This window comes from Pristis pectinata, chromosome 8 (assembly GCF_009764475.1).
Source record: "Pristis pectinata isolate sPriPec2 chromosome 8, sPriPec2.1.pri, whole genome shotgun sequence".
Classification (NCBI taxonomy): domain Eukaryota; kingdom Metazoa; phylum Chordata; class Chondrichthyes; order Rhinopristiformes; family Pristidae; genus Pristis; species Pristis pectinata.
In genome coordinates this window covers 90,602,897-90,867,828 of record NC_067412.1, presented here as the reverse complement: position 1 = coordinate 90,867,828, position 264,932 = coordinate 90,602,897, and the positions used below count along the sequence as shown (strand labels likewise).

At 40.6% G+C, this 264,932-nt stretch overlaps 4 protein-coding genes across 8 annotated transcripts; 1 reads left to right on the top strand and 3 right to left on the bottom strand.

Annotated features, from left to right (window-relative positions):
• Window positions 1-14,517: 14,517 nt before the first annotated feature.
• Window positions 14,518-63,329, bottom strand: LOC127573569 (transcription factor Dp-1-like). The gene is given in 14 exon segments (XM_052021922.1): window positions 14,518-15,016; window positions 15,483-15,568; window positions 26,253-26,419; window positions 29,095-29,246; window positions 29,551-29,619; window positions 30,747-30,766; window positions 30,769-30,892; window positions 35,686-35,767; window positions 35,769-35,849; window positions 42,234-42,355; window positions 44,609-44,709; window positions 47,271-47,337; window positions 61,341-61,432; window positions 62,851-63,329. Coding segments are annotated over 12 exon segments (1,080 nt in total). The 5' UTR covers window positions 61,353-61,432; window positions 62,851-63,329; the 3' UTR covers window positions 14,518-15,016; window positions 15,483-15,485.
• Window positions 63,330-116,534: 53,205 nt separating this feature from the next.
• Window positions 116,535-185,547, bottom strand: rxfp2l (relaxin family peptide receptor 2, like). Its single transcript, XM_052021623.1, has 18 exons — window positions 185,480-185,547; window positions 154,504-154,650; window positions 150,905-150,985; window positions 150,543-150,648; window positions 147,036-147,107; window positions 145,633-145,704; window positions 144,897-144,968; window positions 142,594-142,665; window positions 141,084-141,152; window positions 139,633-139,704; window positions 137,597-137,668; window positions 136,240-136,311; window positions 135,503-135,574; window positions 131,003-131,074; window positions 126,701-126,930; window positions 121,376-121,786; window positions 119,365-119,580; window positions 116,535-117,983 (listed from the first exon to the last, which is right to left on the bottom strand). The coding sequence occupies exons 1-18, from the start codon at window positions 185,523-185,525 to the stop codon at window positions 117,805-117,807; spliced, it is 2,133 nt and encodes a 710-aa protein (XP_051877583.1). The 5' UTR covers window positions 185,526-185,547; the 3' UTR covers window positions 116,535-117,804.
• A 13,425-nt stretch (window positions 185,548-198,972) lies between these two features.
• On the top strand, window positions 198,973-220,556 carry steep1 (STING1 ER exit protein 1). The gene is made up of 7 exons (XM_052021520.1): window positions 198,973-199,180; window positions 202,778-202,895; window positions 203,293-203,334; window positions 204,875-205,013; window positions 214,647-214,736; window positions 217,038-217,130; window positions 218,422-220,556. The coding sequence occupies exons 1-7, from the start codon at window positions 199,057-199,059 to the stop codon at window positions 218,482-218,484; spliced, it is 669 nt and encodes a 222-aa protein (XP_051877480.1). The 5' UTR covers window positions 198,973-199,056; the 3' UTR covers window positions 218,485-220,556.
• Window positions 220,557-237,939: 17,383 nt separating this feature from the next.
• LOC127573446 (uncharacterized) lies at window positions 237,940-258,996 on the bottom strand. 5 transcript variants are annotated; one of them, XM_052021677.1, is made up of 8 exons: window positions 258,909-258,940; window positions 258,181-258,256; window positions 250,719-253,500; window positions 247,996-248,119; window positions 241,801-241,938; window positions 240,444-240,565; window positions 239,017-239,065; window positions 237,953-238,687 (listed from the first exon to the last, which is right to left on the bottom strand). In XM_052021677.1, the coding sequence occupies exons 3-8, from the start codon at window positions 253,488-253,490 to the stop codon at window positions 238,584-238,586; spliced, it is 3,309 nt and encodes a 1,102-aa protein (XP_051877637.1). In that variant the 5' UTR covers window positions 253,491-253,500; window positions 258,181-258,256; window positions 258,909-258,940; the 3' UTR covers window positions 237,953-238,583. The 5 variants fall into 5 exon arrangements, with proteins under 5 accessions (XP_051877635.1, XP_051877637.1, XP_051877636.1 ...); XM_052021676.1 differs by having other exon boundaries at window positions 258,181-258,392; window positions 258,909-258,921; XM_052021679.1 differs by having other exon boundaries at window positions 240,444-240,562; window positions 258,181-258,392; window positions 258,909-258,921.
• Between the last annotated feature and the right edge of the window lie 5,936 nt (window positions 258,997-264,932).

Sequence of the window (264,932 nt, the reverse complement as noted above, 5' to 3'; positions counted from 1 at the left end):
TCACGGTTTTCCGACAGAAATAAATGTTTTATATTGAAATTAGTTATTTCACAAGCATTTGTGTAATGCACCAAGCACAGGGAACGGCAAAAGATTTTAGTCTCTCATTAGACCCAATATTCCAAGTACAATGTGCAAAATATCAGGTTAAATTCCTCTTGTGTTCCAAGACAGGCTTATGTAGTACTACACTGTCAATAATGTTAAATCATTCAGGGGGTGCCTCTTTTTAAAAGGTGGTTGAATTTTCCGTGACACACAAGTGGAATCCTGTTAGAGTCATACAGCACAGAAACAGGTCCTTCAACCCACCGTGTTCATGCTGCCCATCAAGTACACATCTCTACTAACCCCATTTTTACCAGCACTTGACCTGTTGCCTTTCACACCTTGGCAATTCTAGTGCTCATCTAGATACAATGTTGAGGGAGTCTCTGCTTCCATCACCCATGTTTCAGATTCCAACCACACTCTGGGTGGGAAAAGTTCTTCCTCACATCCCCTTTAACATTTTTACCTTTAACCTCAATCAAACACCCTCTAGTGTTTGACACCTCTGCCATGGTGGGGGTGGAGGGGGGAGGGAAGTTTCCGACTATTTATGCACCTCATAATTGTGTACACCTTTATCAGGTCCCCCCTCAGCGTCCTCTAAGGAGAGCACAAAACCAGCCCATCAGATCTCTCCCATTAACTGAAACTCTCCATCCCATGCAACATGCTAGTGAATTGCCTTTCCACCCTCTCCAGTGCAATCATGTCCTTCCACTAGTGTGGCAACCAGAACTGCACAGTGCTCCAGCTGTGGAGTAACCAGTATTTTATAAAGTTGTACTGTAGTCACCCTTGCTCTTGTATGTTATGCCTCCCACCTTATTTAGTTGTGCTGCCATCTTCAGGGATCATTGGACTTGTACATTGAGTTCCCTCTTCTTCAGTACTCTCTAATGGCTGTACTATTCACTGTATGTCTATTCTTGTTCGTGCTCCCAAAGTGCATCACCTCACATTTATCTAGATTAAATTTCATTTGTTATTGTTCTGTCTATTTTACCAATATCATGGGTTAGCCCAAGACTATTCTCACCACTAACACCAGCAATTGCAAACTTACTAATCATAGCTCCCATAGTCATATTCGAATCATTAATGTATACAACAAATGCTAAGGGTCCCAGCACCAACCCTTGTGGTACACCTCTGGTCACAGGCTTCCAATCACAAAAACAACCCTTTATTACTCTCCACCTGCTATTACCAAGGTTGCCTTGGATCCTATGGGCTCTCTTATTTTGTACAGGTTTCCCACATGGGACCTTGTCAAAGGCCTTACTGAAGTCAATGTGGACTTCAACTGCACTGCCCTCACAAATCTATTTTGCAACATCTTTTTTAAAAGAAGAAATTGGTCAAATATAGGCCTAACAAAGCCACGTTGACTATCTTTGATCAATCTCTACCCTTCCAAGTGTAGATTCATTCTGTCCCTTAAATCTTTTCTAATACATGCTGATGTCAGACTCAGAGGTCTGTAATCACCTGGCTTATTCCTTTTGTCCTTCTTGAAGGAAGTTATCATATTTGTTGTCCTCCAGTAATCTGGCACATCACACGACTATAGAAGATATTAAAAATCTGTTGGGGCCCCAGCAAGCACCCCTTTCCTCCTAATTCAGCCTGGGATACATCTTGTTGGGCTGTGGGGTTTTAGTCACTTTTAAGCCCACTGAAACACCCAGTACCACCTTTTTAACAGCAAGGTGTTCTAGAATTTTGCTGTTGACTTTCCCAAATTCAACAATTACAATGCCTTCTCTTCAGTGAATACAGACAAGTATTAAAATAAGAGCTTACCTGGGTCCTCTGGCTCCATGCACAGATTGCTGCTTTGCCCCTAATGGGCCCCACTCTTTCCCTGGTTGCCCGCTTGCCCTTAATACTTATAAAATGCTTGAGATTTTCCTTAAGCTTGATCGGTGATATTTTGCACCCCCTTTTTGCCCTTCTAAATTTCTTTGAAAGTAGGGCCCTGCATTTTCTATGCTCCCAAAGGGACTCCCCCGTTTTCACTTCTCTATGCCTGTCATATGCTTCGTTTCTTTGCCCAATTCTCGAATTCCCTTGATGATTGCTATCCTCACCTTTCACCCCAATGGAACACATTGGCCTTGAACTCTCATTGCTTCACTTTTGAATGATTCTATTGGTAAGTAGATGTAGACCCACTGGCAAGTAGCTGACCCCAGTCTAATTTTGCCAAGTTCTGCCTTATGACACTGAAATTGGTCTCTCCCCTTGCTCCCCCCCCCCCCCCCCCAAGCTCAGGACTTCAATTTCCACACCATCCTTATCCCCTTAAGTACGTTGAATCTTTTAGGATTATGGTTACTGTCACAAGATGACATCCCACCAACACTTCCACCACTTGCCCACTACGATTTGATGCAGTAGTGCCCTTTCTCCAGCAGAGATATTTACCTACTGGCTCTAAAAGCTCTCCTGACATTTTTTAAAAATTCCATCTCCTCTAAGTCTTTCATTCCAAAGACAATCCCAGTTGGGGAAGTTGAAATTCCCAACTACTAAACTATTACTTCTACATTTCTCTGTGACTTATTTATATATTTGCTCCTCTCTTTCTGACTATAGTGTACCCCAAGCAAATTGATTGCCCCCTTTTTGTTCCTATACTCTACCCATATGTCCTCATTTGAAGAGCCTTTTGCTTCTTTTACATCCTCACCCACCATGTCTGAAGATTACCCATTCCCAATCAAAAGGATGCATATTTTGAAGAAAGCAAAATTGAAGATTGAACTAAAATGTTAAGTACTGTAAGGCACCGTACAAATGCAAGTCTCATCATTTTACTCTCAAAAATATTCCAAGTGTCAGGACAGAGGAAGGACATGAATAAACTTCAGCCTGCCCTCTTGTGGCCTTTTGCAGTATTTCAACTCTTGATGTCCAATTGACTTTAAAACAGTCACACTATCAAATAAAGATATTAACTGTACAATAAGAAAAATGTAAATTACCAGTCATTTATTGCAAACATCTCATGATATTAAGAATAGAAAGACTGCCTTTAAAAAAGGGCTCCAAAAGCAAGCATCCTCTCAGTGTATCTTCTGAAGTATGGTCCATATTCTTGATTACCCACAAGTTTACACAATAATTGATCAGTTGCATGTACTGTACTCTGTCATAGATTTTCCTCATAACCATTCAACCTTAGATTCTGATTCAGTGGCAGTGCCGTCATTAGTTGCATCATATAGATAATGGCTCATGATGTGATGAGAATACAAGTGAATAAACTGCACTCAGTGTTACTAATGGAGTAAATCTGACAGTTCCTCTGGAGGAATGCACAAGTTCTATTAAATGTAAAAGTCCAGAACTCACCATTAGTGATACCCTATTCTGCCACAGGCTAGCTGTTGCAGTCTTCTTTGGTTTAATCAGCATAGAAATCAATATTCTAATGATATATTTAACTTTTTCCATGTTTAACATTGTAAAAGCCAATTAAAATATGAATTGTTGAATGAGGTGTAAGATTTTTAATTATAACATATTTAATTCTAACAGATTCTAAGTTATGATTACTGCTGAGCATTTACTGAGATTGTGCGGATGGAGTTTAATTCTCCCAATTATTTCAAAATGCTATTGTTTTAAAAACACATTTCCTAAAGTTTATGATATTTCATAGAATATAGAACATTACAGCACAGTACAAGCCCTTGAGCCCATGATGTGTCAATCTTTTAACCTGTGTCTCTTAATCTTTAAGTTATAAAAATATAACTTTTTTTATTGATGGTTTGGAGCTCAATATTTTATTCTGTCACTATGGCAGGATGCTACAGTCCTCTACAGAAAGCACGAGCTGTTGGGAGAGCAGAAATGCATCATTCTTAATCCACCCATGCAGCAGTTTTTTGTTTAAAAGACTTGCAGGACCAATTGGCCCTTTGCGCATTAAGATGAGAAAGTGTATGGAGACTGGAGAGAGACAGCCTAAAATAACACAAAGCAGCAGTACAATCTAGATTTTCCAATCTCTGGTGGCAGCAATTAACACCAATTATCTCTGGTGACAGAACAAGACAAAAGTAGATCAGAACTCCTGTGCAAAGTATGATCAACATATTAAATCAGTTAAACCTATACACATCACGGGTAAGATGAACATTGTAGACCAACTTTCCCAGTTGTGGTAATTATAAACTTATGTTCCACAAACCAATATTCACTACAAACTCTATCCCTCATTCCTACCTCCACCCAAACTCTGCACCCTCATTCTCACTTGACTCCATCATTGCCCCTACACCAAAAGCCCTAGAATTTTATCCACAAATCTATTGCTTCACTTCACTAACTTTTAAACCTTCCTCAAAACCCAGTTGGTTGGAGATGATAGAAAATCAAATATGCTGCAGAAATTGGAAGTCTGAAATTGAAGCAGAAACTGCAAGAACTCAGATCAGACAGCAATGTTGGAAAGATAAACAATTCACATTTCAGATCCAGGACCCTTAGCCAGAACTCATTGCTGGTGGGTCGTCTCCCCTACAAAATTTCCCAATGGCTCAGTCTTCTTTCCTGTTAACTCATCTGTGCAGCAGCACGAGTTTCATTCAATTAACACTCCTATTTAAGAGCCTTGGAGCATTTTACACAGTGCTATATAAATGAAATCTATGCTGGTATCACCTTCCAATGCTTTATAAGCTGTATGTTGTTTGATGATAATCAGATATCAGTATACAATTTTGTGGGGATTTAATCATATACTCATTTAATAATATATACTACAAAGCCAATATATACACTTGCAAGGCCAATACATCTTTAAAATGTCTGAAATTTACACCATATTACATACATGTAGAAAAACTCATTTATACACAAGGATAGAATCTGTGCTTGCTTTGCTTGCACTGGGATTTTTATGCAATTAGCTTTAAGCTGGCATAGACACGCAAAAATTCATAGCATTTTGAAGGCAAATTACATCCGGTGTTGATTGCGTTTACTCAATCTTGCATACTTAAAAACAAATGCTACACAGTGGCCCTGCCCCCAAATTGGCTATATCCCAAGTAACCATAAATTACAGACCAGAGGCTTCATTTCTTGCACTCATTTCTAAGCCTTCCATGCTCTAAAAATTAGATTGGCTCTCAAGTCCAAGGACACTGACAAACATTTGAAGGCTTTTAAATTTGCTGAGAAACTGAGCCCAATATAACTAGAAATGGCGTTGCAAAATTTTAAGCACTATTTTATTAACTTAAAAATCAGATCAATCATTCATAAGGGATAGGCCAATACAGTACTGTGATTAAAGATCTTTATTCTTGTTATTGATTTAAAATGCACTATTTAAACAAAGTTTTAAAACTTTTAATAAAATTGTAAATTGCCTGGTTCATCGCAGACTTTGGTTTTGCTGACAGGCAAATAAGTTAAAGTGGCAATTTATGAACAATGTTTTCTCAAAACAGATGCAAATTGGACTGAAATTGCCGACTGTGGCCAAAACAGAAGCTTTTACCCTACCACCAGTGCTTTCCTACACCAACTTAAAATCTTCCTACAATGTTCATATTTATGTAGATTAAAATTTAACTGATCTCTCTTAACTTTTTAAACTCCAATCTTTATAGTGATTGAACTCCAGTGTAGGACTGAGGGCAGTGTAGGCAGGCACAGTAGTGTAGCGGCTAGTGTAACGCTATTACAGCGCCAGTGACTGGGGTTTAATTCCGGCCACTGTCTGTAAGGAGTTTGTACATTCTCCCCGTGTCTGCATGGGTTTCCTCCGGGTGCTCCGGTTTCCTCCCACATTCCAAAGACGTACGGGTTAGGAAGTTGTGGGCATGCTATGTTGGTGCCAGAAGCGTGGCCGCACTTGCGGGCTGCCCCCAGAACACTCTACGCAAAAGATGCATTTCACTGTGTTTCGATGTACATGTGACTAAGATATCTTATCTTGTTACACTGTCAGAGATATTCGGCTAAAAAGGCAACTGAATTCACGACATCACAATGTCAGGTGGAATGTGGAAAGAATATTACCATAACTTTGAGGTAGATGTTAACATTGGTCAGCAAGTACAAGACCAGGAGCATGGTGAAATCAAAGAATGCTGATCTTGTTGCAGCAACAATGTGTACCACAAAGAATGGAATAATTAGTCAATTTGTCACAGGAGGCTAATGACAGAGTCAGATGTTGCATTCTTTCATGGGGTGGAGCACACAACAAGCAATGATTTCAGTCCAGGAATTCAATAAGTCTCCTTGTAGCTACTTGTGGTGACCACTGTTGATCAACAAAATTGCCGTCTTGTTTGGGTTTTTTTTAAAACCTGGTTGACCCAAAGATTCACACAGACAAATTATGCTGTTAAATACAGTTTAAGGAACATTAGTTTAGAACACATCACTGACAGGATGATTTGACTCTTGGTAGTAGCATGTTATGTGACTGGAAGCATCAGAGTTGAAGGATTTTTCCTCCTCAAGGCAGGACTCACTTGTATATGTTGAAAACCAATGTCACAATAACAGTTAGGTGTAGTAATTTGAATATTAAGATTAAAACTACATATCTTTTTTAAAAGTAAATCAGCATGACTGGAATAACCTTGAAAGGTAACTGAATGTTGCTTCTTTACATTTTGGACAAATCATTCATGATTAAGAGATCGGAAAAACTTGCATTTATTTAGCCACATCTTCTGGTTAATTACCGTAGCAAATGGAATTTGAACATAAATACATACAAGAGTAGACCACTCAGCTCATCAATCCATTCAATAAGACCACAGCTGGTTGTAAGGCAGAGGTAGATAGATTCTTGATAGGATGATGAAAGACTACTGGGAGTATCCACTTTCCTGCATACTCCCAGAAGCCTTTCATCATCCTAATCAAGAATCTACAGTATCTACCTCTGCCTTAAATACATTCAATGACACTGCTTCCACCACACATCGAGGAAGTGCTCCAAAGACTCGTATACCTCAGGAAAAAGGAACTTAATTCATCTCTGTATTAAATGAGTGTCTCCTTATTTTTTTTAGTGATCCTTCGATTTAGATTGTCCCACATTAGGAAACATCCTCTCCGTATCCATCTTGTCACTCTTCAGAATCTTGTATATTTCAATAGAGTCCAGCAGATCCAAACCTACACTTCCCTCATAATGCAACCTTGCCCATTTCAGGCAACAATCCAGCAACTTTCTCCAGAGGAGTTGGTGTTCTTATGTAGGGAACTGCACATCCTATTTGTATGTAAAGTTCTGCAACTTAAGGAGCAAGGATGACTTGCTTTAACTTTGGTTCTCTGGATTCCGAGGTGACTGATGAGGCCACATATGGGACTGGACAGGTAGTTTCTGAGGCAGTATCCACTATTTATGCTGTTTTCTACGTGTGGCAGATACATGGCCTCAATTTTCTCAGTGCCATAAGAATGTAAGAGAAAGGAACAGGAACAAACAATTTGCTCCTTGAAACCTGCTCCATACATCAAGATCATGGCTGATCTAATGCCAACTTCCAGCTGTACCTCAATTTTGTTTTATTCCCTTAATATCCAGATATTTATTGATTGCCGTTTTGAATGAACAGAATGACCGAGTATCTGCAGCTCTCCGGGGTGGAGAATTCCAATACCACCGGTTGCAAGAAGAAATTTTTCCTCACCTCAGCCCTCCATGGCTCCATCAGTTTCTATTCAAGCCTTTCTTAAAGAAATTTGAATGATCTCATACTTTGTGAACTCCATTTGTACCTTAGTTTCTCTTAACACTGCTTTTGATTCAGTTGATCACCCAATCAGACCCACTAGCCAACCCAATTCAAGGCTGAAAGTTTCTTTCAAAAATAATACACAATCAGCAACTCATTTTCCATTTATTGTACATTCCCTTGCCTTTTGCAACTGGTAAATGCATAATCCTCACATTTTGCTGCATTAAATTTCATTTGTGACTTTTTTTGCCCAACTTGCCGGTTTATATCCTCCTGAAATTAGAAGCTTTTCTCCTCACTATCAAACACAAATATTCCTACTTGATAAACTAAATGGTCAAAAATAGACTTAATTCAAAATATGGATCAAATTCTGTCCCTAAATTTGTGGAATGGAATCACCTCAATTTGATCTTGTATGACTTGTGCCATTGGCTCATCATCATTTTGATTTGCAAAACCTGAAAAACGCATTGCACTTTCATGCAGAGAACGGACATGGTTCAACATGAAAGAATATTGTTCATCTTGGTAGTCACTTTGTCTTATGAACCAGGAGAGCAAAAGGACAAAGGAAATCCACCAACCTTACCTAATCTTGGCTCTGTGCAATTCCAGACCCACAGTAATGTGGATGACACTTAACTGCCTGCTGAAATGTGCCAGTACGCCATGAGTACATCAAAAACAAAGAAATTACACAACATTGAAATCTTCACACGGTCTGTAGCATCTTAAAAGCAGTATCACTTTCCTTTTAAGGATGGGCAAAAAACTGCTATTCATTACCTACCTCCAAAGAATGAGAGTTTAAAAAAAGCTACTCACATGTATTGGGCTAACTTTTTTGGTAAACATCTACTTTTCATAGTCTGTTAATGTAATTAGCTAAAAATACCAGTAAATCTGAGTGAATAGAGATGGAGTACAGAGTGGTTAAGTAATAGCAGTATATTGCATTTTCCTGCATAGGTCAGATTCCTTTGGTTATTACAATAGCTTCTTCAGGAGGTTTTGCTTCCTGTGATTCACCTATATATAGCAAGTGTGTCTCACTACACAAAAAAAGACAAAAGGGCATGTTTAAAACAAAGCTATTAAATAAAAAGAGGCTTTTGCTTACACAATTCACTCCCATATACAATTCACATAGAGGAATTTTAAAGCAGATTGGAAAATGTATTTTTCTTATACAAGTTCCAAACTAGAGTATTTTGTCTCATAGCTGAAAATAATCCATTTGATAGATAATCACTTTTTTGCTCACCTTTGTATAATAAACAAGCATATATTGATATTTGTAACTTACTTTAATAGTTCTAAATAGGAATTGTTAATAGTTTCCTGAAAACCAACACACAAAAATACTCAAGACTTGCCTGAAATGTGACGAGTATTTTCATGATATTGCTGCTCAAATATTTGTGAGCATTTCTCCAAGGATTGCAGGAAAGGAATCATCAGCACAAACTGCAGCCTCATTGTGAGGTCTTTGCCTATTTGGTTGCATGAAATAAGTTTCAAAATATTAATAGTGGATGTGTATTTTCCCTTCTGAATAAACTTGAGTGAGGGACTGCCTCACTGCATGTTAAAAGACTTAAATTTGTTCCCAGGATATGAACATCATTGGCAAGAGTGGCATTTATTGCCCATTCATTATTGCTCTAAACTGAAGGGTCTGTTAGGAGTTAACCACATTGGTGGGTTCAGGGGTAAACGCAACTTAAACTTCATACCGCTATGGTGTACTGGCCTACATTCACTTCTCCAAAGGACACCAGATTTCTTTCCACTAACCAAGTCAATGAGGTATTTAATCCATAAATACAAAAATCAAGTTAGGAAACTCAATATTAATGAATTGCAGTAAAATATTTTAAAATTTATAAAGGCATTAACTTCACAATGTATCTGACAAAATTATTCTTGCTCTAAAAGAAACTGACCACTCAGATGGAGACCAATATCTGAAGGAAATGTACAACCACTCTGCTTCTGCTGCAACTAAGATAAAAACATGATAATTTGCTTGTTTAGAAACATATGCAACAAGATAGCTGTTCATATGGATCAGCAGTGGCTTAGTGAGTATAATTTTTGCCTCAGAGTAGGAAGTTTGGTTAGTTCCAGAGTCTCAAGCAGAAAAGCTAGGCTAATGCTCTTACTTGGCACTCAGAGAATGCTGTAGTATCAGAGGCATAATTTTTCTGAAACACAAAATTGATGTCTCATCTGCTGGTTTGGATGAATGTAAAGTTTCCACTGCAGTATTTCAATGAACAGCAAATTTTCACAGTGACCTGGCAAAAAATATAAGTAACCACCAAAACAAAAACTGGTCATTATCATTTTGATGTATGTACAATCTTTCTACGTGGTTGTAGTATACCAATGGCTACACTTCAAAAGCACTTTGGGATTACAAAAGTGCAAGTCTATCTTTACATTGACATTAGGAGATAGAATACTCAATCACAATAGTTAGATTGAAACTGAAGTTAATTTGTAACTCAGTGAGAAGTTAAACAGATTGTTTTACATCACATGACCTTGAGTACATTCAAGACTTGGCTGAAAGGAGTAACTTTCTCTGGGGCCCTACTCTACAACCACTAAAACCAGAGAACTTCAGTAGCGATCTGGGATACTCTGAAATCTTTGTAGATAACTGCACTTGTACCAATATGTGACAATGGGCTGTGTGTAGTGTTGTCTCAAACTCAAAGTTTCAATAAGTGAACTTTAAAAAAAAATGCCGTTATTTGGTTGATACCATATTTAAAAAACACTACAGTTCGTAATTATCAAATTATCAGTTGATGCCTGCTCCCAAGATGGTAGCCAGCTACTACCACACGCAAGCACCATTGCATCGGGACTAATGCTGGAGTCTCTAGTTTTCACGCTCGCTTCCAATTAATAGCACAAAGTGATAATGAGGATTTATGAACTCAACCAACAAAAATTCCTTTACACACCAACCCTGTACATTAGAAAACAAGCAAGCTCCCATTAACATTCTTGTACATTTGATAGGTTGTTCCATGTTCATTTGATATATTCCGTGTGGGGAAACTACAGCATTGTTATGGAACTTCAACATTTTAAACATCTTTATTAGTACCTACATAACATTGATGAAAAGAGATGGCAAGTTATTTTCCACCTATAGCATCATGTAGCATTAAAACAAGATTGTATGCCTATAAAACATTACACATGACCAGTTATCTGGGAAATAATACTAGTAACCCAGTGAAGCTTGCTTTGCTCCTATTTTTTAATGTACAGATTGCAACAAAAAATGACTAGTTTCAGTCAAAGTATTCCACATTACTGTTGCTGTATTCATGAGTCTGAAGAGTGAAAATAGCAGTTGTTATCTGTGTACAATAATGCAAATTAATTCAGCCCCTAAACAAAAACAATTTCATTTGCTACTGTATGACAAAATTTCCTCAATTAGCTTTTAAGACATTTCTCTTCAGTCCAGTCTATAAAAAGGTATGGAAGATGTTCATCAACAACCTGAATTCATTCTGGAGCCAACAAAGCAGTATTTTTGTAGAGAAAGACTGGGTCAGATCTAATGTTTTTGACACTATTACCAGTGCTTTGGAATTGAGTTGGGTCTGAACAGTCATGCAAGGCAAAGTCATTAGAAACCATATCAATAAAATGACTTCTTTATTGCAGATACAAACACCTGGACTCACCCACCTAATCAATGGTGTGTTCACATGGCAACCAAAAGTGATGTAAAGGATAAAAGGTACCGTAAGAAAACTCTTCGGGTATAATGTAATAAATGTAGAAGTTCAAACTGAAATGAAAAGCAATTACATATAGCTTTCAAAGGTTAAAACCATGCTTATGAGATCATAAAAACAGGGAAGTTAATCACTGTCATTGGGAGACTAGAAGTAAAACAAAGAGCAAGAAAGTTGCACTGGAGAAGGGATGATCACAAAGATAGCACAAGAAAGCATGACACTACTTTGTAATGTCCCCAATTTCTATTAGAATTATTTATGTAGATCAAGGAATAATGAAGAATCCCAAAACAAAGTATTCAAAACAATTAATGGGTCTGTAATTTAACTGAACTTATTTCTTCTTTCTTCCACCAGACCATAAAACTTAAAATAAAAAAAATTAGAAGGCAAAAAGCATAGATGACAAACACAATGATAGCCATTACACTCAAGACAACATTTGCATTCTTTCAGAAGATTACCAGTTACTATTTAAAATTAGTTTGGAAATGTACAGAATTCATGATAAATAAAACCAGAGTAGATAGCAATTTAAGCACATGTTAAAATCTTTCTTTTAAAAAAATTTCATTTCTCAACCAAAGTCAAATATAAGATTGTGTTTTTATTTCAAGCTTATAAATTTTAATGAGTCATGAAACTAAAAACAACATCCTCATATGTAACAATGCAGACAGACTTATATGTTTTAATTACAGATTATACTGCAGCATTGAGAGATTAGGTTTTGTCTCAACATTTACAATCTCTTCCCCCAACCCTCATTTTGCAACCATAAACAAAAGTCTTTAGGACAGGGAAAGATTACTTGTAACTACATTGTTTGTAATGTGGGAAAAAAGATGCATCACTGAAGCACATTATTTCAACAAAATATACACCTTCGGGATTTCATAAATTTGTTTTTTTTTAAATACTGTATTTTTTTTTTATATTGTAGATTGCTTTGCTCTAGGTGTGTTTTTAGAGACTTGTCAGTCTTAAATAATTCCTATTCCAGTTATTGCCTTCTCGATATACTCAAGGTGGTCTAGAAATAGACCTAGTGTTTATAGAAAATTCTGTGACCAAGTTTCTGTAAACGTACAAAAGTCCACAAAAAGCTGCTTCAAGAAATTCCTTTAAAATCATTTTAAGAATCACAATAAAGACTCAGTTTATTAGATCTCTATTGGGCCACAGTTCCTATGTTTTATTCGATCCAAATGCTCAATCAAATCTTGGAGGCGCACACATGGGTTCACACACACACACACACACACACACACACACACTTAAGTTTCACTTAGACCTTGAAATGTCAGCTATCTGATTTTAATGCGCTGCTTAGAGGATGAGGAGGTTCATCTTTCATGTACAGTTAAGATAATGAGTGAAGTGTGAAGTGCATTTTGTATTGCTCCTAGTAGTAACAAAACAAACATCAGGAAAAATACGTCAACTGAAGATTATGAAACAAACCTCAATGAATATAGAAATATTATACTCATAGTTTCAAGAGACCAAAACTTGACAGGTAAAACAAGTTTTGATAAAAAATAAATGTGAATATGCTTTTGCTCAAAGCAAGTAGGGCAAAACCAACACCTCTGAGGGATTCTTCAAGACTTGATTCTATTTTCTTTGTTTTTTTAAAAAAATATATCCAAAATTCAAGCCCAATGCCAGACTTGAATGTCCCCATTTTCTTTCTCCAAACAGGCTTCTTAAAACCACTAACTCGGAAATGGAACTGTTCCAAGTTCTCTCCTTCTCAGACTTCTCATTAGCCAACATTCAACAGGAAGTATGTTTCCATCAGGGAGAGGAAATGCCAGCTTTCCACAATGGAAATCTTCAGTATTAGGAAGCAATTCAGCAAACCATTAACTATAAAAACAGCTCAACTCAGTAGCACAGATCAGGTCATTGACTTTACATAGCCAAAATCAATTTAGGAAGTCAGCCTTTATCTTTAGCCAACCTAAACCAGATCTGCACCCGACTTTTATCCCTTATTGGCCATGTTCCACCAGAAAGGAGTTGATCAGAACAAAAAATATTCCAATTCAGCTTATATTAATAGGAAATAGACTTGAAAAGCACTTCATGTTTTCTCCTTTCCCCCATAGCAACATGCACCACTGAAAATTGGAGAATTGCTTGCATTGGTACTATAACTTCAGCTGTGCTAGCAGTTTGCACTGTCAAACAAATTTTACAGGCAGCAAACGCAGAAATAACACAAAGTAAAACAAACTTTTACGTTTGCTGATAGAAAACACATTTGTATAGCCACTGCACAAAAAGTTTTAAAATCTCACAGGCCATCAGGGAAGCTCTTTCAATTAAGAATGCATTTAATAAAAAACTGTTGATTCCACAACAGGCTTTGTTCAGCATTTATTTGTAGGTGGTTACAAAGATAAGATGGGTAAAAAGATCTGCATCTGTTCAGTGAATACACCACTATACTTATGTTTGAAAGGTGAAGTCAAGCTTTAAAAGTACTTCATACATTACTGCTGCTCCAGGAATATACTAATTAGAACTATATAGTGCACTATTTATTTGACCTAGTACCAGAAATTCTAAAACCAATCACAGGATTGCTTTTTTTTTTTTACAAACTTTTCTGGCAGCAGCAAAAAGCCTTTAAAGTACAAGTAACACTTCAATTTCTTTTCTGTACTAACATTTTATATTAAACCCTCTCTCCTCTACTCCGAATTTCATTCAAAACATCAAGCTGAAAAGATGGAACATATCAATGACCCCATCCACAACCACTTTCAATGCCATCTAGCGATCTAACAGGAGGCAAACTTGTAGGAGGGGAGATAACCATCTCCATTTCTTCCCCCCTGTAATGGGACATAGTTGCTGTAAGGTGCTAAACCAGCAGCTCAGCTGAGAAAAAAAAACATGTAAACATCAGTACTAGGTAGCACTTTTGAAGCCAGAGATTGTTACTGGCAATATTGCTCCAAATGTGACTGAACGACTAGTAGCTTTTATAGCTGCACTTGGTGCAGTAACAAGTCACTTCGTAGATCAGAGAAGCAAAAACTTCCTTTTAAAATTTTCAACTGTTGTTCTCATGTTCAGAAAAGTATCTCTACAATTCTGTTTTCAATGTTTCTTATGCTTAAATTAGAAGAGAATAGAATTAAGTTAAAACCCCTCACAAGTCAAAATAACAATTCCTAAAGTCTCTGCCTCAGAGACAGTTCTTTCCAGAGATGCCATTTTAAGCAACAGAAAGTAGGAATAAATGTAGAATGATCACTAGTTCATTCATACTCCTCCTCATCATCATCATCATCTTCATCATCATCTTCACCAATATAGGACATAGGAGTCTCCATTCTGGGATCAGAACAGTGTGTACCATTGAAACTTCCTTGTGCTTGACTAGTCACTAAGGCCACTTCGGTATCAGTTGGTAAGGCTACTATTGCATCACTGGCACCAAATGCTCTGAAAGTGAAATAGTTAATGTAAAAGAAAATCCAATGCCTTTCAATGGTACAAGATCATTTTGCACACAAGAAACAAATTTTAAAATAAGATCAACTTAAAATAAGCAAAATTTTGATAGCCCATGTGGGCAAGTGCTTGAATGTCTATACAAGTGAACCTGGAAACTGAAGATAACAGGAAAGAACAGATGAAAGGCAAGAGGAAAAGATAAGGTTGTGCATGAGGGAAGAGAGAATGAAAGGAAAGAGACATCAGGTTAGAAGCATGGAAAGTGAGGACTAAACCGTTAAAGGAAAATGATAAAACAAAAGGATTAAAAAGAAAACAAGGGAAGAGTCCACTGGATGACCAGAAGAATCAGGGACACAAGGACAAAATAGCAATGCTATTTCAAAGCAACACATTTCTGAGTCTGCTGCAACCATTTTTGAGTCAAATCACTCGGGTGAGAGCAAAGACTTACCTGCTAGACTGGAAGGTTGACGAAGACGCAGATGCTGCCTACTAAACTTGGGCCTGAGTTAACATTTTGCACTCCTTTAGCCATTTCTGTCAATGAAAATCAGGATGGTTAAACTTTTTTTAAATTGTAAGGCTTTGTTAGGGCACTAACTAGAAATGGCAGCACAATGTTTTAAAGTTTTATGGGGAAATAAGGACATATTCAAATTAAATATGTTATTGTAAAATAAAATGTCTAAAGCTCTCACTAAGAACACATTAATCTTCTCAAACTGGAATAGCAGAGATTTTTCAAGTAGCAACAAGTTATGAATTGTTTGGAAGTCTTGTTCCAAAGTGATTAATATCAATTTGAAGTTGTTTTACAGTCACAGTACTACACAACACAGGAACAGGCCCTTTGGCCCATCTAGTCCATGCCGACCTGATTTTCTGCCTAGTCCCATCTACCTGCACCATATCCCTCCAAACCCCTCCTATCCACGTACCTATCCAAACCTCTTAAATGTTACAATTGAACCCGCATCTACCACTTCTGCTGGCCACTCATGCCATACTCACACCACCCTCTGAGTGAAGAAGTTTCCCCTCAGATTCTCCTTATATATTTCACCTTCCACCCTAAACCTATGTCCTCTTGTTCTATGTCCTCCCCTCACCCAACCTGAGGGGGAAAGCCTGCATGCATTCACCCTATTTATACCCCTCACAATTCTGTATAACTCTAAGAGCTCCCCTCATTCTCCTGTGCTCCAGGGAATGAAGTCCTAACCCATTCAACCTTTCCTTATAACTCAGGTCCTCAAGTCCTGGCAACATCCTTGTAACTTTTCTCTGCACTCTTTCAAGCTTATTGATATTTTTCCTGTAGGTAGGTGACCAGAACTGCACCCAATACTCTGAATTCAGCCTCACCAACATCTTGTACAACTTCAACATAACATCCCAACTGCTGTACTCAATTTATGAAGGTCAAAGTGCCAGAAGCTCTCTTTACGACCCTATCTACCTGTGACCCCACTTTCAAGGAACTACGTATCTGTATTTCCAGGTCCCTTTGTTCTACTGCACACCTCAGAGCCCTACCATTCACTGTGCAAGTCTTACCCTGGTTTGTCCTCCCAAAGTGCAACACCTCACACTTGTCTGCATTAAATTCCATCTATCATTTTTCAGCCCATTTTCCTAGCTGGTCAAGATCACACTGCAAGCTTTGTCGGCCTTCCTCACTGTCCATTACACCCCCAATCTTGGTATCATCTGCAAATTTGCTGATCCAGTTTACCATGTTATCATCTAAATCATTAATATAGATGATAAACAACAACAATTTTCTAAACAAGGAGTGAATTCAGAAATCGGAGGTGCAAAGGGACTTGGGAGCCCTACTGCAGGATTTCCTAAAGGTTAACTTGCAGGTTGAGTCGGTAGTAAGGAAGGCAAATGCAATGTTAGCATTCATTTCAAGAGGACTAGAATATAAAAGGCTGTAATGCTGAGGCTTTATATGGCGTTGGTCAGACCACACTTGGGAGTATTTTGAGCAGTTTTGGGCCCCGTATCCAAGGAAGGATGTGATGGCTTTGGAGAGGTTCCAGAGGTTTACAAGAATGATGCCAGGAATGAAAGGGTTAATGTGCAAGGAGTATTTCATGGTTCTGGGCCTGTATTTGCTGGAGTTTAGAAGGATGTGGGGGGGGGGGGGAGAACTCATTGAAACCTGCCGAATATTGAAAGGCCTGGATAGACTGGACGTGGAGAGGATGGTTTCCAGTAGTGGGAGAGTCCAGGACCAGAAGGCACACCCTCAGAATAGAGGGACGTCCCATTAGAACAGAGATGAGGAGGGTGGTGAGTCTGTGGAATTCATTGCCACAGAGATCTGTGGAGGTAGTCATTGGGTATATTTAAAGTGGAGGTTGATAGGTTCTTGATTAGAAAGGGTGTCAAAGGTTATGGGGAGAAGGCAGGAGAATGGGGTTGAGGGGAAAAATAAATCAGCCATGATTGAATGGTGGAGCAGACTCAAAGGGTTGAATGGCCTAACAGACCCAGCACCGATCCCTGCGGCACACCACTAGACAGAGGCCTCCAGTGAGAGAGACAACCATCTACAACCACTCTCTGGCTTCTCCCGCTAAACCAATGTTGAATCCAATTGACTACTTCATCCTGAATGCCAAGCAACTAAACCTTCTGGACCAGCCTCCCATGCGGGACTGTCAAAGGCCTGCTAAAGTCCATGTAGACAACATCCACTGCCTTTCCCTCATTGACCTCCTTGGTTACCTCCTTGAAGGACTCTAAGATTGGTTAGACATGACCTACTATGCAGAAAGACATATTGACTATCCCTAATCAGGCCCTTGTTTTTTCAAAATATTTACATATCCTGTCCCTTAGAAAACCTTCCAATGGTTTCCCCAAGATTGATGTCAGGCTCACCAGCCTATAATTTCCTGGCTTATTCTTAAGAGCCTTTCTTGAACAATGGAACAACATTAGCTATCCTCCAGTCCTCTGGCACCTCACCCGTGGCTAAGGATGTTTAAATACCTCTACCAGGGCCCTTGCAATTTTTGCACAAGCCTCCCACGAAATCCAAGGGGACACCTTATCAGGCCTTGGGGATTTATCCATCTTCATTCACCTCAAGACAGCTAGCAACTTCCCTTCCATAATCTGGATCTGGTCCATGACCTCACTACTCTTTTGCCTCAGTTTTATAGTGTTTCCAGAGTAAATATGGATGCAAAAAATTCATTTAAGACCTCCCCCAACTCTTTTGGCTTCATGCATAGATGACCATGCTGATCTTCAAGGGGAGTAATTTTGTCCCTTGCTATCCTTTTGCTCCTAATATAGCTATAGAAATCCTTGGGATTCTCTTTCACCCTGTCTGCAACCTCGTGTCCTCTTTTTGCCCTCCTGATTTCTCTCTTAAGTGTTTTCTTGTATTTGCTATACACCTCAAGCACCTCATTTGATCCTAACTGCCTATATCTGATATGTGCCACCTTTTGCTTTACCAGGGCCTCAATATCTCTCAATAACCAAGGTTCCTTAAACCTGTTAGCCTTGCCTTTCATTCTAACAGGAACATACAGATTCTGTATCTCAATATTTCACTTTTGAAAGCCTTGCCAAGCATCTCTTAAATAGCCTATCCCAATTCACGCCTGCCAGATCCCTTCTGATGCCATCAAAATTGGCCTTGCTCCAATTTAGAATCTCAACCTGAGGACCAGTCCTATCCTTCTCCATAATTATCTTGAAACTGATGGAATTATGATCACTAGATCCAGTGTTCCCCTACACACACTTCTGTCACCTGCTGTCTTGTTCCCTAAGAGGAGATCCAGTATTGCACTCTCTCTAGTTGGAACCTCTACATATTGATTGAGGAAGCTTTCATGAACACATTTTACAAGCTCTATCCCATCCAATCCCTTTACAGTATGGGAGTCCAAGTCAATATGTGGAAAGTTAAAATGACCTACAGTCATAACCTTATTTTTCTTGCAACTGTCTGCTTTTTCTCTACAAATGCAAATCCCACTGACTATTGGAAGGTCTATAATATAGTCCCACTAATGTGGTCACCCCTTTCTTATTCCTCAGTAGATGAGCTTTCCAGTACGTCTTCTCTGAGCACTGCCGTGACACTTTCCCTGATGAGTAATGCCACCACTCCCCCTTTAGTACCTCTCTCTATTATGTCTAAAACATTGGAACCCTGGAACATTGAGCTGCCAGTCCTGACCCTCCTGCAACCAAGTCTCACTAATGGCTACAACATCATAATTCCACGTGCTGATCCATGCTCCAAGTTCATCTGCCTTGCCTACGATTTTCATTCTACACTCAACTAGCCAAAATTTAAATAAAATCAAATATTTAAATGTGAAAGATATTCAAAGCAAAGCGATTTCCAGCAAAAAATAAATTTGAATTCAAGCTGGATTAGTACACAGGAGGGAAAGGAATAGGTGGTTTAAGAGCCTTGTGTGGAGTATAAATAAACAGAGTAAAGTGTCCCATTTTGCACTTTAGATTCTATACATATTTAAATAATTTAAGTTTGTTGCAATGATTTATGTAGCTTCTATTTAAATAGAAAACAACTCCAATTCTGAGCATGGTAATCCATCTTCCGACAACGTCTTGTAAAAATTCTCTCAGTGGAGCTGCCTATTGGCGTTCCAAACTTGATTCCAGGCCCTAGCCTCAGTGGTGACCCTTCTTGCTACGTCTATAATTAATCCTTTTCACAGCCACCTCACATGGGTATACCTGTTTACATAAGCAACAGAAAATTTGGCCCAATGTCCAAATTCAGCATGCTACCATTGCTGGATCCCTTAACTAGCATTCAACTCCAATCACTCATCAACAAAAATTTCCCAAAGGGGATAGGTAAGAGTACACTATTAAATGAGAGAATCAATATGCATACAAAATAAAATTCAAAGTGCATCCATATAATTATGTTGAACACAGCATTTAATAGGGGGACTATGATCTTTAGTCTGTTATGTGTACTCATACCTGAAGGTTTTTCTAATTGTAAGGTTACACATGCTGCACTATAAAGTGACTATTCTTCCTGTGTTGGGATTACTTAGGGCTAGAAGGCAGATTCCTAGTGAGAAAATGGGATAGGACTGCAGTACAGGCAGATCTCAACTTCAATACTTAAAAGGGGATGCAAGTGCTTTAAAAGTGAACATGCTGGTGCTTGTAATCCTTGAACAGTAGTTTTTAAAACTGTAAGGAACTGAACTGGAGAGAAGAGCCCACTAGAAATTACATCCTTCCATCTCTGCAGTTTGGCACCTTACTGCTGCTTCCCAATAGGCTACAACTAGCTACTCCTAGCACTTCCAGGTGTGGCACAATCACACAGTGCAGACATTTGTACTCCGCAAGCACATATGGGATGGCAGTATCGGGAGAAGAAAATTGAATGGGGGTGGTGGCAGGGTGGGGGGGGGGGGGGTTGGCAATAGAAGGCATGACACATTTTACTAATGTTATTCACTTCTATCCTACCAGATGGAGGAAAATTCAGATCATATTTATTTTCCTTTAAGTTAAAAATTGTTTGCAAGGAATGCATTATTAGTGTTGGTATACCGTGCTTTTGGCACGTTAACTAAACTTGATGCACACAAAATGACAGGCATTCTTTTCCCATTATTGTCATTTTACATATTACCTGGTATGCTGGAACTCAATTTATTCCCAAGATACTTTGGCGCTTTGAAATGTAGTCACCACTGTTTGTAGGTGGATAATGAAAGCCATTTGTTCACAGCAAGACTTCAGTAACAACGATGAGGTAAATGTTTGTGATTTTGGAGGAGGAATGTTGACTAGGACAACAGAACAACTGTTGCTCATTCTTCATGAAGTACCAAAGAATCTTATTTTCACATTCACAGTTGACCTGATCTGCATCTTACTTGAAAGATATCACGTAGTGGAATACACACCTCCTTCCATCCTTCAGCTATCTGTACTCATGATCATCTATAAAGCTATTTCCCACTCCAGCTCTGTGTCCAACCATTATGGACATTTGCTTCAGCCATGTGTCATGCCTCAGAAATATCATTCCTTACAGCACAGCTAGTGGAGCTACTGCTTCACAACTCCGGCAACCCATGCTCAATCCTGACCTCCAGTGCTGTCTGTGAGGAGTTTGCACATTCACCCCATGGTGACATGGGGTTCCTCCTGGTGGTTAGGTTGCCTTCCACATCCTAAAGAGGCATGGGTTGGGAGGTTAACTGGCTACAAGAAATTAACCCTAGTATATAGGCGAGTGGTGAAATCTGGGGAGAGTTGATAGGAATGTGGGGAGAATAAAATGGAATTAGGGCTAGGTTAGCACAGACTCGTTAGGCTGAAGAACTGTTTCATGCTTTATGACTGTGACAGTGTTGTATGAAGTGTTGGATTATGTATTATAAATATTGGAGTGGAACTGGAACTCACAGCTTTTGGTCTGAAAGAAAGGGGACCACCGAATCAAGTTTAAATAGTTTGGAGAGTGGAGATCAGGTACTTTATGACGATAGCAGATTTTTATTAACTCACAGGATTATGTACAAGAGTCCAACGTGATTAGCTGACTTTATTAAAATCAATCCTAAAACCTTGCTCAAATATTTGAAAAAGTTAAGTGTGCCCATGAGCTTGTTAGTTGACCTAGATAACATTAAACTGATTTTATCCTGAATCTCACCAACCATTTTGCTGACTACTACTCCTGTATATTGATTATGAAGTGCAACTGTCACACTAAAGTAGGAAAGCCTGGTTGCTCAAGTTGTGAATGGTAAATCAATGATGACCAGCTTTAAAATTAACTCCATTATGGCCCATAATTACAGAGAATTAAAACACTACTAGACAGGAAATATAAACTCAATGAATATCAAGTTCTTTTCCAGATTCAAATAATAAAAATAGAACTGCACATTTCTGTTTATCGTTCTACACTTCCCAATTTCTTCCAAGCACCATGTTCCAACTAGTAATTGTGCATGTATGTTCTGAAGACTAAACACTTACACCCTACTTCAATGTTCTTCAGCAAATAGCATACTGATTCAATTTATGCTCTCACAATTACAGGATAGATTAAGGAGTGGTTCATAGTCTCAACAAGGTGTTAGCTTATGATTTCTAGCTCTACATTGCAATGGCAAAATGCAGCAAAAAAACTGCTGTGCAGTGCTATAGTTGTTGCAGGTCAATTTGCACACAGAGTTTCTGATTTTAGTTACTTGCCACAGGATACTTCTCTTATTCTGTACCTTTCTCTGGTGAATCTCAAGTTCTATTCACAATTTCTCTGCAAGTAACACATTCCTGTGTGCAGTAAGTCCTAGACAACATGGGCTGATAAGTGGAAAATAACATCTTATGCTTGACATTCAATTGTACTATGATCACCGAGACTTCACAGTCAATACCCCAGAGGTCACCAAAATGATCAGAAATGGACCAGCCACATAAATACCATAGCTACAAGAGTGGGTCAGAGGCTGGGTATCCTTCAGCAAGCAACTTCTCCTGACATTTCCCACCCTCTCCACCTCCCTCCCCCATCACCAAGGATTTTCCACAATCTCTCCATTTGCCTAGATAAGTGCAGCTTCAATAACTATTAAGCTCAACATTATTCAGAGTAAAGCAGTCAGCTTGATTGACACCCCATCACGTTCATTTTCATCACCACCAGCACAAAGAGGCTGCAGTGTGTACCATCTACCTAGACTCCTCCTACAGCACCTCCAAAACCTACGATCTTTACCTCCTAGAAGGAGGAGGGCAATAGGTGCATGGGAACACCACCTGCAGATGGTGGAAATATTTTGCATAGCCTCTGTCACTGGATCAAAATCCTGGAAATCCCTAACCAACAGCACTGATATTCAACAGGACTGCAGCAATTCAAGAAGGTGGATCACAACCAGATTCTCAAAGGCAATGAAGGATGGCCAATAATTGCTGGCCTGGCCGGCAATTTTCAGATCCCCAAAACAAGTAAATTTAAAAAAAATCTTGGTTTCTTCCATCTATCATTTAATTGCCATCCTTCTAAGACATTTTTCAAAATCTGCAATCAGATTTGGGCATGACATTTGCCTCTATTCCTGATTCCCACACATATTCAAGAAGTTGCTAACCCTTCCTCCAAATTGTCACCCAGCAGTCAATTGGGATATGATAATATTTTCTTCAGCTAAATGTCAGCAAAGAGACGCTATCTTAAGCTCTCATTAAACATCATTTAGTACAGATAGTAATTTTCCTGATTGACTCAAGCTATACCTACAAGTCATCTGCAGAAAAGATTCACGGGAACCTGGATTGGAGGACTTGAGTTATAAGAGATAGACACAGTCTTTTTCCCCAGGGTGGAGAAGTCTAAAACTAGAGGGCATAGGTTTGAGGTGAGAGGGGAAAGATCTAAAAGGGATCTGAGGGGCAAGATTTTCATATAGAGGGTGATGGGTATATGGAATGAGCTGCCGGAGAAGGTGATAGAGATAGGTACAGTTACAATGTTTCAAAGACATTTGAACAGGTAAATGGATAGGAAAGGTTTAGGGGGATATGGGCTAATTGCAGGCAAATGGGATTAGCGTATATAGGCATCTTGACAAGATGGGCCAAAGTGCCCATTTTTGTGCTGTATAGCTCTATGAATCTCAAGTGCTTTATAACTACATCCAATTTCATAAAAAAAAACTTTCCCATCTTAATCAACTACCTACAGTCCAGATGAAGGGCCTCAACTCAGAATGTCAACTGTCCATTTCCTTCCACAGATGCTGCCTGTCCTGCTGAATTCCTCCAGCATCTTGTGTTTTTAAACTCCAGATTCCAGCATCTGCAGTCTCTTTGGTCTCCCTACACTCCATCACATTTCACGCTTTCATTGATTCAAAATTCTCCTGATTGGTCAGCAGTTTTCCACCCTCCACCAATCATGGAAAATATCTGCAGTGGATTACCCCAATAATTCTTCTCAAGGTCTACTGACTTTTCCTACATGCAGAATTGACCAAGATTTCTGTTATCATCTTCAAATCCTCCCTATTGTCAATCTCCCTTCAGCCACTTATGTGCAGAGACTATTACAAAAACAAACATTTCTTGCTCCTGTCTTTGGCCAACCATTAATAACCACTGCTTCAGCTTCATGATCACCACTCCAAAATATTCTCCCTCAGCTTAACCTCAACTCTTTGCTACTGCTCACTAATCTCTTCCATTTGTCCTCTCAGTTCACTTAGGTAATCAGATGAGTTTGGTAGAGAGGAGTTGTTCAGTACAATATCTAAATCAATAAAAACTATAATTGTCTCTACATTTTCCACTTTCGTCCAAATGGCACCCCATACCAGGCCTCACAGCTTGGCATGGCAACTGCTCTGCCGAAGACTGCAAGAAATTGCAGGGAGTTGCGGACACAGCTTAGTCCATCATGAAAACCAGCCTCGCTCTATACTTCCCACTGCCTCGGGAAAGCTGCCAACATAATCAAGAACCCCTCCCACCCCAGACATTCTCTTTTCTCCTCCCCTCCGATTGGGCAGAAGATATAAAAGCTTGAAAGCACGTACCACCACGCTCAAGGACAGCTTCTATCCCACTGTTATGAGACTATTGAGCAGTTCCCTAGTATGATAAGATGGACTTTTGACCTCATGATCTACCTCATTATGGCTTTGCACCTTGTCTACCTGCACTGCACTCTGTAACTGTAACACTATATTCGGCATTCTGTTATTGCTTTTCCCTTTGTACTACCTCAATGTACTCGTTTTGAAATGATCTGTATGGATGACATGAAAAACAAAATTTTTCCACTGTATCCCAGTACATGTGACAATAATAACCCAATTACCAATTGTGCAACTCTAATACAGATACCAGGAAGGAGGCCATTTGGCCTATTATTTCCATGCTGTCTCCCAGCAGAGCAATCCCATCAGTCCCTCAGTCCCAATCCCCCTCTTTCTCTTAAACTTATTCCCTCTCACATACCCATCAACTCTCCTTTGATTCTTTGTCACTTACCTACACTAATTGGTAACTTATAGTAGTCAATTAACTTAAAGACACCTTAGGAATATGGGAGAATATCAGAACACCTAAAAGAATCCCATCTGGTTACAGGGAGAACATGCAAACTCCACAGAGACAGTAGCCAAGACCAAGATTGAACCTGAGCTCATTGAGCTGCAAGGAAGTAGCACTACCCACTGCACCATCCATTCTGCCCAAAAGAGTTCTAAATAAAAGGAAGCATACTTCCCTTTTAAACTAAAAATAAAATGAAGTGTATTCCCTTCCAACGTGGAAGGATCTGATGTGTTAAATATTCCTTATTGCCTTTTCTTACAGTGCAACTTTGGGGGCTGTCACTATGAGCTGCAGACCTTTAACTTCCCTTCATTATACATAATAAGTGCGGGATACTAACCTGTAACAAGATGTAACGATCTTACACACCCAACATGAGTTCTGTCGAGCAATGAAACCTCTAAACCACTGAAAGAACAACCTTAGTACCTTTGAAATCCAAATTAAAGGTTCCAGTGCTTGATAGATTCACAATCACTGAGTATTAACGTTTTAATGTCATCCTTTCCTCTATGTAATTTGGCTGAGTGTTTGCTGGCACTGGCTATTGGGAGTCAGCAATAAGTTTCCCTTCCCAAATATTGCCTACAAGTCAGTACCAGGAATCAGAAATGAGAAATACAAGTGCAAAATCATTTGCCTTCTGAAGTTGGAGCAGTGGCACCTTCTTGCACACATTGTATGATAGCAGAGCAATATATCAAAAATCCTCTACTGAGGTATACACTGTTTCTATATGTACAAATCTCCACACCTCACAATACTACCCACATCTATTACCTATTACATATGGTTCCAGACCTTGGGATACAAGGCTCTTAGCTGTCATTATTAAAGTTTTAACCCCTTCAATACCATGTTCTGGAGAAAGGGCTTGAATGTTTACCCACAGAAGTCACCATACTTCAAAGCAATTTATAGTAAATATCCTGATTAAAAGGCATTTTTACAGATACTAATTTAAACACACTAAAAATATCTAATACACTGCTGCAATTGGATAAAATATATTCCTGTACTTTATTTTTAAGAAAAGAGCTCAGTACTCAATCAATATATGATGGACATGTGTAAATCTCCATACTTCCCCCTCACTATATTTTACCTATTACATATGGTTCCAGGACTTGGGGTACTAGGCTCTTAGCCATCTTCAGTTCATCAACAGAACAGCCACCAGACTCCAATCCAAAAGCCATTCGCATTCTCTTAAGAATTTCAATGTCGTCATGGATTTCAAATGTATTATCAAAGTTAAAAAAATATTCAAACCTGTGAAACAAAGATAGACATTCTAAATTCATTATTTTTTTTTAGAAATTATTATTTTAAGACAGGATACATCCAGATCAGTTTTCCAAATATTCCTAGGAAAATACCCACTCCCAAAATTCTCTGAAACTTGATAAAGTAGTACCTGGTCTCCAATCAAGAGAATGAAGTTGAAATTCTTAGGCCAGTGTTAAAAGAACACCCCTCACCCCACTTACCACTACTACATTGTAGAACACAATGTCAAGCAGTCTTGATAAAACAAACACCTATTTCAATGCCGAGCAACAAATCTATTAATACTATTTTAAGTTTCCATCAATTTTAGTTTTATAAAGTTCTAGGTGCTCCTCATGACTAGCAATAAGTGGATTTATGAAGACAAGAACTAAGTTCCCAATCAACAGTGTTACTCAAACTCAGCTTAGAAAAAGGGCCTGGGTTACCTCTCCTGATCTCTATTCTCCAATAAATACAGTGAATGCATGGTCAGAATCCAAGTAGGTTGTGTGCCCTCACTAGCAACATTCTAGACAGCTAACAGTTACTTGGCAAAATTCTACAGAACTGTTCCCAATGCGATTCTCCAGCAAAGAGTTAACATCTTCAGGAAACCAATACAAGGAGGAACGAAAAATATTCTGAAAGTTAGATACTAAAGTTCTTCCTTTCTCCACATATAGACTCAGGGAAGCAACTAGATTGGATAATTTTATCATTCTACTTAATATTTAAATGACATTTTTTAAAACATTTGAAAAAATGCATCATAATGAAATAAAGCTGTGAAGTTATTAAAGTTGTGATAATATTAGTGTAACACCAACTTAAAATATGATTCAATTCTCAGTTGAAGTTAATTTGTTGCACGCTCCCACCATATGAAGGTTTGGAAATTTCTACTCAACACTGAAGGAGCATTACTACCATAATCCAATAAAAACATTACTGCATCTCTTTTGCTGGACAATTCAGGGTAATCAATAATGACACCACTTATTTACACTACCCATAACCTAAAAATAAAACATCTTATTTGAACAATTACTGGAATACAAATATCTTATCTATAGAACCCTTGCCCATATTATCTAGGCAAGAAAATATTATGGTTTATGACATTAAGAAGGCTTGTAATAACATTTATGCTAAATATCTTAATCTTGGAGCACTACAACTGAAGTGCTGATAGAATACCTTCTATTTAGCCTTTAGTGGGATGTAGATGTTACTGCCTTTACGATAGTGGAATATTACCATTTGGTAAAGGTATACCCATGGTGCTGACAAATAAGGAATTTCCAAAATAATGACCCAGTGTAATCATGGATTGTTAATACATTTCCAAACTTGGGAGTAAGCTTGCAGTCAGTGCTCTTTTAAAAAAAAATTAATTTAGTAGATGTGGGTGGCACCAACAAGACCAGCATTTATCTCCCCATCTCTAAATGCCCCGAAGAGAATAATGGTTAGCCATCTTCTGAATCACTGCAGATTTACTGATGAAGGTACTTACTGTGCCATTCATAAAATTATAAAATTTAGGAGGGAGTTCCAGGGCTTAAGGCTAGGAATTTGAATAAATAGAAGTTCATTGGGATGTGCTATTCAAGTAGTCTTGGTGAATTGTTCCTGTTCATTTTGCAGATCTTGCATGTTGTAGCCATAATGTCGTAGATGTGGGAGAAGTAAGTGGTCAAGATTGTGGGTACATTGATTTGTCCTAGAAGACATCAAGCTTCGAGTGACACTGAAGCTGTAATCAAGTGAACAGTATAGCATCAAACAACTGATGTGCTTCCTTGAAGATGATGGAAAGGTTTTGTGGGAAATAAGGAGAAAAGTCTTCAAGCAGAATCCCAACCTCTGATTTGCTCTTGAAGAGACTGTATGTGCATGGATGCCACCCTTCCATCCCATCAAGCCTCAGAATATTAACCATGGGGGATCCTGCCAGAATGACTGAACGTTAAGAAGTTCTTATTACCTCCCTTGTTGATGATCGTTCCCTAGTGCTTAACTACCACAAATGCTACTTGCCGCATACCAGCCCAGACCTGAATCCCATCTAGGATTTGCCAAAGTCACAGAGTGCTTTACTACCTGACGATTTATGAACTCAGTAGCTAGCATCCCCACCTTTAACCATAAAGAAGTGAAAGTCAGAAATGGAACAACTGATGAAGCACATTGTTCTGAGAAGCTCCTATAGCAATGTCATGGGCCTGAGGTGATGAACCTCCCAACAATGAACCTTCCTTCATACAAGGTATAATTTCAACCAGTACATTTTTTCAAGAAAAAGTGATTCCAACCAATTTCGATTTTGCTGGACCCCCTTGAAGCTAAACAATGAAGCACTTCTTTGATTTTTAAAAGAATTCACTCATCTCCAAGATTAATTAATTGGTTTAGAGATAAATGAAGCATCTTGAATTGTAAAATGGAAGCTTCAGAGTTAGAAAACCAGTAAAATACTAATTTATAAAAAATTTACAAAGAATATAGGTTGATGTCTTTTTAAAAATCTATACCAGATTTAACAATTTACACAACTAATCTCAAACATAATCACAATAAACAATATATTTACATTAGAGGAATTTACATTTCTGAAAGGGAATACATCTGCATGCTACTTTATTGTTAAGTCACACAGATTTTACTATACTTACTTATCAGGAGAGATACTGCAGTCTATGATTGTTTTTTTGCTGGTGTTGACTAAAATGAAGGGCAGTTGAATGGCAGTATTAGGAGGAGGAACCCTGCCAGACTGTTGTTCTACAAGGCGATTTCGTTGAACCAGATTCTTAAAGGCAATTTGCTGCAAAATAAAAGTTGTTGCAATGTACATTCAAATTATTGCACCCATTAATTGTAGACAGAGTCACAGTTTTGATTTATCTCTTCTCAGATTGTTCCTTTTTATTCTCACAAAAGTATCCCACTACACAACCTTACAACCAAGGATAAATACCAGCTAGTTTACATCTCTTCAAACAGTGCCTCATACCTTTACGTAACTATGATTTTGTTCAGCTGACACTTGTAAACTACTGCTAATAAATTTAAACATTAACATGCTACTAAACAAATCTGCATGATGTTGAAAATCTTTGAAACGTTACCTGCAGAAGCAACTCCTTAAGTTGTAACTGCTTCTGTTTAATCATCTCCATTTTCCTCCGCTTCTCCATCTATTCACATAAAAACAAAAGTCCCCATCACTTGCTGAAAGCTGTAAACTAACCTGCTACAATAGTATAATTATTGTACAATGCTCGGAGCTTTACTGACCATTATCAAGCAAAATTTAAAGAATGCCACATAAGGAGAAATTAGGATAGGTGATTGTAAACTTGTTCATAGATATTTCAAGAACCATTTTAAAAAAGGTTTATGGAGGAAATTCAAGAAACCAAAACCTAGAGAGATGAAAACAAGATTACCAATTATGCAGCAATTAGAATCAGATGTGCAAAGGGCCACAATTGAAAGTTTGAAGAGATCTCAAAGAACTGAAGACAATTCAAAGCTACATTTAACCCTTCTACATAGAAGTTAAAAACAAAAGGGATATTATTAAATGGATGAACCTAACTGCAAGAATATGTGCAGAGGAAATACAAATTGAAGGACTTCCCTTTATTAACAAGTAGCATATTCTGCACAATGAAGACCAAAACATGGTTACGAAAAACAAACAGTAAAAAACAGTACAAGGTTGAGGAACACTGACAAGAAAAAATTGAATTGATAATTTTTCACTCATGCTAAATGGAGCGCTAACTGGGTGCCAATATCCAAAACTAAAATTTAACAGCTTAAACCTTAGTCAGTCAAAATGTACACAACACCGGTGGGTGTAATCAAATAGAGTAAAACAAAAAAAAAGAAATTTGTAAGTACAGTGTCAACAACAGAAAAGCAAAAGTCTAAACAAATGTAACTGAGCTTTGCAAAACAAAACTATTGATGCCAAAAAGAAAATGCTGGAAACACTCAGCAGGTCAGGCAGCATCTGTGGAAAGAAAAACAGAGTTAACATGAAGTTCTGATGAAGACCCTTTATCAAACAAAACTTGTTTTCTCACTTTTCCAGCTCATGGAATGAACATGCTGCTTGGGCTGCTGAGTGTTTCCAGCATTTTTTTTTATTTCTGATTTTTGCAGTCTTTTGCTTTTCAAACTACTGAAGTGACTGCATACCAAACCAGAATTACAGAAATTTTCTAACTGTCAGAATGTGTTGAAACATCTTAGTATGCAGATTGTAGATGTATAATGTGTTCCAAGGAGTCACACACTGGCATTCCATTCTTACCTCAAGATTCTGACACTCTGAGCTGAGTTTGTGGGAAGTCCTATCCACTTGATTTCTTTCTTCTCTTTGGAGATGATGTTCATTGCCATGAGCACATTCAATGCATCATATACACGACGTCTTATATTTTTTTGATCATACCCCTGCTGTGGATTAGAGTACATGAAGTATTTTCTCATTAATAAAAATATGGAATTCTGTTTTAGTTAAAAAAAAAAATCACATTGTAGATGCAATTGTGCCAGTCTACTATGGATCCATATGTTCTTTTTGGCAATAAGGTTGGACTGGAGGTGCAATTATTCTCCTTCGCGGAAGGGTTGAAAGGATACTTGAGGTGACCATGAGATCATGATTGGCTTAGGCAGGGTAAAGGGAGGAAGATGTTTCCATTAGCAGACTGTGCAAGGACTACAAGAAATAGATTTAAAATCTTGGGCAAGAGAAAACTTTTGTATACTTATTACCTACAAAGGTGGTCAAAACAAACATCACTTTCAAGACAATTAGATAGGCACTCGAAAGAAAATAATTTACTAGGTAATGGGGAACAGGACTGATCAGATTGTTATACCAGGTATACTAGGAGCCAGCATAGACTCAACAGACCAAGTGCCTTCTGTGCCATATAAATTATACGATTCTATCCTTTGAGGAGTCAAGCAAGACTTCCACAAATGGGAGAGGAACAATTAAGTCACAGTTGAACGACTTACTTACATACAAGGTTATCTTCCAACTCTTACCTGCAAACAGGGAATAACAAGCAAAGACTGCAAAAGGGTAGGGGAAATAAAGAAAAAGTGCTGTTTTAAGCTGTACAAAATACAGCTGTTTTAAGACACCCATCTTTTTCTAAGTAATTCACTGTTTTAGTGTAACAAAACCTCTTGCCAAAAACTATTTAAAGCATTTAAGAACATTCAATTTTTCTCCAAGGCCCAGAAGTTTGAAATTCTTGGTAACCATTTTGTTACAGCATGTCACTTTTCTCCAAAAGCAGGCTAAGAACAGCTTAGGAAAAGCAGACAAAACAAGTAAATGGTAATCATAAACTGCTAATGAGTAAAATTGGACTTCAAGATACCTCTTCAGAACAAAATCACTTCATGAAAAACAGCAATTCAGACTGCAATACAACCCTCTATTACTCTGATCAGTGGCCATAACTGAACATGTATGGCTGGCATTAACAGACCACTTAACTAAAACTTCACAACCACTAAACACCACACAACTTGGCTGAAATTTTAGCCTCGCCTGTCTAGAAACATTGAAGCAAATCGTGATAGTAATATCACAAATGCTAGATTCAAGTGTAGTAATATGCTGGCTTATGTATTAATATAAAGTGTCATACTAAGCATACAGTTATTTTGCTACCAGCCCCCAATGCCATCATTCGCAACGTCCAATAGAGAGATGCTCTAAAACATTTTCCTTACACAGGGCAGTGAAAAATCACATCCAAAAAAATACAGGAACATACAAGAACCAGTGCATCATTCAAGATGACTGCAGACATTCACACTTTGTGTTAATGATGAACATACACATTGACGTAATATTATTAATGCTGTTACTCATTGATAAGTGTAAAGTTATAAATCAGTCTTTTAAAATTCAGACAAATTTTTCATTATACAAGTTTAAATTAATTAAATAAAATAGAAGTATCAAGAATTTTTATTCTTGACCCAAGGAAATATTTGCTTCATGTCCTGGTTGGTTAAGCAGTAGACAACAAGTTAGATGGTGGTACACACTCAAAGTGTTCTATAAGGATCTGCTTCAACTATTAATGAATCAAATAACAGAATGATGAACTATATTTCCAATGTTTGCCAGTAAAACCGATTGATGGCACAGCAAGTTATGAAAATGGTTGGCAACATAAATTACAAAAAACTGATAGTTAACTGAATGGTCAAAACTATAATGTATGGATTTTCAACACAGGCATGTGTGGGATCATTTGATTTGGACAGAAAAGGGTTGATCCAATTGATAGGTTTTTTCAATAATGAAAATCAAGAACAATGAAGGTCCAGAGAGATTAAGAGAACCATGTATGCCGGTTACCACAATGTACTGGTCTGGGTAGAAAATATGATTAAAAGGGTAACAGAATGCTATTCTCTATATTGAGAGAGCTGGAAGATAAGAGGAGAACATTTTGCTGCTACTATACAAAGACCTGGTTCAACAGTATCTAGAATACAGCAGATAGCTCTAACCATTACAAAGATAGTTGTAATAGTTTTAGATGGCGTGCAGCATAGATTCAAATGGTACCCAGGATTCTAAGAGTTAAACAATAAATTCTTTGTTTTTTTCAGGATCTGGGCATCACTAACTAAGGCCAGCATTTATTGCCTCAAGAGGAATTCCTCCCACCCCCCCACCGTAAATTTTATCAAACATATGTAAAAAAATACATTAAGGTGCAATTTGAGCATCTTGATTTTTAGGACTTGAATAGATGAGACTGTCTATAACAAAGACAACATTAAAACATTACTTTGTCAAGGTCATTAAGGCAGGTGGCCACAATCTTGCTGAATAAGGAGATGAATAACTTATTCCTCTTCCTATACTATGCAACTTGATTAACGTTATTACTCAAAATTAATTCTATTTCATTGGTTAACAAACAACTCTCCTCTCCAGCACCCCCCCCCCCCCCCCCCCCCCCCCCCCCCGAAATAAACTGGGAATTTATACATAATTCAGACATCTTTTTTCCAGTAGAAGTAAATGCAGCAAAAGTAAACTAAATTAAAAACTGTAAAACACCCAAACACAAATGTCTGGGCCAGTGTGACCACCAAGAAGAGGAGAAAGATTCCACCATGCAATATACCTTTGTAATTCATTTCTCAATTGCACACACTTAATTTGTGTTCCCTTGCAGAGGGCTCTCTTCCAGCCACGACATTGTGGACTGCATATTGTTGCCAACAATCTCACCCTGTTCAGTAGGAAGAAAAATTAAGAGTGGGTTGAGAAGGAACAAGACAGTTCGCTCATTTTCTTCCCATTCCCAACCCACAGGAGAAGCACCTTGCTTCCCAGTTATTTAACAATCAGCACAAACTGATAAAACACATCCGGCTGAGAGAATTCAAGATAGAAAGGTTTTAATTTAAAGCTGTCATCTATTGGGTTGGGATTTGCTTGCCTCTTGAAAGACACTGCCAGGAGTTTCACAAGCAGACATAAAATTGCTGTAACTGATGGAATGTTCTAGTAAAAAGGTAAACTGCACACAAAGTGAATGCTCAGTTACTAAAAAGATTGATTCAGAGTCCAGGAAATGTCAGTACCATCCACCTCCCACTTATTCATTTCTATTGTCATTGTGCCTTTACCACCATTACAGCTGAAACCACAGTCCAAACTTGCCAATGCCACCAATCGAAAGATAGAATGTCCTGGTTATTGCACTCTCCACAATCATCCTTCACCATTTCAGTGTACAGTATTCACAATGTTGCCAATTTCCCTCACCCATCCCCAGTGTATTCACAAATGTCCAGTCCGTGCTTTGAACATGGCAGCATACTGCTCACTATCCTAGGTTTGTATGTCGATGATGGACACCAATGTCATACACCCTTTTAAACTAGCTATGTAAATAGTTTTGATGGAATGGACTTCATGCAGCAATGCAGCTTTTTCCAATTTGTACATAATTCCTCAAACAGACATCTGTTGATATACAGACCATTCCTACTTTGTTTATAAATATTCCTTCATTTTGCAGAAGCGCCTTGTGTAATCTGAGTCCAGTAAGAAGTTCATATAATTGTAGAAAATTTGTAACAGAGACAGCCATTCTGCCAATCTTGTCTGTGCTGATTGATAAAAGCCATCAATCTTATCTCACCTTCCAGCATTTCATCCCTGGCCCTTTAAATCTTTAAATGCACATCCAGGCACTACTTCTTAAAAAAGTGAGCGTTTCTCCTCTACCACACTTTCAAGTAACGATTTTCAGATTCTTATTACATTCTGGGTGGAAAAAAATTTGTCACCTCAACTTTTACATCCACACTATCTGATTTTTGGCCCTTCAGCTAAGGGAAGAGGTCATTTCCATTTAGTTTAAGCCCCTAATAATTTTATGCACCTCCCCTCAGCCTCAGATGAAAATCTCCCCTCAGCCTCCTCTATTCCAAAGAAAACCACCCCAATTTCAGGCTACTCAATCTTTCCACTTAGCTAAACAGTTCCTGCCCTGATAACATCCTCAAATCTCCTCAGTACCCTCTCTGTGACAGTCATAACTTTCCTGTAATGTAGTGACTAGAGAGACAATACTCAAGTTACAGCTTGACAAATGTTATATACAATTATAGCATAAACTCTCTGCTCTTGTTGAGTACCTATTATTCCCACCTCTCCAGGAGATTGTTACAACAAAAGCAGTGAACCTAAACTCAAACATTTATGAATTGTCACTTCTGTGTTCCATTTCACATTTGTACTCACAACTTGATATCAAAAAGTGACCAAATTTAGTTTAATGCACACCTTTACAGATGCAATGTACTCTCGACTCGTCCAGAGAATGTACTCCCACTCTTCAGTACAAAGGCAACCACGCTTATGATGTACTAGCTAGTTGACTCAAGTCAGGTGTCAGAAGTAAAAATAAAATCCTTCTATCTCTCGTTACCTTTCCCTCTCAGATTAACAAAATACATGTTTAAGCAGAACATTCAGATATTCTTCATGTTGCAGTTACAGAAGGTTTTTATTGGGTATAAACATTTTTATTAACTCTCCTGGTCATTGTAGGACTATCAGTGGCATACAAATATAAACTTGATTAAAACCAATTTCCTCCATCTAGATATGTGAAAAGTTATTTTGCATGATTTATGTTAACAAATGCAAGCAAATTTTAATCTGCTAAACTTCAGTTATGCCTTACTTCATCAGAGCCCGATTCCTGGTTGTTGGTATTACTGAATTCTGCCACCAGCTCATCTGCTACTTCATTGTAGGTAGTTGTCCTTTCTGCTGCACTTTTCGCAAACCTTCATTGAGAAATGCCGTAATCCTTTGCCATTCTTTTCACCCTTTTTGTTCCTTTTACTGAAAAGTAAACAAAATTTCAAAAGGTTTCCTCCTTTAATCGTGCAACAGGTCTGCTAAATTTCTTCTAAGTTACAAAATATATTGATGATAACTTGCATTATTTAACATTGTAATAGAGTTTGCAAAAGGGACCAAAGAAGTTGGTCATCCCAATATTTAGTTTCTGCTGAGCCAGGATATTGAACCAACAAGTGCAACAAATCAGATTACAGCTGGATCAAGATGTTTTCAATATTTCTCAAACCTGATAGAAAATACAAACAGAAAATCCTGGAAATACTCCGGTCAGGCCACATTAAGTCTTCAACCTGATGCACCCTGACCTGAGCATTTCCAGCATTTTGTTTGTATATTAGATTTCCAGCATTTGCCTTTTTTTTGATTTTCATCTCAAACCTGATGTTTTTCTGACGATGCTGCTGGGGCATAGCATGTAGATGAGAAAGAGAAAGCAACAGAGGCTAGATATTGAGACAACAGATAATTCTACAGGAACAGAAAGAAAATCACTGGTAGACAATACTCAGGCTATGAATGGTTAGTCAGGAGCAGAACCTGGCTAGGCCTGTTCACCCAGTTGCCAATGGTTGAAGTGCCGTGGAAAAGGACGAGGATGGTATTATCACAACCTGTTAACAGGTTGAAAGGCCGAACTGGTCTATATCCTGGTGGTGGCACAGGGCTACAATATGTAAAAAAAATTCTCTAGCTTGAAAGAATGCGCTATTTAAAAATAAACCCCATTATCATCAATAACATGTATTTGAAAGTTAGCTAAAGAATATCAATAAAATATCTAATCTTTTCTGCAAATTCCAGTTTCTAAAATACATTGACCTTCAGTGAAATTGATTGAAAATTGCTAGAACTTTACTCCAAAATTTTTATTTAGTTGCTCAAATATTCATAACAATTCTTAGAAATGGGAGAAAAAGACAGTTATCAGGAGTGACTAAAGATTCCTCCATTATTTCATGGGTCTTGCTAGACTTCTGGAAGAACATCTAATTTCTAGATCTAACCAAAGGAAGACCACATTTTGTAATGTGCTGATGAGCTAGCAGATGGCCAAAGCAGAATTAAATTAACAAAGCCAACCAAGAAATCTTTTCATTCACTCTTCTAAAAAGGGTACCACAGACTATTTTTTAATTACATTCAGTTAGCTCACTAAGGCTTCCTCAACAATACCTCTCAAACCTACAAAATTTAACTACCCTGTAGGATGAGGGCAGTAGACATGGGATTGCTTCCTAAACAACTGAAGTCTTGTGGTAAAGATACAATCACTACTGTGTTGAAATTTCTAGGAATCTGCCATTGTGACGATGAAGGATGACATGCATTTCCAAGTCAGAATCCTGTGCTATTTGCAGGTAATGTCAATCATTTACGTAGTAGTAATAACTGCAGGTTTAGTAGGTGTTGTTGAATAAGCTTCAGTGAACAGTTGCAGTGCATTATCTAGGTGGTACACAGCCATACTGCAGGAGGGAATGAATACATGAGGGTGGACAGAATGACAATGGCATCCACCATTAAGGACCTTCACCACCTAGGACATGTCCTCTACACGTTACTGCCAGAGGGGTGCTACAGGAGCCTGAAGACCCACAGTCAACATTTCAGAAACAGCTTCTTCCCCTCCGCCATCAGATTTCTGAACGGTCCATAAACGCTACCTCGTTATTCCTCTCTGGCATTATTTATTTTTGTAACTTATAGAACACTTTACATCTTGGACTGTACTGCTGCCACAAAACAACAAACTTCACAACATACGTCAGCGATAATAAACCTGATTCTGAAATGTTCTGTTTTGCAATAGATAGCACAGAACTTCCTGCGTGTTGCTGGAGCTGCACTGATGCAGACAGGTGGAAAGAAGACCACACTATCCTGGAGAAGGTCTTGGGGGAGTCAGGAAGGTCACTTAAAGCTGGATGACCTGATCCCATGGCAGTAATTAAAGAGAGTGTCTGAGCGAGTGAGTGTCTGAACGAGTGAGTGTGGGAGAGAAGGGTGCTTAAATTCTCTTGAAGATGATCGCTGCCTAATAGAGTTAGTTGCTGCTTATTAGCACAAACCAAATTGCTGCCCAAATCTTGGTGCACGCAGGACAAACTGCTTCAACAACCGAGAAGTTCTGATTTGTACAATGAATATTGTGGAATCATCAGCAAACATTTAACTTTCAGTCTAATATCAAAGGGCAGATCGTCAACTATTTCCAACAGGAGGTTAACCATGCAACCCCTAATATTCAGAGATCATCATCAACAAGCTCCCGTCAACATCCTAGTGTCACCACTGACCAGAAACTCAGCTAGACCAACCACATAAATACTGTGATTACGAGAGCAAATCACAGACCAAATTTTGCGTTATAATTGACTTGCCTGCCGACTTCCCTTCATTCACAAGGCACAAAGCAGATTTTGAAGAAATATTCTGCACTTGGCTAGATGTGTGCAGCAGCAACATTGAAAGCTTGACATCGTCCTGGAGAGCATCCTGGCTGCTTGTCACCCCAACTACTACCTTAAACATTAATTTCCTTCACCATGGGTGGATTGTAGTGCATAGCAGCCATCTGCAAGATACACCCAATTCACTACGGCTATTTCTGAAACCTCTGGCATGTAGGGACATAGGTGGCAGGCACTGGGAACACCACTATGACACAATCCTGACTCAGAAACATCTTCAAGTCACACAGTATGGGAACTGGTCCATTGGCCCAACTCACCAATGCCAATTAAGTTAACTTCCTGAGCTGGTCCCATTTACCGGCATTTGGCCCATATCCCTCTAAACTTTTCCTATCCATGAACCTGTCTAAATGACTTTTAAATCTTGTAATTGTACTCACTTTTACTACTTCCTCTGGAAGCTCATTCCATATACCCACCACATCCTGTGTGGAAAAACTTGCCCCTTATGTACCCTTTAAATCTTTCCTCACCTTAAAATGATGCCATCTAATTTTCGACTCCCCTGCCCTGGGGAGAAAACTGACCGTTCACCTTATCTGTGCCCCTCAATTTTCTAAACCTCTAAGAATCATCCCTTGGCCACTTTTACTCCAGAGAAAACAGTCCCAGCCTATCCAGTCTTTCCTTGTAACTCAAGACCTCCACTCCTGGCAACATTTTTGTGAAAATGAACACAATATTCCAGGTGTGGTCTCACCATCGTTTTACACAGTTGTAACATGAAATCCCAACTCTTGTACTCACTGCACTGTCCAAATGAAGGCAAACATGCCATACACCTTCACTACTTCATCTAGCTGTGTTGCACTTTCCGGGAACGATGTACTCATACCCCTAGGATTCTTTGTTCTTCAACACGTTCTAGGATCTTGCCAGTCATTGTGCATGTTCTGCCCTGGTTTAACTTCCCAAAATGCATCACTTCATACTTGGAGTTAAATTCCACCTGCCATTCTTTTGCCTAATTTCCCCAGTTGATCTACATCCTGTTGTAACCTTAGACAACCTTCTTCACTGTCTACCACAGCACCAACTTTGGTATCATCAGCAAACTCACTAGACATGTCACCTACATTCTCATGCAGATTGTTAATATACATGACAAACAACTGGGGGCCCAGCACCAATCCCTGCGACAGACACAGAAATCCAGTGAAAAACAACCCTTCATTACCTTACCACCAAGCCAATTTTGTATTCAATTAGCTAGCTCACTCTGGATCCCATCTTCTGGACCAGCCTACCATGCAGGAACTTGTCAAAAGTCCTATAATAGTCCACGTAGACACCATCTACCACTCTGCCCTCATCAATCCGCATGGGCACCTCTTCAAATAAAAACTTACATTTCTGAGACACAAATTCCCACGCACAAAGCCACGTTGACTATTGCTAATTAGTCCTTGCCTTTCCAATCCGATTGTCTCTCAGAATCTCTTCCAGTAACTTTCCCACCACTGACATGAGGCTTACTGACCTGTAATTTCCTGGCTTTCCGTGCAGCCCTTCTTAAATAAAGGCAAAACATTAGCCACCTTCTAGTCTTCCAGTACCTCACCTAAGGAAGATACAAAAATTTCTGCCAGGGCCACTGCAATTTCTTCCCTTGCTTCCCACAACATCCTACAATACACTTGGTCAGGCCCCAGAGACTTATCTACCTTTATGCACCTCAAGACCACCAACACCACCTCTTTTGAAATATCGATGTTTCAGGACATTACTGTCCTCTTCCCTGAATTCCCTAGCTTCCATGACTTTCTCTACAGGAAACAGACAAGAAGCATTGATTTAAGATCTCACCCATCTCCCGTGGCTCCACACGTAATGACCACACTGATCCTAAAGGGGACCTATTCTCTCCCTGGTTACCCCTTTGCTCTTAATATACTTATAGGATCTCTTAGGATTCTCCTTTACCTTATTTGCCAAGGATATCTCATTCCCTTTTTGCTCTCCTGATTTCCTTCTCAAGTGTACTCCCTTATACTCAAGAGATTCGGTTGATCCAATATGCAACCTTCTTTTTCCTGACCAGAACTTTGATATCCCTCATCAGCTAAAGTTCCCCAATCCTGCCAGTCTTGCCCTTCACTAACAAACAGTTGGCCCCAAATCCCCCCATCTCACTTTTAAAAGCCTCACAATTTTGCCTGATGTCCCTTTACCTGATAACAGCCTCTCCTAATCAATCTTTGCAAATTCCTGTCTAATTCTATCAAAAGTAGCCTCACCCTAGTTTAGGACTTCAACTTATGGACTTATTTTAAAACTAATAGAATAATGGTCACTGGTCCCAAAGTGCTCCGCCACCAACACTTCAGTCATTTGTCCTGCCTTATTTCTCGAGGAGGTTGAGGGTTGTCGCCTCTCTAAAAGGGCCATCTACATATTGCTTAAGAAAACTTGCCTGGACATACTTAAATTTTGCCCCATCCAATAATCCCTTAGCACTATGGCAGTTAGTTACTTCAAGAATCATCAAACCTGCAGCTATGAGCAATGTGGGATTACCTTCACTGCAGTGACTATACTGTAAGGACTGCAGTGATCAAAGGTGGCATCTCACCACCATCCTGAAGGGAAAATTAGGGACGCTCAATAAATGCTTGCCTTTCCACATCTTATTAAACAAAAAAAATTGAATAGAACTAAAGATACTGATAAAATCTGCATTGATTTTAAGAGCAACATTTAAAGTCAATAATTTCAGGGCACTATCAATGGTGCAGTTTTTTGAAGCAAAGATCACCACAGATTCAGTACCTGCATGAATGAATACCAAGAACAAATCACAAACCAGAGGGAGAAAAGACTACTGCACATCCACAACCTAATGTTTTAAATTTAGGAGAACTACAATCTGCATATGTGTTGGTCAAGGAAACAAAAGTTGTGCATTTGTATAGCAGGTTTCATGACCTCAGAATTTCACAAAGCATTCAAAGGCATGTGTGAGCTCTATTAAATGCTACACAATCCTGCAAAGAGAAATTAAACCATCTTAACAATGTACCACTCCACACAAAAAAAATCATGATTTTTTTCCCTTTCAACATCAAACACCCACCCCCTCCAAAATCAGCTCCAGTTTACCTGTTATATCATTCTCCCAACAGCTGTGTGAGCTTACATGTTTCTAAATCACTGAATATTGTGCTGTAACCATCTGCAGTGCACAGTGCAAATGCTTCCTGACAATGCTTTCTCCAGGTTTTGGTTTCTGTGGGACAGATGACCCTTCAGTGGGTGCAGTCTAGGATCTGGAACTCACTTTGAAAGGCTCATTTTGTCAATCATAGTCATGCTACACTCTGATGTGATTGAATAAGGATTATGGTTATACACAGACAGAACGTCGAAAAATATTGTGCACTTTGAAAGATAATTATGATATAAAGATAATTAAGATGCTGGAAGGAATGACACTGTTTGGTCCACCTTCACGAAAGTGCACAACTTGTTTGAACACTGCATTTTGGCTCCAAGTTGCTCACCATAAAGTCTGATTATTTGCCTCAATCAAAAATTAGGATATGTAACATGAACCAAGGAATAAGTTGGTTAAGTACTCTTCCTATGACACTTAATGCACCCGAGTGCTGGTACTTAATTAGGCAAAATGTGCATAAGCAAATTTGATACAAGAATAACTACTTTAAAAGTCTTTAAACAACTTGCTTCTTAACAAACAAAATCTTGATGTATTTAAAAAAAATGGCATTTTGACCCGCACAAAATTTCACAAACTATATTTCAATGCAGAAGTGAACTTCAAACTCATGCAAAAGACATCAATTTTTATATAGTTCAATTTACATTATGGTACAAAATATACTTAAATTCCCTCCTTGAAATAAAAACTGAAGAATTTTATTTTCATTACCCTGTACTCCACGGAGAAGAGTCCGATGTCTCACCCTGAGTTAACATGTGTACATTAGGACCATGGGGGCTTCCCACTAAGAGAGTAGGTGTTGTTGGTGTCCGTTGAGGTGTACTAATTATCTAAATAGGAAGTGGAAAAAAACCACAGTAAATTGTTGAAATGCACTGGACAAATTGTATAGCTATAACCTGGACTTTTCAAACAGAATTCTGGCAACTGCACCTCAAAGTACAAGTCAATCAATCTGTTATATTAAAGTTAAAGTTGTAGTAAATTGTATTTTCACCATAGAATTAAACATAATGTACTTCAATTATTCTCTAAGAACCATGTGTTAGCTAGGATTCCCCATTAGCAAGTTAAGTACAGTGTTAAGGTGCATGCCATAGCTTTACATCATTGTTTAAGTATTGCATTATAGTCTTCTGGCTGGTTATCATTATTCAAGTATTCAGATATACAATTGCACAGCACATTATAAATGAAACATGCTGTGTCACAGTGCCAAGTTTAGGTTTATGCCCAATTTTCTCATGTGTCAGAAGGCAGAGAAGAGAGCATTTGAGGCATAGAGCATTACAAACTCAAGTTGGATAAATATTTGATACGGGGAAGATAAATGGTCATGGAAAGAAACAGGGCAGGACAATTGATTTTTATTGCTCTAAAAGTAGCTGGAAAAGGCAAAACCAAACAGTCCCCTTTAATGCAAAATTCTGTACTGTTAAAGGATGCAAATTCCCTTTACACTCATCCCATAATAGGGTACTGTATATACTATTCTTCCTTCCAAGGTTCTACCTACATGCACCTACTTGTGGTGATCTTTTTTCTTTCATTCTTAATTTAGTTTACTTGCATTATCTCAATTTCCTCCAAGGTCCTTGCCAATGCTGATCCAAAGCTAGACACCAGGAGCCACATGACTGCAATATATGTAACTCTCAAGAAGGAACCAGCTGGTCAATATTTCTTTAGAATTAAATAAATGCTACTGCTTTGTTTTGGATGGAATTAAAGCATTAAACAAATCAATACCGCACCCAAATACACACCATCCCACCCCTGCCTAACCTAACACCGCAGCTTCATCTCCCGGCCTAAAACCTGCACATCTTCTGCAAATGCTAATTCTCAGCTGGAATACAGTTTAATTATAAAAATCAGTAGATGTAAGTGAAGACATTGAATGCTGATAGCTCGCATGGAGCAGTGTGGAAGTGAAGGGTGAGAATAGTACATTCAAAGAGCAGAGAAGCTGATACCTAAGCTTAATGGACATATACAACAAAATTATGGAACAAGCCAAAAGGTGAACAAGTAAAAACATGGGGAATTGAGTCTGAATGTCAACAAAGTCAAGTGGGCGCGCATGGTAGCGTAGCGGTTAGCGCTACACTATTACAGTGCCAGTGATCAGGGTTCGATTCCTGTCGCTGTCTGTAAGGAGTTTGTACATTCTCCTGTGTCTGCGTGGGTTTCCTCCGGTTTCCTCCCACATTCTAAAAGGCGTACGGGTAGGTCAATTTGGGTTTAAAATGGGCGGCGCGGACTCGTTGGGCTGGAAGGGCCTGTTACCACGCTGTAAATAAAATTAAAAAAATAGAACTATGATCCATATCACCTCATACTCCCCTGACTCAATAATACAAAGTAAACCAAAGAATGCTCAGCTGAAAACAAAACATTAGAGATCTGATTAGGCCACTAGTTTTTGGTTGATAAAATCCTAGAATACTCCAGACTTATGCCTTGTACCCAACTAAATCCTGGTATTGACAATGGAGAACCTGGGGTCTTCATGAAAAGGATAACGAGGAAAGACAAAATCATAAGATATATAGGAATAAACTCAATGTCCTACTTTATGGAGCTCTTCAACAATGGTACAATGGGAATGTTCAGACTGACAAAAAGCAAACTTAAGGCATGTTATCAGAAGTGTATGAAACATCAATAATTGTAAAAGATTTCCGAAAACAGAAGGGCAAAAACGTGCAACCATTTAGAAGTCAGTTAGATGCAGTTAGGGCCACACAAGGCAGTTGTCAAAATGGTCTGAATGTTCTCTCCCCCCCAATTCCTATTAATTATGCAAGATTGTCCTCATTAACAACAGGATTCACTGAACAACAAATCAGCTACTTACCCTCTCATGCATTTATGCCTATCAAAATAAGGAATCAGGCTCAGCTATAAGATCAGTCTTATCACGGCTAATCACTGACCTAACCCAATATCAAATTGGCCTTCTTGGGGAGGGTATCAGAGAGCAACCAACACTCACACAACCTTCAAAAGTGTGGAAAATGGGAAAGAAATATTATCAGCCTGCAACAATCAACATTGGTGTCCAAAAGCAGCATCCTTACCATGTGAGGAGCGTTACTAACATTTGATAGCCCCAATGTTTTTGGCAAAATTTGTTTCCCTGGGGTGGTGAGATGCGAAGATGCTACTGTCACTAATGCAACTGTAAAGAGAAAAAGAGAGGTTGCAAGCACCAGTACCATCTTCTGTTATTCATATTATCAGTTAAAACATTTGATAGTTCAAGTTCCAGCATCTGTACACTTGGCAATTACACTAAAAGGAATCTAGTTAGCCCCACAAGATGCAAACAATTTTACCAGTCAGTTACAACCAAAATGCACTATTTAAACTTGTTTGTGCAGCAGTTTCAAGACTTTCTTGAAAGTGGATATCAAGATTTTCCAAAACTATTCTAATAAAAATAATATGAAAATTTAATGAGTCTATCTTTTTTGTTTAAAATGATGAAAGCCAATAGCCTTAACACCCTTAACATGATACTTGTTAAAAACAGGATGACCTTGATTTTGATCTAAATGGTCATTCCTGGGCTCCTGTCAAAAAAAACCTGTTTTACTTGCTGAGCAATTTCTATTTTCCAACAGCATTAGGCACTTAGAACCAACTTCAGTAAACTTTTCATATAATCTATGAACAAATGGACAAATCTCTGTGTACAGCCATAAAGACTTGAGGATGAAACACTGGTTCCTTTTATGTTGAACTGGAGAATTTAATCAAGGGCATTTCATCTCACACTTATAAAGAAGGCGGGTAAAAATGTTAGCAAAAGTTCTTGTGCAATAGCTAATAAATCCTTTTGGAAAGCAGAAAATTTACATCTCAAGGGAGAACATAATAGGGCTCACTAGTAATATCCTTCTGAGCCAACTAGTATGCCAAAATTGGTTGTGTAGGACCACTTCAAAACTTGTCATATTTGCACATTATTTATAGGCCTTCCGGTATCTATGAAATCTATTGTGGATTGGAATAAAAACGTAAGTCAAACAAGATTCTTTTGTAAGGAAGAGAATGTTGCTTAATGGAACTTGATTTATAAATACTGCTAACATGCACATAAAAAATATAGTTTCACAAAAGGAATGGTTACTCATTTATTGTTTTGTTTGTGCTTATTTATACAATTGAAAATTCTAAACATGGTTGAATTTTTTGTTTTGATATAGTTAAGAAACTAACAGTCCCTTCAATGAACAAATACACTATCACATCATCCACTAAAGCCCAACTGACATTAATTTTCAACTTGGGATACTGTTACGGACTCAGTGAAAGTCCCTTTAAGATAGAGAGTGTGTGTATGTGTGTGTGGGGCGTGCTTACGTCAATAGAAGATAAAGGACGTAATGACGTTGTTGAAGAAGTCAGAAGAAGAAGAGAGAGAGAGAAGGGAGAGAGACACCAGCCTGCTTGTTTTCTCTATCGATGGATGAGAAACAATAACTGTGTTTGCCACTGAAACCCATGTATGGAAGTTGGAAGTAATCCGGTGGAGTTCACTTTGTTGCTGACCTGTAGAAGGAAACAGGTATTTGTGTGTGGACGACCACGGTTCGGATGCTTTTCGGGGTGAGGAAGTCACTACCGAGTAAACACTGAAGTGTCGTTTGGGTTCCATCATGGAACATTTGGATTTCGTATGTACTCTCTCTATGTTTTTCTACATCTACATCTTATCTTCAGACAACGGTGGTTGTTGAAGAAGCCCTTGCTCATGTTTCACCTTATGGCTTGCGGAACTGAACTTTAAGAACCATTCCGGAACTGGGAGTTTTGGACTTTGTCACACACACACACGAAGAGTTTAGTTTTGGGGTTAACGTTCAAGGTTTAACATTTTTGAATTCTAACATACTAACATTTTTACTTTTATTTTACGTATTATCATAAGTAGTGATTAATAAAATAGTTTTTAACACTAAATCATGCTCAGTGTGTTTCTTTTGTTGCTGGTTCGTGACAATACATTTGGAGACAGCTGAACTGTTCATGTAGATTGCTTATATTCACATAAACAAGGGACATTACCTTCCTGATATAGCAAACATCAGGAACAAGCATATATATGCAAGAGAAATTTCACATCCAGCCACATATGTTATAGCCATCAACATATCAGTCTGCCAAGTCAGAGCTAGGAACTTTTACACTAAATAATTTGTACAATATGGTACATTATTATACCAATAAACTGCATCACAAATTGATTGGGCATGGTTTAGACAAAAGAGAGCTCCAATTCTCAGTCATGTTACTGTATAAATACCAAGCAGCAGACAAGAATGGAAGAGAATATCATGCCAGGCCATACTTGCACATTTCGCAATGATTGGTTTCAGAGTACAATTGGCAGTCTGACACAGGGTTATCTGCTTACTGAAGGGAAAATGAGAAAATGCCAACTTGACATTAAAAATTTTAATTTATGCTCTAACACCCCAGCCTAACCAGTCATTATTCAAGTAACTTACTCTGAAAGTCCTCAATATGTTTATCCTACTTTCACGCCACCATTTAAGTTCAAAATTGAGTAAATTTTTCAGAACAATTGCAAACAGAAACTCATACAATCCTACCATCCCATCATGAGGGAATTGAGTGACCACTCTCCTAGCCACATCCCTGGTATTAAAAAGAGAAACAGATCGGGTATTAAAGTATGGAAAACTAAAAATAAATATAATGAATGATACTTACTTTTTGCTGGGCTAACATTCTGATCTGTAAAAACTTTGATCTCGCCATTAGTTTCTATTACCCCAATCTATGAAAAAGAACACACAGGTACTATAAATACCAATTTAACTTGAGTCTGCTTTAACGCGCAGATAAATGCACTTGAGCAATTAATTTTGGCACAATTTATTTTTCTATCCTTCCACAAATCTTAATTTCCAAAGAAACAGAACAAGCAATTTCTAGATTTCTACAAAATCAGCTTCATAAATAGCCAACAGCAATCAAAATTATACTCCAATTCATTCCTTCAACCCTGAATTGAGAAATGTAGCCAGTTTTCCTAGCAACATTGCCATAATCAGAAACTTAGAAACAACCAGTATTAACCCAGGTAATACCACAAAATTGAACCAACACCATTGCACTCTGGAAGTGTGTGTCCATATATATTGCTCAGTGTGACAAGATGCAAACATTTTTACAGCAATATGTCCCTGAAAAGTAGAGTTCAGCAAAAACCAAGATATCAGTTAGCTATAGATGGGACAGCTTTGCAATACTTATGTGGCAATTCAGATAAGAAGTGCACTTCCTCATAAATACTGCAACTCAACAGAAATTCTCCCTAGTTAATTTAATCTTCAAAGCAAAGATTTTGGACCAATAACTTTCATTTATTTAGTATCCTTAAAAAGTCCCAAGGTACTTCACAGAAGCTATGTACCAGATAAACAAAAGCTTGGTCAAAGAAATGGTAATAAGTGAACTGCTTAAAAGAAGAAGTAATGGTTCAGGAAGGGAAGTTCAGAGCTTAAGCAGCTAAAAGCACAGTCACTAATGGTGTAGGCAATGCCAGACCTAGAGTCAAATGTTGGTCAGAAAACACAGGGATGAATTGGACAGTGCACCTTAGGACATGGATAGCAGAGTTTTGGTGATCTCAAATTTAAGAGTAGAATAATAGATGCTGGTCAGAAAGTATTAGAACAGTTAATCAAGAACTAATAAATGCACGGATAATTGTTTCAGGAACAGATGACCTGAGGTAGGCTTGTAATTGGGTGATGTCACAGATGGAAATAAGCAGCATTACTGAAGGTGGAGATGTGGCAGGAAGCTTATCTTGGGGGTCAAATATGTCATCAGACTGTAAGCTGTTTCATTCAAACTTAGATGATTGCCAGGGTCAGAGAAAGAATGAATGTACAGGAAACTGTGGCTGGGTTTGAAGATAAGGTGTGGTGTTTGATATAAAGATGGAGAAAATATCTGATCATCTGTTATGGATGCTGGACAAGCAATCCGACAAGTTAGTGACAGAGGTGGGAGTGGGAGAAGCAGTTGCAAGGTAAAATTGAGTTATAAACATGTGAAGCTGATTGCTCTGCAGTTGTTCAGTAACCTTCCTTATCCTGATTATATAAAATTTAACACAAGAATATTAAAAAAAATAGGAGTAGGAGTAAACTAACTGGCCCATCAAGACCACTCCACCATTCAATAAGATCATGGCTCAACTGGCTGTGGACTCAGCTCCACCTACCCGCCTGTTCCCCATAACCCTCAATTCCCCTACTATGCAAAAATCTAACTGTGTCTTAAATATATTTAATGAGGTAGCATCTACTGCTTCCTTGGGCAGAGAATTCCACAGATTACTCTGAGAAAAGCAGTTCCTCATCTCCATCCTAAATCTACTCCCCCGAATCTTGAGGCTATGTCCCCTAGTTCTAGTCTCACCTACCCATGGAAACAACTTTCCTGCCTCTAACTTATCTATCCCTTTCATAATTTTATGCACTTCTATAAAATCCCTTCTCATTCTTCTGAATTACAGCAAGTATAGTCCCAGGCAACTCAATCTCTCCTCAAAGGCTAACCCCCTCATCTCTGGAATCAACCTGGTGAACCTCTGCACTGCCTCCAAAGCCAGTATATCTTTTCTCATGTAAGGAGACCAGAACTGCACACAGTACTCCAGGTGCAACTTCACCAGTACCCTGTCCAGTTGCAGCATAACCTCCCTGCTCCCTGGAGGTTAACTAATCCTCTATCCATGCTAATAGATTACCCCAAATCCATACATCCTTATCTTATTGATCAGTCTTTTAGGCTGCCCTTATTGAATGCCTTTTGGAAATCTAAGTATACAACATCCACCTGTTCCCCTCTATTCACTGCGCTCATTATATCCTCAAACAACTCCAGTAAGTTTGTCAAACAGGACTTGCCCTTCCTGAATCCATGCCATGTCTTCCTAATGGAACCACTTCTATCCAGATGTCTCACTATTTCTTCCTTAATGATAGCTTTAAGCATTTTCCCGACTACAGATATCAAGTTAACTCTCCTATAGTTACCTGCCTTTTGCCTACATCCTTCAGTGGCGTGATATTCATTGCCTTCCAATCTGCCGGGACCTGCCCAGAGGCCAGAGAACTTTAGTAAATTATGACTTTACTAACATGCCTCTATAATAGCTTCCACCATTTCTTTCAGTACCCTGGAATGCATTCCATCAGGACCAGGGGACTTGCCTACCTTTAGGTCCACCAGTTTACTCAACACTATCTCTTTAGTGACAGCAATTGTATATAGGTCCTAACCTCCATAACATCTCTTTGGCATGTTAGACGTGTCCTCCACCATGAAGACAGACACAAAATAGTTGTTCAAAGCCACTGCCATTTCTGCAGTACCCAATATCAATTCCCCCTTCTTGTCTTCCAAGGGGCCAACATTCACTTTTTGCTTTATACAATTATAAAAGCTTTTACCATCTGTTTCTAGATTATGAAAGAATACATCTTCTAGCACAAAATACATCATCCCTTTCCTTATTGCTTGCTTAGTGGTTTTGTTGCTTTTTAAAGTTTTCCCAACCTTCCAGTTTCCCCACTACTCTTGGCAACTTTGTATGCATGAGCTTTTAGTTTTGATGCCTTTCTTAGTTATCCAAGGCTGACTCTCCCCACCCTTACCGTCCTTGCTTTTAACTGGAATATACTTTTGTTGAGCATTATGAAAAATCTCTTTGAAAGTCTTCCACTGTTCCTCAACTGTCCCACCATATAGCCTTGGTTCCCAGTCTACACTAGCTAACTCCTCCCTCATCCCATTGTAGTCTCTCTTGTTTAGGCAGAAAACACTGGTTTTAGATCAAACTATTGCACCCATTTGTATGAGAAATACAATCAGATGCTCCCTGGCCTACTGAGCATTTCCAACAGTTTCTGTTTTTGTTTCAGATTTCCAGCATCTGCAGGTTTATTTTTTATATTTTGATCATGTATAGCTAACTTGACTGAGATCTCTGATGAAGTAATAAAGAGATGAGGGTTGTATGGTTGACACAGACTTTCAAGAGGCTCTATGTCAACAGTGCTATAAAAGATAAGCACCGCATAATAGAAATGATACAGAGCTAAATAGAGCAGGAAAAAAAGCTTACGACTGATGCCATTTTGTTAACACACGAGAACTAAGCTGATTACAGAAAGGTCAAAGGAAAAATAAAAAAAGGAAGCAGCCAAAAGAGGACATGAGAAGAGACTAGTAACAAACATACAAAAGGAATCCAAAAATAATCTGCAGAGTTGTGAGCAGGTAAAGAATTGCAAGAGGTGGGGCCAATCAGGAACCAAAAAAGTTTACTTATGGAGGCAGAGAGCATAACTGAGGTACGAAATGGGTACCTTACATCAGTCTTCACCAAGGAAGATGGTGCTGGAATCTCAGCAAAGGCTGACATAGTTGGGATTCTGGATAGGCAAAAAATTTATAGAAGTACTAGAAAGCCAAGCTACACTTACAATAAATGACTTCGTCCAAACTGGGATGCATTCTACTGAAATCAGTATGGGGTACACCAATATAGTGAGATCAGTGTGGGGTATACCAATATGCTTGGGCATCTTGAGATCAAGATGGAGGTGGTATTGGGTTCTCTTGAAGAGCATTAAGGGGGTAGGTCCCTGGGGCCTGATGGGATTTGTCCCAGGTTATTGACAGAGGCAGGACAGGAGATTGCTGGGGCCCTGATGAAGATCTTTGTATCCTCTCTACCCACAGGCGAGGTCCTGGAGGACTGGAGAGTAGCCAATGTTGTTCCTTTAAGAGAAATTGAGATAATCTGGGGAATTATAGGCTGGTGAGCCTCACGTCAGTGGTAGGGAAGATATTGGAGAAGATTCTTAGGGATAGGATTTACATATATTTTGAAAACCATGGGTTAATTAGGGACAGTCAGCATGGCTTTTTGAGAGGCAGGTAATGTCTTACAAACTTGATTGAATGTTGAGGATGTGACAAAGGTGATTGATGAGGGTAGGGCAGTAGATGTAGTCTACATGGACTTTAGTAAGGCATTTGACAAGGTCCCTCATGGTAAACTGATCCAGATTAAGATGCACGATCCACAGTGATGTGGTAGTTTTGATTCAGAATTGGTTTGCCCATAGAATACAGAGGGTAGTGGTGGAATGGTGTTATTATGGCTGGAGGTCTGTGACCAGTGCTGTTTTGCAGGGATCAGTTCTGGGACCTCTTGTTTGTGAAATATAAAAAAATGACTTGGATGAAAGTGTAGATGGGTAGATTAGTACATTTGCAGACAACAAAAATCGGTTGAGTTGTGGACAGTGAAGGTTGTCAAAGGATACACCAGGATATAGACCAGTAACAGATATGGGTGCAGAATGGCAGATGAAGCTTAATCCGGGTAAATGTGAGGTGCTGCACTTTGGAAAGTCAAATGTAAGAGGAAAGGATTAGCAGGACCCTTAACAGCATTGATTTACAGAGGGATCTTTGGATCCAAGTCCAGTTCTCTGAAAGTGGCAACACAAGTAGAGTGGTAAAAAAGGCATATGGCATGCTTGCCTTCACCAGTCAGGGCATGAGTATAAGAATCAAGATGTTATGTTGCAACTCTCTAAAACTTTGGTTAGGCCACACTTGGAGTACTGTCTGCAGTTCTGGTCGCCCCATTACGAAAAGGATGTGGAAGCTTTGGAGAGGGTACATAAGAGGTTTACCAGGATGTTGCCCGAATTAGAGGGTATTAGCTATAAAGGAGAGGTTGGACAGACTTGGGATTGTTTTCTCTCCAGTATTGGAGGCTGAAGGGAGACCTGATAGAAGGTTATAAAATGATGAGAGGTATAGATAGGGTAGACAGTCAGAGTCTTCTTCCCAGGGTACGAATGTCAAATAATAGAAGGCACAGCTTTAAGGTGAGAGGGGCAAAGTTAAAGGAAATGTGTAGAGCAAATTTTTTCTTTATATACACAGAGCAGTAGGTGTTGGGAATACGCTAACAGGGGCGGTAGTGGAAGCAGATAGGATAGTGCTGTTTAAGAGGCTTTTAGGTAGGCAAGTGAAGATGCAGAGCATGGAGGGATATGGATCATGCGCAGGCAGAAGGGATTAGATTAATTTGGTATTATGTTTGGCACAGACATCATGGGCCAAAGGACCTGTTCCTGTGCTGTATTGTTCAATGTTATTGATGGAAGGGAGCAAACTGAAAGAGCTACTTTCCTATGTTCAGAAGTTGTGGTGAGGCAATCCCTGGAATTCTCTACTCTAGAGTTGTGAAGGCCAACTTATTAGAAATACATGAAGTGTGGGTAGACACATTTTTAAAAGATCAGAGGGTTGAGGGCCATGGAGGTTTGGCACAGAGGAGGAGTTGAAGTCAGAGTACATATTACAATACAGCACAGGAACAGGCCCTGTGGCCTACCATGTCTGTGCCAACCATGATGACAATTTAAACTAATCCCACTTGCCTGGTCTCCATCCCTTCATCCCCTGCCTGTTCATGTGCCTATCTAAATGCCTCTTAAATGTTGCCATCATATCTGTTACCACCACCTCCCCTGGAAGTGCATTCCAGGCATCTACCACTCTGTGTAAACAACTTGGTTCACAAATCTCTTAAACTTTCCCCCTCCTACCTTAAATCCATGTCCTCTAGTATTTGACATTTCCACCATGGGAAGATCAGCAATGACCATATTGAATGGCGGGCAGATTTGAGGGGCAGGTGGCCTACTCCTGCAGCAACTTTCTTGTATTAGAACCAGAGTAAAACAGTACTAAAACAGGTCCTTCAGCCCAACTGATCCATGCCAACCAAGATTACATCTAAGCTCGTCCCATTTGGTTGCGTTTGGCCCAAGTCCCTCTAACATTTCCTATCTACGTACCTATACAAGTACCTTTTAAATGTTGTTAATGTACCTGCCTCAACCACATCCTCAAGCAGCTCATTCCATGGACTGACCAGCCTCTGGGTGAAATAGTTGCTTCTCACGTTTCTAGTAAATGTCTCCCTTCTCACCTTAAACCTATGCCCTCTAGTTCTTTCATTCCCCAACCCTGCTCAACCTTTCTCCATAACTCAGTCCCTCGAGTCCCAGCAACATTCTTGTAAATCTCCTCTGCACTCTTTCCAGCTTAATGGCATCTTTCCTATAGCAGGGTGACCAAAACTGAACACAATATTCCAAAAGCAGCTTCACCAACATCTTGTACAACTGCAACATAACATACTAACTTCTATAGTCAATGCCCTGACTGATGAAGGCCAGTGTGGTAACTTTCCATAGCAGCCTACCACACAATCTTAAAGGCCTTTACCGAAGTCCATATAGACCAAGTCTACTGTCCTACCCTCAACGACCTTCTTGGTTACTTCTTCAAAAATCTCAATCAAATTCACGAGACATGATCTCCCACAAAGCTGTGCTATCTATCCCTAATCAACCCATCTTCCCAAATGCTTGTACATCTTATTTCTCCAAATCCCCTCTAGGTAAGTTACCTACTACAGATGTTAGGCTTACTGGTTAATAGTTTTTCTTTGCAGCCCTTCTTAAATAAAGGCACAACATTAGCCACCCTCCAGTCTTCCAGCACTTCACTCATCACTAATGATGATGCATACATCTCTGCTGTAATTTCTTCTCTAGCTTCCCAGAGTCAGCTTGAATATACCTGATCAGGCCCTAGAGATTTATATTTCATACACTTTTAAGACATCCAGTACCTCCTCTGCTCTAATGTGGACTATCCCCAAGACATCCCCATTAACTATCTCAAGGTCTGAAGTCTTCATGTCCTTATCCATGGTAAAAACAGAGGAGAAATACTCATCGAGGACCTCGCCCATCTCTTGTGGGTCCACACAAAGATGTTAACTTTGCCCTCTTCTCTCTCTAGTTATCCTCTTCCCTTAATCTCTGCCAAAGCTACCTCATGCGTCCTTTTTGCCCTTCTGATTTCCTTGAGCATACTCCTGCAGCCCCTATACACCCCTTGGGATTAGCTTTGCACTTCACTCTAACAGGAACATGCAGATCTTGCTCTCAATATCTCACTTGCCAGACATCCCTTTGCCTACAAACAACTACTCCAATCAACTTTTACAAGTTCCTGTCTAATACCATCAAAATTTGCCTTGCCCCAATTTAGAACTTTAACTTGTGGACCAGATCTGTTCCCTTTCATAATTAATTTAAAACTAATAGAACTATGGTCACTGGTCCCAAATTGCTCCCCCCACTGACACCTCAGCCACTTGTTCTGCCCTATTACCCAAGAGTAGGTTGAGCTTTGCCCTCTCCCTAATAGGGCCTTCTATATATTGCTTGAGGGAACTTTCCTGAAATCACTTTAAGCTCCACCTCATCTAACCCCTTAGCACTATGGCAGTCCCAGTCTATATTGGGGAAGTTAAACATCACCTACAATGACAACTCTATTATTCTTGCAATTTTCTTCAATCACCCTGCATTTGTTTCTCTAATTCCCATTGACTATTAGGGGGCCTATAGCACAATCCCAACAAGGTGACTGCCCTCTCCATCCATAAAGTCTTATTGGACGATCCCTCAGTAACTTCATCATGGACTACTGCCGTGACATTCTCCTTAATCAGAAATGCAAATCCCCCTCTTCTCTTTCCTCCACCTCCATCCCACCTATAGCACCTGTACCTTGGAACATTTAGCTGCCAGTCCTATCCTCTTATCCATGTTTCTGTAATGGCTATAATATCCCAGTCCAACATAGCTACCCTATTCTTGTGTCAAGGGCAATTAAAAACAGTTCTCTAGTGCAGAGGAATCTGGGTGACCTGGTGCACGATGCAAAAAAAGGCTGGCATGCAAGTGATTAGAAAAACTAACAGTGTTATCATTTATTGCCAGGGGAATTGAAAACAAAAGTATGGAGGTTATGCTTATATAGGGTACTGGTGTTTCCACATCTAGAACATCTTGTACAGTACTGGTCACCTTATTAAAGAGGTAAATGCAAGGCATGTAGTTCAGAGATGTTTTAGGTAGGCTGTCTAATGAGCCAAATTTTCTCAGAGTTGCTTGCAAGCCTTTGAACTCTTCTTCAAAGAGCAAAGGAAACAGTTTTAAAATTCTTTTTTTTAAGGCAATGCACTGCCAAGAATTAGGCAGAGGGAGGTTTAATTGCACTGTTTAAAAGGGAAATGGAGAAGTTTTTAAAAAGGAAAGAACATGCAGGCCTAAGTGAGAGGGCAGAAAGTGGGACCAGTTAGATGGCCCTAGTTTAATGCTAGTATGGCTGAAATCTCTTCTGTGTTGTAACAATTACTTGACTTGAAAATATATTGCCATCCCTTCATCATCACTGGATATAAATCCTGGAACTCCCTACCCAATAGTGTTATGGGTGTACTTATCCAGAAGGACTGCAGTGGTTCAAGGATATGGTGATTAACCTTCAATGGCAATTAGGGAGAGGCAATAAAAGGTGGACTTGTCTGCAACACTTACATCAGTAAGAGAATAAAAAGTCCTCAGTCAAAATAGTTATCTATCATTTCAGTTCTTAATAGTTTGAAAACTGATGACCCCATAACTTTCTCAGTCCAAGAGAATGCAATCCTGATTTGTGTAATCCATGTAGAAAAACCCCCAAGATCTTTCTACTGTTTATAAATCCAAAGTGGATGACTTTACTTTTGCCTTCGAGGTTCAAATGCCAGAATTTTGCCCATTTGATGATTAATAAACACCTTTGTAATTTAGTATTTTCATCCACACTGTTTACAAAGTTGTTTGTGTGCTTTTTGTATCTATTTTCTTTTATTTTAAACTTTCCATTTTCTTTTTAATTAGCTATAGTTTTTTTTGTGGCATGTAGAAACTCTTAGGATTATAGACTGGTTCGACACTGATCTACCACTGAAAATAAGAGCATAAGACTTGGGCCCTGAAGGCTGCCCCACCATTCAATATGATCACAACTGATCTGCCTCAGGCCTCAGTTCCCCATGGCTTTCATTTCAACCTTTCAAAAGTGTATCTACTTTAAATATCTCCAATGATCTAGCCTCTGTAACCCTCCAGGATAGAGAATTCCAGAGATTAATTGGCAGAAGAAATTCTGATACATCTGTTTTATCTTCTATGTCCCCTCATTCAAGACTTTCCCACTAGTGCAAACATCTCAACAACTACCCCGTCATGCCACCTGAGGATCTTGTTTCAATACGATCACCCCTCATTCTTCTAAACTCCAAAGAACACAGTTGCGATTTCTTTAGTTGTTCGAGGCTGAATAACCCTCATATCCCAGGAATTGGTAGAGTGAACTTCTTCTGAACTGTCTCCAATGCTGGTCTATCTTTTCTTAAATAAGGGGACCAAAGTTGTACACAGTACTCCAGGTGCAGCCTCACCAACACCCTGTACAATTGTAACAATACTTCTGCTGTTTCCAAACTCCAACACCTTTGACACATTGTACCACTGTTTTACTAGAATAAATGATCATTGCTTTACAAGTGTAAATGATCAATTTTATCACATGAAAGTTAGCCTAATTCAAATTTATAATCACAATTTCACCTTAAGACTACTAAACTAAATTAATCAATGATGCTATAAAACATTTTTCTTATTAAAAAAATGCACTTTTAGGCTGTTACCCAAGTCTGAGTCTTTACTAGATCTAGGACATATAGTTGCATAAAACCATCTTTGTATACACAGCAAAAATTCAATATATTTCAAGCAGGTGCTGGTGTGCTTATCCCAATCTATAGAAAGATTAAAGACAGCCATTACAGCCATCTAATTTCTGCATGTATCCATTCTGCCACTTTACAGCCACTACCAGTGAGCACAAGCAAATCCCCCCACTAAAGTCTTAAATCTTCTGCATTACTTGCTCATGTTTTGTTGCATCACTAAAGTGATATTATCCTTAATATCTGATAATTACAATGGCTATTCCCTTCCCCTTTACCAGGTCCATCTTTCCTATAGACCTCATAACCAGAAATATGGATAATCTTGCAGACACCTCAGTAATGGCTAGGGTCACACTTTATATTTATATAGGTAACTAATTTTATTTAGTATACACCATACATTTATGTGATGAGCAATTATCTCCACACTCTAATCTGTCCTTCTGTGCTGGTAAATATATTCTTGGTTTTATTACCATATGTCCTTTACTTGTGGTATCTAAAGCATTTATCCTTGATCTATTCTCATTTTATTTATTTTATAATTATTAATACTATGTTTTACTCTCCATGTCCTCCTAGAATTTACTATTTTTAAAGACTTGGTGACCATCTGATTTTACCTTTCCATCAAGATCTTGGTTCTATCCCAACTGAAACCAAAGGCTGATGAATTCCCTGGACTGCCCAGCCCCCTTCTTTAAAAATGGCTAGGGTTGATGGTGAAGAGATAGCAGATGCTTTGGTTATGGTATTTCAAAGTTCCCTAGACTTGAGGAAAGTCTCAGCAGAAGACCACAAATATAGCATTTTTATTCAAAAGAGGGAGAAAGTATGGAACTTGTATACTTGGATTTTTAAAAAGCTTCTTATAAGATAACACATTAAAGGTTGCCGTGTAAGATAGGAGTTCATGCCACTTGGGGGGTGGGGGGAGGGGTCATATACAGCTGAATTGAGGATTAATTAATTGACAAAAAGTTGGGTTAAGTGAATAATTTTCAGGTTGACAAGCAGTAAATTGAGAGATCAGAGCTGGGTCTCAAAGGAACCAAATGTATTACATCCAAGCTTGCACATGGAACACAGGTAGACAGCAAGTTGTGAGAAGGACAGAGTCCATTAAAGGGCAGAGACTGCTTCAGTGTATGGGTGAAAAGATAGCAGTGGAGTTACAGCAAGGAAGCACGAGAAAACATACAGTTATCTATTATGGTAGAAAGAACAGAACAGTAGACATGAATGGCCTTGTACAAGAAACACCAAGCCAGCATGCTGGAGTGCAATTACAGTAAGTAATTAGAAAAGCAAATTATTTGTGGACTTTTGCTACAAGAAGATGGGTTGCAAAAACAGGTACGTCACCAAAGACCCTTGCAAATTTTTTTTAAACAGATGTACGGTGGAGAGCATTCTAACTAGTTGCATCACCACCTGGTATGGAGGCTTCAGTGTGCAGGATCAAAAGAGGCTGCAGAGGGTTGTAGATTCAGCCAGCTTCATCATGAGCACAACCCCCCCCTGCCATCGAGGATGTCTTCAAGAGGCAGCGCCTCAAGAAGGCAGCATCCATCATTAAGGACCCTCACCATCCAGGTTATTGCCATCAGGGTGGAGGTACAGGAGCCCGAAGACCCACACTCAATGTCTGAGGAACAGTTTCTTCCCTTCCACCATCAGATTTCTAAACAGTCCATGAACACTACCTCATTGTTCCTCTTTTGCACTATTCATTTTGTAACTTATAGTAATATTTATGTCTTGCACTGTACTGCTGCTACAAAACAACAAATTTCATGATATATGTCAGTGATAATAAACCCGATTCTGAAGTCCTGTCAAGGCTCCACAGGGCTCTGGTAAGGTCACACATGGAATATGGCATAAACTTTTGGTTTTCCATTTTAGGATGTGTACACTTCCTTAAAAGTCTTGACACTACTACAGATATGCTTCACGAGTTTGATTCCTTGGAATGGAGGGCTTGTCATGAGAAAAGGTTGAGAAGATCAAGCTGATGCTTCCTGGAGTTTAGATAGATGATGGCATTGAAACATAAGATTCCAAAGCAGTTTAACAGGGTAGATGCTGTGAGGATTTCATTTCCAGCTGGAGGTACGTGGAAATAAAGTGCATAGTTTCGGCTAAGTGCTCACCTAGTTAAGACCAAAATGAAAAAAGGTTCGTGAATCTTCAGAAATCTCCAGTCCCAGAGACCAGTGGATATTGAGTCACAGGATATATTCAAGACTGAGATATATTGCTTCTTAGACTATGAGAGAAATCAAATCTTATGGGAACAGACAGGAAAGAGGAGTTGAGGCCAACTTTCAGATCAGCCATCATCTTATTGAACAGCAGAGGGGTTATCAGGCTATTCCTGCTCCATTTACTGCCTGTCTAAATGGTACAGCTATCCTCTGATCCAGTGATGATGACAATGCCTTCTTCTGAAACCACTCCTTCAGCTACATGTTTACCTCCTTAATTTGTTACCTCCATACCATTTTGCTTGTGGTTCAAGTAATAATCCAAGGAGGATTTCTTGCCTTTTCTTCCTATGTTGTGGACCACACTGAATGGATGCTTTCCAGTGTGCATTATCCTTGAGCCATTTGAACATTTCCCTCACTTTTGCACCAGGTAGAGAACTGACCACAGATCCCTCAATCCTGTTTACAATGGATGCTGTCTGACCCCTAGTATCAGAGTATCACACAAGACAAATTATGATTTCCTTCTTCTTAACCCTCTGGACTCTTGCAGTCTGGCTGTTCATTTGTCAGTTTTATCCACATCAACTCAGTTCTGAAGCTGCACTGCCCTGAGGTATGAACCAAAACTTCCAGGTACTCATCTCTCTCACTTGTGTGTGGCAGTATATCCAACTCAGATTCCAATTCATTGGTCAAGAACTGGGTATTCAAGATGGAGGGGGTCAGAAATTTACTTACTTAATTTGTCCACAAACAGCTACTGGATAATAAAATGGCAGGTATTTCCTTCTTTGAAGAATATCACACAGCTTCTCTACATAGAATGGTAATAAATTAAACTATTTCCCATTGAAATTTAGTACACTAAACCACTGAAGTATTGAGATTTATAACAATAATGAAGGAAATAGTTTACTGTGCAACAACATGGAACTCAGTCCCCACTATGTTTTCTTAAAGGGTGGCGCAGTGGTTAGATTACTGGGCTGGTAATCCAGAGGCCCGAGTTCAAATCCCAACATGGGAGCTTGTGGAATTATAAATTCAGTTAATAATTAGTACTGATAACCACAAAAATAACTGGATTGTCTAAAACCCATCTGGTTCACTTCTATCTTTTGGGGATGAATTCTGCTGTCCTTACCCAATTTGGCTTGTACATAATGCCAGATCTACCAATGCAGCAGACTCTTAAATGTTCTCAAATGGCCTAGTAAGATACTCAGTTCAGGGGCAACTATGAACAGGTAATAAAATGCTGGCCTGTCCATGATGCCCAAATCACAAAAGAATAAGCAAAAAGAAAAGATGAAAAATCATGAAGCACACAATACAGCTACAATGTTTGTAAGAGAGCAGGAAGTACTGATTGGGCCACATCAAACTAGAATTTTTAAAAAGCTGGGAATACAGAAGGAAAGAATAAAGAGAAATAAAAGTTGCAACATATTTTAATAGAACAGTACAAAAACCCAAGTCAGATGCCAAGGATGCAAATGTGGGAACATCATCCTGACAAAACATTGATATTCAAGTATCCTCAGTATTTTTGGTTTTAATTTCAAAATTCTAGCATCTGCAGTTTACTTTATTTTTCAAACATTAACTGGTAATTCATTTAATCAACTATTTATACACCTTGGCCATCATATTTGCCCATAAACGTCACGTCACTTCAAAAGTACTTGGACACAAAGTTGTGGGGACTTGCACCAGAGGCTCTACAAAAAATGCAGTTAAGACTTCTACTCCATGAGTAAATGTCAAAGATATCTTCAGACCAAAATCAAAGTATCTGCTGATTTTAAAGAAGTCTACAAATCAAGCTACATATGCAGCAGAAATAATACTTACATCTTTGGCCATACTGATGATTCTTTTATTGCTGAATTTTGGATACTTCTGTTGCCAAAGCTATAACAAGCACGATTCCACCTAAACAGCACCTAAATATATTGATAGAATTAACTACATTTTGAAGTGAAGTTCTTGTACATACAGGTTCTATAATGGATCAGAAAGGCAGTTATTATGTTCTCATTCATCTCAACATTTCAAAGATTAAACTTGCTTATTTGGTTTATCATGCATAAAGTGCACCCCAAAAAACTGTAATTTTCCTCACCTATAGATTGCTAGCGTTTAGTTAATATTATAAGCACTAACACCAGTCACTGGGAAACTTAAACTTGACACATTGTACTAAGAAAAACTTATTTTGGAATTTAATGCAAAAGATTACTGGGGCCTAGTACTCCAGAAGCAATTGGGTAAACTGCAAAACGTAACCAACCGATCTGAAGTTCCCATTAGTCTATATCCTGTACTTAAATCTTCCGGTTGTGAAAGAAATAACATTGATCAAAATAAAATTAATAAAAAGACTCGGGAATACATTAAGACAAAATACTAAAAACTGGCTTCCAGCAGACCACTCAGCAATAAGGCCTGCCAGGCCTCATGGCCTACCCACCAATTACATGAATATGAAATGCAAATACTGTCACATTTAATAAACGCACGGTTCTTTCCTGCTAAAGGTGAGGGGATTTCCACACATTACATCCATCGCGTTCTAATCGAGTAAAGAATAAAAAGCTTTAAATATTACACTTTTTACTTTGCAGGCATGCTCGAGGTAAACCTCAACCTCTTTTGAGAGCTTCTATCTTCAATATATTCATTGCAATAGAAGTTATTTAATTTTTTTAAAAAGCTGCATGTTTCCAATAAAGTTCGAACGATTTTTGAAAAGTTTTAGAAAAAATAACCTGCAATTGTTTTTTTCCCTTCTTTTCCTTCACTAGTACCCCCCTTCCCACCTCAGTCCCCGCCCGCAGATGCCGTTCATACCTACTGTAGCATTGCACTTGGAGGCATTTCAAAGTTAAAAAGCAGATCTAAATTCAAGCATTCAAATAATTGTTTGCAACAGCAAGCACCCCCCCCCCCACCCCCTCCCCCAGTCACCGGGGGATCCCTCCGGCCAAGCAATGGATCTCCCAACCAAGTCTCAAATCTGCAGCCTAGGCCTGAAGCCAGGGGCTCTCCTACTGTAAACAACCCAGTCCAACTGTACAGATCAGCAGATGGGATCCAACACCGACACTGAACAATTGGAGACTGCAAAAGGCCAGGGAGCTTCTTGAAATAAGACACAATTCTGGACCCAGAACACCCCCCTCCCCACACCATAATTCATGACTGAAAGGAAATACAACAGACAAAAAAGACTCCAGTCATTGTCACTCCTCTTTTCCACGGATCCTGAAGGTAAAACTAGATCGGAAACTTAGAAATGGTTAGTCCAAGCCTAGATTAAGCCGATCACAATTGCTTTAACAGCGAGGTAAAGCGATGATACCTTCTCATACATAAATCTGTCGGCTCCACGGGCGGCGTATGTTCAATGTTTTTTTTCCGGGGGGGAACGATGGGTGGGAATTAAAAAAAAAGAAATAAATTAAAAAAATAAATAGAAGAGCAATTAACAAGTAGAGTAAGACGGCGGGGAAGGGGGTGAGGGGAATGAAGTTAACCGCCGCGGCTCCACACACACATCAGGGGAGTGAATTTAAAAACAACTCGGCCCAATTACACTGTCATTATGGTGGGGCGGGGGCAGCCTGTTTGTCAGTTCTCGGTGGTGCTGGTACAGAGAAGGGAGCTGGGGGTGTCCGGATCTCCGTGTGTTTGTATTGCTGGCGGCTGGCATGAAGTGGCCGGCCGGCCTTCCTCTTCCCCCCCCACCCCACCTCCCGTTCCCGCTCGGCTCCCAGCCGCAGCGGCGCACCAGTCAAAATGAAGCCGCTCACGACCGCCCGCGACTGTTTTCATCCTCAACCGATCTTGGCGGTGTCCGACTCCCGCCTCTCTCCCATTGGCTCCCCGCTTGGCGCCGCCCAGGAAGCCTCCCCATTGGCTCCCCGCGGACGGCTGCTTTCTCTCCATTCGCCTTCGTCAAATTCTCGCAATCCCAACTGTGCCAATCCGAATCAAGATTATAAAACCCGTCGGCTGTGGACTGGGATGGATGCATCCATTGGCTAATTTATGCAGAACACGCGGTTTCCATTGGCCGTCAAGGTGGCGAAAGGGGAAGATGGTTGGACATTTCTCATTGGCGGACAGCGGATCAACCGCCTCCTATTTGAATGTAGTAGGGACGTCACCAGTGTGCGCTGGTCAGCGTCCCCTGTGTGAAAGCCGGAATTCGGCATAAAGTTAACATAAAGTGATAAAGAAGCAATCAAAGTTCAATACTTACTTTTTTCAGGTACATTCATGTGGTACAATTAGTTTATGTGAAACAGGCAAGCTGTTCCCAGCAGTCGGCATGCGGAGGTTCTGTATTGAAGCTGTGCTGGAAGTGGTCAAGGCCTGCACCCTTGCATCGTAAACACTGAGGGGTTGAAACAACACTTGCATTTATATACCGTCCTTAGGATACCTTAGGACGCCTTCTAGTGTTGTAGCAGCCAGACAAGCTTCCCCAAGCAAAAGTGACAATGGCTTGATTATCTCTCTGAATGGTTTTGTTTTGAAGACAAGTTATAGCTAGGGCACCATGATCACCATGATTTGCACAACCTTGAGAGGAGTGATTAGTGTAATATCTTATCCTAAATATGTTATTTAGAACAAGGCATTTGCTAAGAATGTGAAGGGGGATTTCCAAGTGATAAATGAGGTTGGGGGAAATTGTTACAGGGAACAGGGAAATGACAGAGGAGTCACAGGTATTTAACATCATTTTATATGATAACGGATACAACACTCATCCCATTAATGCTCCATGGGCTACATAACACTCTAAGTCAATTTGCCTTTATGTTAAAGAAAAAAAATGTTTTTTTTGCAAACTTTGATAGATTCGTTTATGTAAGTGGGAACTACTTGGGTCATTGTGGGTGGATCCTGTGGCTTTTTTGTGTATTGCAGTCTTGCAGTTGCCATCTATGCAGCTATTGGGCAATTTGAAGCAATTTCAACTTTTGATATTGCAACCATGGCCAAATATGACAGGAAGTGTTGTGTGAACATGCTTGATTAATGTATATGAGGTCAATGTAACTTCCTAATTGAAGATTTTGCTACTTGAATGTTTAAATTTTATTTCTGCAGAGTCTATTTAATATATGATTTTGTTTTCATTTAATTGCAGACTATAGTGTATTCATGGAGTGCATAAAAATAAGATAGGAGAGGAACCTACTGCCATTAAAATATAGAACAAAATAGTACATTTTCATATAGTTCCAGTAAATCTGATTAGCATAAAATTCATGTTATGGAATGGCTTCCAGAACCAAACTATTAAACAAGTCAGGGACTCTTTGAACTGAATAATGCCAGTGAGAAGTTAAGTAATTAGTGTTAGGTAAACGAATGAGGTTAAAGGCTGATATGTGACCTGACCAGATGGCCTGGACCTTAGAATCGCAAGGTGGTTACTGAGATGGTGAATGCATTTATTGTAATTTTCCAAAAATCCTTGTATTTCTAGAAATTGTACCGTAGGATAGGAATACTGCCAATGTGGTATTCCTAATTTAAAAAAAGAGGAAGGAAAAATATGAGTAACTGGAGGTTAATATGCCCAAAATCTATTACTGGAAAAATATTAGGATCAATTATTAAGAAAGTAATGGCAGCATATTTGGAAAAGTCACAATCTAATTAAGCAGAATCAGCATAGCTTTGTACAGGAGTAATTGTATCTGGCAAATGTTTGAGAGTTATTTGAGGAAACCTTGTTGAAGGGATAAACCATAAGATATTAGGAGCAGATTTAGGCCGATCAGTCTGTTCCTCCATTCAATCATGGCTGATTTTTTTTTCTCAAACCCCTTTCTCCTGCCTGCTCCCTGTAACCCTTAGCTCCCTTAACAATCAAGAACCTGTCAATCTCTGCCTTAAATATACCCAGTGACTTGGCCTCCACAGCCCTCTGTGGCAATGAATTTCACAGATTAAGAATTTCTTCCTCATAATTTTAAAGGGGTGTCCCTTTATTCTGCGGCTGTGCCCTCGGATCCTAGACTCTCCTACTAATAGAAACATCCCCTCCATATCCACTCTATCCAGGTCTTTCATTATCCAGTAGGTTTCAATGAGATCCCACCTCCCCCCCGTCATCCTTCTGAACTCCATCAAGTACAGGCTCAGAGCCATCAAACACTCTTTGTGCATTAACCCTTTGCAACTCTGATTTCTGAATTCTCTCCTCATTTAGAAAATAGTCTACACCTTTATTCTTCCTACTAAAGTGCATAACCCCACACTTCCCTACGCTGTATTCCATCTGCCACTTCTTTGCCCACTCTCCACGGAAACTAGTATTTGCATTTTCAGAAGGCATTTGACAAGGTGCCTCACAAAAGATTAAGTCACAAGATAAGAACCCATGGTATTGGAGGTAACATATGGGCATGGATTGGTTAATAAGCAGGAAACAGTGAGTAAAGGGGGTTATTTTCATATTGGTATCTTGTGACCATTGGGGTTCCACAGTGTTCAGTGCTGAGACCTCAACTGTTTATAATGCATATTAACTTGGAGAAATCAAGCATTCAATAAAAGTACTGAAGTCTTCCTGCAATTGAGGCTGCATTTAGGGGACTCTGAACAGTTTTGGCCCCCCTATTTAAGAGAGAATATTATTTCATAAGAGGCAGTTCACAGAAGGTTCACTGGGATGATCCCCTGCAGGGAGGGAGTCTCCTGGGAGGAAAGATTAAACAGGTTAGAACTCTACTAATTGGAGTTTAAAAGAATGAGAGATGATCTTATTGAAAACATCTAGGATTCTGAGGGATAGACAGTGTAACTACCGAGAGGATATTTTCTCCCACAGAAGATTCCGGGACCAGAGGGCCTAGTCTCAGAGTAAGTTTATGGGGAGGGGAGGGGGGTTGCCATTTAAGACAGATGAAAAAGAATTTATTCTCTGAGGGTTATGAGGCTTTGTAACTACTTGCCACAGAGAGCTGTGGGGCGGAGTTCTTGTGTATATTGCAAGACTGAGATAAAGATATTTCAGATCTGTAAGGGAATGAAGGATAATGGGGATAGGGCAGGAGAATGAATTTGAGGAATGTTGGATCAGGCAGGCTCAAGAGGCTGAGTGGCTTAATCCTGTTCCTGCTTATGTTTCATATGGTTGAATAGCTCTTTGGGTTTGTTGCATAAGTGCAACACTAAGTATCTTTCTGAGCCATACCAGTTAGGGAGGGTTCTGGTTCATTGGCTGGTTTAACTTATGCTATCCTATCAGGGCCCAAGGAGGGAGTCTTTATAGTTGGCCTTTACCTCAACCAAAAAAAAATTATGTCACTCAGAGGATTGATAAGATGTGTTGCTGCCAAGACCAACAAAAAAGGCCAACTCAATAATGACCAAAGAGATGTACCAGATCCATTACATTTTTGAGTTTTAGTCTGGCCATGATACATCTGCTGCTTTTCATTCTAATTTCTGCATCTTCAAACTGATCAAAAATTCCAAGTCTGAAGTACAGGCAAAATTTATCACTGAAATGGTTGATTTTTGACCTGCCACACCCAGCAGCTTTATATTACAGAAGCCTTCTGTCCAGCTTTTCTAGCCGTACCAATATTTCTCCACCTGCTATTCATCATAAGAAAAAACTTTTCATGAATATATTATGCAATGAAGTAATAATTTTTCCAAAAAAATGATTGCAACCCAAAATGGCAGGAAGGAGAAGATGGAGACATAGAAGAAAGAAATAGAAAAGATGACAGGAATATAAAGAGAGTGGAATAGACTTCAAGAAGAGATAAGGCGATGGCAAAAAAAAGACAGATGTTGGGTAAAAAAGGAAAGGGAATAGGAAAATGGGATGAGAAACAGAGGACTGCAGATGCTGGAATCTAGATGAAAAACACTATGATGCTGGAGGAAAGCAGGACAGGCAGCATCCGTGGAGAAAAGCAGGCATTCATTGTTTCGGGTCAGGACCCTTCTTCAGGACTGAAGATAGGAAAAGGGGAAGCCCAATATATGGGAGGGAAAAGCAGAGCAATGATAGGTGGACAAAAGAGGGGAGGTGGTGTGGGCACAAGGTTGTGATAGGTAGATGCAGGTAAGAGATAGTGATAGGCAGGAGGAGGGGAGAGCAGATCCACTGGGAGATGGGTCAAAGTAGAGGAAAAAAGGGAGTAGAAAAATGAGAGAGAGGCTAGGAAAGGAAAGAAAAGAAGAGGCATAGTTGGGCGGTGGTGGGGGTGGGGGTGGTTTGAGGGGATTACTTAAAGTGGGAGAATTCAATATTCATGCTGTTAGGCTGCAAGGTTCCAAGATGGAAAATGAGGTGCTGTTTCTCCAGTTTGTGCTTGGAATTCTCCTGGCAGTGGAGGAGGCCAAGGACTGACATGTCTGTGATAGTGTAGGAGGGGTAGCTGAAGTGAGTGGGAATGGGGAGATGCAGTTCACGGTTATGGACAGAGCGCAGATGTTCTGCGAAACGGTCACCTAGTCTGTGTTTGGCCTCGACAATGTAGAGCAGACCACACCAGGAGCACCGAATGTAGTCGATGAAAATGGATATTTGATTTTGGCTATTGAGGAAGTTTTATTGTTTTGTATGTGACCCATTTTTTGATTTTAATATGCAAATATGAAACCTTGGTTAATGTTTTTCCAACACGTTGATTGAATTTCCATCAACCTTGTAAACTCAAGGGAATACAAACAAATGAAAATAAGAAAAAACTGCAGTTTCTGGAAATCTAAAACAAAAACAGAAAATGCTGGAAATACTCAGCAGGTCAGGCCACATCTGTGAGATGAGTAACAGAGTCAATGAAGGGTCTCTGACCTGCTGAGTATTTCCAGCATTTTCTATTTTTATTTTAGGAATACAAAGTTTATGTAAGTGGTCCTTAATAGTTTAACCCTTTGATCCCTGATACTTTTTCCAGTGAATCTGCAGTGTGCTTACTCCAAGTATAAACTATCTAATCCGAGGATTGGTATCCTATACTGAAAAAAAAGCAATCTTCAGCTGCGGCTAGCCTCAATAGATAATAGCCTAGCTCCACTTGAAGATCTTAAATGAATCAATCAGGTTTATTATCACTGACATATGTTGTGAAATTTGTGGTTTTGTGGCAGCAGTACAGTGCAAGACATAAAAATTACCATGTTACAAAAATAAAGAAATAGTGCAAAAGAGGAATAATAAGGTAGTGCTCATGGCTTCATGAACTGTTCATAAATCTGATGGCAAAGGGGAAGAAGCTGTTCCTGAAATGTTAAGTGTGGGTCTTCAGGCTCCTGTACCTCCTCCCCAATGGTAGTAACATGAAGAGGGCATGTCCCAGATGGTGAGGGTCCTTAATGATGGATGCTGTCTCCTTGAGGCACTGCCTCTTGAAGATGTCCTCAATGGCGGGATGGGTTGTGCCCGTGATGGAGCTGGCTGAGTCTACAACCCTCTGCAGTCTCTTGCGATCCTGCACATTGGAGCCTCCATACCAGGTGGTGATGCAACCAGTTGAATGCTCTCCACTGTACCTCTGTAGAAATTTGCAAGAGTCTTTGGTGACATACCAAATCTCCTCAAACTCCTAAAGAAGTAGCGCCACTGGTATGCCTTCTTCATGATTGCATCAATGTGTGGGGCCCAGGACAGATCCTCTGAGATGTTGACGCCCAGGAACTTGAAGCTGCTCACCCTTTCCACTGCTGACCCCTCAATGAATACTGATGTGTGTTCTCCCGACCTCCCCTTCCTGAAGTCCACAATCAATTCCTTGGTCTTGTTGATGTTGAGTGTGAGGTTGTTGTTGCCACACAAGCTGATCTATCTCACTCCTGTACACCTCCACATCGCCATCTGAGATTCTGCCAACAACAATGGTGTCATTGCCGAATTTATAGATGGCATTTGAGCTGTGCCTAGCCACACAGTCATGAGTGTAGAGAGAGTAGAGCAGTGGGCTAAGCACGCATCTTTGAGGTGCGCCTGTGTTGATTGTCAGTGAGGAGGAGATGTTACTGCCGATCCGCACTGACTGTGGTCTCTCAAAAAGAAAATCGAGGATCCAGTTGCAGAGGGAGGTACAGAGGTCCAGATTTTGAAGCTTGTTGATTAGTATTGAGGGGATGATGGTGTTGAATGCTGAGCTGTAATCGATAAACAGTAGTCTAACATATGTTTTGCTGTTGTCTAGGTGCTCCAAAGCAGAGTGGAAAGTCTGTGAGATTGTGTCCGCTGTAGACCTGTTGTGATGGTAGGCACGTTGCAGTGGGTGCAGGTCCTTGCTCATGCAGGAGTTAATTCTAACCATGACCAACCTCTCAAAGCACTTCATCACAGTAGTTGTGAGTGATGCCAGGCGATAGTCATTGAGGCAGCTCACCCTGCTCTTCTTGGGCACTGCTATGATTGATCCCAAATTTTCTTTGGAACTGTTTCATGCCCACTATCCTGAGGTTACTTATGTGTTACATAAAATGAAATGTATTAAAGGCTTTTGAATTTCACACTATTATGTCTACTGCTCTTTATTCAAATTGGGAAAACTTGCTCTAAGATTATTGATGTTTCATTAAAACCTCCATCGTAACTCTCCTTAGTCTTATCTCTGGAATACAAGTTTAGGACATTCAAATCCTTCAACCAATAATCCTTCTAATGACGATCTCCAACTCCATTCAATTGTATCTTTTTATCCTTTAAGACAAAGGAAGGGAAAAGACCTTTTAGTGTTGCCCTGTTAAGAGAAAACATTCTTAAGAAAAGCTCCTCCACAGTCATTCAGCTTAATTTAGATGCTCCATTTCTACTCTTTAGGTGCTAAATGCTTCATCAATAGTGTTTTTACTTCTAGATCTGATTGCTGTCTCCTAGCTGGCTTACTTTTTAAAAAAAAATCAAAAATTCTTGTGGTGTCCTATCTCACACAAAGCTCTGTTTGGCTGTCACCCTGTGTTTGCAAATCTACATTGGATCCCAGTAAAGCATCATCTCAAAGTTCTCTGGCATTTTTTCAAGTCCTCTCTGGCCTTGCCACTCCCTATTTATAGATTTGCCTCCACAAAATAGCAGAGCAAACAAAACCCAGCCCAACAAAACTGGCACATCAGCTAACTATCTATCATCGGTAAGTGAAGGATGATCTCATTGGAGCTGTAATCAAGTGGGTCTCTTCAATAAACTGCTCACTAATACTCAGTTTGGTTTCTGTTGGACCACTTGGTTTTGACGTCATGGGAACAAACAGAGACAAATGAGGAAAATTCCAGAGGTGATATAACAGCATTTGATATGAAAGCTGCATTAGGCCAAGTGTGGTATCCAGAAGCCTTGGTAAAATGAAAGTCAGTGGAAATCAAATAGAGAAATTTCCACTTGCTAGAATCAAACCTAGCACAAAAGATGATTATATTTACTGGAAATCCATCAACACATCCCATGCAGCAATTCCTTGGAACAGTGTCTTACAACCCTATTTGGTTGAAAAACATGATGCTGGAGGAACTCAGCAGGCCAGGCAGGAGCCATGGAGATAAGCAGGCAGTCAACATTTCAGGTCAGGACCCTTCTTCAGGACTGAAGATAGGAAAAGGGGAAGCCTGGTATATAGGAGGGAAAAGCGGAGCGGTGATAGGTGAACAAAAGAGGGGAGGTGGGGTGGGCACAAGGTGGTGACAGGTAGATGCAGGTAAGATGTCCAACTTCTTTTCTATCTCTTACCTGCATCCACCTATCACCACCTTGTGCCCACCCCACCTCCCCTCTTTTGTCCACCTATCACTGCTCTGCTTTTCCCTCCTATATATTGGGCTTCCCATTTTCCTATCTTCAGTCCTGAAGAAGGGTCCTGACCCAAAACATTGACCATCTGCTTTTCTCCATAGATGCTGCCTGTCCTGCTGAGTTCCTCCAGCATCATAAGTGTTTTTCATCTAGATTCCAACATCTGCAGTCCTTTGTTTCTCAAACCTTATTTGGTTGTTTCATCAACAAGCTTTGCTCTATCTTATGGACGAAGGGGGAATGTTCACATGATACTTTGCACAATGTTCCAATTCATTTTGCAGATATTCAGATAAGGAAGCAGTCGGTGCTTGTGTGCAGCAAGATCTGGATGACATTTAAGGCATGGGCTAGTAAGTGGCAAAAACATCCGTGTCACATATCGAGCAATGATAATCCCCGACAGGAGAGTTTAACTACATCCATTTATCATTCAACACTACTACTTCCAATTTTTTCAGACAATCAACATCTTGAGTGTTCACCATTGTCTAGAAACTTAACTAGATTAGCCATACAAATTCCCCCACCCCACAATAATGCTGCTCAACCCACTGAGTTCCTCCAGCAGTTTATTTTTAGCTATATAAACTAGCTTCATGAGCTGGTTAGAAACTGGATATGCTTTGATGAATTACTCTTGTTCCTGACTTCCCAAAACATTTCCTCTCTCTACATGGCGTAGTCCAAAAGGTTGAAGGAATATTCTTCACTTGCCTGAGTGAGTTCAGCTCCAACAATTCTCAAGAGGCCTCTCCAAGCCAAACAAGCACACTTGATTGACATTCAATCCACCACCTTCTCCCTCTACCAACAGGGCACTGTTGCTGTAGTGCACAAAAAAACACGGTATCAAATTGGTCAGGCTTCTTTGAAAGTATGTCCTAAGCCCATTATTATCCCAAAAGGACAAGAACGTAGAAACATCATTTCCAAATCACACATCGCTGTGATTTGGAAATACATGAACAGGTCAGGCAGTCTCAGTGGAGAGAGAAGAGTTAACACTTAAGATTGATGACCTTTCTTGAAAACCAGGAAAAGTTAAAAATAAAGCAGGTTTTATACTGGAGAAGAAGAGGGGATGGAAGAAAATGTGGTTGAGACGGAGAGATTAAGTGGTACTTGGTGGTGGTGCCAGCTGATTGAAGATGATAAAGACTACTGAATAACAAAAAGGTATGTCTGAGGAAGATGTGCACAGGAAGTGATGAATTATATCTGATATTACCAGAAGGGAGGAAAAAACTGATGGTTAGAATTGCTGATTACCAGAAATAGAAAAATTAATTGAATCTGGAAGGTTGTATAATGTGCCTGATCAGAAGGTTAGATGCTTTTCCTAGAATGAGCTTTATTCACACATCACTTGTGTTATCCCATTCCTCCTGGACTCCATCCTATCACAGGCCCTGCTTTTTGTTCTTTCTGCTGCTCACCTTCATGCTTTGCAATTCAAAACCTAATTTTGTTTCTAACCTTTACCAGTTCTGATGAATGGTCATTGGTCGGTAGTATAGCGGTTAGCGTAACATTTTACAGTGCCAGCGACCCGGGTTCAATTCTGGCCACTGCCTGTAAGGAGTTTGTACGTTCTCCCCATGTCTGCGTGGGTTTCCTCCAGGTGCTCCGGTTTCCTCCCACATTCCAAAGATGTACAGGTTAGGAAGTTGTGGGCATGCTATGTTGGTGCCGGAAGCGTGGTGACACTTGTGGGCTGCCCCCAGAACACTCTACGCAAAAGATGCATTTCACTGTGTGTTTCGATGTACATGTGACTAATAAAGAAATCTTATCTTAATCTTAACTGTCTTCCTATCTCCTCAGATGCTGCCTGACCTGCTTGGTGTTTCCTCTTTTTCCTGTTTCTGTTTCAGATTTCTAGGATCTGCAGCATTTGGAAATACAACATTTTTTTATCACCACTGGGTTTAAATACTCAAAGCTATTTGGCAATGTGGACTTCACCAGATTGACTGCTGCAATTCAAGAAGATGGTTCACCACAACCTTCTCAAAGGCAATTTGCAATATTCTCTCTTTTCATTTTCTCTTTAGAATCCATAATTTTAATTGCTTCATCATTGGCAGCTGTATATTTAGCCACCCAGGCCCTAAACTCTGGAACCCTCACTAAATCTATCCATCTGTTCTTTCTGTCTGTCAATCTCCTTTACCTCCCCCAAGACTTGTATCTCACAGAACAAGCTTTTGGCCATCTGTCCTTGTATCATTGTAATGAAACACCACTGATTACCCCCTTTTGAATAGTTCTTTTTATAAACTATTAATAATTAATTTTACAAATCTCAGTCTCACATTTTACTAATAATACTCCTGTGAGACACCTTTGGAATATTTAATTACATGAAAGCAGATGTAACTCCGCAGTTTGGATTATCAAATGTTACAATTTTGCATCACTGTCTCCCCTTATCTAGTGATCATCTCTTTAATGGCAGCAATTCAAAGTGTCTGTTTAGTTGTGACACAGCTTTATCATTTTGGGGCAATACAAACTAATACTTCTTCATTATGGATTTGTTTCCTTCAATACATTAGCAAAGAGTGGAGGAATATGTCCAATCTTACAATTCACCACTATTTTGCAAAATAGGGTCTTGATTAAAATGCATTTATTATTGCTTCTTCCATATCTACATCAATAATTAGAATTCATATATCTAAGCCTTTCTGAACTACCAGTCCAAAAATCATAAATATAGTAATAAATCTTTCTATTCACTACCTGCACAAACAACTTTTTTTCCCTGTTGATTTAATGCTGGAGAACCTGTTCTGTATTGATTGCAAATAATTGTGAACAGAAAATATCACCGTGGAACATCACTCATTGCATTCTGCTGCCATCTTCCTATCCTAGACATAACATTTCCCATTTATTATCAGTCTCCTGCTTTAGTTGTTGAATTGATTCTTTATTCAGTCACATAATTCTTTGACTTTCTGACAGTGTATAATCTTCTCTCTAAGTCTCACTGGATGAATTTGGTGTATTCTCTTTTAAAAAGCTACGGGCTAAGAAATTCTTTAGTATCATAAAATGTGTGTTAAACTGCTGTATGGGGAGAACCTGCACCAAGTTTTGTGTGTAGGCTCCCTTGTAGCAACTGTTATCATGCACATGACTCAGGAGTAACGCATGATAGACAGGTCTTTCACAGTTTAACATTCACAACAGTTTTCCTCAGCTACCTGCACCATTGCAAGTGTTGAAAGAATGGTAGTGTGGGGGAGGTGACTAAGAGAAAAGTTTGGGGGTATAAAAATTGAAGGATGGTGTGGACCTGCAGTCGGGGTGGTGGAAATAATTGGGGCAGGTCAGGGACATGATCTGATATCTGATGTTGGGATGGTGTTTTTTTTAAATTATATGGGGGTGCAAGATAGGCCTGAGTGACAGTGGGATAGCAGTGGATGTCGAACAGTAAAACAATTTCTTAAAGCAGTATTTATCTGAGAGAAGATTGGTGTCTGGAATTCAATAGCAAGACTTGCCCCTTTAAGTGATGCCGCGCAGTCCTCAGTTGTATTGTTAAGACCTGATTCAATGTGAGTAGCCTGTGTCTTTCACAGCCCTCAAATGCATAAGCAACTTCTGTGAATGGGACTTCAAACTATGCATTGCATATTATTTGCATATAACTGTTGGCTCTCATGAATGTGTGCTGGTATGCACAGAGGACCAGAACAAATTTTGCAACCTTCTTGACCTGTACACAAAGGAGCTGATTGTATTTAACAAATGAGTTTTAGATTAAATTCCTTTGCATCATGCACAAAAATATCATGACACATGTAAATACTTCTAACCATTATATATTAATATACAATCTCAACTAGAAATTTGCCTGCAGTATGTTGAAACTCTGAATTGGCACAAATTCAGAAGGATAGTGCCACCTATAAAAACCAATACGAAAAATTAAGTCCTCTTTCATTAGAACTCCACAGCTAATGGAACAATAAGGTAGTTACACAAGAATGTTACAGGATGGGTAAATGTGAATGGTGGCAATTAATGATTATTATGTATTATCCAAATAAGATTGAAACTCAGCAATAGCAGGAAATGTAGCCGAAAATTTAATATTGTAAGATTTGATAGAGGAAATAGTACTAGGTATTTTGTGCAACTGCAATAAAATGGTATTGGGATTTTTGGACTAATAGGTTGGTAATACTCTTGATGCAATGTTTCCAAGCAGTGAAGAAAACAAGTAACAAAAGGATGTCAAACTTGTTTTGTAACAACAAATTGAGTTATTTTGCTCACCGCATGAGCAGAGTACTGATTTTGTTTCACATTCCCAGAAGAAAACAGCATTGCAGATGTACAGCATTTAAGCTTCTGCCCTTGTACATTAATGGAAGGAGAATCATGTGACTGTACACTTCTGTTGAGCTCTGTGGTGGCTGCCTGTTGGACAGAATTAACTCATTTCTGTAAAACTATACTGTTTATCTCCCTATTTTTGAAAAGAATATTAATGTTAGAAAAACTGAATTGACTTTGGGAACAGAGGAACAAAAGTTAAGGCTGTATTCAAAACTCCAATAGCTTCCTGTTCATCAACAGAACATAAAGTTAGAAATTGACATTAAGTGGACTGGTGCTCTCCTGCTGCTCAGAAACATTGATAACAATGTTACCAATAGCAAACTCTAACTCTGCATGGAGAGAAAGGAGCAATGTAATGTAAAGTCTTGGAAATATTCAGTTTGCTCTCAATACAGAATGCACTGGTCTGTTCTTCCTGCAGCAGTGGAAGTTAAGAGAGGACATGATTGAGGCTGATAAGATTATGAGGGATATAGATAAGGTAGACTGCAGGAAACATTTCACCATAATCAGAGGTAGACAAAAGAAGATAACATAGATTAAGGATAAGAGGGAAGAGATTCGGAGGGGATATAAGGGGGACCTTTTTCTCCAAGAGTGTGGCGAGTACCTGGAATGCACTGTCTGAGAGAGAGATTGAAGCAGGGCTGCAGACAGTATTTAAGAAGTCTCTAGTTGAGCACCTGAATCGTTCAGGTGTAGAGGGTATGGGCCAAGAGCTGGGAGATGGGATTAGTGAGGATGGGTACCCACTGGTCAGTATGGATGTGGTGGGCCAAATGGCCTGTTTCCATGCTGTACATCTCTATGACTATGAATTAACATGACCCAAGTCATAAAATTATTCCTACCTTAGCTACTTAGTGGCTCTGCTTATTAAGCTGATTGTGGTTATCAATGAAGACCAATACAGGTAGAGGAAAGAGATTGAAGGTTACAAGATCTGAAGTTGTTACAGGGATGAAAAATGTTCTCATCTCCCTTTACCCTCGTGCTTTACTTTCTTATGAACGTAAAATCCCTTCATTTTTTAATTATGTTTGAAATTTGGGTTAAGTAAATGCACTTTAAAAATGTTTACCCCTTATTCTGTATCATAAACAGAAAAGTTAATGGTCTTGATTTTGTGATTGGTGCTAAATGAAAGCTAGCTGTTCATGATGCCTACACTTACAGACCTTTAATGGACATTTGTTCTGAAACACGTGACTAGAAACCTGCTGCAACATTAGTGGGGGGGGGGGGGGTCTTCTCTGCAGTGGAACTGAGTGAACAGTGCAAGTAACGGTGTGCCTCTTAAGATGAGAAAATTATTTTTGAGATATGCAATCTGAACCAGGAAGTGCAAATTAAATATTTAATCATGTACAGAAAGTGAAACAAAGAAGGAAAGTGGCAGTAAAGACTTTTAAAAATCATTGTTAATCCTGGCCTACATATTTCCTATTTTTAATACCCTAATTCCTTTTAAATGATCTTTATCTTCCAGACTTCACAAAGCATTGAATTCCAATAACTCTACCTATTCTGCCATTCAATTTCTGAAGAAAACTGGTACCTATTGATGAGAGGTATTTAAATCACTTAAAGCTCTTTCACTTTATCAGTATATCCTTCTATTGCTTTCCTCCTTATTGGCAATGGTTTAGCACATACTTAGCTGAACTCCTTCTTCCCTCCCAACCTGTCCCCTGCCAGCAGTTTTACCTGATTTCTCAGTTGTCTACCTCCATTTTATTCTGACAGATTAAAAAGTACCATAAAACATGATAAGAATTGAAATAAATAATTCTTCACTAGCCTCATTTATATTTAAATATCTAAATACCATTGTTATATCTTCCTTACATTTGTACATTTTTCTCCTGTTCACTTTACAGGATTGATGTTGGAATTATAAATTGCACAAAAGGAAAAGCATTAAGTGAAAATGCACAAATGGAACATGATCATATTTAGATTTTTCACTCCCAAAAGCCACTAAAGTTTTTAATTTGTTCAGAATAGATGAGGATTAGCGAGTTATGTTATCACAAAGATATTTACAGCGATGCACATTATGGCATTGATGAAGTGAAAGCATTTCTGTTACAGTGGACATTTCTTCTGAGCAGATGCGTAGATGATCAAATAGGCACAATTAATTGCATCTAAGACAACAGTCGTGAAGAGTAATTTGTTCTATATCTTCTGAACTTCACAAAAACTAACTTCACATGTTAGTTTGGACATTGAGTGGTGATGTGCTGTTTTACAATGGGGAAAACAGAAAGTCAGACATTAGACATTGAGAAATATGCAAGCAGTGGTCATTTCATGAAAAATGACATTACTTTCTTTAAATCTATTCAAGCATAATATATCTTTTCCTTAAAGTACACACCTAGAATAAAATAATGCAAGTGACTAAAAGAGGTTAGGATTGTAGAAGTTGCATAATTTATTGGCCAAGGACTTTTATCTACTGCTTGGAAAACAAAAGCGTGATCTTGGAATGTTTATATTTGGCCCAATTCATTCTACTTTTAAGATAAAAAATGAAATATATTATGAAACTTGATTATAGGTATACATTAGCATAACCCATGTTTATAAAAATATTGCCTATAAAATATTGCCAAAAACGTAGAACTCAAACTGCTCTGTACATCTATACTTGTGAAAGTGTACCAATCAGTTCAAACTATACACGTGAAAATCTGTCTTTGTTGCACTGGACATCTGCGCTTGATCCATACTTAGGCTATTAGTTCACAAGGGAGCTTCTATAAAACAATCTGTTCTGTAAATTGAGCTGAAACATGGTCCTGTTGACTCATAGGGAAAGGTTATATTACAATTTGGATGATTTCCCAACCCCTCTCTTTGTGCTCACCACAAAACAGTTTTCATAGGCAGACCCGCATCACTCATGATCCAAATCTTACAATTTTAAGATGCAGTGAAAGGTGTTGGTGTGCCACTGGACTAACAATTACCCAGTCCTTACAATAATTTTGCTCTAAAGGTTGGAAATCTAGATATTACTGCTTATTCTGAAAAATTAAAAGAAACGCCGCTCTGCTGGAATTGCATGATACACATCAAAGAAAATACATTCATTTACAAAATCCCAGAAACAAAAAAAAAGCAAAATGCTGCATACTATCTAGTGGTAAAATGTAATGAAGTCTTAATCATTCAGATTATTTTGTTTCCATCAACATGAGGGATATTAATGCTTTAGAATAGAACTTAGCACTTTCCAGCCACTCATTGTCAACAACAAGAATTTATAGATCATGGTTGGATGCAGAATAAATCTGTCACAATTGTAAGTTAAGAAAATGCTTCATTCCCAACCTGAAGAGCCTTTGCATTGCATCATTTAGAACATCTTTGACAAATGTTTTCCTTTAACTTCTAACCTAAATTGCCAACTAATGCTAATTTAGGAATTGAATTGCAATTGTCCAAATTCATTTCATGCTGAACCACTTAGTCTGAATTGGATTTCGATTCATTCTGGTAACTATCAAGCTTCATTTTTCTAATCATGGAGCGTTTGGACTATACAATTTTTCTCAAGTAGATATACAATATATCTCACCAGTGCTTTTACCTTGATATTAAGACAGATTTAGTCAAATGTGTTTCCAGAGATATAATGCATAAAAAGGGATAAAGTTAAATGATTCTCCCAAAGCAACAGGTATAGCAGCATCAGTGGAGACAAAGGGATGGTCAACATTTCAAGTCAAGAGTCTGCATCAGGACTGGTGCAGGGTCTCGACCTGAAATGTCATCCATAAGATAAGGTATCTTTATTAGTCACATGTACATCAAAACACACAGTGAAATGCAATTTTTGTGTAGAGTGTTCTGGGGGGCAGCCCGCAAGTGTCGCCACACTTCCGGCGCCAATGTAGCATGCCAATAACTTCCTAACCCATACGTCTTTGGAATGTGGGAGGAAACCGGAGCACCAGGAAGAAACCCACACAGACACGGGGAGAATGTACAAACTCCTTACAGACAGTGGCTGGAATTGAACCCAGGTCACTAGTGCTGTAATAGCATTACGCTAACCGCTACACTACCGTGCCTGCCCATCTCTTTGCCTCCACAGATACTGCTTTACCCAATGAGTTCTTCCAGCAGTTTGTTTCTTGCTTCACATTCCAGCATCTGCAGTCTCTTATATCTCCATGATCCTCCCAATTTTGTATTGGCTAACAGCCAATATAACACAATTCTAACTGATGTTATATATCTCTAGCAGGTGCAAACTACCTGGATTGGTTTTTATTTTGGTTATCTGCTCCGCTTTGTAATTAAGTTTGGTTTAAAAATAAGCTGATATTGATTAACTCCATTTAAATTATTATATTGATCGTCTTGTGACAGGCAACAGTTTGTTAGAACTGTAAAGAAGGAAGAGATATATATGTGAAAAAAAGCCTGTCTAAGCTGTGCACTGACTAATCTATTTTCTCATTCTTAGCAATGAGAGTCTCATGGTACCTGCCTTATGAGTTAATTAACTACTGAATTAACATTTTCAAGGTCAATAGGTCACTGAGATTATCCAGGATCTCTGTGCCATTGGTTACTTTGACAAAAGGACTGCATAAATTTGTTGTAATGAAGACAATGTCTTTCTAAATTAAATCCGCAAAGATCTTCAAACTGGCACGATGAATATTAATTTGGTGGCTTGTCAATTCTAAATGTAGTCTTTATACTTCATGGCTACATTAAATAAAGTTTTAATATTAAAATATAACTAGATTATTTTAGGTCATTTATAATGGTATTGTAGCCTGATGGTTCTGATACTGAACAAATGATTCAAAGATTGAATTTGAATCCCATTTTACAAGTAAAACTGGTAGTTTGTATACTGGTACCAGGAATCTTCTAGATTGCTATAACCTTCTCTGGTCCCATAATACCAACTCAGTGATGATAGGCAGCATAAGAAAAAAGAGGGGAGGGAATAGGCCATATAGCCCCTTGAGCCATATCCACCATTCAATAAGATCATACCCGATCCTGGCCTCAGTTCTGCTTTCCTGCCTGATCCTCATAAACCAGGTAACATTATGATCTAGAAATCCATCTGTCTCTGACGAATACTTAATGGCTCAGCATTCACCGCTCACAGGAGTAGATAATTTCGAATATTTACAACCCTTGGAGAGAAGAAATACATTCTCAATTTTAAATGTATGATTCTTCCCCTTCCTGCCCACCCCCCCATTCTAGATCTAGATTTCCTCCACCAGGGGAAACATCCTCACTGCATCTGCCATAAAAACCTTCACTATCTTGTAATTCAATAAGATCATTCTAGTTCTTCTAACTCCTGAAAGCATAGGTGCAATCGTTACTCACTATTCTTTGATCCGTGATTTGATCTACTGAACCTTCTTTGCACTACCTGGAAGACAAATAAGGAGATAAAACAGTAGAGCAGCACTCCACCAAAACTCTACATATTGTAGTAAGACTTCCCTATGTTTATACTCCTTCCATGTTGTAATAAAGGTCAACATTCCATTTGCCTGCCAAAAAACTGCTGTACCTGCATGCTAACTTTCTGTGTTTCACAATTTAGTATATTTTTTGAACTAGCAGCCAGCATAATGAAAGACCCCACCCACCCTGGACAATCTCTCTTCTCCCCTCTCCCACCAGGCAGAAGATCGGCCTGAAAGCACGTACCACCAGGCTCAAGGACAGCTTCTATCCCGCTGTTATAAGACTATTGAATGGTTCCCTATTATGATAAGATGGACTCTTGACCTCATGGTTGACCTCATAATAACATTGCATCTTATTGTCTACCTGCACTGCACTTTCTAAAATTTTAAAACTTTATTTACAGCATGGTGACAGGCCCTTCCGGCCCAGCGAGTCCGCGCCGCCCATTTAACCCCACGTTAACCTACCCATACGTCTTTGGAACGTGGGAGGAAACTGGAGCATCCCACATAAAACCCACTCAGATACAGGGAGAACATGCAAATTCCTTGCAGACAGCGACGGGAATTGACTCCGATTATTGACGCTGTAATAGCGTCACACTAACTTCTACACTATCATGCCACTCTATAGCTGTTGCACTTTATTCTGCACTCTGTTATAGCTTTACCTTGTACCACCTCAATGCATTGTGTAATGAATTGATCTGTATGAACGGTATGCAAGCCAAGTATTTCACTGTACCTTGGTACATGTGACAATAATATTCCAATTAAGGCCATTCAAATAATATTTTGCTTTTCTGTTGTCCTTACTCTTGGCTAACCTCACATTTCTCCATATTTTACTCCATCTGCCATATTTTTGCTCTGTTCATACACCTGTTGCAGACTTTCTGTCCCCCACACCTTGCCTTTTACATCTGTTTTTTATTGTCAACAAACATTACTCATGATCAGAATCAGATTTATTATCACTGACTTATATGACATGAAATTTGTTGGTTTGTGGCAGCAGTACAAAGACATAAAATTACTATAAATTACAAAAATAAGTAATTGCAAAAAAAAGGAATAACGAGATAGTGCTCATGGGTTCATGGGCTGTTCAGAAATCTGATGGCAGAGGGGAAGAAGCTGTTCCTGAATCATTGAATGTGGGTCCAGGCTCCTGTACCTCCTCCCTGATGGTAGTAACGACAAAAGGGCATATCCTAGATGGTGAGTGTCCTTAGTGATGGATGCCGCCGCCTTGAGGCATCTGATTTCTATGTTGTCATTAATTGTAAATAGTTGAGGCACCAGCACAGATCCCTGTTGCATCCCTCTAGCTACAACTTGTATCCCGAAAAATGACCTTTTTATTCCTACTATCTGTTTTTGATCAGGTAATCAATCTTTACCGATGCTATCATTTGACCTTCAGTGCCTTGCCCACGACTCTTGCCTTGCCCACGAACATTTATGCGGTGCATTAATGAATACCTTGTGGAAATACATTGCATGCATTTGTTCTCCATGTGGTCCAGTCTGCATGTTACATAGTCAAAAGAACTCTATTAAATTTTGCCAAACTATTTCCCTTCAATAAAACCATATTGACAGACTAATCATACTATGTTTTCTTAGTCTGTTGTTACCTCTTTCTTAATAATGAACTCCAGCATTATCCCATAAGTAAAGGTTAACTTGCTCTGAAGCCTTGAGGCTCCTTAAGGTTTGGAACCAATAGAGATGTAGAGCAATACGGCATGGATACAGGCCCTTCGGCCCAACCAGTCGATGCCGACCATAATGCCCACCCAGCTAGTCCCAATTTCCTGCATTCAGCCCATATCCCTCTAAGCACTGTCCCTCCATGTACCTATCCAAGTGCTTCTTAAATGATGCTATTGCACCTGTTAGATTTTTGTGTCTGTAACTAGCAAAATAAAATAGGAGATGCCAGAGGATATGGGGTATTTGGACTTTCAGAAGACCTTGGATAACATGCCACACAAGAGGTTATGAAATGTTATAGAGCTCAAGGGATGGGGTGGAAAGCAGATGAGGGGTGTAGGGGGGCTAACCTACTGGTGTGGCTTGAATATTAGTTAATGGACAGAAAACAGAGATTGCTATAAAAGGGTCAATTTCCAGTTGGGAGACTGTGACTAGTGTGATTCTGCAGTGATTGATGCTAGGACCCTCACTGTTCACAATCTAAGTCAATGAGTTGGATGATGGGCCTGGTGTAATAAGTTTGCTGATGATGCAAGGTTAGGTGGCAGTGTGGGTTGTAAGGACAATGCATAGAGGATAAAAGGGGGATAGAGACAGGCCAAGTGAGAAGGCAAGACTGTGGCAGCTGGAATATAATATGGAAACTTGTCATCTACTTTGGTAGAAAAATTGGAAAATCTATTGGAGTATCTATTAAATGGTGAAAGACTGAAAGGTACTGGAGTTCAGAGAGTGTCCTTGCGCACATATCACTGAAAGTTGACATGGGATAGCAAGCAATTAGGAAAGCAGATAATATGTTGGCCTTGACCATGAGTGGATTTGAGTACAAGAATAAAGAAGTCTTACTGTGATAAGGCACTGCTGAGACCACATCTGGAATATTGTGTTCATCATTCAGAATGTGGTAAATCTTTGGAAAGCTTTACCCAAACTGGAGAGACTCAGTCTGTTCTGAGGCTCAGTATATTCAAGAAAGAAATTGATATGTTTTTGGATATTAAGATATGGAGTTAGTGCAGGTATGTTGTGCCAAAGTAAAAGGTCAGCCATGATCTTATTGAATGACAGATCAGACATAAGGGGCTGAATCACCTTGGAAGTTGGTAATAAGCAATTCAAGAGTAAGATATTCAATCTATTCTTACAAGAACAAGAGTGAGATATTCAAGGTATTCTGTTAAATAGTTTGTGAAGGGGCTTTGGGCAAATCCAAGAGACATGAGCCTAAAAATGCACAGCAGTTGATGCACGTTTTGTGTTTGGGCTCACTTTTGCAATAATCTATTGCATACAAGGCTCAAGATGTAGTGCACTCACATGCCTTCACCCACGTTCTGCCACTGTGGAAGAAAATAGATAAGTTCTGAGGGAGGGATGGGGTAAGAAAACATCAAATATGCGTTGAATAATGAAGGCAGGAGCATTTCTCTGACTGTTCCTCCCTACTTGCTGCTGAAGTCATTGAGTTAGCAGATGAAAGGGCTCAAATCTCTATTGAATGGCTTGCAGCCACAAGTTAATTGTGTGTTAAGATATTTCATAACAATAAAATGTGTAAAATATAAATAGCTTTTTACGTAGAGGGTAAAATCAAGCAGCCTCATTTCATGCAACTTCCTGGAATGTTTTGCCATCTTTGTAGTGTTCATTTACTTAGTTATTCATTTCATATAATAAGCAGTGCAACAGAAAGTATTAACAATACATTCACAGAACCAAATTACACCACCACCTACATATCAGTATAATTCCTTCAGAGAGAGCTTGGGCCAGGCAGGCTTTCTGAGATATCAGGAGATTTTCCATTGGTTTTGGCAAATGGTTCCATATTATTTCTGTGAGAACCTCACAGAACTCCCGAGCAATGAGTTTGTTCTTCGAGGTACTCAAGTTTTAAGTCATGTCCTTATTCTAGACCAGTCCATCCAAGAATAATGGTATAAAACAAGAATTTATAAAAAAACAGTAAATGCTTTTGGAAGTGACAGTAGACACTGCCAGTCACAGGAAGGATGTGACTTCATGCTGATAGTTTCATCATGCAGAAACTTCTCCTTTTCAGCTACACTAAGAGGAGAAGAAACTAAGCATTATTCTTTCTCTTAATGTTATTTGATGTAAAGATATTCCATATAGTGCGAGAAAGGTGTCGGTTGACATTTCCTAATAGGCTATTTTGCTAAGTGAACAAGTTGCTGCTATGCAGCAAGGTTGGAAGGAAACTGAAGGAGGGCAGGTTGCCTGCTCATTTCCTTACCATAGTCCTTGTTGGGTATCCAAACAAATAGAATAGAGGAATAAAAATAAAAGCATAAAGAATAAAAAAATAGCAAATAACACTTCTGTAAGCACCTTGCCACTTTCAATATCTGGCTGCTGCCAAACCTATGTTGGTTTTTCACCACCATTTTAACTGTAATGAGTGAATACAACAATAATATAATCTCTGGGACATTAATATAATTGATGTCATTGGATCATATTCATTGTGCCATTTCCAGTTTAAGGATACAGTTGAATAGTGGTTAAGTTACTGGTTTAGTATCCAGGAGGCATTATTATTGATGTCGAGACAGGTGTTCAAATCCCCCAAAGCAGCTGGAGAATTTAAAATTGAGTAATTTAATGAGTTGAGATTTAAGATGATTATTATTAGGCTGCCAGATCTTTGTAGAAAAACATTCGTTTCATTAATGGAAGAAATCTGTGCACATACCTAGTCTGGCATATGTAACTTCAGACTCTCAGCAATGTGGTTAACTCAACAGCCCCTGGGGGGAGGGGAGGGGAGGTGGCATTGTAGCATAATGGTTAAGTGCCTGTTATTGCAAAGGCTAAGGCTATTGGTTTGTTAACGTAAGCTCAAATCCTCTTGGCAGCTGCAGAATTTAAATTTAAGCAACTAAATAAATCTTGTATCAGCAGCGATAACCATGAAACAACCAGACTGTCATTAAAAAATCCAGCTGGTTCACTATTGTAGAATTTGTTATCCCTAATTTTGGGCATTTGGAGAAGCATGGGCTGATTAGGGACAGTCAGCATGGCTTTGAGGGTCAGGTCATGCCTCATGAGCCTAATTGAATTCTTTGAGGATATGACAAAGCATATCGATGAAGGTAGAGCAGTGGATGTGGTGTACGTGGATTTTAGTAAGGCGTTTGATAAGGTTCCTCTTGGAAGGCTCATTCAGAAAGTCAGGAGGCATGGGATCCAGAAAAACTTGGCTATCAGGATTCAGAATTGGCTCGCCCATAGAAGACAAAGGGTGGTGGTAGATGGAGCATATTCTGCCTGGAGGTCTGTGACTAGTGGTGTTCTGCAGGGATCTGTTCTGGGATCCCTGCTCTTTGTGTCTTGGATGAGGATGTGGAAGGGTGTGTTAGTAAGTTTGCAGATGACACAAAGGTTGGTGGTGTTGTGGATAGTGTAGAAGGTTGCTGTAGATTACAGCAGGACATTGATAGGATGCAGAGCTAGACTGAGAAGTGGCAGATGGAGTTCAACTCAGAAAAGTGTGAAGTGATACACTTTGGACGATTGAATTTGAAGACAGAATACAAGGTTAATGGCAGGACTCTTAGCAGTGTGGATGAACAGAGGGATCTTGGTGTCCGTGTCCATAGATCCCTCAAGGTTGCTGCGCAGGTCGATAGGGTTGTTAAGAAGGTGTATGGTGTGTTGGCCTTCATTAGTCAGGCTATTGAGTTCAAGAGCCACGAGGTAATGTTGCAGCTCTATAAAACTCTGGTTAGACCACTCTTGGAGTATTGTGTTCAGTTCTGATCACCTCATTGTAGGAAGGATATGGAAGCTGTAGAGAGGGTGCAGAGGAGATTTACCAGAATGCTGCCTGGGTTGGAGAGCATGTCTTAGGAGGATAGATTGAGCGAGCTTGGGCTTTTCTCTTTGGAGAGAAGGAGAATGAGAGAGGACTTGATAGAGGTGTACAAGATGATAAGAGGCATAGATCGAGTGGACAGTCAGAGACTTTTTCCCAGGGCGACAATGGCTAACACAAGGGGACATAATTTCAAGGTGATTGGAGGAAGGTATAAGGAGGATGTCAGAGGTAAGTTTTTTTTTTACACAGAGAGTGGTGGATGCATGGAACACACCGTCGGCAGAGGTGTTGGAGGCAGATACATTATGACATTTAAGAGACTCTTAGGTAGACACATGAATGATAGAGAAATGGGGGGGGCTATGTGGGAGGGAAGTTTTAGATAGATATTAGAGCAGGATAAAATGTCGGCACAACATCATGGGCTGAAGAGCCTGTACTGTGCTGTAATATTCTATGTTCTATGTACGTGGTCTGACTTGTATGTGAATCCTGATTGACCTAAGTGGTTGATTCATAATTACTTCCTCAGTCAGGGAAAATTAATGATGTACAATTAAGAGCAGCACTAGCAGCAATGTCTAGGTGCTGCAAATGTATAATTAAAAATAGGCCCAGATTGCTACTCAGTTTAAGGCAATTATAGATGGGCATTAAATACTGGGCTAGCCAGTGATGCCCACATCCCATGAAAAAATACTACAGGACGAGTTACAAATCTGAGGATCATCAAATTCAATTTTGCTTTTCTTTATAAATTTAATGATACCAGTTTTGAAAATGGGATAGTAATTATAGAAAAGTTTATAAATTAAACAATCCAGAACAGCATATTTCTTTAACTAATTAAAACAATTCTATTAATCATTCAGGAGAAACAAAGGACTGCAGATGCTGGAATCTAGATGAAAAACACGATGATGCTGGAGGAACTCAGCAGGCCAGGCAGCATCCGTGAAGAAAAGCAGGCGGTCAACGTTTCAGGTCAGGACCCTTCTTCAGGACTGAAGATAGGAAAAGGGGAAGCCCAATATATAGGAGGGAAAAGCAGAGCAGTGATACATGGACAAAAGAGGGGGAGGTGGGGTGGGAACATGGTGGCGATAGGTAGATGCAGGTAAGAGATAGTGGTAAACAGGTGCGGGGGAGGAGGGGAGAGCAGATCCATCAGGGGATGGGTCAAAGGTAAGGAGGAGAAAAGGGTAGAAAAAAAGAGAGATAGGCTAGGAAAGGGAAGAAAAGAAGAGGCATGGTTGCTGGGCTATGGGGGGAGGGGTTTTGGGGGGGGGTGGTTTGAGGGGATTACCTAAAGTGGGAGAATTCAATATTCATGCCATTAGGCTGCAAAGTTCCAAGATGGAAAGTGAGGTGCTGTTCCTCCAGTTTGTGCTTGGACTTCTCCTAGCACTACCCCCCCCCCCCCCCACTCCATCACAGATATGTTAGTCTGCGGCCTCCTCCACTGCCAAGAGAATTCCAAGCCCAAGCTGGAGGAACAGCACCTCATTTTCCACCTTGGAACCTTGCAGCCCAATGGCATGAACATTGAATTCTCCCACTTTAAGTAATCCCCTCAAACTCCCCCCCCCCCACCCAACCATGTATCTTCTTTTCTTCCCTTTCCTAGCCTCTCTCTTTTTTCTACTCCCTTTTTTTCTTCGAACCGTAGAACACTACAGCACAGAAAAACAGGCCATTCGGCCCTTCTAGTCTGTGCCAAAACGTTATTCCACTAGTCCCATTTACCTGCACCCAGTCCATAACCCTCCAGACCTCCCCCATCCATGTATCTGTCCAATTTATTCTTAAAACTCAAGAGTGAGCCCGCATTTACTACATCAGATGGCAGCCCGTTCCATACTCGCACAACTCTTTGAGTGAAGAAGTTCCCCCTAAACCTTTCCCCTTTCACCCTAAAGCCATGTTGTCTTGTACTTATCTCTCCTAATCTAGGTGGAAAAAGCCTATTCGCATTAACTCTGTCTATACCCCTCATAATTTTGTAAACCTCTATCAAATCTCCCCTCATTCTTCTGTGCTCCAAAGAATAAAGTCCTAACCTGTTCAATCTTTCCCTGTAACTCAACTCCTGAAGACCTGGCAACATTCTAGTAAATCTCCTCTGCACTCTTTCAATCTTACTGATATCCTTCCTATAGTTAGGTGACCAGAACTGCACGCAATACTCCAAATTTGGCCTCACCAATGTCTTATACAACCTCACCATAACATCCCAACTCCTATACTCAATACTTTGATTTATGAATGCCAGGATGCCAAAAGCCTTTTTTACAACCCTGTCTACCTGCGACGCCACTTTCAGGGAATTATGTATCTGAACTCCCAGATCCCTTTGTTCCTCTGCACTCCTCAGTGCCCTACCATTTACTGTGTATGTCCTACCTTGATTTGTCCTTCCAACACCTCACACTTGTCTGCATTAAGTTCCATCTGCCATTTTCTGGCCCATTCTTCCATTTGGTTCAGATCCCTCTGCAAGCTTTGAAAGCCTTCCTCGCTGTCCACAACGCCTCCAATCTTAGTGTCATCAGCAAACTTGCTGATCCAATTTACTACATTATCATCTAGATCATTGATATAGACAACAAACAACAATGGCCCCAGCACAGATCCCTGAGGCACACCACTAGTCACAGGCCTCCAGTCTGAGAAACAATCATCCAATACCACTCTCTGTCTTCTCCCACACAGCCAATTTCGAATCCAGTTTACAACCTCTCCATGGATACCTAGTGTTTGAACCTTATGAACTAATCTCCCATGTGGGACCTTGTCAAAGACCTTACTAAAGTCCATGTAGACAACATCCACAGCGTTTCCTTCATCTACTTTCTTGGTAACCTCCTCGAAAAACTCTACAAGATTCGTTAAACACGATCTACCACACACAAAGCCATGCTGACTATCCTTAATCAGCCCTTGGCTGTCCTAATACTTGTATATCTGATCTCTAAGAACACCTTCCAATAATTTACCCACTACTGATGTCAGGCTCACCGGCCTGTAATTACCTGGCTACTTTTAGATCCTTTTTTAAACAACGAATAACACATGAGCTACCCTCCAGTCCTCCGGCACCCACACCTGTGGCTAAGGGACATTTTAAATATATCTGCTAGGGCCCCTGCTAATTTCTACACTAAGCTCCCTCAATGTCTGAGGAATATTATCTGGCTAGGGATTTATCTACCTTTATTCGCTGTAAGGCAGCAAGCAACCTCCTCCTCTTTAATCTCTAGTATGTTTCCATGATTCTGTTGCTTGTTTCCCTTCCTTCCATATCCACTATGCCCAGTTCCTGCATAAATACTGATGCAAAAAAAATTGTTTAAGATCTCCCCCATCTCCTGAGGCTCCACACGTAGACGACCACTCTGATCTTCTAGGGGACCAATTTTGTCCCTTACTATCCATTTATTCTTCATTACTTGTAGAAACCCTTCGGATTTACCTTCACGTTATCTGCCAAAGCAACCTCATGTCTTCTTTTTGCCTTCCTGATTTCCTTTTTTAGTATTTTCTTACTTTTTCTATACTCTTCAAGTACCTCATTTGTTCCTAGTTGCCTATACCTGCTATACACCTCTCTTTTTCTTAAGCAGATTGCCAATATCCCTTGAAAACTAAGGTTCCCTATGCTTTTTAACTTTGCCTTTAATCCTGGCAGGAACATGCAAACTCTGTACTCTCAAAATTTCGCCTTTGAAGGCCTTCCACTTACTGAGCACATCCTTGCCAGAAAACAACTCATCCCAATCCACTCTTCCTAGATCCTTTCTCATTTCCACAAAATTGGCCTTTCTCCAATTTAGAACCTCAACTCGAGGACCAGACCTGTCCTTATCCATAAGTAACTTGAAACTAATGACATTATGGTCACTGGACCCAAAATGCTCCCCTACACATACTTCTGTCACCTGACCTGTCTGGTTCCCTAATAGGAGATCAAGTATTGCATTCTCTTTCGTTGGTACCTCTATATTATTGATTTAGAAAACTTTCCTGAACACATTTGACAAATTCCAAGCCATCCAGCCCTTTCACAGTGTGGGAGTCCCAGTCAATATGTGGAAAGTTAAAATCCCCTACTATCACAACTTTATGTTTCTTACATCTGTCTGCTATCTCACTACAGATTTGTTCCTCCAATTCTCTCTGACTATTGGGTGGTCTATAATACAACCCTATTAGTGTGGCCACACCTTTCCTGTTCCTCAGCTCCACCCATATGGCCTCTGTAGACGAGCCCTCTGGGCTGTCCTGTCTCCGCACAGCTGTGATACTTTCCCTGACTAGTAATGCCACTCCTCCCCCTTTCATCCCTCCCCCTCTATCACGTCTGAAACAACGGAACCCCGGGACATTAAGCTACCAGTCCTGCCCCTCCTGCATCCAAGTCTCACTAATAGCAATAATGTCATAATCCCACATGTCAATCCACGCCCTAAGCTCATCTACCTTACCTACCATACTTCTTGCATTGAAATAGATGCACCTGAGAACATTTCTATCACGTACAAACCTTTGATTTCTGTTTATACTTGCAGTCCTCATATGACCTTTTTCCTCCTCCGCCTCACTATCTGTTCTAACAGTCTGGTTCCCCTCCCCCTGAAAATCTAGTTTAAACCCCCCGGGGCAGCACTAGCAAACCTATGCACAAGAATGTTTGTCCCCCTCCAGTTCAGGTGCAAACCGTTCCATCGGAACAGGTCCCACCTTCCCTGGAACAAAGCCCAATTGTCTAGAAACATGAAGCCCTCCCTCCTGCACCATTTCCTTAGCCATGTGTTTAGCTGCATAATCCTCCTATTTCTAGCCTCACTAGCTCGTGGCATGGGTAGCAATCCTGAGATTGCAACCTTGGAGGTCCTGTCCTTCAACTTTGCACCTAATTCTCTAAACTCTCTTTGCAGGACCTCCTCCCTTTTCCTATCCACGTCATTGGTCCCTACGTGGACCACGACATGTGGCTGCTCACCCTCCCTCCTGAGAATATCGAGAACTTGATCCGAGATATCGTGGACCCTGGCACCAGGGAGGCAACAGACCATCCGGGATCCTCAATCTCTCCCATAGAACCTCCTATCTGTCCCCCTAACTACTGAATCCCCTATCACTACTGCTCTCTTCTTTTGCCTCCTTCCTTTCTGAGCTGAGGGTCCTGTCTCAGTGCCAGAGATGGGACCACTGCCACTCATCCCTGGTAGGTCGTCCCCACCAGCAGTATCCAAAACAGTATACTTATTGTTGATGGGAACGGCCACAGGGATGCCCTGACCTGTCTGTCTATACCCCTTCCCTTACCTGACAGTCACCCAGTTACTTGTTTCCTGACTTTTAGGGGTGACTATCTCCCTGAAACTCCTGTCTATTTCTCCCTCTGCCTCATGAATGATCCAGAGTTCATCCAGCTCCAGCTCCAGTTCCCTAACTCAGTTAGTCAGGAGCTGCAGCTGGATGCACCTTTTACAGGTGTAGTCATCAGGGACAAGTGTACTGTCCCTGACTTCCCACATACTGCATACAGAGCACACGACTGCCCTAACTGCTACCATCACTACCTATTCCTAAGTGATTTAAATTAAAGGAACTTACCGGCCTTACCTCTCTGGGGGCAAGCTTGTCCTCACCGTCTGCTCGCCGAAGCCTCTTGAGCCAAAGCCTCAGAGCTCTACTCCTAACCCTGAGCCACTGACACACTGGCCGCTCCTCTTCAGATACCCCTCCTTATATTTGTCCCTGCCAATTACCTCAAGTACCGCTCTCTCTAATCAACCACTCAACGCTCTGCTTAACCCTTCAGTTGACCTCCACTTATTAAGCTTTTAAAAGACACTCACCGTACCTGAAGGGGACATGCTGCTCCAACAGCTCCCGGACTCCTTCTGTAAAAGAAAAGCCCGCGAAACACACAAGCTTTTAAAAGACACTCACCGTACCTGAAGGGGACCCGCTGCTCCAACGGCTCCCAGGCTCCTTCCTTACCTTTGACCCATCCCCCAGTGGATCTGCTCTCCCCTCCTCCCCTGCACCTGCCTATCACTATCTCTTACCTGCATCTACCTATCACCACCCTGTGCCCATCCCACCTCCCCTCTTTTGTCCACCTATCACTGCTCTGCTTTTTCCTCCTATATATTGAGCTTCCCCTTTTCCTATCTTCAGTCCTGAAGAAGGGACCTGATCCGAAACGTTGACCTCCTGCTTTTCTCCACGGATGCTGCCTGGCCTGCTGATTTCCTCCAGCATCATGATGTTTTTCATCTATTATTTATTCTCTTTACAACAAATGTGTAAAAATGTTTAAAAGTGTATGGAAACCATTCCAAAAATCAAATCCAAATTAACACATTTACAAGATGTTGGACTGTTAAATGAAAACTAAAATGCAATCACGATCCACCTGAGGTGGAAAATCAAGAAACTGTGGCGACTCACCGTCTAGTCGGCCGAACCGGCTCGGCAGTCGGGTCGCGCAGCGTCGGAGCGACGAGGCCCAAGATGGCGGCGGGCCTCATCTTTCCGAGCGACGGGGAGAACCCGCGCGCGGGAAAGTCCTGATGACGTAGGACTTACGTCATTGCCGGTTGTTTTGGGCGGGAACATTCTCCCTTAAAGGGCCCGCGCAAGGCGGGAAAATAAACCAGTTCTGTTTGGCAATCCTCCGAGTAGAGTCTTGTTTTATTCCGCGGTAGCAACCGCTACATTGGTGACCCCGATGGTCCAAATGGCTTTTGGACCCGCGAAATGAACGACAGCGCAGCAGCCAACGCAGTGGCCCTCAAGCTGCCCACCTTTTGGACACTTCGGCCCAGCATCTGGTTTACACAGGCCGAAGCGCAATTCCACCTTCGGCAGATCACCTCCGACTCCACGAAGTACTACCATGTGGTTAGCTCTCTGGACCAGGAGACAGCCGCCCAGGTTGGAGACTTCATCCAGTCGCCTCCGGAGGAAGATAAGTACCCGGCTTTCAAAGACCTTTTGATTCGGACCTTCGGCCTCTCCCGTCGTGAGCGCGCCACCCGCCTGCTTCATCTGGATGGCCTGGGGGACAGATCCCCATCCGCCCTAATGAATGAGATGCTGGCATTGGCCGAGGGACACAAGCCATGCCTGATGTTCGAACAGGCCTTCCTCGAACAGCTCCCCGATGACATCCACTTGTTGTTAGCTGACGCCGACTTCAGCAACCCCCGTGAGGTGGCCGCCCGGGCAGATGTTCTGTGGAGGGCCAAGCGCAAGAGCGGTTTGTCCGTCAGTCAAATCACCAGGCCGTGAGCCCAACGCCCGCCTCGCCCGGCCCCAGCAACTGAGCAACCACGCTCCAGGAACGCAGACGATGACACGGGTGACCAGCTGTGCTTCTACCATCAGAGGTGGGGTGCGGAGGCCCGTCGATGCCGCCCACCCTGCAAGTTTCAGGGAAACGCCAGGGCCAGCCGCCGCTGATGGCTACGGCGGCTGGCCGCCGACAGAGCCTCCTCTTCGTTCAGGACAAGAAATCTGGACGGCATTTCCTCGTTGATACTGGAGCGGAGGTCAGTATTTTGCCCCTGACAGGCCGCGACACTCGTGACAGGCCACCAGGTCCTCAACTCAATGCCGCCAATGGTACAACGATACGGTCTTTCGGCACCCGTACGCTTCAATTACACTTTGGCGGCAGCCGTTTTACCTGGACCTTTACCCTTGCCACCGTCACCCGACCACTCCTAGGAGCTGATTTCCTTCGGGCCCACAACCTGTTAGTCGACCTGCGAAGGAAGCGGTTAGTCCACTCTAGCACTCTCTGGACCTATCCCCTGGGAGAAATCAGCCCACCAGCCCCGCGCCTGGACTCCATTTCCCTTTCTGGCGACGATTTCGCCAAGCTCCTAGCCAAATTCCCATCGATTTTGGCACCTTCGTTTACAAATTCTAGGCCCACACACGGGGTACGACACTACATCATTACCACAGGGCCACTCCTTCATGCCCGAGCACGACGATTACCTCCAGACAAGCTCCGCCTGGCAAAGGAAGAGTTCCATCACATGGAGGAGCTGGGGATTGTTCGCAGGTCAGACAGCCCCTGGGCCTCCCCCCTGCACGTGGTCCCCAAAGCCACCGGAGGGTGGAGGCCCTGCGGCGACTACCGCAGGCTGAATGACGCCACCACCCCGGATCGCTATCCCATCCCTCACATCCAGGACTTCGCAGCGAACTTACACGGGGCCCGCATCTTTTCCAAAGTGGACCTCGTTAGGGGATACCACCAAATCCCGGTCCATCCGGATGACGTCCCCAAAACTGCGATTATCACCCCATTCGGCCTGTTCGAATTCCTTCGGATGCCGTTCGGCCTTAAGAACGCCGCGCAGACCTTCCAGCGGCTGATGGACGCGGTAGGCCGAGACCTGGACTTCGTGTTCATTTACTTGGACGACATACTGATCGCCAGCCGTAACCGCCAGGAACACCTTTCCCACCTCCGCCAGCTGTTTTCCCGCCTCCGCGATTTCGGCCTCACGATCAACCCGTCCAAGTGCCAATTCGGACTTGACTCTATCGATTTCCTCGGCCACAAAATCACCAGCGACGGGGCAACACCCCTACCCGCCAAGGTGGACGCTATCCGCCATTTTGCCCGCCCCGACACAGTCAAAGGCCTACAGGAATTCCTTGGGATGGTCAACTTTTACCATCGTTTCATCCCTGCAGCAGCCCGTATCATGCGCCCTCTGTTCTCACTGCTGGCTGGTAAGGGCAAGGACATCACCTGGACTGACGAGGCTGCGGCTGCTTTCGTTAAGGCCAAAGACGCCCTGGCAGACGCCACGATGCTGGTACACCCCAGGACTGACGTCCCGACTGCCCTCACGGTAGACGCGTCCAACACCGCGGTGGGTGGGGTACTGGAACAGCTACTCGAAGGCCGCTGGCAACCCTTGGCATTTTTCAGCAAGCACCTTAGACCGCCCGAACTGAAGTACAGCGCTTTTGATCGGGAACTTCTAGCGCTGTATCTGGCGGTCCGGCATTCCCAATACTTTCTAGAAGGCAGGCCTTTCACTGCTTTCACCGATCATAAGCCTCTGTCCTTTGCCTTCTCCAAAGTCTCCGATCCCTGGTCAGCTCGTCAGCAGAGACATTTATCCTACATTTCCGAGTTCACAACTGACATCCAACATGTCTCCGGAAAGGATAATGTCGTTGCTGATGCACTTTCCAGACCAACCATCCACAACCTATCCTTGGGTGTCGACTACACGGCCCTAGCTGACGCACAGCAAGCCGACGACGAACTGCCCAGCTACAGAACTGCAGTCTCGGGTCTGCAGCTCCGAGGTTTCTTGGTTGGTCCAGGTCAGCGGACCCTACTTTGCGACGTTGCGACTGGTCAGCCCCGCCCTATAGTCCCTGCAGCCTGGCGGAGACGCGTTTTTGACTTGGTACATGGGTTGGCGCACCCGTCCATCAGATCTACTGTCCGACTGGTTGCCAGCAAGTTTGTCTGGCATGGCCTGCGCAAACAGGTCAGTGAGTGGGCCAGGACTTGTCCGCACTGCCAGACGTCAAAAATCCAGTGACACACCAAGGTCCCACCACAGCAGTTCGAGCCTACCTGTAGGAGGTTCAACCACATACACGTCGACCTCGTGGGACCTCTGCCGGTTTCAAGAGGAGCCCGGTACCTCCTTACCATCGTGGACCGGTTCATGAGGTGGCCTGAGGCAACCCCCCTGACTGACATCACCACTGATTCCTGCGCCCGGGCGCTGCTCACAACTTGTGTCTCACGTTTTGGTGTTCCGGCCCACATCACTTCAGACAGAGGCACCCAATTCACTTCCAGTCTCTGGGCTGCATTAGCGAACCTGCTAGGGACGCAGCTGCACACCACCACGGCCTACCATCCTCAATCAAATGGGTTGGTGGAACGTTTTCACCGCCATCTGAAATCGGCCTTGATGGCCCGCCTGAAGGGTCCTAACTGGGTTGACGAGCTGCCTTGGGTCCTGCTCGGCATACGCACTGCCCCCAAAGAAGACCTCCGCACTTCGTCAGCTGAGCTTGTATACGGGGCGCCACTAGTTGTCCCCGGGGATTTCATACCTGCCCTTCGGGACCAAGGGGAACAACCCCCAGCAGTCCTACAAAGACTGCGCGAGAAGCTTGGTGACTTGGCCCCGATTCCCACCTCACGGCACGGTCAAGCCCCATCCTGCCAGCCCAAGGAACTACGGGACTGTAAGTTTGTTTTCGTTTGCAGGGGCACACCTCGGGCGCCATTGCAACGACCACATGAGGGACCGTTCCGAGTCATACGGAATAACGGATCCACTTTTATTTTGGACATTGGAGGCAGGGAACAGGTTTTCACGGCGGACTGCCTCAAACCGGCCCATTTGGATCTGCAACAGCCTGTCGAGGTTGCCACGCTGCGACGCAGAGGCCGGCCCCCTAAGTGGCAGCTGGCACAGCCCACGGACCTTGGGGACTGTATCGCCGGTTCTGGGGGGGGGTTGTGTGGCGACTCACTGTCTAGTCGGGCGAACCGGCTCGGCAGTCGGGTCGCGCAGCGTCGGAGCGACGAGGCCCAAGATGGCGGCGGGCCTTGTCTTTCTGAGCGACGGGGAGAACCCGCGCACGGGAAAGTCCTGATGACGTAGGACTTACGTCATTGCCGGTTGTTTTGGGCGGGAACATTCTCCCTTAAAGGGCCCGTGCAAGGCGGGAAAATAAACCAGTTCTGTTTGGCAATCCTCCGAGTAGAGTCTTGTTTTATTCCGCGGTAGCAACCGCTACAAAACTAAATTATTGAGGATATATTCAAAGTTCATTACAGCTTTTTGTTAGAGTCATAGAGTTGTTCAGGATAGACAACTCCTCAAGACCAGCAATCCAGAACCCTGCAAGAAGTCCAAATATGAGCTACAGAAGGCCATCGTGAGAGCAGAAAGGCAATTCTGTGTGAAGTTAGGGACACAGTTGAATGCACGACAGCTGTGGCAGGGTTTGCATGCCATTAATTCCTATAAGGCGAAACCTAACAGCATAAGTGGCAGTGATGCTTCACTCCCCAATGAGCTCAATGCCTTTCATGCACGTTTTGAAAGGGAGAATAACACTATACCTGTGCGAGTCCCCACAGCATCTGGCAACCCTGTGATCTCTGTCTCAGAGGCCGACATTGAAACATCTTTCAAAAGGGTGAATCCTCGCATGGCATCAGGTCTCGACAGTGTACCTGGCAGGGGACTGAAAATCTGTGCCAACCAACTGGCTGGAGTGTTCAATGACATCTTCAACCTCTCATTGCTGCAGTCGGAGGTTCCCATCTGCTTCAAAAGGGCATCAATCATACCAGTGCCCAAGAAGAGCAGGGTGAGCTGCTTCAACGACTATCACCTGGTAGCACTCACATCTACTGTGATGAAGTGCTTTGAGAGGTTGGTTATGGCTAGAATTAACTCCTGCCTGAGCAACGACCTGGACTTGCTGCAATTTGCCTACTGCCACAGCAGGTCTGCAGCAGACACAATCTCACTGGCTCTCCACTCAGCTTTGGGGCACTAGACAACATCAAAACATAAGTCAGGCTGCTGTTTATCGATTACAGCTTGGCATTCGACACCATCATCCCCTCAGTACTAATCCACAAGCTTCAAAACCTGGTCCTCTGTACCTCCCTCTGCAACTGGATTCTCAACTTCCTTATTGGGAGGCCACAATCAGTGCGGATTGGTAGTAACATCTCCTCCTCGCTGACAATCAACACGGGCGCACCTCAAGGATGCATATTTAGCCCACTGCTCTGCTCTCTCAACACTCATGACTGTGTGGCTAGGCACAGCTCAAGCACCATCTATAAATTTGCTGATGACACCACTGTTGTTGGCAGAATCACAGATGGCAATGTGGAGGTGTACAATAGTGAGATAGGTCTGCTGTTGAGTGGTGTTGCAACAACAACCTCACACTCAACATCAGCAAGACCAAGGAATTGATTGTAGGCTTCAGAAAGGAGAAATCAGGAGATCACACACCAGTATTCATTGAGGGGTCAACAGTGGAAAGGGTGAGCAGCTTCAAGTTCCTGGGTGTCAACATCTCAGGGGATCTACCTTGGATCCAACACATTGATACAATCACAAAGAAGGCACGCCAGCAGCTCTACTTCATTAGGAATTCGAGGAGATTTGGTTTGTCACCAAAGACTAATGCAAATTTCTACAGATGTTCAGTGGAGAGCATTCTGACTGGTTGCATCACCGTCTGGTATGGAGGCTCCAATGTGCAGGATCGAAAGAGGCTGCAGGGGGTTGTAGACTCAGCCAGCTCCATCACGGGCACAATCCTCTGTACCATTGAGGACATCTTCAAGAGGCAGTGCCTCAAGAAGATGGCATCCATCATTAAGGACCCTCACCACCTGGGATATGCCCTCTTCACATTACTACCATCAGGGAGGAGGTACAGGAGCCTGAAGACCCACACTCAACATTTCAGGAACAGCTTCTTCCCCTCCGCCATAAGATTTATGAACGGTCCATGAACCCATGAACACTACTTTTCTTCTTTTGCACTATTTATTTATTTTTGTATCTTACAGTAATTTTTATGTCTTTGTCTTGCACTGTACTGCTGCTGTAAAACAACAAATTTCACGGCATATATCAGTGATAATAAACCTGATTCTGATTCTGAAACAGGCCCTTCAGTCCACAGTGTTCATGCTGACCATCATGCCTAACTATACTCATCCCACTTGCCTGCATTAATGCCATATCCCTCTTTGTCTTCCTCACTCAAGTACCTGTCCAGATTCCTCTTAAATGTTGTTCCTGTTCCTGCCTCCAACACCTCTTCTGGCAGTTCATTTCAGATACCAACTATTCCTTGTGTGAAAAATTTACCCCTCAGATCCCCTTTCAACTTCTTCCCTCTCATCTTAAACCTATGCAGTCTAGTTTTAGTCACCCCTGCCATGGGAAACAGTCTCTGGCTATCTGCCCTATCTATGCCACTCATAATTTTTTATACCTCTGTCATATCATGTCTCAACCTCCTTCGCTCCATGGAAAGCAGACCCAGCCTATCCAATTCCTCCTTTTTACTCAAGCACCCCCCCCCCCACATTTCAGGCAACATCCTTGAGCATCCTCTGTAGATTAATCACATCTTTCCTATACTGTGGCAACCAGAACTGCACACAATACTCCAAGTGGAGCCTAACGAACATTTTGTACAACTGTAACATAACATCCCAAATCTTTTACTTAATGCCTCGGCCGATGAAGGCAAGCATGCCATACACCTTATTCACCACCCTGACTACCTGTGTTGCCACTTTCTGGGAACTGTGTACTTGTATCCCAAGATCTCTCTGTTCAACAACACTCCCCAGGGTCCTGCCATTCAATGTGTATGTCCTGGCCCGGTTTAAATTCCCAAAATTCATCACTTTGACTTGTCTGAGTTAAATTCCATCTGCCATTCCCTTGCCAACTTTCTTGTTGATCCATATCCTTTTGTAACCTTAGACAACCTTCTTCAATGTCCACTCTACCACCAATTTTGGTGTCATCTGCAAAATCATAATCATACAACCTACATTCTCATCAAAATCATTAATATGTATGAAAAACAACAGACAACCCAGCAGTGATCCCTGTGGCACACCACTGCTCTCAGGCCTCCAATCTGAAAAACAACCCACCATTACGACCCTCTACCTTTTACTACCCAGCCAATTTTGTATCCAATTGGTAGCTCACCCTAGATCTCATGCATTCTATCCTTCTGGACTAGCCTACCATGTGGGACCTTGTCAAAGACCTTGCTCAAGCCCATATAGATAACTTCTACAACCCTGCCCTCGTCAATCCTCTTGGTCACCTCTTCAAAAAGTCAATCAAACTTGTGAGTCATGATTTTCCACGCATAACGTACTCTTAACACTTGAATGGTTTTATGGCTGCTGTCATTTATTGGCACTCTAGAAGGCACACATTGCAATCACCAGGTCATTATCTGTTGAAAAAATTGAGAGCAGCTGGAATCAAGGCCACTAAATGTGACATAGGACTGCAGGCTTAACATGCAAATTGAATGGAAATGATCAATGCTCAATACCTATTTAGTGTTGTTGACTCCTCTGCACAGCAGAATGTGTTCCAAATTAATGTGCCCTTGCCTGTAGATGGCTTTTTCCACACACAATTCTCTTATAGTAAAACTTGACCTTGGAAAATGCCTGTCAAATGTTTGGTTCTCAAAGCTTTTCATTGAAAAAATCCTGAAGTGATAAATTGAAATTTCAGAAGACAAGGTTACAAATTCACAATGAGCAACTTGGGATTTCAAAACATAATAGAGTTGGAAAATTTTAACTTTTTCCTCTCATTATTAGATTGTGTGATTTTAATGGGGGATGTTTTCAAATGTTAGAGTAATATATCTAAACAGGGATTACAATGGTCCATGCAGCTAGTGTCTGAATTAGATTCCCTCTCTCTGTTATTTTTCTACTGAATGAATAAAGTAATGCAAGGTATATTTTATTTTTTTCTTCTGTTTCTGAAAGTTCTTTCCTTAGAAATAATAACTAATAAAAGTTTGCATCTTGAATTCTTCCAGAGCTGGTTCACGTGTTTTACAACACTGTGGGATCTATTGCCAGATTTATATTCAAGAAAGATTTGTACCTTCCAGGTTTCTAGTTGTTGTAAACTTTTTTACAGCTACTCAAGTACTTTTGATGTGGAACGAATTCTAATATAGAAAGGAGAGTAAGTTATCCTGACCAGCAGTGATAGAATTTGCTTTAGAAATATTGATTTAGAGGTAAATATTTGCCAGGGCCTCTTTTGTTCTTCAATGTAATGCCATAGGATCTTTTACACACATCTTAAGAAGGCATATAGGGCCTGAGTATGATGTTTCATCTTCAAGAGCACAGTTGCCCTTCACTACTACAATGAAATATTAGCCTAAATTTTTGATCTCAAATCTGTTGGGTGGAAAGGAAACAAAAGTGCAGAGGCAGCCCACTTGAGGAATCCTTGTCTTATCTTCCTGGAAGTCAGGTATGTGTTCTAAATATTGGAACACATTACCTGAAGTATGTCACTAGGTGGCAGCTACGCACCTCACATTTCACGATACAATCTTGTGCATTGCTTGATAAAAACGTATTGCAGGAATCACTGGTGACACGTCATTTCCATCATCTGTTTGATCGTGGAAATTCATAAAATTAATTCATCGAAAGCGGTGTTTCATAAAGATTCACCCTGACTTTGTTGACCTTGAACTCTGTGCTTCCATTTATAAAGCTGGGGATCCTATATAGTTTTTAAAAAAATTATTTTCTCGGTCTGTACACGTTTAAGTCTGGATCTCTCTGTCCTTGTAATAATTTAGAAGTATGCCTCCTAATTCATATTGCCTGCTCATTCTTCCTACCAAGATATAACACTTCATAATTAACATTATATTTCATCTGCTAACAATCTGGTCATTTCACCACTTTCTATATCTCCTTAAAATTTATTGCTATCATCCTGATAGTTTACTACACCTTCAAGTTTTTTTTGCATTTGCAACCTATGACCTGTAGACCCAAATCCCTAATATATTTTAAGGAAAGCGGTGGTTCAGAACCAATTCTTAGGGAACTCCACTGTGTACTTCACTTCCGATCAAAAAAACAACCTTTAACGATTACACTGTGTTTCGTGTTACTTGACTCTTTTTCTGTCCATGCTGCTTCAGCCCCTTTAATTCCATGGCTTTCAATTCTAACAAACCTATTGAACGCTCTTTGCAGGTCAACGTAATCATATCAACTGCATTTCCCATCTCTATTATCTTAGTGACATGGTGTCAAGACAACAACCTTTCCCTCAATGTCAGCAAAACAAAGGAGCTGGTCATTGACTTCAGGAAAGGGGGCAGTGTACCTGCACCTGTCTACATCAATGGTGCTGAGGTTGAGAGGGTTGAGAGCTTCAAGTTCCAGGAAGTGAACATCACCAATACCCTGTCCTGGTCCAACCACATAGATGCCATGGCTAAGAAAGCTCACCACCACTTCTACTTCCTCAGGAGGCTAAAGAAGTTTGGAATGCCCCCTTTGACACTCACCAACTTTTATCGATGCACCAGAGAAAGCATCCTATCTGGATGTGTCAGGGCTCGGTACGGCAACTGCTCTGCCCAGGACCGCAAGAAACTGCAGAGAGTTGTGGACACAGCCCAGCGCGTGACAGAAACCAGCCTCCCCTCCATGGACTCTTGTTTATACCTCTCGCTGCCTTGGTGAAGCAGCCAGCATAATCAAAGACCCCACCCACCCGGGTCATTCTCTCTTCTCTCCTCTCCCATCAGGCAGAAGATACAGGAGCCTGAGGGCACATACCACCAGGCTCAAGGACAGCTTCTATCCCACGGTGATAAGACTATTGAACTTATGCAATGAGATGGTCTCTTGACCTCACAATCTACCTTGTTTGACCTTGCACCTTATTGTCTACCTGCAATGCACTTCCCTGTAGCTGTGACATTTTACTCTGTATTCTGTTACTGTTTTTATCCTGTACTACCTCATTGCACTCTGTACTAACTCAATGCACTGTGTAATGAATTGATCTGTACGAACGGTATGCAAGACAAGTTTTTCACTGTACCTCGGTACAAGTGACAATAATAAACCAATACTAATATTACCTAATCAAAAAACTATCAAGTTAGGTACATACAATTTGTCTTAAACAATTTTATACTGGCTTTCACTATTCAATGCACACTTATCCAAGTGACTTTGTTTGTCCCTGATTATGATTTCTAGCACTTTTCTCATTACAGTGTTTAACCTGACTGGTTTATAATAACTGGGTGTATTTTTTATAGAGAGAGATACAGCACAGAAACAGGCCCTTCAGCCAACCGAGTCTGTGCTGACCATCAAACACCCATTTACACTAATCCTTTGTTAATCCTATGTTTTATTCTCCCCACGTTCACATCAACTCTCCCCAGATTCTCGCTTTTGCACACTCACTAGGGGCAATTTACAGTGGCCAATTAACCAACCAATCCGCACGTCTTTGGGATGTGGAAGGAAACTGGAGCACTTGAAGAAACCCACATGGTCACAGGGAGAGCATGCAAACCCCACACAGGCAGCACCTGAGGTCAGGATTAAACCTGGCTCTCTGGTACTGTGAGACAGCAGCTCTACTAACTGTGTCACTGTGCCAAATCCTTGCACTTGGTATGCTTTTAGTATCCTTAGGTGTATATGTATTTCACATCTGTATAATTTCATTAACTAGCTTCATTTATATGAAATGATCTGTATGGAAGGCATGCAAAACACAGTTTTTCACTGTACCTTGGTCCATGTGACAATACTCAACCAATTTACCAACTTACCATTTACAGAATGAAAAGCAGATGTTTGCATTGACCACCTGAGAATTGCATGGCAATCTTCAATGGGACTCATTTCTGACCAACATCCCCCTTGTTGGAATGATTGCTTGTACCATAGGATGTAGTGCTGCATTGAGTCAGCACCATATTTGCTGCATAGTATCCCTATACTCTTTATTGAACAAGGGTGCAATGTTTCCTATTATCCACTCTTAAGGTGCACCCATGAATTTACACATGTTTGGAACATTTTGACCAGGGTCCTTGCAATTTCCTACCTATCTTCTATTAGCAAACTAGGATGTATCCTATCTGGAGCAGGCAACTTGCCACTTTAAGTGCTGCTGTTCTTCTAGAACCTTCTTTTTATTAATAATCACATCTAGTACCTCAACTACATCTTCCTTTGCTGATGTTCCAACAACACCTTCTTCTTTGGTGAAGATTGATGTAAAATACCTATTTAGTACACCAGCGACGTTCTCTATGAGTAGATTTTCTCTCTGGTGTCTGACTGGCTTTCTTACAATCCTTTTTTGTTCATCTATCTATAGAGTATTTATTGATTCTCTTTTACATTTGCTGCCAGTAATGGTCTCTCTTTACACCTCTTATTTCCCTTCTTACTTCCTCTCTGAACATTATTTAATCAGCCTAGTTCTCACTTGTGTTAACAACCTAGTGTCTGTCATGTGTTTTTTTTTCTGTTCTGTTTCACTCTCTATCTTTTTGGTCATCCATGGAGCTCTGGTTTTAATTTCCCTACCTATCTTCAAATGTTCAATAATGTAACTGATAAATCACCCATTCTTCGATTATGGTTTTGCCTGCTAAACTTTGATTCTAATTTAACTGGGCAAGATATGTTCTAATCACCATTGAAATGGCCCTTCTCCAATTGACTATTTTTACGTTGGAGAGTTCTATATCATTTTCCATGGCTATTCTAAATTTTATGCTATCACTTGATGTTCCCCTGATACTTGCTCTACTTGGTCTGGTTCATTTCTCAGTATTAGCAAAGCACCTTTCTAATTGAGCCAAAAACCTTTTGAACACTGTTCAGAAACTCCCCCTACTTTGTTACGAATGTGATTGCTGTGTCAGTCTATTGTTGGATAGTTGAATTCCCCATTATCACTACTCTTATGCAATTTTCCTGCAAATCTAGTCTTTCCCACTAGTTGCCAAACTATAGAATTGTCCTGGTTGTGTAATTGAATCTTTATTTCTCTTAACTCTAAACATATAGATTCTCTCCTCAATCATTCCAAGACATCAATTCTCTCCAGGACTGTAATACTCCCCAATCAATCCTGCCATTATCCCCTCCTATCTTTCATTCCCTAGATTTTCTGAAATATTTAGAACCCATGTCCTACCCTTGTTTCATAAACCAGGGTGTCTGTTATTACATTAACATTGTAATCCCATTTGGGTAATTATGCTTTACAACCCACCAACTTTGTAAAAAAAAGTATTCTTGTGTTGACAGAGTGCAGTATAAATCTATGTATCTTAGATTTTTTTAAAATCTCTCTTTATCTGGTTCTGTGTAAAAAGTTTCTTTGTATTGCCCTGGTCCTATTTAACCCTTCCAATCCTTTTTGCACATTTTTTTTCTCCTTTACAATACTACCTTCCTTTGCCAGGTTAGTTTCAACCACCCTCCAAAGCACCACCTGATCTTCCTGCAGGGACATTAACCCTAGATCTGTTGAGGTGCAATCTAATCCTCAACAGGCCCCGTCTCCCTCAGGACTTGTCCAAATGCTCCAGGAAACTGAAGCCTTCACTCCTGCACCATCTCTCCAGCTACACATTTACCTGTGCTAGTCTCCTATTTCAATAATCACTGGTGTGTGGCACAAGGAACAAGGAGATTGCAACTTTGGAAATCCTGTTTAATCTCTTTCCTAACTTCATGAAACCTGCCTGCAGGACCCTACCCATTTTTCTACCTGTGCCATTGGTACCAATATAGACCATGTTTACCTTCCCCTTCCAGGATTATTTGTGGCCATTGAGTGATATCTTTAACCCAGACACCAGGAAGGCAGTAAAACATCTTGCAATCACTCTGCAACCATAAAAACACCTGTCTGCTCCACAACTGTAGAACCTCCTACAAATATTGCTCTCTGGTTAGTTGACACCCAGAACACTATGGCCTTAGTTTCAGTTAAACTCCCCAGCGGAAACCTCTCCCCATTGGTACTTAGAACCAAACTGAACTGCCCTTGGGGGTCTTATGAACTACCTGCCTGCTCATTTGTCTGTTTGGTGGTCACCTGGTCCTCCTCTGTCTGCATTCTCATGAGCTGTGAGGTAATCAGGTACCTTATGGGTGGACAGTATTGACATCCATTGTTGACAGAAGAAGCTACAGATGCTGGAATCTGGAATAAAAAAGAAACTGCTGGAGAAACTCAGCGGGTCAAGTTCAGAATATCCTCATGCAGGGCCTCAACCATCCCTTTGCCTCCACAGATGCTCCACAGATGCATTCAACGTTGTTCAACCTCTATCCTTAGAGCTCGATATCCTTAATTTCCTGCATCTGTGGTTGCTCAGGACACAGAAGCATCCTGGAATTCCTACATGGCATAAAATGTGTAATCTATGGGTCTGAGGTCACCTCTATTAATTAGATTAATTACCAACAGATAAAGAATATACTTAAATGCCATCACTATTAAATTAATTTCTATTTTACATATCTTGAATGTTTTTTTATTTCCTGGTTCTTTATTTAAACCAAGCACTTCAATAAGTTTACTGGAACTCTGTTTTCTGTGCTCTTTTTAAACTCACTCATTATTGCTTTCTCCTGACAAAGGCCCTTGGGGTCAACTGAGCAGATATCAGTATGATAAACACCTGAACAATGAACAGTGCTTAACGTTTCCAATAATGGGTGCGTTTTTTGCTCACTAAGTACCTGGGCCACTGAAACCTGTTCAGGTTTAAAATATGCCTGTCCTCTCAAACCCCAGACATTTGGTTCTCTTGCCAAGCCACATTGAGTTGTCAGTGAGATTGCAGCAAAGCACACATTCCCCCATTGAGTGCTATCAGAAAGAATTTTCAGGTTAAATCACCACCCTGATTTCTTTCAAACCGTTACAATGTTCTGTGTGTGAAAGCTTCTCATTTCATAAGGCATCAGCACACCTATAGGAAGATGAGCCCTGCAAACTCATAATGGTGAAAGTAAATAGAAAAGTTCTCAAATTCTGAAAATGAAACAAGGGAAAAACATTTTGTGTCTGCTTTCATTATCCTTCCTGCTAATGTCCTGATCAATTTAAAATGGAAATCTAGATTTGAGTTTTGGACTGGTGATCAAGGCAAATCAGAAAATTCTGGGCACCCTGAGCTCAAGGAATTACTCAAGTTGACAGGACGATTTCCAAATAAATGCCCACGTTCAAAACATTGTTCTTATGTCTCAGTTACAGTCTTGACACAGCCAGACATGTAACAGTGAAATTACATTCAGGAAAGACTGTTAGTAATTGACCTTATAATCCATTTAGATGTTTTATTACAGCCAGAAACAGCAAAACAGAAAATGTTGGAGACTCTCAGCCTGTCAGCCAGCCAAGCTGAGGATATTTCAGGTCTTGAACCCTTCTTTTGAACCTATTGTAGACAGATTTGGTTTTGTTATTTGTATTCTATAAATCTATTAACTGCAACCTAGTGGGACTGGGAAAGTTAGATTCTCACTTAGTTAAATAAATCTGGGTCAGTGGCCATGATATTACTGCTTTGCTTCCAAAAGCTATATAATTCAGTGAAGTTCTTTAGAGAAAGAGGCTTGGCAATTCTGCCAGTCTGCCTGTGTTTATCTCCAGACCGTAATGTCCATAGGTTCTTCTATATTGTCACTAACTGAGGCAAGTGGAAGGATTGAGCTTCTGACTAGACCTTCTTTATTGATGGCTAACAACACACAACTAAGAGCAGTGGCTGGCAAAACAATGTATCATAAGTCATATCACATAATACACGGGGACGGAACTGAAGAGCTTGAGTTATCAAAGAAAGTCTGGATAGGCCGGGACTTTTTTCCCTGGAGTGCTGGAGTCTGAGGGGTGACCTTATAGAGGTATATAAAATCATGAAGGGCATAGATAAGGTGAATGGTCATAGTCTTTCATCCCTAGGGTAGGAGATTCTAAAGCTAGAGAGTATAAATTTAAGGTGAGGGGGGAAAGATTTAAAAGGGATCTGAGGGGCAACTTTTTCACACAGAGGGTGGTGGGTATATGGAACGAGCTGCCAGAGGAAGCTGTAGAGGCAGGTACAATTACAATGTTTAAAAGACATTTAGTCAGGTACATGGATAGGAAAGGCTTAGAGGGATATGGGCCAAATGTGGGCAAATGGGACTAGCTCAGGTAGACATCTTGGTCAGTATAAACAAGTTGGGCTGAAGAGCCTGTTTCTGCACTGTATAACTCTATGACTACATATGGTTTTTAGAATTCATACACACTCATTATTTTCTGCACAGATGAGAGCCATTGCTTACTGCCTATTAAAGTAAGCAAGCCATTCTGTTCAAGGGATAGTTAGAGAAAAACAATAACTGCTGACCATTGGCTTGTGATCACTTGGTGTGCAAGTAGTCCTGTACTGCAGCTTCACTAGGCTGGCATCTCACCATGTTTAGATGTGCCCGTTGCTGCTCTGGAAAGCCCTTCAGCAGTCCTCATTGGTTTTAGGATGAGAGGGGAGAATAAAGAAGATTGAGAGGTGAAGAAAGGAGATTTGAGGGGCAAGTTTTTCCACACAAAAGGTGGTGGGCATATGGAACAAACTGCCAGAGGAAGTGGTAGAGGCAAAAACAATTAATGTTTAAAAGGTATTTGGATAGTACTTGGATTTTTAGAGTACTGCCTGCTTTTCTCCATGGATGCTGCCTGGCCTGCTGAGTTCCTCCAGCCTCATAGTGTTTTTCATCTAGATTCCAGCATCAGTTCTTTGTTTCTCTGGATAGTACTTGGATAGGAAAGGAGTAGAGGGTTACGGGCCTAATGCAGGCAAGTAGGATTAATGTAGATTGGCATCATAGGCGAAGGGCCTGTTCCTGTGCTGTACAGCTCTGTGACTCATTGAAGTAGGATTGATCCCCTTGATTGGTTGTAATGTTGGAACATGGAATATGCCATGTGAATACCTGAGGCTACAGATCGTGGTAGTGTACATTCCTGCTGCTGCTGCAAGTTAACATCCGCAGATGCTGGAAACCTGAAATAAAAACAGAAGATACTGGAAAGGCTCAGCAGGTCAGGCAGCATTTGTGGAAAGAGAAAAGAAGTGAACGTTTCAGGTCAGAGACAGAAGCGAAAAAGAGAGAAAAGAAATTAGTTTTAAGTTGCAGTGAAGGAGGGGAGAAATGCATGGGATAGAGGGAATATCTCTGACAGAGTGGGGATGTTGAATGGTTCCTTTATATGATGAGATGGACTCGACCTCACAATCTACCTTGTTTGACCTTGCACCTTATTTTCTACCTGCAATGCACTTCCCTTTAGCTGTGACACTTTACTCTGTACTGTTATTGTTTTTACCTGTACTACCTCAATGCATTCTGTACTAACTCAATGTATCTGCACTGTGTAATGAATTGATCTGTATGAACGGTATGCAAGACTAATAAACTAATACCAATACCAATGTTGCCATGGTGATCTGCTGGCATTTCCTATAGCTCTGACCTGCACTTTAAAGTTTTTCCTGCCCGTTCATTCTCGTTCCTCTCTCTCCCTCTCTCTCCCCCCACCTCTGCTGTCCTCTCTCTCTCTCTCACTCCCTCTCTCCGCAGTCTCTCTCTCTCTCTATTATTCCATCAACTAGATGGCTCCATAAACAGTTTATCACTATGACCAACTGTGGTCTTCCCCCATGAGAGGTATTCCCTTCGTTTCAGCCATTCCTGTCTGGAACTTAAAACTAACATGTTTTCTCTCTTTCTCAGTTCTTACAAAAGTCTTCAACTTGAAAAGTTTAGATTTTCTCTTTTCACAGATGCTGGTGATGTAACTGCTTCACTGCCACTATATCCCATTCTTTTAATATTTGGGAATTAGTTTAGGGATTATAAATACATGTACAATCTGAGATGAACAAATGCTCTATGAAATATAGTTCTTCATGCAGCTTCTGTCTGCTGCTGTCAGAATGACAGTAGCCGAACAGCTCCGAAGTCCAGAAAAAACGATGCAAAGCGAGAAAGCAGTCTTATGTGTTGCAATATTGCTCTCTGTTTTCCCCATTTGCCATTTCTAGAACTTTTGCACAGCACAGCAGAGGTGGACACCTGGTGTACTGAGCTTCCACCCTCCGTTTTCTGCAGACAGTCTCCCCTGGTATGTCTGTGGGAAAAGTACGTTTGCAATGTGTTCAAGGCAAGTTCAGTGGTGTGCATGGTATTACAGGGACTTTCCCTGTATTATGCCAAGGAATCATCACTCAGATACTGTGCCAATCAGACCAAGTGCAGTATCCAAAATTCCACAGGTTTCAGTGGAGATTCTGGGCCTATGGATTAGGTGGGACTTGGGAAGCTTAGTTATTTTCTAATGATATTTTTCTTTAATACTTGAAATATTTTAGTGTTTTTAATTAGCCTCTGTAGCGTGCTACTTGTGGCCTTGTTGCTGTCCAAACCTTGTCTTTGGACCTTTGGGTGTGGAGGCCCAGCGAGATAGGCCCTCTACTTCTGGTCCGGGTAAATGTGGATGTGTGGGGACCAAGGGCATCAATTCCCGGCAACAGACTCAATCCAGCCCAATGCTGCGCGATGCACTGAGATCCATAGTTCACAACAGAACCCACACCCTGACTAGTGTGATTATATATTTTCCACAATGGCAAGTCCTCAGACTTTAAACGATCATCAATTTGTTGATAAATGATCATATTTTCATGGAAGTCAATTCAATCTGTACAAAGTTATCCTTTTGAGGAATTATGGTTAATTTGTGTGTGCACCCTCTGAGCCTTAAGTATCATGAGGGCAAAAGAAAGAAAGAAAATTTGAGTCGGAAAGGCCTGTAAAGAAGTCTACACAATTGTCTTTCTGCTAACTTGAACAGAAAGGAAAAGTGAGCATGCTTCGCAATGGATACGTGTTTTGACTCACTCAATTTTTCCCTCTCCTCCACTAGGGGCTTTGAATTCAGGTCTCAAAGTTAAAGGAAAATATGTTAAGCATTCACACCAACCAATTCCTCCAAAGTTTTTGTTTTATATATGTGACTTAACCAAGGACTTGAGTTAGACACTGATCTTTTCTAGTATTCTGCACTTTTGGAGTTAGCCTAGCTCCCTGGCATGTTTTACTACATCAAAGCTGCCATACCTGTGGTACTATTTTAAAACTCATACAGGAATACACACCTTAAATGGATTGCATTTATTTTGCAATTCAGCAACGAATAAAGAGCCATGGAAAGATTTATAAAAGGAGTTAGAAAAATCCAGGATTTTGTCATGTTGCTGTTGTAGTGTCTTCAAGAGGAATAGAGCCATTTGCTTGTATCAGAGTTTTGACTTCAGGATACATGTGGCCTGAGAGGACTGAATAAAGGGACAAACAGGAAGTAAAAATGCAAACGTACAAACTCCAAAGTTCAGGTAAAGTATTAAGTCATTTCTTTATTGCAGCATATAATACAGCTGGTACAAAATATGAAAAAAATAACATTTTGCATTAACATTTGCACACAAACAATAAAGCTAAGAAATTCTAATGCTAAGAATTACAAAGCACATGTATACAGCATTTACCATATAACCATGTACTATATTGTTTGACAAAAAAGAACATGTTTAGTAATTTTGGCCACAAAACAGTTTGTATACAATCTATGATGTTGTGCTGTAAAATTAAATAGAATGTGCAGCCTCTAAAAATTCATTGACAATAGGAAAAGCAGAGTGCTATGAATGTGCTTGTATGAATTCACCATTTTATGGACAACGTCAATTCACTGGAGCATTTTTATAATGCTCATTTGTTTCTCAATTCTTTTTCATAACTTTGTTTAAAACCTCTGATTAAACTTGAGACTGCTATTTTGTATATAGTTTCCACTAACAAGATATAAAAATGTAGGAAAATATTTGCAAGGATCATTTGGTCTAATAAGACTGCCCCTTCCTGTTAGCTGATGACCACTGCACTTCTCACTGCCACTTTCCTCAGAAAATATACATTTTCTTCTACTCATATATTTTGTCAATGACTTGTTGACTGTTCCAATGTTCTCCTGCACACCCTCCTTGTACCCATTCTAAACTTGAGATCATCCAAAATTCTGCTGCCTGTAACCAATTGCATCAGGTCAAGTTCAACAAATGACCCTGTGCTCCCTCCATAAACTCCTTAGCCTTCTTTAAGGTGCCCTGTAAACCTACCTCTATGGCCAGGTGATTGGTGACTTGTTTTTATCTCCTAATGTCTCACAGTATCAAATCCAGTGACTTGCAGTGTTTTACAACATTAGATGTGCAATAAGAATTTAAACTGTTGTTCATGTGAATTCTTGTCATTTTCTTGTCTACATACATAGGTTTTTTTAAAATTTTAGTTTTAGAATTTTTCAAAGCCTATCAATACTAAGGAAATTAGATTCCAAATATAAAATTAGCATAGCAGGACCAGGGCAATTTGCATGAGTAATATGGGTCTGCACCTTCTTAAGTTTAGAAGAACTACAGGTGGCTTCATTGTAATGTACGATCCCAAGGCAGCTAGGTAATGGAGATACTGTGAGAATGTTTCTCCTGATGGGCCAGTGTAGAATTAGGAAGCATAGTCTTGGGATTAGTTGGATGTCCACTTAACAGTGAAATGAGGAGGAATTTCTTCTCTCAGGGGTTTGTGAGTCTTTGAAATTCTCTTTGGCAGGGGGCTGTGGATACTGAGTCATTTAGTATATTCAATAGATTTTAGAACACCAGGGGAATTAAGGGTTATGTGGATGGGGCAGTAAACTAGATTTGTGAGTAATGATCTGATCATCCATGGTTTTGTTGATTGGCCGAGCAGGCTCAAGAGCTCACTTGGCTACAATTACACTGATTTCTTACACAATTACAACACAGTAGTGTTAAAATCTCAGTTACACCTCATTTAAGAGGATGCAACATTTTCAGTGGTTGTAACAGTGAGGATAATTTGTGGAAAGTTGAATTTCCCTTCAATTCAGTGTTTTCCTTTTAAATTCTAATTGCAAAGGCTATGGAAAAGGACAGTATCAGTGTCAGCAACATTGGGATTTCTCCATTCCACTACCTTTTGTTTGACTATAGAAGTTGCCTTGAGTTCCACTGTGTATCAATGACAAATGCTAAAAGTTTCATCAGAATTGAAATGGTCATTGAGTTTTTTAGGTCCACATCACATATTAATAAAAAAGTTATTTAAATCTATTCTCCCCTTTCTAAATTTATACATCTGTATGTTAAAGTAAATAGCAGCTTTTAGTACCTTACCACTGCTTTAAGTGCTTTTTGTTTACTTTAGTTTGAACATTTTTATTGTTGCAATTTAATAATTTTGTTTTTATTTCAAATTTCTTTTCTGTTTTTAATCTTTATTCCAGTTTCCTCCCTGCTAGATCTTTTATGCTTTGAACTTTCCCCTTGTCCCTTACACTGCACTTGACAACACACTGCTCCCATTCACACTGCATCATGACTGCAAAACATTTCCCAAAAGCCACTATCTCCAATCAATAGAATTCTGCTGAAATAACTTTGCCTCAGACTACCATTTAACCCTTCAGCATGGATTGTATGGAAGGAGAGAAGCAATCAAGGAATCAAATTTCTTTACATGATTTACAATATGTTTCTCCCTAGTACCTTTCCCCTTGAGTTCACCCCAAAGGATCAATTCATAGATGATTGTATCACTACTCCAGCTAGCATAGTCAACCACTGTACTAATGAGAAAGACTTACTAATTAACCATGGAATCACAGAATATTACAGCACAGATGTAGACCTTTAAACCCAACAGATCCATGTACATGTCTATCCCAAATGAGTCATCTAATATAATTCCATTCTCTTGGTTGCTCCCCAAATCCTTAAATATTCCTCAGTTTCAAGTAATTGGGTATTTTAATAGCTTCAAAGGTTGTCCTCCAATAACATGACTGCGGCACAAAGTTCTACGTTCTTACCCATCCATTATCTGGAATAAGTTTTTGTACCATTCAAGAAATATATGGTACAACAACCAAATTGCTTGAGTTTATCAGCTCCATATGAAGGAATCACTATATGCTAAAATAGTTTTCTGACAACCCATAGTTGTTTCTCTTACGATAATTGTTTTTCATGATATATTTCAACAACTTAGACTTAAAAGTAAGCAGCAAAATTAGTAAGTTGCCAGATGATACCAACATAAGTGGTGTGACAACTAGTAAGACACAAGAGACTGAGGATGCTGGAAATCTAGAGCAACACACAAAGGAGCAGGAGGAACTCAGCGGGTCAGGCAGCATCTATGGGGGGAAATGGGGAGTCAACATATCAGGTTGGGACCCTTCATCAGGACTGGAAAGAAAGAAGGGAGACAGCCAGTATAAAAAGGCGGGGGAAGGGACGGAGCAAGAGCTGGCGAGTGATAGGTGGATCCAGGTGCGGGGGTGGGGGTGATAGGCAGGTGGGGGAGGGGGAGAGTGGGAATGAAGTGAGAAGTGGGATAACTAGTGAGGAAAGCAATAGGAAGGTATCGATGAGGTGGTCAGATGTGAGGCAATCATCAAAAAGAATTCAGTCTGTAGAAGTGTAAGGTAATGTATTGGGGAGAACAAACATAACAAGAGGCACACAATCAATGGCAGAAGACTGAGACAAGTAACGGACAGAGCTTGGAGTGCACTTTCACCAATTCCTGAAGGTCGCTGGGCAGATACACCTTAATGAAAACAGACAGGTCATTCTACTCTACTGGCCAAGCACAGAATTTAAGGACAGAAAAGTCATACTGAAAATGTATAAAACTCTAACCAGGGCACAGCTAGAGCACTGCATCTGTTTTTGGTCACTATTTTATGGTAAGGAAGAGATTGTAATACAGTGGGTTCAGAGGAGATTCATGACCATGTTGCAAGGGCTGGAGAAGTCTGCTTGAGTAATTCAAGTAATTAAATAAATGTAGAATAAAAAGTTAGTCTCACTAACTGTAGCCATGAAGTTACTAGATTGATGTTGAAAACCCAAATGGTTCATTAATGTCCTTAGGGGTCATTACATGTGGTTCAAGAAGGCAGCTCACCACCACCTTCTCAAGGGCAACTGGAGATGGGCAATTAAATGCTGGCTCGACCTGCAAAGCCCACATCCCTTGAATGAATTTAAAAAAAAGCATAGTTTGGGTAGACTGCTGTTATTCACTTTACAACTTAGGAGAATGAAGGGAGATTTAGTGGGTCTATAAAATTATGAGAAAACCAGGTAGGAATAGCCTGGGTACTCTCCACATTTAGATGTTACTCTGTTGTGTAATAAAGTGTACAGTTGGCTCTACACCTTTTCACCACCTGGTAACCTTGGGTAAAATAGCTCCGTGTAGCTCAGTTGATAAATGCATTGCCTGATATGGTGTTAACATGTGCAGATCAGGAGCCTGCCAGGTTTGAAGAATAGTCATGGTACCACAATTAGCTTGAATTGGAACAGGATAATTCCAGTTCAGGAACAGGAGAATGCTATGGACTTTGCCCTTTGCATGCCACCTTTCCCAATAGCACATGTGGCCTTCCTATTGTGATCAGTGGACTGGAAGAACAGTGACATAACCATGTTCATGGTCAGTTGCAAAAAGAAAAGGATCACAACATTAAGTGTGTGGAACTAACTGCTGACTATAGTGAGTAATGTTGTGCTGGCCTTTTAGGCTTTGCATATCAATGCATTGTTGAACAAAATGGAGCACAATTTTGTTTTATCTGTCTAATTAATGTTTGTAATCCACAGAGCCAATTCCAACCACAGTGATGAATTTTACTCATAATTGTTCAAATTTCAATCTGGTCTCTTAAAAACAAAGTAAGCATGAATAATTCTTTCAAAACTGACTGACCCTCTTTCCGTGTCAGCCCTTTTAAATACACACAGTTCTAGTTCAGATTGTATCCTCTTGTCTGGTACTATATTATGCATGTATCAAGTCTCTGTTCACAAACTGTATGTACTGGCTGAAAAGAACATTTTGCTGTTGGCATAGCATAATTCCAGCACTTGGCAGCACAAATACAATGAGCAAGCACAGCACTACACACAACTCTACCATTTCCTGGAATAGGTCTCTAGGTTACAACTCACAAGTCATTGAATAAAACTTAGTCACCTTCACAATTTACCATGACTTTTAAAAACTGTGCATGTGCATGCAATAGTTGTTAATGTGATATCACAAAGAATAGTTGGATCGTAAATTGAAAAAAAGGAACAATTCACTCCCATCTAGTATAAACGTCAAAGGTTCTACATACACAACACACATTAAGTAAAAAATAGTCTACTTTTATCTAATAGCATACAATTCAAATGTGACTCAATATTACACAATACATCAAATGGAAGGGAGAAATTCACTCGTGGTTAATGCCGCACGGTTTGTAAGTTTCTCAATGTGAGAACCTGTTCACATTCACCATTTAAGGAGGAATGTCCTCAGTCATGGGACGCTCTACAAGTCATCTGCATCTCACTGCCATTTCTTCAATATGTCTGCTGCAACATGGCTGAGCTGAAATGCTAACTTAGCATAGGAGCTCACACTCGATAGCAGGACAAACTGTTACTGTTGAAGTGGTATTTATATAACATCAGGGAAATGCACATTTTAACACCTACATGCAAACTCACATCTGTACAAAAGCCATTCAGTTCTTCCAAAATATTAAATTTATATACATGGCACATCCACAATGTTAATGTGTAGACAATGCCAATGTGTGTGACATATCAACGTATTACACTGAGTATGAAATTGCTAAATTTGGAAATTATCACATTAAGAATGCTCTCCCTCGATTGCTAATATTCAAGATTATTTTAGTCAGTTTCACTTTCAAAAGCAAAGACTTCTTTGCAGTCTCTGTGTCAACATGGTATGATTTGGTGGTGAAAAACAGTGGCACAATTATGTATGATGATTTTTGAGGGACACTGAGCAATGTCATTATCTGGAGCTGGAGAAAGGGTGCTAACTAATAAATGGTAGGTGGCTCTCCTCTTTACTGGCTGTGTCAATGGATGAAATGACAAATGTCACTTGCTCAGTGCACACAACGTTGGTGCTACGTACATCATAACTTGTTAGACAGCAAGATAATAGATCTCATTCAACAGATGTTACACTAATTCTTGAGAAGAAGTGCAATTAGGGAAATAGTCATCAGAAATAGTGATTGTTTGTCCAGACTTGATATACATCTCCCACAGTTCATGATGGGATAATTGAAATGTGGTGATAAAGCTCCCACAAATTATGTTGTCAGATGTGACTATTACAGTGATTGCTCTTGTTGAGAGGTGTGATGGTAATGCTCATTCAATGTTGTAATGATTGACTTTGTTACAAACCACTCATCTGGGGAAGTAAGATGGTATCAGTCCCTTGAGTGATGCTGTCAGGGTTGATTGCTATACATTGCTCGTTTGTGTGCTGCTTGTGAGGCTCTTTGTTGGCCCAAGAAAATCTTGGCTCTGCAAACACTGCTTTAGTTTTTCCTGAAAGGATGCAGTTGTAATTGTGTAGAGGATTGGATTCAGGGCACTGTTTATTGGCAGGATGAAGATCACAACCCAGGAAGTTACATTACCTGTTTAAAAAATAAGTATAAATCAAGAATAAGTGTACATTTCCTATAAAGAATAAACAAATAGAGCATAATAGATTCCTGAAAATAGAATGACTCAAAGGATTTCCAATAAAATGGATTAAGAGTTGATTTGCAGCCCGGAATCTAATCAGAACATATCAGTAATTGGCACACCAGATCTGCAATAGTTTAAAACCATTATTCAGACCATCTGTACTGACTTTAACTCCTTCCACAGTATTACCTTTTAATGAATCTTCTTGATTATTTAATGCAGTGATTTTATTCACTTTTTGGGCTGGCATCAATTATCAGTTGTAGATCGTGACAACTATCATTTCCACTTTGTGGGTGAATGACAAAGTTATTTCAAAATTGTATAAAATTCTTTGTCTAATTTTGCATATTTGTTCTGGTTGATTCATCTGCTTTCTGATTATACTGTTTGTGGCTTGTCAACCAGAAAAAAATTGCTGTCTAATTTTATTCAAACAAAACAGAGCATATAGGTGACTATTAATATTACTGGACAAATGTTTAGTGGCCCTAATCTTCTGTTTTTTCCCACTTTACTCCCAAGGAGACAGACTAGAGTCCTCCCATCTGTTCCAGCTAAGTGCCAATCTCAGAACTCCTGTGCTATGCTGTATCTCTCCAATCACTTGTGAACCACCTCTCAGTGGATGACTGACCCTGCTGTGTGAACAGTTGACTGGTGAGTTTGAGTGGTTCACTGGTCAGTGAAAGCTCCTCTAATCATGATTATATGATAATTATTATCTGTAGAGCTTATTTTGCTTAAGTTGTTAGGGAAAGATATCAGATTTATTACTCTGCATTATTACATAAAGTTATCTGTTCTGCTTGAATCAAGTGAATCAAATAATAATGATAGCTCTGCATGTTTATCCACTGTGAGGCAAGACAGTATACCAATGAATTTTCATTCTCATTCAGAAAGAAGACATGAGTATGCTTAGATTGTATTATAACATAGTTATATATTAGGTAGATTTGCCATGTCTCCAATAATAAGGAAAAATAAAGGCCACTTGTGGCTATAACTTGTACAACCGTACCTGAGGTCACATCCAAATGAAGACAAAAACAGATGCATAAAAGTTAAATAGAGTATCAGGCTTGGGTCTGGTTACAACTTGTATTTAAGTAAGCGTTTCTATTTAAAACAGAATTGATGCTGATCCACCCAAGGAAATAGTAGAACAGGTGACCAAAAGTTTAGTCAAAGGGACAGAGAAGGAAAGACAATCTTCAAACCCATAGGCAAGAGCACTATATCTGAACTCCAGTTATTGGCAATTGTAGCAACATAATCCAATTGCTGGTAGCAGCATAAACTTACCCAATTTTGATTTCTTACCTGGTATTTCTACTCTGAGCAGAGATAGTAATTTCAATAGAAATATGGGGATCCAGCATAGGAAATCAGTGAAAACAATGAAGAAAAAGCGTTTTGCAATCGCCACCTCTCTGGAAAAAAGGCTTCTCTCCGCTGACTGTGCTCCCGTTTTATGGATTGAATAAAACATGCTGGTGTAGGAGAAGACTATGATGATGAAAGCAAGTAAGTTCAAACCTACAAGAGAAAAAGGCATACGAGAGATGAGCCTTACACTTAACATCTGCAAGACCAAGGTCCTCTGCCAACCTTTCCTTCTACAATAATGTTTCATGGCAAGACCCCAGGAAATATGGACCACTTATTTCTTGGGAGCCACCTCTTCAGAATCACATTGTCCTCATTACAACATGCCCTTCCACCTGGTTTCATATCATTGCCAAATTTGGAAACCTAAAATTTCATTCCCTCCTCCAGGTCATTAATGTACAAAGTAAACAATTGAATGCCTAGAACTGATCCGTGGGTACTCCACTGGTTACATCCTTCCAGCCTGAAAAGGACCTATTTATTCCAACTCTCTCTTTTCTATGTGACATCCTGTTTTCAATCCATGCTAACACATCTCCTTCAAAACCTTGGGCTCTTAATTTATGCACCAGTGTCAAATGCCTTTTGGACATCTAAATACACTACATCTACAGGTGAAGGGAACTCTCCCTGTCAGATCCTCAAAGACTTTGAGCAAATTTGTCAAAGATGATTTATCTTTCATGAAACTATGTTGACTAGGTTGGATTATATTCCACTTTTGTAACTGATTAGTTATTTCCTCTTTGATTATTGGCTCAGTGGAAGGAAAGCACCATCTTACAAACTATCCACCCATCCTATCAGCCTTGCATCAATGCAAGAGTCTGTGGCCCCTACATTAGCCTTATTAACCACTTAAGAACCCAGAAAACCTCAGCAGAAGCCGGCGCTCATTCTTCAGCTTGTACAAATAGCATGATCACTTGGGTCATTCACTGGAAGGCATTAGCACTGTTAAAATTCCAAACAAGAGTTCGAACAATGGAAGAGAAAAAAATTCTGAAAAACCTAGTACTAGTAATAACAAAAATAACTTGTAATGACAATCTGCTGCAAACCTCAGTACAACTCGTGCAAAATTTGTGCAATTTAGCAAAATTTATATGTTATGAATTAATTCTGTTGAATTTTATACATTTTTTTCCTTTAAAACCGGTGTGGAAGCAAGTCATCCTCAATAGAACATAGAACATTACAGCACAGTACAGGCCCTTCGGCCCACAACATTGTGCTGACATTTTATCCTGCTCTAAGATCTAACTAACCCTTCCCTCCTACATAGCCCTCCATTTCTCTATCATTCATGTGGCTATCTAAGAGTCTCTTAAATGCCCCTAATGTATCTGCCCCCACAACCTCTGCCCACAGTGAGTTCCACACACCCACCACTCTCTGTGTAAAAAAACTTACCTCTGACATCCCCCCCCCCATACCTTTCTCCAATCACCTTATAATTATGCCACCTCGTGTTAGCCATTATCACCCTGGGAAAAAGTCTCTGACTGTCCATTCGATCTATGCCTCTCATCATCTTGTACACCTCTATCAAGTCACCCCCCATCCTCCTTCTCTCCAAAGAGAAAAGCCCGAGCTTGCTCGACCTATCCTCAATCCTGAGAGAATGTCTAAGAAGAAAAAGAGTAGAAAGCAACAATTATGAGCTCTGCATAGACGTCTTGATAGAAACTGCCATGGTCCTATTGTAGCCCATCAATTTCTGTTCTAGACAGCATAACCCTACTTTTCATTTACTGTTTCTCAATTTCATACTTTTTCTTGAGAGATTGGAGTCAGCAATAACGCTATACACAGCTAATGTTTAGCACACCAGAAGAAGTTGAATGCAGTATTTGTTTTGAATAATACGTGTTTTCTCACTGAAGGGAAAGTATCCCCTTCCTACAAATCCACATAAAAACTGAAAACAAAATTCCATTACCCAGAAATATTCCTGTAGAATATCCTCTTGCTCCAAGACTCTCAAATTGATCAGAATAAAGAGGGAAGCACACTCCATTCTTTCCATAGTAATTGCCAAATAAGGATGTGTTCCACAATGGAATTACTGCCATAATGAATCCCGTAACCCAGATGAATATCAATGTGGATAAAGTCTGCCGCTTGCCTGGTCTATAATGATTGAATGGGAAGACTATGCACATATATTTCTCTAGAGTCATGTATGTCAGTAGCATGACAGAGACTTCGGTGGAAAGCAAGGCCAGTGCGCCGATGAGCTGACATTTTGTGCTCTCCATCCATTGTTGGGCATGTCTGTTATATTCCCCACGGTACTTAACATCAAAGGCACCAATGAGGAAGAGATAGACTCCCATCAGACAATCAGCACCTGGGAAAGAAACATAAAAATAAATTAAGAAAGCTGCTCGTGCATATCGGGAGAATATTTCATGATCTTAAAACGTCTGAAGGGTTTTGCAATGACGATGATTGCTTGGAAATTGGATAGCAGGCTACATTTTCGTCCTTCATACGACTCAGATTCAATAAGATCGGAGAGTTGTACGTTGAACCCTTCTAGATCCTCTGTGCATCTGATGTGCCAATGCATGGAAGAAATTGGACACAAATGGTAAGGTCCAGCAGATGTAATCCATGGACCCAATCGAAACCCAAACCCAAACCCACCCCCTGTCATACCCTCTCACCCATTGACACTGACCAGACTCGAACACACCACTGATCTCTCACGCAACCTGTTGACCCAACGTAACCCTTCACCCACAGATCCACTGAATCAACATAAGATGATGCCTGTCACTCACTCATATGCCAACCCCACCAAGTCTTCTCCATCCACTGTCCTAACCACCCCCCTCCCCAAACAGCTGACCTTCACCTTCTTCCCAACTCTCAAATCCTTTGTCACCTATCAATCCCAACCCCAAACTACCAATCCCTCCCATCACCTTTGATCCCACTGTTTCCTCGCTGTAAATAAGATAAGATCTTTATTAGTCACATGTACATCGAGACACACAATGAAATGCATTTTTTGCGTGGTGTTCTGGGGGACAGCCCGCAAGTGTCGCCACGCTTCCGGCGCCAACATAGCATGCCCACAACTTCCTAACCCGTACGTCTTTGGAATGGGGGAGGAAACCAGAGCACCCGGAGGAAATCCACGCAGACACGGGGAGAACGTACAAACCCCTTACAGACAGTGTCAGAAATTGAACTCGGGTCGCTGGCGCTGTAAAGTGTTACGCTAACCGCTACACTACCGTGTCAATCCCAGCTATAACTCACCTGTCACCCCCTCACCCCAACTCTCTGGCACTGGTCAGCCTAACTTCTTTTCTGATCTCAGCTCTGCACCCTTAACAACCAATTGACCCTGACTCCTCTCCCAATGCTCCCAGGTTACCAACTCCCCCCCCAATTATCAATTCTACCCCCTCAACTCCCAGCTACCTCTCCTCCCTACCAATTCTAACTTCAATTATAGACTCCTGACCACCCAACACAACCAAAAGCAGATGATTTGCTTAAAGACCAGAGGCTATAAATTGAAAGGCAATAAAGTGCTGTCATTGTTGAGTTGTAGATTACATACAGTTAATAAAGCTCAGTGAGCTGTCACAATGAAATAATTAATCAGATCATCTGATTTTTGTTGAGAGATGAGCATTACCTAAGGCACTTAGGCCTCTCCCACTATTCTTTGCATAAAGTTGTGGGATTGTTCACATCCACCAGAGAGAGTACACAGGGTTTTGGTTTAACATCTCATCTGAATTCTGATGACCTCAAAATTTAGCACTCACTTTGTACTCCATTGAGATCTAAATTCAGATTACATTAAATCTTTCCAGTGGGGCTTGAACCAACACTTTCTGACTCAGAGATCAGTGTGCTACAAGTGGTGCCTATCCTGTAACTCCTTCACAGACACAAGAGGTTCTGCAGATGCTGGAATCTGGAGCAAATGCCAGCATCTCCCGGTGGCCAGCCACTTCAATTCCACATCCCACTCCCATACTGACATGTCTATCCACAGCCTCCTCTACTGCCATGTTGCGGCCAGATGGAGACATCCAATGGAGACGACACTGCTTTCACGGGTGACATCTTGTTCAATCAAATTACTTGTCAGCTTGTACGTGAGAAATGATCATTTGGTTTAAAATACGTAGGCTGTGGAACATGCATAAAAAGAGGGAAAATATTTTTTGTGTCTTGACAAAAGTATGCTGAAGTGTCAAGGCTGTTTTTGCTTTTGCTTTCATTCAAGAGTTTTGATGAGTACCAAGCCCCAACGATCAAATTCTCCATGCTTATGTCAGGGGAGCACTGAGTTTCTGGAATTACCTTTCCAATTTTGTATCAATCCAAAAAGAAACCCTTTGGAAAAACAGATTGAAAGCCATGTATACCTCGGGCTGGAAATCCTTTAGTGCAATGTTTTTAGTGTGGCGTATGAGTGAATTTTATCTAAACTTGATTGCTAAATACGCTTGTGGTGTACATCTGGGAAGTTGATCCTGGACCACCATGTATGTAACATGTACATACATGGAGGCTGACAGGTTTATGCAGTGTATCAAATGGCACGCAACAAATATTTGGACATCTCGCACAAAATTCTTCTATGCATACAAGGCCTGTGAGCCACTCACACAGAAGCATGTCCTAACTAGAGTATAGAGACATATTTCAGCCTTGGCTATGTTAGCTTAACACTGGCAGGTCTGCTGCTGTTGAGTCGAAGGTTTCCAATGGCTTCCATTGAGGGTAGGCCCTCCTTTAAGTAGTTTTCTTAAGATTTTGCTCCCATCGCCATTTCATTATATCAATGGCTCCGAGGCAATTGTGTCTAGTCAATCTTTGTCAAACCTTAATTAACATTCTGAATGCCACCTCCTCCCCCCAAACACATGATTACCCCAAGAAACACCATACTACTATTTCTAAGACTCCTGACAGTACTAATTCCTTAACTGAAACTACTAACTTCACTGACACCTCCCCCCAATCCCACATGCTACCACCAATCCTCCAACTCCATGTGTGGTTCAATCAGGACTCCTCCCGATCCTCTCACTATACTTCCTCCTCATTCTGCAGTTTATTTGACTTCTTGCACCTACTGTGGTGCAGGTGGTGGGAGATTGTTTGCACAGTGTGTAAGCTTGTTCCATCACAAGATCACAAGACAAGGGAGCAGAAGCAGGCCATTCGGCCCATCGAGTCTGCTCCAAGGAAAGGGAAATAGAAATGAGAAATGGGGAATGGGGGAAGAAGAAGAATGAATGAATGAAATAAAATAAAATAAAAACAACTATTCTAAACCCAATTACCGGCCTTATCCCCATATCCCTTGATATCCTGACTATTTAGATATCTATCTATCTCCTCCTTGAACGCCCACACTGATCTGGCTTCCACTGCTGTACGTGGCAAGGAGTTCCACAAATTCACCACCCTCTGGCTAAAGAAATTTTTCCTCATCTCTGTTTTGAAACTATACCCTCTAATTCTAAGATTGTGCCCACTGGTCCTGGACTCACCCACCAAGGGAAACAGCCTAGCCACATTTACTCTGTCCTTTCCTATCAATATTTTAAATGTCGCTATGAGGTCCCCTCTCATTCTTCTGTACTCCAGCGAGTACAGTCCAAGAGCCGACAAACGCTCCTCATACTTAAGCCCTTTCATTCCTGGAATCATCCTCGTAAATCTGTTCTGAACCCTCTCCAACGTCAACACATCCTTCCTAAGATGTGGGGCCCAAAACGGCGCACAATATTCCAAATGAGGCCTCACTAGTGCCCCGTAGAGCCTCATTAACACTTCCTTACTTTTATACACTATACCTCTCGAAATGAATGCCAACATAGCATTTGCTTTCTTTACCACCGATCCGACCTGGTGGTTAACCTTTAAGGTATCCTGCACGAGTACCCCCAAGTCCCTTTGTACTTCCGTGCTTTGGATTTTCTCTCCTCCTAGATAATAATCTGCCCGCTTATTTCTGCTTCCAAAGTGTACAACTGCACATTTCCCTACATTGAATCTCATCTGCCATTTCCTTGCCCATTCTCCTAAACTGTCTAGGTCCCTCCGCAACCTTCCTATCTCTTCAATACTCCCTACTCCTCCCCCTATCTTGGTGTCATCCGCAAACTTAGCCACGAAACCATTTATTCCATCATCCAAATCGTTAATGTACAAGGTAAAAAGAAGCTGTCCCAACACCGACCCCTGCGGCACACCACTAGTAACCGGTAACCAGCCAGAACGAGATCCTTTTATTTCCACTCTTTGCTTCCTGTCAACCAGCCAATGCTCCACCCATTCTGTTATCCTACCCGTAATTCCATGACCTCTCATCTTATTAATCAGTCTCTTGTGAGGCACCTTATCAAAGGCCTTTTGAAAGTCTAAATACACAACATCTACCGCCTCTCCCTTATCCACCTTGCCTGTGATTTCTTCAAAAAACTCCAATAGTTTCCAGCGACCAGAGAGCGGTGCCGGAAATTAACGAGGAGCGATTTTTTTTCTTTCTAGCGTTCGGGATAGCGGCGAGTGACTGCGCAGGCGCGTGACGTCACTCGGCAGCGCGTGGGCGATTTAAAAGTCGAAGGGTTACCTTCAGTTTTTCTTTCCAGCGACCAGAGAGCGGAGAGTGCTGGAAATTAACGAGGAGTGATTTTTTTTCTTTCTAGCGTTTGGGATAGCGGCGAGTGACTGCGCAGGCGCGTGACGTCACTCGGCAGCGCGCGGGCGATTTAAATAGCAGACCAACATATCTAGCGGGCAGCGTTGGAGCGGGCAGCTGAGTGAGAGGGAGCAGAGTGGGTTAGGCTTTGGCTCAACGCGCTTCGGCGAGAGCAGGAAAGAGGCGAGACTAATAGAGAGGGGGTATGCCTTGGATCTTGAATGCAATGGGATTCCAGTGTTGGGGGTCTTAACACAAAACTGATGTATCCTCCTCCCACTTCCTATCACCCCAGTCCATTAACCCATACAGTGCTTTCCAAGAGCAATGGAACCTCTGAGCCAATATTTCTTTGTCTTTGGAATTCTCATAATCATCTGGAACCCCGTCTCTTACATGCCAAATTTCCAACACAGAGTTTGTTATCGCTTATTGAATCCTAGTGGTATTAAACTACTAATTTTTTTTGGCTTTACACAAGTATTGGCTATTTTTACTTATTAACTATATCCAAATGTCACAAGTCTCCAGCTACTTGCATTGTGCAATGTATAGAACATGTCTCCAGGCAGCACTTACAGCAGAGCGATTTGATAGAAAGGGTGTGCATTCTGTTTTCTGTTTTAATGAATGACCTCATGCAGATAACAAAGAGGTTTCCAAAGCAAATGACGAATGCCACAAACCACACAAAGATTCGCAGAATGGTGCTGGCTAACAGGTTTTCAAATGAAGAGATTCCATCTGTGTTTGGTTTGCAGCTCCGGACGTGTGGAGAATATTTGCAATATTCAAACTTCTTGAAGTATCTAGCAAAGTTTAAAAAAATTTTGTATTAGAACATTTATGGTATGCTGCAAATGCTTCCTATATTCCCCTTATGCATAATAAAAAGGTGTGTTACAAGACCTTGCCCCGAGAATAATGCATTCTTTCAGTTATAATCAATAACTTTGTTAAGTCAGACTGTTTTATACTGCTAGAAATTATGTTACACTGAATCTCAGGAAGGGTTATGATCAAAATGTGGCTCACTGTTATGCCTACTCCAGATAATTAGCCTGCCAAGGCTTATTTTTCATGCTTGTAAAAATAGAATGATCACTTAGTTATTTACTAGAAAGCATGAGCACTGCTAAAATGCCAAACAAAAGTTAGAACAACAGAAGAGAAGAAACATCTTTAAAAAGCTGGAATCTAATGACAATGTAACTAACTTGTAATGACAACCTGCTGCAAACCTCAGTCAGTACAACTTATGCAAAAGTTGTGCAATTTAGCAAACTTTATATAAGGTATGAATTAAGTCTGTAGAATTTTATACAATTTGCTCCTTTCAGAACATATTTTATTTGAACCTTATTTACTATTTCATTGACTTGATCTTTGCTCCTGACACATGACATTGCAATTAAAACCAACTGGTTCTAATGATATCAGCTCTGAGAACATACTATATCTCGAACCTTGCTGGAATATATGGCGCTGCACTCTTCTTAATTTCATGGGCTGGCAATATTAATTCCCCATCTCTAATTCAGAAGGCAGGGGTGAGCCAACTTCTGATCAGTTACAGACTGCGTGTTATTCTAGGCTGTAGAATTTGTGGGTTTTGGAGATCCTGTTGGAGAAACCTTGAAGGTTTGCTGCAGTGCATCTTGTGAATTATACATAATGCAACCAGTATATGCTGTTTGTGGTGGGAGAGAGTGCATTGTCATCCAACAAATAGGCTGTTTTATCCAGGATGTTCTTTGAGCTGCATTCCTCCAGATGAATGCAGGGTACTGCATCATTCTCCTGACTTCTGCCTTGCTGATGGTGAAAAGAGTCTAGGGAGTCAAGAGGCAAGTCATTTGCTGAAGAATATCCATCATTTGATTTACTCCTTAATCCACTGTATTTGGAAAGCTGGTCAAACTAAAGTTGAGGTCAACAGTGATTCTCCGACCCACACATGAGTGAGCCAAGGGGTTGCAAATGGAATTGATCAATGCACAATCTTTCTGTCCTATTAATAGAAGAAACTTCTTGGCATCCACAATAAAATAGAAACTGCTGGAAATGCTCAGAAGTTCACTGACCTGAAATATTAACTCAGTTTTTCTCTCCATAAATGCTGCCTGATCTGATGAGTATATCCAGCATTTTTTTGTTTTACTTCAGCATCCCAGCATTTGCAGTGTTGTAACTGTGTAGCTGAAGATGATTAGCCAAGGACACTGCCTTGAGGAGCTCCTACAGTGATGTCTTGTAAAGGAAATAATTGGCCTCTAGTTAACATAACCATCTTCCTTTGTGCTGACATATATTTTGAGAGATGATTCTTTGTGTCTGACTTTGTCAGGCTGCTGCTTGTCTAGAATGTAGTCTGTCCCCAGATGCCCATGAGTTGGTCTTTACAGAAGTTCACGGGCTGTATGATTCTTTGAATTAGCATCCCTGTCAGAGCCTCCCTTACAGGTTTTATTCCTGTAGAGACTGATATTAGTAGGTAAACTTGAGGAATTAAGCTGATGCTGCCAAATATATTAGTCAGAGAGCAAACAGGGTAAATGGTTGCAAATGCTTCAGCCTTGCTTTTGGCACTCATGACTAAAGATCACAGCCCAGGGTTTGAACGTGGGACTTTCTGTACTGTACGGCTGATTTGAAGTAGGAAATTAATTTTATTTATTGAGCTTTCAAGGGAGTATATTTCTCAATTTTAAAAACAAAAATTGGACTACAATATAGATATGAATAAAATATGGTGGTGGCAGTACAATAAAAGAACACTGAGGAAGCTGAGATTGTTTTAGAATCAGAGGCTGGACAAGGTGAACCGCAAAGATATACAATTCGAACATTAGCTTATTTCACTATAATAACATGTACACTCACACAAGTCAAATGTTGGAATCTGACAGATTGTCCTCTGGACAGATTTATTAGCTGGGTTAATGGTTAACAGGCCAGGTTATAGTTTTGCAGCAGCAGTATGTTCATCTAAATAATCCAAAATGTTCCAAAGGGAAACAAACCTTACTGACATCTGTGTGCAGATGATTGCTTCAGGGAGTAATGAGAACCAGAAGTAAATATTATATATTCCCAAGAGAGACCAGCTTATTTATACTTGTGCTCAAGGTGAGGAGCTGATAGGCACTCAAGTATCTTTCTCAAAGAGTCAAAGACACCATATTATGGACCTCTGAGGAAATGACTGGGTAGTTTCTAAGGGTGCAGAAGTACCTTTGGGAAACATATAGTCAAAAGATTACGAAGTCAAATATAGGTATCTACCAAATGAAGATGGAGATATTCTAGTTATTATACTCATATCTCATGGAAGGAAGTGACTGAAGGAAACCATGTTGTATGCAGATATTCCCTAACACAGATACCAGTCAATTCAGTTATTTCTGAGGGAATAACTAAGGGATATTGATTAGGGTGCAAGGATAGTGTCATAGAGCAACACAGCATGGATGCAGGCCCTTCGGCCCAACCAGTCCATGCCGACCACAGTGCTCACCCAGCTAGTTCCAATTTGACCTATATCCCTCCATGTACCTATTCAAATGCTTCTTGAATGATCCTATTGTAACTGCCTCAACTACTTCCTCTGGCAGCTCATTCCACATACTCACCACATGTGAAAACATTGCCCCTCAGGTCTCTTTTAAATCTCTCCCCTCTCACCCTAAACCTAGTTTTGGACTCCCTACCCCGGGGAAAAGACTGTTACCATCCATCTTATCTATGCCTCTCATAATTCTAAATAGATTTATAATATAATTCTTATAGAAGGTCACCCCTCATTCTCCTACATTCTAAGGAACAAAGACCTAGCCTGGCCAACATCTCCCTATAACTGAGTCTTTCTAGTCCTGGCAACATCCTTGTAAATCTTCTCTGCACTCTTTCCAGTTTAACCACGTCAACCAAAACTGTACACAGTACTCCAAATGTGGCCCCACCAACAATTTATAAAACTGTAACATAATGTCCCAGCTCCTGTGCTCAATGCCCTGACTGATAATGGCCAGCGTGCTAAATGTCTTTGGCACCATATAGGGATCTCCCAATATACTATATAGAACTGCAAATGGATGAGTATAAGTTACAAGGCTGAAGGTTAATTGAAAGGTTTGAATTATTTCATCACTAGGAAAAAAATTTAGTTACCTGTCAATGTCATGTAATATACTATGTTAAATTCTAGGCTATATAATGTATGTCATGAAAATAATAGAATGTAAACTGCATAATACTATTAAAATAAAACTTAAGTACCATGGAATGAAAAAGCTATCATGAATTGTTGAGTTTTTGCAGGTGAATCCGGTGGGTAAATTAATTTCATTATTAAAGCAAACTTGTGAAGAACTGAGTACTTTGTGAGGAGTCCAGATTAGAGTGCCATAAAGCTAAGATGGTCATTAATGAATCCAAAAAGGAATTCAGAAAAATCTTACCAGAGATTGATTAGAATGTAACATTTGCTACCACAAGGAGCAGATGAGACAAATAGAATAAATGTATTTAAAGACAACATTGCACAGGGGAAACATGAATATATTGATAGATTTAGATAAAATAGACTGGGGAAAAGGATGAGGAGTATAAATACCAGTTGTGGACCATTTGGGCTTTTTGTAAAGCTCTGAATTTATCTGTTCCTAAAACTCTGTGACTTACTAAGTTTAGTGTCATGTGGCAGTACCAAAACTGTTACAGATCTAATTTATACAACAGGTTAATTGAAGTGCAAGATGGATAAGAAACTCCAACTGAGTGGCAATAATGATGATGGTATTTATCGCCAGAACTAATAAATACTGTTCATTATTTGTGTTATCTTTCCAGAAATATTTCTACTATAAGGGTTTAACATACATGTATGAGAGCTTCTCCAGTTTCATGAACATTCGGGTCTCAATATTCAAAATGTTGATACCATCCAATGCTCTGAAAAATACAAAGTAAGGAACAATTAATTGTAAAATGATTTAGATCCCTGAAAGCCTTGACTTAGGTTCCTTACTTCAGGAAGGATATCAAAGCCATGGGAGATTTTCGAAGATGATACTTGAAACTAAATGGTTTAATAAGCAGGAATGACAGAAAATGCACACAAAGGTTAAGAGGAAGGTCAATATAGCTGCTCAATATTTGAGTACCTACGATGACAAAACCTATTTCCATTGGTTAGGCAGTCAGTAACTAATGTCTTACTTTATACCTTTGTCCTAAAGAATGTCCTGTAATTATTTATTTAGAATGTTTTTTTTTGAAACATGGAATGCGCAGCCTGAATCAGAATCCATTGTTCATTTTGAAAGAGAAATAGATGACAGTTCAAGTAACAATCACTAAAAGGATAGGTGGAAAGGGTAGGAAAATAAAAGTAAGGAGGTAGCTATTGTTAGCCCTTTCAGGTACCAGGCTGAGGCCCGAACGGTTTAGCAAATCCATTTAGCTATATCAGCCCAAATTGTCTCTTTCTGTGCTGTGAAGTTCTATGGCTCTAAAATTCTTTCTTGGTTTTCAGGAGTTGACCGGTTGATGCTTAATTATGAATAAGTCTGGTTGAATTTTTTGAGAAAGTGGCAGATAAGGAAGTGTCATGTATTTTATTTATGTAGACTGACAGATGGCACTTGATCAGGTTCCACACAAAAGGCTATTAAGTAGAACACAAAAAAATTGGAGGTGATCTATTAGAGTCATACAGCATGGAAACAGGCCCTTTGGCCCAACTGGTCCATGCCGATCAAAATTCCCATTTGCCTGTGTTTGGCACATATCCCTCTAAACCTTTCCTATCCGTGTCCCAAGTGACTTCTAAATTTTGTTAATGTACCTGCCTCAACCACTTCCTCTGGCAGCTCATTCCATATATTGACTATCCTCTGTGTGAAACAGTTGCACCTCAAGTTTCTATTAAATCCCTCCCCTCTCACCTTAAACCTATGCCCTCTAGTTCTTGATTCCCCAACCCTGGGAATCAAAGTAACCAGGTACTTTTACTCCTAGGTCCCTCTGTTCTACAACACTCTCCAGGGCCCTACCATACACTGTGAAAGTCCTACCCTCATTTGTCTTCTCAAAATGCAACAGTCCGTACTTATCCGAATTAAATTCTGTTTGCCATTCCTCGGCCAACTTACCCAGTTGATCAAGACCCCTCTGTAATTCCTGATAACCATCTTCACTGTCTACAACACCACCTATTTAATGTCATCTGCAAACTTACTAACCACACCTTGTACAATCTCATACAAGTCTATGATACAGATGACAAATAGCAATGGGCCTAGCACTGACCACTGGGGCACACCACTAGTCACAGGCCTCCTGTCTGAAAAACAACCTTCAACCATCAGCCTCTGCTTCCTGCCATCAAGTCAACTGTGTATCCATTTAGCCAGCTCTCCCTGGATCCCATGCAACCCAACTTTTCATTGCAGCTTACCATGCGGAACCTTATCAAAGGCCTTACTGAAGTCCATATAAACTACGCCTACCACCCTGCCCTCACCCTGGTTACTTCTTCAAAAAACTCAATCAAATTCATGACTCATGATCTCCCACACACAAAGCCATGCTGATTATCCCTAATCAACCCCTGTCTTTTCAAATGCATGTATCTTATCCCTCAGAATCTGCTCTAGTAACTTGCCTACCACAGATGTTAGGCTTACTGGTCTACAGTGCCCAGGTTTTTGTTTGCAGACCTTCTTAAATAAAGGAACAACATTAGCCAGTCTTCTGGCATTTCACCCATTGCTAATGATGATGCAAATATCTTCGCCAGGGCTGCCGTAATTTCTTCCCTAGCTTCTCACAGTGTTCTTGCATATACCTGATCAGGCCCTGGAGGTTTATCTACCTTCATACATTTTAAGATATCCAGCATCTCCTCTGCTGTAATGTGGACTATCCCCAAGACATTGCCATTAACCATTTCAAGTTCTGAAGTCTTCATGTCTTTCTCCACAGTAAAAAGAGAGGATAAATACTCATTGAGGACCTCACCCATCTCCTGTAGCTCCACACAAAGATGTCTACTTTGGGCCTATTCTCTCTCTAGAAACTCTTTTTTCCTTAATATACATAAAACCTCCTTGGATTCTCCTTAATCTTCTCTACCAAACCCATCTCATGCCCCCTACTTGCCCTCCTGATTTCCTTAGGTATACTCTTCCATCCCCTATACTTCTTCATGAATTTGCTTGATCCCAGCTGCCTGTACCTGACCCATACCTCCTCCTTTTTCCTGACCAGAACCTCAGTATCCCTCATTATCCAGGGTTCCCTACTCCTGCCAGCCTTGTCCTTCACTCTAACAGGAACGTACAGACCATGAACTCTCATTATTTCACCCTTAAACATCTCCCACTTGTCGGATGTCCCTTTGACTGCAAACACCCTACTCTAATCAATTTTTGCAAGTTCCTGTCTAATACCATTAAAACTTACCTTGCCCCTATTTAGAACTTTAACTTGTGGACCAAATCTGTCCCTTTGCATAACTCATTTAAAACTAATAGTTTAAATCTATTGATATGGGTTGAAAATTGGTTAGGAAGTAAAAGACAAAAAAAATTCATAACAGGGTTTGAAAAGGCAGATGATGATATTTGAAAAAGAAAATAAGGAAAGAGGTGAGGAGAAAAATGCAAAGTAGATAGTTTTTTCAGAGATCAGGTTCGGACATAGATAAAGAGAAAGGAAATGGAATATGATGGTAAACCAAAAAGAACTATAAGTGTGGACTAAAAGAGCTTTTACCAATATGTAAAAAGCAAGAAAATAGAGAGAGTAAATATAATTCTTTAGAGTTAGAAACAGAGAAAGGACAGTGAGAAATCAGCAAACATCTGAAGCATTAAACAAATGTATATATTTATCTTCCTTATAGAACACAAATTATTTTGCTCAGTTTTGAGCAGGGAAGGCTATAAAGCGACTGTGTTCTTCAACCTTATCTTGTGGTTCACCAGAACAGTGGAAGTCAGGTTGGACATAGGATAAAGAATCAAAGTGACAAGTGACCAGTTTGAGGTCTTGCTTGGCAGACTGAATATAGATTTTCAGCAGAGTGGTCAACCATACTTCCCATATTTTTGTTACCAAAGTGTTGGAGTGTAAGAACAAGGGGGTCTTGCTGCAACTCTACCAGTCTTTGAGAGACCATACCAGGTGTAGTCATACCTCAGGATACCAAAGATCAGGAATATTTTAGCAACCAAACTCAGGAAGCTTTCATGCCCTCAGTCTGGGCTGTAATCAAAGTCAGGTAGAAATCAGAAATGAAAGGTCTATGTACAGTAATAGAAAAAATAAGAAAGAGGGAATACTGAGGAGGTAAATGTGCAATGGGCAAAGCATTTCCTGGGAAAGCAATGGTAAATTGGTTTATTATTTTCACCTACCTGTACTACCTGTATTACCTCAATGCACTCTGTACAAACTCAATGTAACTGCACTGTGTAATGAATTGACCTGTACGAACAGTATGCAAGACAAGTTTTTCACTGTACCTCGGTACAAGTGACAATAATAAACTAGTACCAACACATTTACCAAGGTACAGTGAGAAACTGTTTTGCATACCATCCATAGAGATCATTTCATTATATCAGTGCAACAATAACAGAATGCAGAATAAAGTGTTATAGTTGCACAGAGGTGCAGCGCAGCTAGACAATAAGGTGCAAAGCCATGACGAGGTAGACTGTGAGGTCAAGAGTCCATCTTATCGTACTAGGGAACGGTTCAATAGTCTTATATCAGCGGGATAGAAGCTGTCCTTGAACCTGGTGGTGAGTGCTTTCAGGCTTTTGTATCTTCTGCCCAATGGGAGTGGGGACAAGAGAGAATGTCTGGGGTTAGTGAGGTCTTTGATTATGTTGGCTGCTTTACTGAGGCAGCAAGAAGTGTAGACAGAGTCCATGGAAGGTCATAATTAAGTTTAGTTGGACTGTAAACCTTAACACCAATTCTCTGTAGTTAGGGGATGAGGGTAGACAAATCAAGATTAACCACTGTGCAAGAAGAGTGAAGACTTAATTGTCAGTAATGCATCAACTGCCTTGTCAGTCTGCCTTGAGGGTATCAAGAGAGTTTATCGCACCCAATTACAGACCACTCACAAGAGGGTACTTGGAAAAAGGCTGAGACAAAACCCAACAGTATTTATCTATATATGGGGACTTCAGCCCTGGTTCACTGCACCATTAAACTTGAAAATGTGTAGTTAATGTCAGCTGCCAGCAGCAAGCCTCGTTTTGGCTCACATTCAATGAAAAAATGGTCCCCTCACTGAAAAGATTAAACAGCTAGAAAACATACATATTCTACCACAAGCAAAATAAGATAAACTGTACTCACAGTGACCTGAGAGATATAAGGTCATCAAATTGATCCACATGAAAATAGTTTATAGGATTATTTGATAAATTCCTGGAAAACACCAGAAAAGATTGCTAATTTGCATGGATTTCAAAGTTTCCATAATTCTGTAAGTATTTAGCCTTAAAAGTTCCAGCAAATTTCCATTCTGTAAACAGTTTATTTCATCTTTGTTTTTCTCTCTTGAAGTAATTCCCTTCATTTTAGGAAATAGTTCCAAGGGTGCACGGCACCCTTCAGAACCCATTTTCCTCAGGTAGTCCTTCCTCGTGTGGTGACGTGCTACTTCACTAATCCAGCTGAGACCAATCTCCTCCTCGTCAAACACCTGATTAGTTAAGAAAATCTGCATGTGCTCATCCCAACAGTGCTCTCTGGGCAAACAGTTTCATACCAGACAGTTTCAAAGTAGATAGTCCACCAAGGTATTCAATGCTGGTCTTGCTGCTGAGGCCTGAGTCCCGTAAATTAATAAAGAATATTGCCCTTTCCTTTCTCTACACTTCTGTTCTATTTTATCTTTTTAATAAGTCACATAATATAGGCAAAAAACTCCAAAATATAGATTACTTGATTAAGTAACAGGTCTGTGTATGAAGGCGCTTGATAGGTCAAATGGCCTATCCTTGGGTCAAACTGTCTCATCTTTGTAAGAATGGAAAAGGTCAAAATGTGTGTGAATTTTAGAAAAGGAAGCAAGAAGTTCAGTAACTTACATCTGTTGCAGGTATTTAAGACCTCTGAAAGTTGAAGGTGGCAATTCTTTAATCAGATTTGAAGACAGGTCTCTTGAAAACAAAAAAGACGTTCCTTGTAAATAATTCATTTCTGTGCTAAATACGTAGACACTGAAATATGCATGATTGCTTCTGACGGCATGCTGCAGTGAGGAAGAAAGCTAGAACAAAACTGGAATTTATACTGTAAGTATTGGTTCCCTTCCTCACTGGGATGCTTTATAATGAAACTTGCCCTGAACACTGAGTCAGAGAGATGGAGTCCTGAAGTAAATTCAAAGGAGTTAGCCGAAGTTGCACATAGCAGCTGGTTGAAGAAACATTAGCAGGGGGATCTGGGGGAAAGTCAACACTCACCATTTTAGTTACAGACAGAAGAGGAACTTCTTTAGCAATGAGCACAGGTGACTATAGTGTTGGTGGTCTGTCAAGGTGAGATGGTGTTAAAAAGGATGAAAGTGATGACATTATTAAAACCATGTGTTGTATGAGGCCAGATATCCGAAAAGATGTGGGAAATATTGTGGATGACTTAATTTTAATTGTGACACAGCTGCACTTTCAGGCAGACTGATGCCAACCACCAGATGTTAGAGGTTCTGAAACAATCCAACAGTTGTAGTCAGTAGTAAAGCAGCTGGATCAGGTTTGCTTGGGAATGATGCATGAATTCATGAAAATATGCAATGAGTAGGCAATCAATTCCAATACCAGCATATTAAAAACTCAATTAACCTACATGTTTCTGTAAATCACCATTTGAGAAGGCACAACATGAGATGAGGAATATTGGTCTACACCATTGCCTGGAAATCACTCACATAATGAGTAAAGAGAGGTTACCAATGGGAGACTAAAGAATCAGAGAAATGATCAGGCAATAACCTGAAGGCAAGACTCACAGTGCAAGAACCCATGAAGATTGAAAAGTGGAGGGAAAGTGAGATTGATACATTAACACAGCAATTCCAATCTCAAAAAATTTTCACATGAGAATAGTTGCATCTCTGTCCACTTCCTTATGCACCTAGCACTTAAGTATAGACCTTGGCATTGTCTCATTTACATACTAATCAAACAATATAAATGAACTAATTGCCTGCTGTCCATTTGACCATTGCTTCTATCATTTTGAACACCAATCAATTTTTTTCCAATTAGAAAGAAAGCTTAAGGCTTCACATCTATTTTTTTCTGCAATTCATTTTATTTAGGCACTACTTGGAATGGTAAGGAAGAACGGCAATTATTTATTTTTAATTGAGTACATGTAAATTGTTAAAATGAAATAACTTGAGAAACTATACCAAAGATGTTTGAAGAAAATGACTCTTACAGATCTATTATCCATGTTGGTTCTGAGAACAGATCTTCATTTACATGTCTGATTTCATTGTTGCGGAGAATCCTTTAGAGAAAAGGTTGAAACATACAGTCACTTATTTAAGCTATAATTTTAAATAAAAATATATGCCTAGGATTTCTATTGCCTCTCACTGGGACTCAATACCTCCCTTTGCAAATGGGTCCTTGACTCCCTGACCAACAGACTGCGATCAGTAAGGATAGGCAGCAACACCTCCGCCACGATTATTCTCAACACTGTTGTCCCACGAGGCTGTGTCCTCAGCCCTCTACTTTACCCCCTATACACTCACGACTGTGTGGCCAGAATCTGCTCTAACTCCATCGACAAGTTTGCAGGTGACACCACCATAGTGGCCAAATCTAAAATAACAATGAGTTGGAATATAGGAAGGAGATAGAGATCCCAGTGGCATGGTATCATGACAACAACCTATCCCTCAATATCAGCAAAAGAGCTGGTCATTTGACTTCAGGAAGGGGTGGGAGGGGGCAGTGCATATGCTCCTGTTTATATCAACAGTGCTGAGGTCGAGAGGGTTGAGAGCTTCAAGTTCCTAGGTGTGAACATGACCAATAGCCTGTCCTGGTCCAACCATGGCCAAGAAAGCTCACCAGCGCCTCTACTTCCTCAGGAGGTTAAAGAAATTTGGCATGTCCCCTTGGACCCTCACCGATTTTTATTGATGCACCATTGAAAGCATCCTATCAGGATGCATCATGGCTTGGTATGGCAACTGATCTGCCCGAGACCACAAGAAACTGCAGAGAGTTGTGGACACAGCTCAGTACGTCACAGAAACCAGCCTCCCCTCCATGGACTACACTTCTCGTTGCCTTAGTAAAGCAGCCAATATAATCAAAGACCCCTCCCACCCCAGACATTCTCTCTTCTCCTCCCTCCCATCGAGCAGAAGATACAAAAGCCTAAAAGTGCATACCACCAGGCTCAAGGACAGCTTCTATCCCGCTGTTATAAGAACACTCCCCTAGTACAATAAGATGGACTCTTGACCTCACAATCTACCTTGTCATGGCCTTGCACCTTACTGTCTGCCTGCACTACACCTTCTCTGTAACTATAACACTTTATTCTGCATTTAAATTTATTTTAACTTCTTAAACTTTATTTCTACAGCATGGCAACAGGCCCTTCTGGCCCAACGAGTCCATGCCACCCAATTACACCCATGTATACCTACTAACCCGTACGTCTTTGTAATGTGGGAGGAAACTGGAGCACCCAGAGGAAACCCACGCAGTCACAGGGAGAACGTACAAACTCCTTACAGACAGCGGCGGGAATTGAATCCTGATCGCTGGCGCAGTAATAGTGTCACGCTAACCGCTACACTACCGTGCCACCCATTTTGTTATTATTTTCCCTCATACTACCTCGATGTTCTGATGTGATGAAATGATCTCTATGGGTGGCATGCAAAACAAAGTTTTTCACTGTACCTGGGTACATGTGACAATAATAAACCAATTTACCAAAATGCCATGTGTAACATCTGGAATTTCTCTTGTGCCATGTCACAGACTTGCAGAGTACAGGTTGAGACCCACAATCCGCTGCAGGTTAAATTACTTACTGATCACAGTGGAGGAAAAGGCATGGAAGAACCGGCTGTGGTCGCAAGGTTTTGCTTTGCCCAACAAAAATTAGTAATACAGTTTTCTTTTTGTCCTGTTTTTGGAGAGGTCCCTTTAAGAGCCAATGCTCAATTTTCAGCTCCAGAGTGAAGCGGAAGGTGTAAACTGTGTCCAGCAGAACACCAAAATTGTGGCAACTTCCTTTACATAACTCAGGACTATGATATGTCTCTTAAGGTAGTTTCTTCCTGCTTCTAGTTCAAGTACATCTTACTTGTTTGCTGGTTCACAGTGGTGGGGACAATGGCAGCAGTGATGGGGAACTAAAGACTGCACGAGGAGCCTTGACCCATTCTTGCCTGAAAACTAGAAGTAAATCTTCCCCTGTGGTTGAAAGTGGGACATACTCACAGGACTGTCATACTGCGGCATATCTGAAGTGTTGTTTTGTCGATTGAGGCAATGTGATTCCCTTCCAGGTCCCTGTTTTGAATAAACAAAGTATGGAGGTTAGTGGGTATAAAGTGCAAAGAAATGCATGTCAACAAAACAATTTGATCCTACTTCATTCCCCCTCCTCAATTTCTGATTTGATTTTCTTCCTTCATCTCCTAAAAGCAAGTTTAAAAACTTGCCCCCAGGATGTTGATGCCAGAGAACGTGGTGAACTAATTCAGTAGAATATCAAAGGGAGGTGGTTAGAATTTTTTGGAGACGGTTAATGCCAGGGGCTTGCATGGCATAACGTTACTTGCCATGTATCATTTCATTCCTGAATGGTTGTCCAGGTCTTCCTGCACGTAGGCATGGATTCTCCATTATCTGAGTTGTTGCAAATGAAATTGGACATTATGCATTTCTCACATTTTACTTTAAGGTGGAGGGAATGTCATTGGTAAAGCAGATGAAGATGGTTGGAACTAGGACACTGCCCCCAGGAACCCCTGCTATGATACCTTGGAGCTGAGAAGATTGACCTTCATCAACCACAACTACCTTCCTTTGCACTGGTACAAGCACAGCCACTTCCCTTGCCGCCCACTGACATCCAAACAAGTGTTGATAAATAGGTCTGCAAGCTCTTTTATGTTGCTGCTTATTAAGACAAATGAAAGAGCTAGAGCTACCAACAAAACATTTTTTTTGAAGGCTGTGAACTCCCAAATAACAGTGGTAGGTGGTTCAACAATAAATCAAAAGTCATACACGATACACTTAAGGGTACACTACCCTCATGTGTACTATAGAAGCTGGTGAATAAGTGCTGCTTGATATCCATGCCAAAAACATCTACTTTTCTGATAATTGTCAATAGACTAATGGAGTTAGCTAGCTGGATTGGATTTGTCCTTTTTTTTCTGGATTGGACAAGTTTGGGCAATTTTCCATATCAGATAGTGATACAGCTACACTGGAAAAACTTGGCTCGAGGCGTAGCTAGTTCTAGACATTTCCTTGTTTGCAACAGCCGGGATGTTTCCTGATCCAATAGCCTTTGCTGAATTCATTGCCTTCAGCCATTTCTTAATTTCAGTGTGAAGGCAGAACTTCGCCCTCACTGAGTCGGCAAAGTGGTCACTCTGACAAAAACTGACATGGACAGCAGGTAGACTAGTGAAGGTGAGGTCTTCAGTTTCTCCCTTATGATCCTCTCACCACCTGCCGCAGACCAAATGTGACCATTACTTCCTTCAGGGTTAGCTCAGTTGAGTTACTGGGGATGCTAGCACACCACTCATGATGACGTATATTGAAGGTCCCCATCCAGAGCATATTATGCACCCTGTCCCCTATCTACACATGCATACGTTTATCTTTCAAGTATTGTTTCATAGGGCACAGCCATGCCATCTCATACTTACAACCAACTCAGGTTTGGGAGCACTGCACACACTTTGGGAATATGATCCAAAGAATTATTTGTCATATATCTAAAAAAAGAAAAAAATTGGTAATTTGTTTTTCTTAGAGTTATGTACTTCAGTTGTGAACTCTGCAGAAATGAAATCTTATAAGATACCTTTATTAGTCACATGTACGTCGAAACACACAGTGAAATACATCTTTTTGCGTGGTGTTTTGGGGGCAGCCCGCAAGCGTTGCCACGCTTCCGGTGCCAACATAGCATGCCCACAACTTCCTAACCTATACGTCTTTGGAATGTGGGAGGAAACCAGAGAACCTGAAGGAAACCCACGCAGACACGGGGAGAACGTACAAACTCCTTACGGACAGTGTCAGAATTGAACTCGGGTTGCTGCGCTGTAAGCGTTACGCTAACTGCTACACTAACCGTGCCTGCCCTTCTTAAGTACAGCTCTTGATGGAGTGGGAAAATATAGTGTGCACTGCATTGATGTAACCTTCTTTTGCATCCTTTAGCTTTAAAAAATCTGTGTCATGACATTCTGGGAAGTGTGAGTTTATAACAGCATGGCATGTAGCCAACCTGCTCCCAGTATGCTTGTCACTTATTTAAGTACCTTAATGAGGCTGCAAGTCTCTGATTTCCTTTCCCTGCTTCAGCTTTAAAGTGGCAGCCGATGGGAGGTGAGTTCAGCTGCATTGAACAAGCAAATGCTTTTCTAGCACCACTTTTGCTCAGCGAGAAAGTGTTAACCTCTCCAATAATCATAAATGTCCCATATACTCTACAGTCCAATGACCTCTATAGTCCATGATCTCCTCCTTTCACTCCACGTTCTTCAGGGGTCCTCTGCAATTTTTTTTCTTTTCCCTGATCTCTCTTTTATTGACAATCTCTCCAATCCACATCCCCTTAATTCTCAACCACTTCAGTAACCACTATCAATATCCCCTCCGCCACCCCCCCCCCCCCCCAATTTCTTCACACAGACCATTGGCATCTAATCTTTCCTCTGCACTCCCTGGATGCAGACCTGCCCATCCAAAACCAATCTGCCTCTCACTTTGGGTTCTTGTAGCTAGCACATGGATACTAAAAATAATAAAATTATTCATGCTGTTAAATTTATCATAGCCTGAGGATTCTTCTGCAAAACTACTCCCTGCTTCCTTTTATAAATTATACTTAAGAATTAAGAATAATAAATGCCATTTGATTACCAATAGGACTATTTTAAGGCAAAGTCCATAAAAAGTATTTTTCTAATGAAGACTGCCTATTTCCTGTATAAACACTCATTTCAACAAAATTATTAATGCCAGAGATTGTAAAAATCCATGTATGATAACAGATTGTCTGAAAACTACACAATTTAAATGTTCTCTTTGTTCTGGACAATGGAATGCCAACAAATTTCTAGTTAATGAATGGGTTACAGAATGCTATGTTAATTTCTCACAAGTAAAACATTTCGATAAGAAAAGGATCACTCTTCGATTACGTACAAGAAGAAAAGAGATTTCAGGCCAACAAAGGACTTTAGAGTGACACTTCTTATCATGTTATTGTCCAAGATCCTGCAACAGAAAGAGAATTTGGATGACACTTGGAACTCTAAAACATTCCTTGATCTTTACACACATACTATGTACAAAGCCATAATTAGAAATTGGGTGAATGAAAAAACTAGAAGAGGAAAAATTCTGGTTCAGAACTGGCTGAGTCTTTAAAAAGAAATATAGTACATAATCAGCAATACTATTGTTTTTCATTTGATCTATACTTTTTGGAATTGTTTGAAAACATCCGAGTTCGAAGACTTATGCTATGTAGACTTCTGGAAGGATATTGCACCCAAGTCTTGATAACTAAGCGACTGGCTATGCATCTTTGTGTTAGGTGTTTCCTAAGTGGAACACATATACACTTCACTTGAGGCAAGTATAATATGTTGGGGATCAGATAATGAAATTTTCATACTGGACTGGAATTGAGAAATTGCAGTCCTGGCAAATATATTTAGTGGATATGGTAGGCTGGTTGGAAAGGAATATATGGAATATGATGGTTGGCATGAATCATTCTGAATAGATATGCCAGCTTGCAAGGGTTGCATTTATGTTCTCATGATGGTATGGGTTGTTCATTAAACTGATGATAGACCAAATATAAGAGGAGAATATGGAATCTCATTGCAAATAGCTACCAATTTTGTTTAGTTGTAAAGGAGGGATCTCGAGCAGCTAGAAATTTACCCAGTCAATCCTGCTAAATGTGCTATATAGTCAATGGGATTAATTCTGGAGGAAGAGCAACTCTGCAGCATATTTAGTGCTACCAGCTGGGGATGAATTTCTTGGCACTCTTCCTTACTGCTGGAGTTCGGTTAAATATAGATACCAAAACAATTATGTATACAGGCTGTGACTCAGAATTCAATCATAGTGCCTCCTTACCAAAGTTTTTCAATTACAGATTAATAGATATGCATGAGATTACTACTGGACAATTTGATTTATTTATTTCCCTTTTTCTGGTAAGGTGACTGGCATATAGTCAGCCTATTCCCAGTGGCCCAGCCACAATCACATTTGCAATACATTGCAAAGAGTTTGATCTGCATCCTCTGCATTGTAAGTTACAGAATATTTCCTTGACTATTTGTGTACAGATTTTATTTGATGAATATGTTGTTCCTGCAACTTTGAGATCTAAATTCTCAAGATAAAGTCTTCTGCCCCAGCTACAGGCATATCATTTGGTCTATTATCTGTGATGTCTGAATCGGGTTATTATCACTGACATATGTTGTGAAATTTGTTGTTTTGCAGCAGCAGTGCAATGCAAGACATAACGACATCAAAATTACTATAAGTTACAAAAATAAATAAATAGCGCAAAAGAGGAATAATGAGATTGTGTTCATGGGTTCATGGACTGTTCAGAAATCTGATGGCAGAGGGGAAGCTGTTCCTCAAACATTGTGTGTGGGTCTTCAGGCTCCTGTATCTCCTCCCTGATGGTAGTAACGTGAAAATATTCAGCAATTACATCAGATTGCGAACAATGCAAAAGATATCTGCCAAGGGTTCCAATATACTTACTAACCTCCTCCTTCTAGAGTATATTCATTTTTGAAGGAAAGAACAATGGGTATGGGAATGATTAATGGAAGCAGCATCAGTAAAGATTATATTCCGTTTAAAAATGATGTCTGATTAATTCCAAACCATGGTTGTTCCCATTCCTCTGTACCCAGTTCTACTCATGTATTGATTCATTTCTTCAATTTTGCTTATCATTTCTGCTTTTGAGATAACGAGAAGGCAGAACAAGGTTGTAAAATCTTTCTCCAAGGGACACATGCAGGTCTCTGCTATCTTGTATCCCAGACTGCCCAGAGAGATTGTTCAGAAATCTCAAACTGGACATTTGCTTGTCTGAATAAGAAGTATGGGATATGGGCAACATTTAGAAACACTGAGCAGAAGACAGGAAACCTCTGTTATGCACAGGAGGACAAATTACCCAAAAGGAAAAGAAGGTATTTAAAATCTTTGGTGGGATTTCTCACATTTAATTCTCCTGTGCATTTAGTGGAATCCACAGGTGCTCTGTGAATTATTAATCACTTCTCACTTTGAAAATGCCTGCATGCTATCAGTGAGTTAGTATTTCACATTTACATATTCCTCTATGGTCAGGTCTACTGCTGTTTAATACTGGAATATTTGCAGTGTGAGATAAGATAATAAAACTATATTAGGAAAAGCATTCCGTGGAACATGAAAGGACTGTCTGGACTTACAGCCACTCAAGTTGATGGAGGTCTTGGAACATTCCAGGCTCCAGGACAGTGATTTGATTGTGACTCAGAAGTCTGGTGGAAAAGAATAAGGAGGGTTGGTATTGATATAACAAGGACTCAAAATCCTCTATGCAAAATACCGCTGAAGCACAGTTACTGTACTTATATAGTGAAATGCTGCACCTAATTAGCACTTAGCATTATCTCACAAATAGCAAACTGCTTTGCTGATGTTTATTAATGGCAGCTGGTTGGCTAAGATCCCAGGAGAACTTTCTGCTTATCTTCAGATAATGCGTGGGAATGGTATACTACGTCATTTGAAAGTGAGCAAACTCAACAGCCCAGCACTCTCTCCGTACTGCACCAAAGTGCCATCCTGGAATTGGTTGTCTTGTGGCATGAATTTGTACACATCAGGGATTCTGGGTTGAGTCAGCCTCAAAGCTCATTCCCCATGGAACATTTGCAGAGATGGGGGACTTCATCCTATCAACTGGAATTGGTTTCAGATCCATATGTAAAAAACATTATAGCCTGCTGTACCACTCAGCCTGTTTGGTTACTAGGAAATTTTTAAGTAGACTTTTGGAGAATTAAGTCTTGTGGAAAAATATATACTCCAATAAAAGCATACAGCCAAGTTATTATACACCAGTAAAAATCACAATTTTCCCTGAGTGGGACAGACTGGAGCAGAGTAACTAGGTAAGCCACCAATCCTTTAAATACTCACAGTTTTGTCAGATTGAAGAGTCCTGTAAAGGCTTTGCTGGATATGGAACTAATTGAATTAAATTGCAACATCCTGTGGAATAAAAGACAGAAATCTACTTTAAAGATAAGACAAAAAGATTGATGCCAAATAGCAGATGAAATTTGTACATCAACGTCAAGGTTTTCAAAGAAGTTGATCCCAGATGAATTGATTAAGGTACATGTTTAGTAATGGGTGATGTTTGCACTTCAAACATTTCCAAGGTACGTGTTAAAGTGGAATGATTAAATAAAAGCAGTTTTCCTGGAAACAGTGCAATCTACTGAAAATGGCCAGTATTCAATATTACATTATTGTGTTGATCTTTTTATTCCAGTAACAATTTCAAATTCGTTCACGTATCCTAGAGTCTCCAAGGTCAGAACAACAAATGAAGTACACCACGTGACAGTTGCATAGGTCTTGGATGTGTCTGTAAATCCTATTATGGAAAGTCTAATTTTATGGTCAATTTTGCATTTGCTATGGCAACATTTGATTTACACAGTTCAGCAGACAAAGCAATTGTATTTGTAACTGTAATGTAAACTCTGAAACACAGCAGCACACAGTGAGGTCAGCATTGGTCTGGGCATTGTTTTGGATGGTGCTACCATTGTGGTCTGGACTTTGGTGGAATTGCAGGTAGCAAAAGGACCTTGGTAACTCTTGGAGGACCTGCTGCAGGATCCACTGAAAATGCGACATTCTCCAAAGGAAGGATGTGGATTGGGGCAGGGGATAAATGTTCACCTGGATTGTTCTTTAATACAATAAATGTGACAGTCAAATAATGTATACACATCTTTTCCCAAAAGCTCGATACCTATCTCCCATAATCACACTTCAGGATCATATCCACTTGCGGCAGATTTTCCTAGTACAGGCGGTTCCCAAGTTACGCAAGGGGTCTGTTCCTGAAAACTGTCCATAAGCTGATTTTTCCATTAGTCAGAAATGTCCATTTTCTATAGTAACCCATATTGTATCACCCTACAGACACTTGCTATAATTCTTTCATTTCATTAAATATTTACCCTACCACTACCCAGAATTAAACTAACGGAATAGATACTGTATCCAGTCATTAATGAACATCACAAAACATTTTATTTTAATTATTATTAGTACTTTGAAAAATGCTTTAAAAATATACTGGAGAACTTGCATGAAGTTGGATTTCCGTAAAGCAGGTCATCCATAACTCGGGGAGCCCTGTACTGTTTTAAAATGAGACAAATATTGGCTTAGATTTCTCCAAGCCAAATTTGGCTAACATTAGTGATCAGCCTGAACACATAAATCTTGACAAGCATCTTTGCCAATTTCTTTTTTGCTTCCAATGGTTAATTAATTTGTTCTTTGTTACTAGAAATACTTACAAGACATCCAGTTCACGATATCTGATGAACATTTCATCTGTGAGAGTTGTGATGTTGTTATAATTTAACTTTCTAGATGGAGAGAGAGATATAAAACATTCTGAACACATTTTTCATTTTATTTGCCACAACATTTATTAACAGCTGGGAGCTCTTATCTGCAACAAATGTTCCAAATTATTCATTGTCTCACTGGATCAAGCATCTATATCAGTGTAAAATTTTCAGCAGGAGACAATTGGCTCATAATGTGAACTGTTGCTAACTATCCACATTTTGAAATCCAATTCCCTCGATCTTTCCATGTATTTGTTGAGACTTTTCATCCTTCTTTCTGTCACAGCAATCAATTGACCTTTAATATAACAACAATTTCCTGTGTCATTTGTTGGCTTTTAGGCTTTGTAATAACGACATGAGTAGATTGTTTCAGTAATGTCCTATTTCTGCCTCTCTTATTCATATTCGTTAATGTTTTTAAATATTAATCAATGGTGTCTGTGTGGTTGCTGGCTTGGCCAACATATATTACCCATTCCTTTTCTTTTTCAATCTTTTTATTAATTTTCAAATTAATGCAGATTAATACGTATAACATCGGTAATTATACGTAATACAAAGCGATCAGGAGGATAATCATGACATATATAGTCATAAAGAATAAAATATATATTCTAGGCCCCACGGTTTCTTAGTAAATGAATATATTACAAAAAAAATCAAAAAGAGAAAGAAAAAGATTTATTGTATTTAAAAAAACCCAAATCGAAAAAAATTATAAGTAATAAAACGAAACAAACTAAAAAAAAATTTCAAAAGAAAAAAAACTGGACTGATATTTCCTGATGAACAAAGAGCATTATTATGTCGTCAACTCCGCTCCTCTAAGTTCAAAGATTATTGAAAAGGGATCTACATCATATGAAAATATTGAATGAATGGACTCCAAACTTCCTCAAATTTAAGCGAAGAATCAACAGTGTCACTCCTAATTTTTTCTAAGTTTCAACATGATATAGTTTGAGACCCATTCCTAACCACCTTTGAGATAATGACAGTGAGCACCTTTCTTTAACCATTGGAGTCTGTGTAGTGATAGGCTCTTGCAATGCTTTTGGGCAAGAAGATCCAGGATTTTGACCCATCAGCAATGAAGGAAGAGGGATATTTCAGGATGATGTGTGTCTTGGAAAGGGACGTAATGCTGATTTAAGGTTCCAGTTGCCTTCGGAATCAAAATCAGAATCAGGCTTATTATCACTGACATATGTTGTGAAATTTGCTGTTTTGCAGCAGCAGTACAGTGCAAGACAGAAAATTACTATAAGTTACAAAAATAAATAAATAGTGCAAAAGGGGAATAGCGAGGTGGTGTTCATGGGTTCATGAACCATTCAGAAATCTGATGGCGGAGTGGAAGAAGCCCTTTCTGAAACATAAAGTGTGGGTCTTCAGGCTCCTGTACCTCCTCCCTGATGGTAGTAACATGAAGAGGGCATGTCCCAGGTGGTGGGGGCCCTTAATGATGGATGCCGCCTTCTTGAGGCACTGCCCTCTTGAAGATGTCCTCGATGGTGGACCCATGTGCTTGGAAGGCGATGTTAAAGAAGCTGAGTGAAGCTGCTACAGTGCATTTTGTATGTGTACACACCACATCCATGCTGTACTAGTGTGAATGTATAAACTGGTAGATGGCATGTTAGTTAAGAGTGCTAATTCTCCTGAAGTGGAGAATATTCCAACATAGTTCTATCATGTACCTCAGAGATGCTGTAAAGACAAAGGGGAGACAGTATGTGAATCACTCATCACAGAATATCCAGATCTGAACTGCTCTTTTACACACAGTATATAAGTATGAGGTCCATTTAAGTTTCTTGACCCGGATGTTGAAAGTGGGGGATTTGATAATGACAATGCCATTGAATGTCAGCTGGAGGTAGTGTGTATAGCTGGTCATTGCCCAGCACATTTCTTGTCACTTGTCAGCCTCGTGTTGTCACCGTGAATGTTGTCCATAACTAGATGTGTGCAGGCAATGACTGCATCATTAGCTGAAGAGTTACAGTTATACTGGACACTGAAGGAAAGCAGCTCATTGATGCCACAGCCAAGACCTGAGGAAACCCTGCACTGATGTACAAGGGCTGGGATGATTGATCTCTAACAACCAAAAAGTGTTGTTCTTAGCATAAAGAGTGTCCCCCCCAACCAATGGACTGCTCCCTCCCTGAATTCTACTGACTTCAATTTGGTTAGGGCTCCTTGATGTCACAATTAGATGTGATTTTGTCACCAAGGACAGTCACTCTCATCTCACCTCTGAAACTAAGCTTTTTTCTACAAGTTTGGACTAAAACCATGGAGCGGTCTGGAGGACATAAGAAAATAAGAAACAGATGCAGGAATACGGCATCTGGACCATCTTGCCTGCTCCACCATTCAATTGTATCATGACTGATCTTTTACATCAAAACCACTTTCTGCACTAACCTCAGATTCAGGACGTTCCAGCTTTGGTTGTCCTCTTGTAAGAATGTACATAAACTGTACCTGAACCATCTCTTCTTTAAAGATCCCCCACTGCTCCATTATGTTTCCACTTGGTGTTCTTTCACTTCAATACCCCAATCCAGTTCACACCTCAATCTGCAGACATTAGCCCTACTCCCATTAGGTGTGTTTGTTCTAGGTTGCTTTTTGTTCTCCAAAACTAAACCTCATCCCTAAGATACTCCCTTGCTGTAAATTTCTCCACTTGAGAGACTTCATTGCTAAAGACCACATCCATCAAAATCTCCTAGTTGAGCAAAAAACTTCAAGTGAAAACTTCTGATCATAATTTGGGAATTTCTTTTTTGCCTTTAATACAATCACTGACCCATTCAATTTTGGAGCAGTTAAAATCTCTATAGTTCTTGCACCTTTAAACAATTTTTTTCACACTTGCTCCTCTATCTCTTCACCAATATTTGGTGGCCTCCACAGTATGCTGAAGCATGATCACACCTTTGCTGTTCTTGAACATAATCCAATATATTACTATATTCCCTTGAGGGCATTCTTTAGCACTAGTATCTTCCATCATCAAACTGCCACCTCTATTTCCTTATATGCCTTTGTTGAATACCTTGCAGCCAGGAAGAATAAGCGTGCAATCTTTTTTGAGCAAAATCTGTTATGTCTGCATCATATTTCCTTACAGTTATTTGCATACCAACTGCTTACCAACCTTATACATCGCATAGTATGCATTTACACAGATGCATTGCAAACTTAACCTTTGCATTTTAACTGACCCTACTAAATTCTATTTTAATTCTAACTCTTCCAGTGAGTGTACCTTGAATGATGCATTTTGATGCCCAAACCCTGTTGAACTAGTTTAAGCCCTTCCCAAAGATTGGACATGTAAAGGGTAATGGAAAAGTAGAAGAATTGCTTCCTGAAAAATAAATATTGCTGTGGACATCCAACATGTTATTTGACTGCTGTGAAGTTACTTACAATACAAGTACATTGGAGGAGAACCATGGCACAGTGAGAAGCCCTGCGTCTTCACAGTTGACTGTCCAACCTTGACATAAGCACCTTCCTGGATACATCCTAAGTGCTGCAAGGAAGGACAAGATAGTAAATGAACTAATTTATACAGTATCATAAAGGAATGAAATAAACCCTTGTTTGGTTGGAGGAGAATTAATGTACATAAAGCAAGATACAGTGGTGGAAAATGGAACACTTCTTTTGAATAATTAAGCCCCAATTTTAAATACACATGTATTTCAAAAAATAGGTGCTCCTGAATTTCTCGGCCTTAGATTGTTATTTTTCATATAAAGTGAAAAGTGAAATATCTGTTTACTCACAGCAATTTTCCAGTTCATCATCCTGAAGAATAATTTGTGTCACATACCAGTCCATAATCAGCGGCCAACCACTTAAATCGTCTGAAATGGGGGAGAACATAAGTCAATTAGTAGTGGTGTAGATTATCTCAAAGCTTCACTCTCAGGATGAACTTGAAAATCACCTTCAAATCTGAACACATCCAAAGCTGAGTATACTTGCATGTGTTTGGCGGTGGGGGGGTGGGGGAATTCCATCGATTTAGCAACACTACTTGGAAGGATTTAGATTAAGAACAGCTACCAGACGTATGGGATTATAAACATCCAAATGTGCTTCATCTTATGTAATGACATCAACAGAACTTGTTTGTGAAGGTCACTGTGTACAGCAGTATGAACGTTTAACTCTATTCAATAGAGGTACTCAGCATGTAGTGGCATTGTGGTTCAGTTACTGAACTAGTATCCAGAGGGCTGGAAAATTAACCTGGCGACATGTGTCCATCCAACCATTACAGGTGAGTAATAGAAAATTATGTCATTAAATAAATTGGGGGATAAAAGCTAATGCCAATAATAGTCACCATGAAACCACAACATTTTTATAAAAATTTACCTGGTTCACTCACTTTCCTTTGAAAATTCTTAACTGGTATGTTACTGCTCAGCAAATATCATGTGCAAGGTTAGAGCTGGACATCCCATGCTCTGACTTTTCTTGTATGCTTTCAGTCATGCCTGCCAATCCATAAAACATCTAATAGTGCAAGTCCAGCTTTTGTCTGCAAGTTGTCCCAGAGAAGTCTTCCTCTAAGTCCTCCAGAGCAGAACTTAGTATTGGTATTGGTTTATTATTGTCACATGTACCGAGGTACAGTGAAAAACTTGTCTTGCATACCGTTTGTACAGATCAATTCATTGCACAGTGCATTGAGGTAGTACAGGTAAAAAACAATAACAGAATACAGAGTAAAGTGTCACAGCTACAGGGAAGTGCATTGCAGGTAGACAATAAGGTGCAAGGTCAAACAAGGTAGATTGTGAGGTCAAGAGTCCATCTCGTTGTATAAGGGAACCATTCAATAGTCTTATCACCGTGGGATGGAAACTGTCCTTGAGCCTGGTGGTATGTGCCCTCAGGCTCCTGTACCTTCTGCCTGACGGGAGAGGAGAGAGAATGACCTGGGTGGGTGGGGTCTTTGATTATGCTGGCTGCTTCACCAAGCCAGCGAGAAGTATAGAGTCCATGGACGGGAGGCTGGTTGGTGGGCTGTGTCCCCAACTTTCTGCAGTTTCTTGTGGTCCTGGGCAGAGCAGTTGCCATCTCAAGCCATGATACATCCAGATGGCATGCTTTCTATGGTGCATTGATAAGGGGACCTGCCAAATTTCTTTAGCCTCCTGAAAAAGTAGAGGTGCTGGTGAGCTTTCTTGGCCGTGGCATTAGCAAACACCAGACTGGATGCCCAGTTCATTACTGTGTCCGACTTCCTTCTCTGGGCTTGCACCAAGGCTATCCTTTCTCCCTGACTGCAGGTGAACTGTGCTCAATGACTCACTGTATGTAGACATGGACTCTAAGTTATCAGTTTGCAGTGCCAGTTTCTCAGTTAAGGGTTGCAAACACCATGCTGTCACTGTACTGTTGCTCAGCCATAGTTGCATCGTCAGCTGGGAATTCTAGAGAGATGGGACAAGAGAGGTTTATGGAGAAGAAGGGATGAAGCTTGGCATGGATGCCTATACCGTCAACAGCCTTGTAAATCAGATTTGATTGCATGAGTGGGGAGACTGAGGAGGAGAACATTTACCGTGTCCCTGTGCTCCTGCTAGCCAGATGCACTGTGGTGGCAGCATTATCCTCTCAGGGGAGTGATCCATTGAATGCACTTGCCCCATTTGTCTGCTGCTGCTCGTGCTGTAGCAACTTCTGAAAGAGAGAGGGAAGTTTGTGTGCCTTGCAGCATTGTTGGAAGATGTCTCTCCTGTGAATGAATAATTAGCATTGTGTGGAAGCTGTGAGATCTGGGGATGAATAGCAGAAAGTATGTACACTGATGGGGCACATTGAATGTTAGCAATCCTGATTGTTTGCAGGTGAGTGATTTGAGTGTATTATACGAAGCTAAGTCGAGTTTATTCTCATGTGCACAAGTGTGGTGAGGTACAGGTACAATGAAAAACTCGCTTGCAGCAGCATCACAGGCACGTAGGTACACATGACACACAGAATGTAAGGTATTCATAAAATTACACCATACAGTGTGTGCAAAAGCAAGACTTTAGTGCAAAAAAAAGACACAATCGAAGACAAGTCCATGGTAGATCCAGTAGTGTCGTTGGTGGGGGATGGGATTTGCTGATGCATTCACTGACCTTAATGGTGGGTGTGAGGTAATTAAGGCCCTGGAAGCACCATGTCCACAGGGCTTCCCTTCTGAAGATGAGCTTGTTTATGATGTCCCCCCACTACCTAGTAGCCTTTCTGTCACCAGTGGGAAGGGGGCCTCTTCACTTTATTTAAAAAGGGCGCCCCATCTGAAAATTGAGATGCCTGCTATGGGTTCAGAGATCAGCCATGGGTTCTGAGAAGCTCCTTGAACTCATGAAAAATGTTTTGTGTCTGCAACTGGTGATAATTACACACACGTTGCAGACACAAACCATTTTTCCATTAAAAGGTACAGAATGACTAAGCTCAGTGCTAACTACCTTCCACCACACAGGCCACTCGTGAAGGTGGGCCCTATGATGCCCGATAATGACAGCAACAATTCTGCACCAAACAAAGTAGTTCCAAATTTATTGCCAAGACTTTTTCCCAAGGATTTTTTCATATGATTTGTTCATCCTCAAATCTAAGTGAGCCACTGGTTGGGAATAAAACAAGGTCAATCAGTGTTTGGACACTCATACTGGGCATCCTTGGGTAACAGAAATTAGAATTACGGCCTTTGTGAATACACAACTCCAAGACTGCTAAAGTCAGCACAAGAATCCAATGGTTCTTGGTTAACATACACCCTATTTCTGAGAAATTTTGCCAGTTGTTTTGAACTACTCTCTATTGTCGTAGCTCTAGGAGTTCAGTTGTGAAAAATGTGAGATCAGTGCTTGTTACAAATCTAAATGTTTAACATTCACTAGTTTAGAGCAAAGTTCTATTCTATTATCATCCAACACTCATGCACAAAATCAATGATCCATCATGCTATCCTTTGGCACATCTTCTTCCAAGGTTTTCACACAGGCTGGTGGTTATATGGTAGAGGCAGATACTATTACAGTGTTTAAAAGGCATTTGGACAGGTACTTGGATAGGAAGGTAGAGGGATACAGGCCTAATGTGGGCAAATGAGATTAGCGCAGATAGGCATCACAGTAGGCATGGACGAATTGGACCGAAGGGCCCTTTCTGTGCTGTACAACTCTACATGAAAACAAAAACTGCTGATGTTTTGAGGGCGGTAGTTTTATGTCACCATAGATTTTTCAGAATACACATTCATCAAATTGGCCTTGAAATTATAAATGATGCAGTTTTATAACCTGGTTTCAGACATATACCAACACGTCACATAATCTCCAGCATCAACTTTACCCTGTACTCCACCTACCACAATCGCCTTCATCTGCTCCATTTTCACACTCTTTGATCCCATTGCATTGAAGAGGTTGTGGTAGACACACACTGAGATTGCCACATGGGAAGTAACCAGCAGGACAGAATGTGGTTTGATCTTCTGTATGAATTACATTGCAACCTGCAGTAAGAAATGCAAAGATAACATTCGACAGCGGAAAAGCAAATTCTCCAATTTCTCCTGAATTCCCTAACTGGATTTATTAGTGACTGTTTTACATAAATGACTTTGCAAATTGTTTCTGATCTTGATCATAATGTGACCCATCTTCAACAACCATTAGTCACACTGTTTCAATTATTACACTCACCAATAATTACACCTTTCTGGTACTGCAAGTTTTCAAATGGATTCACAGCTTCACGTGGGGTGGCACTGATCCCATGTGGAATCCCAGGTCTGTGCCTAATCAGAAAGTGTATTCCTCCACACGTTAGTGTTGCGGTTAGCGTAACGCTTTACAGCGCCAGCAACCCGGGTTCAATTCCGGTCACTGTCTGTAAGGAGTTTGTACGTTCTCCCTGTGTCTGCGTGGGTTTCCTCCGGGTACTCCGGTTTCCTCCCACATTCCAAAGACGTACAGGTTAGGAAGTTGTGGGCATGCTGTGTTGGTGCTGGAAGCGTGGTGACACTTGCGGGATGCCCCCAGAACACTCTCTGCAAAAAGCTGTATTTCACTGTGTGTTTCGATGTACATGTGACTAATAAAGATAACTTGTCTTGTTCATTGGCTATGAAAAGGAATGGCTCCATCTGAGGAAGTGAAAGAGAAATGCTAGCCTATCTTTTTTTAAATTTAATGATGATTTCCTTTATTTTGTTGCAGTTCTTCTCTTTATTCATGGCACCTTCAATTTAGTACCATCCATAAATTTTGATGTATTAATTTTGATTCAAGGTCCATGCCATTTGTGTAAATGGTGAACAACTATGGTCACTGCTGAAAACCTCCTCAAGTAACCCTGCAATGTTGATCAACCCTGGTAACTACCTTTAATCCCTGTTGTGTATTTGGGTTTTTATCCATTGTAATAAAAAACAGAAAATGTGGGAAACCCTCAGCAAGTCAAGCAGCATCTGCTGAAAGAGAAACAGAATTAACGTTTCAAGTCAAAGAGCTTCAGATTTAACAGAAATGTGAAGTTTCTTTTTCCACAGATGTCGTCTGACCTGCTGAGTGTTTCAAGGATTTTCTGTTTTTATTTCAAATTTTCTGCATTCACAGTTTTGAATTTCAACTGCTACCCATTGTGCTGCTTGTATCCTCTGCACATATCCTAACCTTGGTCATGAACCTATTGTGGGGCACTATTTTAGAGGACTTTTAGAAACCCAAAAATATTGCTTCTACTGCATCATCCTTTTTCCGCTTGTTGTTACTCCTTCCATGATTTTTAATGTAGTTCTAAGTGCAATCTAGTCTTTTGGAATCCATGCTGGCTACATTGTACATATTCTAGATGTCTTTGATTAAGGATTGCATTGGCCCAAAAGATACTTAGCATTGCCAGCCTTCCATGGAAAGCCACTAGCAAGGTCCTCCTCCTGGGTCAGCTCATCTCATCAGATGGAGCCATTCCTTTTCAGAGCCAATGAAGGGAACACCCTTTCTGATTTAACACAGACCCTGGGATTCCACATGGGATCAATGCCACCCCATGTGAAGCTGTGAATCCATTTGAAAACTTGCAGTACCAGAAACATTGGTGAGTGTAATAATTGGAACAGTGTAACTAATGGTTGTTGAAGATGGGGCACATTATGACTTCAATGCCTATGCATATTGCAATGTGAAAATCAGAGACAACTGGAAGTTAGCATCTAACCTCCCACTCCACTGCTGGACTTGGTAGTGAGTCCAGGAGTTGAGCACAAACATCCTGAGCTGAGGGACTAAATGCACTTTACATCTGGTCCTCAGTGTGCCTGGTGCATGTAGCATGCCCCTGTAGATTTGAAGTGAAGTCACTGACCTATATTGAAAAGGTAAGTGCAGCAAATGGTTTATTTTATTTTACTTTATGTTTTGACTTAACTTCTAATAGTATAAGGTCTTTTAAGTAAATTTATCCCTTTTACACTTTTAAATGTTTTTTAAATTATTTGCAACTACACAGGGCTGTGCATGTCTAACTTTCCCCTTTTTAAGGTGAGAGGGGAAAGTTCAAAGGAGATGTGCGGGACAAGTTTGTTTTACAGAGAGAGTGGTGGGTGCCTGGAATACACTGCCAGGGGTGGTGGTGGAGGCAGATACAACAGAAGCGATTAAGAGGCTCTTAGATAGGCACAGGAAGGATTTGGTCAATGTGCAGGCAGAAGGGATTAGTTTAATTAGGCGTCATTAGCTTAATTAGTTTGGTACAACATCTTGGGCCGAAGGGCCTGTTCCTGTGCTGTACTGCTCTATGTTCCAACTATATGAACTTCTTTTATATGTCTCTAATCATGAGAAACTTTTAAAAACAGTTAACAGGCATTAAAAAATAGCAAGCAGTCAAAAACCCATAAGGGCCCTCTGGGAGCATGGCCTCAGAATCTGCTGTCTGAGGCCTGGTCACCACTCATGGTTGGCTCCTGCTTGTAGACCAGGCATAGCAGCCAGATCTTCAACTGGATTAGAATCAACAGGGCTGATAAAATAACTGTAGCTGTGGAAGGCAATTGCTGACAGAGGTTCAGGGTGTACCTTTAGTACGACTGACATTAAGTGACCTATGGTTCCCTGGACTTGTTCTGTTTCCCTTTCTGTATATAGATTCACACCATTCATCCAACACTATTCCTTACCTAATATATGTAATAATGCTCTGTTCTGTCAGCTCCAACTTACTTTAATATGCATGGACACAAAATCTGGATCAGGATTTTTGTCCTAAATTTATTTATTATCCTCATCTTCAAAATGTCTTTCTATTATAAGTTGTCAGGAAAGCTGGAATCCATTATTAAGGAAGTGATCATTTTAAAAAAGAACATGTCCAAAAGGCAGTGTTTGCAAGGTTTTATGAAAGGAAAATCACATTTAAGAAATTTATTAGAGTTCTGTGAGAATGCAACCAGTAGTATAGATAAGAAACCCATGGATGTCATGCATATGGACTACCAAAGGGCATTCCATAAGGTGCCACATACAAGGTTACTGCACAAGATAAGGGCTATGGGATTGAGAGTCATTTATTAACATGTTTAGAGGACTGGTTACATTCAGAAAAGAGAGATGAGGGGTAAATGGCATTTTCAGTTAGGGAACTTGTAAGTGCTGTGGTATCTCAGTGATTTGTGCTCTGACCTCACTATTCACAAATCTGTATTAACGTTTCAGATAAAGGGACGGAATATAAAACACTCAAATTTGCTAACAATGTAAACATAAGGGGAAATTCATTGTGAGAACACCAAGATTCTGTGAAGAGATATAGACTAGAATAGATTAAGATGTTTATTAGTACATCGAAACACACAGTGAAATGCATGTTTTGTGTAGAGTGTGCTGGGGGCAGCCTGCAAGTGTCGCCACATGTCTGGCGCCAACATAACATGCCTACAACTTCCTAACCCATACGTTTTTGGAATGTGGGAGGAAACCGGAGCACCCAGAGGAAACCCACGCAGTCACGGGGAGAATAGACAGGTTATGTGAGTGAGAAAAATTATAACAGATGAAGTAAAACGTAGGGAGATGTGGTTATCCACCTTGGTAGGGAGAACAGAAAAGCAGGGCATTATTTAAATCATGTGAGACTAATAACTTTTGATTTACCCATAGTCCAAAAATCTATCTCAGCCTTGAATATACTTAATGGCTCAATGTCCACATTTCTCTGGGGTAGAAAATTCCAAAGATTCACAATCCTCAGAGGAAAGTAATTCCTCTTCATCTTCCTCTTTAAGTGGCTGAATCCTAAAGAGCTGACGTCTGATTTCCAGAGATAAATGATGAATTCTATATTTGGTTACTTATTCATTGGAGAAACATCTTATTTGATGGCAAGCATGCAACTCCAGGAATTGGAAGTTTGTCTTAGGAGAAATAAAGAAGGTTTTTCTTCATGCCAATGTTACAATGCTAACAGCTGGGTCAAACAGCTTGCTCTTGTTCCTATCTTCTTAGGTTCCTATTGCAACTACAAAAGAGCAGTACACAATGTCCAGCTTAAAAAGGATGAGGGAGGTGACTAAAAGTTGAAAGCAGGAATTGTTTCGGGTTCAATAGAGCGAACTCTTGCATCTGTTTTAAAAAATGTACAACATGAAATACAATCACAGTTTCTGATAACTGAGATGGAGCCAATGGGAGGGAGTAGAACATTCAGAACACTTTAATAAGTTCCTGCCTGAAAAGAATGAGCATGAAAATTTATAACAACTTTCAAAACAGTGGAATACACATTATGTACAATAAGATCCTTTGAGAGAACAATCGAAGTTACGTGGACCGTTTTAGTGACTACTTTGTGAACAGCAGTCTCCCTGAAGTAGCAATGAGCTGATTGACTGGTTAATAGGTTTTGGACGCTTTGTTTAAAGGTGAAATGTTTGCTAGTGCATTGGGGGAAATGCTTGACTCACCAATATGTGTTCATCCAAAACCAAATGCTCATTTTCTTAATGATCAAATATTCCTTCATGTTCCCTTATGATAACTAATAATACATTTCAGAAGTAATCTGCTTTTGTGAGGTGTTCTACAATATTCTGAGAAAACATATAAATGCAAACTCTTACATCTTGAAAATGATAGGATCTTTATTTTCTGATTAAACTACAAACCTTTTACTCGGAACATAGTGCCACCACCAAAATATAACTAACTCAGTGACCACAACTCCCTGACCTTTACCCTTGCCTTGGAGAGGGATAGGAACAGATGGTATGGGAGAGTATTTACTTGGGGGAGGTGGAATTATGATGCTGTTAGATAGGACCTTGGGAGTGTAAATTGGGAGCAGATGTACTCAGGGAAATGCACAATGGAAATGTGGAGGTTGCTTAGAGATCCCTTGCATGTGGTTCTGGACAGGTTTGTCCCACTGAGGCAGTAAAAGGATGGTAGGGTGAAGGAACCATGGTTGACAAGAGATGTAGAATATCTAGTGAAGAGGAAGAAGGAAGCAAGAATCAGACAGGGCTCTAGAGAGTTGAAAGGTAGCCAGGAAGGAGCTTAAAAATGGACTTAGGAGAGCTAGAAGGGGGAATGAGTAGGCCTTGGTGAGTAGGATTAAGGAAAACCCCAAGGTGTTTTATTCGTATGTGAAGAACAGGAGGATGATTAAAGTGAAGGTAGGACCGATTAGGGATAGAGGAAGAAACATGTGCCAGGAGTTGGAGGAGGTGGGGGAGGTCCTTAATGAATACTTTGCTTCAGTATTCACCTGTGAGAGAGACTTTGAAGTTTTGTGAGGACAGCGTAAAACAGGCTGATAAAGTAGGACATGTTGATGTTAAGGAGGAGGAATTGCTGGAACTTTTGAAAAACATTAGGATAGATAAGTCCCCGGGGCTGGGCAGGATATATCCCAGGATACTACGGGAAGCAAGGGAAGAGATTTCTGAGCCCTTGGCAATGATCTTTGCATCTTCACTGGCCACAGGAATAGTACCAGATGATTGGAGGGTGCAAATGTTATTCCTTTGTTCAAGAAAGGGAGTAGGGATAACCCTGGGAATTATTGACCAGTGAGTCTTACTTCAGTGGTGGGCAAATTATTGGGAAAGATTCTTAGGGACAGGATTTATGAGCATTTGGAGAAGCATAGCCTGATTAGGGATAGTCAGCATGGCTTTGTGAGGGTTAGGTCATGCCTCGCGAGCCTAATTGAATTCTTTGAGGATGTGACAAAACACATTGATGAGGGTAGAGCAGTGGATGTGGTGTATATGGACTTTAGTAAGGCGTTTGATAAGGTTCCCCATGATAGGTCGAATTTAAAGGCAGAATACAGGGTTAATGGCAGGATTCTTCACATGTGGAGGAACAGAGGGATCTTGGGGTCCACGTCCATAGATCCCTCAAAGTTGCCATGCAAGTTGATAGGGTTGTTAAGAAGGCATATGGTGTGTTAGCCTTTGTTAGTCAGGGAATTGCATTCTAGAACCGTTGCAGCTCCATAGAACTCTGGTTAGACCACACTTGGAGTATTGTGTTTAGTTCTGGTTGCCTCATTATAGGAAGGATGTGGAAGCTTTAGAGACAGTGCAGAGGAGATTTACGAAGATGTTGCCTAGATTTGAGAGCATGTCTTATGAGGATAAGTTGAGTGACCTAGGTCTTTTCTCTTTGGAGTGAAGGAGGATGAGAGGTGACCTGATAGAGGTGCACAAGATGAAAAGAGGCATCGATCGAGTGGACAGTCAGAGACTTTTTCCCAGACCAGAAATAGCTAACACGAGGGGGCATAATTTTAAGGTAATTGGAGGAAAGTACAGGGAGTATATCAGAGATGTTTTATTTTACACGAAGAGTGGTGGGTGCATGGAACACACTGCCAAGGGTGCTGGTAGAGGCAGATACATTAGGAACATTTAAGAGATGGGCACATGGATGATAGAAAAATGGAGGGCTATGTGGGAGGGAATGGTTAGATTGATCTTAGAGTAGGTTAAAAGGTCGGCGCAACATCGTAGGCTGAAGGACCTGTACTGTGCTGTAATGTTCTATGTTAAGTGCTGGTATATTCAAAGTATATTTTATAACGTAGGTAAAGGCTATTTTTCCTATCTTCTCCTTGCTGGTCAAAAAAAAGTACCCACCCCATTCCCACTTTGCAGCACCAGGTCTGTAGCCCTGAGATGTTCATAAAGTACACACAAACGTACATTTAAATATGAGAAGAGCTTCTGTTTCTATGACCCTTTCAGGCAGTGAATTCCATACCCCTGTCATATCTGGATGAATATTTTCCCTCATCTCCCCTCTCACTCTTCCACTTTAAATCTATTTCCCCTGGTTTTTGACCCCTCTGTTAAGGGAAATAGGCCCAATTTGTTTATCTAGTCCCCTCTCAGTTTTGTACATCTTGACTAAGTCTCCCTACAGTCTCCCTGTTCCAAAGAAAACAACTCCAGCATATCCAATCTTTCCACTGCATCCTTTTTGTACAATCACATCTTTCCCATAATCTGGTGCCCAGAATGAGACACAGCACTCAAGCTGTGGTCTGACCAGTGCTGTATGAGTTCAAGCATCTTTGATCTTGTGTTCTATGTCTGAGCACCACTGATGAATTTAGTTAATGATGAATGGTGCTGTGAAATTGAATACAGCCTCAATTCAAGCATCCAATTTGAGTATGAGCACAGTAACACAACCATGTGCAGTGCCAAGCTTTCTCTACTTTGGTCTCAGCAGTATCCTTACTGCAGGGGTTAGAACTTGCAGTCAGTGGTGAGCTCACCACACTACCTACTACGTACTGCAAAGATCCACGTGCACCTCCTCTAACCTCGTTGACTGCGTTCGGTGCTCCCAATGTAGCCTCCTCTACATCGGCGAGACAAGCGCAGATTGGGCGACCAATTTGCAGAGCACCTGCGCTCTGTCCACTATGGCCATCCCGAGCTCCCGGTTGCATGTCATTTCAACTCCTCTTCCCATTCCCACGCCAACCCTCTCGGCCTTCTCCGCTGCCAGGGTGAGGCCCATGCAAACTAAAGGAGCAATCCCCCCATATTCCGCCTGGGTAGTCTACAACCCAATGGTATGAACAATGAGATTCCCTATTTCAGTTACTCCTAGTGTTCTCTCGCCCATCCCTTCCAATCCATCTCCAATCGTCCCATTTTTGTTCCCCTTCCACACCCAGCCTCCAGCCCCCATCATCCATTTTCATCCCCCTCCCCCTCCTGGTTCCATCCACCTACCAGCCACACATTTTACCCACTGGATCTCCCTCTGGTTCCATCTGCCTTACACCTCTCCCCTAATGATTCCCTTTATCACCTTCCTTACTTATCAGATTCCAGCACGGGTAGCCTTTGTGTTCCGTCTTATCACCCCTTCAGCAGCTGTCTCCACCTTCACCTCTGCCCACCTGGCTCCATTTGCCTTTTTTTTTTTGTCTGCCTTCACCTACTTGTGTCTCCCCCTCCCCTATCTGGCTCCAACTGCCCGTCATCCTTCACCCCTCCTCGGTCCACCAATCAGCCACTGAACCCCGTCTCACCACTCCCCCTCTCCTCTTTATACAGATCATGTTCCCTCTACACTCAGTCCTGTTGGAAGGTTTCGACCCAAACCATCAACAATTCCTTCCACCCCCGCACAGACGCTACTGGACCCACAGAGTTCCTCCAGCAGATTGTTTGTTGCTCCTTCCTATTGCAAATTCATCACTGGTACCTTACACATTAAAACCTGCCAGATGCTCGGCAGTGAGGTCCTGAACAATGCACAGCTATAACACGGCCAGGACAGACCCCACAATCAAAACAGTCGAAAGTAACTTTGATGGCTGCTATCCTAAGTCTAATGGCTAAGGGCAGTGGTGCAGCTGGTAGACCCACTGCCTCAGTGCCAGAGACCCAGGTTCAATCCCAGCCTTGGGTGCTGTCTGAGTTTAACTGTTCTCCCTGTGACAACGTGGGTTTCCTCCAGGTGCTCCGGTTTCCTCCAGGTGCTCCAGTTTCCTCCCATTTCCCAAAGACATGCAGGTTGACAGTTTAATTGGCTATTGTAACTTGTCCTTAGTGTGCAGGTAAGTAGTAGAACATGGGGAGACTTGAGGAGAATGTGAAAAGAATAAAATGGGGATTAATGTAGAAGGGTGGCTGATGGTTAGCACGGACTTGATGGGCTGAAGGGCTAGTTCCCATGCCGTACAACTTTATAACTCAATGGCCTCAGTGGCAGTGAAACCAGCCCAAACCGTAAACGCTGTCATTTGGGATGTTCAAACCTATTACAAGTCAACTAATTAAACATTTTGAAAAATTAAATGGAATGAAACATTTAAAAGGTACTTATGAAAACATTTTAATGTTTAACTAAAGCTTAATTAATCCAAAAATACCCTGCTACCTGACACCCTGCTACCTGACAGACTCTCCACTCTATTCAAATGAATGAAGGCATTGTTCCTTCGTCAGATTAGTCTGCTGTGGGTTCAGCAGGCTGACTTATGATGTTCAGAGGGAGTTGGGTGCTCTGTACAGCAATCGCCGAAACATGGAGAGACCGCAAAAAATTAGGAAGGCAGACAGTATGTTTGGCCGTTATTATAAGAGTATTTGAGTAAAAGATAGAGATATTTTGCTACCTGATATTTTGGGCTCTGGTGAGATTGCACTGGGAATACTGTGTATGGTGTGGTCACCCTATGTAAGGAAGAATATGTTTGGAACAGAGAGAATGTAGCAAAAGTTCAGCAATTCGGGATGTGAGTGTATCATATAAGGAGCGATTAAGTTGACCTGGGCCTGTACTTTCTAAAGTTTAGAAGAATGAGAAATGGATCCAATTCTTAAGTAGCTTGACAGGTAGATGTGCAATGGAGCTTCCCCTGGCTGAGGTCTCCAGAAAACAAGGATCCCAATCTCTAAGTAAGGGGTTGGCCATTAAGGAGAATTTCTTCACCCAGAGTTTATAATTCTTTGAAATTCTGTACCAGATAAGGGATGTGGAGGGTCAGTCACTGAGTACATTTATGGCAGAAGTCGATACATTTTCAGATGTTAAGGGAATCAAGATATAGGAGGTTAGTTCAGGAAAGTGGCCTTGAGATAAAAGATCAGCTATGATCTCAGTAAATGGTGGAGTAGGGCACATAGATGTGAATGGGTGACTCTGCTTTTATTTATAATGTTCTTACGAAATTCTACAATGGTACATTGAACAGTGATGGACAGAGCACTGGACTGGAATTGACATTGCTCAGGTGTACTCAACCTACTCCTTGCATTGTTTGTCACCTGCACAATAGTCCTGGTGAGAGCTTTCTATTCTGTGGGATAATTAATTGCATGACATTTGCAAACTATGTTTCCCACGTGTAATTGTGTAGACTTCACCACCATAGACTGTAATATACTGCACCAAAGTGGCCCTCAAATCACCCCAGATCACCAAAGAGTGTTCATAATTATCAGGACTTTCATTCCAGATAAGTGTGAAGTGGTTCATTTTGTAGGTCAAGTATGATGGCAGAATATAGTCTTAATGTAGGACTCTTGGCAGTGTGGAGGATCAGAGGGATCTTGGGGTCTGAGTCCATAGGACGCTCAAAGTGGGCTGCGCAGGTTGACTCTGTGGTTAAGAAGGCATATGGTGTATTGTCCTTCATCAATCGGGGAATTGAATTTAGGAGCTGAGAGGTATTGTTGCAGCTATATAGGTCCCTGGTCAGACCCCACTTGGAGTACTGGCTCGGTTCTGGTCGCCTCACTACAGGAAGGATGTTGATGTATAGAAGGGTGCAGAGAGATTTACTAGGATGCTGCCTGGAATGCGGAGTATGCCTTATTGAAAGTAGGTTGAGGGAACTTGGCCTTTTCTCCTTGGAGCAACAGAGGATGAGGGGGGACCTGATAGAGGTATATAAGATGATGAGAGATATTGATTGGGTAGATAAGTCAGAGGCTTTTCCCCAGGCCTGAAATGGTGGCCACAAGAGGACATAGGTTTAAGGTGCTGGGGAGTAGGTATAGAGGAGATGTCAGGGGTAAGTTTTTTACTCAGAGAGTGGTGAGTGCTGGAATGGGCTGCCGGAAATGGTGGTGGAGGCAGATACGATACGTCTTTAAGAGACTGTTAGATAGGTACCTGGAGCTGAGAAACTAGAGGGCTATGGGTAAGTCTAGTAATTTCTAGGGTAGGGACTGTTCAGCACAGTTTTGTGGGCCTGAATGTGCTGTTTTTCTATGTTCTATGTTCTATTCCATCATTAACATTCAGCTGATCTGCAAGAAGAACATTCACTGGATTCCTAGGCAGTTGACATGACTCCTGAAGCACTTCAGTCTATTTGATGTATTCAGATTTCCAATAAAACAAGAGCTAGCTGCTTGGAGACAAGGAGCACCCATTTATGGAATGGCCAAAGACACCCAAACAATGAGGTCCAACAGCAGTTTAATCACACAAAACGTTATCGGGTAAGCCATGCTGAAAATGCACTGGATGCCTCGACTGATCTGGAGGTGGGCTCCACACACTGTGAAGCAGTGAGGCTTAGACACACATGGCTGGAAAGGTACACTTGAATGACAAGGATCAGGAGGATGGAGGAGTAGTGGCACATGCCCGGTGAAGGCCATCACACACTTGTGTAATTTCTGCCTCTGATGCTCTATGCCTTTCTTTCCACAGATGAAGATGTCACTGATAATCCCTGCATCCTTATGCCACTGAAGCTTCAACTCTAATCTCTGAAAATGTGTACTGGATCCACCACCTCACATGTCCTTATGTCTCAGCTCCAAAGGTTTTCTGTTTATTTTCTGAAACAACTTCCTCTAGTGGCACTTCCCCCCACGGCCCATATCCCTCCCCAGCCTTCAACCCTCCTGCGCGCCCAGAAATTAGGAAATTAAAATCTTATCCTCTGGCTCTAATAAAATGTGTTCTGGTAGATCAGCTGTATTCATAGTAAGCTCAAAGGACATGTCCACAATTTGTGAAGGATGCTAGTGTAATCAGTGAAAATGTCAGAGTGGATCAACAGAAGGAGTTTCTGTCTGACTAAAGAGCACTGGGTACAATGTTATTTTTTCTTGAAATTCATAGAAGACCTGATGTTCAAACTTGACATAGAGAGTTAATCAGAGCCTATCTATGCAACTAACTAAAAGAATGCAACACACAGATCCAGAGTTCATTGAAGAGAAACAAAGGACTGCAGATGCTGGAATCTAGATGAAAAACATGATGATGCTGGAGGAACTCAGACAGGCCAGACACCATCCGTGGAGAAAAAGCAGGTGGTCAAGATTTTGGGTCAGAACCCTTCGTTCAGGACCTGAAGAAGGGTCCTGACCTGAAATATTGACCGCTTGGTTTTCTCCACGGATGCAGTAGAGTTCATTGAACATCAGCTTCCTAGAGAAGTTCTGGGAACTTTAGTCTAATCAAGATCAAAAGGATCCTAAATGTTAAGTTCTCTAAAGTAAAAGCATTATGACTCTATCATGTGTGGGAAATACCAGTACTCTGCCAGACTAATCATTTCAAGCCATATTCCTATAATGTGATTTACCCAAACAGAACAATGGGAAAACAAATAGTACAGCACAGAACAGTACAGAATGATTGGTGAGTGTGACCCAGTACAACCAAATAATTGGTTTGATTGTGAGCTAAAAATAAAGTGTATTTGGCAAGTCTAAAAGCAAGGTGTAACCATCGGCACAAACTGCTGCATCGTTGTTAGAATCTGAAAACGTATTAAGCAGATGCAGGATTACAGGTGCTAATAAAAATGAGGGTGATATTCAAAAATGGCATTACCAGTTTGAGCCATGCTTTTAATGCAAACCAAGAGCTGTGGAAAATGCTCATAAATTCACCTAAAGATTGATCAGAAAGCCTGTAGTTTTCTATTTATTATAACTCTATTGTAACTGGTTCACTCTGATTATTTCCAAAGTACATGCATTGGGACTATGATTAACTAATTTACTTAGACTTTCAACAACTGAAGACCATAAGACATAGGAGCAGAATTAGGCCATTTGGCCCATCGAGTCTGCTCCACCATTCGATCTTGGCTGTTTTTTTTAAAAGACCACTCTCCCACCTTCTCCCTGTAACCCTTAACCTCTTTACCAATCAAAAATTTCTGCCTTATGACTTGGTCTCCACCACCCTCTGTGGCAATGAATTCCACAGATTCACCTCCCTCTGGTTGAAGAAATTCCTCCTTATTTTCAACTTAAAGGGAGGTCCCATTATTCTGAGGCTGTGCCCTCGGATCCTAAAACTCTCCTACTAATTGAAACATCCTCTCCACGCCCACTCTATCCAGGCTTTCAGTATCGGGTAGGTTTCAATGAGATCCCTCCTCATCCCTCCTCCATTGAGTACAGTCCCAGAGACATCAAACGCTCCTCATATATTAAGCCTTTCATTCCTGGAATCATTCTTGTGAACATCCTCTGGACCCTCTTCAGAGCCAGCACATCTTTCCTTAGGTTTTTGAGTCCAAAGTTGCTCACAATATTCCAATATGGTCTAACCAACACCTCAGGCAGTACATCCTTGCTTCATCTAATGTTCCTTCATGCATTTAACTACCAGGACATATTTGTCCATCTGTTCAGTGAAAAAGAAAATAAGTATTCTTCATTCCAGAATTGCATTCACAGACAACAAAATAGGAAGGGTTGGAAATCAGTCAAATTGATTGCTTAGGTCCTTGCATTTAAGTTTGCATATGGATTTTCTAAACTACACATGAGGCAACTGTTCTCTCACTCTATGGTGAATTCTCAGCATTATTGATCATAGGCTAAATATCATCAATAGACTCCAGGAGAATTCAAATCTAACATTTTTCACACACACTAAGACTGATGTGATTAAAACAACAATGTTTAAGTTGGCTATTATTCTGAGTAAAGGGAGGAGTTTCTTCATAAACCAACCATTACTTGAACAAGACTGTGACCATGCCTTCAAACCTCTCCCTAATGGTACACAAGGGATGTCTCTTGAGTCCTGATGAAGGGTCTTGACCCGAAACATCGACTGTTTATTTCCCTCCTTGATGCTGCCTGACCTGCTGAGTTCCTCCAGCATTTTGAGTGTATTACCTCTCTCTAGCAGTTGGTGAATATTGCAGTCTGTTCTTTAATTCTGCTGGGTGGAAAGAAAAAGAAAGTAGAGTGCTATCACCACACTCATTAATAGTCCTGCTAGTACTATCCACAAGCAGCTGTATTTTGCATCTCTCTTGCATGCAAGATACCAACACTGAAATTGAAACATGCAGTCATCTACTTTTATCCAAGTGGGTTGACATTGGACTCCCGAGCAGTGTCAGATTTCTTTCTTCACAGCAGACCAGAAATCCTACTCTGTAATCTTTCTTGGAGCAGACTGGAATTTGCATTTGGTAGCATCCGACCATTCAAAGAGAATGGTCCCAGGACAACTACAAAAAGCTGCATCAACATCGATGGAACAAGGACCATAACTCAACTGCAACAAAACAATAGAATATCTGTGGTATAATCAGACATCCAATATAATTGAGAGAATTGATACGGAGGTCTAGGGTGACATTTTCACAAGTGTTCAAAAGTTTGATCAAACAGATAGGCTCTGAACAGAGAAGAGAGATGTGGAAAGACAGGAATTCATTGAGAATTCTGGATTCTAGCTGGCTGAAGATGTGACTGTCAACAGCACAATAAAACAACTGGGGGTGTACAAGAAGCCAACTTTAGATTGCTTGTTACAGGAGATTTGTAGAGATAAATAATTGGAGGTGTTTAAAGAAGTAGGTAAATTTTTTGGAAGATTGGGGAATTCAGAGCTTTGGAAAACGGGCACAGGACTTGAGGCCTAGGGCAGATGATCATATGGAATGGTGGGGCAGTCTTCAGGGGCTTGGTCTTCTATGCTGTTGAGTTCATGCTTTCTAGAGGTGGAGGAAATTATAGAGAGGAGTTAAAAAATTAGAAACTAAACCTCTGAAAGAGAAGGAAAGAAAGAGAAGCGAGTTAGAAAAGGCCTTTCCTATTCAGATACTTTCCATCAGAGTAATGTGTACACAGGTTTTTGCTAAATTATTATAGTGATTATCATAGCCTAATAAAAATGAACTAGCACAACATTCTTCCAATAGTGTTTCCTCCCAGACTCTGTTTTTAGCAACATCATGTGATCCTGGTCAGATATGTATCAAAGCTCCAGCACTCTGCACAATTTAATAAATATAATCAGATCAGTGCAATTGGTCATTGTGATCCACTAGACAGGAAACCGATTTCCCTTCACTTGATGCATTGAACACACAAAAATTAAGAAGCAAAATGAAAGGCAATATAAATAAATGCAGACATAAGCAGATGGAAGGATAATTGCGTCAATTGAATTTTGAGAATAAATCATTAATAAAGTAATTACATGCTGGAAAGCTGGAATGAAAGGAGACTGAAAAAGATACCATGTCCAGGAAGTTGGAAACAAGTAATGTGGTAGACACGAGGACAAGAGATTTTCGTTTCGAGAAATTAAAACAGGGAAATAAACATTAAATACATTTAAGGAGCAGAGTATGCAGTTCCATTTGGCATTAATTAGACAATTCGCGACATATCAACAAACAGCTAAAATCACACTATTGCTAAATTGGATAGATTCAGGAAAGATTTAACAGCTCCAAACTGGGTAATGATTTGGGCCCAACAGGAACAACAGAATTGTATTCCATCACAATCTGTAACCTCATCTATGAAATTAGTGGTGCTCAGCACTAAGATGTTTTATGCTACAGAGTAAAAAAAACCTTTCCTTTGCATAAAGGAAATGAGATAAGCCTGGGAGTGGGGTGGGTGTGAGATATTGTAGCTAGGGAGTGGGTGGGGCAGGATCAGGATCAATGGCTAAAGGGCTGGAGGAGTCTTAACCCTGATTATGCTGAACTAAAGTACAGTATTTAATATGTTCAGATTCAGTAAGGTTTATATTTTGCTTCATTACTTAAATTAGTAATGCAGAGATCTGGAGATTCCCACTGTGCGGGGAAATCTAAACATTATTTAAATAAACCTAAAATGAAAAGCTATTATTACTCATAACGAATGTTGAAACTACCACATTGTTGTGAAAAGGAATCTGCTGCCCACATGCAATCTAACTTATATATGGCTCTGGACCAACAGTTATGTTGTTGAATCTTAAATGCCTTCTGAAGTAGCCCAACAAGCTATTCAACTCCAGGGTAACCATGAATTACCAATAAAGGCTGGCCTTGCTGTGACTCCCATAGCCTGTGAATCAGAGGAAAGCTTCACTTTGAATAAGTACTGAGGCTAGCAAGGACACAGAATGTACTCTCAGTGGGGGCTTCAGTGTAACTCACCAAGATTGGCTCAGAAGACCAATACTGACCTAACAGGTCAAAGAACACAGTTGTCAGAATGGGCTACAGCAGGTGGTGAGAGAACAGGCATGAGGGGAGAATCCACGTGACCTCGATATCACCAACCTACCTGTCAGAGATGTGATGTTCCAAGAATATCAGTAAGAGTAACTACTGCACAGTCCTTGTGAAGACAAAGTTCTTTACTCACATTGAGGGCATGTTGCGTGGTGCTATTAACTTGCTAACTTGGATAGATTCAGAAATGGAGTAGCAGATCAAAACTGGCACTGCAGTCATGATTTGGGGCATTGGGTGCAGCAGAATTGTATTACACCACAATCTAAAACATCGTGACCCAATAAGTCTGTAATTTTGCCATTACTATCCAGCCAAGGGATTGACTCTGCCTTAATGAGGCATGTGTGGAAAACCATCTCAGAAACATCACAAGGCATAGCTAAGACTGAGATGCCCTCCTAGTTAAGTTATAACATGTTCTATATATGCCAAGCAATGAAAGAGCTCTTTGTTCTCACAACTAATAGACCTTAAAGGTCTACAGACCTGTAACATCCAGTCATGAATGGTGATGAAGTCTGAATTAACAAGGAAAACAGTTCATTCAAGTGAAAGCATTAAGGATACTTACAGAGAAGAGCTGTGATTAAATTCTGAGGTAGAAAAAACATTAATACAATTGCCAATCTCAACAAAGATCAGCCTCAAAGGCTTATTACACTTTCAACTAAATCACAGCATGATGAACAGCTGTGTTGTAATGTTATTTGACCAACTATGTGGTGCAGCATTGTGGTAAGTGGAATCTCATTCAAGGAACCAGCAATGTCTGAGAACTTGTACTAACCTCTGACATTGCTGCATCAAGTACTCTCTCAAAAACATGGTGCTACACAGAGCAGATGGCCAAAAGGTTGACGTTCACCAGTGCAATGAATGGAGATAGTGAGAACTGCAGACCTTTAAACACATCCAGGCGTGTTCTTCTGTTGTTGTCTATCTTTCAGGATGTGGATGGCTGCAGCCAAGGAGCAGCATTTAATGCCCATCCCTTATTGGTCTTAGTAGGGTTGTAGGAAGCCACATTGTTGAACCACTGCAGTCCTTCTGGTGAAGAGAGCAGGCACAGTAGTGTAGCAGTTAGCATAACAATTTACAGCGCCAGCGACCCGGGTTCAATTCCAGCCGCTGTCTGTAAGGAGTTTGTACGTTCTCCCCGTGTCTGCGTGGGTTTCCTGCGGGTGCTCCGGTTTCCTCCCACATTCCAAAGACGTATGGGTTAGGAAGTTGTGGGCATGCTCTGTTGGCGCTGGAAGCGTGGCGACACTTTGCGGGCTGCCCCCAGAACATTCTACGCAAAAGATGCATTTCACTGTGTTTTCAATGTACATGTGACTAATAAAGATACCTTACCTTACCACAATATAGTTGGATGGAGTTCTGGGATTTAGACCCAGGAATGATGCAGGAACAGTGATACATTTCCACATCAGGATGGTGTGCGACTGGGAGAAGAAACTGCAGATGATGGTGTTCCCATCACCTGCTGCTTTTGTTCGTCCTGGTGGTAAGGGTCATTGGTTTGGGATTGCTTTTGGAGTACCTAGGCAAGGAACTGAATGCATTTTGTAGATGCTTCACATTGCAGTCACTGTGTGCCAGCAGTAGAGGAAATGAGTGTTAGGGTGAAATGAAGAGCCATTCAAAGGGGCTGCTTTGTTCTGGATGGCGTTAAGCTTCTTGCGAGTTGCGAGAGCTGCACTCATCCAGGCAAGTGGAAAACATTCCATCAAATTCAATCATGGTAGGCACCATGGTTGGCATGGATGAGTAGGGCTGAAGGGCCTGTGACTCTAAATTCCAAACTTATGACTTGCAGACAGTAGTAATGATTTGCAGTGTCAGGAGATGAGCCACTTGCTGCAGGGAACCCAGCTTTAGACCCGATCTTGGTACCATAGTATTAAAGTGGCTGGCTCAGTTGAGTTTCTGGTCATTAAGACCCCATGATGTTAGTGGTAGGGTCTTGGAGATGGTAGTGGAACTGAACATCAAAAGGGTAGGTGGTCAGACTCTTTCTTGCTGGTGATGGTCATACACTTGGCCACTTATCGGACCATGTCTGAATGTTGTTGAGGTCTTTTAGCATGCAGACATGGACTACTCCATTTTCTGAGGAGTTGCAAATAGAATTCAACATTATGCAAGCATCAACAAACATCTCCATCTAACTTACCTGATAGAAGAAAAGCAATGATAGATCATCAAAGATGCCTGCACCTAGTATGCTGCATGAACTAACCCTGCAATGATGTCCTGAGGCTGCGTTGATCTATCTTCCCTTGTGCAAGGATTAACTCTAGTCACTCGAGTGTCTTCCCCAAGATGCCCATTGCTTCCACTTTCACTAGACCTCCTTGATACTTGTCAAATATACCTTTGATGCCAAGTGTAAACACTCTTGCCTCACCTCTGGAATTCAACTGTTTGGTCCATGTTAGATAGCCACGTGAATGACAGACTTTTAGATAGCCACATGAATGATAGAAAAATGGAGGGCTATGTGGGAGGGAAGGGTTTGATCGATCTTAGAGCAGAATAAAATGTCAGCACAACATCGTGGGCTGAAGGTCCTGTACTGTGCTATGTTTGGACCATGTGTGTGATGAAGTCTGGAGTGGTCACAGCCAACCTAAACTGGGTATTGGTGAGCAAGTTGTTGGTGAGTAAATGCTGCTTGAGAGCACGGTCGACAACACCTTCCGTTTGTGGATGATTGAGAGCAGACTGATTGTGCAGTAATTAGCAGGATTGTTATTGTCTTGCTTTTTGTGTTTCCCCTGATATATGCAATCAACTTTCTGAATACAGGGCACTGTGTGACTGTGTGACAGTGTCCACACCTGTGCATGGTAAAGGTCCGAAGACAGAGCCAATGGAAATGGCTGGCCATTCCATTGCACATTTCACCTTCTAGATGAGTAATCATTTGCAATTATTTTATCAGCATGCACAAAATGAATAGTTAATTTTACAGCAGGAAGAATGTCTTAGTGTTTGCATGATCAGGATAATGTGAATAAACACTCCACCCTACCAATCGCTCAGATTTTCGCTAATAGTTATGGCTGATCACATTGCTTTCAGGATATCTTTAGCTCAATCTCCCATGTTCTTAGTACAAATAACTGACTAGAAACTACGGATTTAATACACATTACAGAGATGTGGTTGCACAGTGGACACAGCCCAGCGCACCACGGACAGCAGCCTCCCCTCCTTGGACTCTATCTTTACCTCTCGCTGCCTTGGTGAAGCAGCCAGCATAATCAAAGACCCCACCCACCTGGGTCATTCTCTCTTCTCTTCCATTGGGTAGAAGATACAAGCTTGAGGGCATGTACCACCAGACTTAAGGACAGCTTCTACCCCACTGTGATAAGACTATTGAACGGTTCCCTTATACAATGAGATGGACTATGACCTCACGATCTACCTTGTCGTGACCTTGCACCTTATTGCACTGCACTTTCTCTGTAGCTGCGACACCTTACTTGGTACTGTTATTGTTTTTACCTGTACTACATCAATGCACTCTGTGCTAACCCAATCTAACTGTTCTGTGTAATGAATTGACCTGTATGATTGGTATGCAAGACAAGTTTTTCACTGTACCTCAGTACAAGTGACAATAATATACCAATACCAAAGTAACAAGGTTGGGAATTAACTATTCAAGGAGGGTTAACATTTAGAAGAGCTAGGCAAGATGGAAAAGGAGGACTTGAGAACATAAGAAATAGAAGCAGGAGTAGACTTGTGTCTGCTCTGTTATTCAACAAGATCATGGCTGATCTTTTATCTCAGCTGGGGACAGCTTTGCAGGCAAACAAAGAGAGGGAGAGACAGCAGCTTCCATCACATCCAATAGGAGGTGATGAGAGGGTCTGGAGGACCCAGGTGCTCTGTCAACACATGGAGTAGATGCTGCTGGCTCCCAGCTATGGCCCACACTCACTGCAGCAGCCAGAGTGCAGCCCTGAGCCCCACACCTCAGCTCTGAGTGGCTGAACCCCTCGACCCAGCCCGCTAAACACCAGCCCTCATAGGCAGCCTCTCCCCACCGAGCCATGGGTGATTCACTGCTGGAGGATGCCAGCGGAGGGTGGGGATTAGTACCGGTACTCAGATTCCCAGCACAGCAGGGCAGGCAAGGGTCTGGGGCAGGTTCCTGGCACAGCACTGGACTGATGAGGTTTTAAAGCACAGCATGATATGTACCGGTCAGTGTTCGGATTGGGGGACCAAGAGCACTACAACAAATCAGCACTCTGTGGGATACAGTTAACCTGTGCAGACTCCCCTTGCTCCTTGACAACTCCAGCACTTTGTTAGGCAGGAGGCAGTGCACTTCTGCAGGCAACTACAGCAACTAACTTAGGTACGTTCCCTCATTATCATTGAGGTGGCATAACATCAGTCTTGCCCACGAGGTCCTCATCTGAGACCTGTGTCCAAGACTGATGTTATATCATCTCTGTCTGGGGAACTGCCACACTAGCTTCCCTATCCCCCTGACTTACGGCAGATTGCAAGTTCTAGCTTGCTGAAGATCCAGCCTGTTCAAGCCTCAGTGAGCAACTATCTGAACCAGCACCTTCTGCTGCCAATGCAGGGTGTCTCTCTCCTCTGCAGTGTAGTGCTCCTGTGCAGGATGGTGAGGGGTGGGGTTGGAGGTAGTGGGGAGGTGCCCTGACCTCTTGTTACTCTGCAATGATAAAGAACAATAAGCATGATATCTGGCATTGTTGGGGGGTGGCTAACACATATGCAGAAATATACAGACTGAATGTTCATCGCTTGTAGGTACTTGCATAACTTATGAGGCCCTCTATGTCTATCAAGGGGTTACAACATGAATTATCCCAAAATCAGTGTGTGTGTGTGAGAGAGAGAGAGAGAGAGAGAGAATGTGTGTGAGAGAGTGAGAGAGAGAGAAAGGGAGAGAGAGAGAGAAGTAACATGCACCTCAAAATATCCTAACACTTACCAAGGAATTTTATTTTGACACTGTTTTTAGGTCTGAGGTCTGGGGAGACTCACTTGGGAGACTCACTCCATGTCCATCTCCTGGCCCCACCTCCCTGCCCCACCCACCCCTGTGCTTCATTTCCTCTCTTGCACCTTTGTGGAATTCCTGATGTAGAGGGCATGGGTCCTGCACTCCATCTCATTGGGCCAGAGATTGAGGTATGAATCTGAAAAGCAGGGAAGCACATTCCTTCTTCTTCAGAGCTCCACTCTGGCAGTGGCTTAGTGCAGTGTGCCATTCAATCTTCATTAAGCACAGGAAAGAGCCAGCAAGTGAGCATTACTGAGGCACCAATGATCAGGACCCATGCATTTGGAGCCTAAAGTAATTCTCTACATTCAGGATGCACTTAAGACATTCTTACAATAATTATGATTGAATATCTCATCTTAGAGTCTTGTTTTAATGTTCATCTGAAGGACCTTGCTGTATTACTCAATACAGCCCAGATTTGTGTGCTCAAATCTCTGGACTGAAAGTCAGAACCTTCTGATATACAGACAAGTGACACTAAAAATGTCAGGTAAATTGAGGACACGTAATCAATACCATTGCATTTATGTTTCCTACATTTCCACAACTAAAGACAATTTTCCACAAATACAATTTTTTCCAAACTGTGTAACAGAACATAGAATACATTGCACAGGAACAGGATGGCACACAAACAGGCCCTTTGGCCCGTCATGTCTGCATCAAACACCATGCCAATTTTGAATTACGTGCCTTCTGTACAAGATCCATATCCCTCCATTCCCTGCATACTCATGTATCTACCTAAAAGCCTCTTGAATGCCACCATCATATCTGCTTCTACCACTGCCCTTGGCACCCCATTCCAGGTAATAAAACTTGCCCTGCACATCTGCTTTAAACTTTCCCCCTTTCACCTCTAGTATCTGACATAATTAATAATAATTCCAATAAATTAGCCTCTGCCTTATCTATTGTAATTTGAGTAAAATGATGACTTCTTAAGCTCTAACAAGTAATCAGCATTTTAGAAACCCAAAGAAGTCGCACTGGGTTGGCATTAAGCTAATGTTCTTATCACTTTCTACAGTATTGACGGTTTATGTTTGTCTTTTATTCTGCACTGTGCCAATTTATGGTGCCTACTACCCATCAATATTAACTAAGTCCCATTTACACAAATCCATGGTTTAATACTCACTGGGATGATAAATAAAAATCAAACTCATACTTAAACAGTGGAATTACTACTGAAACAAAAATAGAAATTGCTGGAAATACTCAGGTCAGGCAGCATCTGTGAAAAGAGAAACAGAGTTAACATCTCAGGTTGAAGTCTTTCATCGCTACTACTGAACCCTGTCTGTATAAAGGCTAATTTATTAACTGAATGACTGTAGTTTGAAAAGATTAACAGTTTTGTGTCATGAATGTTCTGTATTTGAAGTACTTCTGTTCATACTGTTAGATTACTGGAGACACCAAAATCTTATGATATAATCTTGAAATATAATGTTTTCAGTTAAATTATGTCATTCTGCTGAAAGACTAAATAAATAATTGCAGAGCTTATTAAGGAGCATTATGAGAAAATGGTGTTTCTGAAATACTGCTAGCAATGCCCAAATCATATATGAATATCATACAATGTTAATGAACAGAGCAGATTCAGCTTCTTCTTTTTAAGCATGCATTCACTTTGATTCAAATGCTTATTGCTCCAAGTCTAAATCCAGGAAGCATTCATTGTTAAGAATTCCACATTTTCCAACCATTTGTGTGAAGCCACATTTTAGAAAGGCAAGGGGCTATTGGAGCAAAAACTGCAGATGCTGGAAATCTGAAACAAAAGCAAAGTCCTGGAGGCACTCAGCAGGTCAGGCAGCATCCGTGGAGAGAGAAACACAGTCATTATTTCAGGTTCAGGACCTTCCATCAGAATAGGCAAAACTAATAAACTAGAGATTTTTTTTCCCTTTTATTGACATTGTTAGTGGGTAGGGAACAGGAAGTATATTTTATAGTCATGATTATACACTTGTAAGGTAGAGGATAGATCCTTCTCATTGTAAACTGATATCCCAAACACGGTGAAATTAGAATCAACGAATCCTAGACAGAGACACAAGAAAGACTGCAGAATCCTAGATAAGGCAGTTAGCTAATAGTGGTGGTGAGGTGGGGTGGTTTGCAGGGAGATGGGGGTGGTGCAGAATGGTCATTCGGATAATAAAGGATGACAGGTTGTAGGTTTTGGCCTGCAGAAGGAATCAGGACTGGTGTTGGATGCTCTTCAATTAGTGCTGTGAGATCTTTTAAATGCACCCAAGAGATCAGACAGGGTTTTAACATACCTGGCACCCATGTCAGTACAGCACTCACTCAGTACCACACTGGAGCACTAACCTAGGTTTGAGCTGATGTCATTGCTAACCAGCAGCTAACTCATGGGCAACTCTACCACTGCTGAGCCACAATATTCTTTACGGTGAGAAACACTGGGAGCCAGATTTCTATGTGATTTGCTCTTGATGTGGTAAGAGGCCCATGTTTTTCAGTAGAATGCAACATGTAGTCTCTTTTATTTCATCAATGGTAAAAGAGCTTCTAAGATATTTCTATTGTTTAATCCATTTTCATCTGAATCTGTAATTTGTTTTGTGTAATATCATCTTGTGATGAATGAAGTGCTGCAGCTGAATAATCTCTTTAAAGCAGTGTACAATAATAATACTTAAAAATATTGGCCTATTTCCATGCTGTGGATTTGATGTAACTTAAAATGTACAGAACTTATAGGTCAGAAACAGGCCATTGAGCCCTTTTGTCTTTTGTAGGCTGCATAATCGTCGCTGATCAGCATAACTTTCTATTCCATTCTCCAGCATGTACACATCCAACTTGCCTTTAAAAGGCATCTCTGTTATTCATCTTTTATAAACTCATTGACTCTATACCAGTGTTGCTGGCAAGCCAGCATTTATTGTCTACGTCCAATTGTCTTTTGAGCCAAATGAATGGCTATTTTCAGTGGGTCATTAGGTGTCAATTACATTGCTGTCGGTCTGGAATCACATATTGGCCAGAATTCTTGCTGGACATAATGAAGCTGTCGGCTTTTTACAATAACCTAGCAGCTTCATGACCATTATTACTCAAGCTAGTTTATTTTTTAATGTATCCAAGTTACTTAATTAACTGCATATAAATTCTCCAATTGCTGTGGTGAGATTCAAACAGATATTGCCCTAGTCCAGTACATAACTGTTCGGTTACTAGAAGCCAGTACCAATCCATATACACCTCAACTACTTCCTGTGGTAACAGGTTCGATGTTGTAAACACTCTGGACAACAAAATTTCTCCTGAATTTTTGCTGGTTTATTTGTAACTATCTTATGGTTATAACCTCTAGTTTAGGACTCACATTTTTCTGTCTTCCTATCAAACCCTTTCATAATTTTAATGTCCTTGATTACATCACCTACCAATATTTTCTTCCTTAGTATAAAAGCATCAGCCCATTCAGTCTCTCCTAATACCTCTCAGTCATAGTAACACACTTGGATATCTTTTCTATTGCACTTTCTCCAGGTGCTCCACATCCTGTTTGCAAAATGAAGACCTGAACTGGACAAAGTGGTCTAAATAGGATTCAGCTCAAACTTGACAAGGCTTCCCTGCTTATCAATTCAATCCCTATGGAATGGGCCTTGATGTATTGTTATCTTCCAATGGCATTAAAATCCTGTGTTAAAGTTTTAGTGGTGTATCTGTACTCTTAGAACCCGACGGGCTTTTACACCATTTAGACCCTTATTTATGTCGGAAATGCAAAGTAATCTAAATGTATATTAAGTGAATATGTTAATCAACATGTGTCCAGGATAGGAAGTACTGATCCATCTTCTAGGTACCACCAACAATTTATTTATTGCTTCATTGACACAAGGTCAGCATGTTTGGAAGTGAATTTTTTCTGTCACTTATTGGCATGGAGAAAATGGTAACAACCTTTTGTTCCAAATGCAGGATATCATACTTCATCTAGTTGGCTTATATGTGGAAATTAAGAAGTCTGACATGCCTTCAGTTCATTTTGTTCTTTGACTATCAAGCAGAAGAAACAGTTTGTTATGACTCAAAGGGAAAACAACTGAACAGGGCAACCCAGTTGTCTTGCCCACAGTGCTTGTCTACAGACCAGTGTTCAAGTGCAGCTTAGAAATAAATTGGTAAATTGGTTTATTATTGTCGCATGGCTGAGGTACAATGAAAAACTTATCTTGCACACTGCCCAATACAGATCAATTCATGACAACAGTGCATTGAGGTAGTACAAGGCAAAACAATAACAGTGCAGAATAAAATGTTACAGTACAGAGAAACTGCAATACGTACATTGAGCAGTTGACACAAGGTTCAAAGCTATCCCACCTTACTGCTCCCATTTGCAAATGCCACGAGCTTGCTTTTCAATGGAGAAACTGGGGTAATTCTTCTTGGAGGAAAGGGGATTTGATTGCAATGTAAAGATCATGACTGGAGTGAACAGAGTAAGTTGATGGAAGATGTTCCCATTATCATACAGTTCATGGACTAGCAGGAACAAACTTAAAACTTTGAGCAAAAGATACAATGGGGGTTTGAGGAAAAGCTTTTTAACACGGAGACCAGCGACAGGCTCAAGGATAACTTCTATCTTGCTGTTATAAGACTATTGAATGGTCCCCCGTATGATAAAATGGACCCTTGACCTCACAATCTACCTTGTTATGACCTTGCACCTTATGGTCTGCACTTTCTTTGTAAATGTAACATTTTATTCTGCATTCTGTTATTGCTTTTCCCTTGTACTACCTCAATGTACTGATGTGATCTGTATGGATGGCATACAAAAGTTTTTCACTATACCTTGGTACATGTGACAATAATAAACCAATTTACCAATTTATCATCTGAAACTCACTGCCTGAAAGGGTGGGGGAAGTGAAGCTGAACAGGGCTTTCAAAAGGGAAATAGGTGGGCACTTGATGGGAAATAACTTACAGGACTCTGGGGAAAGTGCAGGAAAATGGAACTGATGAAATTGTTTTATTAGGAGCTGCCACAGACTAGATGGGCCAAATGACCTCCTTCTGTGCCATAATGGTTTTATGGTTCCAAGATTCCAGATGCAGGTTCTGCTTTACTTTGTAACTGACTATGATAACCAAATCTGAGCTCTAAATGATTTCCTCAGCATCAATGCAGAGAAAGAAAGATGGTGTGAGCTTCTAACATAAAAAAGCACCTTTTAAATCTCAGGATTTTCAAATGCAATTTTGCCAAGATTCCACAAAGAACAATAATCAATTAATGAAGTGCTGAAAAGGGTATAAATATCAGCTAAAGCACCAGAAAAGGTACATACGTTGTCTTTGAAACAGCAGCGCATGATGTTTCATGTGATTTATCCATCCACTCACTATAGACTTGCTCACAACCCTCATCATCAACAAGATCCATGAGGCCTTCACTAAAATTGTAACAAGAGTGGGTTGTGAACCGAATCAAAACTATGTGGTTCACTGATGTTAGTTATCAAATTCATCCAATTTATTTATAAATCAAACTCATATAGTAAATGAAAGGCAAAAGACCTCCAGGCATGTCATCTAACTACTGTTCTTTGAGCAAGAGCAATGTAAAAATGATAGGCAAACATATACTGTTACTCCCTGCTTATTTGAAGATCTTCAATAGGTTTCTTTCTTTTATGTTTGGCCTGAGATGGAATATACAATTTGTAGTTATCTGCTTCTTTTGAAGCATTATGCAAACTCAAATGTAGCTATGACTTTCTCTCAGGTCACTGTTTGACAGGTGCACAACACAGATGTGGAATGCCAATACAGCAAGTACAGAATTTCCTTCCGTAACCATAGATGCCCAAGGAAGCATTTTTGTTCTCCCCTGAGTCAAGGAAGACAACAAACATTGCTGAGAATCTGGTAACAGGCAAAGAGGATTTAATGCAGGCTAGGGGCCAAATAGTTTAACTCTGGGTGAGTTTAATTTTATGTAAAAGCAAGAAGCCAGTAATAAGAACATTGCAAAATCTTAATTTTCCCTTTATGAAGGTGTAAATCAGGAATCCTATGGTGAGTTAAAAGTGGAAGAAAAAAAGTTTGGCTGGCTAGAAATGGGTTAGCTTGTCATAGGTCCTTTAAGCTTAGCTCAGAATCCTAAACAATTCAGTCTGAATCAAAGAACCCCCCACACCTTTTACATATAAAAATTTTCATTTTGTTTCCAGTGGACAAGCCTGAATTGTAAAAGAGATCTGAACCTTCAATAAAAGTTACACATCCTGACCAGGTCATATACAAATTTAGGTGCATATTACATGTCAGTTTTCAAAACTTGATTTCTGTTCAGCATATTATTAAGAACTCTTTCTTCATACAAAGATGGGTGGCAGTGCGATGGGGAAGCAGAGAGGCTTCAAATAGATAGAAAAAGGCGAAGTGAGTGACCCTGAAGACAGGACACGACAGGAATATAATGTTGAAACGTGTACAGATCACTTTGGTAGAAAAAACAAAAGTTTAATTTGTTTTTACTTACTAGGGGTCAGAAGGAGGCCATTCAGCTCATCAAGTCCATTCTGGCTCCCCAGCAGAGCAATCCCATTAATCCCATTCCCCACATTTTATTTCCTTGTAGCTCTGCAACTTATTGTCTCTCAGATGTCCTCAACTCCACTTTGATTTTTTTTAACCACTTACTTACACCAAGGGGTAGCCAATTAACTCACCAGCACATGCTTGGGATGTGGGAGAATAGCACAGCACCCAGCAGAAACCCAGTTAATACTAAGAGGAATAGATAGAGTGAACAGCCAGCGCCTCTTTCCCAGGGCACCAATGCTCAATACAAGAGGGCATGGCTTTAAACTGATGGGTGGGAGGTTCAAGGGAGATATCAGAGAAAGGTTTTTTTACCCAGAGAGTGGTTGGGGCATGGAGTGCGCTGCCTGGGGTGGTGGTGGAGGCAGGTACATTGGTCAAATTCAAGAGATTACTAGATAGGCATATGGAGGAATTTAAAATAGGGGGATATGTGGGAGGAAGGGGTTAGATAGTCTTAGGCGAGGTTTAAAGGTCAGCATAACATTATAGGCTGAAGGGCCTGTATTGTGCTGTACTGTTCTATGTTATGAAGAGAATGTGTAAACTCTACACCAACAGCACCCAAAGGCAGGAAAAAACCTAAATTCCTGGAGCTGAGAGGTAACACCATTAACTGCATTAAATTCATTGTACTTGTACCTCACAGTACTTGTGCAGATGACACTACCTCACTGTACCCATGCAAATGACAATAAACTCTTCTTACCATTGTCCTGGTCAGCAGAGTATATTTTTTTAAATGGTGAGATACTAAAAAATATGCTACTCAGTGAAACCTGGTTGTCCTTGTACACAAATCATTGATGCCATGTTAATATGCAAATTTTATTCAAAAAGAAAACAATATGCTGTCCTGTATGGCAAGTGGATTTGAACACACAAGTAAAGATTATACAGGACTCCAGTGAGGCTGGATCTGGAACATTGTGTACAGGTCTGGTCTTCCTAGCTAAGGAAGGATTTATTTGTAATAGACAGAGTGCAACAAAGGTTCACTAAATTGATTCTAGGGATGGAGGTGATTGTTTCTATTGAGAGACATTAAGTAGACTGGGCCAATATTCTCTAGTGTTTAGAAGAGTGGGGGGGGGGGGGGTGAGCTCATTGAAAGATACAATTATTTTGTTTTAAACAGGTCCTAGCAGAATAGTTGAAATGATTTCTCCTCTCCCACCACCCGGCTGGGGGTCTCAAACCAGGGGTTACGGATCTGGAGACTGGGAGAAACACTATCTGCGCTTTTTAACAACCAAGAGAAAGTTTCTTCACACAAAGGGGAGTGAAAATTTGAAATTCTTTATCCAAGCAGGCAAATGAGGCTCAAACACTGAATAAAATCAGGACAGAGACAGAAAGATGTTTGTATATGAAAGGAATTAAAGGGTATGGATTTAGTGCAGGAAAATAAGTATAATGTCAGCTACAATTTTATTACATAGTAGTACAGGAACAAGAATGGAGCACTCCAGTTTCTATTTCTTATGTTCTTTTGTGCTTATATTCTCATTCCTCACCAGACCCAATTGACTGAGAGGTCTGGAAGTTGATTCAAAACCTACTAGTTACCATTTCACCACAGACTGACACTTGCTAAAGGTGAAAAGTGATACGTCGCTCTATACAGGATGATAGATTTCACCACAGTTCTTCAAAGAATTGGTGTGTTTGGATTGTACAGAGCAAAGAAGGAAAGACCTTTTCCCAATCATGCGCACGATCTAAGTATCTTATCAGAATCAGAATTTATGAATTGAAAGCATTTCACTCCAGTCACTAATGTTGACTACCCCATTAATGATGCCACTGTAGCCCACTGGTTTTCCAAAGCTCCAGCTGAGGGCTCACAAATTGAGCAGTTTCATCTTCAGTGCCTTCCGTCCCAATAACACCCCGATTAGTGAAATCCTTGTGCCTGAAGACATTGATCATTTTTAAAAGTCCATGATGTGAGCAGCCCAGAATAAGTGAGACCATTAAAATCTTTTAAAGCATTGGCTACAAAGTGCACACAAAAAAAATATCTATGTAGAATGAATATTTAATTACAAATATCAGAAATACAAAGTTGTGTCAATCTGGGTTAAATTTCCATAGCAACAAGTTTACACATATTTCTCTGTGAAGTAGAAAGGGAATGATATATTATAGGTTACTAATAATAAACTGTAATGTCATAAATATTGGTATTGCATAACCTTGCACTTGATCCAAAAGTTATTGTACAGGTATGACAAGAGATTAGGAAGCCAAGTGAAATGTTAGCCTTTGGTTCAGGGTGGATAGAGTACAAGTATAAGGAGGTTTTTCTGTAACTGTACGGGGCTTTAGCCTGAGCACAACTGGAGCAACAGGTAGTTTTGGCCACATTATTTAAGAAAGAATATAACTACCTTGGAAATAATGTAGCAAAAGTTGATTGATTCCTGAGTTAAGAAGTTTCTCCGCTGAAGAAAGATAGAAATAAATGGACCTATGCTCTCTGGAGTTAGGAGAGACAATTTCATTGAAGCATATATAATTCTGAGGGCATTTGACAGGATAGATATTGCAAGGACAAGACACAAGAGACTGCAGATGCTGGAATCTGGTGCAACACAAAATGCTGGAGGAACTCAGTGGGTCAGGCAGCCTCTGTGGAGGGAAATGGACAGTTGACGTTTTGGGTCCAGACCCTTCATCTGGTGTGGATGCTGACTAGCTAAGTACATTGAAAGCTGAGGCAGAATTTTGGACTATAGGAGAATCAAAATTTATAGAGACCGGGCAGAGTAGATTTGATCAGCCACAGACGTATTCGATGGCAGAACAGGAATTGCCTTTTTCTGTTTTTACCTTTTTTTTATGAAAATTAGGTTCAATTTTGTGACACCGTAAAATATCAGTGGCTTTAAATCCTAATGCAAGGCAAGTACAGTTCAACTTTTAGTGCATTAGCAGTTGCAAAAAGAATCACTTTTTCTTTCTTTCTGACGGACCAGACAGTTATACATTTGGAGTTATTATACATAACCAAAACACCTTCGGTGTAATTACTTACTTAAAACGAATACTATGTATTCATATAGATATTAAGCATTACCCGGTAACTAAACGCACATATATTAAAACCAGTGGGCACTGGTTAAACTTCCTTATTAGGAGATTGAGAACAAAATACAGGGAGACTCACCGGCAGTGGTGATGAGAAGAAGGAATGAGATTAAAAAGGATGTCATTCTTAAGGCTGAGACTCCGCTCTCCAAGAACTGTGGTGGTATGACAGCAGTTTACCTCGTGTGTGTGTGCATATCGGATCCACTGGTTACCAGTCTCCGCCCCGCTTCCAGGAGTGTCCCGTCTCGACCAACCCACTCCCAACCCAACTTCACCACAATACACAGAGACTGTTCTCAAAGAGCTCGGTATCACCGGAAACAACAACCCCCATCTGCGTCTGTAACCACCCTACTGAGTTCAGCGTTTGCAACATCTATACAACACTTTGCTCTAAGCCCGATTGCAAAATGCAATTCCGCTCTTTATCAGTTTATAAACAAACTTCTCTTTGAAATCGGACATTTAATGTTTCTGATGGAAAATCGAGGGTCAAACAGAAAATAATACCCCAGTCCCGAAGGTTACAGCTTCCACTCGTACAGAGCAGGAGGCAACAACTGTAGCGTCTGAACAAAGAGCTCGAGTACCGAGTACACCTGGAAATTGGACACTGCGCCGCCAGTTGAGGTTGCACACTAGATTAATGTACAGTCGTCACTGGGGATTTGAAATAAATACCGAACACGCTAGAAACACTGATCAGATCAGACAGCATCTGTGGAGAAAGAAACGGTCAGTGCTAACCTGACGAGCGCTCTCCACAGACATCTGCATCGTTCCCTCATTGTCATTGCTGAGAACAATGAATTTTTTCAACCGGATGCAAATATACCTGGGAATATCCGGTGTGAGACCTGGTCATTGCACGACAGTCTAAAGGCAAAACATTACAGGCAAAACATTACAGGTGCTCAGAATCTGAAATAAAGCAAAATAAATGTAGAAAATACTCAGGAGAGAGAGAGAGAGGTATGCAGAGTCAACGTTTCGTGTCGATGACCTTTCATCAGACCTGTTACTATTGTGTAACAGTGCCTGGTCATATTATCAGACTCGAATCAGATTGGTGTTGAGGGAGCCAATATACTCACCAGCAAGACTTGAAGAGATCCTCCAGTTGGATCGGAATTCACTGGGGAAAGAAAGGGAAGATGGCCAAATATCCTTTGGTCGCCCATCTGTCATTGTTCTTAGTCTCTCCCTATCTATTACATGGACAATGACCTCCTCCATTCAGTTGGTAGTGAGCCTCTTCCCATTCAAGTCACTTCCTGCTGACTTGTTGCATAAGAGCTGTGAGAATGCTTCAATATATGATCTGTCAAAGGAGAAAGAAAATATGTATGGGATTCAGGATGGACTGCCGGGTTAGCTGGTCAGTATGTGTCGTGAGGGTAGTGTCAGAAACCAGGAGTGCCTGAGGAAGCAGAAATAGTTGTAAGAAAGGGATACTTTCCCTTAAGTGAGAAAACACGTATTATTCAAAACAAATACTGTGTTCAACTTCTTCTGGTGTGCTAAACATTAGCTGTGTATAGCGTTATTGCTGACTCCAATCTCCCAAGAAAATGTATGAAATTGAGAAACGGTAAATGAAAAGTAGGGTTATGCTGCCTAGAACAGAAATTCATGGGCTACAACAGGACCATGGCAGTTTCTATCAAGACGTCTATGCAGAGCTCATAATTGTTGCTTTCTACTCTTTTTCTTCTTAGACATTCTCTCAGGATTGAGGATAGGTTAAGTGAGCTAGGGCTTTTCTCTTTGGAGAGAAGGAGCATGAGAGGTGACTTGATAGAGGTGTACAAGATGATAAGAGGCATAGATCGAGTGCACAGTCAGAAACTTTTTCCCCAGGGCGAAAATGGCTAACACGAGGGGGCATAATTATAAAGTGATTGGAGGAAGGTAGAGGGGAGATGTCAGAGGTAAGTTTTTTTACACAGAGAGTGGTGGGTGTGTGGAATGCACTGCCTGCAGAGGTTGTGGGGGCAGATACATTAGGGACATTTAAGAGACTCTTAGATAGCCACATGAATGATAGAGAAATGGAGGGCTATGTGGGAGGGAAGGGTTAGATAGATCTTAGAGCAGGATAAAATGTTGGCACAATGTCATGGGCCGAAGGGCCTGTACTGTGCTGTAGTGTTCTATGTTCTATGCAGCAGTGGTAGCCCACAATGGTAGTGTCATCTGCAAACTTGTAGATGGAGCTAGAACAGAATCTGGCCATGCAGTTGTGAGTGTATAGGGAGTAGCATTAGCATCAATGTTGAGGATAATCGTGGCGGAAGTGTTGTTGTCTATCCTTATTGACTGCAGTCTCATCCTTACTGATTCTGGTCTGTTGGTCAGGAAGTCAAGGATCCAGTTGCGAAGGGAGGTGTTGAGTTCCAGGTCTTGGAGTCAGTATTAATAATCTTGGACCATTCATAAGTATATAACTTGTAACTTTTACAAAATCTGCACATTTAACTGACTCAAACCTGTCTCCAGTGGGACCACAGCAGATGTGTTAATGTCATTGCTTGGGAGTCTTTCTAACTGCCATCACTATTCACCTGAAGTAAACCAATATTATTGTAGCCACCAATGAAAAGAGTCACAATCTACAGTAAGTAGATGACATAGGAAGAAGAAATGGTCTGGATATTTATAACAAATACATAAATCATTACTTCTGAATTTATTCAACAGGATTTGTGTACAGTGTTTCCTCAAACACATGGTCTTGCTTCTTGGTGATCAAAAAAAAGCCCTTGAGTTAATCATAAACTATTCAAGATTTGATATTGAAAAATTGTTCAATTATTTGATAATCCAACAAGTATTTTCTGTTTGCTAGGCAGGTGTAGCTCAAACTTTGGAATCAAAAACAGAGTTTTTAAATTTGAGGATGATACTTGATGGGGTGAAGGGTCTAATCAACATCAAGTTAATGAGCTTGTAGTCTGGCATATAATAAATCTCAATGCAGCTAAGTGTCAGTTATCACATCTTGATAAGAAAAATGTGGATGTCACATCCTACTTGAAAAACAAGAATCTAATAAAAGAATAATAGGGATCTCGAAGAACAAATAAACTAGTCAAGATCATAAAAAGTTCAAAACAAACATGTGTTTATTTCTAGAAGAATAGAATTTAAAAATAGTGAAATTACATAAACTTATTTTGAACCTCCGCTAGACCGGAGGTACAATTCTAGAAACCATCAGAAAAGATAGAGAGGCACTGTTAAGAATGCAAAAAAAAGAGATTTACTGGGTGATACCAAAATATAAAACAATATCTTTTGAGAATGGATTAATGCTCTCTTGAAAAGAGAAATCTGAGGATGATCTAATAAGAATCTTTAAAATTTTGAAAGATTTTGATGGAATTGACACAGAATACATTGAAGCAGAATGCAACTGGAGTCGAAGATGGTTATCAAGAAATCAAATAGAAATTCAGAAGAAAGTTCTTTACCCAGAGACTTATCACGTGTGCTTCATTGGTTACAAAGCCTAAACCACTAACATAAATTGTGAACCAGAGTGACCCCCAATTTCTAGCTTCTTCCACTCCGAGTAGTTTTCCTTTACCACTTCTCTTGGCTTTCCACCTTGAAGTCCATAAAGGATCAATGCTGCGATTTGTGCCCTGACTCTGTAGGTTCTGACATTTATTAATCTATTATATGATAGCTTAAAGAATCTGCAGAAATCAAGATAAGTTACATGTCTGCCTATCCTCTCCGTTGTTTCATTGAAGGATTTTTTAAGTATATATTGATTCAAGGAATGTGGGCTTTACAGGCTGAGGCAGCATTTAATTGCCCGTCCCTAGTTGCCCTTGAAGGTGGTGGTGAGCTGCCTTCTTGAACCTGTATAGTCTTTGAGGTGTGCTATTAGGGAGAGAGTTCTAGGATTTTGTCCCAGCAATGGTGAAGGAACAGCGATATGTTTCCAAGTCAGGATTGTGTGTGGCTTGGAGGGCTACTTCTGGGTGGTGGTGTTCCCCATGCTTTTGGTGCTCTTGTCCATCTAGCTGGTAGAGGTTTTGGGTTTGGAGGTCAGCCAAGCAAGAATTTTGCTTCTGAAATCCATACTGACTACTCATCATATTTTTAGCTTCTCGAGATTTTTCAGTTTTCCCTATTTGCAGGTTTCACATATTTTTCCTTCCTACCACTGAGGTTAAGTTGACTGATCATACTGTTCCCTCCCCTTTTTGTTCCCCATTCTCTTATCTGCTCTGGTTCATTCTCAATTATCATAACCAGTAGCTTGTCCTCCCTTGTCAAGCCTCCTACATTCTAGGTTAAAAAGCATTCTTTCTACATTAAAGGAATTCAGTCCTTTATCTCCTTACCCTACTTCAGGCCAATTCGTTCTGGTCTGGTTGAAATCTCCATGATTATTCAGTCATTTGCTTAACTTGTTTGCGTATTTCTTCCTTCATCTTCATCATACCGTTAATTGGTTTGTAGACTAGCCCTATGACTGTTATTGATCCTTTATTAACCTCTGTCCAACAAATCCTATTTCTGTTTCACCAATAACAATATCACTTTTCTATTACAAATAAATATATACTTGGAAAGAAAATTTTCCAGAGGTGTGGGGAAGTGCAGGCAGTAGGATTAATTGAATTATTCTTTTCAGGCTGAAAGGCCTCCTCTATGGTGCAAGATTCTATCTACAGAAATGTAGAAAATAGAGGGAAAAGCAAAATACAAACTGAGCGGACACAAGAAAGACTGCATATGCTGGAAATCTGGAACAACACACAAAAAAGCTGGAGTTCCTCCAGCATTTTTTGTGTGTTGATACAAACTGAGCAGTCATTTTGTAGATCCAGTCTGAACAGAAATAAAAAATGTAAAGGTCATCAATAGGTTGTAGGATGTGCTCTGCTCTTTACTGGTGTGAATTCAGGAGCCACCAGCACCCTTGAGACAGAAGGACAGATGATTTGATGACTGCACTGCCCATACACCTTGAAGACCATACAATCACACACTCACTCACTTCTATAAAAATAGAAAAAAGCTAGAACTACTCAGCAGGTCAGACAGCATCTGTGAAGAGAGAAACTGTGTTAACAATTCTACTGAGTATTCCTATCATTTTCTGTTTTATTTCTATTTTCCAGCATCTGCAGTTTCTTGCTGTTTGACTCACTCTCTCCTTGTCAGCACTACCAGTATCTGTTCAGTTCTATTCCAGTTTGTCAGTGTTACTGCCAGTATTTTGTTTATTGGCCTATTTCTAACTGAAGTAATTCTGAACTGATACATATTACAGGTGAGAATTCACAATCCCATCAGAATTTTTATCCATAGTATGCAGCGGCAAGAGTCACTTCCAATGGCAATTAAACTAAATAGTTGTTGACCACCAGTCCACATAGATGTTTGTGAATGAAAGCAACTTCTAAAACACGAATACTTGACATGCTTTCTATAGTACTTGAATTGTTCTTAATGTATGATAGCCATTATAGTTAGAACCTGATCCATATTCACACAGCCCCCAAAAAAATCTCTAGTTAATGATAAGGAGTGGCAAATTTCTCCATTCTTGGAATAGTAAGAAAAACAGAATTGCTCCATCTGGCAATTGGTCTGACCTCCAATAACTTAATATGAATCAGTTTTTGTAGACTCAGTGGTGCCAGCGTGAAGAAATCTCAGAAATGGAATACTGTCTGGAATGGAATACTTTATACCTCACAGAAGAAATGCAATGAGAACATAAGGGCATAAGTAATAGGAGCAAGAGTAAGCTATGCAGACCCTTGGGAGGCTCAACCATTTAATAAGATGATGACTGCTTTGATTTTGGCCTTTGCTGCCTGATCCCTGCTCCTCTATGCTCCAAAAATCCGTTGGTCAGAGAGTGATTCCTACACAGTGCAGTGGCACCTTTATAGAAGTTTTGTAACGATAAATATAATTTCAGAGTGGCAGTAAAAAAATTCTTTAATCTATTTCTATTGTAATGAAAAGGGAATTTGTTAATGAGAGCTGCACAAGAAAGGTCAGGGCAGAGTCAGGGTACAAACAACCTCTGCACCCTTGAGAGGATAATGCTTCCTTAAAAGAAAATTAACCATTGGCTGGCTGCTTCTGATTAGGAGCTACATCCTCTAAATTGAGGTGTTGAAGGGGATCCCTTTGTATTCATCTTCTTGGGACATCTCATTTTTTTATTGGAATAGGATCGTGTGAATGGGGAGAGGGTGGAGGTTGAGAGATTTTCCCTTAGATCTCTCCTGTTTGATGACAGGCAGGAGTCCTTCAAAAATTAATTCTTCACTGGATTTGCAATCCTTCACAATTCTTAGCTATCCCAAGATTCCCACATCAGGTAGTATAAATCAAATGTTGGATCATGTAAACTCTGCGTAGAACTTGGGAATGAAAATATGCTTTATGGACATGATCGGACTCTGCCTCATCCAATCTAAAATTCTCAGCTGATTTGTTTTTGCTTGTATAAGCTTACTAAACTGCAGTTAAATTTGAATACATTAGCTGTCTACATTATATGTATTTGGTATATTTATATAATATACCATATAAATATACAATAAGGTGCACCAGCTATAAGTGGCTGAATGTTTAAACACATCATCCAGAAATAATAACTGGTCAGACAGCGAGAAAGTGTCACAAACATGATGACTGATTCATGCTAAGTTCTTGGAACTCAAACTAACTGCCAGATAGAGTAATATGGTTATTTTTAGTGTCGTCAGAATGGGAGGATGAAAGAAAATTGCAACTCCTTGTCATTAATTGGAGAAATATTTTCGGACCTTGTTTGTGCATAAGGGATAAGGTTAGGCCTGCTTTAACTCTCACATATAAACAATGGCTGAAGTTCTGTAAAATGCATGCCAGCTGTCTGTGATTTGGAGGTTGTTTTTATTCACAGACACAAATCCACATGGATAAGAACGCCGACAATTATTCAGTTTGGTTGCTTTTGGAAGTGATTCTGGCCACCGTGTATTGTGGACAGGAATTCTTACAATTCTTGCATGTAATATGCACCAACTCAGAATCTCCTTGTGTAGGAGCAGGATGTTGGAAGTGATCCTGTGGAGAGGAAGGAAGCATGAAAACCTTGAGCAACAAACAATCTGCTGGAGGAACTCAGCAGGTTGAGCAGCGTCTGTGGGGGGAAAGGAATTGTCAATGTTTTGGGTCGAAACCCTGCATTAGGACACTTAAAAAACTTGAGGCTGGAGAAGGGATCTTGAAGGAACATTGCAAGAAAGTGAGAACAGTGTATTGGGGGAGTAGAAGCTAGATGGAGGAAATACTAATAGCAGTGCTTTGAGCTGGGAATTGGGACAAGTGGATAGGAAAGAGAGGGACGGCTGAGAAGAAAGGGAAAGGAAGAGTTGTAGAATTTACTGAGAAAAGGGAATGTCATCTTGATCTGAGAGTATTAGAAGGACAAAACATTGCCAACTTGCATTGGGGAAATAAGATTCTTTGATCACGCATTTCCTAAGATTAAGGATACAGGCAACATAATTTTGGATGAGATGCAGATTACAAAATGTGGAAAGCTTGGCAGAAGAGATAAAAGCATGAAAGGGGGTTCCATGGTAGGCTGGCTAAAGATTACTATTTTTTGTGAAATAACACCTTAATGAATTTGCCCCCATTTTGGTTGCAATGAAAGTGAAACCACCTTCAAACATGACATTGACAGCAGCTGTGGAATATGTACGTATGCAGTTAAATGAAGAAATCCAGAAAGCCATTTGTTATGATGCATTCTTTTGGGAAAGTTGCTTGAAAATATTATACTCTTTTGCATTGAGGCTATGAAACATTTTAATAACGTGCTAAGCCATAATTTTTGCTTGGCAGTTCTGGCCCCTAAAAGTAATTTAATGCATGTGGATTGTAATTTCCTTAGATATAATTTCAAAATATAATGGATTTTACTGTAATTATTTTTAACAAATTTACTCTTGCTCTCTGTGAAATTTCAACCTCTACCTTAGATGATGTGTCTGTGCAAACTTTATTTTGTGCTAAGTCCCACCTTTTAAAATATTTGTTAAAAATTGTACTTTCTACTTCCTTATTTGCTGTGTGGGAGAATTCTTCAACATGACTGGTTGTTCAGAGAGCTTGACAGCTTCACTATTACTGGACACCAGGATTCTACTGAACTCTTGACAACAGCAGATGTTGGAAATGGGGAAGTTGTAATCAATGGATCTTTGCAGTCAGCTTTCTTCAAGGTCAGCAGTGAATGTTGTCACTTCGCCACTAACCACAAAATCTAACCTAATGTGCACCAAGCCCTCCAGATGTCACAACCCTATTGAAGTGCAAGTACAGTTAATTTATGGTTGATTATTATTTTCTATATAAAAATGAAGCTTTGCCAGATCACTGTGACATTTCCACATTTATTCAAGAAGCTAAATTATTTTTCTTCATACATCAAAATCAAATGGTGCTGCTGATATGCTTTAAGATTATTTCAATCTCAAGACTCAAGGGATTTTAGGGGTGGGGGGTGGAGGGGAAGAGGGCTGCTAATGTACCAGAATGCATTTTTCTGCGTTTAATATCAGTTGGCGTCTAGTTATTATTTCTGATTTGAGTCACCTTTCATCAGTACAGCTCTCATTTCATTAATAAAGCTTAATCCAAACTCCAGTGTGCATTCTCAAAATATTAAATGAGATTTTTCCCACACAACTCATCTCTGTATTATCTCTAAATGGTCTGGCCAATTTTCGATATAGGACCATTCCCAGGGGAAAGCTAGGTCGAAACTGCAATAGTTAGTTTCTTGTTGAGTCCTAGCGTTCGTCAGGGATAGGAGATTCCTATCCCTTAGTCAAGACGTGTCAAAATCCAGCCCTAAAAATAAAGGGGTTCAATAAAAGGAATCCTTGGATTGCTCCATAAATTGCTGATGTCCATAAGCTAAGAAGGTCTCTGTGGTAGATCACTAATCTACATTGAGTTAGATATCTCAATCAAAGTAACAAAGGGGTTTGAATAATTATCCATAGGATACGGCACTTTTTGGGATGTTGTCTACTTGGACTTTAGCAGGGCATTTGACAAGGTCCCTCATGGGTAGGCTCATCCAGAAGATTAATATGCATTGGGATCCACGGTAACTTGGATGTTTGGATTCAGAATTGGTTTGCCATAGAAAACAGAGGGTAGTGGTCGATGGGACTTACTCTGGCTGGAGATCCATGACTAATGGTGTTCTGCAGGGATCTGCACTGGGACCTCTGCTGTTTGTGATATTTATAAATGACCTGGATAAAAATGTGGATGGGTGGGTTAGTAAGTTTGCAGATGATACAAAGATTGGTGGTGTTGTGGACAGTGTAGAAGATTGCCAAAGGATGCAGTGGGATATAGATCAGTTGCAGATATGGGCAGAGAAATGGCAGATTGAGTTTAACCTGGCCAAATGTGAAGTGCTGCACCTTGGGAGATCAAATATAAAGGAACAACACATTGCAAGACCCTTAACAGTTTTGATATGCAGAGGGACCTTGAGGTCCAAGTTCATAACTCCCTGAAAGTGGCTTCACAGGTTGATAGGGTGGTAAAAAAGGCGTATGACATGTTTGCCTTTATTAGTCGAGGCATTGAGTTCAAGAGTCAGGAGGTTATGTTGCAGCTTTATAAAACTGTAGCTGGGCCACATCTGTAGTATTGCATTCAGTTCTGGTTGCCCCATTATAGGAAGGATGTGGAGGCTTTGGAGAAGGTGCAGAAGATGTTTACCAGGATGCTGCCTGGATTAGAGGGCATGTGCTATGAAGAGAGGTTAGACAAACTTGGGTTGTTTTCTCTGGAGCGGCGGAGGCTGAGCGGAGACCTTGTAGAACTTTCTAAGATTGGGAGAGACATAGCTAGAGTAGATAGCTGGTATCTTTTTCCCAGGTTTGAAATATCTAAAAGGAGAGGGCATGCATTTAAGGTGAGAAGGGGTAAATTCAAAGGAGATGTGGGGCAAGTTTTTTTACACAGAGAGTGGTGGATGCCTGGAATGCATTGCCAGGGGCGGTGGTGGAGGCAGGTACGATAGAGGCATTTAGGAGGTTCTTGGATAGGCACATGGATGTGCAGAGAATGGAGGGATATGGACATTGTGTAGGCATTAGTTTAGTTAGGCATTTAATTACTAGTTTAATTAGCTCCTCACAACATTGTGGGCTGAAGGGCCTGTTCCTGTGCTTTACTGTTCTATGTTCTGGACCAGCCTGCCATGCGGGACCTTGTTAAAGGCTATGCTAAAATCCATATAGGCAACATCTACTACCCTACCCTCATCTACCCTTTTAGTTACCTATTCAAAAAACTCTAAAAGATTCATCATACAAGACTTTCCATGAACAAAGCCATGCTGACTTCTCCTGATTAGATTTTGTCTATGCAAATGCTGGTAGATCCTGCCCCTCAGAATTCCCTCCAGTAACTTCCCCACCACTGATGTCAGCCTGAACAATGGAACAACATTAACCACCTTCCAGTCTTTGGAAACTTCGCCAGTGTCTAACAATGTAGCAAATATCTTCACAAGGGCCTCCGCAGTTTCTTCTCTAGCCTCCCACAAAGTCCAAGGGTGCACTCGGTCAGGCCCTGGGGATTTATCCACCTTAATGCACTGTAAGGCTGCAAATACCTCCTCCCTGGTAACATGAATGTTCTCCAAAACATCTCCACTTGTTTCTCTTATCTCTTGAGCAACCATGATTTTCTCCTCAGTAAATACCGAGAAGAAGTATTTGTTAAAAATTCCACCCACCTCCTGTGGCTTGAGATATAGGCAGCCCTACTGATCTTTAAGGGGACCTACTCTCTCCCTAGCTTTTACTCTTAATATAGTTATAGAACCTCTTGGGATTTTCCTTAACCTTAATTGCCAGAGCCATCTCATATATTCTCTTTGCCCTCCTGATTTCCCTCTTAAGTGTATTCTTAATCTTTTTATGGTCATCAGGGGATTCACTCGTCCCCAACCTCCTAAACCCAATGTATACTTTTTTTTCTTGACCAGAGCCTCAATATCTCTTGTCAGCCAAGGTTCCCTAAACTTGCCAGGTTTACCCTTCACCCTAACAGGAACATGCTGCCCCTGGACTCTTGACATCACACTCTTAAAATCCTCCCACTTGCCATTCATTCCTTTTCCTTCAAACAGGCTCACTGAATTGACCTCTGCTCAATCCTGTCTAATTCCTCCAAAATTAACCCTGCTCCAGTTCAGGACCCTAACCTGCAGACCAGTTTAAAAAGAATGGGAAAGGTGATAAAGTAAATCACATTTTAGTGAATTAGTGATATATATGTGTTACTACCGGAGAAATACTCCCAAAAATGATAGCAGTTGTGGCTTTGACTTCCTCATTTCTAATATCTGCTGCTGCAAGGAGTTTAGTGGGATCCCTGGAACAGTGAAGTCACCAAGTTCACTGAGCAACCAGTCACATTGAGGAATTCTCAGACAGCAAATAAAAAGCACACTTTTGTTTATTTAATTGGAGAGGGGCGAGTTTGGAAAGCTCTTCCTAAAACAGCAACTAATGTTATATCAATTGTCCATTTTAAATATTTGATTGATAGGTTTTTGTTAATCAAAGATATTAAGAGTAATGAGGCAAAGGCGATTACATGGATCAGGTCATACATCAGACATGATCTCATTGATTGTGTGGAACAGACATGTGGATGTAAACGTTTTACACTTGTTTCTGTGATTCTTATATTCTTAAAATTCAGGGAAGGAATATCTGCAATATAATGGGGAAAAAAAGCACCATAAGAGGCAAATATATACTTTTCATATTTTTATACCCAGATCCAACATGTACTCCTCTTGAACCTGTTCCACTATTGAAATGAGATCATGACTGATGTACATCCTGACCTATATAATTGCCTTTTCCCTGTACCTCTTAATACATTTGATTAACAAAAACCTACCAATCAAAGATTTAAAAAGAACAATTGCTGTTTGCAGAAGAGGAAGTCAGAATAAACAATAAAGGTTGGCAGATTGTGACTGGAGGCTATTCAACAATGTGGCTTAAGGAACCAAACATAAAACTTCCAAGCTTGCTGATGACATGAAACTGAGTGGGAATGTGAGTAGTAATGAGAATGCAAAATGGCTTCAAGAGGAGAAAGACAAGTTGAGTAAATGGGCAACAACATGGCAGGTAGAGTATAACATGGAAGAATATGAGGTTATTCACAATGGTAGAAAAACTAGAAATGGTGAGTACTTTTTTAAATGCTGGAAGTGTTGATGTTCAAAGGAACCCTGGTCTCCTTGTACACGTCATTGAAAGCTAATATGCAGGTGCAGCAGGCAGTAAAGCAAATGGTACGTTGGCCTTTATGGCAAGTGGATTTGAGTAACAGAGTAAGGATATCCTACTGCATTTAAGTGAGGCCTTGATGAGACTACACCTAGAGTATGGGATACAATTCTGGATTCTTTTCGTCAAAAATTGTATACTTGCTGCAGAGGGAGTGCAGTGAAGATTCAGCAGATGTGTTCCTGGAATGTCAGGTCTGTTACATGAGGAGAGATTGAATAGATTAGGCCTCTATTCTTTAGAGCTGAGGAGGATGAGAGCTGATGTTATTGAAACATACAAACATCTTAGAGGTCTCTATGTTTCCTCTGCCTTAGGAGTGTAGAACTTGGGTGCACAGTCTCAAACTGGGCCATTTAGTACTACAATTAATGAATTAATTTATATTTTGAAAACAAATGCAGCCAACTCGTACACAGCTAGGTCCACAAACTGAAAAAGAAGTATTTTTTATTTTCATTTAATGTTGTCAACTGAAACTTGAGTCCACATCTTTAGATTCCTGGTTCAGATACAAAATCGGGAGTGTTAGTAATGTATCTTTTAATTCTCCTGAGTAAGTACAGAAAAGAACAACTAAGATAAATAAGCTATATTGAATTACAAATATTGAGCACTTGTTAAAAACTGAGCATAGTGGTATACAAATGGCTGGTAGGCTCCCCTACCTTCAAGGATGACCACACTTCATGAAATAATTCTGGTCCTGACGCAGGCTTCCAACCCAAAACGCTGACCATCCCTCTACCATCACAGATGCTACTTGACCTGCTGAGTTCCTCCAGCAATTTTTAATTAGCTCCATATTCTACCATCTACAGTCCCTTGTGCCTTCTAAAGTAATTCTATACGTGAAGTCTTTTTGAATGGTCTGAAAGATGCTATGAAAATTTTGTTCTTTGGTATTGGTTTATTATTGTCACCTGCGTGAAGTCTGAAAGATGCTATGCAAACTTAAGCCTTTGGTATTGGTTTATTATTGTCACTTGTACCGAGGTACAGTGAAAAACTTATCTTGCATACCGATTCATACAGATCAATTCATTACACAGTGCATTGAGGTAGTACAGGGTAAAAATAGGTAGCCACAGGGAAGTGCATGAGGTTGTGAGAAACCATGGCTCAGTGACACCAGAGCTGATGTTGTCAGTGGCAGAGCTGCCAGGCGCCGAGGCTCTGGCTGCGATCCCACAATGCCCTGTGGTTCGGGGTCCAGTATGGCGGCCGGGGAATAGGCTGTATTGCGGTGACGGGCCGGCTGTAGGTGGGCGGGATGCCGAAGGTGGTGTCCCGCAGCGTGGTGTGCTCCGACACCCGGGACCGCGAGGAGTACGACGATGGCGAGAAGCCGCTGCATGTTTATTACTGCCTGTGTGGGCAGATGGTGCTGGTCCTCGGTAAGCGCCGAAGGCCTCGAATCTGTAGGCCCCGAAGCCTCGGCCTCGAGTATTGTGTTGGGAGGGCTGGGGGGGGGGGGGGGTGTGTGAGAACGTACGGTTCATGGGACCGCGGCTTTTGCTGTTAATGTAATCTGCTGAATATCGTGTAAATAGGGACACAAGAATCTGGGGCAACTAACAATCTGCTGGAGGAACTCAGCAGGTCGAGCAGCATCTGTGGAGGGAAATGGACGGTCCAGATGAAGGGTCTGGACCCGAAACGTCGACTCCATAGATCATGCTTGACCTTGCTGAGTTCCTCCAGAAGTTTGTTGTTTTTTTTAACTGGGATTATAATCTGCTTTCATCAATTTAAAGCAAATAAAACGAAATCTGAGAAGTTTGATGGTGATTGGATTCAGTTATAAGTCCAATGATGATTTGATACAGTGAAGGTAAATCTGTGGAATGACATACAGAATGAATATGGTTGTGCAAATGTACATGCCAGTTTTAGTGGTATGAGAAAAGCATAAAAGGAGAAATAGTTTGAAGGCAATCTCATTAGAAAATCCGGAAGAGGTATCTTATTGAAACATAAAATTGTGAGTGGTAAGATGCTGCGTGGATGTTTGCCCTGGTGGGGGAACCTAGAACTAGGTAACCTAGTTTCATAATAAGGGGTCAATTATTTATGGCAGAGATGACAAGGAATTTCTTCTCAGAGGGTTGTGACTCTTTGGAATTATCAACTCCGTAAGTGCTGTGCAGGTGGAGTCATATTCAATGTGGACAGATATTTGAGCTATGAGGGAATCAAGGGGTAGGGAGAGTGGAAAATTGGTGTTGAGGCCAAAATTGGGTGAGCCATGATCACATTGAATGGCAGAGCAGGCTTGGGAGGTCAATTTTTTCTGTTTCTTATTTTCTTAAATGCAACAATATCTGGAAAAGGGAGTACCAATCAACATCTTTGTAGAAGACTTTTGTTGGAAAAGGAAGCAAAGACTGAGGACTTCCTTGGGTGTGACAAGCTAGAGCTCTGGCCTTTTGTATGCACAGGTTCTGGGTTGATACTTCAATGAGGCCATTGTGCACTCAGTTTCTTTACTTGCATGGCAGTTCAAAGGCAATCTGCAAGGGACCTCGAAAAGCAAATTAATAAACTTGACTCCTTTCATCATTTTGCGGAGTCATCCCACATGTGACATCTTTTGATTGCCCGATCGAATTGTCATTGTGAATAAATTAAAATTGTCTTTGTTTTGGAAAAAAAGTCTGATCTATCTGATGGTATCTAAGCAGCTGTAAAATGATCAAAATATTACGTACAAAAATCCTGTACTTTTATTTAGATAGCAGTTTGTAAGGTTTTACTAATGCAAGTTGCCTCGTTGCCTTTTGGTGCTTCACCAACTAACCATTTTCCATGTATGGTGCCATATTATGTTTATTTGATCCTGGGCTCTCACAGCCTCACCTGACAAACAAAATTTGCTGGTAACATAGACCAGTGGATAGTGGTCTAGATTATGGGCTCTGACAGCTATTTTTAGCCTCCAAGAGTATTGAGTGCTACAGCACCAAAGTACTACAGTATGATTCTAAAGTTCCTGTCACTCCTTTATCAGGGCCATGGAAGGATAAACATGAAGGACTCAAAATTGAAGACAGCCTTGGTCACATTACCTTAGCTATTGATTATTTGTTTATATGTGACTAATGCATTTTAGTGATCTGTGCACTTAGATGCAAAATCTTTTGATGCTTAATAGTTGTTTTAGATTTTACCATTTTTAAAAGATTATCTGGTCTTATTGCCATATAGTCCAGAATAGATGACTTCACACTTAACTGTGTTGAAGTGCCATGATTTTGCCTACTCAATGTCTATGTTATTACTCCTGTCTACACAAATCTGTATGTCATTGACAAAATTGTATCACCCGGACAGACAAATATCCATGTCATTAATGACTGATATCCTAGCATAGAATAAAACAAACAAGGGAGATCAATCTTTGTGCCAAAAAAATGTCTCTGATTCATTTAAAGTAAAAAATTCTGAAGATGAGGTTCTTGAAAATGGCTTTGGTGGTCCAGCACTATGCCTGGTTTTAAACCAACAGACTGATTCATCCAAAACAGATTTACATTAACACTAATTCTTGTTGCTATTATGTTCATATTTTTACAGTTTCCCAATCGAGCATCATTTTTCTTTAGCGAATAGTCTGGCATTCTGATGATGTCCAATTCAGCTGTCAGAATATCAAATTTTGTACATATCAAAAATTCAATAACAAAAAAACAGCAGAATCTCAATCTGAGTTAAAAACAGAAAATGCTGGGAATGCCCAGCAGGTCAGTCGGCATCTGTGGGAAGCAAAACAGATGCTGTCTGACCTGCAGTTTGTATATCAAAATGTTTGACTAATTAAGCATTGTGGAGATTGTTTGTAGATTAAGTTTGCTTGTAATATTCCAAATATACTAGATATTTGCAGCCAGCATACCCAGGTACAAACAAGCCTCTGATTCTACTGCCAATTTTGCATCACTCCCAAGCAGCATCTACATCACAACAATGTAAAACTGATGTGCCAGCACTTGTTTACTGCTTCCCATAATAATTAATCTGCAATTCACTCAAGAATCTCAAATAAAGTACCACAGTGTGGTTGCCTCACCTTTTTCATTCATTTGATTACTTAAGTTTGGCAGTATGGGAATAAAAAAACAGTATCTCCAATTTTTTTTTTACTGAAGATGTCGATGCTATTATTACCTCTGGATTTTTTTTCCCTCATTCCCACTACCCGCACCCCATTTTAATATGATTTATTCTGACACTAAGAAGCTAATTTTGCTTTTAAATTTTAAATTATCTTGCATCGCAGTTAATACCTCTGCCCAATCCAGGAGATGCTGTTCTTGTATTTGCTGTTTTTATATTAATTTTTTGCAGTTTATTTGAGGTAATGCTATGTGTTATTTATAATCTCCCCCTACACAAAGAAAGAATTGGGATGAACCACTGTGAAGCTGAAATAATTTTCAGAGGCAACTTTTTGTTTCTGATTGTACTGACTGAAGTTTCACTATGCTTGTGAAACACTTTCGTACCAATATTCCCATTTGTTTTAAAATTGGCCCTTTGTCTCTCAAGATTGGTGTATTTTCAGCTTGCAGCGAAAAGACATAGTAATATTGAAAGGGAAAATAAAATAATTTATCTTTTTTTACCCTCCACCAAGCATCACAGGCAGGTTACATCTTTTCAAGAATTGAGCATTTTTACTTATGAAGTTGTGGTTGGAGGTATTTTAAATGCCTCTGGTATCCCATCATTGAGTTATGCTTTAGGTGCAAGTCTGGATGATAAATGTTGGGAGGCTTTTTGACTGTGGACAAAGTAAGAACCCTATTTGATTTTCATTTCCATCACCCATCGTATTTCCCTAAGTCAGCACTAAGGTAAATTGGATCTTCTGCCGGTTTCAGTTAGAATAGCACTTGGGAATTTCTTGTCTATGTGAGTTAATCTTGCACTATTCACTGCAATCCAGGAGATGCTGACCATGCTGTGTAATTTTCTTTTATTTACTTGTTCAGATTGCCACTTGGAGAAACTGCCCATGAGACCACAAGATAGAGCACGTGTTATTGATGCATCCAAACATGCTCATAAATTCTGTAACGTTGAGGAAGATGAGAGCATTTACCTACGAAGGTAAGATAGAAGCATCATGATGTTGGAGTTTGCCTTAGTTTTTAAATTTTAGTCAATCCGTTCACAAACGAGTTAAAGAATTTACACGTTATATATAAAGTGGTAGTTTCACTCCTCAAGTTTGAATTGGCACTACTATATTAGACGCTTTAAACACAGAAAATGCATGATTGTGGCAAGAGGTGCGAAGGAAAAATTCCTGAGCAGCAGAATGAGTGAGGAAGGAGAAAACCATGAAAAATAGTAATGGGTAATTCAGCTGCAGAAGTGATTTTCACCTCATCAATTACTTTCATCCAACGGATTAGATTCAGTTTAAAGCTTCACACATGAACTCCATTTTAATGATGGTAATTGTTTAAAACAGTCATCGTTTTTGTTTTCTCCCCATTTGCAGGCCACAAGGGATAGAGAAGCAATTTAGGAAAAAATGTGGAAAGTAAGTACTCAACATTTATAACTTTACTGTATTAATTTGTCTCCTGCAATTTCACATATAGACAGTCAAGACTAAATGTAATCATAAAGTAAGCTGAGCAGGAAGTGAAGAAGAGTAAAGGATGTGATCCTTTGCTATTAACTACTGTAATCTTTGTGTGATGGTGATGCTGCAGTTGCCTGATAGAACTTAATAGAGTTAGGAGTTTTTGGAAATACTCAACAGTTCATGCAGTATCTACAGATAAGGGAAACAGAATTCATTTTTCAGATCGATCTTTCATCAGAGCTGGGAAAAGTTAGAAGTAAAATAAGTTTCAGGTTGGAGAGAAAAGGGGGAGGTGCAGAAAGGCAAAAGGAGGTGGACCAAGAGAAAATGAACAATATAAATATTAACATTGCAGGCTAAAAGAAAGTCATAAAAATCGGTGAATAACATTTTATTTCATATTTTTTTGTATTTGCTGTTGGTTACCCTAAAGTTATACCAATATAGTGTCTTCTCAGATTTAAGAATAAAAATGTTAGTTTTTCACACTAATAGTAATTCAACATCAAACCATGTTGATTAATAGCATAAGCTATGCATTTGGAGGGAATCTAATAAACAGGGAATGAAACATGGTGTTCAAGCTATGCACAAGCAACATGACCACTTAAGTGTTATCTGTCAATTAAGTGTTATCTGTCAATTAATTGAAGGTGCATTGGAGGAGAATTGCATCGTAGGACAGTCAGTGTTGGGTGAGAGATTAAACTGTGACCACTGGATTATAATGGATAATGCTGGAAAATGAGTGCTGGGATCACTCTTTGTAATTAAACATTCACTGCACCGCGTGGTGCAAAATGTAAATTATGATGTATTCTGGCTGCTTATAATTTCAGTAACCAGCCAGGACTAATTATGTTGTTCATTGCATTAGTATATCACTGCAAATAACACGCTGTTCAAAATAATGCCAAATATCGGTGTCTAAACTTGTCATATAATCCACTTATTTAACTTTAAGGAGTTGCAAAAGGAATATATCCCTTATAGCAAGAGTTACTTAGCTTGGGTAATAAATCTGTAAGATCTCTTATTGTTTTGTTTGGTAATTTAGAATCATTTGCATTATTGCCAAAAATATATTACTACATTTTGATTCAGAATTTTTACTTAAATTTTCTTTTAACTGAAATAGCAAAAGTTAATTTGACTTTTAATAAGCCTTTATTAAAATATTTCAGTATTTGAAATTGTTAATTTGTACTCTGCTTTCAGTTCTTTCTCCCCATTTATATTACTTTGTCAGTTGTTAGCTGTGAACTTCATTTATTTAAACCATGTTTGTCACATTGATATTCAGGGGTGAGTAGCAGAATTTGAATATACATTTTTAATAGGTTTTGGAATACTTGAGTTTTGTTGGTGTGTCCAATTTATATGGGAGTAAGGTTTGGTTTAACGGAATTTTAATCCATTGTCCTTATCAAGATATCTGGATGCATTTACGTCTTGATAGCAAAAGATGTCTAGTAACTGTGTACCTTTGCAGATGTGGCCTGCTTCTCTTTTATCAGCACCAACAGAAGAACACTCCAGTTACTTTCATCGTGGATGGTGCTTTAGTGAAGTTTGGCCAAGGGTTTGGTACGACAAGCATATATAGTCAGAAACAGGAACCTCCAAAGAAGGTGAGATTGAATATTTATGTATTTACATCATGCAATTTTCTCAGATTTATTTATCAAGCAGCTCAAGGTCACCTAATAATATTTTGCAGCTTAATGAAGGCCACATAAAGGTTCATTGTTCTTGTAAACGGGGCTATTGGGCTGCTAAACTTAGCAGTTAACATACTTTCTGTGGTGAGATTGGTATGAACAACCGGAAAATACAGGAAATTAATATTCAAGAATAGTTGTTTATTTAGTTTAATGAAGAATATCTAAGTGACTGACCTTGGAAAAATATAGTTTTAAAACATTCTTATAAAATGTAAGATGCCACTGACTCAAATTCAGTATTTCTTCCATAACATACTGAAGTTGGGGAACTTTTTTGAAAGAGGAGAGCAACATTGGGAGCAAGGAATAATTAAAGTTGCAATTTTCCCCTCTGAACATATGTCTTATTGAAAATATAGCTATGCATAGATTTGAGGAGGATTTTTCCAACATATTTGGTTAAGCCAAAGATGTCTCCTTTATCTTACTGTGCAAAATGAGAACAATATCTGAAGAGAAATAGTTAACATCTCAGGTCATTGGACCCGATCTTGCCAACTTTTTTTTTCAGAAAATTGCTGGCTAGCTGCAGTGCATGGGTCAGCTTATTCTTGACTTCTGTGCCTGCATTGCAACGTCGAAATCAGGAACAAGCTTGGGGATTGGATGCCAGGGCATCTCTCCTCTTGCTATACCATTGAAATCGGCACTGAGTCTAGGGACAGAGTACCACATACTGGAGTTGAGCAGCTGGATGCACTCCATTTAAACCTGCTTGCTGAGCTTGTAACAGGAAAGTAGGTTTTCTTTATTGTAGTAATCTTAATGATTTTAATTACATTTCTATCACTTAAACATGTTTTTAAGTGAATTTATTAATTCCGATTTTTATTCTATTTAAATCATTTTGAACTGATTACAAAAGTCTCTGATCACAAACATTTAAAAGCAATTCCAGTAATGAGCTGTCAAAAGGCCATAATGGTCTGTGGGTGGGACTTTGAGATCTGCTGATTGCATCCTCGTCATCGCTCCACCTCATGGGGTGATTTTTAGCCAGAGTGGCCTCATCTGATTGGTCATGTGGGGTCAGAAACAGTAAATGCATTCATGGAGTAATCATGAGCACAGGTAGTGACCTGCATAGAACTTGATCCAGCCCAGTGATTTTGTTTTTAATCAAATCAGAAGTTCTGTGCAGTTGAGAAGAATCCTTGCATCCATTTGCTTTTTCAACCTATTTATATGCAGCTCACTGTAAATGTGCTTAAACTTCTTTACTTAATATTTGCATGAGTGCAGGGTGTCTTGGTACTTTGTAACAATCATTGTAAACAAAACTTATGCTATATTTTTCCCAGCAAGAATTTCTAGACAACTGTCCTTTACTGCCCTGTTGGCCAAAAAACATTACAATTAGTTAGTAGTACTGCCTTTGCTGCTGACGTGGCTGGCATCAGCTACTGCAATGCAGATTAGATTACAACCCTATGAATGTAATGGTGTGTATGGTTCAGTATCAACATTATCCAATACACTTATCCAGAGAAATCAGGAAAGTTCTTAAGTTTATGTTCAATTGGAGGTTTTTCAACTACCAGCAGTGATAATTTGCAATGTTTAGTTTCTCCAACAAAGGAAATCACTCTAGGCATTTGCAAGGTGTAATCACAAACGAATTGTAGAAATGTTGGGAAGGATGAGTTAAAATCTTGAACAAAGCTGTATTCTAAAAAGAATATTGTTAATTGAAAGTAGACAGCAGCGGAGTTTATCTGTTGAATGGTTGTTGAACCAGTTAGGAGCATCTGAAAGAAGTTAGTACATGGTGGAATTATACTAGAAATTGTAGAGAAACAACCAATAAGCTAAACAAATGCTGAGTTATATTACCATGTTATCAACTTGTATGGTGCATAGTTAAGAGCACACCTTGAGTAGTGTATTTCCTGAGGAACAAATCTTTAAAAGGAGTGTCAAAAGCAGGGAAATTTATAGAGCTACTTCCGAATCAAGAACAATGGAATAATTAAACTGGAACAATATCTCATGTGAAATTGTCACAACAGGACATGGGTTTTTGCCTTCACCAGTTATGTTCTCAAGGCAGTTAGATACTGTCACAGGAAGCAATTAGTTGCTATACAGATATATGACGAATGAACAGAATTATTGTCTTCATTTGTAATCTAATTTGATGTTTAAAATAAAAAGGAAAGTTAATATCCTACTCAGAAATATGAAGAGGGTGTGGAAGTCTTTCATCTTTTGTTTATTCTGTAGCACAACTCCAAGACACCTAATTAAGTTCTTTGTAGTTCTGGATTTCAAATACTAAATTGCAGAACCAAATTTTTTTTAAGCAACGGTAATGTAGCAGCATTTTGCATGGTGTTTTGTAGCAGCACTTTAAAGCACAATATTACATTTAGATAAATTAGACAGAGAGAGATGACCAAAATCTTGGTCAAAGAGATGGATTTTTAGGACTACCTTACAGGAGGAAAGGGGGTAACGAGGCATAGAAATTCAGAAAATTCCAGAGCTGAAAGCTTTGGCACCTGAAGATGTGGCTGCTGATTCTGGAGCAACTAAATGTGGGGTGCTTAAGTGGCCAGAATAGCAAAAGTCAGCAGATATGCAGAGGGAGAAGGTCACAGAGAAAGAGTGGTACAGTCATGGATGGATTTGAAAATGAGGTTGAAACTTTAGAACTGACATGTTGCTTAACTTGGAGCCAGTGTAGTTCGCCAAACACAGGGACAGCACAATGGGACTTCAGATAAAATTGCTGCTCCACAGGTTCAGCAACCCTGGCTCGATTCTGACCTCAGGTGCTGACTATTGGAGTTTGCATATTTGTGACTGTGAATTTACCGCAGCTCAGAATCAGGCTTATTATCATTGACATATGTTGCGAAATTTGTTGTTTTGTAGTAGCAGTACAGTGCAAGACATAAAAATTACTATAAGTTACAAAAATAAATAGTGCAAGAGAGGAATAACGAGGTAGTGTTCATGGGTTCGTGGACTGTTAAGAAATCTGATGGCGGAGGAGAAGAAGCTGTTCCTGAAATGTTGAGTGTGGGTCTTCAGGCTCCTGTACCACCACCTCAATGGTAGTAATGCGAAAAGGGCATGTCCTGGATGGTGAGGGTCCTCGATGACGGAAGCCATCCTCTTGAGACATCGCCTCTTGAAGGTTCTGGTGTCCTCCAGCATTCCAAAAAAGCATGTTTATAGGTTGATTGGCCTATTTTTAGTGGTGGCCGGAGGTGGTTGGTGCGGCAGAGTTGATCAGCATGCGAGAGAGATTAGGTGTCATCATCCCGTTGCCAGGTTTCCTTAAAGGCCATTGTCTCGACCTTTCATCTGCAATAACTTGTGTACTCTGGAGGAAAATATGGATATGGGCAGAGGTAGCTAACCAAATGCCAGGATAGTACTGGGTTCGAGAGGGAAATCCACGATTTAACATGCAGCAGATGAGCTGGGCAGGGAGATCAGTCAGACAAAGAATAGGGGAGTGAAGGTTGCCACAATGATGCTTTTGTAGGATGCTTTGAGAGACACAAAGAGGTTCACGTGAGAGGGCGTTGAGCAGGTGGGAGAATATTATTGTTGAGGCATACTGAACAGTTGGTATAGAGAGCAGCATAAAAGAGTGTAGTGAAATTAAGTGAGTATAATTATGGGAGGGGAGTCTGAATGGTATAAAGTAGGAAGTGAAGGGCATAGAGGAAGTGGAAATGTGTGAATGGGTCAGTTCTGGAGCAGTAGTTAATATGTACACTCGTGCATACAATGTGGGCCTGCCTATACTATATTTATTGGGATATGATATATTCTGGAGGTGAATGGAGAATAGAGAGGTGGCAGAGTTAAAATTGGAGCTCCTGTGATGAAATGGATAGGATGGAATCCAGATAGAATATCAATGAACAATTAGGTATAGCGGACACAATTTAGTTTAGAGGCACTTTGATGGTGAAAGCATCAGGATGTACAGCTTGGAATATTTCTGAGGTTTGGGAACTAGGGGGTATCTAGAATTTATTGTGGAATAGAGGGAAAAGCGCAATAAGAAAGTTCACTATGAAGTTCTCTGTCCCAAGAGTAAACCTTAAAAATTTTCAAAAATTGTGAGGCCTTGCCACCCTCATGGGCCTGCTGCATGCAATATGTTATTCAGTCACCTAAGCATTGGTTTCTTTAAAAGATTGGCTCCACACAACTGGCGTCCAAGACAGTTCATAGGTTGTAATTTTTATATAAATATTTTAAAAGTATTCCTTTAGAGATTGAGGCTGGACTGGGTCAAGTACTCAAGAATAGTGAAATCCGTTGAAAAAATATTAACTTGGGATATTTTACAAATATTAACTTGTAACTCAAAAGTTATTAAAAATGCCTCACTGATTAGAAAGAATGGATAAATAACGACACCAATTTCTGCCAGATACTATGTCTCAACTGTATAGAGACACGAGAGAGACTGCAGATGCTGGAAAGCTGAAGCAACACACAAAATGCTGGAGGAACTCAGCAAGTCAGGCAGCATCGATTGGAGGGAAACAGTTGACGTTTCTGGCCGAGACCCTTCATCATTTCCCTCTATAGGTGCTGCCTGATCTGCTGAGTTCCTCCAGCATTTTGTGTGTGTTATCTCAACTGTATTTTCTCTCTCGCCCCCATCCACTTCTCTTTCTCACCACTCTCCCTTCCCTCCATGACCCTCTTTTTCTTGTTTTTCTTTCTCAACTCTAGCACTCTTGATCCTTCACTCTCATGCCTTTCTACTCTTTTTCTCTTGCTATACCTTACCCTTGTGTGTGGTGAAGTAATTATTGGTAGAGCCAAAGAACTGGTTGCTGAGTTTAATGCTTTTGACTCATTGTAGAGGGAGAGTGAATTGTGCAAAGTTCATTACTGGAGCTTTCTGCTTAATTATGTACATTTGTGAACTGTTTTGATTCAAATCTAGAAGGAAAAATGTTTCCCTTGTACATTGTTAAATTTACTTTTCCCGTATTTAATCCCCATAGTTAACCCAATTATCAAAACCATTTTTACTTCAAAGAGTACATTTTTTTTGACAATGATAACTTTACAAAATGTTCTCAGCGCTCTGCAGTGATAACAAAAGCCTCGGTTCTAGAAAAGAGCAGCCCAATGCAGTTATGAGTGTGTAGCTTTTCTGATTTATTTAAGCTAGCAATTACATCTGTCTGATTTTTATTTCCATAAAGAACAGGGTGACATTTGTATATAAAAGCGGTTCTCAATTAAAATTTCATCTTGTACAGTAACAATGCTAAAGGTTGAGTGAGTAGGTGGTCTAGATTAGTAGAGTGTACAGAAAGCTTATCACTGGAACTTTCCTAAATTTCTTTCCATCAGCAAGTCAGATGGGGAACAGACACGATGGAAAGGCTTTTACAAATCATGAGTGTTTTAGGCACACGTGTGAATAGTCTGGAAAATAGTTATTGTTGCCTTGCCCATGTCTCTTTTCCAACCACACAGCTGGCCCCCCCCCCCCCCCACCATCCCCTTGTCTCCTTCTCACACCCAGTACCCTCCGTCACCCACACCCTCCAAAAATATTTATTTAATTGTGCAAATACTAACAGGGTTTTGGGAGAGCTGGTGCTTCTTAGCCGCAGTTTATTCAGTTATTCTTGAGCATATTCTAATATTAGGGGATATAGCATTTCGAAGGCTTAAGTTTGAAACAAATTATGATTGTCTACTTTCTGGTGACCCCAGTCAAACTGCTGTATGTGAAAATAATTAAAGGCATTTTGGCTGACCTACACCAGCTGGGGGACTTGTTCCCGGGACAAGCTGAACTTGTCTCCAAAGATGTCTTTATCTGTTGCAGAGATTCTGGTTGATGTTTAATTTGAACCTGAAGTTCTTCTCTGCTGGTAATGGAATATTTTATAGGAGTAAACGGAGAAAGAACAAACTATTATTTACCCCCTACTTCTCCCATCTTCCTTTTCCCCACTCAATATTCAAAGAACTTGTTACCACTGCTTTCTGCTGCAATGCAGTTGCAAATGAAGTAATAGTAAGTGCTCAGGGGCCAGGGAAGGTGGTGGGGGACCTAGAGAGCTGCTCCCAACCCTACCTGTTTGCTGCTTGGCTTTCTGCCTTCCCATTCTTGTTGCAACTGAAGTAATTTTTGGGAAATATTCAAACCTTAAGAACCTTTTGAGTATTTGCAGAAAACTACTTTCTGACAACTGTTCTAAAACTGAAAGCATGCCGTACATTAGCCTTAAAAGAACTCTGTCAGCTGCATTATAGCCAACATGGATCCTGTCAAGATTCAGTAGCACTGACACAAAGTAATAAACTGATCCTCAGACCAAATGTTTCATTTAGTTAGATCATGTATGATATATATCTTAACTTGGTTACCTGGAAGGAAAAGTCCTAAAATTCAAAAAATGTTGGATTTGCGTGGCATCAATTGGTAGCCTTGACATTCAAGTTATCTGATGAAGGATCTCTCTAAAACTTTAATGTCTGTTTCTCTTCCAGATGTTTATCAATGTGCTGTGTGTCTCAGTGCTTTATGAATGATTGCTTTTACACCGACAAGCCCAAATGTACAATTATTTTCGGCTGCTTTGTCTCATTTTTACTTCAATAATTCCAACCCTGGCTCCTTAATGTGACCACAGCAGTTTGCACCATTCAAGAAATAGTCTTGTTGCTTAGATTTACAATTTTATTGGAAGAGTTAGGAATTCACATATTCCTTGCAAGATGAGAGTTAAAACAGGAAAATGAAGTTGGTAATTTTCTAAGTATTAACTTAAAAGTGTTAAAGGCTCAGAGGAAGCAGAATTTTTGAGGTGTTTCCAGGAGAGCTTTTTGGCACAGTATGTAGGTAGACCAACGAGGAAAGGAGTGTTACTGGACCTTATCTTAGGGAATGTAGCTGGTCAAGTGGAGAGTGTGTCAGTGGGGGAGTATTTTGGATATGGTCACCATAACTCTGTTTTAAAGTGGTCATGGAAAAGGAAAGGGATGGACCAGTAATTAAGGTCTTAAATTAGGGTGAGACCGATTTCATTCATGTAGGGGAGTTGCTGACAAAGGTGGATTGGGAGCATCTACTTGCAGGCAAGTCTACATCTGCACAGTGGGAAGCATTCAAAGCAGAAATAACAAGAGTTGGGGGCCAACATGTTCCTGTAAAGGTGAAAGCCAGGGGTAACAAGTATAGGAACCCTGGATGTCAAGGGATATTGACAGTTGGATAAAGAGGAAAAAAAGGAAAGGAAGTGTGTGATAGGTATAGGGAACTAATGACAGGAGGCCTGTCAAGGGTATAAAAAGTGTAGGAAGGTGCTTAAAAAGCAAATTAGGACAGCAAAGAGGGGTCATGAGGAATCACAAGCAGACAGGATTAAGGTGAATCTGAAAGTGTTCTGTAAATATATTAAGGGCAAAAGAATAACAAGGGAAAAAGTAGGGTTCATTAGCAATCTGTTCATGGAGCCAGAGGGTATAGGTGAGCCTCTAAGTTAATGCTTTTTATTGGTATTTGCAAAGAAAACAGATTTTGTTGTTGGTGAATTCAGTGTAGGGGAAGGTGAAAGTCTAGTGCAGGTCTCCATAAATAAGGGGGAGGTCCTTGATGCATTGGAAGGCTTATAAGTGAATAAATCCCCAGGACCAGCTATGGGAGGCAAGGGAAGAGATTGCTGGCGCTCTGGCTGATATTCTTACATCTTTGCTGGACGCAAGTGAAGTACTAGATGACTGGAGGACAGCAAACGTGATCCCCCTTTTCAAGAAAGGCTTCACAAAAATGTCTGGTAACAATAGACCTGTGAACCTAACGTCAGTGGTTGAGAACGTTCTGGAAAAAAATTCTGAAGGAGAGGATTAATGATCACTTGGAGAGCCAGGGACTAACCAGAGACAGCCAACATTGCTTTGACAAGGGCAGATCTTGTCTAACTGATTTGATTAGATTCGTAACAGAGTATATCAATGAGGGCAATGTAGTAGATATGATTTGCATAGATTTCTGTAGAACCTTTGATGAGGTCCCTTAGGGGTGACTGGTTCAAAAGGTAGAGCCCATGGTATCCAGGGCAAGTTGGCAAACTGGATCCAAAATTGGCTTGACAATAGGAGGCAGAGGGTGATGGTAGAGGGTTGTTCATATGATTGTATGCTTGTGATTAGTGATGACCCACAAGAATCAGTGCTGTTTGTAATATACATAAATGATGGGAGGCAATATCAGTAAGTTCATGGATGATGTTAAGATTGGTGGAGTGGAAATTAGTCTTAGGCTGCAGAGAAATACTGATGTATTAATGAAATGGCTAAAAAATGGCAGATGGAATTTAATCCAGTTAAATGTGAGGTCATGCATTTTAGAAGTACTAATAACTCTAGGACTTAGACCATGAATGGTAGGGAGTATTGAGAAACGGGGACCTCAGAGTACGTCCTTGAAGGTGGCCATGCAGGTAGATTACATGCTTAGGAAGGCATACCAGACACTGGCCTTCATTAGTTGGAGCATTAAATACAGAAGTAAGGAGGTTATGCTCCAACTTCATAAATCCTTGGTCAGACCTCGACCTCATCTGGAGTACTACGAGCAATTCTGGTCACCAAGGTACAGGAAGAATGTGATGGTGCTGGAGAGGGTGCAGAGGAGATTCACCAGGATGTTGCCTGGGATGGAGCAGTTCAGTTATAGGGAGAGACTGGAGAAGCTAGGTCTCCCTGGAGCGGAGGAGGTTATGAGGGGGCGCGATTGAGGTGTGTAAAATCATGAGGGGTATAGATGGGATAGACTGCAGGAAACTTTTCTACATATCAGAGCTAGATAAAACTAGAAGATATAGATTTAGGGTAAGGGGAAAGAGATTCAGAGGGGATATGAGGAGGACCTTCTTCACAAAGAGAATGGTGAGTAACTGGAATGCACTGCCTGAGGAAGTTTCTCAAGCTGGATCGATGACATAATTTAAGAAGTATCTAGATGAATACTTGAATCGCTTAGGCATAGACGGGCATGGACCAAGTGCTGGGAGATGTGGTTAACACAGAAGGGTGCCCACTGGTCAGCTTGGACGAGTAGGACTGAATGGCCTGTTTCCATGCTGCTTCATGTGACACTATATTTCAGTTCCAGAATGAATCACTCGCTTGTTTGTGCTCTGCCAATACGGTGGAATGATAGAGCATGGATCTGTGCTTAAAGGTCACAATTCTGCCATTGAGGAAATCTGAGAAATTTCCTGAGCACAAATAAATTTAAATCTGAGTGCAATCTTCCTGCTTAATTCTGTTCTTACATATTGGTGATCATGTGCTGAAAAACAGCTTTGATGAAAGCTTTGGGACAGATTGCACAGTATAGAGCAACTAGTCAAGAGAGAAAAATAGTATAGCTTTTGTTGGAAGATATATCTCAAGTAAATATGACCAATACAGACTTAAAAAAAAGATAACATGTGGTTTCATTAAATAAAATTCACTCTTTTATTTCCTTCAAATCATCAAGCAAAATAGCCTTAATCGTTAGCACTAATCTACGTGTTTCTGCTTCTGTAGGTGATGATGACGAAAAGGACCAAAGATATGGGCAAATTCAGCTCTGTCACTGTGTCCACCATTGATGAGGAGGAGGAGGAGATTGAAGCGGTAAGATCTGGGAATGTCTGCTTCAGTACTGCATAGTTGGACATCATGAAGATGATATGTGGTTAACTCTTAGCTGCCTTCATGCTAGGGGCGGTTAGGAATGAACACTAAATGTTGGCATTGTAAGTGACAGCCCATCCCATCGGGGGGAAAAAAATCAATAAATATCAAAGTATAATGACACAGTCTTTAAAATGCTTCCTAGATTGCAATATGAATGGTTAAAGTATGTTATTAACATTGTTGTTTCATTTTAAAGCATCTCCATTCCAATTTTTCCAATTTTATTGAAAACGTCCTTGCACAGCATCCCTAAATAAAATTAATTTCATTGATTTTTGATTTGGAAAAATACAAATGTAACCAGGAAACTACAGACCTAATATTTTAATGTTTTAGTCTAATGTAATAACATTCTGTGAAGCTTAAATCTTTCACTAACTTTTCAACAGTTCTTTGGCCAGGTAACATGATCTTATTATGAATCCCAATTTCCCATGCCACATATCTTGAAGCTTGTGTGGATTAACCTGCAGATGCATGTATTTATGCCCTGAGAAATTTGCAATGGAGAGTTTTTTTGTCTTGGAAAATGCTCCAGTCCCCCACCAAGAGGTAGACTCTTAACTTTTTCAGTCCTAGGGTCTGATAGCTCTACAGAAAGGGTGCAGAGCAGATGTACAAGGATTCTGTCAGGGATGGAGAGTTTTAATTAAGTGGAAGATTTGGCTATGCTACAGTTTTCTTTGGAAGAGTGGAGGTTGATGGGAAAATTTAATAACAATCTTTCTATTAAAGAAAGGTCTGGACAAGACCTTTGGGGGAAAAAAAAAGAGCAGATTTAGACCAGTCAGTCCCTCAATTCTGCACCATAATTCAATAAGATAATGGTTGATATAATTTTCCTCCACTTTCCTGTCTGGTACCCTTTACTGATTAAAAGTCGAATTATCTCAAGCTCAAGGATTGGTCTCCATAGCTTTCTGGGGCAAGGAATTCCAAACTCTAATAATCCATTTGAGAGAAGAAATTCTTCTGCAACTGTATCTTGAATGGGCGCAGCCACCAGCACCCACCCACCCCCCCCCCCCCCCCCCCTCCCCCATTATTCTGAGATTCTCTCTTCTGGTTTTAGGCTGTTTCACAAAGGGAAACATCCTTCAGGCTTTACCCTGTCAAGTCCCCTAGAACATTCCATCTTTCGAAAAGGTCTCTCATTCATCCAAACTCCAATGAGTACAGACCTAACCAGATCAGCCTTTCCTTGTTAAACATAGGACAACCCTCCATACTTAGGATCATCCTAGCAAACCTTCTCTGAGCTACCTCCAGTGATGATTTAACTTTCCAGAAATAGGGTGATGTTTTGGAGCGGAAAGGTCAGCATGTTGATACGGGTTGAAAGGTAATGGTTGGAAGGATTAGAAGAGTTGAGAAAAAACTTCCTTCGCCTAAAGAGTAGGAGCTGTCTGGAATTTGCTTTCTGAACTGATGATGGAGGCAGAAAGCCTCAGTCCATTGAAGTAGGACCTGGACAAACACCTAATGAAGTACAAAGCTACAAAAAGAAGTTGGGTAACTCAATTTAAGATAAGATCTTTATTAGTCACATGTACATCGAAACACACAGTGAAATGCATCTTTTGCGTAGAGTGTTCTGGGGTCAGCTCGCAAGTGTCACCACGCTTCCGGCACCAACATAGCATGCCCACAACTTCCTAACCCATATGTCTTTGGAATGTGGAAGGAAACCAGAGCACCCAGAGGAAACCCACGCAGACACAGGGACGATGTACTAACTCCTTACAGAGAGTGGCCGGAATTGAACCTGGGTCACTGGCACTGTAATTGCGTTACGCTAACTGCTAAAATTTTTAGCTGCCATTGGGGTGTCTCCATTGTCTAAGTTCTTTTTGAATAAACATGTATGAAGGTTTACAAGAATACAGATCTATTTTGCTTAACTTGCATCCTTGGGTCCCCCTGCACCATTCATCAATACTAATCCAAGGTACAGCTGCATCTACACCTCTGCCAAGGCATTAGTGAGCATTATACAGTGAGCAAGGCATTAGATGTGAACAACACCTGGGAATTGTTCTTGCCTCCAGTAATGCAGAGTATGTATTAACATACAAATCACATCCAGTGATAGGGTAAACTTGAAATATATTTTGTTTCATTCCATACATTGTAAATTTGTTGTGGATTTGGGAAAGCAAATTGGCAGCAAGTCATGTGAGTGACATGACTAGGGATTATTACCGATTATTGCTCATGTGTATTTTGTGTATTGGACAGAGGGAGATTGCTGATTCCTATGCACAAAATGCCAAAGTCATTGAGAAGCAACTGGAGCGGAAAGGCATGAGCAAGAAGAGACTGCAGGAACTGGTATGTGGAGTAGTGTTTTATCATTATCATTTTGTGAAAGATCTGTTCTTCCAATTTCAGGTTATGGTTTCTCTGCAGTTAGAACTTCCAGAAAATATCCACATGGAATGTAGAATTAATTTGTAAAGCAAGGGACAATCCAGCTGAGATTTTCTTGCTGCACAGACACCATTTTTGCCCGGGCACCAGTGATTTCTTAATGTGAATGTGATTTGTTTTGCCTCAGACTTCGCTGCAGGTGCACAAAAAATTTGTTCATCCTAGCCCTGAATGAATGCAACAAAGCACAGGTTTTTAGAGTTGAGTTGAATGCAGTCACAAGATGCCAGTTATAGGATTTTATTCCTGGATCTCATTCCAGAAAAACATTGTAAATTATTAATTGATCTTTGATCCCAATAACAAAAAAAATCCTCGGCACATTAAATAAACTAAGCTGGTCCCTACAATTTGTAGTTTTTATAGCTGCAAATTAATGGTCTTGGATGTACAGTTGTAATGAAGAATCTGTCCAAGTTCAACACCTTTACTCTGTTTAACCAGCTCCAACTTCTAAGTCTAAGCACGTTCACAGAAATCCAAAAGCTGCTGTCATTGATAGCCTACTTCTCTACAGAGTGTGATTAAAGTCTTCAAATTACAATTAACTTTGAGATTTGAGCTATTATGCAACATTTCAATGCACTGTTCCTGCTGGAAAAGCCATTGAAAATATTATACCATGTAGAATGAGGTGTAATTGAGTTTTTAATTGAATGCCAAGATATAATTATTGTTGAATGACTTCTGACCTCTCAAACTAAATTTAAGTATGTGAACTATCATATGCTCAGAATTAAAAATTCCATGCCTTTTAATTTTTCTTTACTTGCAACTTCTGCCTTAGTCCCAAATATTTGTGCAAAACATATACTTTTTCTGTAAAATGTTATTTAAATATTAATGTTTCTTTACTTCCTGGTGAGAAATGTACAATGTGATTGGGTTTTCAGCCAATTTCGTGAGATCACCAATTGCTAGATATGGGACATTGCATTAGTGTGTACATCATACTGGGAAAGGGTAAATCACAACCCAGAGCTTGCTCAATGTTTGTGTGCAGGTTGTCTTGAAGTTATTGTGCAGATACTTTGGTGCAAACCAAAAAAAAAATCATTGTAAATCTGTAGAACTAATGATTTTTTTTTAAATCAGTAAAAATGAACTTGGTACTTCCAAATTAATTAATGGGTGTTTTTACTGCAGAGCAGGTTTAGGTCTCCTGTGTAACAAGTTTACTTTTTTTAAACAGGCGGAGTTGGAGGCCAAGAAAGCCAAGATGAAAGGAACCTTGATTGACAATCAGTTCAAATGAACAGTGAATTAAAGAAGGTGGATCCCAGTCATAAGACAGAGTACAACTAAGCAGCATCAAATGTACTTTCTTCCATGTTAAGTATAGAGACTATGGATAGGTGGGGAGAATGAAAAAATTGTTCTTTTACTTATTCAGAATGTTTTGTGTATGAGAAATGGACTATGTTGCATGTTAATATTTGCGCATTGGTATCATAATGTCTATTGTTTTGGGAATACACTTATATAAACAGTAGATATTTATATTTGGTATATTTATAAATTTTCTTTCACCTGATAGCCAGCTTAGCACTGTTCTCTCACACCCTTTCATTTTAGCTGTCCTGTTTACTGCATTATTCAGGTGTTTCTAGAGAGAGTTATGCAAACAACCATGTGAAGAAGTGGATGTATCTGTTCTCTGTCCAGCTTTGTTGTGAGCTGTAAATCTCTGGGCTGGAAAAGGAGGGACAATCACACCGGAGTCTCTTCCTGATTGGCATGTTGCCCTGTAGAAGGGCACATGTGCAGGCATCACAGATAATCCCGTGATTGTGTTTTAACAATCTGCCAAACACTGCATTGGCTCACACATGAAGAATGGCTGTATGCCTGTTATCCTTTCACAGAAACCAGCAGCAATTGTATTCCATTCTTGCACAAATCCTTCTGAAGTTCCCCACTGTTCTAAAACTTTTTTTTACATATAAAAATAGAAATATGGCAAATGTTTGGGGAACTATACATTTAAATACTTACCTGAAGAGCTTCATTGAACTTTAAAGCATTAATGAAAATGTAACCATGTTTTACAGTGAGCAGCTCTAGTATTAAAAGCAAGAGGGAATGCTAGAAATTGATTGTTTTATAAGACATATTGTCACAGAGTCTGGAAAAAATATTTTTAAAGTGGGACCTTTCACCAGAGGTGTTGCCTTGTCTTCTTGTTAGATTTGGCCAAAATTACAACAGTTCAAAAGTATTCCCCCCTCATAAATGTTCTAGTTGCACCTCTAGAATAGTTTGGAAAATAAAATGTACATGAACTTGAGTCAAATGAAATGTTCTGATTTTCAGTAGTAAAATCTAAAAAGGATTTTCATGGATAACCACATGGAAGGTTATAGTTATTGGGAAAAGATGAAAAGGTTGGTTTCTTTGTGAAAAGAGAAGACTGAGGAATAGCCTGATGAGTGTACCAATTATGAAAGGCTCCGAAAGAGTGGAAAAAGTATGCTTCCTCTTGTGAAGTGGAAAGACCTGTATTTACTGTAGTACATGTCATATCCCTGTCAGGAAGTCCCATTGCATTTGCAACAGTCTGCTCTGAGAGGTAAACAAGCACTAGAAAGCTGATGGAATCTGCGTTCAGTTCATGTGTTTAAAAACAAAAGCTGTTTCTTTAATATTTTATTCTTAAGTGGAACATTAAAGCTGTTTTATAATGTCACTCAAGTAAACAGGTTTTTCTTGTTGCCATGGCTGTTGATTTCTTTGTAGAGAAATCTTGTATTTAAAATAAAAACCAACAAATGCTTTTGATCAACAACACTGAGGAAATAATAGAGAAAACATAATAGGGGTGGTGGAAATAGTGGGGATCATGAGTCTATCAGGTTGTTGTTCAAATCTAGCTATTTTACTGACCTCCTTCCGGGAAGAAAATCTTCCGTCCTTATCTGGTCATACAATCTGCTGGAGGAACTCAGCGGGTCAGGCAGCATGTGGAGGTGGGGGGAGGAATTGTCAACGTTTGGGGTAGAAACCCTACACTGAATGGCCTCCTGTATCATAAGGCAAATGTACAGGAAATATCTGTCAATACCCTATCAGGAAAGGTAAATATGTTTCCTTACACAATCTTCACTTCCACCGGTATTGTCCATGTAGGCATTATCCTTACATGTGAACTGAAGTTGTTGGTTCACCAGGACATACAAGCAAAGCTTGAGAAAAGTTCAACTGTTTGGACAGTATCCCAACTCAGTAGCACTCACGCTAAGTGATGTCATTTTCTGTGACAGTTTTATTACATCTGATTTAATATAAAAAGTGTCTCAAAATGCAATAAAGATAGAACCTCGTAATCCATTTTAGGAACTGGTATGGTTTTTTGGAACTGTTAAACAAAAAGTTATCTAATATTTCTGCTGCAACTGCCATTGCCATTTAGTGAGACTTTAAGGTGCTTGAGAGTGGCCAAGGTAGATGTGTCTTGAATGTTTGATGTATAATGTGAGGTGTGATACAGGATTCCTTATCAATGCTACACTCAGACCCAAGCACACAACAATCAATAGTCCATATTAAAACAAACAGCAAATGTGGTCAGTGATATTGTGTATATTCTTGGTGCAGGAAATCTAACTCATTTGTAGGGAAAGCAGATATTAGATACAAGCAAGTAGTTCACTCTCTCATGTGATGCAGTTAATGAGCTGGATAATGGTGTGACTGATCTGACTGCAGACCGTGTTGAGGAGGGTGAGTGGTATTGGTATTACAGAAAAACTCTGATAATCCACCGTCCAGTTGGTGGGAAGTCCTGATGGTTCAATGACTGCTGTTTCCTTCTCTTCCTTTAAACTTAGTAGGTTCACTGGAAAATTTATCATGTAACATCTAAAAAATCATTAAATGTGTGCTGGGGTATTAATAGGAATAACATCCAGTAGTCTGGAAAAATCTGCTAGTTCAGCACCAATGAAGTCCTGAGTGTGTCAGATTAATGGAGGTTTACTGTACAGGGGTGAATTGGATTGGTGTATTGGTCAGGTATAAGTTTCTCCTGAGAAGGAAAGCTTAAAATGGAATCTCACAGTTTAGAAATCAAAGAATGAAGTAGAGTCGCTAGTTGGAATTGGATATAGACAATACACAGGTGGGTTAGTGATGTGTTTGTGCTGTGTATGGGCAGTGCATAGGAGAGTTACTGGTATGTTTGGACTGCGTACAGGCAAACCTGCATTACTACCGTTCGGGTTACGGAAATTCGCCCTGACAGAATTCACAAATCACTACCCCAAAATTTCAGATACAGAATAAAATTCATTCTCATGAAATTTGTGTGAAAAAAGTAAATCAACAGAAAAATTATTTTATTTCAACTTGCATTTCTTGACACATACACAGATGACGTGGCTTTGCGTTACAGAAAATTGTGATATGCACTGTTTTCTATGAACACACACCACCACACCCCACCCCACCCCCCCACTGCCACTGTAACAAGGGGGTTGTTGGTATAGAGAGTACACAGGAGTGTCATGGGTGTGTTTGGACTGTGTATAGAGTACACAGAAGGGTCAGTGATGTCCTTGGACTGTCTATGGAGAGTACACAGGAGGATCCTTGGGATGCTTGGTTCTCAAGGTTCCCAAATGTTCCTCTTTTACTTGAGTGGTCAAGGGTCAACAGTTTCCAGGAGTCATTGGGAATGTTACACTTCTTCAAGGAAGCCTTGAGCACATCCTTGAATGTTTTGCTCTGACTGGTAATGTTCTCCCAGAGTTAGGAGTAGAGTGTCTGCTTTGGGAGTCTGGTGGTGGGCATGTGAATGACATGGCCATCCTATTATCATTCACATGACATTAGGGTGAATGATTGGGATGACTGAGAATAACTAGGGCCTCAATGCTGTGGGGATGTTGGCTTGGGAGAAGTCATTAATGCTGGTTCACTTATCCTTCCAGTTGAATTTGGAAGAGACCTGTGCTCTGATGAATGGTTTTGGACTTTGACTCTGTTTCTCTTTCCACTGATGCTGCCTGCTTTGCTGAGTGTTTTCAAGAAATTGCATAGAGGTGTGAACACGGCTCAGTCCATCACGAAAACCAGCCTCCACGAAGTGTCTCAACCCAAAACATCGACTGTCCATTTCCCTCCACAGATGCTGCCCGACCCACTGAGTTCCTCCAGCTTTTTCTGTGTCACTCCAAATTCCAGCATCTGCAGTCTCTGGCATTTTCTCTCCATTGACTCTGTCTACACTTCCCACCGCCTCAGGAAAGCAGCCAACATAATGAAAGACACATCCCACCCTGGTCATGTTCTCTTCTCTCTCCCCCACACACCCCCCCCCCCCCCCCCCCCCACCTTCCATCAGGCAGAAAATACAAAAGCTTAAAAACAGGCATCGCCAGGCTCAAGGACAGCTTCTATCTCACTGCTGTAAGACTCTTGAATGCATGTCTTATAAGATAAAGATGAACTCTTGATCTCTCAATCTACCTCATCATGGTCCTTGCACCTTATTTGTCTACCTGCACTTTCTCTGTAACAGTAATGGTAACACTATACTCCACATTCTGTTATTGCTTTTCCCTTTATATTACTTCAATGTACTTATGTATGGAATGATCTGTATGGACAGCATGCAAGACAAAGTTTGTCACTGTCTATAGAACTCTGGTCAGACCACATGGAGTATTGTGTTCAGTTCTGGTTGCCTCATTATAGGAAGGATGTGGAAGCTTTGGAGAGGGTGCAGAGGAGATTTACCAGGATGCTGCCTGGATTGGAGAGCATGTCTTATGAGGATAGGTTGAGTGAGCTAGGGCTTTTCCCTTTGGAGAGGAGGAGGAGGAGAGGAGGAGGATGAGAGGGGACTTGATAGAGGTGTACAAGATGATGAGAGGCACAGATCGAGTGGACAGTCAGAGACTTTTTCCCAGGGCGACAATGGCTAATGTGAGGGGGCATAATTTTAAGGTGTTTGGAGGAAGGTATAAGGGGGATGTCAGGGGTAAGTCTTTTACACAGAGAGTAGTGGGTGCGTGGAATGCACTGCCGGCAGACATTGTGGGGGCAGATACCTGAGGGACATTTAAGAGACTCTTAGATGGACACATGAATGATAGAGAAATGGAGGGCTATGTGGGAGGGAAGTGTCAGATAGATCTTAGAGCAGGATAAAATATCGGCACAACATTGTGGGCCGAAGGGCCTGTACTGTGCTGTAATGTTCTATGCATCTTGGTACATATGATAATAAACCAATTACCAATATTTTCTGTTTTTATCCCAGACAACCCACTATCTATCCAGCAAATAGGTTGAATCCTGAAGGCCCCACTCTTCCCCAAAGCAGCATTCACTCTCATACCTTCCCATTCATCCTTGGTCCTACCTTCTCCCTTCCCTTTCTCTGAAACCTTCAGCATTTTCTTAAGAGGAGGTTAATTTCATTCTAACAAAGTAGAGAAGGATCCAGTTATAGATATTTCAACTCTGAGATCCATAAGCAAGACAGGGAGAAGGTATATATTCTGACAAACTAAATATTCCTGGGATTTCTTGAAAACCAGGTAGCTGCAGCCTGACTTTCCATGTAAATCTCTATTTAAACCAATTTATAAATAAATATCTGGAAGCCCTGCGTGGCATTTAGAAAATTAGATCATTAACCACCTTCAGCACAAATCTTAGTAATTAAAATCCTTGTTTGGTCAACTATCTTTGTGTAAAAATTTCACAGGACATTAAACACAACTTAATTATTTGCTGTTATCAGGGTGATAATAGTATTAGTGGGATCAACCGAGCATAATGTACAAAAACATGGAGAGAACATTCAGGAAATGCATTTTCCTGGTGAGATGTTACTAACTTTCCCCATTTCCTTCCAGTGGTGATCACAATAAAAACTGTGGCACAGCTTCAATGGAGACTTCACTTAGTGCACCTCAATGGGGTTTTCTCGTCCTGACTGAATGTCCCTTTGAGTAGGATTCCTTTTACTCGCATAAATTCAATGATCCACTTGCAGTAACTGCTCCCTCCTCTCCTGAGGTCGTGGACAGGCTTAGAGAGGACAGTTGTGACCTCTTTGTTCTTCTTGTTCAAGATAGCTTTGGTTCCAAATCTCCAAATGGGCTCTTGGTGATACCAAAAAGATTAACAATAGAAGAGACAAAGAACAGAGGAGATAGGCAGCGCGAGGATGGGTGGTTTAATTGAGGCCCAGGGAGTATATGTGCTATTAATCATAGTAAAAAAGATATGACTAGGGTGCATAGATTTAAGGTAATTAATGTAAGGATTAGAGGATGATTGTTAACACATATTCTCACTCATGTCAGGAAGGGATTGGGAGCTCACTGCCTGAGGGATGGAGACAGAAAACCACATCAGACCGGAAAAATGCTGGATAAGCCTTGCACTCCCAGAAACAATGTTCTGAACTATGGATATTGGTGGGGAAAAGGTTGGACAAGGGGAGAAAGATACAAAGAAAACAGGCCATCAGAATAAGAGGCTGGAATAAAAATACTTTCTGCACAATTTTCAGCTCCATCAATGATCTACAACCTTTGACCTTTCACTAATTAATGCTGTGGAAAGATTCATCGATCCAACAGCTTGTCACTGGGAACTTAATTTGTTCTATTAAATTAACCTCTTTTAATTTGGTTTAATGACACGCTTATTTTTTTGGGAAATGCGTTATTAGGACTATGGAGGTAAGTCATTAAAATGCCAAGTGTAATTGGCTTGATGCTTACTGGGACAGGACCTTTTGTCTTATTCACTGTGAAGTAATGAGATAAATTAATTGTCAATAATTCCCATTAATTCTGTTGAGAACTAATGCCCTGACAAACACAACCTATCAGGCCTAATGCTTTAAGATTAGTTGCCATGCTCTGCTCTGAGCAGCTGCTAGGATCACTGCATTGCATAATGAGTGCAGAACTGATAAAACAGAATCCTTTCTGCTTTATAAAGTGGGATTATTGCTCTGTACTGTAGCCACCAGCATTAGTACAAGTTTTCTTCTGCTTTAGTGAAGATAGGGGAAAGTATTGCTAATTTAGCATCTGCTCTCATGATGTTTTGTGAGCCATATGTTCAGGAGTGTGTCACATTGTCTCACAACTAAATGTGCAACAAATAACACAATGGGAAGGATCCTTCTCAGAATCAGAATCAGATTTTTTATCACTGTTTTATATAACATGAAATCTGTTGTTTTGCAGTGGCAGTACAGTGCAAAGACATAAAATTACTGAGTTACAAAATAAGTAAATAGTGCAAAAAAGGAAAGCAAGGTAGTGTTCATGGGTTTATGGACAGTACAGAAATCTGATGACAGTGGGGAAGAAGCTGTTCCTGAATCGTTGAGTGTGGGTCTTCAGGCTCCTGTACCTCCTCACCGATGGTAGTAATGAGAAGAGGGCATATCCTGGATGGTGAGGGTCCTTAATGATGGATGGCGTCTTCTTGAGGCACCGCCTCTTGAAGGTGTCCTCGATGGTGGGATCTGGACTGGATTTTGTGTCTTCCCACGAGCTCATCTTCACTGTAAGCGGAACCCTTGACCACATTACAGTTTCTCAAATCTCAGTCTGGAACATGAATCTCTGAACACTGTTCATCCATGGATAGTCCACAACCAACACCAGCTTAATCCTCATCCGACACCCATGTAATGTACTCAATCAGCTGTAAAGTACTTTAAGATATTCTGAGGGTGTCAATAGCACTAAAGAAATCCAAGTTTATTTTTTCCCTTCCTCATGTTAACCTACCTTTCTTCTCTTCTATTATCTAGCTATTTAAGCTAGCAACCCATCCATTTATATATCCAGCTATCGAGCTATTTAACCACCTATTATCATTTCACTGCTAATGTATATGCTAAACCAGTTTTTATGCTATTATGGGTTTTGATGCTATTATGTGTATGCATAACTGCCCTAGCTTTGTGCTATCTTCTATATAATATGCCTGTCTATCTTATTGTTTTCTTGAGGATCATTCTCTCTTAAAACTCGATTTGGGAAATGCATTTTTATGAATTTCTCCCCACCACTTTTTCTCCCACATATAAACTATGTTCTGTTCCCCCTTGGTAAGTTTGCTTCACCTGGCCTTTTTATTTAGTTAAGTGTCACTGTGACCCTTGAATACAGGCACCATATATAGGATAAGGCAGCTAAGCCAAACTAAACACTCAACACCTGTTTAATATTAGCTTTGCATTACTAGCATAATTATGTTTTAAGAATTGCTCATGCAAAGAGTTTAATAATTGTACTCATTTGTTCCCATACATGGTCTCCTAGCTGGAGCAGTATAACACTAAAATTCTGCAAGTGGGCAGGCACGGTAGTGTAGCGGTTAGCGTAACGCTTTTACACCACCAGTGACCCGGGTTCAATTCCGGTTGCTGTCTGTAAGGAGTTTGTACGTTTTCCCCGTGTCTGCGTGGGTTTCCTCCGGGTGCTCTGGTTTCCTCCCACCTTCCAAAGACATACAGGTAAGGAAGTTGTGGGTGTGCTATGTTGGCGCCGGAAGTGTGGTGACACTTGCGGGCTGCCCCCAGAACACTCTACACAAAAGATGCATTTCACTGTGTGTTTCGATGTACATGTGACTAATAAAGATATCTCTATTGTTCTGCCACTCTTGCCTCCATTCTTTTAAGCAAAGAAATCGTTTTTATAAGTAATTATATGCAATGCATTTAGGTTAATTAGAATACCTTCATACAGCACGGAAACAGGCCTTTCAACCCAACTGGTCCATGCCAACCAAGATGCCCATCCAAGCTAATCCCATTTGCCTGAGTTTGGCCCATAACCTTCTAAACCTTCCCCATCCATGTACTTGTCCAACTTCTGTATTAAATTACTCCTTACTTAGTGAACAGAGATACCCAGAAGGTGGTTGGAATCTGGAACACTCTGCTTGAAGGGGTGGTGGAGGCAGCACTTAAGAAGCACATGGACAAGAGGATTCTTGGGGATAGGATTTATGAGCATTTGGAAAACCATGGCCTGATTAGGGCCTGTCAGCATGGCTTTGTGCGGGGCAAGTCGTGTCTTACTAACTTGATTGAGTTTTTTGTGAAGGTGACGAGGGTCAATGATGAAGGTAGAGCTGTGGATGTTGTCTACATAGATTTTAGTAAAGCATTTGACAAGGTGCTTCACGGGAGGCTCATCCTGAAGATTAAGATGAATGGCATCCACGGTGAATTGTCCGTTTGGATTCAGAATTGGCTTGGCCAAAGAAGACAGAGGGTAGTGGTCAAGGGGACTTATTCTGGCTGGAGGTTTGTGACTAGTGGTGTTCCGCAGGGATCTGTACTGGGATTTCTGCTGTTTGTAATATATATAAATGACCTGGATGAAAATGTAGATGGGTGGGTTAGTAAGTTTGCAGATGATACAAAGATTGGTGGTGGTGTGGATAGTGTAGAAGGCTGGCAAAGGATACAGCGGGATATAGATCAGTTGCAGATATGGGCGGAGAAATGGCAGATGGGGTTTAAGCCAGCCAAATGTGAAGTGTTGCACCTTGGGAGATCAGATGTAAAGGGACAAGAACCTTAACAGTGTTGATGTGCAGAGGGATCTTGGAGTCCAAGTCCATAGCTCCCTGAAAGTGACTACACAGGTTGATAGGGTGGTAAAGAAAGCATTTGGCATGCTTGCCTTTGTTAGTTGAGGAATTGAGTTCAAGAGTCAGGAAGTTATGTTGCAGTTTTCTAAAACTCTGGTTAAGCCACATCTGGAGTACTGCATTCAATTCTGGTCGCTCCATTACAGAAAGGATGAGGAGGCTTTAGAGGGGGTGCAGAAGATGTTTACCAGGATGCTGCCTGGATTAGAGGGGATGTGCTATAAGGAGAGGTTGGACAAACTTGGGTTGTTTTTCTCTGGAGCGGATTTGAAATGTTTAATACCAGGAGTGCATGCATTTAAGGTGAGAGGGGGTAAGTTCAAAGGAGACGTGCGGGGCAAGTTTTTTACACAGAGAGTGGTGGGTGACTGGAATATGCTGCCAGGGCTGGTGGAGGCAAATACAATGGAGGCATTCAAGAGGCTCTTAGCTGGGCACATGGATGTGCAGGAAATGGAGGGATATGGACATTGTGTAGGCAAAAGGGATTAGTTTAGTTGGGCATTTGATTACTAATTTAATTAGATGGGCACAACATCATGGGCTGAGGGACCTATTCCTGTGATGTACTGTTCTGTGTTCTATGTTCTAAGTACTTGAAATCATCAGGGCATGGAAGGCTACAGACTAATGTTGTTTAGGTGGGATAAGTACTGGTGTGTACTTGATGGTCACCATCAACATAGATGGGTTGAAGGGCTTCCTTCTCTGCTGTATGACCTGCAATTTTGGCGAAAGATAGCTACATTGTATTTTGATCTCCTTACTGTTCAAGGATGGGCCACACATGGTTCAGGTTCTTTCTGAGATCAGCTCAGGACCCTTGCTTTCTACCCTAAAGCTGACCCTCTAAACAAATGCAGCAACATACTGAGCTTTCTGGTAGTTGTTCCCAGGCATGGACTGCCAATCTGCTGCACAGTTTGACATCGGCTATCCTTTATTCAGTAAGTTAAAACTCAGACTCTTTAGTGTAGGTTGAGTGGGCAGATGTTGGGAAGATTCTCATCAGAACACAGCTGGCAGAAAGCTGGAGCAAGTGCAGAGCATCACAATCAGACCACTGATCTGTTGGCTGAACCCCAACCCACCCTCCAACAATAAGGCCCTGTGACTCCTACTCCCCTTCCCCACTAATCCAAGGTAGCCAACCCTTGCTCAGATCTCTATCTACCTATCTGTCACTTGGACCCCTCTATAAAACTCATGGCTTCGCCACTCTTCCAATCTCAGCATGATTTCCATGCCTCCAATTGTCTCCATTTCCATCCTCTGACCCTCTCTCTGCTTGAAGCTCCCCATGCTCCCCACCCAAGAACAAAAGCTGGAGCTAGATGATCTCCTGGTGTAAGTCCTACTCACAGTACATGATATTTTGTGCTACTGAATTTTCTAGTGATGGTCCTCATACAAAATGTTCAATGACTCATCATTCACCAACATTTTAATGAACATTTCAATTTCAAATTTTAGGCAAGTAAAATAAATTAAGCTGAGCTTCCAAAAGAAAACAGAAAAATCAAATTAGAGCAAAGGTGACCCTGGAAGTAATTTGTACGAGTAATAAAATTAACAAAAAAAATCTGCTTTCGAACTTAAATAAGAGATCCTTAACGATTCCAGTCTAAAATTGTAGTGAGAAGGTTCACTGCCATCCTGTATTATTTCTGTTAATTGAAAATTGTTTCACATCTCTCAGGGAAAGAAGCTGAAGCAATTAATTTAGGGAATGAATTTAATAGAATAAATGCCCAAGAGGATTGCAGATAAGCAGATAAAAAAATAATTCAAATGATTAATTTTTAAAAAACATTTGAAGGACAAGCAGATTTGTTCATTGATTTTTCACTTACAGAAGGCTTCAAATTAATAAATGATTAATAAAATATATAACTCTTAAGCAAGACAAGGTAAGTAGTAATGCCACATTAGTGCCCACAAGCTTCCCTGTTGCTGGATCACTAAGAAATGCTGTGCTAAACTCAGGACTTCACATAGCTTACTTGGACCACTATTTATTAAGAATGGAATTAATTTGATTAATTAAAGGTTCTACCAGGATTATTATTAACTCAAGCATGTATCTGTCTGAGAATTAGATTAGTAATCTGTCTGATTCACAACAAAGCACATTCAGAAATACACTTGGATCAAGATTTGCTCATTTTCCAGATATCAGGATTATACTTCAATTGGGATATATCTGGATAAATATTGGATCTGGATCGGAAGAACAATGCAGAAAAAGTTATACAAAAATGTTATAATAAGTTATGCAAAATTCTGCAGATTAAATGAAATAACTGTGGTAGTACAATCAAAACCAGCAACCATAAGACATAGGAGCAGAATTAGGCCATTCGGCCCATTGGGTCTGCTCCGCCATTCGATCATGGGTGATTTATTTTTTCCTCTCAACCCCATTCTCCTGCCTTCTTCCCGTAACCTTCGACGCCCTTACAAATCAAGAACCTGTCAATCTCTGCTTTAAATATACGCAATGGCTTGACCTCCACAGCCGTCTGTGGCAATGAATTCCACAGATTCACCACCCTCTGGCTAAAGAAATTCCTCCTCATCTCTGTTCTAAAGGGACGTCTCTCTATACTGAGGCTGTGCCCTCTGGTCCTCGACTCTCCCACCACTGGAAACATCCTCTCCATGTCCACTCTATCCAGGCCTTTCAATATTCGGTAGGTTTCAATGAGATACCCCCTCATCCTTCCAAACTGCAGTGAGTACAGGCCCAGACATCAAATGCTCCTTGTACATTAATCCTTTCATCCCTGGGATCATTCTCGTAAACCTCCTCTGAACCCTCTCCAATGCCAGCACATCCTTCCCTAGATATGGGGCCCAGAACTTCTCACAAAACTCCAAATGTAGTCTGACCAACACCTTATAAAGCCTCAGGATTACATCCTTGCTTTTATATTCTCGTGCTCTTGAAATGAATGCTAACATTGCATTTGCTTTTCTTACTACCGACTCAACCTGCAAGTTTAACCTTTAGGGAATCCTGCACTAGGACGCCCAGTCCCTTTGCAACCTCTGATTTCTGGATTCGCTCCCTGTTTAGAAAATAGTCTACGCTTTTATTCCTTCTACCAAAGTACATATACGTACACTTACCTACGCTGTATTCTATCTGCCACTTCTTTGCCCATTCTCCCAAAATGTCCAAGTCCTTCTGCAGACTCCCTGCTTCCTCAACATTACCTGCCCCTCCAACTATCTGTGTATTATCCTCAAACTTGGCCACAAAGCCATCAATTCTGTCATCCAGATCATTAATATATAACGTGAAAAGTAGTGGATCCAACACCAACCCCAACCCCTGCAGAACACCACTAGTCACCAGCAGCCAACCAGAAAAAGCCCCCTTTATCCCCATTCTTTGCCTTCTGCCAGTCAGCCAATCTTCTATCCATGCTAGTACCTTTCCTGTAATACCATGGGGTCCTATCTTGTTTAGCAGCCTCATGTGTAGCACCTTGTCAAAGACCTTCTGAAAATCCAAGTAAATAATATCCACCGCTCTCCTTTATCTATCCTGCCTGTTACTTCCTCAAAGAATTCCAACAGATTTGTCAGGCAAGACCTCCCCTTAAGGAAACCATGCTGACTTTGGCCTATTTTATCATGTGCTTCCAAGTACCCTGAGACCTCATCCTCTATAATGGACTCCAACATCTTACCAACCACTGAAGTCAGGCTAACTGGCCTATAATTTCCTGTCCTTTGCCTCCCTACCTTCTTATAGAGTGCAGTGGCATCTGTGACTCCTGAACCATTCCTGAATCTAGTGATTCTTGAAAGAACACTAGGGCAGGCATGGTAGTGTGGCAGTTAGCGCAATGCTATTACAGCACCAGCAACCCGGATTCAATTCCGGCCGCTGTCTGTAAGGAGTTTGTACGTTCTCCCCATGTCTGTGTGGGTTTCCTCCGGGTGCTCCGGTTTCCTCCCACATTCCAAAGACATACATACGGGTTAGGAAGTTGTGGGCATGCTACATTGGTGCCGGAAGCGTGGCGACACTTGCGGGCTGCCCCCAGAACACTCTATGCAAAAGGTGCATTTCACTGTGTGTTTCGATGTACACGTGACTAATAAAGATATCTTGTCTTATCTAGTATAGCCTCCACATCTCTTCAGCTACTGCTTTCAGACCCTGGGGGGGGGGGGGGGGGGGGGGGGGGTTGGGTGGTGGTGGTGGTGGTGGTGGGTTGGTGGTAGTCCATCCAGTCCAGGTGACTTATCTACCTTCAGATTTTTCAGCAGCCAGTGCGTACACACCAGGATGTCTCAGACAGCAATAAGAGGCATGAGCGCTTAATCAGTTTACAAAATATTGTCCAAAATATCACAAACACACTTAACATACTTGACTCGTTAAAATCTGCCAACTGGTCTTTTGCTCTCAGTGTCTTCTCAATGCCAATACAGCACAATCTATGTATTAATACCAATAGAGATCAAATATTTAAATCCTGAAATGGGAATTAAAACCTCAGTGAATAAGGTACTAACAACATAACCAACCAATTATACTTCAGTCAACTTTTTATTTAAATTAAGCTCAGATCAAGATTATACCAAAATCAGGTAGGTCAGGATTACATTGGGATCACTAGAGTAACATGTAGATCTGGATTAGATCAGGATTACACTTGAATCTGTATCATATATGAATCAGGATGAGCTCAGGATGCTAACATCAGAAATTATGTGGAGTATTTCTGAAAGCAATGCTTTTTTTATTGACCTGTTAGGACTTAGAACATAAAATGTAGAACATTACAGCACAGTACAGGCTCTTTGGCCCACGATGTTGTGCCAACATTTTATCCTGCCCTAATATCTATCTAACCCTTCCCTCCCACATAGCCCTCCATTTCTTTATCATTCATGTGTTTATCTAAGTCTCTTAAATGTCCCTAATGTATCTGCCCCCCCCACAACCTCTGCCGGCAGAGCGTTCCACGCACCCGCCACTCTCTGTGTAAAAAAACTTACCTCTGACATCCCCCTTACACCTTCCTCCAATCACCTTAAAACTATGTTCCCTCATGTTAGCCATTTTTGCCCGAGGAAAGTTTTTGACTGTCCACTTGATCTATGTCTCTTATCATCTTGTACACCTCTATCAAGTCATCTCTAATCCTCTTCTCCAAAGAGAAATTGTCAAATCAACTTCCAAAAAAAGTTCTTTAAAGCTGTTGTTTAGGTTTTAATCAGGAGGGGTAGAGAACCAGAATTTCCTTTGCTGCAGATGAGAAGATGCAGGGTAATATCAAAGGTTAGATGTTGCATGTGGTCAATGTTGGGAGTGGGAGGAGACTAGAAAGATGAAATTAACAAGTTAAAACAAGTCCAGTCCTTGCACTGATACTGATACGCTAAAGATGAATTCTTGGTCTCCCAATCTACCTCATCGTGGCCCTTGCATCTTATTTGTTTACCCACACTGCACTTTCTCGGTAGCTTCAACACTATATTCTGCATTCTGTTTTCCTTTTACTACCATTAGAGGCAAACTCAACCATGGCTCAGTGGGTAACATATTTGCCTCTGTATCATTAGCTTGAGGGTTCAAGCTCCAGTCCCATGATTGACAGTCCCAGACAAATGCTCGGTAAACATTCAGTGTAGTTCTGAGGAACTACAGGTGTGTCTTTCAGATGAAATATTAAGCTGAGGCCCCTTCTGGCTTTTCAGGTGATTGTACAGCAGTAGTGTTCTCATGTACTGTGCCCTGACCAATTTTAACCTTTACCCACATCACTAGAACAATAATCTGAAATAAAAATTTTAAATGCTATAAGTATTTGTGAAGAGAGAATCAAATTCTCTCTATGAAGAGAGGAACGTTTCAGGTCAATGGCCTTTCACCAGTCCGACACTGCCTGACCTGCTGAGGAATTCCAGCATTTCCTGGTTTTATCTCACTAACACGGGTCATCTAACCATTAGCTCATTCCTGGTTTTGGGAAATCGCTGCGTGAAAATTTCTCATATGTTACAACATGCTTCTGACTGTAAAATGCTTTGGAACATATTGATTTCCTGAAAGATGCTGGAAAGATTCTGGCTGTTTCTTATCAGAGTGTTATCGCAAGCTGGGACTGGCCACTGGAGAGGTGGAATTTCTCTGTGAATAGTTAGAGATGCAAGCTTGTCCAAGTGGAGAGTCAATGAATAAAGCATGAGCGATACGTCTTCGGTCACTGACATTAATTACGTGCAACAATATCGACCACTGGTTGCACGCTTGACTCAGCCAATGCACACGCAATCATTTAGCTCTGGTGCCCAATGATGAATTTTTCTCCCAGAGTACCTTAATGATGCAAAGAAAAAGGTAGAATGCAAGCAGCCTTGAGGAGAGAAAAGGCACTATTGAGGGGGCTTCTGGGGATGTCATCATTTGATGGGTCTGTGATGTAAGACTACTCAACGTTCCAGGAATGATGTCCCGAACTCACTCCTCCCCAACTCACCACTCCAAGCACCAAAGTGGCATCAGTGGAGAGATGAGACACAACAGATGCTGGAATCTGGAGCAAAAAACAAAATGCTGGAGGAAGTCAGGGAGATAGGCAGGATAAAGTGACGAGGGGAAGGGGTGGAAACGGCACAAGTGAATTTGAGGACAGGGTGGAAGTTGGCAGCGAAGTCGATGAAATTGACAAGTGCTGCAAGGGTGCAGCAGGTAGCACCAATGCAGTTGTCAGCACCCCTCCTCACCTGGATCCACCATTTGCTTGCCAGCTCTTGCTCCACTCTTCCCCCTCACCTCTTTACACTGACTATCTCCCCTCTTTCAGGCCAGATGACGGGTCTCAACTCAAAACGTCGACTATCCGTTTTCCCCCTACAGATGCTGTCTGACCCGCTGAGTACCTCCACCATTTTGTTTTTTGATGCCAGTGGATGCTGAGCTGGTGAAATGTATTGTGTATCAGGCAGCCTAAGTCAACTGATGGACGCAGTACTTGTCAAACACCACAGAAACAGCGAGCACAGCTTTATGGGAGGTTTTTCCCTTGATACTCAAGTCCAGTAGCAATTTGGTTGAGACTCTTTCAGAGTGACAGTATGAGATAAGGTCCATTAGCATAGGCTTGTTACAAACCCAGGTCACAGATGTAAAAGCTCACTGTTCTAACCCATGCCCTAGGATCACATAGAATGGCTCACATAAATTTCTTTACTGTTATATTTCTGGCAAAGCAATAGTCCAACTAAGGTAAGGGTTAGACGAATACATCAACCACAAGATCTAAGGGTCAGGCTTGTACCTGTCAACTGAACCCAGCTTCATATTTAACATCTGTTACTACTTAAGTTACTAATATTAACCGTGAATTATTACTGTTTTTTTTCATCCCTCTGGAAGTTGGTGGCTAAAGATTCTACACTGCATGTGAGTGAAGATTCTTGTGTCAACGCAGGTCAGTAAATGACAACCAATTCAGTTCAGGAGATATTACTATTGAATACAATCCACAATAGGGTCAATTAGACATCCCTGGATAATTCTGATGCAAGGTCATGACACAAGATGTTAACTGCTTCCCTCCCTTTGGATGCAGCCCGACCACAGAATTTGGAAAGCAGCTCCACCATGGGCACAATCCTCCCCATCATCAAGGACATCTTCAAGAGGTGGCACCTCAAGACTGTGGCATCTATCATTAAGGACCCTCACTATCTAGGACATGCCTTCTTTTTGTTACTACCATCAGTGAGGAGGTACAGGAGCCTGAAGACCCACATTCAATGATTCAGGAACAGCTTCTTTCCCTCTGCCATCAGATTTCTGAACGGTCCATGAACACTACCTCGTTATTCCCTTTTTTGCACTATTTTTGTAATTTATAGATTTTTGTGTCAGTGACAATAAATCTGATTCATCCATTCTCTGAGCTTCAATACTGTGGCAGCTGCTGTAAAACCGATCTTCAAAATGTTCATATATTTCATTCTATACCAGAGTCAAGAAAATTAAAAATATTCTGTTGGCTCTAACATTTATCAATGTGGCTCCTCAATTCACCAGCAGATGCATAAAGATTTATTGCAATATTATTCAGCTTTACAGATGTGGTGCTCTGAGGCACTGGATACAGAATAGCCGAGGCAGAAGGGAGTCTTTACCAAGAGCTGGGGGTGCACAGCATCACTTGAACTTCCCAAAACTTACACCTTTTAATTTGGAAAACTAGTTAAGACTGAAAAAAATATCCAAACAAGTTCACACAACCCTAAGCAAACATCCCCACAAACAAGATTCAGGTTTAGATCATGCTCCTCTGGTTATTTGAGACTTGTGGAGAATACCTTTATACCGATGTTGTGAATAGCAACAAATGACCCTTAAATTCAATCAGTTCCCACAAGGTAAGCACATTGTCTTTCCTCCGCTCTCAAAGATATGCCTTTGAAGAAATCCAAATTTGAACAGACTTACTTTTATTCTTGCATCCAGGCTTTGCTCTCTTGCTTTGAGAACTTGTTACCAGTTTGGTCAAGCAAAGTCTCAATCCAAATATTAACCTGCTCATCTCAATTCCCAAGCCAGCTCTGTAACTTCTAGTTTCATAACCCTCTACAACCCTTCTGGCCTTCTTTGCATTCTCACTTTGCACTGATCCACCCAACAGCCATGGTATCAGTCAGATGGTTACACACTTGTGGCCTATTTGCCCAGTCATGGATGTGAACAGCAAAAAAAAGTTTCTTGAAAAGGTTTGCTCCTCAGAAAACTTACCATTGTAACTTACATTTCTGCCAATATTTTGTCCATTTAGAGCCCAAGCTCTGGTAATGTTGTGCTGGAGTAAATTATGAGCTGTTGTTTTTTCCAACAAAAGCATAGTGTGTGGGTACAGCAGAGAGGCCAGCACTCATTGCCCACCCCTAACTGGCCTCAAGGTGGCAGTGATGAGCCTCAAAGTGCAGGAGGTCTTTTACAGATGCTCCCAGTTTTTGTTGTATATGCAGAATATTGAAAAACAAAATTTGTAACATTTCATCTTCACTAGTTAACTTGGTCACCTCAGTTGTTCTATTCCAGAATAGATCCTCTGCAAATGTACCACAAATGACAGACAGGTTTTACAGCATGATGGACAAAAAGGAGGGAGAAGACCTATTATGTAGAACAAAAGGCCTTGCATTCCTTTAAATTTGGTTTCATTTTCATAGGGTCTCAAAGTAGCTGGATTCTGCCCCACAGGGAAAAAATGATTGGCAGAATTTCCACCAGCAGTTAATAGGGCACATTTTTGAAGTCTGCTGCCATTCAAATAGGAATTGCAACTATAAGTCAATGACATGAAACCTTAACTGTTTCTTCCTGCATCTAACTCAAATATACATCAGAGCTGAACTCTCAATGAATAGATCAGTAGACATTCCTGGAAAGGGAGCTCAATTTTTTTTTAAAAAAAATACAGTCATAGACACACACAGACACTGCTGGGGGTGGTTGTAGAAGCTGATATAAGAGGAACATTTAAAAGATTCTTAGGCACACATAGATGTAAGAAAAATGGAGGGTTATGGGCTGTGTAAATCGATCATGGAGTAGGTTTATATAGGTTGGCCCAACATGGGCCAAAGGGCCTGTACTGTGCTGTTCTGTTCTATATCCAGAAAGGTCACTGGATAATGACTAGAAATAATGTAGACTAATTTACAAGCCTGCTAATATGGAGACCAGTACCATTTATTGTCACCAGAGGTCCATATTTTGGCCATTTTTTTTTAAAATGCTTTTGGATGTAGATTTAGTTGGAATTTGGCTCAAACAGACTCATCCTTTTTGTTTCCAACCATAAACAAAGGATTTTAAGGAATTGAGCCAAGAGAAACAAATTACAAAGTTACTGGCAAATTAATCAGAAGCCATAATCTGGTTGTAATAGGAGATTATACATCAGTACTGTAACCATTCAAAAATACAAGGGAGAAAATGCCAAAGTTCAGCTGACTCATTCATGTCCCCAGCTGTTATAGGGCAAGGGGGTGAAAACAAAGCATGCCAAAAAAGTGAGGCAAGTTACCTTCATATACTTTTATTTGTTTAGAACTCTTAGAACCTAGCATGCATATACAGTACATGTGCACTTTTAAAAAGTCAGATATAGGAAACTTACAAGTTAAGTAGAAGCATTTGCAAGTTGCAACATTAATCTGACTACAGCAACAATCCATAGATGGACAATCACATAATTACCACAGACACAAAAATAGACAGCACGTTAAGGCTTTCCACTTGATTTTAATACATTAGCCAACACTGCAGGATTGGAGAACCAGCCAAAATGACTAAAGTTAAATCAAGATAAGCATGACATTAATAGACATCACTATTAACCATCCACAAGATCATTTTAATATCTGAAGTGTCTTGCATCATGGCACTTTAGGGAAAGGTTTCAACTGCAATCAAAATTGCAGTCTTTGGAAGTTTGCTACAGAAGTCATGTGTGTGAAAGGATTTGCATTGTTGCTTAGCAGCCTCAGGTATTTTTGTTTTGGACAAGTACAATCTGGCCCACACATGCAACAATTCAAACTTCAGGCAAAGTGTAATACTCTATTTTGTAACAGTACATAAATAAGGGAAAACAGCTGTGGACAATACATCATAAAAGCAGCACTCTGGTGATATCAGATATGGTACTAAACATGGGAATCTTAAATGCCTGTAGCGAGACCCTCCTTCTGACGAAGTGCAGCATTTTCCAGCTCCAACACAACTATTCTCTCCTCCAACTCTTTGATTCTCCTCTGAAGTTTTGCTGGAATGAAAAAAAAGATTTCAACCTGATCAAAAAAACTGAACCTTTAGTACAAGTTACACAACTTTCCTCCCAAATCCTATTGACTGTGGTCACAAAGCAGAGCTGATTTCCTTCATAAGTTTTGGCAGCTAAGACAGTTTTGCTTCTCATCTTCTAATCACCAGTCTGATAGGCACAAATTTGTCACCTTTCTATGGGGCACTGCAGGTGTAGCTATGGCTAATTCAGAGTTTTAATGCATTACTTCAAGAAATATTACAGCTTGGGTTGCTTTGTTGAGGTAAAAGGATATTTGGGGGAAAAAATGTTTTAAAAGAATCTCTTACCCACTTCTTGTTCCTGTTTGGATTCTGATTCCACTAAAGAACTTGTATTCTGTAAAACAGAAATATTCTGATCAACAAGGTTTCAGATTTTAAATACAAAGAGGAAATATACAAAACTAAACTATTTCACAGGGGGTACAGGAACAAGAACAGAAAAAGAATATTGGTCAATGCCTCTTAAAAAGGGATATGGAAAAAATGCCCCAGTTAAGCTTGGGAATTCAAATGTTAGCCAAATTTAGGCTTGGGCATGATACCAGATTCATCTGCCCATACACTGAGGCAGGAAAAAAAGTTGGAGTAATAAGTGAAGCAGCATTATACACATTTAAGGGTTTTTAATCCAATAAGTAAGAATTAACTTTCAGATTCGTCTCCCCATTTAATAACATTGCAACATGCCACATGCAAGTTTATTGCAGCACCCTACAATGCAATAGAAATATTTCATGAAGTACTTACTGGAGTAGTAAATGAGATATACAAATGCAATTTTTTTTGTTCACATGCACCAAAAGTATGGCATTAAGTAGCATGTTAAAAGGGTGCTGTGCAACAGATTGGAGTTAATTTATTGACTAGTTTCAGAATGAAGGATGGACTGTGACGAGGGCATTTTTGGGGGGCAGATCAGTGCCAAAACCTGTAGAAAAACACTGCCAATCACAAGTCATCACTTTGTTTAACATGGGACTGGATCAGCCTGTGTAAAAGATAACTGGAAATGGAAGGGTTAATGACTGGAAATGCAAGGGTTAATGGTGTCCAGCTATTCTTCCATGGCATGATATTGCTTCAACAATGGTCTGATTATAGTTATGGCTACAAGATGTGCGGGTGCTTAAGGCAAATCTTGTTTTTCTAAAAGTTTGTTGTAAGCAACTGCCCTAGTATGTGCAGTTCCCCCACATAGGCTTCTTCCAATTAAATATAAGAGGGACACTAACACGCAAATCTTAGTGGGGATCAGTACAGAGCTCGGGTTACACTGTTTACTCTATATCCCTCACTCCTGCTAGCGTTAAAGTAATAAAACATTAATCATAAGTTCTTTAGTTCTGCTGTTGTCCGATTTATTACAGCATGGGTCGACCTTCACACCTGCACCATCACGTTCCAGCCAGGCTTTCTGTGGCTGCACTTTTTTTTGCAGATCTATGGGTCCAATTGTTTTCAAAGCTAGGCTGCACCCACTGTCTGGCAACTTGCCAATGGACCCCCATGCCCCAGTGGCCTTTTGAAGGCTTGCCACTGTGCAAGATCTTTGAACTGTCTTGGATGATTAGGGAAATTGTAAACTTGCAATGGGTAAAAATAGAACTTGGGAAGAAGCTGTTCTCTATAGAACTACCAGCTGAAATTTTGTACATTCTGGCTCAATATCATTGACCGAGTTTTCAGGTGGAAAAGAGTCACAAGATTCATACCATATTGACTTTTGGTTCCGAGGTCAGTTTCTCTGTTCCCTTCACTCCCTTCTTGTGTTTTGGTTCCACTGGCGGTAACAACTTTGTTCCACTTTTCTTTGGCAATTTGGCACTCATCTCTCCTTGATCATAATTAAAAGATCTTTACAGATTGCACTTCTAGTGAGTTATACAAGTAAAATACTTCAAATGCTGAAGCACTAAATACCAAGGGAATTGTACACCTTGCACTAAAGACAGACAGAAAGTAACCACACAAATAAGGCACAAGATTGATTAAAAACAGCTCCTAAAAGTATGCATAGAATGAAAAAAATCTAACCCTATTCTGCCAAGCTAGAAAAACAAATGAAAGTAAAACTAGCACAAATTTTCCCTATATGTATATTTGAGCACCAATTCTACCACATGCAATTCATCAAACCACAATTCAAGGAACTACAAAGTTTAAGTCCACACTCATGAACTACTGGGTCAAAGATAGAACACCAGGAAAAGCCTGAGCTGTTAAAGCAAAAGGGATGAGCTCACAGCTAATGTGATTGCTGACACTGTGGTCATGACTACCCAACAGGCAGCAGCACAGTAGTGTAGCAATTAGCTTAACACTATTACAGTGCCAGCGACCTGGGTTCAATTCCTGCTGCTGTAAGTTTGTACGTTCTCCTTGTGTGTCTGCGTGGGTTTTCTCCGGGTGTTCCAGTTTCCTCCCACATTCCAAAGACGTGGAAGTTAGGAGTTGTGGGCATGCTATGTTGTTGCCGGAAGAGTGGTGAGACTTGCGGGCTGCCCCCAGCACGTTCTCAGTAATGCAAAAAGATGCATTTCACTATGTTTTGATGAACATGTGACTAAATATCTTACCTTAACAACTCCACAAATTTACACAAAAGTGTGAGAAACTGTAAACCTGCAACTTGCACAAAATTATTGCAATTCTACAAGCTAAAAAGTTGTCATATTGATGTTTTCATGTGACCCTAGCAATTCTATGGTCATCTTTTTGATTGACAGCTTGGTTCCATTCTCAAAGGAGCAGAGCTTAAGATAAACTAGAAAATTTAAGTGTACTAAACAAAATACAAACACCCTTTAATAACATATCAGACTCAAATCAGATGATTGTTAAAGACTTTTGTCCAAGGAAACTCCTGGAAATATTCAGCTTTATAGTACCTTTCAACAACTTTAGTACAATTGATTAGACCCAAGTATGAAAAGACAATGCATCCACTTGTGGTGTGGGTGCAAGAGTTCAAATATTAGCCCTTACCTGTTTTTTGCTATGAACTCAAATGTATTGCAAAGAAAAAAATAAAGTTATTAAACAATACCAAAAAAGTTATTTACAACATACCAACTGCCTTGGGTCTCTTTGGGGATGGGCATTGCCTTTTCTGCTCTAGTGGACGCTTTATGCCCGTTACAATATTTTTGGAATCCAAAACAAGAGGGTTGTGGGCACTTCTGTTGGCATTTGGAGGATCAGCCACACCTGTGTAAAATAAGTGGTAAAAAGTATTGGAACAGTCTTAAAATAGACAAGTATCACAAGGCCTCTTAAGCCTGCTGTCATTTAATACCATTCTATTTCTCACACCATAGGAGGCTATTCAGCCCTTTAAGACTATGGTAGCCAGAGTAATCCCATTCTCCCACCTTCCCAGCAATTTCTCTCTCAAGTACCCATCAACTCCCCCTCTCCCCACCACACAATTCTTTGTCACCCACCTACACTAGTGGAAATTTACAGCAGCCAATTAACATACAAACCAGCATCTCCTTTGGATGTAGGTGAACACCAGAGCATCCAGGAGAGAACCCACATGAGAACATGCAGACTCCACACAGACAGCTCAAGGTCAGGTCAGCAGCACTAACCACCATCTTACCCGCCCTTGGCTGATCCTCTACCTTGTCAGTTTCCTGATCAAAATTTGTTCTTAGCCTTGAACGGAATGAAATTTCATCTTTCTGGATCCTCCCAGCTTAGAATTCAATAACAGATGGAGAAAATGTTTGTGAAAAGCTGGAAAATTGAACATAATACAACTTGGAGAGTATAGAATATCTGAGAAAAGGGTGACAGTCAAAGGGCTGCAAAGTGACTACCTTTCTGAGGAAGCTTAAAATTACTAATCAGAGCACAGAAACAGGCCCTTTGGCCCAATTCATCCATGCTGACCAAGATGCTTATGCACTATTATTGCTACCTTCTCTTGCTCAGATTAGTTTTGTAAAGTTGACTGCCAACTATCCCAATTAAAAATCAATTGTTCTTAAATTCAAAGAACTCTAAAATTCCCAGAAGTCCTGCTCCAGAACCTTTAAGCACAAGTGTGGGCCAGACATCTGATTCAGGTTTGCTCCTCTGCATAAACAAATTCTGTGTATTCTGCATTGCTACATGGGACATTTTCACATTAAGTCTGAGTGGATAGGGTGGTCAGTTTCTAATAGTTCTACAACCATTTCTTGACCACCACTATTAAATGGCCTGAGTGAATGCCAAAATAAATCACCAGACCTGGACTTTTCCAAATGTCATACCAAAAACTAACACCGGATGGTGCAAGTCACCCACTTAAAATTGCTTACAACCAAACCTGCAAAACTCAAAACAAATGGCTCCAAAAATAGTGCGATATATAATGAACAGAGCAAGACCAGAACAGGGATTGAAGCAAACATTTGTGAAGAATTTCCACAAGAAAACGATTGTCTTAATTTTCATGTGGCCAAACAACAACAAAAAAAAACAGAATTGCTGCACAGGACAGTCAAGGCAGCAAAGATAAAGGAGTATTGAAAGCGAGACAGGAAGGTAGTGACTAATACTTAAAGAAATAGTAACCCAGATGACAGTCCCTAATCCAGTCCCTTCAAAGCATTGAGGATACACCAAACTAGCCATGCATTTAGAAGCATTAAGCCACACTTTGTGAAGTTGGAGCATTAAAAGTGTTCAATCAAGGGAAACAGTAATGTCAATTACTTGGGACCTAAAGCCAAATTTAAAGTGAAGAAAGAATTAAGCAGCATAAAATATGACAACCATTTTTTTAAAAAAAACCTACAGTCACTCATTAGGGAAGTCGATGAGAAAGTGTGGAATTGAAAGCAAGCAGCTGAAATGTGCCAATCAGTGGGGTCAAAATAGGGCAATCACAAGAGTCTCACTTCCATTATTCACGAAGATTTCTTTTAAGCTCAAGTCTGTCAGGACTACAGTTAATCACAAAGATAGAATTTAAACAAGTAGAAGAATAAGAGGCAGGCTCCAATCAGACATACTTGCAAAATTTGCATCCACAATGTGCACCACTCCTGCCCTTCACCCATGACGGAGTTCAGTAGGCTGAGACTAGTCACCTCTGGATGGGGAGGGGTGTGGAAGGTGTAGAATAAACAAGGCCGCCACATGCAACTTGCAATGTTTGATCCTTCCAAAACATTACCAGCAAAATGTTTGGAGAAGTTTCTTGGCCATGTCTTATCTTTGGGTTGAGAGCAGCCAAATCCTAAATGAGACAAATGTTGCAAAGAGTCCCCATGTCAATCAGGAAGGGGAAGGTACATTTAAAAGAGATCAAAATTTAAGCTCCTGGCTTAGTTCATCTTAAAATGAACCAAAATTCTTCCCCCTATTGCTAAATAGGCACCACCAACATTTTGATTAACTTTCCAGGAAAGGTTGGCCAGGGGTACACAAAACTAGAATAAGAGCCACCTTTACAAAACTAATTTGAGCAAAAGATAATATCAATAATAACTGAGTGCATCGTGTGGTGCCAACTGAAGACTTCTGGTAGTTAGCCAGGTCAGATACACTAATCAACTAAACACACTGCAGGAAGTCAAACCACTTGGAAACCACTGATTGTCTTAAGTAGCCATCTTGTTCAATAAATCCTAGAGCAAGAAGTACGGAACTCCAGGTCCACAGCAACACCATCTGAAACAGGCAAGTAAGCTACTGTTGTATCATAACTGCTTTATTCAAACATGGATAAAAAATTAGACAAATCACCTGTCAGCGACCAAAGCATCAGACCCAAATGTACCAAAGTCTTTCCCAGCCTAGTCAACTCTGTAAACATCTGTGGGACTGGTGTCTAAAATTAGAGTATTGTTAGTCTATCAAGAGCAGTTATAGTTTCAGAACCAAACTGCAAGCAGGTTAGACCCATCCATCAGAATCACTAGGTATATTCTGTCCACCAGAACAGGTCCACCAGGTGGTAGTGGTACACAGGTGCGGTGCAGCCCTGAGAGTCCTCATTGATTCTAAATGGACAAGGTAAATAGGTGGACAGGTGTGTGTGGGAGTGTCTGATGTTTGACCCATTGAGTTCCAGATTCTAGCATCTGTAGTTTTTGCCTTCATTGATCTGGTTCTTACATTAGCTTCACAAATTTTCGTCAAAAGATTTACAAGGGTCATAAATTTTAATTTTTTAAAAAATTTTCTTCCCATTCACAGTCATTCTCATCACCCCATTAACCTTCTACTTGAAAGCATACATTTTTGGAATAAAAGTTTGGTTTATAATTTGCATATCACTTTGTAGTGTTCTTGCACTTTTTCTCTTCATGTTGCAAGCTGGAGACAGTGAGCAACAGATGTTTTAAAGTTTGCCTTACTAGTTTTAATTTTAAAATCACTCTTTTGAGCGTGGGAAATTGCTGGCTGGGCAGCATACTCTGAGCCCTTCACCAATTGTAATCGAGAAGATGGCGGTGATTTGCCGTTTTGAAACCACAGCAGTCCTAGGTGTGGAATTCATTGGCATTGGGTTTAAATCTCTGAAGGAACAGCAAAATGGTTCTGAGTAAAGGTGGTTTATGACTGAGAAATCTGCAGCTTGTGGTGTTTCCATGTGCCTGATACAGGTCATAGGTTTGGTAGATGCTGTTGGTGACTGTGGTACATTTTACAGATGGTACACACTGTGCCAGTGATGGAGGGAATTATTTAGAAGCTGCACTCATTCTATCCTGCTGCTGATATAGATGGTGGACAAGGCTGAGGGATGTTAAGATAGTTACTTGCTGCAGGATGCTCAGCCTGTCCTACACCTGCAGCCACAGTATTCATGTAGGTGGTCTGGTTTAGCTTATGGCCAGTGGTAACCACCATCAAGATGTTGACTGTGGGGCAGATGCCTTCATTTAAGGGCATTACCAGTTTCTTGTTAGAGGGCCATTGCCTGGCACTTGTGTGGCAGGAAAGTTGCTTGCTACTTATCCCATTCTCATGTTGTCTGTCTTGGTGTATCCAAGCACGGATTGTTTCATTTGCTGAGGAGTTGTGAACGGAACTGAATATTGTGCAAGTGTCCCCACTTCGGACCTTGGAAGGAAGGCAGTTGAAGATGGCCGAGTCTAAATCTGCCCCAAGGAGTTCCTGCAGCAATGGCCTATGGCTGAGGTGATTGACCATGATTGTCACCACCTGGTTCCATCTTCTCATCATCTCCTCCCCATCTGGTTCCACTCATCAGCCTTTATTCTACCCCAGTCACACTACAATACAACTGGCACTATTTCCCGTTTCTTCAGTCCCAGTGCAGGGTGCAAACATTGACTTGCACCTTTTGTCACCACAGATGATGCTCAAGTTGATGACTTCTTCCAGCATTATTCATTGTCCCAGCTCAATAAAGGGACTATGCCCAATTATTTATCATCACACTCCATAATGCCTCAACTGTTTATCCTTCTGAAAATAATATGCTTCACCAAGACACTTGGAGGAGGAGGACGACGACGAGGGGAGACATGATAGAGGTATACAAAATATTAAGAGGAATAGATAGTGGACAGCCAGCACCTCTTTCCCAGGGCACAATGCTCAATACAAGAGGGCATAGCTTTAAGGTAATGGGTGGGAAGTTCAGGGGAGACATCAGAAGGAGGTTTTTCACCCAGAGAGTGGTTGGTGCATGGAATGTGCTGCCTGGGGTGGTGGTGGAGGCTGATGCATTGGTCAAGTTCAAGAGATTGTTAGATAAGCACATGGAGGAACTTAAGATAGAGGGATATGTGGGAGAAAGGGGTTAGGTAGTCTTAGGAGTGGTTTGAAGGTCGGCACAACATGGTGGGCCGAAGGGCCTGTATTGTTCTATGGTTCTAAGACAATAGTTGAATGCCATCCCTTTTGGAATCCCTTAAAAGTTCTTGTTGACCAAGTATTTTAGCAATGCATTCACTGCTGTAATATACAGAAATTATTAACAGTAAGATCCCACAAACAGCAATGTGAAAATGGCCAGATAATTTAAGAAATATTGAGGGATAAATATTGAAGATAATGTGGAGAAACTCCAAATGCTCTTCAAAATAATACTATGGGATCTCATTATGGCTACGATAGAACAAAATCAGCGCCTCTGTTTAACATCTCACTTGAAAGACTAAACACTGTCAGGATGTTTGCCTGGATTGCCTTCAAATTTCTAGATTGGGAAAAGAACTCAGAATCTCATGACTCAGGATTGTGACCAAGTGTGCCACAATTAAAATGCTTGCAACTCATTCTCCACGGAGGGGGATCAAATAAGGAGATGAATATACCTGCAAAATGGTTCGAAATATTGTTCCTAATTTCTAAAATTCTAAATTGGACAGATTAGCAAGTAAATCTTAGATTCGTGCTAAGCTTAAATCTTAGAAGACAGTTATCATAGTATGCCAACCAATTTCAGAAGTTACAGTAGAAAACAAGCCAGGAGTAAAATCTGCCAAACCACATGCATTTTTATTCTCGTTAAAGAAACAAAGAGCACATTCAAGCAGTGAAGCCACTTCAGAAACAGAATAAGGCAAGTTTCAGCTCACTCACCTCACCGCCTGCACCCCCCCCCCCCCCCCAACCTTTAATACCACTATGTCAGTCTTGATAGAAAGTGAAGCCAAGTCCCAAAGAGACATTTATTGTGGTCTTAGAAATGTCCAGGTACAAATAAAGGCAGAAGATTAACCTAAAGGCAAACTGGATTCAGACTAGAAGTTTACAACCCAATTCAAATGCTTCTGCTCTGAACACGGAGTCATCACAACATGGTGGGCCAAAGGGCCTGTATTGTTCTATGGTGATCAATTAGACAGAACGATTCAATATGGAGACAAAGATCATCAAAACATCTGGCATGGATCAATGGGGACACTTACCAATTTTTGGGTGGGCCAAACAAGTCAATTGTTTTCATAATGACCAATACTGAGCCATTGGCACCCTACCAATTACATTGCTGGATCAAGGAATATTACTTTGCCCATTTGGTTGGACTAGATTTCAATATCATTTAACCAAACTAGTTGAAATTCAGTTCTAAAATCAAAGCACATTGTTCTTGTCCAGAAACACATGCTCTTCCAAGCTATCTAAATTAACATCTCTTGAAAAAAATCCCAAAACAAAGAACATTTGCAGATCATCACTTAACTCTATAGTAATGATGTTCACTTAAAAATTCCCAAACTTCATTTTTAAAGAATTTTAATTTTTTCCTTTATGCAAACATTCCTATTTACAGCACCCTGTACTTACCCAGATTGAAGAGTTGAACCAGTTTGGAGTCTGATTTTTTAGACTCCTGGGCAGGTTGCTTTGAAGTTGCCTTTGGAGATCTTTTTTTTATTCCAGGTATCCTTGTAACAACTTTAGCAGGTACCTGAAAGAGAACAACATTCATAACCACAAAAGTTTCTCCATTAGAAATGTTGCTCTGTGAAAAGGTATACTATGCAAATGGCTTTCCAGTACATTATACTTGGACATGTGGCCTCAAGCCTTGTTTTGCCATTTTAAACACATTAAAATTTCTGAAAAACATGAGGATAACAAGTCCCCATGTCCGGATGGGATATATCCCAGGTCACTAGAGGCGGTGAGGGAAGAGATTGCTGAGGCACTGATTATGATATTTGCTTCCTCCCTGGCCACAGTAGTGATACCGGAGGATTGGAGGATGGTAAATGTTGTTCCGCTGTTCAAAAAGTAATAGGAATAATTCTGAGAATTACAGACCACTGAGTCTTAAGTCAGTGGTGGGCAAGCTATTGAAGAGGATTCTTAGGGACAGGATTTATGAGCATTTGGAGAAGCAGAGTCTTATTAAGGATAGTCAGCATGGCTTTGAGGGGGGAAGGTCGTGCCTCACAAGCCTAATTGAGTTTTTCCCCAAAGAGGTGACAAAATAGATTAAGGTAGAGCAGTGGATGTGGTGCATACGGACTTTAGTTTGACAAAGTTCCCCATGGTAGGCTCATCCAGAAAGTCATGAGGCATGGGATCCATGGAGATTTGGCTGTGTGGATTCAGAAATGGCTTGCCCACAGAAGGCAGAGGGTGGTAGTAGATGAAGCATATTCTGCCTGGAGGTCAGTGACTAGTGGTGTTCCGCAGGGATATGTTCTGGGACCCCTACTGATTTTTATAAATGACTTGGATGAGGAAGTGAGGGGGAGGGGGGGGGTGGGTTAGTAAGTTTGTGGACAACACAAAGGTTGGAGGAGTTGTGGATGGTGCAGAAGGTTGTTGTAGGTTACAACAGGATGCAGAGTTGGGCAGAGAAGTGGCAGATGGAGTTCAATCTGGAAAAGTATGAACTGATACATGTTGGAAGAACGAACATGAAGCAGAGTACAAGGTTTATGGCAGGATTTTGAACAGTGTGGAGGAACAGATTTTGGGGTCCAAGTCCATCAATCCCTCAAAGTTGCTGCACAAGTTGATAGGGTGATTAAGGCAGCGTATGGTGTGCTGGCTTTCATTAGTGGAGCGATTGAGTTAAGAGCTGCAAGCTAATGTTGCAGCTCTATAGAACTCTGGTTAGACCACACTTGGAGTATTGTGTTCAGTTCTGGTTGCCTCATTGTAGGAAGGATGTGGAAGTTTTAGAGAGGGTGCAGAGATTTACCAGGATGCTGCCTGGATTATGGAATATGTCTTAGGAGGATAGGGTGAACGAGCTTGGGTTTATCTCTATGGAGTGATACAGGACAAGAGGCAAATTGATAGAGGTGGATAAGATTATGAGGGACACAGAGAGTGGACAGCCAGCACCTTTTCCCCAGGGCAACAATAGCCAATACCAGAGGACTTCTGCTTAAGGTTAGAGGAGGAATGTTCAGGGGAGATGTCAGAGGTAGGCTCTTTCCAGAGTCGTGGGTGCCTGGAACGCTGCTGGGGGTGGTGGTAGAGGCTGATACAATAGGGACATTTAAAAGGCTCTTAGATAGGCACATGGAAGAAAAATGGAGGGTTATGGGCTGTGCAGGAGGGAAGGGTTAGATTGATCATGGAGGTGTTCATATAGTTCAGCACAACATCATGGGCTGAAGGGCCTGTACTATACTGTTCTAGGTTCTAAAATTGGAATTAAAATTTATGTTGTAATTAGTGTAGACATGTAGATATCCTGCACAAAATAATGTTATATTACACATTTGAACAAAAATTGGAAAATGTTAGGCAGCATTTATGATGAGACAGTTTTTTTACAATTTTATTTACAGCGTGGTAACAGGCCCTTCCAGCCCAATGAGTCCGCGCCACCCATTTTAAACCCAATTAACCTACCTGTACATCTTTGTAATGTGGGAGGAAACCGGAACACCCGGAGGAAACCCACACAGACATGGGAGAATGTACAAACTCCTTACAGACAGCGACGGGAATCAAACCCCAATCGCTGGTGCTGTAATAGCATTGCACTGACCGCTACGCTACTGTGCTGCATTAAGTTACGCTTAAGGTTCTGTTAAAAGATCAACCTGAAGTACAAACCCTTTCTTCAGATTCTGCCCAGCCTGTTGAGTATGTTCCAATACTACATACTTCCCTTTCAAGGGATGATTTTAAACATGTGTTCTAAACAAATGCATCAAATTCTAGTAGAGAAGTTTGTTCCTCCATCCACCCACCCTTCCAAACCCCTTTCCCAATTGAGGTTCTTCCAAAACAAGGTCTACCCTTGCTCAGATTACCAAGCCAATTTTTATTGGGTGTTGTACTTATCTCCAAAACCTGCTGCTGTAGTAACAACCTTGAAATAGAGACAGAGACTGTAGATGCTGGAATCTGGAGCAAAAAAAAAGACTGCTGGAGGAACTCAAGTGAGGCAGCATCTGTAGAAGGAAATGGACAGTCAATGTTTCAGGTCGAGACCTGTCACCTGGACTTCAGTCTGCCAAGTTCCTTCAGCAACTCGTTTCTTGCTCTAGAATACAGAATGGTGTGCAAAAGGTAATAGTGAAAAATCCACTTACTTTGATATCAACTCCCATCTGGCCTGATGGAAGTTCATTACTGGCTGCACTTTGCCCAGTTCCTACAACACTACTTGGCCTTCCTAGGACTAGGCGAGTCTTTGGAAGGCTAGGTGGTTGTATCGGAGGTCTTCCTCCTCTTCCCATAGAGGAAGAACTTGGTCTAGTGGTTCTACCAGGCAAAGGTATAGACTTCTTTTCACCACTGCATTTATCTTGAGACACAGCTGCCAGATTAACATTTTTCCTTTTAACTACAGGAAGAGTGGAAATAGGTTTTGAGGAACTTGCAGTTGCTACTTTGGTTTTCTGCAATTGCTCTTTAAGTCTTGGTGCATTTATGATTTTTCCACTGGAGGACTTTGTTTCATTCTCATTAGATCCAGAGTTTGAGCCATCTTTGGAAACTTGTTTATCTGGACAATCAGCTATTACAACATGAGTATCGTCCTGAAGGGTGGAGGAAGAGGTCTGGAAGGAATGATCAAGTGGTGGATATTCTAGGAAACTCAATTTCATTGCAACATTTGGAGTAGACATGCAGTACGGAGCCCATTCTGAACTCATTGCATCATGAATTAAATCTGCACTTGCACAAACATTAAGTTCTTCCTTTTGCATAGAATCTCTTAAATATGGACTTTTTATCCGGTCTGAAGGACCTTTATGAACTTCTGTAGAACTGCTGATGTCACCATCATTGCCTTGATTTGCTTCACTTTTTATAGAACACTTGGAGTCATCTTTTCCAAAATTTATGGTAGTATTTGAATCTTTTGAGTTACTACTTTCCTCATTATACTCTATTATCTGCGACTGTGTGACAGAAATTAATGCACTACCTTCACATTTTCTCATAAGTTTAAGGCTTTTGGAATTCAGTGTTCTGAGATCATTTGAGCCTCCAGAAGATGGAAATGGCTTGCAACTGGGCAACTTGGCAGTGTTGCCATCTTCTCTCATTTCCAAGTCAACGGCCTTGTTGGGGTCATTCGCCGAATTACATTCATGCTTTGATGCATCAAAGGTTGCATTTTTCTGGTCCATAGTCATGGTATCATTTAATTGCACTTTATCTCCTGTAGATGGAGGGTTGTTGGGGTCATTCCCCAAATTACATTCATGCTTTGATATATCAAAGGTTGTATTTTTACTGTCATTCCCAGCCATGATGTCATTTGATTGAAATTCAGCATGTGTTGATAGAGACAACTTGCAACTAGTCGAGGCAGTTGTTTTGTCATCATTTCCAAGATAGCCTTCATGCTTTGATGCATCAAATGTTGCATTTTTATCAAACAGTGTCATCGTTCCATTTAGTTGCACTGCATCTTTTGCAGACTGGGACATCTTGAAATTGGGCAAGACGGAAGCTGGGAGGTCATTTCCAAAGCTGGTTTCATGCTTTGATGCATTGAATGTTGTATTTGTACCTGTCAACGTCATGGCTTCGTTCAACTGGATTAAGTCTCCTGGAGTGAGACATTGCACAGAATCAGTCAGAGCTGTTGGCTTCTGCAGTTCGTTTCCAAAACACGCACTCTGTTTTGGCACAACCAGAATTTCATCACTTAGCATGGACCCTTCACATAACAGCATGTCTGTCTTAGATAAGGATAACTTCAAGTTTGATAAAGTCTTTGCTTGTATGGCACTTTTATCAGGGAATTCATTCTTTGACGGCATAGTTGATGTACCCTTGAACACCATGGCTCCATCTAATGTCATTAGATCTTCTGTACCCAAAGAAGGACTGCAGTTGTTTACAGTGGGTGACTGGCTCACATTTCTGGAATAAGCTTCTAACTTCGCCACACAAGGAGCATCGCCCTCAAGATCATTAGGGTCACTCAGCATCGTTGTATCATCAAACTGAATCAAGTTTCCTGGAGGAAAGGGCAGAGTTTCAGAGTCAATGTATTTATCTTCTGTCTTGTCACTAAAGGAAGAGTCTTTGGTTTTTAGTTCAATGTTGAACAGTTGACATCTGGTGTCTTTTAAACTATTTCCTGGCAGTTCTGAAGTACGGCCAGCTTGTGGAGATTTTGCTGGGGAGCTGTCTGAACAGTAGGACACTGAGCAGTCAAATGGCAGAGGCTCTTCGGTTATTACAGAAACATTGCTCACAGGACATTGATTTAGTGCATCAGGTATATTGATAGGGGGAGTTTTGCTTTTATTGCTTAACTGAGCAGCTATATGTAAACACTCTTCTGCAACAAAACTTGTCAAGTTATCTGGTTCTGTAGAGAGATGTGGTAAGCAGGCTGAAGGTGTTAACTCTGGTTCAGGCACACTGCTGGTAGCATCAATGTTGGGCAAGCACTTTTGCACCAGAACCATATCTAAACTCTTGTTCCCTACACGTTTATCATCAGAACAAGGGAGACAAAATGTTGCATTGAGTGGATTTTCCTCTGAACGTGCAGCCTGTTTGAATTTAGTGTCCATCTTCCTATCTAACTTTCTGAGAGAATTCTGATTGAAGGAGCCTGTGCTGAATCTTCTGTTATTAAGATTTGAAACACTTGATCTTGACAATTTTTTCCCAAAAGATTTCAAGTCATTGGTATCAATGGTGTTTTTCCTCAATCCATTCAGTGGCTTCTCTGGGCAGTTCTGAAGTACATTTCTGTTCTGGAGAGGAAGTCTACATTGTGCTCCCTTCTCACGATTCTCTTTAGCAGCTGCTGAAGGAACAGCATTCTTCAAAGCTCTGGAAACATCTCTTGTTGAAGCACTGTGTTTTGGTGCAGATAGTGAGGACATCATTGCAGTCAATCTGGTAATGGTGATCAGTTATTAGGAGGGGTTTGGGTTCAAGAGAAAAATTGCACATTAGCTGAGCAGCAACAGTATTTTTAATATAAAGAGCATACTCTAACATGACTAAACCAGACAATGCAATTATTAAATCAACCCTTTAATAAATAAGAAACCATTGACAGAATGCAAAAATAGAATTTAAGTTATTGGATTTGGACAAGGGAGGAGTGGGAGATGTATGGAGTATGAAAGGCATGCAGTGGGGAAGGCACAGGAGGAGTTGTTTTTAAGTTTAAGATGAGAGATTGACCGCACATTAGGAACAGTGGAGGTAGTAAAGAAAATTAAGGGATGAGGGAGAATGGAAATCACAGTAAAACATGTACAACCCACACCCCATTAGTAGTAATGGGAATCAGCCATAATCTGAAGATGCAAAGGAGGGGAAAAAACATAAGGAATTCCATTACAGGCAGTGGACTGGGGAGGGTGGTAATGAAAGGGTGTCAAAACTGATAGATAAAAGAAAAAACCTCTTGCTGGGTGCAAGGCTGTAAGATACAACACACTGTCTATCTAAACAAAAGTCTGCCCTCCTTGTGATATTTGAAAGCTGTATTCAATGATGGTTCAAACTGGGGATTCAAGTTTGAAGTGATGTAGACACTAATTAAATTACCACTACATAATTATATTACTAATGACTTATTGCAATCATTCTGAAACAATAAACTAATCAAGATTCAGTTAAATATTAAACCAATCAATTGGGAGGCCTCTCAGCATCACAGAACACAGGCTCCTCAAAATTTCTTTGTGAGGAATCCAAAACCAATTTCTGCATTTATCACCTAGTCACCCACACAAGCTTCAAATGCCTAGGTGACAAAAATCTGTGGTGCAAACTTATACAGTGAGAAATATTTAGTGTCCTGGGGCTTTGCAGAGACCCAATTTAAGGTATCCATCTCAGACTACCTTTCTAAATGTATTCTTGAAGAATGCAGACACCCAAGTGGTTAAATTATTGTAACAGCCCTGCTACACAACACATCCATTATCTAACCAGAGGTTTAGATCATTCTTGTAGCAAAAGAACTTGCCAGAAAGAAACTCAAGCTTAAAAAGAAACTGACTAAACCGATAGATCCATCCAATATCACTGGAAAGATTTGATTTTGTAAACCAGCATCAACTGTAAACTCTTAACATGATTTTACTAACCCTATTCCTCAAAATCCATAGACCTCTTGCCTATATACAAAAGTATTGTTCATTGTAAATTGCACATCAGAAACCAAGCAGTTATCTATAAAAATATGAAACTATTATAACCCATATTTAAATGACTTAAAGCAAGGTCATTTCCAAAGACCCTGACCACCATTCTTGAAACCCCTCTGGCTACATTAGTGCTGCTAGAAAATTGCAGGACAGCAAATTGTAGTCCTATTGTTTAAAAAGGGAGGAAGGAATAAATTGCGCTATTACAGGTCAACTCCTTTAACACTGGTGGTGGGCAAATTACTGCAATCAATACTGAGGGACAGTACAGGTATACATTTAGAAAGGCTCAATAGTCAAAGACACTTCATGGATTTGCTAAATTCTTGCCCAACTAACTTGATTAAGTGAGATAATAAAGTTTAATGGCAGCAGTGTGTTTTATGTAGTCTGATGGATTTTAGCAAAGTCCCCAATAGCAGGCTCATTTTTAAATAAAAACTCATGGCATCCAAAAAAGTGTGGCAAATCAGCTGAAAAATTGACTTGGTCAAGGAGCAGAGTCAAACTCAATGCTGAAAGAATGGTAGAAACCTTTGTTTAAAGAGAACTGGGATGTGCACTTGGAAAACCATGACCTGCAAGACCAAGTGCTAGATTGCTTTTTCAGCCAGCACAGATACAATGGACTAAATGGTCCCCTACTGTGTTCTAATTTTCTATGATTCTGCCCACACTTTCTGGTACAAAGCAAGTCAAAAACATTCCCAAGTGCACAATGCAAGGAAAAAAAAGTACAAAGGGATGGTTAACGTTTCAGATCGAGATGTCAGCTCTGACGCAGGGTCTCAACCTAAAACATCGACTGCCCATTTCCCTCCACAGATTCAGCCTGACCTGCTGAGTTATAAAGTCAGAGCAATACAGCACGGAAAGAGGCCCTTCAGCCCAACTCATCCATGAGCAGAAAGGAAAACTATTATGCAAAGTAGCAAGCACTGAGAAATTATGGGAATGCCTTTTGCATTAAACTATAACCAAGTTATTTGCAAAATAGGCTTGTAGTTTCTTAAGCCACAATAACAAGGGTTCATGCATATATGGAAAGCGAGTTTATGCTGGTTAAAAATTACTCCTTTTGCACAGCTAGGAGTTTTTTTTTTTGAGGGAAAGGTTGTTGTCATGACACCATTCCACTAAGCTCTCTCTCCTTCCTGTACTCCAACTCACTGTTTGAGATACGGCCTACAACGGTGGTATCATCTGAAAACTTCCAGTGGTGGGAGAGTCTAGGACCAGAGGGTACAGCCTCAGAACAGAAGGAGATCCCTTTAGAACAGGGATGAGGAGGAATTTCTTTAGCCACAGTGTAGTGAATCTGTGGAATTCATTGCCACAGACGGCTGTAGAGGCCAACTCATTGGGTATATATAAAGTGGAGGCTGATAGGTTCTTGATTAGGAAGGGCGAAGGTTACAGGGAGAAGGCAGAAGAATGGAGTTGAGAGGGATCAACAGCCGTGATCGAGTGGCGGAGCAGACTCAATAGGCCATATGACCTAATTCTGCTCCTGTGTTTTATGGTCCACATGTTTTACTACGTTAAAAGGAACATTATAAATGCATGGAGTTGTTTTAATCATCACCAGATTAACTTGGTTCATAAAGAAAACCCTGGTCTGCCACAGCCATGCTCAATTTAGCATTGAGCCCTGGTTATCATCATCCATCTCAAGACCCATAGAATTGGACGGAAGTCATCCTTGATTTCACGAGACCATCCAAGGAGAATCAGTCTGAGAGAAGGACTGAAATGAGCAGAAATTTCTTGGAGGCAATGGAAGCCAACTTGCTGAACATATTCAAAGGGGAAAGAGAGATAAAAGGCATCAAGAGCAATGGGGAGAAGACCCTGTACAGCATGTATTCTCTCCATTGCATTCGCATTACAGGGTCAACTGTGACAGGCAGGACCTCCAACATGCATAGCTACAAAGGTGTCCAATTGCAGTGACTTGTTATTAAGATGGAGGTTCAGCCATGATGGTATTAAATGGCAGGGAGAATTGGCCATGGTTCTGCACAGCACAGCACAGCAGGCTCAAAGGGCCAAATGCCCTACTCCTACGTTTCTAGCAGAAAATAAGGTTGAAACTTGCAGGTGGTGGGGGGTTGGGGCAAAACATCAACTCAAAAAAATGGAATAAATTATCTACAAGCAATGGAAAGCTGCTACAATAAAATCTTAAACAATAGGACAATTTGGAATATGCTAAGGGGAAGTTAAAAGACCATACAAACAGGTGAAGCACTAGAAGAAAACAAAACAAAATTTACTGAAAGAGGCAGGTAATAAATGTAAACAATTCTCATTCCCTCAAAAGAAGGCCACAGGTTCAGATCCACAGGCATTAGTCATTGTGAAACAACGTACTGTTCAAGGTGATAAAATATATGCATATTTTCCAAAAAGCAGACAATTAACCAGAGTCCTCAGAAAAATTCATCCATCTATCAACATGACTGTTTATTCACCTTGGTTTTTTTTGTTAATCCCACACATGTAAATTGGCTGCTGTGCTTCCATAGGAAAAACCCTGCCTAATTATTTGACTGCTAGAACTCATGTCCTTGTAACACATTATTTGGTCATGTGCATAGAAATAAAGAGTAGAGTTTTTGGCCTGAAGTAAAGGATTTGTGAAACAATGTGCTATTCAGTATAACTGCTGTAACGAGTAGCACAAATTGTCATCTTTGGAACAAACAGATCCTACAGTTAACAACTGATTGTTGGGTCTGAAGCATGAATATAAAGGAAATAAAGCCCCTAAACTGCAAATATGACTAGACTGGAGAGGGTGTGGGATAGGATGTTAGCAAAGATCCTGGACTGGAAAATTGTACCCAAGGAGAGATTGAACAAGCTAGGGTTTTTTTTAAAACCTCCAGAATAGAAGGTTAGCAGAGGTAAGGTTTAATTTTAAGTTAGAAGCAACCTAGATGGAGTAAACTGAAAGGGTCTATTTACCTCAGCAGAGGATCAAGACGTTTCAAGTAATTGAAAAAAGGATTAAGGAAAAAAAAGAGGAGAAAATTAACCCGGAGGGTATTTAGGGGTTTGGAACTCGCTGCCTGAAGTGATGGTAGAGGAAGAAATTCTCTTCATATTGAGCCGTGTTTCGATGCATAGTTGGAAAAGCTCAAAGAGCGTACTTGAAAAGTTTTCAATTCTGGAAAGTGGGTTTAGGCTGGGAAGCTCTTTAACCATCACAGACATGGGCCCATTAGCTATCAACCATTACACCAGCTCTACAACCAAGATTTATCACCCTCCTTTCTCAAAATAGAATCAGAGCAAAAGACTACGTAATAAAAGTATAAATTTTGCTGGTAAATAGTTTTTTTTTGAAAAAAGCTAAGAGATCCACATACACAAACTTGATTTCAGAGAGGTATAATTTTCTACTCACACAATGGGGAAGAGCTGACCGGCTTTTCTTCGGTGTTCCTACCACACGTGCCTATTTCTGCACTAACTTGTGATTGCTACTCCGCAAGTCAAAACAGGAGTGTTTTAAAGTGCAAATTTACAACACAATGCATATCGACTCACACAGCAGTCTTCAGCAAAAAAAATGTAAGTCATCAACTCGAGGCTACACGATAAGAACTGACTTCATGCCTTAAATTGAATTAAAAACAGACGATTACCTCTTACATGAAACATCCCAGCGATCGAGCATTCAAACAGTACCCACTCACTCCCCATTGGTCAATTAAACCCCTCCAGCTCCGCCCTTAGTATTGTTCATCAAATCAGCGCTCCGTTCGCGGAATGGTGCGCCTTGATTGGCTATCCTTAACTCCAATCGGAAGACAAATTGCGTGTACTTCCTGGTGTTCGCTCTGGATTTGCTTCGGAGCGGCGTGATTGAGCCGGTTCGCATTGAATTACCACAGTCATTCGCCTCAGCCCACCCCACCACTGCGGCAGAGAAACTATCCCAGCGAGAGCCAGTTAGTAATTTCAGACTGCATTTACTGTCTTAAATTAAAAAAAGAAAATGTTGGAGAAAAAAAAAGCAGGATTGCATATTTACTACATTTAGTGTTGTTGCACACTTAGTATTAGCTAAATGAACAGGCTGTGGCTGAGTTTAACAACCTCCAATCTCTTTTTCGTGATAAACTAACTCACCAAACTGCTCCTGTCAGTCTGCTGCAAGTTGCTGGATAAAAGTGGGAACATTCCGTTTTTATAAACTCCGCACACTCTAATCATTGGTTGGGAGAAATTATTCATTGTCCAGGGCAGAACTTGATTGATTGTGAGGCCCCGGACAAGCATGAACGAACGACGGCCGTCTCATTTGCAAAGGCATGCATATGCCGTATTCGCAGTACAGGGTCAGCGGTGACGGGCAGGGCGTCCCAACAAGCATAGCTGCGAAGGTGTCCAATTGCAGCGACTTGTTAACGTTCAAATTTTGCGGTGATGTAACAGCTCCCACGACACAAACGCAAAGGAATTTAACATGATTTATATTGTTTTATTTAGCATTACTTTCCGAGACATTTTCAAGAAATAAAAGCAGAAATGCTGGAAATGCGCAGCTGGTCAAACATAAACAGTGGAGAGAGAAACATTTTTTTTAAGGACTCGGAAATTTCATTACTTTTGCTGCCAATATCTAACCTAATCTCACTTTTACTTTGACCGTCTCTAACTCCTTCCCTCTCTTTCTGGATTTCTCTGTGGCAGAGGATAGGTTGCTGATAAACCGCACACTCCCCCAGCTATCTTGACAAAACTTTGTGTAAGGACTCCCATCCATTCCCCCAGTTCCTCAGTCTCTGTCATATCTGTTCCAGGTGCCTCTGTGATGTCTTCCTTCTTCCTGAACCCTGGTCTGAGGAAACAGATGAGCTTCTATGTGACTGCTTTGAGTCAGTGGATTGGTCCATGTTCAAAGACTCAGCTGCCAGCCTAGATGAGTATGCCACCATCATCACAGACTTTATCAGCAAGTGTGTAGAGGACTGTGTACCAAAGAGGACAGTCTGGGTGTTCCCAAACAGGAAACCATGGATGAACTGGGAGATTCGCTCCCTACTGAAGTTGAGGACTGCTGCACACAAATCTGGTGATCTTGATCTGTACAAGAAATTGAGAAATCAAGCAGACTCGATGGGCCGAATGGCCTATTTCTGCTCCCTTGTCTTGTGATATGACCTTCGGAAAGCTATCAGGGATGCCAAGAGGCAATACCAACTCAAAATAGAGTCCCTGAACAGCCATCAGTTATGGCAGGGCTTACATGCCATAACAGGCTACAAGACGAAGTCGGGCTGCATAGTTAACAACATTGCATCCCTTCCTGACGAGCTTAACGCATTCTATGCACGTTTTGAACAAAAGGGAAGTGGATTGTCACCATCCACCCTGACAGCCTCCAATGCAACTGAATCCATGGTCACCGTTGAGGATGTAAAGTCAGTCTTCTGGAGAGTGAACACGAGGAAAGCACCTGGCCCAGATAGTGTCCCTGGCCTTGTGCTCAGATCTTGTGCTGATCAGCTGGCAGAAGTATTTGCAGACATATTTAACCTCTCCCTGCTTCAATCTCAGGTTCCCACCTGTTTTAAGAAGACCACTATCATCCCAGTACCGAAGAAGAGCAAGGTAACATGCCTCAATGACTACCGACCAGTGGCTCTGACATCCACCATCATAAGTGCTTTGAGAGGTTGGTCATGGCATGCATCAACTCTAGCCTACCAGACAACCTGGACCCACTCAGGTCTACAGCGGATGCCATCTCCCTGGCCCTACACTCAGCTCTGGAGCATCTGGACAGTAAAGACACCTATGTTAGAATATTGTTTACTGACTACAGCTCTGTCTTCAGTACAATAATCCCAAGCAAACTTGTCACCAAACTCCAAGACCTAGGACTCAACACCTCCCTCTATAACTGGATCCTTGACTTTCTAACAAACAGACCGCAATCAGTGAGGATAGGCAGCAATACCTCCAGCACAATTATTCTCAACACTGGTGCCCCACAAGGCTGCCTCCTCAGCCCTCTACTCTACTCCCTATACACTCATGACTGTGTGGCCAGATTCTGCTCTAACTCCATTTACAAGTTTGCAGATGATACTACCGTTGTAGGCTGTATCTGAAACAGCGATGAGTTGGAGTACAGGAAGGAGATAGAGAGCTTAGTGGAATGGTGTCATGACAACAACCTTTTCCTCAATGTCAACAAAACAAAAGAGCTGGTCATTGACTTCAGGAAAGGGGGGCGATGCACATGCACATGTCTACATCAATGGTGCTGAGGTCGAGAGGGTTGAGCGCTTCAAGTTCCTAGCAGTGAACATCACCAACAGCCTGTCCTGGTCAAATCACGTAGATGCCACGGCCAAGAAAGTTCACCAGTGCCTCTACTTCCTCAGGACGCTAAAGAAATTCGGTATGTCCCCTTTGACACTCACCAACTTTTATCGATGCACCACAGAAAGCATCCTGTCTGGATGCATCATGGCTTGGTACGGCAACTGCTCTGCCCAGGACTACAAGAAACTGCAGAGAGTTGTGGACACAGCCCAGAGCATCACGGACACCAGCCTCCCCTCCTTGGACTCTGTCTTTACCTCTCGTTGTCTTGGTGAAGCAGCCAGCATAATCAAAGACCCCACCCACCCGGGACATTCTCTCTTCTCTCCTCTTCCATCAGGCAGAAGATACAGGAGCCTGAGGGCACGTACCACCAGACTTAAGGACAGCTTCTACCCCACTGTGATAAGACTATTGAACAGTTCCCTTATATGATGAGATGGACTATGACTTCATGATCTACCTTGTTGTGACCTTGTACCTTATTGCACTGCACTTCCTCTGTAGCTGTGACACTTTACTCTGTACCGTTATTGTTTTCACCTGTACTACCTCAATGCATTCTGTATTAACCCAATGTAACTGCACGGTGTAATGAATTGACCTGTACGATTGATGTGCGAGACAAGCTTTTCACTGTAGCTCAGTACAAGTGACAATAATAAACCAATAATCAATCCTTCAATCTCATCTAATGTATTTCTCACACCTCTGTTCTCACTCCCTCTCCTCCCAGATGGAGGAAGTTAGTGCTCTGCAGCTCCTCACTTCCCACCCCACCACCCTTCACATTCAGTGGATCATCCTTCACAATTCTTCACCAGAGAAAGCATCCTATCTGGATGTGTCAGGGCTCGGTACGGCAACTGCTCTGCCCAGGACCGCAAGAAACTCCAGAGAATTGTGGACACAGCCCAGCGTGTCACGGAAACCAGCCTCCCTTCCATTGGCTCTGTCTGTACCTCTCGCTGCCTTGGCGAAGCAGCCAGCATAATCAAAGACCCCACCCACCCGGGTCATTCTCTCTTCTCCCCTCTCCCATCAGGTAGAAGATACAGGATCCTGAGGGCACATACCACCAGGCTTAAGGACAGCTTCTATCCCCCTGTGATAAGACTATTGAACGATTCCCTTACAACCTCACGATCTACCTTGTGACCTTGCACCTTATTATCTACCTGCACTGCACTTTCTCTGTAGCTGTGACACTTTACTCTGTACTGTTATTGTTTTTACCTGTACTACCTCAATGCACTCTGTACTAACTCAATGTAACGGCACTGTGTAATGAATTGACCTGTACGATCGGTGTGCGAGACAAGTTTTTCACCATAGCTCGGTACAAGTGACAATAATAAACCGATACAATTTTCCTCACTGTCAACAAGATTCCACCATCAGACCCATCCTTCCCTCCCTCCTCCTTTTAGCACTGTTCCCCTCATGACCTCCTGCTCCACTCATCCATCTCCATCAGCTACTCGTCTTCTCGCAGGACATTCCTGCACCACTGCAGGATTTGCAATACCTGTCCCTTCCCCTCTTCCCTTCCCACCATCCAGGGACCCAAACAGTCCTTCCAGGTGAAGCAGCCATTCAGTTGCACTTCTTCCAATCTAGTGGCCTCCTCTACAATGGAGAAACCAATGCAGATTGGTTGACTGCATTTTGAAGCGACTGCATTTTGAAGCACCTGCATACAGTCCACAGGAGTGACCCTGAGCTTCTAGCTGCCTGTCACTTTAATTTTGCACCCTACTCCCACTCTGACCTCTCTGTCTGTGGTAATAACTAGGTTCAATGTAATCTTGAAGAAAAGCACCTCATCTTCTGTCCGGACATGTTGTAACATTCTGGACTTAATACTGAATTCAAGCATTTCAGGTAATTCACCTTTTCTGTCTGTATGAGATAGAACATAGAACATTACAGCACAGTACAGGCCCTTCGGCCCACGATGTTGTGCCAATATTTTATCCTGCTCTAAGATCTATCTAACCCTTCCCTCCCACATAGCCCTCCATTTCTCTATCATTCATGTGGCTATCTAAGAGTCTCTTAAATGTCCCTAATGTATCTGCCCCCACAGCCTCTGCTGGCAGTGCATTCCACACACCCACCACTCTCTGTGTAAAAAAACTTACCTCTGACATCCCCCTTATACCTTCCTCCAATCACCTTAAAATTATGTCCCCTCATGTTAGCCATTGTTGCCCTGGGAAAATGTCTCTGACTGTCCACTTGATCTATGCCTCTTATCATCTTGTAGACCTCTATCAAGTCACCTCTCATTAAAGAGAAAAGCCCTAGCTCACTCAACCTATCCTCGTAAGACATGGTCTCCAATCCAGGCAGCATCCTGGTAAATCTCCAGATATCCTGGTAGATCTGGCCACTTCTGCTGTAAGTTATCCATCTGTAATATTGGCTCACTTTTCCTCTTACACTAGCATAGCCTGACCTGCAGGATGTTTCCTGCAGCTCTGTGTTTCCCAGCTTTTATATTTTTCTTTGTGTTTTCTCTCTCTCTCTAACAATCATGTGTCTTCAACAGTTTATTACCATGGCAACTCTTCTCCGTGGATTGTCACCTTGTCGTGGTGGAGAAGCTTGTGTGGTCCTGAGATCCCGAGAGCGATGCTGTCTGGAGCTATGCTCCTGGTAGGGTCACCCATGGCGCTAAGGTCAATGGTGAGGTCCCTGACAAAGAACAATCCAACCAAGACCTCAACGGTGGAACAGGCGGACGAAGTTACTTCGAACTCAATGGCTGTGAAGGCGGATGAAGGCTGCAACAAATCCGTCAGCTCCAATCGTCGTGGTTCCCACGCCATTGGAATTAGTTGGTTGATTTGTGAAGTATCGTGTGCTTTTTGTAGTGCAACATCAAGTACACGTTAAACAAATACACGCATAGGCGTCTTCGCTCTGTGGGCTACTTCTTTTCAGAGCCAAGATTGGACTCGTAAGTCACTTGACAGCCCATAGTAGATCAACGGAACGAAGACCATCATCCTTGACCTCGAGGGATAGTCACGACGACCATGGCAACCCAAGGCTCATCCTATCAGAAATATTCCCTCTGTCCTATCTACCCCTTTACCATCCTCTCTGCAACTCAAAACTAACTTGTTTTCATTTTTTCCCAGTTTAGCTGAAACCATGAGCCCTATTTCTTTCTTTTTGGGTGCTGTGTGATGTGCTGAGTGTTACAGGATTTTCTGTATTTATTTCAGATTTCCAGCAGTTTTTTTTTTATTTTCAATTAATACTTTAGGTACATGACCTTTCCTTAGAACTTCTGAAAATTTACCTATGACATTAATTGTCTTTATTTCGCCTGTACTGCCTGAACAGCCGAGCGTTTTTTTTATGGCTTTATTCATGATCTGACATTCACAGTATTTTGCTATGTTCATCTATATATTGCTCCCCAGTGACCAGGGTACAATCTTAACCTCCAGTGCTGTCACTGTGGAGTTTGGAGGTTCTACCTGTGACCACGTAGATTTCCGCCTGGGTGCTCGGCTTCCCCACATCCAAAGATGTACTTGTTGGTAAGTTAAGTACAGTAAATAACCCCTAGTATTGGTGGGTGGCAGGAGAATGAGGGTTGAATCGATGTGCATGTGAGAGAGAATAGGTTATACGGAACTAAGTGGGGGAAATTGATTTCTGGGATTATTCTGAGAGCAGACATAGACATGATGGCCCATACAGCTCACTTCTCCATCCTTAGGGAATTTGGGAGAATAAAGATATGAAAATGAGACATCATTCGATAATACATCATTCCAAATGTGCACTTTCAACACCGAG

Excerpts from the sequence above, each read along its gene's own strand:
- LOC127573446 (XM_052021675.1), bottom strand. The coding sequence starts at position 258,453 with ATGCTCGATCGCTGGGATGTTTCATGTAAGAG. Across the intron at positions 253,501-258,421 it reads TGGGATGTTTCATGTAAGAG|ATTGACTGCAATGATGTCCT; the intron begins GTAATCGTCTGT and ends CACCATTACCAG. Across the intron at positions 241,939-247,995 it reads GGTTCAACTCTTCAATCTGG|GTGTGGCTGATCCTCCAAAT; the intron begins GTAAGTACAGGG and ends TATTTTACACAG.
- rxfp2l (XM_052021623.1), bottom strand. The coding sequence starts at position 185,525 with ATGACATCCTTTTTAATCTCATTCCTTCTTCTCATCACCACTGCCG. Across the intron at positions 144,969-145,632 it reads CTCTTCAATCTGACAAAACT|ACTTCTGAGTCACAATCAAA; the intron begins GTGAGTATTTAA and ends CTTTTCCACCAG. Across the intron at positions 137,669-139,632 it reads TGCCGCAGTATGACAGTCCT|GATTCTCCGCAACAATGAAA; the intron begins GTGAGTATGTCC and ends TTTTCTCTAAAG.
- steep1 (XM_052021520.1), top strand. The coding sequence starts at position 199,057 with ATGCCGAAGGTGGTGTCCCGCAGCGTGGTGTGCTCCGACACCCGGGAC. Across the intron at positions 199,181-202,777 it reads GCAGATGGTGCTGGTCCTCG|ATTGCCACTTGGAGAAACTG; the intron begins GTAAGCGCCGAA and ends TTACTTGTTCAG. Across the intron at positions 205,014-214,646 it reads AACAGGAACCTCCAAAGAAG|GTGATGATGACGAAAAGGAC; the intron begins GTGAGATTGAAT and ends CTGCTTCTGTAG.